This window comes from Carassius gibelio, chromosome A16 (genome assembly GCF_023724105.1).
Source record: "Carassius gibelio isolate Cgi1373 ecotype wild population from Czech Republic chromosome A16, carGib1.2-hapl.c, whole genome shotgun sequence".
Lineage (NCBI taxonomy): Eukaryota > Metazoa > Chordata > Actinopteri > Cypriniformes > Cyprinidae > Carassius > Carassius gibelio.
In genome coordinates this window covers 6,803,507-7,047,299 of record NC_068386.1, presented here as the reverse complement: position 1 = coordinate 7,047,299, position 243,793 = coordinate 6,803,507, and the positions used below count along the sequence as shown (strand labels likewise).

General features: G+C 37.9%; 3 protein-coding genes, 1 long non-coding RNA gene and 2 pseudogenes across 5 annotated transcripts; 4 read left to right on the top strand and 2 right to left on the bottom strand.

Annotated features, from left to right (window-relative positions):
* The first annotated feature begins 4,262 nt into the window (after positions 1–4,262).
* LOC128030467 (uncharacterized) lies at positions 4,263–9,867 on the top strand. Its single transcript, XR_008187906.1, has 4 exons — positions 4,263–4,500; positions 5,430–5,586; positions 5,781–5,850; positions 9,371–9,867. It is a non-coding gene; the product is annotated as an uncharacterized LOC128030467 (long non-coding RNA).
* Positions 9,868–10,994: 1,127 nt separating this feature from the next.
* On the bottom strand, positions 10,995–135,092 carry LOC128030466 (RNA-binding motif, single-stranded-interacting protein 3). Its single transcript, XM_052618127.1, has 14 exons — positions 134,112–135,092; positions 106,952–107,109; positions 93,751–93,809; positions 89,642–89,733; positions 54,240–54,397; positions 52,450–52,529; positions 32,322–32,428; positions 31,110–31,153; positions 27,698–27,794; positions 25,349–25,399; positions 18,013–18,123; positions 16,113–16,196; positions 15,726–15,853; positions 10,995–14,761 (listed from the first exon to the last, which is right to left on the bottom strand). The coding sequence occupies exons 1-14, from the start codon at positions 134,184–134,186 to the stop codon at positions 14,758–14,760; spliced, it is 1,248 nt and encodes a 415-aa protein (XP_052474087.1). The 5' UTR covers positions 134,187–135,092; the 3' UTR covers positions 10,995–14,757.
* A 46,175-nt stretch (positions 135,093–181,267) lies between these two features.
* Positions 181,268–183,768, top strand: LOC128030190 (adenosine 5'-monophosphoramidase HINT3-like; annotated as a pseudogene).
* Positions 183,769–185,875: 2,107 nt separating this feature from the next.
* On the bottom strand, positions 185,876–187,968 carry LOC128031226 (actin-binding Rho-activating protein-like; annotated as a pseudogene).
* Positions 187,969–188,087: 119 nt separating this feature from the next.
* On the top strand, positions 188,088–203,411 carry LOC128031225 (tRNA (guanine(10)-N2)-methyltransferase homolog). 2 transcript variants are annotated; one of them, XM_052619507.1, is made up of 13 exons: positions 188,088–188,459; positions 188,625–188,690; positions 188,774–188,847; positions 189,302–189,383; positions 189,474–189,566; positions 189,738–189,872; positions 190,060–190,216; positions 191,562–191,642; positions 191,741–191,905; positions 192,179–192,251; positions 192,831–192,965; positions 199,778–199,898; positions 203,142–203,411. In XM_052619507.1, exons 1-13 carry the CDS (start codon positions 188,382–188,384, stop codon positions 203,280–203,282), a joined length of 1,401 nt encoding a protein of 466 aa, XP_052475467.1. In that variant the 5' UTR covers positions 188,088–188,381; the 3' UTR covers positions 203,283–203,411. The 2 variants fall into 2 exon arrangements, with proteins under 2 accessions (XP_052475467.1, XP_052475468.1); XM_052619508.1 differs by having other exon boundaries at positions 188,088–188,690; positions 189,340–189,383.
* Positions 203,412–229,513: 26,102 nt separating this feature from the next.
* Positions 229,514–238,853, top strand: LOC128031004 (centromere protein W-like). The gene is made up of 3 exons (XM_052619172.1): positions 229,514–229,732; positions 236,106–236,219; positions 238,461–238,853. The coding sequence occupies exons 1-3, from the start codon at positions 229,646–229,648 to the stop codon at positions 238,485–238,487; spliced, it is 228 nt and encodes a 75-aa protein (XP_052475132.1). The 5' UTR covers positions 229,514–229,645; the 3' UTR covers positions 238,488–238,853.
* The last annotated feature ends 4,940 nt before the right edge of the window (positions 238,854–243,793 follow it).

Here is a 243,793-nt window from a genome sequence, read left to right as displayed (position 1 = left end):
AGATGAAGCCTTGGCTTTTACTGCAAAGTCTGAGAAGACTGTTGTGCCATCCGTTGTCTTTGAGAGGTATGCGATTGTCAGTTTGCATTAGAGGGAGAGAGAGGTTGAGGTTGTTATAATGAAATAAAACTTGACACCATCCCATCTGTCTCCGTTAATAACAAAAACGCAGAGACCCTTGAATCTTGTCTCGCAGCATGAAACACCATAGAGCTACCAAAGCATGAGAGATTGGAAAAATACTTTCAAAATGGAGTACACTAAAAAACTTGTTTGCAGAGACAGAGAGGACATAGAGGAGAGGAAACGGAACTGATACAGACAAATAAAACATGAGAAACGACATCTCCAAATGTAAGCCCCGCCCTTTAGTTAAAAGAACGAATCACCTTTCAGCATAATCCGTTTTTGTACTGCAATATCCAAAATACAGTTTTTGTTCTATGATTTCAGCTACAAAAAAAAATATTGATGATATCACTGACCAAGATTCTTGAATGGAAAGTTCCAATGAAAACCATTAAAAAAATAAATTAATTAATTTAAAAAAATTGTTTGTAACATTAGAAATTCAATTCAATTGCATTTAGCTGAAAGTTACTTACTGAAACTCAAACTTCTGAAATATTATATAGATTTATTTGAATATATATTCTTGAATTCATTTTTACTACAGTGTTATAGGCAATATTTCTATTATTTATGCATTTATAGGGTTTCAATTTAATACAACTTATATGTATATTTTTTAAACAAATAATACAAAATATCATTAGTATTTATAAAATAATGTTTATTTTAAAATGACTTAAATTATTTGTTTTTATTAGATTGTTATTAGATTATTATTTTTCTAGAATGTATTGCATTATTTCTGTTTCTAAAAAAATATTCAATTATTATTATTATTATTTTTATTTATTTTTTTTGTTCAAACTGAATCCCCCAGGATTCTATGATAAATATAAGGTTTAAAATAATTAAATTTAAATATATGTAATATCATTTTATAATATTAAATGTCCGCTGAGTAACCTATCTGCCATATAGAGACATTGTTATTGGTCTGCAGGTAACAGCTCAACCAGCTGGATAAAGCTCAGGTCGTCTAAAACTCTCCAGATGAGATGCTTGACTTTCAGAAGTATCCGTGACTTCCAGAAGCATTTGCTCATACTAAACAGCCTACGCTGCCAGCTCCCATCTGAGGCACATACACATTTATTTTGAAGAAAAATAAGAGCTTTAGACTAAATTGAAGGTGCAAAGTGCTGATGAATATGAAGTAGAAAAATGTGTACCTTCATCAAAATGAAGACATTAGTCTTTTCACATTTTCTGCTCTGTTTGTGTGATAATTTATATAATGGACTCAATTATGCGCAACAGTATTGTTAGCATAAGCCAGCACCCTTAAAGGTATAGTTCACCCAAAAAATTTTATTACTTCATCATTCACTCATCCTCAAACTGATGTGTTCTGAAGATGAACGAAAGTCTTTGGAACAAGTACATTTTCTTTTTAATTAACTGAAATATTTAATAAACATAAGGCAAGAAGGATGTGTAAAAGATGTTGCTTTGGAAGTGCAGCCACAGAAAACATCTATGGTTGTCATGACATAACTCACTTCTGTCAGAGACAAACGCTGTTACAAGAAATAATACGTCAATAACCAGCTGCTACAAAACACAGAAACTCAACTCCAGAGGAATGCAGGATTGCTTCATGTCCCAGTGATTTTGAAATCCAGTTCTGATTTAAAGCAAAAGCACGTTTTAGCTTGGAAACGAGCAGTGGGAATATGAATACGGCAAAACGTGTTTCTCTTGATCATTTCAGCCAAGAAGCCAGTGAAAGTCTTTTGATTTTTGAAAGTGTGTGAGCAAATCCTTCAAACTAGTTGTGTCCTTTGAACCTGGAGCTGCTATTATTTGCAGTGTTTTCCCCATTAGGTCTTGAGGAGGGGGAGACAGAGAGAAAGAAACAGGCTGAACACCTTTTGGCAGCAGTTGCAGCTTCATATTATGCAAGCTCTGAGTGTTTGGAGGCAGTGCCAGCACAGCATGAGACAACATATAAAACATTGAGAACAAGACAAAAGAGGGGAAAAAGATGCAGTGGCAGCGAGGAAGGAACGGGTGAGGCGTGTGGAACAGGGAAGGATGGGATGAAAAGAAAGACGGGACAATGGAAAGTGTGTTAATGGCACAAGTCATGAGCAGTCTTTCCATGGGAAAGGGGAAACTAGGTTGGTTACAGGGTTAAAAGTGTCTTTTAGGCAAAAGTGTCAGTCTTGGTAATGCAGCTAGACAGCAGTTTTCTAGTTTTGCAAGAACAGGCCCGAGCTGACAGAACAAGACAGAAATCTGCAATCTGTTTGTCAAGATTACAGATATGTGTGAAATATCATTTTTTTAAATGTTATGACTAAAGAAATGCACTATATGTTGGTCTCTAAAGACCTTAACAATGGTATTTTTATATATATATAAAAAAATCAAAGGTTAATTATAACTCCCAAAAGTGTAGCTTTTAGAAATAAATTTGACAGAAATACATTTACTTCCATTTATATCTCCTAAATAACAAGATTAATAAATAAAAATATTAGTATTAATATTACTATTGTTGTATGCAATTAATAATTTAAATGTTGTGTGTAAAATAATAATATAAAAATCAGCCTTCATATAATTATTACAAAAATAATGTGCATTCAAACAAAAATAATTTTTAGCATATGTCAAGATAATCTTTGGTTGGTCTTTAAAGGTGACTTATTTGTTTAAATATAACTCATTGCTCTAAAAAAGCTTGTTAAAGTATAGCTTTTAGAAATAAATTTGATAGAAATCTCATAATTAATCTCATAATTAATTTATTGCTATTTATGATCACTAATGTTGTAAGCTAACGATCATTAGGATACTGTTAAGAAAAATTACCTCAAAATAATAATTCACTAATAAAATTGGACAAATACGCTATCATATATTTGATCTCAAATAAAATATAAATATTAAAAACATTATTTTACTGGAAGCAGCTGTGAGCACTACATGCAAAAGAGCAGATACATGTTTTCAAACAGCTTAATGCATCTACAGCGAATTAAACAAGAAAACACAGCACGTGTCAGATGAGACAGGAAATCGATCCAGCTCAGAAAAAAAAAAAAATGTACATACATGAGAGTCAACACCCTCTTCTACTGAAGCTAGACATCAGATATGAAAATGAGTATTGTATGCAGTAGAGGAGGAGCAGGTTGAAAGGTCAACACAAGACTGAAACAGTCACTTGTGTGTCTGAACAATCCCTCTGTCGATCAGTGTTGATGGAATGGGCAGAGGACAGTCCCAAATGTTACAGGCCCTATAGAGAAGGGCAGAGTCCACCGAGCTCTTGTTCTTTCCAGTGGAGTGTCTGTGATTTGTCTGCTTCTTCTGTTCTGCAGAGCAACAATGTATGGCCACTGTACTGTTTTCAACTGCACAATGAACTCATACACATTTGGATTTCGCTGTGTACATTTGTATATTTATAGCCCATGTCTTTTTCATAAAGAGTAACATAAAACCATGTTAAACATTCACCTTAATTTGTGTTTTCTAGTTTTTAGTAATATCAGTGGTTCCCAATCCTGGTCCTAGAGAACTCCTATCACTGCATGTTTTTGGTGTCTCTCTTATCGGATGCACACATCTGAGGTCTTGGAGCAGTGATTTTCAAATTGACTTTAAGAGAAAGTTAGTTTGGGACTGTAAGTCTGTATAAACACAACATTTAAATATTCTGAACACATGCCTAAAAATTCGATCATAGTCATAGTGTAGTCATTCTCAAATCTGGCTTACAAGATCCACTTTCCTGCAGAATTTAGCTCTAACCCTAATCAAGCACACCTGAATTTGCTAATCAATGTCTTCAGGATCATTAGAAAATCACAGGTAGGTGTGTTTGATTAGGGTTAGAGCTAAACTCTGCAGGAAAGTGGATCTCGCGTTGTGAAGAATACATATCATTTAATTACAGGTCCTTCTCAAAAAATTAGCATATTGTGATAAAAGTTCATTATTTTCCATAATGTAATGATAAAAATTTAACTTTCATATATTTTAGATTCATTGCACACCAACTGAAATATTTCAGGTCTTTTATTGTTTTAATACTGATGATTTTGGCATACAGCTCATGAAAACCCAAAATTCCTGTATAGATAGATGGCTAGATAGATAGATTCAACACTCAAAAAAATGATTTTTGCTCTTTGTTCAATTTAATTAATTAAAATGAGCACATACAACATAACTCTTTGTAAAAATGGTGTCAACTTAATTATATTTAACATGAACAATGTAATTTTCAAAAAATTAGGTTTACAAAATTTTTTTAAATTGAGTCAACAAGAATATTTTTTGTTCGTCTTAACCGGATGCACGTCATCAACGGAAACGGATGCAGATGGATTGTTCAGCAGCGAACATGTGAGATGGGTAAGTGGCCTTTTTTTCTTATCTATCACCGTCCATCTAATTTTATTTAATTAACAAACTAATTAAAATATGCTTTCTTAATATCTTGTTGCATACCAGAAAGTTATTTTTCTATAAGCACTGTATGAAAATAGCTCTTAAGTGTGTCTTTTGTAGCTGATGTTAGGTTTCTGGATTCAGCACGTGGTGCAGACTTTCTTTTTTTCTTTTTTTACTAAAAGTATAAAATAACGTTAAAATGAAGCATCGCATAACAAGAGAGAACAGAAAACCCTTCAGTACCATTAATTAATGTATAAAACCAGGGCCATAAGACACGCCCGATAATTAGAAATGGCCAAATTGTCCCCTAGGATTTTAAATTCTTATTCTGTATTCAGCTGTTGTTAGGGTGACAAAGTTTCAAATGTATATTTTAGGTCTTCCTCATCTATATTTAATTTATTGCTCGTCATTGTTAAAACGATTGAGATGCCAATCAAAGCGCACAGCAGCCAATCGAAGGCTTTAGATTAGTCACGCTTGTTAAGTTCACGTGCTCGTGACTGAATTCACAGCGTTCACGAAGTCTCTCGTCTTAAACAACAAATAGTGTTTTAGCGACGTAAGTACTACATTTCGCTGCTTCAGTAATTGTAAGTGGAGTTTTTGCATTTCTTGTGCTAGCTAGGTTATGGTCATGGACCGACATTAGGTCTGTGTAGGCAGCTAATAACGTTTTGTTTCTCCAAGCGCTTGTATGTGTAAGTTAATGTTATTCTGTTACTTGCGATTAATATATCAAGAGGAATAATCGAAAATGATTTCTGTCATAAATAAGTTGTCACCCTGACCCTGTACTAAATATTTAGTTTTCTTTGTAGCACTTTAACCTTTTTTGTCTTTGCTGAATTGCCCATAAACAAGACCTCTGTAACTTATGTCTTCAGATAAATTATGAATTTCATCGGATCACAACCCTTCCTTTACACTCCAAAATTCATGTCCAAACTGGATCTGTTCTCTGATGATCTGCTAAAAGTGTTTACCAAAAAGGGTGGAGTGTTTAGAAAAAAGATTCAAGATGTGATGGTGCCAGTGTCTCAGGTAGTATTTTTTTTTTCTTCAGTTTTCTTTTTAAACTTTTTTTATTTTTTATATATTGCTTTTTAATACAAGCTATTGATATAGTGCTCTGTAATGCATAATGGCTCAGAGATGTGTATTGAAGGGTGTCAAATGTATGAATATCGGAACTTAAAAAAATGTTTTGTCTCTTTTCTTACAATGCCACCATGGAGACCAAGCAAGAGTGCATTCTCAATGATCTATGCATCTACCTGAATGAAGATGAATATGATGCAGTATTTGGTGAGTATAGAGTCAAAAACTGCTGATGGGTAAAGAGTTAATGTACATTTTTTTAAATTTTAAAATATTGAGTAAATTGTAAAGCTCCGATATGAATTAAATGACTGATGTTAACTTCTCTTTAAACCTTTGTACTCCACACAGCCACTGGTTTAGGTTTACGTGATATCATCCTGTTTGATAAGCACAGTTCTTAATAGTCAATTCGATTCACCTTTATTTATGTAGTACTTTACACAATACACATTGTCAAAGCAGCATAATTAAACAGGAAAATAGTTTGTCGATAATGCAAGAGGACAATAACAAACAGACAGTTTTTGTTTTGTTTTTTTTTTTAAGAAAAAGTCAGTTCATTGATTATTCAGTGATGTCATCATCCAGTTCAACTCTCTTCCAATAGTGTCTATGCAATCAGTCAAGCATCCCCATTCGCCAAAGGTGGCAGTGGCAAGGAACCAAAACTTAAAGGGATGGTTCACTTTCAAATTAAATTTTGATATGTTTTAGCTTACCTCAAGAACATCCAAAATGTAGGTGTCTTTGTTTCCGCAGTATTTCCCATTTTGACATTTTTAGGTCAAACTGTTCTTGTCTGTGACCCATATAATGGAGGTCTATGGTCACCACCTCAAAGAGCATGCACAGAGGAGTCAAAATTAAACAATTCCCCACCGTAAGTACACATTGATGACCCAAGACACGAAACGAGCGGTTTGTGTAAGAAAAAGAACAGTATTTATATCGTTTTTACCTCTTGTACACAACCACGTCCAACTGATGTGAGGGCGCGAGTGCTTCCTGATGTGTGACGTGTGCGCGCTCTGGCTTAGTCTGCGCAAGCACGGAAAGCGCACTTATTGTTTCCACTTACTGTCCATGGTTTACACAGAGATTTCCGAAGTGTTAACTTACACTGTGAAGATTTAAACATATTTATATGTACAGGAAATTGCAATGGAAGACGATTTCAATATATCAACAGACAATGTTGAATTTGTCACAGCCATATTTATTTGAACCAGAGCGATCATGGAATCATCCGCTGCGGCAGCACGTCTTCAAGCCTCAGAGACCGAGTTCTCTTAAAAATTGGTGGTGTTTTAGTAGCAAGTGTTGTGAGATGCCAACAGAACTGGAGAACATATGTTGTCACGAATGGAACAACTACAAGACGACAACAAGGACATTATCGTATCACACACCAGCCTGACTGAAGATCCTGAGTTTCCTCCGCTGTTGAGCCGCAGCGTTTTGCACATTGCGTTTAGTTTGCCATGTATAAACTGGAGGCGACGTCCAATGCCAGAGGGACCCAATGGCACGCTGTCAATAGAGTGAGTAATGTGTTGTGTTTATTGTAATTGCAACGATTATAGGGTGCATTATAAACAAATAATTACAGTTACTGCATTATATTTCAGACAGTGCAGATTGGTGGTGTATTGTGTGGTAAACAATAAACAATGAGTGACGTACACGCGTGAGAGATCGCTTCCGGCGCTTTCCGTGCTTGCGCAGACTAAGCCAGAAGCACTCGCACACTCAGATCAGTTGGACGTGGTTGTGTACAGGAGATAAAACCAAAATAAATACTGTTAATTTTCTTACACAAACCGCTCGTTTTGTGTCTTAGGTCATCAATGTGTACATACGATGGGGAATTCTTTAATTTGGACTTCTCTGTGCATGCTCTTTGAGGTGGTGACCATAGACCTCCATTATGTGAGACACAGACAAGAACGGTTTGACCTAAAAATATAAAAATGTAAACTACTTCGAAAACAAAAGACACCTACATCTTGGATGCCCTTAAGTTGAGCTAAAACATACCTAATTTAATTTGAAAGTGAACTATCCCTTTAATTAGTGACGGAAATGGAAAATAAACTTTGGGCCTGATGAAAAACAGCAGTTTAATTCCAGGCTTCACGGGGTAGTCGTGGCCTAATGGTTAGAGAGTCGGACTCCCAATCAAAAGGTTTTGAGTTAGAGTCCCGGGCCGGCAGGAATTGTGGGTGGCGGGAGTGCATGAACAGCTCTCTCCACCTTCAATACCACGACTTAGGTGCCGTTGAGCAAGGCATCGAACCCCCAACTGCTCCCCGGGCGCCGCAGCATAAATGGCTGCCCACTGCTCCGTGTGTGTGTGTGTGTGTGTGTGTGTGTGTGTGTGTGTGTGTGCACCTTGGATGGGTTAAAAGCAGAGCACGAATTCTGAGTATGGGTCACCATACTTGGCTGTATGTCACGTCACACTTTAAAGAGAAAAAAAAAATAAAAATATATATATATACCTTTAACATACAAAGTAATTCCGTTTGTTCAGTAATAAAGTAATATATTTTACAAGGCGCTCGTTTAGGTGAATGGCATTGCATCCATCTATGTTGGTTTGAAAATAAAGTGACTAATGATTTTATAGATGAAATTAAAGTACACAAACCTGTATTTTGGCAAAGATTTGCACCAATTTGGTGGTGCCAAGGACTGCGCTGTTCTTAAGAAAATTGAAAAAAAGCTTGTACTCAGTAACTCAACCGTTTTCAGAGAATGAGGGAAGGGTGTGCTGTCAGCAGTTGTTTTAATTGTGCCCAGTTTTGGTTAAAGTTAAGTAATATTGATTTGAAATGAGTATCGGTAGCATTTTATAATAATGGTCCATCAGTTAATGTTAGTTAACTGCATTAGTTAACATGATCTAAGCAAGAACAATCCTTCTACAGCATTTATGAATCTTAGTTTGTTAATTTCAACATTTACTAATGCATTATTCAAATCAAAAGTTGTGCTTGTTAACATTAGTTAATACACTGTGAATTAGCATGAACTAACAATGAATAACTGTATTTTCATTAAGATTAACAAAGATGAATAAATACAGTAATGTATTGTTCATTGTTTGTTCATGTTACTTAATGAATTAACTAACATTAACTAATGGAGATTATTCTAAAGTGTTACCGAAGTATCAATGGCTCTTGAGAATATCTGGATTTATAAATGTAATTTGTTAATGTCATTAATCTAAATGAATTAAAAATTTCAAACAGTCACTGAGTGATAGTTAGAGATTTTAAGGTAGCATAGTTATTCATTGTTGTGATATTGACAGAGGCACTGTATTTTCCATTATAAAGTGGAACACAGTCTGCCAAAGGTGTTGAGTTGGGTTGTGATCTGGTGACCGAACGCCATAGCATTGTTTTAAGATGGCTCGTGGCGGTTTGAATGTGCTGTGGAAGTGGAGTTGTTCACTAAAAATAACTGTTGTTTCTCTCCAAATATGTGTATTTTCAGTGTCACATTATAGCATTTGTTACACTACTGTACCATTATTTATTAATGATTTAGAACTATTCCATTGAGGTCCACAAGTCTAAAATAAGCTGAGTGCACATTTCTTAATGTTTGTATTGGGGTTTTCATTTAAAAAAAAAAAAGAAACATGCTGTATAATTTTTTTTTTTTATATATGCCATACATTTACAATTTTTATATATATTTTTTTTTTCCAAAGGATGATGACCCTGCAAGAACCGAAGCGGACATAAAGACGACCTTTTAGGGATTTTGTGATGAAGGCATGAATTTGCTGATGCAACAGAAGACCCTGAAGATATCTGCATTGTGCTGGAAGATGTGGAGGTGCTTTCTGGTTTAGGTAATGTAGCATTGGCTACAGCCATGCTACTTGGACAAATATACTCTTTAAATCTTACTCATCCATAGGAGATCCATTACCCTTTAAGGTGCTCCAAAAAATGATTCTCGAGCTGAACTTGTGTAAATTGTCTGCCAAAGCACAGGCGCAGAAAACAAAACTCTTCACTTGGGTGTGCTGTTTGAGGATCCCTTTGTGAATGCTGTTTTATTTCCTTGTATGCTCATGTGTTTTTGTTGTATCTGAATTTTTGCATGATGAGCAGAGGTGATTAAGTCTCTCAATCACATTTAATCTCATGTTTAAGAAAACAAAATAAAATAACATTTTGTTATATTCTTATATGCTCATGTTTTATTTGCATTGTCATTTCTTAACTTAGTGAGCATGTTTAATTGCCATATTTGCAGTTTTAAGAAGACACTCAAGGTTAAATGTGCTCATGTTTTAAATACAGATTTTTACTAAATGGACTGACTTTTAACATATTCACAGGAGTAGACTATAGGTATACAGTAAATAGGTTTTAATGTAATAGAACATGTATTTCACTTTCATTTGGAAGTAACTGTAGAATCAAGTTAGATAAGTGTAATGATTTAAATTTTTTCTAGTAGGTAGGACAAAAATGTTTGTAGTTGACATTGCATTGTTAGATATAGTAGACATGACCAAATTGAATGTAGTTAACATGGCATTATTTTATATAGTAGGCATGACAAAATTCAGAGTAGTTAACCTGACACAACTTTCTCTATTAGGCATGGCAAAACTCTATCTAGTAGAATGGACCAATTTTCTTTTTGTTGTCTTGACTAAAATAATTTAAGTTTGTACAACAAGATTACTACAAATCATTTCAAACTAATTCGATATTGTTTGGAAAATGTAATTAAATTTCATGGAAAAGTTTACTCAAATTTTAAGTTCGTTCAACAACTTTTTTTTTTGAGTGAACTTTATTGTCAGTATGCAGAGAACATACAAAGCTAATGAACTGCAGTAATTACTTTAAGAACCAGTCAGTAAATACTCATTTTAGAATCCCAAATTATACATTACAGCTTCAATTTGAATTGGACCAGTGTTAGTCATTGATTCAATTTATTTAATTATCATTGATATTATATTCCAGGTTTTGTTAATGTTTTGACATTTTTTTATAAACATAAACATACATTTATATATTAAAAAAATATTCAATTTTTTTTAAAATAAAAATTAGGTTTCATTTTAGTTTAGTTGTATTTATTTTCATATTTAAAGTGGTATTTAGTATTCTGATTTTTTAGTAGTTTTAATTTAAAGAAAATCAAATTGAGAAATGCTCATATGGTTAAAGTCCATATCAGCTTGCAATAATTGAGATTGCAATAATTCAACGTAAAATGTGCAGCCACCGCTATAGTGTTATAACATCGATTGGCTCTTTCCACAAAAGACTCAAAAAGAAAAGTTCAACCAGAATCAAAAAGTGGCATGATTTTGTAGATTTTTTTTATTGAAAGCTTCATCAAAAGAAAACAAAAATAAACAGAAGTTTAAACCTAACATCCACTGGTCTACAGACACTCTCAGGATCACAGCTCGAGCACATGGGAGGCAAGAAAGTGAAGCAACTCAAGAAATCATTGTAGCATCGTAAAACTGTTCCGCTTTCATATTTCAACAACACCTGTACAAAAACAATTCCATAAATATTTCTCTATTTCATCTGCCAGCACGTTAGTCTCTAATTGAGGTTTTGCAGTTTGTGTTGAATTTGGTTGAACCTATGCTGTTTCCTGACAGTACAACAGACGAATAGACGAACAATCGTCATTCAATGACCTCAACTGTGACAGCCAATCAGATGTACCTACAGAAAAAAAAGCATGGCTTGGACCTCACATCCAATGAATGGGAGCAGAGTTTCTAGCCAGCGAAAACCTTCGTGGATGAAAGGTGTTTAGCTTACTAAATTACAGTTGGGATGAGAACTCCATCCTACAGTTAGCAGAACCTTCAGCTTAATGGGACACATTTATTCACTCTTTAATGAAAAGCATGAAGGCCGCAGAGTGTATAACGCAATGACATCTTCACACACCTCTCATATGAGATACCAGCTTGAATTGTCTCTCCATTCCCAAGGCCCTGACCACTTAAATACTGAATGCTTGTTAGCAGCGAGCACATGATAAAAATAACTCTCCAAAAAGACAGTGGATGACAGAGACAAAACAGTGACTTTTTAAATTTATTATTATTATTATTTTTTTTACTTTTTTGTTTAAACAGGTGAAAAATTAAAAGCTAGCGTGTCCTTTTTGAAGCAGTGCTGTCTTGCTCATTAGGAACATGGCATCGCTTCGCTTTAATCCACAGTGTGAACACAGTATCTCACTGCAATGGCCATCACCAGAGGATAAAGTACACCAACTTTGCTTTAATACTGTCCCCTAGTGGCTAATTGAGATCATTACTTAGCTGTATAGAGGTCATGAAAACAGGAAAAAAGACCAAAGTGTCCACGATGACGTTCAAAAGGAATAAAGTGATCTTGAGGACTCTCGCCGGCCCTTTAAGACAGATAATTTATTCCCAGAGCACCTCGACAACTCTAGCTACCCGACTGTAAAACTAGGAGGAGTATTTATGATGAGCCGTATGACCATGAAGGCAGCAGAGACAGTCCATGATTCACCACGTGTATTAGAACTCTTTGCTGACGCTTTAATATAGTGCTTTCCTATCTGACTGCATCAAAATTACATCAACTTCATGGTAAATAAAGGGCAGCAGCCTGGTTTGTACATTAAAGGGATAGTCTGTCCAAAAATGTAAATTTACTCATGTTGTTCCAAACATGGCTTACTTTCTTCTACGCAATATAAAAGAGAACCTTTTAAAGAATGTTGGCGACCAAACAGTTTCAGGTCCAATTGACTGTTGTTGTATCTTTTGTCCATACAGTGCAAGTAAATGGGAACCGAAATTGTTCGGTTGGCATTGTTCTTCATTTTTGACTGATTTTTTTTTTTTTTTTTGGATGGACTATCCCTTTAAATTAGGAAATGTTCCCTCTTTCTACTCTTCTGTTTGCTAGTGTCCCCCCTCTGGAATAGGCAGCCTGATAAAAAGAAAGCTAATTTCAGATACGGAAGGTTAAAATGTCACATGGGTGATATTTCTAACCTTAATTCTGAGCTGTCAAGGCACCTGAACAACCACCGAATCCCATAATGATGGGAACCTTAGGCTCTGTCCCAGATTGCGTAGTTGGTGTGTATCCGCCGTCCTGCAATGGTCAGTGTGCATCCATGTGACCATAATGTGTCACGATTTAAGATTTTAGGATAACTACGGATTACTAACTATTATAATGCCACCAAAATGTGGCCATGACCAGCAAGGGCTTTGGGACAGAGCCTTTGTTTTTCAAGTAAAGACCGCCATTTTCATGAGAGATTTCCTATGGCATCTGGTTGATTGAGGAAACCTTGCATATAAAATGAGGCATTTCGATCAATGCGACTGCAAATACAGACGGGAGTGCTCAGAACAAAATGTTATGCTAATGGTGCTAATTGCAAATGTTTCTCAGTGCCCCTGAAGCAAAGCTTGTGTTTCATGACCTGCAACACATTCTCCTGTGTTTCCTCACGGTAAAATTGCTTTCGATGAGGTAGTGATCTGTACACAGAGTTTAAATACACACTAGTGAGTGCTGTGTTTCATTCCTGTTGAGCTGAAATTACGAATACGGCCTTCTTTGTGGGAAAGCTCGAACTGAACGGATGTGCGACGTGTTTAATAGTGACCGACCATCAGTCGGCGACTGAGAAGGTGCAGCGATAGAGGTATAGTTCTTTCAGCCGGGCAGACGGGACGGGAGATGAATGATGGTTGAGCCGCTCTCTGTCGCCCTCTGGTGGGGAGATCACACTCATGAGAATCAGTGATGGTGGATTTCTGCCTCTCAACTGAACGACTGACATAGATTCTACAACAGTGGAAGGAAGTTTAAACCCTAAAGTATCAATTTGGCCGTCAAGGTCAAATGGATAGCTCTGAAACCAAATGATTACACCAAAAAATCTCAAATAGAAAAAAAGAAACAAACAAAAATTGATCCACTCCACTGTCTTGAGGGGGGTTTCTTCATCTTTGGTATAAAATATGCCATCCACGGGCTGCATTTGATCCACAGCTAAGAAAGACTAAAGAAATTGTCAACAATTTCCTATTACTATTGCTTTTTGCACACATTTGCTTTTTTACTTTTTCATTTAATCCATAAGCTCTTATCTATTTAGATTTGCACTGCCATTTTTTTTTACTGTTTTAGTTTTCTTTTCTTTTTTTTTCCGCAATGAAACAAGCAAAGCAGGCTAAAAACACCTTAAAGCTCATAAAAAATATTGCAGATAAAAACAATAATGCCATTAAAAATGATCTGCACTACACAATAAACTGCATTTCCCATGATGCAGTGGATTAACATTTGTTTCATCTGTTCCTAAAAAATGCAACTCTCTTTAATCATCATCATGACCACAATATTTTTTTTTTGTCTGTCCTCTCTTTTAAACACAAAGTCACCACTGATAATTTAAAACGTCTCCAGGAGACCTCTCTCTTTCTTTCTATTCTTTATACAGGTAATCTCCTTTCTTTGTCAGATCATTTTCACTGCATTCATTAGTCTCAAACAGGAAAAAGTCTTAGACGTTTCTTGAAATTAAGGCAACAAAGATGAAAAAACATTGATATTCTCTAGAAAACTAAAATCTAACTCATAAAAAAAAGAAAAGTAATAGTAGCTTAGAATCCGAGGAAGACTTCTTTCTTTCTTTTTACAAGAACGTGCTTCCTCATCTAATAGAAAACCCCACTGTTTCTGAAAACCTACCTGCACATTCAAAAAAAAAAAAAAAAAAAGAATAGGAAAACTTGTACTTGTTTGAATTCGTTCACTTCATGAAGGTAAGGTTTTTCGGATAGCCGATTAACAGTAGGCTCGACCTCCGAGACTGCATTTCTCTCGTTTCTGGTCTGTTTGTGAGTCCTCCAAAGGTCCTCCGGTGTGGGCCAGGTGTTAAATAAATTGTTTGTTGTAGATGTTTTTATTTTAGATGCTTGTGCAAAAGTAGACACAAACGTGTGTTCCTGTCTCTTGCGCTCTGTTTTCAATGTTCCCTCGTTGCAGTCCCCCGGTCTCAAGGCAACACAGTCACCTTAACGCCCCCCTCCTCCTCTGGTTATCTGAACCAATGAGAAAGTCAGAGTTTGAAAAGCATACTGTATACGATTCACTGATGGTTTATCACTTCTTCCTGATGGTCCAATAACAACATAATTTAATGAGCTAAATATAAGGCCATATCATGAATTCAGCTTGGCCACAGTTAACAGTTATACATTTAAAGCTGCAGTAGGTAACTTTTGTAAAAATTTATTTTTTACATATTTGTTAAATCTGTCATTATGTCCTGGCAGTAGAATATGAGACAGATAATCTGTGAAAAAATCAAGCTCCTCTGGCTCCTCCCAGTGGTCCTATTGCCGTTTGCAGTTACGGACCGCTCCCGGTAAGAAATCAACCAATCAGAGCTGCGGTCTGTAACTTTGTTTGTGTTCAAAATGTAGAAAAATGTATATAATAAGTGAGTACAGCATGAATCCATTTTCCAAACCGTGTTTTTAGCTTGTCCTGAATCACTAGGGTGGGCCTATAATAAGTGTTTATATTCGGACTATTTTAGATTGCTTCTGGGGTACCGTGGCGGAGTAACCCAGTACCTTTGTGATTCTTCATAGACATAAACAGAGAGAAGTAGTTCCGGCTACGATGTTCTTCCGCAAGACGCAAGCAGTTCTGTTTATTAACCGCTAGAGCGTCAAAAGTTACCTACCGCGGCTTTAAGTTGTGAAAAAATTACTATACATACTTATTCCAACAATTAACATTTTTACAATGTTGCAAAAGACTGTTAGGAAGTTGCTAATACTGAAATATATTAGGAACCTCACGGCTGTGGCCTGATTGTTTTCTGGTGTTGTCACTTCATTTTTGAAACACCGGTTTCTTTAAAAAAACTGAAATTGGTTATTTTTGGCCTTTTTTATTTATTGATTTAATTTATTATTTATTGAAGTGTTGTAAAATGTTGCAAAAAAAAATTGTGTGCTTGCTGAGTCATGCATATATACTATATATCAAACTCACTTAGCGGGTTGAAAAGTGTAGGTGGGCGCGTGATCGCTGGTGTTGTCCACACCCAGAGGCTGTTGCTGACCGCTGGCATCCTGTGATGAGGGCGGAACACTCTGAGGAGAAGCCTCCGTCACCACTCCCTGGAAGGATATGATGTCATAATTACAGGACGTCCCCTCGCAAGAAACAGAAGTACCTTTTAACCTACTCCAAAAAGAGGCATTATGGCTGTGTTTGGTGCTCCACACTGAAATCAGGCCTTGTAAAGCTGAAATAAAAGGCACTAAGGAAGTTGTTGGCGGATTTTGGCCCGAGGTGACTGATCTTCAGGTTTTCAATTAGCAGTGTTCATGTAATCAGTTGGACCGGCGAATGGATTAGCAGTCGCCCGAAACTCACCTCTACAGAGACAGCTGAGGCAGGCATCGCAGTGTACTGGGGAATGTAGGTCCCCTGCATAGGAGCAGCAGCCGCAGTCATGTACTGCAACAAATAAATACAAAGAGACACAGTTCATTCACACATACAAAACTATGCATGGTATGGATCTATTAAATCAAAGGCACTAATACATACAAGTGACCAGAAAAATGCAGAGCCCCTATAGGGACATGATAGAAAAAAATATGACATGGGAGAAAAAGATTCATTTTCACATTTGCACAGAGAAACTATTTTGTGAGAAACTTTTGTTGATTGATGATGGAAATAATATGAGATGGAAGGAACAACTATATTTCAATGCTTTAAAGAGGGAGGAGTGCAAAATGTATTTAATTGAATGCAAAAGCATTGAAGTATAATTATTCCTCCAATGTCATATATTTTACCCATCATCATGTCCCTGGCTCCATACAGAATGAAGAATCTTGCCGAGATGAACACTAAATGATAACAAACATATTTTCAATCCTTCTATTAGTCGAATCCTGTTTGCTTTTTCCTTCAGTTTAGGTACTACTAGAAATTAATAATTTTACTTTTACTCATCACATTTCGAATGATTCACAATTTCATTTAGACCTCAATTAGACCTTCAAAATATAAGGTACATATTTCACTGCTCATAGTGATACAGATCTATCTTCTTATTAAACACTGATGTATATTTTTCTTGCTGAGTTGTATCTTCACTCAATTTTGGTACATTTCCAAAAATCACCATGAAAGTACAATAGTGACTAAACCTTAAATAATGTTATTAATGAATAAATGCTTGAGAGCAAACAGGTTTAGTGATCAGTCTGTAAACTAGAGGCATTTTAGTATTTATATTAGTGCTGTCAAATGATTAATCACGATTAATCACATCCAAAATAAAATATTTTATTTACAAAATGTGTGTGTGTGTACAGAGTATATTTAAAAAAAAAATTCTTAAATATATACATGCATGTGTGTGTATTTATATAGACATACTATATGTCCATGTACTGTGTATATTTATTATGTAAAAATATATATTTTTTGGATGCGATTAATCATTTCACAGAACCAATTTATTTATATAAGGGTGGTGTTGGCGCAGTGGATAAGACACATGCCTTTGGTGTGAGAGACCCGGGTTCGAATCCACTGTGAGACACCAATGTGTCCCTGAGCAAGACACTTAACCCAAAGTTGCTCCAGAGGCATGTGACCTCTGACATATATAGCAATTGTAAGTCGCTTTGGATAAAAGCGTCAGCTAAATGAATAAACGTAAATGTAAATATACTATTACATTTTATAGTACTATACAGTTAGTATTTTGAATGAGCTTTTATTTTTATATTTTCATTTTAGCTTGAGATTTAATAATTTTAGTACTTATTAAAGTTCGTTGGAAAGTCAGTAGTTCTAATTTTCATTTTCCAATTATTATTATTTTTTTCAGTATCAACACTGCTACAAAAAAAGTTATTCAAATATCCAACAGTTATCAATCAGATTTGGCAGAGTTAAACATTTAATAAGGTCAGGTAAAAGGTTTCAGGATATTGGTCAACTAAGTTAAAAAGCTAAGAATAAAGTTTTACTTTTTTAAAGGACTTTTTATTTTTAAATGCTTTTAAAAACTGTATCTACTTTCTTTTAGGTATGTTTGGCTGGATACTTGAGTTCAATACTGGCAAGAGTATTCATAACTTATTTCCCAGTACTTTTTACATCCCTGGGTAGAGTTGAACTTCCTTGTTATTTTCTTCCATAATAGTTTGCCAAATTTTAATTAGCATTTAACTTTCTTCTTCGGCTCCTCCGCAATTCAGACCAGCAGAAGGTGAAGAGGCCTTACGATGAAGGCAGCGGACACACTCACAGTGCCAGTGGTACCCATGGACAGGTGGTTCATCTGCTGGGTGAGGGGTCCCATCATGTTAGCGGGCTGCATGGAGATGGTGTGGTCCATGGCTGGCGTTATCACAGCACCCTACACGCATGTACAAACACAAACACACATTATAACAGGTCGAACTGCGTGAAGCATGGGAGAGGAAATGAGCTATCATTCAACAATCCAACTGGACGACTTCATTAGAGTCAACAGGCTGATCATGCATTCAGAACTCTCTCTTTCTTTCACTCATCTCATTGGCCCGTACAGCCACAGCTGGGCCCTATTATGAGGGCCAGACGTGAGCTGTTCCACTTCAACAAGTGAAATAATGCGATCCAAATGCGAGCCATGCATAGTTCTGCAGACATGATGCATTGCTCACTTAACAGCAGAGCTGCTCCACACCACGGGTGTGTTTAGGTTTCAGGCATGCTGGGATGAGAGTGCTAACACATGTGAGGAACAGACTAAAGAGAGAGAGAGAGAGACGTCTGCAATTTGCAACCGCTGACCTGAGCTATCATCTGATGCCGTCACATGACTGCTTTCACAGAACTATGCCAGAGACGCAAGCACACGCTCGTTCTCGCATGCCAACTTGATTAGGATTAACCTTTCAGAAGAGACCCTCCGTCAAACAGTTTGTCAGAAAGTTCAATTCTGACGCTGGGATGAAGAGAAACCATTGTGCCATGTATAACTCTGGTTACAGTTTATGAGGCACTCTTTCCTGTTAGTAGTGTTGTGTTTAAGACTCTTATCGGTACAAAATCACATCTCTGAATTAGCGATTGAGTAGAAATTCATCAGTCCGGACTACAGATTCAACATAAGATAAAAATGAACCCTATTTACTGACTCAAGGCACGTTCTTGGCCTTTTTGTGGATGATTCATTAGAGCATGTTGTTTTAAATAAACCGTTTGTCTTCATGATAATCATTTTGATTCACTTTTATCCAACAAGGATGCATTCAATTGATCAATAACGACTAAAAAAAGATTTATAATGCTACAAAACATTTCCATTTCATACTGTTCTTTTGAACGTTGTGTCCAGTATCCTGAACAAAATATATAAAAAACTTTGAACGTATCAAAATATATACAGTAAAGCAGCACAACTCTTTTAACATCGATAACAATAAGAAATGTTTCTTAAGCAGCAAATTGGTCTATTAAAATGATTGGTAAAGGCTCATGTGATGCTGCAGACTGGAGTGATGCTGAGCTGTGCAATCACAGGACCATATGAAAATACATTCAAATAGAAAACAGTTATTTCTAATTGTAATAACATTTCACAGTATTACTGCTTTTATAGATGCAGCCTTGATGAACTTATGAATGGAGAATACAGCAATAACTTTCATTACTTTAGCCGAGCGGACAGTTTAAGAATGTAAACCAGCATCCGAAATGTTTTTAAGTATGGTTTTAACAAACACTAAGGCTTTATTCTGGGACGGTATGTAACACCACCATCACCATCAAACAATAATAAAATCAGGTTCCACCCTATATTATTCCCCATTCAATATACTGTGTAACCTGGGGCCCGTTCTTCGTACGTCGCTAACTCAGTTAGCTGGATTTGAATGTTGACGATTTGGCGTGATCTTGGATCGTTTGGTTCTTCGAAGCTCATCCTGGAGCTGCTGTCATAGCAACAGGTCCGTCAGCATAAACCTGTTCGGGAGCAGACTTATTTCATGTAAACAGGATTAGATCGCTTCTTTTCAACCAGAACTGATACTCAAAATATGCCTGCTACCACCGCTACTTTATTACAAGAGTATCGTACTGATCCAGGGACAATAATTTAAAATAATAATCATTAAAAAAAATTATTTAAAAATAATATAAAAATGCTGTAGCTAGAAACTATACTATAGACACAGCCAGTTTTACTCACTGAAATATTTAATTGTCATAAAATTATTACTTCATAATTGTATTAGAGTCTTACACACATGCTAAACAGATAATAGAGTTGTGCATTATTTTGAGTGATATTATAAGAGTGGCTTGATGGAGCGCAGGAGATGCAGATAACATGATATTGACCCTTAAGAAACTTTCATTAATGCGGTCACGTAACAAATCTATCCAAATATAAAATGAAATGAATAGATAATTTCTACATTGAATTAAAAATGTAAAGACTGCTCAACTATTATAAATTGCGAATCTAAATAACTGGGAATCATGAAAGAAATTCTAATAAAATAAAAACATGTATATATTATCTGTTTCATGTATCTATTATAAAATTTATGTAGTTTTGTTTGCCTGGCTGTTTCCTTATAAAAGTCCAGAAATTTGTCAAGTTTTTCGTTGGGTGTCATTTTAAATTATATGACGTCATTACATTGCCGTCTTGCCACCAGCCAATCGCTGCACTGCTGATCATGGTTTCGAGTATCGATACATATCCCCTTTTAAGCCAACACATGAACGCGCAATTATCTCAGATAACTCAATCCAGCGATACTAATCATACACAACAGGTGTGTTCGAAGAACCCAATCAGCCGGATCATGATTAGCGCGATGATATCATCTTGGATGTGTCATTTGATCTCGGATGTAATAAGCGACGTATGAAGAACGGGCCCCTGGAAACATGCCACATTATGCAAGTAAAATGGGTTGCAAATGGCCAGTTACAGTTGCTTTTCAAGATTTCAAGCTATCTATGGTCATTATCTGATTTAGATTTTTTTATCTATCAATACGCGAATAAAATTCATGATGATCTATTTATTCTTTTCTAGGCAGAGGTATATACTGTATTTATGGCTAAATGTCTGATTACTCTCTTAAAACACTTAAATCTTGAAATTCTATTCGTCTATAGCCCTTCTTCTCCCTCTGCGTCTCATCGTTGTCATGACAATCAGAATATGTCTTCAGAATTTTTTTCAGCTGTGGAAGAGCATCAGCTTTCAAACATGTGACACTTGTGTGGTGACTCCTGACTAAATGCATTTATTCTGGCACTCAAAATCCAATTAAACATTGGAAGTAAGTATTTTAATGAAGTGACATTGATGCCACATAAATAAGTCATTTATAATAGGTTTCTGCATTATTTCCGAGCAAGAATATCCGACCAGCTTGTACAAAGGAGTTCACATGATCAGTGTCACAAATTTACTTATTTGATTAGTGACAAATCAAATAATCAATCTGTGACACTGATCATGTGACCGCCTTTGTACACTGGTCAGATATTCCTGCTTCTTAAGGAAGAAAATATGCTCTTTGGATCACCATAAATCATGCTGGAGAACATGATCATTGGGTTTTAAACAAACACAAATGTACGATACGATGATATGCAAGTATTGCATGGATAATTATTTCGTCCTTTCTAGCACAAAACGGCTCCAGGTGAAATGCACCAGTTTCTGAAGAGCTCTGAAAGAGATATATTCTTTTTCTGTGCACCAACAGTAAAAAAAAAAAAAAAAAAAAAGCCTTCACACACACTCACAAACATGCAAGCTTCAGTCTCTCTCTCACAGCTTGGTGCTTGTCTGCGCTTGAAGAATAAACTGTACAGGCACTTGGTGTCAGATGCGCTCTGTCTCTATTCACGCTTTCAGAGGTAAACCGTTCAGCCGCCACGCTCAGCTTTCAGACGCGAGAGCCTCGAGCTAACAGTTCCCCCGCCCCACAACAAGCTTTCATAATGAGCGAAGGAAAAAAGAAATCCATGCTGAATAATTCTCCACTCTAATTTACAGCCGTATCAGTGTGAGACTTAGACAGACGATTAAAGCCGCGCTTGTGCGTACGTGTGTGTTTTTCCTTCATTTCCCTGAGGGGACGTATTCGGAAAGTGAGTGACATTCTGAGAGGGATTTCTGAGACAGCCAATGAGATTTCCCTCTTCAGACAACAGCCTTGTAAACTAAGTTCCAACCTCAGCCCAAATACACATTCATCTAAGCTGATGGTTTCGAATTCTGGCAGCCAAAACGTTGGTGGCTGCCGTTTAAAGCCAGAGATTTCCGATGTAAACTAGATGAGCAGAAATCTCCCATGACATCAGAGGAAGGAGTGTTTTTTTATCCAAGACGTCTAAAATAGAGACAGGAAAAGGAAGTCAATCTTTTTGTCTCTCCCAGGTACCGGTGCTTATTAAAAGCAGGCTGCCAGGGAGGATGTTTGATATTAATCTTAAACTAAATGTGCCAAGGCATAACCACTAATTCCCACCATTTAAACACACTTAAGAAAAACATATACCATGCATTTTTTCTTTCTCACGCACACACACAGCACCCTGCCAATCCCAACAGAGCATTCTTGGGCTGCGATAAACTCAAATCTTTACTCAAACATGGGCTTCTTTGTTTCTGCAAATGGCCGTGACTAGTAGGGGCTTAGAGAAGCGTTTCATTTCTTTTCTCTCCTCTTGCATGGCGGTTCCACTTTAAGCGGCTTTGCTGTAATGCACTGTGGCCTTGATTCATTAATGTTCATTTCCAGGATGTGATTTGGTTAGGGTGGCTGGGGATACTTCTCTGCGCTTAGATGGAAAGAAACAGGTACAGTTGAGTGATGGCCCTCTGGGTGGTGCATTGTGGGTAAGTGTGTGCTTGTTGGTTGGTGTCTGTGTGCCCTGCTGACAACATCTGTGCAGCTACCCTGCTGAAAAAACTAGCTTACACGTGCAAGAATTTCAATATTGGTTAATTAGTTAATACGGGTTGACCCGCAAGTTGTAAAGCTGGTTGGTCAAGATACTGTTGATAATTTTGCAATACTGCAAAAATAGAAATAAATAGCAAAGAATCAGTATTTTTTTTTGTCATGTTGAAGTACAACATAAAATAAAAGCAGATAAAAAAAACACAAATCAACCAACATCTGTGAATGTACAATTTATTTGAAGCTAAATTAGTGGCTGCAGATGGAAGATTTGAGTTACAGTATTAAACCGAATAGTTTTCACAAAAATAATATAATATATACACTATAGTAACTGAAAGTCGATAATAAAATGGGGAATTAACTTACTTTAGGACGTATTAATTTCCCTGAAGTCTGAGCCAAACTACATGAAGCAGGCTGAAAAGTGATCTGTTCTTGGCCATTTTGTTGCCAAACTGAACTAATGAAACTCTTTTGTTGTGTGACTTTGTTGAACTTCTTTTGAATTGCATACCAGTAAATTCCTCTTGTCATTCCAATTTAAATTCCAATTCTGCATCCTCGGGTTCATGGTCAATTCAAATTCACATTTGTGTTTTAAAAGGAGACCAATTCCTTATTTCTGAATTTTACAACCCTTACAAGGACACAAGTGAGCCAACACACACACACACACACACACACACACACACACACACACACACACACACACACACACAGCCACACAGCAATCATCTGGCTAGGATAGTAATGCAGAACTCAGCTATATGGATAAAATAATCAGCAGGTCACAACAGCAGGTGCACTTAAGATACACTAAAACACACACACACTGCACTGCAGAGTAGGATCTCAGAGCACTTGCATTGTCTGCTGATCTGCTTAAACCCTCATCACCGGCTCCGGTCGCTATGGTCACGTGTCTCCACGGTAACAAGGTGCCAAATTCAGTGGTGTTCTCCAATAACAATGCTCCCTATTCTCAGCCACTTTTAATTGCTTGCCTTCTCTCTTCACAGGAACCACAAAAAGAAAGCAAAGAACATGATTTCTCCCGCCTTTGTTTTCTTTCCAGGATTTTCAAATTAGGCAGAGATCAGCTCACAGACTCCCACTGCATCTCTCTCTCTCTCTCTCTCTCTCTCAGGCAGCTGAGGTCTTTTTTGATGGGTTGCCAGATCATTAGATATGAGGGTTTGGTTACAAACACATTTACACAACACAATCATGATCATCAAACCTCCCATCCGACTACACATGCACACATAGACACACACGCACACACACGAACACACACACACACACACACACACATAAGAAGTCAGAAATATTACTACAGTATCTAGTCAGACAGACATCTGCCTCCTTTTCTATAACCCTGTTCACTTCTCGAGTTGCTGGGGATCACATAAAGCCCTGCGTCTGCCTGCTGCGGATCTGGAAACAGCTGACTGAAGACTTTTTTCAGGCCCTGCCAAAGAAAAAGCCCTGATCCCAGACTACCTTTGGCCATTTTCACAGTGGAATGCAGACCTCTGGCTTACACTAAATCCAAGTTCAGGTGGGAGCCAAAGAGACGGTGGGCAGACCTCAGCCAAGGGGTTGCCTTCTCATACAAGAGTTAAGGGAAAGAACACAAAAGAGGTAGTTTGTACCGGTGTATTTGTGCAGTGAGACCGAGAACAAGAAAAAAAAATGTCTCCAGGTTGACAAAGTTATGTCGATGGAGCTCAGACAAGGGACAATTTATCTGATCCAGACTGCAGACTGACTGGAGGAACAGATCCTTGAGTCGCCTGCCCTTAAAGGGCCAGTTCACCCAAAAATGACAATACTGTCATCATTTGCTCATCCTCATGTGTTTCCAAATCCCTATAAATTTGTTTCTGCCATAAAACAATGTGAGCGGTCGAGTTGCAAAATGACAATGAGTACCATAACAGTTTCGTAAAAGTGGTCAGAGGCTTTAAAAGAATGTGCTAGGAGGTGTGTAGAAAAGTTTGAAAACAAAAATGTGTAAAATGTAATTTAAAAAAATATATAATAATAACAGAAAAATATGTGCATGTGTACATTTGAACATATAAAATAGAAAATATTTTTATTAGTGTAAATGCTGAAAATATATAGATGCCTTTATATTTTAGGGGTTTAAATGGGTCCCTCGAAAGGGGATCTGCATAATTGGGGTTTCTGTGGCATCACAAAAATGAAAAACCCTGGTTTATATTACTAATGCTCTATATTGTCTTCTGAAGTCATACAAGGTTCCCTTTATTTGAGGAAAAGACCAAACTGTAACGTTATTCACTTTAAGCACATCTTCAAACTAATTTGTCTCATGGACATCACTACATGAGACAGAAAACAGAAATTTTCAGTGAATAACAAATTGAAGTATGCCTGTTAGTAGCGAGTAAATGATCAAAAATGTTAAATATTTGGGTGAACTATATAAACACATATAAACACCCCTTTCACCGCCCCCGCGCTTACTTGCTGGGCCACAAGAGGGCAATGGGGGTAAAGATCCCCAGCATTTTTTTTTAAATATAGCTCATAGAACATCCTCTCTTTCACAAAGATAAAGCGCATACACACACACACACACACACACACACCAAGATAAATGAACACCTCCTCAGCAGCACTTACCGTAGGTTGCATAACGTATTGTTGGTGAGGCATCCACGATGTACTCTGGACCTGTGGAAGGAAACCAGCATTTCTTAATTTCACTCCTCACCCCCCTCCTACGCCTCCTCCTGCTGCCTCGAAGCCCTGATTCCCACAGAACAGCCAAGGCAGGAGCAAGTAATACAAGAGCGATAATTACACAGGGATCTGAATTCTACACACAGCGATATTGCCTCCTAATTACGGCACTGCAGCAGCAATTTCATCATCTAAGGCCGACTTGGACCCCAAAAAATCTCTCCTTTCATCTCGCTGCCAGAGTAATTCTCACAGCAACATTTACTACATTTAGGACAGGGTTACTATAATTAACTCAAACTATAAAAATAATAATAGTTGTTACCAGCAATAAAAATAAACATTTACTAAAAATAAAATACAACTTTTATTTCAGCTGGCAAGGCAACATTTCTCTCTCTCTCTCTCTCTGTTTGTTTTTTTTTTTTTTTTACTTGATGTACTAAAATAAATAAAACTAAAACTTGTATAAAAAAAGAAAAACCAGAGACATTAAAATGACTAAATGCTAATAAAAATTTAATAAAATTACAAAAACTTAATAAAATAAAAAATAAAGAAATAAAATAAAACAAAAGAAAAAAAAAATACTAATACAAAGATACAAAAAAATGCAACTAAAATAAGACTGATATGCTTGAGTATATTTTTTTATACCACACACTAAAGGGACTAAAATAAATAAAACAAAAACTGTAATAAAAATGAATAAAAACTATATATATATATATATATATATATATATATATATATATATATATATATATATATATATATATATATATAAACATATTTTAAAAAAAAACGAATAAAATACCAAACACATACAACCAAGTAACAAAAACTGTAACTAAAATCAAAATAAAAACTGAATATATAAGACTAAAAATAATGCTAAATTAATTATGTTATTATGAGCATTATTTTATACACAAAACAGATGTGAATAACTAATACTGAAATGAATAAAAATGAAAAACATGCACAACAAAATTACTAAAAAAAAAAGTAAAACACTAAAATAACTTTTTATTTTTATGCCACATGGACTGAGAATAACTGGCCACTTCCTGTCTGAGAGGATGGAAGTATGCATTTATTTTCGTGAATGTGTGTTTGAACGGTTGTAGGTGTCTAAATTTATATGCGGTGTCCTTTTATGTTGTTCTAGGAAGAAAAGCCTTTGGGATTTGTTCATCACTGTGATCCACCTCGTGCTTCTCTCTCTCTCTCTCTCTCTCTCTCTCTCTCTCTCTAAACACACTAAGTCCACTAAGATGTGTAAGCGCACACCTTCTCTCTCTCTTTCTCGCCGACTGTTAAAAGATTCATGCTCTCACTCTGCTCTCCCTCTTTCTCTCCTTCTCTCTGTCCTTTCACTGGAGAGGGAAACAGTTGTCTCTTTTTCCATTCTCGAAGTTCTAGGGGAGACTAGGGGAGGAATAAAGGTAGCAGTGCATTGATTTCTTGTGCAGTGCTTGGCTTTGAACTCGTTTTGGCGGGTTCAGCACTATTTGCAATTTAAAATTAATTCGCTGGCCAGCAAGGCACTTTTACACATGATATCACGAAATCTGATTAAGAGATAAACTTGGTAGCGTGCAGAATGCATCATAACAAGCGTGCGGCTGGGAGCGTAAACTAAGACTTGGTTTGTATATGTGCACTTGTGATCGCATGTGTGTGTGTTTGAGGACGAGAGGTACATGATCTAAAGGGCTTAGCAATTCTCTATGCTCAGCAATGTTTTGTTTAGTTTAGCCTAAGCCAAATCAATTAAGGATGCTCATAGTCACTGTTTGCTCACTCACAGCTTTAATAAGCATTCCTAACGTGAGAGCAAACACAGAGAGAGGTGGAAGACATGCTATACCTCCACATGATCTCCTCATATGTATGTGACGCAGATTGCATTGTGTTTGTATAAAGTGGCTCCAAAAACATTTAGACACTCAAATTTCTCTTAAAAATGCCTGAAAGTCATTGCATTAGATATAAAATATCTGCAAAGAATTGGTGCTAAACCTCTTCTCAGAATGAATTACACTCTTCTTAGATATATTGTTATTATTTTTAACAAGAAATGTTAAATTTATTTAACACCATTTTTTTGTGAAATGTTTTGCTTGAGGAACTGTGCTATCGTTCTTTAGAACAAATGCATATTTTAAGTATGACATCTTAAGTGTCCAAATGTTTCTAAGGGCCAGTGTGTAGATGTAAATGTGTGAGTTTGTTTGCCTGCAGCGTGTGTTCGTTCTGACTGCTGTGTATATGCTGTGATCATACCTGATATGTGGAGACAGGCGAGGCTGCGATGAATGGAGTGATTGACGTTTGAGCGATCATGCGGTTTGTGGAGATGCTGTATGGTGAGGAGTAGAACCTGTAAGATACACGGAAACAGTGTTAGTTCTGTTCGTATAAAACAAGAGTGTTACAACATTGAGAGCGGAAAATTACAGTATAGAGGGAAAAAAACAAACATGTAACAACAGCACATTTTCGTGAAATGTGCTACACAAATACCATATTTTTCGGACTATTAATCGTACCTGAGTATAAGTCGCATCAGTCCAAAAATACGTCATGATGAGGAGAAAAACATATGTAAGTCGCACTGGACTATAAGTCTCATTTATTTAGAAAACATTACCGTCTACAGCCACGAGAGGGCGCTCTATGTCTTCAGTGTAGACTACAGGAGCGCTGAGCAGCATAGAGCACCCTCTCGCGGCCGTAGACGGTAATGTTTTCTCTTGGTTCATGTCAAATTAATTTTGATAAATAAGTCGCACCTGACTATAAGTCGCAGGACCAGCCAACCTATGAAAAAAAGTGTGACGTATAGTCCGGAAAATACGGTAATTTAAACTGAATATGAAGTTTGTACAAGTCACATTAACAGTACACTTAATACTTTTATAAAAAGTTTATAAAAATATACCATGATTCAATCATTTCTTTTAAAATGTAATTTATTTCTGTGATGGCAAAGCTGAATTTCAAGCATCATTACTCCAGTCTTCAGTGTCACACGATCCTTCAGAAATCATTCTATGCTCATTTGCTGCTCATTAAACATTTCTTATCATCATCATTGCTGAAAACATTTATGCTGCTGAATATTTGTTGTGGAAAGCACAATTTTATTTTCCAGGATTTCTTGCTTCATAGAACAGCATTTATTTGAAATCGAAATCTTTTATATGTTTGTGTGTTTATCTTCACAGGCTCGTGTCACAACAGCTGATTTGTTGACTTCTCAGTGTTACCCGAGCAACAGCATTTTCCAATAGCTACAGTTCTCGGGCAGGACTTTATTTATCATTGTGTACCTACTGCGGACATGTTTCATCTGCAAGGTCCGTTGCTAGGCTTTATTGATCGGCTTGTCTGAAAGCGGAGAAATAGAGCATGGGGAGAGAAAAGCTGACTGCCCGAGAGAGCTCATGCTCCCTTATGTCCCAGTCACACAAGACGACCCGAGTGAGAGCATGTACAGGAAGAAGGAAACACGATCTTTGAAGCAGGGTTAAAACATTAGTGTGCAGTCCTTTTTTAGCCTAGCACTATGCTGTTATTTATGCCAGGCCAGCTATGTTGACACTGAGACAGCATACACCATTAAACAGTTAAGAAGACTGTATGGACTCACTATATATATTATATATATATATATATATATATATATATATATATATATACACACACACACACACACACACACATATATATATATATATATATATATATATATATATATTCTGATGTGGTAGGAGTGATGGAAAGGAGAATGGAAACAAATAAAAGCGTTTCGGAATCTGGCTCTTTTTCCCTTATTTCATTCCCTTTCCCACAGACAGCAAGTGCTGAGTCAGGGCTGCAGAAGGAGCCAGAGCTGGTAACTAAGGTACGATGATGACTGTTTCCCCAGAGTGCCGGATCAGAGACAGAGCCCTAGGCCTTCCGTCCACCGGAGCGGACAGATAGAAAGGGTCTTATCTACCCTAGTCTAGTACCCATCTTCCTGGCCTGAAACCAGCACCTGACGAAACACTTACACTCTTCGGTGCAACAATGGCACAAAATGCAGATTGATTATGACAGTATTTGTGTGTGTATGTGTGTGACCGTGTGCAAAGACAGCTCTGAAGAGTTCAGTATTACTCACTGCACCTCAGATGTTGTTAACCATGCTGAATAGACCAGATTAAACCTTCATGAACCTGCTGGCTAGTCAAGGATGTCTTGGTGGCTAAACTAGTTGACCCTTTAAAGCCATATGTCTCATTAACACAATCAGTAACTTCCTGAAAAAAAAAAAGCTTTTGTATATGATGTACCACATGTATTCTGCCCTCTGGTGGATTATTCATATAATTCAGGAAGTAGAAGGACTTTTTTTTTTAAGTTACAGTTTCCAAAATGTCCACCTTTTTTTTTTTTTTTTTCTGTGAAATGTTTGCTTATGCTAATAAATTAACAAAAATAAACCCTCAAGTCATACCAAACCGTAAGACCTCTGTTCATCTTCGGAACACAAATTAAGATATTTTTGATGAAATCAGAGAGCTATCTGACCCTCCATAGACAGCAACGCAACTGAAACGTGTGCATGAAGGTAATCTGCATCAACAGCGTTGTTTACGATTTGGGCAATGCATGTGTATGCATTGTAATACTCTCTAAAATGGTTGAAGACGTAACTTGGGGGAGAAAAATGGTTAAAGTAAATTAATGTAAATTATGTTAATTATTATTTTCTTTGAGCAAAAAAAGTATTCTCGTAGCATTGCAAAACTGAAGTTGAGCCACTGATGTCACGTGGACTGTTTTACCGATGTATTAACTACGTTTCTGTACCTGGGAACATTGGGAACATTGCTGTCTGTGGAGGGTCAGATAGCTCTCTGATTTCATCAAAAATATCTTAATTTGTGTTCTGAAGATGAACGAAGGTCTTACGTCTTTGGAACAACATAAGGGTGAGTAATTAATGACAATTTTAATTTTGGGGTGACCTAACCCTTTAATTAATTTCTAATTGAAATAATTTTACTAAGATATACTTGGAGTGGGAAGTGATATATTGTATGTATTTTTATATATGCATCTCTACACACTTCCAATAGAAATTAAATTTTACATAAAAAAAGGGAAAAGTGAGATTTTTGACTACACTGACACTAACATTGACATTACAGATTTTTATTTCAAATCAATGCTGATTATTGAAGTTTCAATTCAAACAATCCTGTATCATAAAATTATTTAACTGTTTGTTGTGCACCAAATCAGCATATTAGATAAAGTATATTAAAATAGAAAACTGTTTTAAATTGTATTATTTTACAATATTACTGTATTTCAGAAAAATAAAAATTATAACAAACATTTTCTAAAACACTTAACCATCTCTCAAATGGACCACTGACACTCTATCTACAATCTCAGTTAGTACAATCTAAAAAACAGTTAGGACATTGTGGTTGTGGAATCCCATTCACTTCCATTATATTACTGATAGACTGCAATGGTTTGAGTTAAAAATATTCATTTGTTATCTACTGAAGAAACAACGTCACCTGCATCTTGGATGCCCTGGGGGTAAGCTGATAAACATCACATTTTCATTTTTGGGTGAACTATCCTTTAAACAAGCATTGAAAACTCAAAACAACAAATTAATCTCTCTTACCCATTCTGCATTGCAGTGGGATCATAGGTCAGCGTCATGCCACTCTGAAACACAAGACAGACAGGACAAAGAGTGAAAAATAGTTCAGGTGAAGCAAGTATCCTATAAAGTCTGTTGAGTAATGCTGGCAATAGAACAGGGTCATCTAATAGGGGCCGACCAAGTGCTCTTTATATCTTTAAAAGAACATGACCAAGACTAGTAGCTGTGGATCCATTACCTCAGAATGGTGGGCTGTAATACCAGACAGGCTCGGATTCGATACTGCACAAAGTTATTTGGTATTTACAAGGCTGCAGAAAGCATAGCTCATGTTGACAGAGCCACACTAAGTGAATAAGGGGGGAAAGCTGGCCGCTTAGACCCGTATTGGACTGGAGCAGATAAACAACGCTCATATACTGCAGGTTTATCAAGTGCCAAGCTTTACTCAGTGGGGAAGAAAACCTGGAGACTGGTGGGAAAACCATTGACCTAACCTACATGTGACTGGACACTCTATCTAGTTAATGTGGACCCCTGAGGTTGCATATTGAAATACGCCTTCATGAGAGAGTGCAGCCAAAGTAATGGCGGCTGCCAGCTCCCCATAACGGGCGATCACGTTCTGGTCGGTAACTGGGCACGCTTCCCGAAACCGCCGCATCATGCCAGCAGCTGGGGCTGCCCAGAAAATGCCAGCTGTACACCCTGTCTACATTTTCCCACAAGCCAACCCAGACGGCGCGACATGCTTCGTGAGAATAAAGACCAGGAGAGGAGAGATTAAAGGACCTGAGTGAAAGACTGGGAACTCAAACATGGCCAGATGACTCCATCAATCAAATGTTTTCTCATGCCTCCTTTCTTCCATCTTACGTATGAAACAAAGGGTTTGTTTCCAACATACTCCCTTCTTCAAGGCTGGGTATTCTGGTAATTGGAATGCAAGGGAAAAATAGGGCAGAAGCTGGCGTGGAAATGGTAAGTAAGTAGGATCAGGTTGTGTGTCATTTGGAACTGAACTGAGTCTGAATTCCAATGGCTGCATTTGGATTGAATTTGAACGGATGCAAACAGAAAGTAGGAAGTAGAATGAAATGTATATAAAATGAATATAAATGCAGATTTTATTAAAAAGCCAAGTTATGAACTGGCTTATGAACAGGTCGATAGTTAGTCAGATTAATAGATAGACCGATATTAGAAGGTCTTAAGGTCGCCAGTGCTCACCTCTCCTTCCCGAGGCCACGGTCGGCCATTTTGAGGGTACTTGTTCTGACTCTGCCTCTTCTTCTGTCCTCCGTCTGCAAACTTGCACAGCAGTGGCTCCGTCGGGGCTGTGGAGGAGAGGGAACAAACACAGAAGAATATAAAAGATCAGTCAGCTAGTCAGCAGGGCGTGAGAGGGAGGAGTGAACGGATATCTTCATAGGTCAACCGCAATACGAATGATGGAAAGGTCATGACCTCTGCAAAGAAAGTGGACTACGTTTTGAACAGAGAGGGAAATGTTACACTACAGGTATCACACCCACACCAAAACCACAAAGTGGTGGAGGAATATCCAATGACCTTTTGAAGTTCAACACTCCTCGACTATCTACCCTCGAATTCCTGCACCCCCTCCCGCACTTTCCATTATGTCTTTGACACTCAGACCATCGACTCCACTTTTGGCACGGGCATGCTTTCAGATCCCCACCATCAAAACAACTTCCCTGGCAGGTCTTCAAAGCGCCTTGTTTAATATTTGCTAAATAATAAATGACCTGATTGATAACTCAAATTGGTGCTGACTGCGCCAGCCGATTTGTTTCGAAACATCATTTTTTTGTTTTTGGTGCTCACTGAAGTGTGTATCTCGCTTACTATCTCTTACCACACAGAAAACACTTGGAAAGCAAAGCGAGAAGGCTCCTCTATGACCCCGAGGGGCCGGTTCATGCAAAAGGGGAGCGGAGAGTTCAAAATAGTTCTCTTCCAAAAGTGCAAAGCAGGATGGCAGGCACTGAAGCGAAACACTTCAATGTTCTCGCTCAGTCATGACGGCAATATGAATTGCAGGGTGTGGAACACCTCTCTGAAGTCTCCGAACACACTTGAAGAGCAGGAAATTTTGCTCTCCAGTTGAACAAATTCCTGTACGCCACAGCTAAGCTAAACTTAATTTGGTTTCCTCGGCAACCAGAAAAACTCATTTAAAGCGAGCACACACTTCTTGCATGATGGGATCTGGCAGAGTGCGATGATAGATGCAGGAGGAGGAGTTTTTGCTTTGTGGAGTCCAGACAACTATTCTGAGTAATCCTGCCCTCCGGCGATATGACTCTACAGTCACCTCTGAAAGTATGTTAGTTTGGCAGAGAAAAATGAACACTTTCTCTTCCGCGCGCTCTCACCTGCACTGCGATATTTCAGCTGCTCTGTGGAACAATAGAAAGCTGTTGTGTCACAGACCACAGAGGATGCTTTGTGCGTAAATAAGCACATATATTGCATGGAACCAGATAAACAAATACCAAAACAAGCAGATGAAATGGCTCAACAGTATATTACATATTCTGTAGCCGAATAGAATAATTAATAGCTGTTGTTTGTTCTTATTTGTCTGTTGTTTAGAGTGAGAAATCAAACAAGGGATCAAGTCAAAGATTTGAGAATAAAATTGCCATTTCGAGACTGTAATTATTCAGAAAAACACTAACGGGGTATGATGCCAAAGAGAAAAGATTTGATGAAAGAAGATGACAGAAAACAAGAAAACAACAGATGAAAAGAGATCAGAAGAGAAGAGACAGTTGATAAACAGAAATATATATATATATATATATATATAGTATTCAACATTTGAGGTGGATCAGAAAACTTATTCAAAATTGTCCTAAGATAAGAACGGGTATTGTTTTAGGACAACTTTGATGAAAAGCTTTGATCCACTTCAAATGTTGACTGATACACACTCACAGCCACTTTATTAGGTACACCTGTTTAATTGCTTGGTAACACAGATTGCTAATCAGCCAATCACATGACAGCAACTCAGTGCCTTTAAGAATCTAGATGTGGTTAAGATGACTTGCTGAATTTCAAACTGATCATCAGAATGGGGAAGAAAGGGGATTTAAGTGACTTTGAACGTGGAATGGTTGTTGTTGCCAGATGGACTGGTCTGAGTATTTCAAAAACTGCTGATCTACAGGGATTTTCATGCAAAACCATCTCTAGGGTTTACAGAGAATGGTTTGAAAAAGAGAAAATATTCAGTGAGCAGCAGTTGTGTGGACGAAAATGCCTTGTTGATGTCAGAGTTCAAAGGAGAAGGGGCAGACTCAAAAAACCACTCGTTGCAACCAAGATATGCAGAATACCATCTCTGAACGCACAACATGATAGTGTGATGCTATCATGTCAATATGTGTGTGTGTGTGTGTGTGTGTGTGTGTTTGTGCAATTTCTTTAGAATACATTACATCTCTAACCAAATCAGAAATTGTTCATTGTTTAAAGAAGAGGAAAGATAAGACATGAAAAGAAGAGAAAAAAGAGATCAAATGGAAAGAAGAGACAAGAAAACAGACATTTGAATGAGATATTTAAGTATTTAAAAATAAGATACCAATTAGAATGAAAAAATCAAATTAAAAATGTGCGTGCATTTTTCCAAAATCAAAATGTTTTACAATTTTAAAACAAGCTGTTCTCCATCAATACAAGTTGTTCTAATAAACAACAATTTTCTCTAAATTATATGAAATCTCTTGCCAAATCATAAATGATTCATAAAAGATTACACAAGAAAAAAAAAATAAGGAGAAGATTAATGGAGAAGAGAAGAGAAGTGTTGAGTTTTTGGCCCCTGTGATCTCATTGTGCTTTGAGCTGTAGTGAGGTGAAGTAAACGTGTCTCTCCTCCACCTGCAGAGAAGGCAGGATCTACACCTGCAGGCTTGTCATCACCTTCCTATTATACACACACACACACGCTGACCAGCACTGATAACGACAGCACACCACAAGCAGCTCCATTGTGAAGGACGGACCGACATCGAGGCAGCAGAAAAGATCACAGCTTTTGCAGCAGACTTGAAATGTTTCAGCAAGCAGCCCAACCCTGCCCTATCTCAAAAACAATGAGTCTGTATGTGTGTGTGTGTGTGTTTCAGCTGAGACAGTGGGAAACGGCCTGCATTAAACCCCCTCACAGTTTAGGTCGAACTCTAAAATAACAACCAGCGCCATCATAAAACAGCGAAGCCAAATAACGTTGGGAGCTTTTGTGCTGCTTTTGGAGCGTGGTGGAATATCCATGCTGATTTTATGAGCAGACTCCGCTTAGCATTAGCTCTGTTTGGTTTGCTAGTCAGGTTGCCCTCAACTCAAAGTCCTGAATCTCACTCATGTGTGGAAAGTTTTGAGCCTTTGTTAAGAATGGGAGATTTTTGATTCAGAACCGAAATTCATCCAGGGAATTCATACCGCACACGCACAAAAACAAACTATGACTACTGCGTAGCAACGCAAAACCCACTCTAGCAAAAGTACAGCAACATCTTGGTATAACTGTAGCAAAAAATGCTAGTTCCTACTAAACTGTCATTTTTTTACTTTATTTTTCCTGACTGTGGCATCTAATATCAAATTCTACACAGGTTTATTGTAGACACAGCTGTAGTATTTTGGTGGAAACTATGGTTACTGTGATACATTTTGGCAAGGGAGGTTCGCGGGCCATGCTAGACGGCTTCAAACCTATAAACTCAAACAGAAACATATGTACAAGAACACACAAACACACACACTAGCTGTTAAGGTATCTCAATCGGACACTTCATCACAATTAATGAGCTAAAGCATGACGCTATTCCACAAACGACCACAGGGCAAACCACTAACATGCAATCACTCAAACATCTGCAGCGCTGCACGCGTGTCAGTTCGCCAATATTTTAATCAGAGTCTCCTTGGAGCTCTACACACCATTGCAGAAAGTGTCCCAACATGATGACGTGTTTTATATGTAATATGAACTATTGCAGGGAAAATTCTTAATTTATTGACTCATTTTTTTTTTTTTTCTCTCATGGGGCATATATGAATTAGTGTTGGGCCACTTTTCATTGCTTTAGGAGTTTTCCCAATAAAAACTAATTCTCGTCCTCTTAAATCCTGTAGAGACAAACACAAAAATGAAAGCATAATTTAACAAAACATTATTTTTTTGTACTGAAAGTGTGTTTGATTGTGTGTCCATAAGTGCTTCCATAACATTTACGCAAGCAGACAGCTCTAACCACATGCATTTCCAAGCTGTTTATTAACTCTGGGTCATGGCACTGCAGATATTCAGTTGCGGAGGGAATGTGAAAGGGGTGGGGGTGGGGGGTCCGTCAATAAGATAGACATGTGTTTCTAATCTATGGCTGTAGTCCTGTGTGCCAACTCCAGCTGGGCTCCCACAGACCTCCAGTTCTCATTGTGGGCGGCATGCATTCCTAGCCACACCCAAGTTTCCCACCCTCAGCCCCTCGGTGGCCCTCAAGTTCCCAGATTTCTTTGTTATTGCACTCATACCTGGCATCCTTTCCTTCCCGATGACCTCAAACAAGCTGTAGGGCCCTATGACTTCCATTATATCACCCAACCCCCAAATTCTGTTTTAATTGATCCCAAATTCCAAGTTTTCTTTTGTTTAGTTTTTTTCAAGATTCATTTTTTTTAATTAATACTTTTACTATTGCTGCTAATAGAGTCCTATGCAATGTGTTTTTTCCTAGAAATTATATTAAAATTTTTCTGGGTTTTGTGTTTTATATTTAATACAGAACTGTTATAAAAATGGTGGGAACCAAATCGGTTGATAAAATGTTAACTAATCTATTAAAATGTAATATAAATAACTCCTTCCATTTTTGACAAAGTGCTACAAAACAGTGATTTACTGTTTAAATACAAGCCAAATTTAATTGTACAATTAAAACAACGTGGATTAAAAATTGTGTAATATACACAATGTATAGTGTGCAATATTCCTTAATAAATAATAAATCAAATTGTTTTTAAACTATTGTCTACTGTATTGTTATTATTGTTGTCATTACTTTGAGAAGTATATTGTACTGTACAATAATAGTACATTTCTGACATAATTTCAAGTAAAAGGCAAACATCATGACGGCTTATAGTGAAGACCTCTGAGTTTCTGTGTGTATATGTGATTATAATCTTGATCAAATAAAATGTTGAAATGCTTGTGAGGTGAACTTTTCAGAGTAGCTCTGGAAATTAAGTTTATGGAGTCATGTCCTCATAAAGTGAGGCAGGCTCTGAAAGCACCATGATTTTCATGTAGAATACTAAGCATAGACAAAACTGTGCTACTTGTGTATTTTAAGATGTAGAACAAGGAGTATATAGACCTGCCATTAAGTATATAGCCCTACTTTGATTTATTCATCCAAATTTCGGCAAATTCCATGACAATTCTAAGTTATACAGTAAACTGGATTTTTATGACTGGATTCTGTGATTATGATTCTGCATCGCTGAAAACACAGGGGATGCACCGATGCTAACCGCATTTGGGTTAATCAGGGTTTCGTTACTCAAAGAAGCTGATTTAACTGGAAGTTTGGTTTGACACAGAATGCCTTGAAAACAAATTGAGTACATGTGCATCACATGGAACTCGCTGTTCTAGAACACACAGAGAAGAAAGACAGAATGGTGTTTACCAAAAGGAAGAAAGCTGTTTGACCTGGAACCGTGTGCACTGAGTGGGTAGGAGGAGCATGTGACCCTGACAAAGCTGGTGTCTACACATCGTCCACGCTCTAATAGCAGCCTACCGCAAAGATCCATTACACTGCCAGCTTGGCACAGTGGCTTTCAGATCCAGGAACAACGATGTACTATGGTTTCAGATTCAGCCACCGCTGTATGATACATATAGAGAGAAAACAGAGAAAAACACAGCCCAGAGTTGAGCGGTGCTGTGAGGTGAGCCCACACATGCTCGGTGAGACATGAGACTTGACTGAACACAACAACAACACAACCCTGGTATTATACGTGTGTGGCGTTTGTTTTCGAGATGGGAAGCCGGCCTTCCCATGAAGCCATGGGCGCTGAGCCTTATCCTAGAGTTTTACACACAGACAGTCTTCTGAATTATACAATACAGTGCTCCTACTTTAAGAAGCCTCCCAAATACGTCTTTTTAAACACATGCTACACTGTATAAAAGGTTTATAATTTTAAAGCAAATATAATGTAAAAATACTACAGTAAAAATGTGATTTGGTCAACTGTAGGGGAAAAGCTGAGATGCAAAAAAACATATAGTTTTACTGTGAAATATTGCAAAATTTAGAAACGTCATGAATTTAAAACAATCTCATAACACAGAGGTCTCTGTAATTGCATTTGACGATATTTGTGAAAAAAGGCTAGGTGTTTTTTTTTTTTTTTACAGTATACACTATTATTAAAATTTGTAGGTTATTTATTTTTAAATCATTTTTTAGAAAGTTATTTCTATGCTCACCAAAACTGTATGTATTGGGTCAAAAATACAGCAAAAACAATAATATTGAGTTTTTGTTTCATGTATAAATGTAATTTATTCCTTTGAAGGCAAAGCTGGATTTTCATTAGACATTACTCCAGTCTTTAGTGTCAAATGATCCTTCAGAAATCATTTTAATATGCTAAGTTGGTGTTCAGGAAACATTTCTTATTATTATTAATTTATAAAATCGAAGTATTTTTGCGAAAACCATGATCCAAGATTCTAAGATGAACAGAAAGTTCAAAAGAAATGCATTTATTTAAGACAAATATTTTGTAACATAAGAAATATATTTAATTTCCACCATGTGTGTCCCATTGCATAAAAAATAGGATAAGAAACTTGAGGAATAATGACGACCCACAGCATTTTCTAAGGTTACAAATATAATGCATGCGTTCTTTATAACCCTTATTCTAATGATATAGTAATGACAACAAATGAAACATGAAACAACCTTTTCCCAGTGTGATGCCCTGATCTTGGATCAGTGCTGGGAGAGCAGTTTACTCTGAGCATTGGTTTGTTTGTTTGGGCTAAAGCGGGTAAATATCACTGGCCGGTTTGACATCTCCCCTCAGTGGAGATAGAGAAGATGAGGAAAGAGACAATTCAGGGAGAGAGACAGAAAGACAGACAGCAAAAGAGAGACGCACACTGAGTAGAATACAAACATTGCATAATCAGCTTATCCTCCCCACTTGCTGCCTTTTAATGGGCCTGTCTGACTTTGGTTTGGTGGATGCTGGTCTGCACAGCCTGTCCTGAGAGCAGGTCACCAGAGAAAGAGAGAGAGAGACAGACTATTGTCTCAGTTCTCTAATAAAACACTGAAGAATGCAAGGTCAGGAGCCAGTTCACTGCATGCTCGTTTAAAGGTTGTAGTTCATGTTTCATTTAGAAGGAATGTTCTTGCCGCATAAAAACAGAAGTTGTCTCTTTGAGGTGAATTCTCTAAACAGTTGCACCGCTTTTGTGTGCAGTATTTCAGCAAAAAATAAAACAAAATAAAATAAAATAAAATACTTACAATCCAGTTTAAGCATACAGTCTGCACCATGCATATTTAAATAAATAAAAAAATTCCAACACAAACACTTTCTTGCGAATGGATGCATTTATAAATTACAATGAATAATGTTTTTAATGTTTTAAAGTCTCTTATATTCATCAAGGCTTCATTTATTTGATAAAAAATAGAGTAATATTACGAAATTTTATAAAAATTTAAATGAACTGTTTTATGTTTGTATATATTTGAAAATGCAATTTATTCCTGTGATGGCAAAGCTGACTCTTCAGGAGGCATTTTTCCGATCTTTAGTGTCACATGTTCCTTCAGAAATCATTTCAACTTTCCCAATTGGTTCTATAAAGAAACCTTTCATATTATCATCAGTGTTCAAAACAATATTTTCTTTTCAGAATTCTTTGATGAATAAACAGTTCAAAAGAACATGATTTATTAGAAATAGAAATCTTTTGCAACATAACTAAATGTCTTATTGTCACTTTTTATTAATTATGCATCCTTACTGAAGAAGGCAAAAAATAAATAAATTGGGGTTTATTTATATCAAGTTTTTCTGTGCTCACGCAAAACATCTCAAGGGTTTTTAGACTTCCGACGCACTGTCAAATTAGGGTGGTAATAGATTTATTCACAAAAGTCAGCACTATTTGCAAGCCGCAATTAACTATTATAGCACGAGTGGAAAACAGGTGGTACACAGAACTTTGTTGAAAAAAGATGCTTATTTAGCAGTTATTCATTGTCTGATATATACAGACAGCGCATGCAAAAAAACAACAACAACAAAAAACACATATTTGCTGGTTACAAATGCAGGAAAATGCTTCCCCTGTTTCAGGTGTTTCTGCCCATTTGTGTGTGTATGAAATCAAATCTGTCTGATTTGGATATGCATGATTCATCCCAGCAGCCCTAGTGAACACTTGATAAAGAAGAAGAAGAAAAAAATACATGCAATATTGCTTCCTAATGGGCTCTCCGCTGAAATCACTAGCCCTCCGTGGGGCTGACTGCTGTCCTCTCTCGGGTCAGAGGCAGACAGAGCTATTAGTGAACGCCCCAGATCAGATAGATTTCACCGAAAGATCACTTCTCCCCCTCATTAGAATTCTATCTTGCATAAACCCGATTATCTGGGCCCAGCTTTGTTTGTGTCAGAACAGCACTAAATCAATCACAACACCGTCGAGGACGAACAAAGCATGAATAAATCAAAATATAATGCGGTTTAGAAAATTTGGTTTGGGGAAATCTCCAGTTAGCCATGGTGTGAAATGACAGAGACTCCACACACTTGCCACAGTTTGAAGACCCGCTGGGCATGACACTTTATTTTACTGATGATATTAGCTTCAGATTTATTGATTTGTTAAGAATTTGGCATCCGATTTGGTGTGCACACTGGCACACAGCAGTTTGACTGATGGTCAAGCTGTTCACATGTACTCAATAACTTCATTCAAACTGGAAGCATGGAAGCCAAATGCAGGTAATCTGATGCTAATTTAACTGTCACTTTGTATTGTGGTGAAAGTCAATTGTTTATTCAATCAATGTCTACCTTGTATTAACAAAGACTTTCCTTTTTTTGGACTAAATGTATGTGCAATCTTTTCATGCAATACTAATGCAATGCATGAAAATACAAACGTGAATAATGTTTGCATTTGGTTTTTTCATACAAGTGTAGAAAATATGAATACATTTTACTCTGTTAAGCCATAAGCAACACAACATGACCTTTATAGCAGCTCCACTGAAAATATTTTCACACCTCAACTACTAACACATATTCAAGCTGTTTTCCAAACCCCTGATCCCTTTACCACACCTGCGCTTCCAGGTGCATACACCGCGTGCATGTATCTAATGTCAGCCACATAACCATGATCGATTGTGTGTCGTGTTAGGGCTGCACCATTATGACAAAAATCTTAATCGTCGATTCCTCCCTTGAAATTGTAATTGCGATGATTAATTACAGTTATTACAATTTACACTGAATGATGTTTATATCATTGTTTGATGCAAATGCATAGTGTTTTTTTATATGAAAATAAACAAGCTGAAAACACTCTAACTGAATTTTTTTTTTTGGTGCTTTTCTATAGTATTAAGCCTCATAAGTCAACTATACATCGGATTGGTTTCTTCTTTAAATTATAAAAAAGTTAAAATATGAATGGTGTTATAATGTTATACCACAACTAAAATTAAAATAATGGGAAAAACACTTAAGATAACATGTAGAAAGAAAAAAGATGCATAATTAAGCACGAAGAATAACATACGTGGATGATTAATTGCCACTTTGAACGATTACATAATTGTGGCATCCATGATCGTAATCACAATTTAGAAATTTGATTAATTGTGCAGCCCTAAGGCGTGGTTCAAAGGGCAAAACTGGGCCAAAGCGGGCATTTAGGAATAAACGTGTTTTACAAATACAAATATTTTCACTGATGATCTTAAACATTTAGAACCAACTGTATGCACTATAAATAGGGCTAAAGGATTATGAAATACATAAATAAAACTAATTTCTTTCTCTTGATAATGTAATGATGATTCAATTTTAATTGTGATTAATAGAATTTACATTTTATATTTAGGCTAATCAAGGCTGTTCTTGAATTAATGTTTTGATGTTTTATACATCTATAAATCCAGACGATGTCTAAAGAGTCATCTTATCACTGGCCCTCTTAGCAGAATAATAGTAATAAAAAAAAAACTGTTATCAGATTTTGAATAAATTATAGACGGAAAGCGAGCAAAGCGTCAATAATAGAATGCTCCCATCTTGTTATGATCAATAAAGCCGTCAATGCAAGTTTACACAGTATCATGAGACCTGCAGTTCAGCGCGAGCTCACTGAATATTAAAGTATGGCAGCCAATTTTTTACTCTATTAATTGTGCAGCTCATATATATGGAGAAACGTAAATTATTTAATATGTCAGCTCATGTTTAGGACCCAGTGTTCCTCTCACTCAAAAACATGGCAAAGATTTAAACGCACATGCTGGCATGATGGGACACTGGAGGAATCCTGAGAGCCTGCAGCATTTCCTGTATCCGAGGTCATGGGCATCATGTTTACATGTTTACGAGCGTTGTAAAGCCATCCATCTGACTTATTGTACAGCTCTGCAGAGCAGATCTCACAACAGAGAGTGTGGGGTTTTCATACTGCACTCCACCACATTAACCACTGCCATTCTCTCTAAAGACTACAGCCAAATCTAAACACCTTCTATTCCTGCCTCATGTGCGCTTAGGACACTTGTCACATCCCTGCAGAGAGAGAGAGAGAGAGAGAGAGATCATGCTTGTTCAAAGGTTATGAGAAAAGTGAGTTTTGAGGAAGTGAAGAGCAAAGAACTGGAAATGCAGCAGTTTTATAAAATGACGTGTGCAGATGCTCTCAGAAATTTTTTACTGAAAAAAAGAAAAAGAAAATTATACCGAACTCACCACTTGTGATGATTGGGTTTTGCTATGCAGTTGCAAATAAATAATTTAAGTCTATGGGATTTTTACCTCCAATTTTATCGTCAAAATGATCTCAAAATATGGTGACAAAAAATGTCCCTTGATGTTTTAGTCATTAAAGGGGGGGTGAAATGCTCGTTTTCACTCAATATCCTGTTAATCTTGAGTACCTATAGAGTGGTACTGCATCCTTCATAACTCCAAAAAGTCTTTAGTTTTATTATATTCATAAGAGAAAGATAGTCTGTACCGATTTTTCCCGGAAAAACACGACCGGCTGGAGGCGTGATGTGTGGGCGGAGCTAAAGAATCACGAGCACGAGTAAGCTTTTGCGTTCATAGCTGGAAGCTGTGACATTACCGTGAGGAAAAAACCATACAAAACAAATCATGGCTAGCAGTCAGATTCAGCGTATATTTATGATCCAGAATCAGATCCAGAGGCTGAAACTGAACGAGAGCAGCATCAGCAACGACGTCTCTATGTGGTATGTACTGAAACTGTGTATATTTGCTTAGCGGTTTTGGAAAATGACTAAGTTCCACTTTATGTCGTCTTTTTTTTTTTAAGCTGTACATGTGGAAAGTGCAGTTTGATGACAGCATCGTATGTTGTTTACTTAAAGTGTTTACGTGCCGATAGCTAAGTTAACAACAGAGAGATATTTTAAGTAGTTTTACTCACCGCCTGCGGTTCCAACACATGACCGTGACCCTTTTTCGTTGGGACTGCATTATCCTTAAGAAATAAACGATGTGCAAATCCGGCGTCAAACTGGGCCTTGTTTGTAAAACAAGCATCTTCGAAATGCAGGGGAACAAACACAAACACTTGGACAACTCCGTTGATGCTCTGTAAAAATAAACTCCATCCACTGGTCCCTTAATGCTGTTTTTTTTTTTTTTTTTTTGGTAATCTGTGCAGGGTTGTCTTGCCCTGGCAACCAAAAACACACTCCTTTTGTGACATTTCGCGACGCTCTCGCTCTGATCAGTGAATGTCTGTGCTCTCAGTGCTCTGCTATACGGGAGCGCGCACTCTTCCGGCAGAAGTGCCCTTAGGACCCAAGGAAATTCCGCTCCATCTAACGTCACACAGACCCATACTCGGAAAAAAAAACTTTCCGAAACTTGTGACAAACCGGAACCTTCAACGTACAATTTAATTTTTGAAACTTTGTCCATGTTTAGCATGGGAATCAAACTCTTTAACAGTGTAAAAAACTCAGTATGCATGAAATAGCATTTCACCCCCCCCCCCCCTTAATAAATTAAATATTCAAGAAACCCCATATAAAGGGAGAATTTTAGACTTTAATCTTTTATTATACTCTGAATTAAATGGTTTGTAAAAACATTGTTCTGTACATTTTACAGTTAATTACACTGCTGTTCAAATTATTTATATTTCAAATAAATGCTGTTCTTTCTGAACTGTCTTTTAAGAATCCTGAAAAAAAGGAAACAATTTTCAGCAGTGATAAAAATAAATGTTTCTGAAAGAACATGTGACACTGGAGACTGGAGTAGTGGCAGCTGAAAATTCAGCTTTGTTATCACAGGAATAAATTACATTAAATTGTCATGAGATTTCACAATATTACTTTCTTTTTTATACATTTTATTTTTGATCAAACAAATGCAGCCTTGGTTAGCATAATAGATTTGTTTTAAAAATACAACAAAATTCTTAACGACTCCAAACATTTGAATTTGTAATGTCTTTATTAATTATAAATAATTAAATAATTATTTACTTGAAATAAAAGTTAAATAAAAAGCAAAATATATCAGATTTGATCAAATTAATTAAAGAAATAATACAAAAAATTCATATTTTATTTAAAACCTTAACTATTAGTAGTAATGTCATGTATTAGTAGTAATGTAAAGTAATTGAAAAGATCATTTTGTGGTAAAGTGGTGACATATTTTAGTATGAGAACAATAATAGCAATGCATGCCTTAGCAAGCGCCATTAAATATAGAGAGTTAGAGAACAAATACAGTAAAAGGGAAGAAAGAAATAAAGAAGGAAACGGACAGAAAGAGGCACACAAAGATGTGAGAGAATGATATGCGCCAGCGCCCATTATGTTCCCCAGTAAGTCCAGGGAAAATAAACAATTTTAGCACGTCCTTTATTGAATTTCTCTCTTTCTCTCTGTCCCACACAGAGCGTGTGAGCGCTTTGTCTGAAGCACATACTATCCAAACATAAGACATCAGTAAGAAGCCAGCTCAGTGCTCATAAATACATCAGAATGTTCCAGATAACCTCCTCGCCTCAGCTCCGGGCCGCCAAACCCTTACCTGAGACCCCTCAAGTATGACCTCACCAGTGGAGCACAAACACTACAAGAACTGAACCCAAAAACAGTCCCAATATAACATCACTAGATCATCAGATTACTTGGAGATTTATCTGGGATATCTTACATTTCATTTCGATGGTGTGGTATGTAAACAGACAGAGGGCTTTGTAATAGATTACAGATATGTTCAAACAGTGAAACAATATAGTTGTCTAATGGTTTGGACCCTGCTGGTAGATGCTCTAACTACACCATCTGGATGCAAAAGAGCATCTTCAAAAAAAGAGAAAAGAAATCTATTTATTTTAAGATAAATCTATTTAAAAATATTTATTTATTCAGAATTTTCAACTAGGTTTCTCCCCTGATTTCTGGCCTCACCGCTGACACGCAGGCCCCATTCAACTGCAAGCAAACAAATTGTCAGAGAGAGTATCGCTCCGTGGCAGCTTGATTTCCCAGTCTCGAGTCGAGTGGAACCAAATTTGATGGGTCACCCCATTGTCGCACACACACACAAAGACACACTCAGCCTGGCCTCTCACACACTGACAGGCCCTATAATTTAGCCTCTCCTTCCATCAACGCAGACAGTGGGGTGTAAGTACTCTCTCTCACAGTCTCACTGTCAGTGGGCTTGTAAGCACTTCAGTTCAGGCCTACATTTTCCCTCAGTCACACAGCTAACAAACACACAAACACACACACACACAGCAATTTAACAAGTCAAGTCACTTTACTGATCAGCCCGTGGGAAAACACATACACCGAAACATAACCCTGTCCAACAAGCTGTCTGTCTATCCCAGGATCTTCAATTTAAAGTTCTTTTTTGGCATGACTTTTGGTGTATAAAATGAAAATAATATCTAGTATTTTCACACCATTTCCCCAAAAGACTTCCCCCAGGTCACTTTGCCCATGAATAGGGCGAGACGGAGAGAAGAAGGGAGGAAGAAGAAAAAAAAGAAGAAATGGATTAAGGTCGAGATCAGGATGCCGGCCAAATTGCCTGAAACCCTCTCCAAGACCTGACAGAACGCACATGCTTGACCTGGGCATGTAGAAAAGATCAGCAGAACAGAAAGAGCACTGGACGTCCCATGACAGGGAGCTCGTGCATGATGGAGGGGTCACGGCATTACACGATCGTCATCATTATCTACCCCAGCATCAGCATGTTGCCGAAGAGCCTGTGTAATTATGAGAGCATGCAGGCTTGATTGTCCCGTCGTGGCCTGTTAGAAAAGCCTGAGTAATCTGGATCAGGACAACATACAAGCAAACACACACCTACAACAGATGGAGACAAGAGAGACGAGGAGAACGACAGACCAAGTGATAGCAAATGCTTCATGAAAGTCATACGGGTTTGAAACAACATAAGGTTGAGTAAATAAAGCAAGAGTTGTTGTTGTTGTTTTTTTTTTTTTAGGGTGAACTATCCCTTTAAGTGGCAAACAAGGTTCTTTTTTTCTTCCGCAAATAAAAAATAAAAATAAAATCTGTGTAAGAAGAAGCTTAGGTGGATGCAGGTGTGTAACGCTTTTCTGTTAAAGAATACTGCAGGTTTGATTTCTTTTATGTCTGATGTTTTAATAACGCTACACCTGTTTGAGAGAATCTCCAGCTCACATCAAGTTTAAAGAGGAACCACTTGTGCAAAACATGCTCGTGTGATCCACTCACTAGATAGTAAGTACAGAGAGAGAGAGAGAAAGATGGAAAAGAGAAGGGGAGGGAAAGAAAATCGATGAGGCGCTATTTTTGAGCTTTAAACCTGGATATCAATACATGCACAGCTCCTTTTCAAGGCTGAATACATTATCAGAAGCCTGGCTATGGCTTTAGCAATATTCCTGACTTTAGATTGCACAATATCACCTCATTCTCACTCTCTGCCTTTCATTTCTCAGAAAAAGCTATTTCTTTCACAGGTGAAGGGATGAAAAAAAAAAAATCTGTCATCATTTATGCTCTCTTGTATTGCTCTAAACCTGTATGACTTTCATGGAGCACAAAAAAAGAGATGGTTTAAAGAATGTTCACACTGCTTTTTTTCTCTACAGTCGATGGGGAGCAAAAGCATCATAAAAAGGGGTCCACATGGCCTGTACTCTATATTTTAAGTTGTCTAGAGCCATATGATTGATTTATATCAGGAAAATTGTTAGATTTAAGTCTTTTCTCTCCTTGGTGTATTAATATGTGTCATAGTAATGCATATTTTGCGACTGAGTCATTCTAAATATTTTTGAAGTATTGTTTGATTATCTAAATGAGTCGTTGAGTTCAACTAAAATTATTGAGTACAGCCTACTGAATATCTGCTTTTGTGTTTCAAGAAAGAAACAAAGTCTAGTTTCATTAGTAAAAGCAATCGCAGAATATTCATTTTAGAGTAAAATGTTCCCTCAAGCATCAATCTAATTCGTTTGGTAGCACTTTACAGTCTGTAAACTGTATTAGTTAAAGGGATAGTTCACCCAAAAATCTAAATGAAGTCATTGATAATTCACCCTCATGTCGTTCCAAACCCGTGAGACCTCTGTTTATCTTCGGAACACAGTTTAAGATATTTTAGATTTAGTCAGAGAGCTCTCAGTCCCTCCATTGAAGCTGTGTGTACGGTATACTGTCCATGTCCAGAAAGGTAAGAGAAACATAATCAAAGTAGTCCATGTGACATCAGAGGGTCAGTTAGAATTTTTTGAAGCATCAAAAATACATTTTGGTCCAAAAATAGCAAAAACTACGACTTTATTCAGAATTTTCTTCTCTTAAGTGTCTGTTGTGAGAGACTTCAAAACAAAGCAGTTTGTGATATCCGGTTCGCGAACGAATCACTCGATGTAACCGGATCTTTTTGAACCAGTTCACCAAATCGAACTGAATCGTTTTAAACGGTTCATGTCTCCAATACGCATTAATCCACAAATGACTTAAGCGGTTAACTTTTTTAATGTGACTGACACTCCCTCTGAGTAAAAACAAACCAATATCCCGGAGTAATTCATTTACTCAAACATTACACTGACTGAACTGATGTGAAGAGAGGACTGAAGATGAACACCGAGCCGAGCCAGATAACTAACAAAACATTGACTCGTTCGTATTAAAGACATAATTTAGATTTTTTTGTGAACTATCCCTTTAACATGAATTAAACATGAACAATACTTCTACAACATTTATTGACCTTAGCTTATGTTAATTTCAACATTAGCAATAGATTATTAAAATCAAAAGTTGTATTTGTTAACATTAGTTTAAGCAGTGTGAACAAATATGAACAAACTCTGAATAACTGTATTTTCATTAACTAATACACAAAGAGTAGTAAATACAGTAACAAAGGTATTCCTCATTGTTAGTCCATGTTAGTTAATACCTTAACTGATGTTAACAAATGACACCTTTTTGTAAAGTGTTACCATTTGTTTATTCATACTGACAGCAAAACTAATATTTAAACTAATAACAAATATTTCCATACAAAATGTTTCTATAAATATTTTTTTAATAAATCCTGAAAACAGTATTTTCCAACAAAATATTAAACAGCTCAGCTGTTTTCAACATTGATTATAATAAGTGAATCAACATTTTATTTCTGAAGGATCATATGACACTGTACGACTAGAGTTATGCAGAAAATTCAGCTTTACATATAACATGCACACATTTGCATCGATTCAAATATAAAACAGCTAGTTTAAATTGCAATTATATGTCACAATATTAATGTTTTGATCAAATAGATGCAGTTTTGGTGAGCCAAAAAAAGACTTCTTTCAAAAACAAATACCAATCTTACTGACCCCAGTCTTTTGAATGGTAGACTGTATTAATATACATTATTATTCAGACCAGTCAGATTTCAGAGTGGACGAGGCCAGGACAAAACTACAGACAAATAAACCAAGTGACTGAAAAATGCTCATAACTTGTTGACTCAGATTTACATGGAAGACATTTTTATCGGTTGTTGCTTTATCATGTCGCACCAGGTTAACACACAGTGTAAAGGTAAAGACAAGACTGAGTTGGCCAGGAGTCTTTTAGTACTGAGAACAGAGATAGAGAGAAAGAGAGAGAGGGGGGGGGGTATAGATGAAGTCATCCATCATCCCTCTGTCTTTGGGTTTGACACCGAGCTGCACGCTACACCCCACAAATCACACAGCAACTGCCAGAGTTGCAGGCTGCCCTCTCCAATCTCTCTCTTCCTATTCTCTCTCTCGGTCCTGTCAGTTGCTTTTACACCCCTTCCCCAGCCCTCTGCCTATACCTATGCCTCCTTCAAACAGAAGACACACACACACACACACACAAATACTGCATCCAACAGGAATCGCATGTTCTCTCTCTCATCCACCCTAACCTCTCCAGCTGTTTCTTTTGCCTTTGCTCACATTTTCTCTCTCTAAGGGAAACAAGAAAGCTTTGCAACAGCAGGGGAACAAACACCAAGCACATCACTGAGGAACATACCCTGAGCTTCGCAAAACTACACCATTAAACAACACTGTTTACACATTTGGGTGTGTGCCTGTGATATAAAGTTTGTGTGGTTGTTAAAGGCGACAGAATTCACGTAACAAATGTCTCTGTTCTTTTTGAGCTATTGAGTGTTTGCTTATTTAAAGGAATATTCTGAGCTCAATACAGGTTCAATGAGCATAATGTTGATGACCAAAAAGTAAAAATGAAAAATGACCAAAAATGGAATTACAGTGAGGCACATACAAAATAAGTGCATGGATACATTTTTGGAGATTTATTAATCAGAAATGTGAAGCTTTAAACTTTATAAAATCACTTACATAAATTAATTGGTTAAAATTGTTTTATTTGCTGTTTAAATATTTTTTATTTGTTTATAAGAGTTTTGTGTTGTGAAGTTGTGAAATTTAATTGAAATGTCTAGTAAACTATATTTTCATATTAAAATCATTTAAACATTCATATGGTTTATGTCATGGCTATTTACTGTACCAATGCGGTACAGAGTTTGGCTCCAATCCTAGTCAATCACACCTGAGCATGCTAATCAATGTTTTGGGGATCATTAGAAAATCACAGGCAGGTGACTTTGATCAGGGTTGGAGCCAAACTCTGCACCTCATTGGCCCTCCAGGGCAAGATTTGAATAACCCTGGTTTATGTCTTGTGACTATACTTTGAAACTTTGAAAGTATTTTAAAGGGGTCATATGATGCAATTTAAATTTTTCCTTGCTATTTGGATTGTTTCAAGCTCTTGATGCATAAAGAAGATCTGTAAAGTTGCAAAGACTAAAGTCTCAAATCCAAAGAGATATTCTTTATCAAAGTTAAGACTCTGCCATGCCCTCCTAAAACAGCTCATTCAAACACGCCCCCACATCTACGTCACTTTGTTGAAATATTTGCGTAATGCCGCCTAATGTTCATGAAAAGAAAGAAGGCTTGTGACTTGTGTACTTGTGTACTGCAAACACATACGATCTTCATCACTGTGTCTGTCACGCAACTCTGTTCCCCTTTCGGGCTTGAACTGATGGTAAAACTATAAAGACATTATTAACTGTCTTTACATTTATTTTGAAAGATGAAGCTCACGATTATGGAAAGGGGCATTAGATTTCCGATGAGTGCTTGCGGTGTTTGGCCAATCACAATGCACTGGGTCAGCTGGCCAATCAGAGCAGACTGCGCTTGTCGGAAGGAGGGACTTTGTAGAAAACGATGTGTTTGAGAGAGGTGGGCCATAGAGGACATGATGTACAGTATTTGAAAAATAATGTCTTTTTTGTACATTAAAGCATATCAACATATTCTATTACACCAAAAACACAAAATAATGATCTTTAAAAAAGCATAATATGACCCCTTTAACGTTTGCAGATTGGCCCTGTTCATTTTTTTCTTCCTAGGAAGCTTATATAAGCTTTCTTTTGATTTATGGTATGTAAGCATAGGACAATATTTGGCCGAGATACAACTATTTGAAAATCTCGAATCTGATTATAATGCATATTACTAATCAAAAATTAGGTTTTGATATATTTGGTAGGAAATGTGCAAAATAATTTCATGGAACATGATCTTTACTTAATATCCTAATGATGTTTTTGGGCATAAAAGAAAAATTTTTTTTTTTTTTTTGGCTATTGCAAAAAATATACCCCAGTGACTAAACACATTTGGAATTTGAAATTATTTTGGAATAAGGCCAAAACATAATGCCAACCAAACCAAACCCAGTTTTTACAACCCAATTTAATGTAGCTAGATAAAATAAAGTCCCGCCCTACATCACATCTCACTAATATACTGTATCGCTCTGATATACGTCAGGTAATGTAAGTTAAATGTGTTCTAAATGCTGTCTTCAGTTTAAATGTTTTTCTCTAGTTGGCTATATGCAGTATATTCTGTTGCCCTCTGGGAACTGTTTTCTTCAGGCACACCAGGCTTAAATTAAACCTTAATCAACCTATAAATCAGATCCTGTCATATAAAGCTGATGAGCAGAGCGACTCAAAGTGGGGGGACGTGTGCGTCCTCATACAAGAGATTTGGATCCAACTGAGCTTATGGGTTTAGTATATATCTAAAGCTTGACATGTTGAGTTTTGATGTATTTAGATGAACAGAAATCAGAACATATTTAATATTTAAAAGGACAGTTATCATTTACTCACAAAAACATATGGGTTTGGAACAACATGAGGGAGCGTAAGGGATGACAGATTGTCATTTTTGGCTGAACTATTCCTTTAATATACAGCTGTATGGAGAGGGACTTCAGAACTTCAGAGCAATGAGATTTTAGTGTGGACAGAACTGTGGAAATAGACAACAAGTGGGCAACAAAAGGTCTTGGTGATTGTCACTTTATCGCTTTGCACCGGGTTAGGATACAATATTGTTAGAACACAGTGGGTTGTTGACACTTGCCTGGCACTCCTGGTGGGGTTTTGAGGAACTTTCCATTGAAATGTTGAATCACCACGTCACATTTCTCGGTGGACTCCATTCTATGACAGAAAGAGAAGTGAAGTGAAACACACAGCATGAGGCAAATCAGAATTAAAGTCATCAGTCATGACCGCAGTGAAATCCCATTGAAAACCGAACAGCTTCTTAAAAATCTGCTTTATGGCGTTTCTTCAGCTAGGGACATGTTTGGCCCTGTGGACTTGTAGAAAATGAACTCTATTAAAACACACTTTCACTAATTGGTCTACTTACAATTTCCAACAGTGGATATACATTCATCACAGGAAATGTTCTGCCTTTTTCTTTATTTCATTTTTTTTTTTTTCAGAATCAACAAATGCAATTTCCTCCATGTTTAAAATAATGTATTTTAATTTGGTTTGATAACATTATGCAGTTGAAAGGAAATGGTTGACTCCATTATGAGGCTAACCTCACAGCAAACATTTTATGAATACTAAATATACAGATTTATAATATGTTCACACTTTTGAATAAAATGACAAATGTACAGCAACAACATGATTAGAACAACAACGTTCTGCTCACAAGTGACATTTAACTTGCTTTTTCTTTGTTTTCTTCATATTACATGTCTCATATTTCACATCAACCTGTTCTCCGACACGTCTCGTCTCTTTGATAAACAAGTACAATAACTTTTGACAAATTATGAAAAATTATGATGGACAACAAATACATAAATAAACAAACAAAAATTATGGACCCACTTTAAATTAAGTGGCCTTAACTATTATGTACTTGCATTTTAATTGATAATTTAGTACAATGTACTTATTGTGTACATACATGTTTTTACATTGTACTTATATTTTACATCTGTATTTAATTTATGTAATTACATTTATAATTACACTGTTGACCCATACTTTACACCTTAACCCACCCTTAAACTTACCCATACCCCCAACCCTCTCCCTAACCTTACCCCTATCCCACCTCAATAGCAGCAAAAGTGTTTTACAATACAATATGAACACAATAAGTACATTGTACTTATTTTTTTTAATGTAAGTACATAGTAGTTAAGGCCACCTAATATAAAGTGGGACCAAAATTACCTATTTTTATTTCACTATGTTTATGTTTTTAAGCAATATAAAAAAAAAATTGTAATCAATAATTCATAATGTTATACTAATATTTTTTTTCTATTATGACTGAAAGTCTGTGTCTAGGTTCATCAAGCTCAAATTAATGATGAAGGCTTGACAAACTGTTCCCTGTTTGAATGCGATCTTCATATACCAAAAAATAGGTAGAAATCTCTTCGTTTTAACCTCTGGATGTCAAAGTTCCTTGAATTAAGGAAACATACTTATATGTTAATTTAGAGAATGACAGGAGAGTGGTAGAGCGAGCGTACAGTAAGAGGGAAAATAAAGAACGGTAGGGGTGTTCTGCCGTTCTGATTTAGTCTGTGCTCTCTGGAGTGGCTCCTCTCCTCTGTTCAGCCCCATTCAGATCTGCTCAGCGAATCATGGCTGAACGGCTAATTGCCTGGCTGGCACACACACACACACATACACACACACATCCTCTGCTGGGATCTCTTACATAGCCATTGACCCTGAAAACCAGCCAACCCACCCCACACGCGCCATACAAAGAAAGGGAGAAAAGCTGGAAAAGAAAGAAACTGAGGGATGTTTTTATATGAATCCTCCTAAACAGACTCTCTGGCTAGTCTTGCACGTGCCAAAGAGAGTGTCAGTTGTCAAGGTTACCTGGCAAAGCCGACCCCTCGGCTGACCCCGTTGGCGTCTCGGAGTATCCGTGTGGAGATGACATGTCCAAAGGGCTTCAGCATGTTCTCCAGCTCTTGTTCATCCATTGAAACCGGGAGGTTAGAGATGTACAAGTTAGTGGGGTCCTGCTCCTGTTGCTGTGAAGAGAACACATGCAGTCAAACATTAGAAATGTCAATCGTCATCGAGTCACACAAATTCAGACTTCAAATGATCTGCATAAACTCTGGTTGCAAAAGAGATGGGACGTGGCCTTCAGAGTGATATATAAACAGTACAGGTGAGGATTCCTTGTTTACAAAGTGTCTCAGAAAAAAAACAACCATCCTATGGGTGCTTTGGGCTATGGGTGACATGAGAAACACAGGATAGAGAGGAGACTGAAAGAGTGAGTTGTTAAAGCTGAAAGCTGTGTGAATAGACAACTACGAAATCCTGGAGGGCCTTAGATGGGTACATCTCTACCTGTCTCTCACTCACGCACTGCTGGAATCCATTGCTGTGTTGATGGCCTCTTCTAGAGACACTGAGGCTAGCTAATGGGGGTCTGAGAGGACAGCGCACACGAAACAGACACTGTACGCCTGTTGTTGAAGTGGTTTTGACGTGCGTGTGTGCAAAGACCAAAATGAGCAGCATTAAAGCACTTGCAAACGAAGAGAACATGCTGTGTCTTTGAAGCCCGGGCTAAAATGTGCAGAAGAAAATCACACAGTGTAAAGACAAAATGTAATTGACATCAAATCTCAAATGAAGTTTGATAACATTCTATAGTGGAAATGACATTTAAAACATTTCTGGAATAAAACGGGCAACTCTTGCAAAGGCTTATTTCATAGCATTATATGTTTCCAGAAAACACACACACTTTTAGCACTAATAATAAATATTTTGGGGGGAACTAAATCCGCATATTACAGTAGCATGATTTCTGAAGGATCATGTGACACTGAAGACTGGTGTAATGACTGCTGAAAATTCAGCTTTGACATCACAGCCAAAATTGCATTTTGAAATAGATGAAAATAGACTTCTGTTCGACCCTGCAGGAGACCATCACTCTTTCATTAAGTGAAAGTGATTAAAAGAGCAACTGTAGTTTGCTTTATGATATCTCCTCACACACCAGATGTTCTCTACGCTCTCATTCACTGACTGAGATCCAAACGGGTTATTGAACACCCCACGCAGAGCATTTCAAGTGAGAAATCAAACGCTGTTTGTAAGGATGACCGCTATGGTTTTAAACTAAACAATAAAACTGTAAAGAATGCTAATAAGAGATAATAAAAACTTCTTAAAATATTTAATAATGGAAAGTTCAAACAAACAAGGCAATTGTTTGTCAGGGTGACATCCATAAAAGAACAATTTGTATGTGTCCTCTGTGATAAAACTCATGCATCTGGATGATCATCGTTATAGAAGCACCAATGCAATCCTATTAACATTCACAGGTAGATGTATGAAAGCGTACACTTATGTTTTCAACATTTCGATAGACTTGATAGCGGTAACCTGTAATTTAAACACTCTGTTTCCATATGATTTTTCTTCCTTTTTTAAGAAAAGGAAACTAACACTTTTATATAGCAGAGATCAACCAATCCTGCAAAAGAAGAAAAATAAGCAAATGTTTTCAATAATAATAATAAAAAATGTTTTTTTGGAGCAGCAAATCAGCATATGAGAATGAAGGATCATGTGACACTGAAAACTGGAATAATCATTTTTCCATCACAAAAACAAATTTAAAACAAAAGCAGTTGTTGAAATAGTAATAGTATTTCACAATAATATTGTTTTTACTGTATTATAAATAAATAAATGCAGCCTTAAATCACTCCCTGTTAAAATGACAAAACTTCATGAGGAATAGCCTATAATTTTCTCCTGGGGGAAAAAAAAATATAGACATTTCCATTTATAATTGGCAATAAAATCACAGATTAAACCTGGTACATATTGAAATGACCTCATATCTCTATGTAAAACACTTACAGTCTAATTAAGTTTCAAAACTGAATGTAAGTTGAATCCTAAAACAAGTTTCATCTGGAAATACCTTCAGTGCCACCACTTTAAAAGGGGCTACCTGCTTCCCAGAGGGCCAAGGGTTAACGTTTCAAATTGGACTCTCATTCTCAGCCTGAAAAATCGATTTAATTGCATTAGAGAGCCGAAGCCTCAGATATACAGAAGAATTAGAGCTCAGTGAAAATATCTCATAAATGTGTCACTCTCGTCAAAGCTGAGAGTCGGGAGAGAGTGACAAGCGGGTGGATTACATCTGTGATGTGGATGGGAAAATATATTAGGAATCTCAATATAAAGACAAAGGGCTGATTTTCTAAAGGACTGAGATGTCTGAATGATTTATGAATATGAAATGAAAACACTGGCCCTTCCTTCAGCCCCCTGAACAAGACTGTAAACAGAGCTGGGTGTGTGTGTGTGTGAATGTGATATATACATCCAAGAATCAGTATTCTTCCAAAATGATTCAGTGTGGAGGACAAGGCCGTGTTTTGTTCCTCGGGCTCTGTTTTGAAACCTTAGATGAACATATGTATGTGGGTCTTCGTCATAACCTGAGGACACAATGTCTCCAATGCTCTCTTTCTCTCTATGTAAGCTCTAATGCCTTTCACCTTACAGAATATGAAAAGTGGGTAGGTCATGGTAAACAGTGACTGAACTGATTAATTATACTGTAATCTTCAGAGTCTGCCTTTGAACATTTACTATGAAAAATGGGCAAACACAAATTAGATAAAAGCAAAGGAATAGCCTGCTATATTCAAGTTACTTATACAGTCATGAGTAACTCATCAGTGGAGCTGAGTATATATGAGCAACTGTTCTCTCTCTCTCTCTCTCTCTCTCTCTCTCTCTCTCTCTCTCTCTCTCTCTCACACACACACACACACACACTGATACTCACATGTCCACAGCTTCCTAAATGAATGGGCTTTGCATTGTCTGATATAATTACATAAAGTTACACCTCATTGTGAAAAATATTTCTCAGTGTTACCATTTTTAGTTTATAAAACCGTATAAAGCCACAAATGAACTTATTGAGCTAGGTTCAAATTTATCTTAAAAAAGAGGCATTTAAAAAGAACATAAAAAAACAACAGAATAGAAAATTGAATATAATTAAATGTAAATTTTAAATAAAGTTTAAATAAATAAATATTCTAATAGTACAGAACAATAAAGTGCAGCTAAATTAAAAAATATAAAAAAGTGACATAAATTCATATATTCTTTAATAGTATGGATGAGAACACGTTAATAAAACTTACAGAATAAACTAAAACATTTAGAGAATAAACAATATTAAAGCATTCTAAATAAATAGCATTGTTATAGAAGACCATTTAAATAACAATCTAAATATCTTAAATAACTGAAATAGGCTAATTAATTGTATGTATTAATCACATGATTTATATATTTACAGATTATCACAGATTAAAACCAAAAAAAAAAAAAAAAAAAAAAAAATTGAAGAAAAAAATTACATAAAGTGTTTGTTCCTGGCCTGCAGTGTAAAAAAAAAAAAAAAAAAGGTTTATTGTCACCACAGAGACTAAGTAAAAAGCAGTTTCCCTATGACACAGTGCAACAAACATCCAAGGGTTGGTTCTTTCCTCGCTGCTGCCTTTCCCAGAACTGAGCGATGGGGATTTCAGCAAGCATCTGTGAATGTCATACCAATCCACATCTCACCTAGACCTCTGTGTCTCCTGTCGGACAGCTCTGGCACCGCTCACAACATCACGAAACAGTCAGCACGCTCTCTTTTACTCTCTCTAACAGGAGCTCAGCAAAAAAAGACCACGCTACATTCTCACAGCTACTGACAGAGGAACATGCTACGCTTGCTGATGGCTCTATAAATAGTTTTTAAATGCTTAATGAATGTAATGTAAATATTTAATAATATATAAACCGTTTGGAGCCCAGGAGTCTTGTTACAGACTTCATCTGCGGGAGAAGCCAAGTCAAGGGCAGAGCATTTCATGCAAACTAATGCATTTGCATGGACTGTCTATAGTACATCTGAGAATCTGCCATTGCAAGTTTGATACAGGTGTCCAGGTGCTATCAAAGCTCTACACACAATATTTCTATCGCAGCTGTACTCGCAATGGTTTACAATGCTGAAGCAGCACTTCTGAGTTTCAGCATTCCAGAGAGAGAGGACATATTAAACAGTGCTAGGAAGCTCACACACATTCCCACCGCCTGCATTACAACCAGAACTAACAGCCCAGCAACGGGCTTGTGCTCAGCTGATTAGCCCACAGGGACAGAGAGATCTAGTTGGAGCTCTGCCAGCGAAGGCCAAAGGGAGGGTTGGGAAAGAATAGAAGGCCTACAAGAACCATTAGGATGTTACAATGACGGCTGTTATAAAACAAATGATAAAATCGATAGCATCTTTCGATTAACACCGTGGGACCATATAAAGAGTCGTTTGTCACTAAACCAGCCGGGTGATCAATTTCCATCTTATTCCCTCTCTTGAAATGATGTTGTTGCATGATGCCTAAACATAGCCAGAAGGAGGTGCTGGAAATCGAGAACTAGGTCTTATTCAGAACATATATATATATATATATATATATATATATATATATATATATATATATATATATATATATATATATATATATATATATATATATATATATATAATGTATAAATTAAATGTCTTAATTTTTCATGAGATGAATATTTGATTACCATTATAGTATAATGGCTTACCATTATGCATTAGACAGAGTCTATGGTTATGATTTATATGTTACAAAACCTCAAAAACTTTAATGAACCGTCCCCTATGTCGTTACTTTGGTGCTTTTGTGTGTTCCTTTTACTTCTTTCTCCACAACTGATATCCCATCTCTTCACTACTTTCATTGTCAATAATAATTGATTACAAAAAAACCTTAAACTCAACTGCATGATGTTTTGTTTCAGAAATCATGCCCTTAGGTTCAATGTATTGCTCAGGGATGCAATAGTGATAGCACATCTTTCACTATTAGGCTGTACTACTCCATATACGCTATAGAAAAGCCAGCATGGCAAACGACAGCCACCTAAAAGCAACAGACACTCTATTCTCCGACAAATCCGAGTAATTTGCAGGCCTGAGTGACAGGCTTCTTTCACCATTGGGTGGCTAACAGGGCTGGTAAAAGATGATACCTCTCTAATGCTATAGATTGCCACTAAATTGATGCCTGCAGACTTAATTGAAGTTGCCATCAACAGCTGTTGCAATTTGGAGTTAATCACCACATCAGGGCTGCTGCTCATTTTAAGAGGATGGAGGGGGAAAAAAATGGGCAGCGATAATTGCAACTGCAAGTGGAAATAATGAGTTTTTATCAGAAAAAGAGACAAGAGTGGATTTTAAGTGGGCACGTCCTTCAACATTCAACATTCACAGATACGGATGAAAAAAAGCACGTGTTTGTGCCAGGCTGAAGGTGTAAAGGTGCTGAGACTGTCAGTGTCTTCGGTGCAAACGCAGCTGAATCCCAAAATGGAAAATGCAAGTCTCCTGTAGCAGCGTGGTCGCTGCAGTGGGATATCACACTTTACAGCCTGGTTATTCTCCCTCTCCTGCTGTTTTTCAGGCAGGTTTTTTTCCCCTTTATTCCCTCTCTCTCAAAGGTCTAAATGGTTAAATGAATGACCACCATAAAGATTAGCAACCCATGAACTGAAAACATGTCTGTACAATCACCCACAGTCATATACTATATAGTACCTGACATGCTCCATTCCAAAACCTGCCTACATGGACAGCTGCCTTATAGGGCAGCATTCTAAATGAAACAGAACCCTTATAAGAGAGTGATTTGGAACACTCTACATGCACTACTTCTGTTAGAAAATAGCACTTCATAAGCTGAATGCACAGAAAACTTAGCTCAATGCAGTAAGAGAAATGATGCAATAATCTGAAAAGCATAATCAAATTAATAAAAAAATTGTCCATCACACACACATACTCAAGTAACACATTGTCAGGGTAAAATGGTTACTTTTATTAATTAATATATGTATATATTAGTATGGATACATTTCTGTATTAAATGAGTCAAAGTAATACATTTCTCTTGCTTTGTCTGCCATCTTGGAATTATTATTTTTTTCTGGGCTTATTGCAATGCATTCTGGGATGTATTTCATCACATGCTGTCTTAGAATTTGGTGAAAACAAAAACTATTATTGTTAAGCTAAAACTATTAAACACATTTGTTATTTAAAACAAAGTTGAAATAATATAAATGTTATATAAAAATCTTTTACTAAACAAAAATTTAAATCAGAATTAGAATTAGTGCAGATGTTGTCTTGACAACCACCTGGAATAAGTTTATTAAAATTACTAAAATAAGCACTGATGTTCTAACTGGAAATAAATAAACACTAAAACTGAAAAAAAAATAAAAATAAATTAAACCTAAATGTTATTTAAAAAAGAAACATGAAAAATAATAAAAATGACAAAATCACAAAACAAACTGCATACAAAATAAATACTTTTATTTAAAGAAAACCCTAAAAATAATAAAAGATAAAAGCACACAACAAAACAATAAGCTCAAATTTAAAAGTGAACATAAAAATAAAAGCTAATTTAAAATGTATAAATACTATAACATTATATAACATTATATATTAAACAAATTAATTCAAAACGTTATTTTCTTCAACTAGAAAACAGCAAATGCTTTCATACTGTAAAGAAAAGAAAATGTTCATACACTAGATGGGCTAGTGCACAGTACATCGTTACAGACTCAGTAAAGATGCCTTCTAAGGCAGAATAATTAAGTTCCCTACCTACCAGAACAACCTTAGTGTCAGTAACGCACCTACAGTGTCCTAAAAAGCTTGCTAGGTTTATGAACAGAGCGGCAGTCTGTCTTTCACACACACTTGGTCTCAGGAGCTTGTGGCTCTCCTCCCCATGGCACCCATCCATCACTCTCATTTTCCAACAATGTTTACTCTGAGCCAAATGAATTTATGATGCATTACCTTGTTAAAGAGGCCTAACCAGAGGGGGCCACATTTGTTGTTTGTGTGACTCACCGTGTATTTGTGTGATGAATATGTGCATGTAATTTGGTATATAATGTTTATAAAAGATTAGGTGTGTTGTGCTCCATGCATGTTTGTGTGTTTAACCTGCTTCACAAAAATTGGTTAACAATTCAAAAGGGTTGTGTGTGTGCATCTTTAGCGATGCATTTAGTCTGGAGTAATCCATCACAAAGCCATAGCGGCCGATCCAGAGCAGTGCTGTCTGTCATGAGGTACAGCAGTGAATTATGGGTAGCAACAAACACAGGCTGCCAGCAAAGCTTGAATCAATCTCAAAGAACTCAATCTTGAAAAAACAAAGCAAAACAAAAACTAAATGAGCAAAACAAAGAGAAGGAACAGTCAAACCGGCAAAATACAACATCGGCTATTATGTGCATTTGTAACAGTTAGAGTCAGACTGGACGGCAATGTTAACGTGCTTTAAAAAAAAAGAAAAAAAAAACTGTACATACATATATATATATATATATATATATATAAAACTGTACATATATATATATATATATATATATATATATATATATATATATAGTGAGCTGCCTTTGTAAGCAGCATTTTTAGGCATCACAGGCGCACTCCTGATGTGAAGGACATTTCAAAACGTAAGCAACTTTTACTTGGCTTTTGTCCTGTCTCTTGTTTTTGCCAAAATCAGCGTCTCAGGGATCCTTTGCAGGGAATGTAATCTCAGAATGCACTCCAGTGTGCAACAATATGGCTGATAAAACAGGAGAATTTGCTTAAAATATACTTGATAATAATAATTTAAAAAAAAATGAAAAAAATTGTTACACGCAGAGAAGTATAAAAAAAATCAGTCTATTTTAGTACAAAAATGATTTAAAACTGATTTACAGTCAATAACCAGCAACTCTTTGTTTACCAACATTCTTCAAAATATCTTCTTTTGTCTTCAACAGAAACAAATAAATCCATACAGGTTTGGAACAACATGAGCTGAGTGAATGAAGACAACGGTTTCATTTTGGGGTAAACTATCACTTTAATAATTTAAGTAATTTTAACATGTAATATATTCATATATTAAATTGCTATCATATTTTTTTCCTTCACACATACACACTTTTTTTGCACACACAACATATTTAATTAATAAACAACTGAAAATTAATTAATAACAAACATGCTATTTTAATTACTTTATATAACATATTTCATCTAATGACATGATTAGTGAAAATGTACCATTTTATTATTTTACTATTTTATCTATTATTATTCTTTTATTATTATTCTTTCAGGATTTCTAATTTAATCATGTAGTTTCATTTCAGTTAGGATGCTGCTGCCTGTGGATGCAGTAGAGGCTCACTAGGTTTTGGGAAAGAGTTCAAGTCTGAAACCCCTGATGTAAAATGGTAAGAAAGAACAGATTTGAATGTGGGGTGGTTATTTTATGAGCTACCCGCAAGAAGTGGTTCTACGTAATGCGCATATGACTATGTTTGACCCTATACTGAACCACAGTCATGGATGAGGCTCAGCATTAAAAATATGCCCTAAATGTTCCCAGATAAATAAATAAAAAGAGTAGGTGAGATCGAGGGGAGAGTGAGAACAGGCAGAAATCATTCTGACAGCCCCGGGTGAGGGACTGCATCAGAAAGCGGCTTTAGCAATGGCATTCTGGGCGAACAGATGTGGGGACATTTAAAAAACGAGACCCTGGGAGGCCGTTTATTTGATGTATTTCTGGGACACTGGCAAAAAAAGCAATGCTTGTACAGGAGAACTAAATGAAATTATTTTCCTAAAGCGAATAATAGGTTTTCCTTGCTGAAAGGATTATTTTCTTACTGTGAAAGTGAGCTGCACCTCTATGGCTGAACCATGTGGGATTGTGTGTGTTTTTGTGTGTGAGCCAAATGTCCCCACAAGGACACTAAAACCTGAAAATCACCTACAGCAGCCAAGGGCCCCCATGATGACAGAAGCTTAATAAACATACTAAATAATGTCTTAATGAGAATCTAAAAAATGCAGAAATATACAGTACAGGGTGCAGGTAGGCAGGCCTAGTGGTTAGAGAGTTTGACTCCTAACCCTAGGGTTGTGGGTTCGAATCTCGGGCTGGCAATACCACGACTTAGGTGCCCTTGAGTAAGGCATCGAACCCCCAACTGCTCCCCAGGCGCCGCAGCATAAATGGCTGCCCACTGCGGGTGTGTGTTCACAGTGTGTGTGTGTGTTCACTGCTCTGTGTATGTGCACTTTGGATGGGTTAAATGCAGAGCACGAATTCTGAGTATGTCACCATACTTGGCTGAATGTCACGTCACTTTTTCACTTTCACAAAAGTCCCACTTTGTGCGCGTGTGTTGTTGATGACTTATGTTTACACGAATTCAAGAACCAAATGCAATGAAATCTAAATGTTGGTCACTGAGGACGATCATCTAGGGGGTGTAGATGTGAATGAGAGTGCCGTACTTTATTTGACACTAATGAAAGTGATGCTGTGAGGGATAAAAGTACAGTTTGCTGAATTTGTCATAATCATTTAAAAATCAAATAGACAGAAGATTCTTGAAATTAGGCTTTGACCATAACAACTTCCAACAGTTAAGATAATGCAATTTTCATTGATATCAGACTGAGATATATTTAGATATTTATAATATCGACATTATATTAAACATTAATAATAATAAGTAATAATTATTTAACTGATATTAATTATACTTTAATATAATAATTGTAATAAAATAAAAAAATAGATGTTCATAAATTGTAATAAAATACAGTATTATGAAATACTAATATGGTTTATTTTGTAGCTCGCCCTCACTTCTCTCATGTGTGGTGCCGGGTTCCACTCTGATCTCATACTGTCTCATGTGGCTATGAAGTTACTACACATGACAACACAAGCCAATAATACAAAATCGTTTCCCATCACAGCGTCCCAAGAAGCTGCCGAAAAGTGAAACTGTGTCTTTAATGGTTTTGTTATGGTTGTTGTGAGATCATACGCTAGTGAACCTTTCACCACTGCTCTGACTCATAACTTCTACTACACATACTCACAGCCTCCAAAACACCCCCTTCCTTCTTGTCTCGGGGCTGTGATCAAGTCTAATGGAAGTCAGCTGGGGCTGGATGTAATTGGGCAGGAATGCAGACTGGGCCGCGAGGCGTCAGGACCTTTCCACACCACATCAGCTGGTGGGAGGAGTGGTAGAGGTGGCCTGGACCAGACCTGGATGAGGAGGGCGTCTGCCGGGAAACTGTGCTCTCTGCGGACCCTTCTTATCCGCTCCGTGACTGAAACAACATGAGAGAAGCATCTGGCCGGACACCCTGTTCCAAGCGTGCCTTGCGAATAACGTAAAGCCTTGGTGAAACGCAGTCAAGTTATAGATAGTGAAACAGGGACTGAATTGCCTTTGGCACATCCAAAGAAAGGTCAGCAGCCTCTGAAGAGCTATTCAGATCAGAGAACCATAAAAAGTGAGCAATTATGAGAACAGTTCTCACATATTCAGAGAAAGCTACATTGTAAAAACACTATTTCAACTATAGTCTTGGCTGCTATAGTTGCCATGCTTATATTGTTTTTACAGTAGCACAATTTATTCAAATTATCTGTCAGCTGCATATAGTGAATGGAACATATATGATTGATTAGGCTGCAAAGAATTTAAATGCAACTGGTCTCAGATCAGCCTTAGAGAACTATAATTACACAGAGTTTGGCTCAAGTTAATTTCCCAGTTTTCTCCCAGTGATCGACAGAGTAACAGAGCACCAAATCCCTTGAGCTCGACACCTTTAGAGGCTTAGTAAATGAGCGGCTGATTTTATCTGTAAATGTAATGCAGCAGGAAGCAAAGACTCTTAGGGTGAAAGAGAACGGCTAAGCTAAACAGTAAAGTACAACTGAGGATGCGTTAGTATCGGATGCAACGTGATGTAAAGAACAGGCCGACGGGCATCTCTGTGCTATCACTTTGTTATAGATATTTTAAACTGACACGCATATAGTGTATGCTAGGTAGTGCTGCAAAGATCATGGCTCCACTCTTAAAAATATAGGTTTGAAAAGGTTTCTTTGAAGCAATTTCCATAGAAAAAACATTATGGTTGCCCAAAGAACTTTTAAGTGAATAGTTTTTGGAACATTTAAAATATCAAAATTTCCATGAATGTTAAAACTTAAAAGATTCGAATAAAGAACCTTTATTTTTAAGAGTGTAGCTGCCATATACCTGAATTTCCCTAAAAACATTGTAAGTAGTAATAATTATATCAATAATAATAATATAAATTATATTATATTATATTATATTATATTATATTATATTATATTATATTATATTATATTATATTATATTATATTATATTATATTATATTATATTATAGAGTTATACTTTATTTAAAGGTGTCCTTGTTACAGTGTAATTATATATTTAAGTACTGAGTAATATTACTTAACTACATGTACTTAATACAGTATATGGTTAGGGTTAGGATTAGGGTTTGATTTAGGGCCTCTTGCATGTAACTATGCATATTTAGTTGTTATTATAATAGTAAGTACATGTAACGTGTAACAAAGACACCCTAAAATAAAGTGTTACCAAAAATGAGATATGTTCTTATGTGCATGCTTATTTAATGTTAATGAAGAATAAAAAGGGGCTCATATAATGCTTAACTTGACCTCCTATGGTAAAGCACCTTCATTCATTGACCATTTGTTAAAAAAAAAAGGAAAGTTTTATATGTTGCCACATATTCCAGCAGGACGAAGGACAAAAGGCCCCATCAACACCAAATAATTATTATAAAATAAAGTTTTGGAAAAACATCAATGCTTGAAAAATAATTTTCTGTTTGTTCTTCATTTCTAAGCTCAAATGTACACAAATCCACTTAGAAGTTGCAGATTTACAGTTCTGCAGTTGAAAAGAAAGTTGTTTTCCTTAAATCGCAGTTAAAGTTTGTAAATCGCAGCTAACTCGCCAACAGCCCTAGGGGCTTCCAGAGATAGAAAGGGCCACCTGAGCGGCTAGCACGACACCTGGCCACAAACCAAGACTCTGTGGGCCCGGGACGTTTAATGATTCATGCTGTCTAGGTAAAAGAGGACAGCTGTCTCTATCTCGGGGTCTCTGGCACTGCCAGCATCTGCAGGTAGCCTTGTTATGCTAATGTCTTGGGATTCTCTTTGAAGCCTCAATCATCTCCAAGATGGCTGATGAGAGAGCCTTTTATGCCCGTCCAGAGGGACTCATTAGCCGAGAGATGGGAGGGGGGTGGATGGCACCCAGAAAGGGAGGGAGGGAGGAAGCAAGTGAATGAGCAAGGACTCAGGAAGAGCGGTGGAGCTCGCTCCACACGGACAGATTGCTATCATACGACACACTGGCACGTTTACAGACTGAGTTGAAGATGTCTGTTCTCAGCAGCCGATGCTCTCGTGATGTGGGGCCAAGAATAAGATGAAATGAGATTCTCCGAGATCTCTCCCAAAAACAGCACCATTAGCACACGCTAGCGGACTAAATGTTGCCAGCCATTGACTGCATTGTTTGTTCTAGTATTCAATAAGGTCACTTCAGGTGAAGGATTTTTGTAGTCAAACTAAAAAACTCTTGGATCATGCTGGAGCATAGAGGATATATTTTCTTTCATTCGGAGGAAGCAAAGTTTTTTGATTGGTCTGCGAGTCGGCATTTTGCGAGGGAGGAAACTGGGGGAGAAAAAAAGAATGCGATAGAGAAAGATCTGTGTGAAATCACCTCAATCTCTGCTGCTTTAATAAGAAGCCTAGAGCCAAAGGAACACAGCCTCAAGTTCCACTCCATCGCTACACTTAATAACTTCGGCCTCCACTGTGGACAGAGAAAAAAAAATCACTATCCTCCTTATTCCTGTCTCTTTCTGTCTCTCGCTCTTATATAAACACACACACATGAGCACACACTTGGTAACTCTGTGTCTTCCAGGGCGCCTGGATTTTTTCATTAAATAAATGTAATAACCAAAGAGTCTGGTGGATTATGACTGAAAAGCACTTTTTGAGATATGAGGGTAAAAATTAATAATGAAAGTTTTTTTTGAGAAGGAAAGATTGAGGGAATAACATGAGAAAGCGCGTGAGAGAGTGAGGTGTAGAGAAAAAGACAATCACAGTCAATGTACTTCCAGCTAATGGCGTCTCGAGTCTGCTATGACATCTCTACAGGGTTTGAAGTTAGCCATGAAAAACTAAAAGAAAGAGGTTTGATGCTTGCATCAGACTACAGACTATCCCATAAGACCTATTTATTCAAAAACTCTTGCTGGGTCATATATATATATATATATATATATATATATATATATATATATATATATATATATATATATATATATATATATATATATATATATATATATATATATATATGCACTTATTTGTATTTAAAAAATATATATAACATATATAACATATATATAACATTATACATTTTAATTAATTTAATTTGTCAAATTTGAAAGCCCTAAATTTTGTGATAAATAACTGTTATAATATTTAATATGAACATAAATATAATTTTGGTTAATTAATGATCCTTCATTGTCTTCTTAACTATTATGTAACTTCACACTTTCTATATTAACTATCAACAACAGCCTAAAAATCATACCTGAGGTAAATTTGCCACAAATTTAATTCTAAAATGTCATGTAGTACACAGGTCGAGTGCAGTGAGTGGTGGGTAAATCTCCTTATCCACTTCCTAAGCTGTCTGCACTGTCCTTCAGACTGAACATTTCCGCCCCCAATGACCTGAAATCTCACTACAGATGGCAGGATACCCAGTGAAATCCAGATACAGCTATAGAGAAGAGTGCAGAGCAATGCGCTATGGGATAGCTCACACAAACTTAAGTACCACACACTCTAAAGTACACCATCTACAACATGTCCTTGACTATTCCTTGTGTGTTTAAATGGGTGGTAAATCAGCTATTTTCGAATGCTTGATTGCGAAGGTGCGCTGTAACATGTGTTCATGCTTTGTTTAAAATACAACAACATTATATTCCACATATTTGACTTCTTGGTTCTAAATACACAATGGTCTCAGATCAGTTAGTTCTAGAATTAAATGTTCAGTGCCAATCAATTCTATTTCACAAGTGAATCCCGCATAAATATCTGGATATTATTGTCTAAACATTACAGGGTGTATGTGTCTGAAAAACGAAAGTTTCATACAAATTCTGAATGGATTATACCCTAGAAAGTGCACAAATATGTACTCCCTTTATCACTAAAAAGCATCACTCATCTTCGTTCATCGCGATCTCACAAAGTTCTGTTATAATCAATGAAGCTAAATTTCATCGCATCTGCACTTGGTCATGAGATGATTCAAGAGCGTGCAAAACTGCACTTAAAAACCTTGGTGCTCGCCGCTTTCAGCAGCGAGTGAATTCTGACAAAAAGTGAATTCTGTAAAATAAAATACCTCCCTTTGAATTGAACTTTGAGCATCATAACTTGCAGATGTTGTTTTACTCCTACAGCAACATTACACACTAACTAAAGTAAAAAAAAAAAATGGAATAAAAAGCATTTCCACTGTAAATCATGCTCAAAGCTCACATCCACAAGCTCATATGGCCATATGGATAATGGCATCATCAAGATTGTTCATGCAATATCAACTGTTGTCGGCTACATAAGAACGGTCATTTGCCTAGAGGCAAATTCATAAAGTTCATGGCACTTGTGTGAGCTGTTACGCTAGCATATGCAGAACACATCCGGACTCTGAAAGCCTAGTGATCAGGGCAGGGAGAGGGTTACTGACCATTGGAGACATTGTTCTGTAGTGTGTCCTGTGGGACGTGAGGGGTTTTCACAAACACAGGGGTGTCCTACCTCTACTTTGTATTCACTACATCTTGCCTTTCATGGGTTCCTGTTAAAATGCCAAGGTCAAGGGTGTTAGGTGTGCATTTGTGTGTGTGTGTGTGTGTGTGTGTGTCGTGTTTCATTAATGACAAGAGAGGTTAAAGAAGAAGAGAATACTGGCCTCCACTTTAGTCTGATCAATTATACGTTAGGTGATGCTCCACAAAAAGATAACCTGTTGCCATGGTAATTTCTGTGTGCAAACCGGAAGGATTAACCTCAGCAGAGAGAAAGGGCTCTTACTCTCTCTGTGGCAAGGTGATCAAAGCAGGGGGGAAAGAGAGAGCGTGAGAGAGGAACAGTGAGAGAGAAAGAGAGAGGGCCAGTGCAATGTCCTCTCCTTCCATCTCAACTCAACTCTTGCTTGTATGTGTTCTTCACATGTTTCTAGAAAATACAATGCACATTTTATTGTTAGCTGTTCAGCTAAAACTTCATAATAAGTAGTAATAATTGATGATGGACTGTTAATTTACTGAAAATGACTGCACCCTAAGGTGGTAATATGATCACCAAACTATGCCCGGTGTGCATTAGGGCTGTCAATTTTGTGAAAAAATCATTTTCGATTTTTAAGGTATAAGTGTTTATCGAATCGATTGTTAAATCGATTTTCCATGTCTAAAAAAAAAGATGTTTCCTTTTTGAACGTCAAATAACGGACGAACGTAAACAGAGTGCTGGAAATGCACAAGTCAGGAATATTTCTTATTTATTGGCATGAAGTTTCGTGCAGAATAACATACAGCAACAGGTGTGCAACATTCTCGAAAAAATATATATGCATAGGGGACGGCTGCCATAACAAAAGAAAAACATCAGTGTAGGCTTCAACCCGGCTGCATTTACGATTTAGGCCATTAAAAAATTAAGATTATTTTAAATAATGATTCAATCCATTTCAAACAACTGTTCAAAAAAAAATTACACCTAGGCTAGGCGGCACTAGGCAGGCATAATTGAAGGCTAGGGCCATTACAAAGTTATTGGATAGGAAAACAAGTCGATAAACATTTTCAACAGAGTGTTTTTTATTCACTATATGTCCAGCTGTTGAGAAGACGCGCTCCCAGGGACACTCAGGTACAGCTGTGCAAGGTGGGGTTATTACTGCCAATTTTCCATCACAAAAGCTTGCAATGGTCCTTTTCATAACTCAGAATCTCCTGTAACTAGATGAGCGAATGAGGCGAATTCGTGTCTACCGCGCCGCGAAACCTCCAGACGCGCATAAACGCGTCTTTATATTGACTTAACATTGAAATCATTTGCGCCAGACGCTCTATTTGAACGCAGTGAGGTCGCTTTCGACATCACTCTTATAGGCGCGTAAAATTGCTGGTATTTTCTGTCTAGATTTGGCAAGGCATACTGCACTTTCGGAATTCTTTATTTTCTTTTTCTGCTTGATTGTGAGTTTTGTTACATTGTTTAATTATTTTAAAATTAATAGTGTACATATTTGGTTAAAATCGATTCCCTATTTTCATTTTCGAAACTTTTTTTGGTTGGTCCGATCAATTGTGCAATCGATTTTCGAACTAAAAGTGACAGCCCTAGTGTGCATTCATTTCCAATATTTCAACATTTCCTGACTTGAGTTAAATTGTAAAGGTGAAGTCACATTTAATGTTGGTTGGCAACTTTTCAAAGATAAAATCTAGTCTTTTCATTAAGAATCTATAGGAATTTTGTGTGAGAGCAAAAGATTTCCTCATGCAGATTTCGTAACAGGTTCATTACTACTACTACTACTACTACTACTACTGTGATAAAGCAGAGGAGAATGCAGACTGTAAATAGCACCAGCTCACAGTGCATTCAAACTATAATTAATCAATGCAGTAATAATTACACATATATATAGAAATGAAAGAGAACAGGCCTAATTTTCATACAATCAATGATGGATTACTCTGTCAGAAATAAAAAGGTATTCGCTGAGAACACTTGCTACATGTGTAGACATAGATTGCTATCTATGTATGTACAGGAATGTAGTTTGTACCTGTCTCTTCTTGTACATGCACAATGTGTGTTTTTGTCCCTATGTGTGTCTGTGTGTATTTTCCTGACTGTGTTTGCAGTTTCTCTATCTCTGGTCCTGTCTGTGTTTCTCAGCAAGGCTGGTATGGGTTCGGCAGTACAAGGTTATTTAGAAGTTTTTTTTGAGAGGTGAGGCTGAGCGAGTCAGTGGAAAGCTTACGGCGCCGCCGCAAAATGGACTGGGATCACCATAGAGCCCAATGAATTCAGCCTCATTACCATCCACCCCACAGCCCGTTCAGCACCCTGACCAAGGACAACGCATGCTAATACATCTCCCCTAACACATACAATAAAAAAGCCCAACAAACTCAGGCAAGCACACACACATACACATGCAAACACCTCAACTGCCCCAGATATCCTCAAGTGCACACATTCATACTCATAAACTCGCCCAGCATCCTTCAGTGTCACTTGAATATGACAATGTATGTAAATACATACACAAAAACACTTTACTATGAAGACTTGCCATGCTTTTCAAGGCGAGTCAAATTAGTCCCTTTTTACTTCATTAATAAATTGTCTTATTTTATTGAGCATGATGCATTACTGCAGGTTAATCCGAAGAAAAATGTTTTCATAATCTTTCATTAAAATGTAAAAGCTTTCCCTGCCTCTGAAACAACATTTTTGCTGACGCAACCAATGCTGCATGGGCAGGAAGAAATAATTTTATCCAGTAATATCAATGCATAGCCTTTCAAGTTCTGCCCTATTTTTTTGATAAATATTGCAATGTACAAGTCTCACATTAGGGAAATTCACTGGGCTGCTGCTGAATAAAGAAAATGATAATCACTAGGTTAACCCAGTCCCTAAGGAACTTGTAGTATCTTTAGACAAATAAAATAAAACACAATAAAAATAGGGGGGGGGTGAATAAAAAAAAAAGGGGGGGGGGTGAAATGCTATTTCATGCATACTGAGTTTTTTACACTGTTAAAGAGTTGGATTCCCATGCTAAACATGGACAAAGTTTCAAAAATTAAGTTGTACGTTTGAAGGAGTATTTTTGTTCCAAAAAAACCTCTTCCGGTTTGTCACAAGTTTCGGAAAGTTTTTTCGAGTATGGCTCTGTGTGACGTTAGATGGAGCGGAATTTCCTTATATGGGTCCTAAGTGCGCGCTCTTCTGCCGGAAGAGCGCGCGCTCCAGTATAGCAGAGCACTGAGAGGCTGAACACAGCCTGATCAGAGCGAGAGCGTCGCGAAAAGTCACAAAAGAAGTGTGTTTTTGGTTGCCAGGGCAAGACAACCCTGCACAGATTACCAAAAGAGAAACAGCATTAAGGGACCAGTGGATGGAGTTTATTTTTACAGAGCATCAACGGAGTTGTGCAAGTGTTTTTGTTTGTTCCCTGCATTTCGGATTGCACATCGTTTATTTCTTAAGGATAATGCAGTCCCAACAGAAAAGGGTCACGATCGTGTGTTGGAAGCGCATGCGGTGAGTAAAACTGCTTCAAATATCTCTGTGTTGTTAACTTAGCTATCAGCCCGTAAGCACATCAAGTAAACAACATGCGATGTTGTCATCAAACTGCACTTTCCACATGTACAGCTTAAAAAAAAAAAAAAAAAAAAAAAAGACGACATAAAGTGGAACTTAGTCATTTTCCAAAACCGCTAAGCAAATATATACAGTTTCAGTACATACCACATAGCATACCGCCTTTGCTGATGCTGCTCTTGTTAAATTTCAGCCTCTGGATCTGTGTCACAGCTTCAACATGCTCTCAACACAAAATCCTACTCGCGCTCGTGATTCTTTAGCTCCGCCCACACGTCACGCCTCTAGACGCTCGTGTTTTTCCGGGAAAAATCGGTACAGACTATCTTTCTCTTATGAATATAATAAAACTAAAGACTTTTTGGAGTTATGAAGGATGCAGTACTACTCTATAGGTACTCAAGATTAACAGGATATTGAGTGAAAACGAGCATTTCACCCCCCCTTTAAATAAAATTAAATAAAATTAAATAAAAAACTTTATTATTATTATTATTATTATTATTATTATTATTATTATATTAAATATATTTTTTTTTAAACATAAGCCCTAGTGTGTCCAAGAAATGTTGGATGCTTCCAGTGTCATGTGCCAGCATCTTAAGGATGAGTTTAGCTGGTCCTCTGTGGGCAGTTTCAGGTGTGTCAGGTTAAAGCTGGGGTGTGAACGTTCATCTCCTTCAGCTTTGTATGAAGCACATTTATTCTAATCAGCCACTAACAGTTGAAGCATATCCATTAACACACATTTATTCTAATGGATGCAGAGGAGCGGTTAGCCGCCATGCTAATGGGTGTGTGTGTGTGACAGCGCAGTGTGCCGAGAGGCCAGCGGGGATTAGTGTGTGTGTCAGCTCTGTCTCACTATCAAGGCCACCATCACAAGTTATAAATGTTAATGCATTCTCCCTCAGATTGACACAAATGGGCGCAGATGCGCGCTCACGCATACACACACACACACACATTGATCTGAGCTTAACAGGCCAGTTTTATCTCAGCAGCGGCGGGTGGGTGGGATGAGAGAAGGAAAGCTGTGAGAGTGTGTGAATTCAATGATCCTCGGCTTGTCTTGAAAAACATGTAAAATGACTGAAAGCCCGAAACAACCCCCACCATCTCCCACCCACCCAGTGCACAGTACACCACAAGACACCTTCACTGGCAGAGACATGATGTCCGCATGCCTCCGCTCTGTCTCCAACTTCGCTTGCAGCTCAAGGACAAATGGAGGTCTGCTTTAAAGACCAAATCAAAAACTTGCCAAAAGCATTCTGTCTTTCAACCCAAAATAGCGTTGAGGGTACTAGTGATCACAGAGGTGTCACGGGACCTCACAAACACAGAGCTGGAATCTTTCAGTTTCCTTTTATCACATCAACAGCATAGGGGTGCAAGAGATTATTAAGATATTAATACTTTTTATTCAGCAATGATGCATTAAATTGATCAGAAGTAAAGATTGTTTATATATATATATATATATATATATATATATATAAACAATCTTATACATATACTGTCTTATACATATACTGCCTTGGTGAGCTACAGTACATTTTACTAACCCCAAACTGAACGGTAATGCATATTAAAAATAAAAATAAAAAATTCAATTAATTATGAACATTTTAATCATTGATATGACAACTAGTACATACAAAAAAGGAAAAAAAAATCAACTTAGTAGCTTTTGGAACTGACCTATAGACCCCTTTTGATCGGACGTCACAGGTACGTCATGGCGCTAGCTGGAGGCAAAACAAACGGAAAACTGGAGGCGGCTAATACAAACCAACACAGGGTCGGCTACTCAAGGAGCTTAAAATGTCGTCTTGTTGTGTTGTTGGTTGCCAGAATCGATGGAGAACATTTTATATACATTGTTGTTATTAATTGTGACCAGAATTTAAGAACATGGTAAGAAAGAATAAATACATAAAGTGTATAATTAATTTGCAGTCTTCAGAATTTTTATTTCTAGAAAATATTTACATCTTAATAATAATTTTACTGTAATGTCACTCTTTATTTAATCTAAGGATTTATACGCCCTCAGTTTCTCTTTACTATACACGCTCGGTTTCTCTATCAGGTAAGTGTAGATGTCAGGCCACTCAATCGGAGGTAATCCTGTCAGATCGTCCATCCATAGAGTGATTGTGTACGGGTCGACCAATCTGGTTCCGTCCGTTAAAGTTAACTTTTTCAAAAAATTATCGTGGTCCCGGACAGTGAGTGACCTTAAATATTCAGATAAAGCAGATATATTCAGATTTTCTCCAGCCATTGTTAAAAAAAACAAGCTAAGAAAACTTGCTAGCTACCATTTGTTCAAGTGTTGAGGGGAATCTTTCTGCCTCCAGCTAAGCCCCGCCCACACAAATACGTTACCTTGTTTACCAACTGTAAAAGGGTCTATAGAGATTTACTAATAATTTAATGTGTATTCTGTAAATTATTTGTGGACATTTTTGTGGAGAAAGCATTTAAAAAGCATACCTCCGAGAGACAGCTGAAGAGTCACCAGGGATCTGATAGCACCCACTCCAGCACTGACCACTGAACCACAACATGTTACAGCAAAACCTAATCACAAAACCTAACAGCAATTGCCGAGTCTCAGGGGAACGCCGGCCCTGTTACCACAGAGAGGCTGTAAGAAATTACAGATGAACAGAGCCGAATCTTTATTTATCGCTACTAAACCAAGACTGATTTATTACCATGACTTTCCCCACAATGTCAACACAGAAGGGACAATACAGAGACAATTGCTCTGGAAGAGAGGTAATGTGGCTCAGAGGAATGTTTCATGCCTTAAAGAGTTAGTTCACCCAAAAATGGAAATATATCTATAATCATTCACTCACTGTTATCATGCTGTTCCAAATTGAATGACAGTCTCAAGTCACTGCTTGCTTATATTATATGGAAGTGATTGAAATGAATGGTAACTGAGGCGGTCTCAGGGGCCGTTCACATATCGCGTCTTTTGCGCGCGCAAGTCAGTAATTTCTAATGTAGCCGCGCGGCATGCACGCTCATAATGGAAGCGACGCGGTTGCGACGCGCACGCGGTGTGACGCGCCCGTTTTTTTCCAGTTAAAAACATCTCAACTTTTCAGTATGCCGCAAGCGCACCGCAGGTCATGTGACAAGAACTAACCAATCAGCGTCATCCTTTCCCGTAACAACGTTGAAAACTCAGCCAAGATGAAGGAACAGCTGTTCATAGCTGAATATGGATTGGCATTTTGAAATAAATTTAGTAGCAGAGCCACTGCGAGCGATTTTTAGAGCTGCAAATCCATTTTGTCCTTTGCTGAAATTTCGGCGTCTTCATTGAGAGAGCACGTCATTGTTGCTTAGCAAAGGCAGACGCCTCAGGAGCGCTTCTGCCCGAGCGCTTTGGAAAGAAGGAAAAAAGAGGAGTGCCTAACGTTTTCCACGCATTTTTAGGCACGATATGTGAACAGCCCCTCAGTTGGCCTTCTTCCTATAAGGATCGAACTATCCACCTTCCAGATCCCAGGACTGAGTGGATGACACCACCCTTTCCCATTGATTTGAGCATGCTGATCACTTTTTTTCTTCTTCCTCTCTCCCTCTGTGTCAGTTTGTCCATTTCAACCCTCACTCTTTGATCAACAGCTCTAGCTTCTTCCCGTAAATCCTCCCACCATCAACCAATCAGCACAGTCGGGCCTCAGGCCTCCCCAAAACACCTCTTGCTCAACACTCCACAGATGATCCCAATCAAATGAAAGAGAAGAACACTCCTGTGGCCGATCTGTGGAGTTACACTAATATGTCCGCTTTCAGTCAGGGACTCTGTGTTTGATGACTAAACACAAGCGGACGCTTGTTACCATTTCACTCTTGATGAAAGCCTGTTATTACCAGAGGCATTATAGAGCCGGTGGTGTTGAAGCGTCTCTGCTTTCATCTTCACTCGCCATGGCTTCTTTATCTTGATTGGGATAAAGGGTAGACTATTGAGCTCTGGAGAAATCAACCTCCTTTTCTTTATCACACTTACACACACACACATACTTGAAAACAAACAGACACTTGCAATCTTGCAAGAGATGTTTTCTCTAAATTTTGACAAGAGTGCTCTGATATTTCTCAATTATTGTAGGACTGATAGAGTGTTTTTTTTTTTTTTTTTTTGGGGTAAGCTACACACACACAAACCTACCTAAACACACTTTGTGTAACACCACCTGGAGGCTTATCTGTCATGACCTCGGATTTAGCGGCAATAGAAAATGATAAAGGATAGGACAGGCACTCTGAGAGGCAGTGAGGGATCACACTGATGCCGCTGAACCATGTCACCAGCGGCGACACACACACACTGGCGAGTGATCAAATAGGCAGTGCTAAAAAATGTTGACACTTACAGCTCTTACTGTGAAGACTGAGGGTGAAAATGGCACGGAGAGAAGAGATTACAAGAGGAAAAAACGAGAGAGTGACGGCCTGTATCTTATCTTGAACGTAGGGCTATTGGTCTCAAGCAGCTATTTTTCACGATACATTTAAAGCTTAACCCAGGCATTTGACTGTATGCTCAACTGACAATAAAAATGACTTAGAAAATAATTGAAAATAAAATAGTTTTGAGTTGCCCTTTAATAAACAATAATTTTTGTTTAAGCCAAATCAATTTTACGTGTATGTTGTCATGACATATTAATGGCTAAAACCTTAAAACGGCCATAAAAATGATGATAAACTGCTCAAATAATTGGCAATGCTTTACAATAAGGCCCCATTAGTTAACATTAACAAAGAGTAATCTATTTTGTTACAGTATTTATTAATCTTTGTAAATGTTAGTTATTGTGATTTTAGTAATGTATTTGTAATTGTCAAAATTAACATTAACTAAGATTCATAAATGCTTTAGAAATATTTTTCATTGTTAATGTTAACTAATTTTGTTAAAGTTAACAAATGGAACCTTATTGTAAAGTGCATTTATAAAATTATTAGCTTTACATGTCTGGTTTTAATTCCTGTTATGGCTCGCCATAACCTTAAGTTTTGCTCTTTTGTGATAATCAACATACTGAACGTAGAATTTTTCTTTAATTGACACTAGTGTAATAGAATCACTTATACACCTTGTCTGTAAAAGTCATTTTCAACTTTGTCATGACAATCTCATTTGGTAAAGCTCGTAAGCCCGATAACTTTTACACATTGTCTGCACAAGGATACCCAGAAGGCAGGTGACATAACTTCCTTGTTTACAGCGAGCGGTTTGCCAGACTGTTGTCTCGAAACAGCAGAAGAGCATAAACATCTCCTTCCTGTTGTCTGCATACGTTCCAAATATCTGATGCTGAAATCCAGCCAGAAACAGTATAAACAAAAATCTGTCTGCTACATCTTTACCTGAGACCAGCTGTATTACAACATCACTAACTTAATTTTTTTTTCCGTAAAATGTTAAAGAAATAAAATGTTAAATCATATTATTTTTAAGGAATGTAACAATCTTTAATTTTTAAAAGCCAGGTCAAACCACCACATCATTTTAGAAAAAAAATATATAGCAAGGCCAATGTGGCCATTATTCACAGATGACGGGTATAAAAAAAAATATGTGTCTTGCTTGATCTGAACAGTTTATTCTAGTAAGGCATGGGAAAGCGCTTAACTGCTACAGCTCATTTAACACACTGCCTAAACTTAATTAAAAAGCAAAAAAAGAGAGAGATATTCTAATGGGGAATTTAGTCAAAATACAAGACGCAAACAAATAATGTCTCATAATGGAATGAATCAGATGGCCATAACATTACAGTCTCATTTTCACATACAAGGGTATTTAAGAGCCTTAATGTGCTGAATTTATTTGTTAATATAATGAGACTTACTCCAGTAGGGCCATTACACTACAGACATAATGACCATCACAGGGCCGAACGATCTAATGTTTGCTCTGTCATAAACACACTGACTCTTAACAAATATACACTGAGCTCATGTGAACCAAAGCCTGTAATATTGCCCAACAAAGCCTATCACACCTCAAAGAATCTTCATCTTAAAGCTGCAGTAGGTAACTTTTGTAAAAATATATTTTTTACATATTTATTAAACCTGTCATTATGTCCTGACAGTACAACATGAGACAGATAATCCGTGAAAAAATCAAGCTCCTCTGGCTCCTCCCAGTGGTCCTATTGCCATTTGCAGTTACAGACCGCTCCCGGTAAGAAACAACCAATCAGAGCTGTGGTCTGTAACTTTGTTTGTGTTCAAAATGTAGAAAAATGTATATAATAAGCTAGTACACCATAAATCCATTTTCTAAACCGTGTTTTTAGCTTGTCCTGAATCACTAGGGTGTGTCTATAATAAGTGTTTATATTCAGACTATTTTAGATTGCTTCGGGGATACCGCGGTGGAGTAACCCAGTACCTCTGTGATTCTTCATAGACATAAACAGAGAGAAGTAGTTCCGGCTACAATGTTCTTCCGCAAGACGCAAGCAGTTCTGTTTATTAACCGCTAGAGCGTCAAAAGTTACCAACTGCAGCTTTAATGATTAGTTAAAAAATGAAAATGATCATTTGCTCACCCTCATGTCATTCCAAACCTGTATGACTTTCTTTTTTACATGGACCACAACAGAAGATATAAGGCCAAGTGTTGTTGCACCATTCAGAACTGAAAATCTCTTTTAAATTCTAATTTAATATATTTTGGATAAAAACTGTGCTGTTTCTAAGAAGAGCATTTATGCTTTGATTTGAAAGAAAACAGCAAATCCTTGTGGCGCGGCTGACACAGAAGAGCGTAGGCGGTTTGAGTGATGTGAAGCTTGACAGTTTGACTTACTTGGCAGTCAATGGGACAGTCACAAGCCTCCCAGTTTTCAGCAATAATATTTTAACTTGTGTTTTGAAGACGAACAAAGCTTTTACGGATTTGGAACGACATGGTGGTAAGTAATTAATGACAAATTGTTCATTTTCGGGGTGGAGTATCCGTTTAAATCGTAATGCTGTTTTTCTGAGAGTTTCTTTCAGCTATTAGCATGTTGTAATTAGCATGGAGTGCAGTATATCTGTAGAATAGTACAATGGAGGCAGCACAGTTCTGTCTATAACATTATCAAACTGTTTTTGATGGATCAGTTGTACTTACAGTTCTATGATGCATCACAAATGGTTCTCCAGCGTTCTGTCAGTCCGTAACTATAGTTAACTGGCGAGCGCTTGAGTGAGCTCATATCTGCCTGACATTACAACAGCAGCTGCAGTTTAAGTCTCTGTGATGAGGTCGTCTTTACTTGACATCTGGGTCCAAGACAGCTGTGTTTTGGCACATATAGAGTCCATTCTGATGTAGCTGCCCTTACCGCGCCCATGACAGCTGGGTCAGTGCCACATTGGTGTATGTTCTTGGCCGAGATTTTTCAGAGAATATCCTCTCAGTATCCATCAATCATTCACTCATATCAACATGATCAGCAATGTCTGCGCCTCAGGTTTGTAAACCCCTGTGTTATTTTTGCATTTATGAGAGCTGGATCAAATGTAAAGAGAGGCATTAATCTCTCAATGCTGGCCTTCTTGCAGCTGGCTTGCTCATCCAGCGGGAGATTTTTATGAATTATATAACTTTGATTTATGGCATGTCAAGAAATCAGGTCTATTGTTTGTATGTTTTAAATAGTTTTACAGCTCAATAACAGGTCAACATAAGTTCCTCTTGTGGTGTACATCCCGAGGGCGAACATTGCAGGCAGCAAGATTTTTTTGAAAGGCGGAGTAAGAGGAAGTGAGGATCATTCATTTGTCTTTGTTTAGAGTGAGCTGCTCTTTGGAGCCAATCGATTTTGATTCTCGGCTAAGATTCTGCTCTAGCGCTGGCATAGACCGAGGAAAAGCTTGCACGCACCAACAAGGGTAAGAAACAAGTGACGCACACACAGATGCTGACCGTCTTTCTGAGTTAGCTCATCAAAGCAGACATTTACATGAGATGTCCAGTGCTCTCACTGTCTGAGCAACAGACAGGAAGTAGGGTCAGTCTGGTTATGTGACATAGTTAAATCTTCCAGACTACTCAGGAACTCCCTTCTCTTGCATTCTCTTTTTCTCAGTCAGTTTTTTTCTCTAACTCTCTGTCTTCTCAGCCCAAGGAACATGCTGTTCTGCCAGTAGCAGCTGTATGCACAACTCAATCCCATACGGAATGATAACCACTCATGGTCCTCCAACGCCTTTGACTTCCTTTAGTCCCTTCAAACAAATTCCCAAAAATCAGGGTGTGTTTTAGAAGACACGTGTAATGATGATGAAAAGTGCACCAATCACAAGGTCATTGTGACACTGTATCATGTAGTGTGCCAAAATATTACTCACATCGAGTAAGCCTAACATATCTCCACTTTATAGTCTTATTTACAGCATGATCTCTATACAAATTAAAATTTAAATAAATATAAATAATAAAAGATTAACATCAATGTTAATATGCAATTTAAATATTAATTAAGAATGAAAAAAATATTCTTATAACTAAAAATAATTTGAAAACTGAACAAAGATACTTTGACTTTGGTGCAAAATATATAAATAAGTTTAATACCTTTTTATATGAAAAAGGGAAAAACGTTATGCTTAATAAAAAATGTAAATGTATTACACATCATATATATTACATATGTCATATTATAACCATAAATATTTTTATAACAAAACAAAAATAAACTTTTTATTAAAAATTAATAAGGATTACATTTGTGATGCTTCATAATATACAGTATATAACAAATAAAGTATATTACATATTGTTACATCATAAACATCATAAATATATTTAATAACATGAAACTTATACATATATTAAACAAATTAATATTTATAATACAAATTTTAATGATTTTGTTTATTGCCTAAAAGCACTTTGACTATGCCATAAAAAATTTAACTAAGCCACCAAAAAATATGAAAACAAAAAACAAAAACAAAGTCAGTCTTGAAAGAACTTTTGGGGAAAAAAAGGGAAAAAATATCTGTGTGACACATTTTCTGATAATTCTCACATCCCAAGCAGCGCTTGAGAATCGACTATTAAGCAGATGGAGTAATTATAAGAGTGTTGAAGGAAGTGGAAGATTTATTTGCTGTGGAAATGACAGTCAGATCGAGTTCCCATGAGAACGACACGTCTCCGTAATGGACGAGAACATCAGCGGCCATATCAGCTGTTAGTACAACTCACTGCCCGAGATGGCGGAGATATGTAGACAGATCCCAGGCACTAGTGAGGAATAACAACAGCACTGGAGTGAAACGGGGCTGCATGTGTATGACAAGGGCATCCGGATGTGTCTGTATGTGTGCTTTCCACTCTCTCTCTCTCTCTCTCTCTCTCTCTCTCTCTCTCAAGTCCTTTCATTTGTGATGGTGTTTCAAGTGCTAATATTTGTGATGGTGTTTCTAGTACAAAATGCTGGAGGGATGTGTTTCTTGTTTGATCAGTGGAATAAATGGAGCACAGCCGTCTGAGTTTTGGCGAATTATTTGAAGCATGTGTACTACACCTTTCCTCTGGTCTTAGAGAATAGAGCTTGCATGCACATGCATCTTGAAAATGCACATTAGCATCATTATAAACAACAACAACTGCAACTCCTTGAGCGCTCAGCTTTCTTTTCACTTTCTGTCTGTATCCCAGCCCTCCAGTTCCTGAGCGCTCCCACTAAAAGCCCTTTTCCTTCCTCACACAGCTGCTAATGCACGGATAATGAGATTGGTGAGAGGCTGATAGAGGCTCAGAGATACTAACATTCTGACTACATCACCCATAATTCAATTGGGCCAGCTTGGCCGTCTTCCTTTTGTTTGCGTGCATTTTTAAGGCCACACCACTCCCTCATCCTCCTCCTCATTTCTGGCTGTGTTTGGACTGGAATACTACCATACACGGACGTCATGCAGCTGTTTTTTTTTTTTTTTTTTTTTTTTTTTTAAGGGGAACCAGTCTCAGTTCTGGCCAAATTTGTGTTTTAAATGAAAAGAAAAACATTTTAAAAACTTACAACATTGTATTCTTCACTTGTCTTTAAAAACTGAGAAAGCGATCATTATGGTTTGATAAAAAAAAAAGGTTAAAAATAAAAACTAATGAAACAGGGAGAGTTTCTATGATACACAGTGTCGAAATCCCAGATAACCCGTTATAAGTGAGTAAAGCTTTGAACTACATAACCCCGAGAACAAGACATTCATGCCTTCATGGCTCAATTTCATTTTGGACTCTACTAGCATGCCTGATTTTTTTTCTCAATGCAGTATCGGCAAAAAGAAGGCGCATTATGTTATACAAATCATCTGTGAGTGAAAAGGAGTGAGAAGCCACCATTTTATATTACCAGAACGCGCCTGGTGCTTATTGCTTCCCGAGCCCATTTCATTGTGTCGCAATAGATCTCGTTTATGCTTTCGCTGTCCTGTGTTCTGCTTTGTCCATTACTTTCCCCGGCGAGACAACTACACAAAAACAAGGCATCTGTTTTCAATCACCGTGGGCCCGCACCAAAACCGAACGGCAACAACACAACACACACCACACACATAGAGACGGTGAGCCCATGGAGAGGGAAACACACTTCACAGAACATTTAGGGAATGGGAATTTGATGTCAATGGTGGAAGACATAGAGCCATCACATCTTTCCTTTCTCTTTCTTCCCCCACTCTTTCCAGCTCCAAAACGAGAAGAATAATCTTGAGGCAATGGTGGTTGGATTTTTAAACACGACACGGTGTTGGATTTCAGTGGTTTGCCTTTATTATACATAAAGTATGTACACTTTGGGAGACAAGGAACATTATATTTCTCTTCTCGTCAGTTTTTGGCCTGGCTGAGTGACTTGAATTAAGAGCAATTAGGAACAGTTAGGAAGTTCTGTGCTATGCTTTGTTAAGCAACTACAAAAGGTATTTCACTTGTATAAAGACTTCTTCTTTGTCTTTGTCTTTGGCTTAGCGTTCTTCATCCCCTGAGAATGGTAAATGCTAACAAATAAAAAAGCATTCCCACAGCAAACTACATAAACAGTAATGACTTAGAATTGGAGCACTTTTATCGTGGGTGGACAAAGTTGATTTTGATTCAATATCTGGACCACTACCCACTGCCATTATAAAGCTTGGAAGAGCCAGGGTATTTTTATTTATATAACTCAGATTGCATTCGTCTGAAAGAATAAAGTCATACACAAAAGTAACCCCCACAATACCTAACCTGGCATCATGGCGGTGTTTTTTTTTTCCTGGGTAAGCACCACTTTTTTTTTTTTTTTTTTAAGAATAAAAATCTTTTTTAAAATAGTCGATGGGTTAAAAAGAAAACTTTGGAAAAAGCTGGATTCAGACAATTCAGCTAAACTAGAGGGATCCAAGGTTTTCTAACACTCACACACTCTCTGTGTATGTGTGTGTGTGCGTGTGTGTGTGTGTGTGTGTGTGTGTGTGTGTGTGTGTGAAGACCTGCCAGTCACCCAGCAGTAGGAATCTTTGCGACAGGTGCAGCTCAGACTCCCACAGCGTAATTCATGTCTGGGCTTAAGGTGTGATGGGGACTGGCAAACAAGCACACACACACACACACACACACACACACACACACATATACACTCTAATTACCAACATGACCTTGGTTAGGTTATTACGAGTACTTTCTACTGCAGGGAATGCTTTTCCGTCCAACTTTTCAGGATGAATGAAAAGGATGGAAAGGCCCTCTTCTATAAGAAGCAATTATTCACCCTCATTTAGCGCTACCGGAACGCCATGACATGCGCAAAATTGAGAACGGGGAAGAATGAGAGCATTTTCCACACTTCCCCTTGAATGTTACCCTGAGGGAATTTTTCTACCTCCTGCTATACGGCTATATTAAAAAATAAAACCATTTTTAAACATGAGAATATGGTTCAAGAAAGCAATGCTACTAAGTCATGAAGGTAATACAATTACAGTTCGCAGAGACATGTAAATACACACTTGTGCGCACAATGCAAATCTCAATGCAGACATAAAAGGAAAAGACCTTCACTTGCGCACACACTCACAACCTCACAATATTATCTGAGTGTTCACACACACTTATTCAGACGGCCGGGGGAAAGAATTCATAATGGAAGCCAAAGGTGTAGCAAAACCTGTAATATTACCACTTTGCGGCTGCTCATAAAAAGCCCAGGACCAACTGGACTTACACACACACACACACACACACACACACGTTCAGACAGACTAGTTTAATCCAACAGTTACATAATGTAATGCTAATGAGGACATTTAAACATGTCTGGCCATCAAAAGCTGTTAAATTACAGAAAGATGAGCATGGTATCAATAAAATATTACTAACATTACATTTCAAAATGCTAATGGCTAACGTTTTCAAGTATTGATATGACTCCAGAGTGAATTTTAGTTTTAATTTTTATAGCCTCATCACACAACACCTCGAGTCTAGTCTTGAATTTACATATTCAAAGCTTTGACGCTGGCCCTCAGGATAACGGCTGAAACAGCACTCCTATGTTCTCTCCATTCCACGGCGGTCAGTTCCATCACAACAAGGTACAAATCTGCTTTCCAGAACCTTCACTATCTACATTTTTCTCTGGAAAAAAGAGCTGCCAAACTTGATCCACTGGGTCCATTACAATCTTTAAAAATGGCAAAAAATTGACTAGGTCATTTCCTTAAACTAATTTAACCCATCCAATTGTTCACACATAGCAGTGAGTTGTGAACACACACACACACACACACACACACACACACACACACACACACACACACACACACACACACACACACACACACACCGTGAACACTCACCCGAAGCAGTGGGAAGCCAATGCTAATCTTTTTGTTCTCCCTTTCCTTTGTATGATAAATTAATAATCAAGTCCCTTACTGCTTTTATAAAAGTATCTGTTAAATGCTAAAATGTAAATTTGGACATTCTGGAATGTACAGATTGTTTTGGAGTAGCTGTGGCAAAAACTGATGGTATGACAGCAAACACTAAACATACAAACGCCCTAATCAAACAGGACTTTTTAATTTCCATGAGAAAAGTCAGGTAAGTTTGTGTTCAATGTGATATTAATCCTGTCCTATTTGAGTAAATCTGTGTTTTCCTCCCTCTCTCTCTCTCTCTCTCTCACACACACCACACACACACACACACACACAAAATAAAAAGGAAATTACCTGCAATTTTTAGGCTAAATCCTCTAGGAGAAATCTAATCCCATCCAGACAGGAATGTCTGTGATTATGGTATATTATTTTCACAATTATTATTTATTTTCACAATGAACACATTTCTTGCTGGATCTTCATTGCGGATTTTTGCTAACTTTCTCAGTCAAATTGGTGTTTCAAGAACTGCTGTCAACCCATCTGATGTAAACAAGAAAATTTAATTAACAAGCAAAGTCAGATCACCAGAACTTCTCAGAATGGGCACATCAGTTACATGTATAACATTTTCTTATTTAAATGGGTTTTTATGATGTGATCTCAATCCTGGATCATGAAACCTAAAATGTGAATATGAAATCACAGACATTCTCTGTTTTAAGAGATATTAATCCTTTCCAAACTGTGCTATACACATACAAAATAACAAAAACAACACAGATTTCTGGTGTCCAGGTGCAATCTGTCTAAATGACAAAGTAGGCTGCACAATGTCTTTGATCTTTTCTTAGAATGTATTTTCTTTCATTTGTACCTTATCTATCACGGAAAGAAGAAATTTGAGAAAATGATACGGCACACCAATAGCATTCAAACAAAGAGCCCTCAAACTAAGACTCTGAGAACATTTGACATTTTACATGATGATTCTATTATATTCGCCAACGTAGAAAGATTCTGGCAAAAATGAGTTTACACATGGTGGAAACTCAAAACCAAAGTCCTCTCTTTGGAAACACACACACACACACACACACATGAATGCACACACAAAAAAGCATCTCCAGCAGGCATGTGTGTGGAGATGTTCAGATGTGAAGGACATGTCTGCAGGCAACTAATTCACACACGCACACATTTTCTCTACTTCTCCCTTGTTCCGATTATACAGTTAACGTATGTGTGACAGTTGACATAAATACCGCCTCATAAATAATTAATCTCCTCACAATTACAGTACTCCATACTAGCACCTCATTAAAGCATCATGATTATAACGCATTCCTGCCAAACAAATTCCCTGCGTGATGCAAACTGGTTTTGTTTGTTTAAACCTGAGAAATAAAAGACTTACTTTTCAGGAAAGACTTTATAATCTGGTAACATTAAAGTGGTAAGATGTTGTTTGCTAATTAAGAGAAAATCAGACACAATAAGATTGTCAGAGCAGGAACAGGACAACAAACGAGCACAAAGGACTGGAAGTTTGAATACCGTCCACATTATAAGGTTAAGAAATCCCAAATAAATCATTTCTTAAAACCTACAAAAACTCGACAGCAAACGTTCACTGAACTCAGTTCTGACATCACACGCACACACACATATTTATACTGTATATGGAGCTGTTTCTTACATTAGCATATACAATTTCAATTCACATCACTCTATGGCATTCATGTGTATGTTTCTGTCCAATAAATATTTCAACACTACATTTCATCGTGAAATATTACATTTGCAATTCTCTCTGAATATCTCAATGTGAACATGAACCCTAGATGGATTTGTTTGCATCTTGTATTCTCATAACTATGTCCTTTCATATCCTCTACAACAAACATGGGTCTACCATGTAGACATTCTTCACAATAAGCAGCAACCACCACAGGAGAAGCTTGATACACTGGTGAAATAAGTTTAAGAGGTTAGCCTTGTAGCTCACAGGCACTGTTGAAGAGAGAGAATTCTTAATGAAAACGGGTTTAATAGGGCAGAGGGAAACTCTTCGATTGCACTCCTGTTTAATTTAATGAGCCTTAAGTCAGGCAATTTAGTTATTTTAATTGCCTTTCTCTCTTTGTTAAAAAGATGTATGTGGCTGTCTTCCATAGCGTAAATTCTTCTAAATAACAGTTCATGTTTCTTCCACCCTGGAAGGACTCAACAGTTCTCTGTTCCTCTTGAATTCCACCAAAAACATCACAGAACAATGAAAATGTTGTTTGAAATAACTTTGGAAGATTCGATTACACCGCTATTTCAGGAAAATTCATATTCAGATGGAGAAAGTAAATTGAGCATATATATAGAGTGAAGTTTGTGCTTAAAACAAGAACCAAACCACTAGCCAATAGTGCAGTAAAAACTTATTAAAAAAAATTCAATTTTTGAAATGTATTTAGTTTAAAAGTATTTTTAGATATGTTTGACTGGACATAACTCATTGATGTCAATAGTTTGGCACTAGCATACATTTTTTGTAAGTTAACAACACAACACTCTCAAAAGCACATAAATACAATACTATTTGGGGTCGGTAAAAGATTTTTTTTATGTTTATAAAAGAAGTCACTTAGACTCTCAAAAGCTGCATTCATTTGTTATTATTATAATATATCATTATATTATTTAAAAAAAATCAAGACTTTTTTATTATTGTTTCAGTTTCAAATGTTTTCTATTTTAAAATATTGTTTAATGTAATTTATTCCTGTGATATCAATTTTAATCAGCTATTACTCCAGTCCTCGGTGTCACATAAATCCTTCAGAAATCATTCTAATATCATTCTAATATGCTGATTCGATGCTCAATAATAATTTCTTACTGTTATCAATGTTGAAAATGTTGCTTGAATATTTTTTTTCTTTATTCATGTTTTTCTGGTGTTTTTTTTTTCGATGAATAATTGAATAATTTATGTGTCTCTTCTGATAAATAAGACACATTTCTTTCTTTCTTTCTTTCTTTCTTTCTTTCTTTCTTTCTTTCTTTCTTTCTTTCTTTCTTTCTTTCTTTCTTTCTAAATAAATAAATAAATAAATAAATAAATAAATAAATCTTACCGTCATACACCACACGTCAGAATGGTAGTGTAAATTAAATACCTAAAATACAATATTGGGTAAAATTTTAAGTTTCTAATTAGGAAAACAGAGGGTTCAATGAAAGTTAAGCTCAGTCAACATAAATGTGTTGAACTAACTTAGAATTTTGCCTTTTTTAGAAAAACTAAGGTCAAAGTAATTTTCTGTTGTAATCAACATTATACAACAAAGGCTGTCAACTGAGCTTTATTAAAATGGTCAATTCTATAACCCGGACCACAGAAAACATGCAAGGATGAATGAAATCCCAGTCTTTCTCTCTCTCACTCCCCGCCTCCCTCTCCTCCTCTCTGTAAGATGACCTGTCTGTTTCATACGAGGCCTGCTGAGTTGCAGAGAGCTCTGACAGGCGTGCATTTAAATGGGATTTCAAATACACAAACCATCTGCATCCTGACAGCCTGCAAGCTTATGAATATTAGAGGATAGATGCTTTATGAATGCACACACTGGACATCGAGCTACACGAGACTTCCAGATAATCACACATATTCACCCTCCACAGATGTTTACCACTACAGCCGCCATCATCAACATCTTCCCTATAATCACTGCCACCACCAGGGACACCATAATTAGAAATAGCAGCAACATTCCCAGTGTCCTCATTCATTTCTGAAACAAACAAACAAAAAAAGCCTAGGTTACCTTTGCCATCTGTGCCTGCACGCCACTGGCCTTCAGGGATGCTACAGCTTTCTGTGCCGCCGCCGGACTGTCGAAATCCACAAAGCCATATCCTACACACACATGTACAGAGTGAGATGAAAGTTATTTATACACATTATAACACACATATCTTCGTGTTTTTGCCAAAAACTGAAGAATTCTTTATCGGACATTAATCAGACATTATCAGACACATTTATCAGATTTAAAATTCAAGGGTCAAAACAAGACCGCTCCGTTGTTTGTCTTATCATGCTGATCGTGGCGACACTGGAGTCTGCATGTTTGAGCACAGGCGCTTGTGTCTGTGTGTGGGTTTGTGTGTGCGCCTGGGGAGACAGGAAACGGCCATTTTGTTCAAGGCTCGTGCTTGTCAACTATTTCCTCAGGAACAGGACAGAGAAGGATTCAGCCTGACCTCACCCCTGCTGGGAAATCCAGCTTAAAATTCAGCCAAGAATGAACATTCTGTTATTATTTACCATATTTCATTCCAGTGGTGTATTATATCTGTGCATAATCATGGATACAATTTTTGTTCCTCAGAAGTTAAACACAGTTATATTATTTTTGAAAATATTGTTTGTAAGTTTTTACTAATCCTTTTGGCAAGTTCGAGACATTTCAATTTTGTTTTGATTGAGACAAACAGAAAACATGACCTCTAAAAATAGTACGGCTGTCAAAAGATTTATAAACGAATTATATGTTTTTAAATTAATAAATTATTATTAAGTTAAAAATACTTTGTGGTCAATATATAAAATTGTTTGTTTGTATGTACAGTATATGGGACCTGGTCAACCAGTTAATAGGCAGCTTAGACTAGTTAGAAAGCAGTTACGATGTTTCGAAACACAGATACTATTCCAGCAGGGTCCATTTCTCCACCCAGCTCTTTAACCAAACAATTCTTTGGCAGCAAGCAAGAGAGAAGATCCATGACTTCCTTTACAGCAAATCGTAATAAAAACTGCAGTGGCGTAAGCAGGGCTGGACTGGGACACAGTTTCAGGCTGGGAAATCACACACTCATCCAGCCCAACCTAAACACCCACAACAAATTCTAAAAACCACAGACAAACCTATTATTTATATGGTCATCTCATAAAAAGTTATAAATCTTTAGTATGGGGCCGTGGAAAAAAAATGTAAGACTGCACCTTCGCTTCCCATTCCCTCTTCTAAATTTTCCCCAATATCTCTGTCTCTTCCTTTTTTTCTTTCTAGACCTGTCACTTTTTCACCAGTTGCTCTAACTCTTGTGAACAGAACTGTGTCCTAGTTGCAAAACAACCACCTCTTTGCAATATTTGTTAGCACAGAATATTGTCATTTATCTTAAAATGATTTAAATACCCTGGATTTAAAACAAACCTATATTTCGCACAAATATATTAAAACACATTTTCTAAAGTGCCTAAATGTCAAAATTAGCAGGCGGCATTTATTGAAAAATCATAATACTGAACACACTACATTGCATTATTAGGCTGTTATTTGTGTTGCTGACTGCTCTAGCTCCCTCCCCACTTATAATTTATTAATGCAACTTTAAAAAAAAAAAATAATGATGTCCTTAAGCACAGTATTCTGACTGATGATAATTATGGGGTGCACCTAACTAGTGCTATCAGTTTAATAGCAACTCAACTAGGTTAATAAAGACAAAACTACTGTAGCGTAGGCTATTTACAGATGAAACTGTCCTGCGCTTGAAGCCCTGAACAGGTCAGTAATTTAGTTACATTTCACTGCTGCTTCTAGCCGCTTCCGCTCCTTCCTCGAGTCCCGCGCATTGATTACTCTGTTCGAAACCGTTTGAGGAGAGTGTGGAAGAGGCAAGACGATTATAGGGCAGCGGGCCAAATCAACTGCAGGTGCTCCAAACGGCCAATGCGTGCCTGGGTGGATGTTCTTAAAGACCCTTGGTACATCTGAGGCACATTTGAGGCAGTGTGTCTTAATTTTGCGGAGGCATTCTCACCATAAACCTCTCTAAACTCTAAACACACACACTTCTCAAAGCCTGACTGACATTAGAACCACAGATGGCAGAATGCAGAGTTTTGGAGAGGGCACGAATAGTTAAAGCTAACAGCTCTATATGCCAGACATATGTGTTCATTTACACACCTCACATATAGAACATCCACTTTTAAGCCTCCTTGTAAAGATGGAAGTGAGAAAAAGAGGCACAAAGATCTCTAGAGTGGAGAAATAAGCCGTCCAGATGTTCCAAAGACTGCAGAAATGTCACAAGCCTAAGAAAACAGAGCATGTGTGTGAAAAAGGATTTCTAGGAGACTGTTCTTGATCCAGAGAGAGGAACACTTCTAGTTTGAGAGATCGCTGCGAGCATTCCTGAGGTCACTGACCAAAAGAGCTAAACAGCAGCCATCAGGAAGTGGGCTGAGAAAGAGGTTTCAAGTTAAAGAATGCAGGGATCAATTCCTGTTAACAATGTGACACCCAGAACCGGAACAGGCCTGATAAAGAGCTCGACAAAAAGGTAAAAAGGATAAAAAGCACATGTTTGTGTGTAGACATCAAGCATATGAGGTTTTGGCTGGAAGTGTTTTGGAAGCTTCACGTAATTAAATCCATAAATACAAATACGCCTTAAATGGGTGCGCATATTCTCTCCATTTCTTTTCTCTCTCTCCATCTTTTTTCTCGGATGTCAAAACTGTGGGAAAAAAAGAGTGTGCGTATTATCTCCTTCCTCTGCACATAATTCCAATTAAAAAAGGAAAGCGAGGTAGTGATGGAGAGAGCTCGTTGGTGTGCTCGTGTGTTGTACGACACAAATATTTACGTTCACTCCATTTAATGAGAGGCTCATGATTGAGTCAAGGAGAAAATCAAACACACCCTCAACGTTGCCCACAACCCCCACCACTGACACCCTCTCCATCTGTCATAGCGGACAAGGGGAAAAAACAGCTGTCTGAAACTGAAAATATGTCTTTATTTTGCACAAACAAGTTTGCAATTACCGAGTCTATCTACCTAATGCAAAACGCACAAAGTAAACATGCATTTAACCATGTGTGTTTAACAAACGGCCAACAATCCATTTAAGGATTTCCATGCAAGTGTGATTATAAACACTGAAGAGCTTGATAACTTACAACTGATCTTCAGAAGTAAATGGACTGAACAAACTTGATTGTAAACAAGCCTTCATAGCTTATTCTATCATATGAATTAATCTACAGCAGACAGGCCTGTAATTGTGATCAGTTGACATATCTTGAAATTAATAGTGCATATCCTGTGCAAAAAAAAACAACCAACTACATAAAAATAAAAAGTGGATACGCGGAAGCAAGCAGGACAAACATATTTAGATTCAGTGAAGCCATGAATGAAGTGAATCCATCTTTTTGTCCGTTTCCTGTCTGATATCTTTGGCTCCCATAAGTCCTGGCTGGAAGCCCATCAGGGTGGAGAAGCCTGGCAGAGTAGGAGGGCTGTTAACTTCAGGAGGTGGAAATCCTCTAAAGCCTGGAGTGACTTCCTCTGCTTCCCAAAAACACCCTCTCTCCACCTTTCCCATGTGGGCATTAATACTCATTTTTGGACATATTAGACGTGCCTTCAGAGAGAAAGCATTACAAAGAGAAAGACACAAACATGCATACACACAAAAAACCTGCGGGACCCAGTTTGGCAGATTGTGTAGGAAGCTAGGCTGTTTATTTACAGCATTGGATGAGTGTTTCCTGAAAATAGGCTGTCTGCTAAATCATCATTTTCAGCCGGACGCTTCCCTCACCCCATGGCTATTTTTAAACCACCACGACTAGGTCCAGACTTTTCAAATCAACACAGGAGGAACCCTGTGCTTTTCCTCACCACTGCTAACCCTGCTAGTCACGCTAACGTCTTATCCGGGTGTAAAGACTTCACCCACAATCACACTAACACGTTTCCGCCTCTAAAGATCATCCAGACAATCTCCAGACTAATCGGAGTCTTTCAAAAGCTCTCATTTTAGGAGGATTATTGATTATTTTAAGTGAGACTGTGAATGCTCTGTGAGCTTGTTTTTAATGCAAGCTGATATTGACTGCGGTACTCACCTTTGCACTGGTTGGTGTTTTTGTCCAGGATTGCCTTTGTTGACACTATTTTTCCATACCTGCAAAGGACAAAGAGAACAACAGGGTCAGCTCAAATGAAAGCCAACTAGATGAAGTACATTTCTAACTATTGCTAGAAATTTTCGGTCTGCTAACAGTGTCTAATCTTTTTAAGATGCTATTGTTTCATTACATTATGTGGTGGAAATGAACATGATTGAAACAATATTTTTAACACTTTGCTAATTTCACAATTAACATTTTAGGCATCCTAATATTTTTACACTTTTTGCATAATTTGACAATATGACAGTAGATGTATTCATTTAAACACAACATTAATTCATTTACACATTCAACGCATTCATTTAAAAATCAGAAATGTTTTTAAAATTGTATAAATTAAAAAAATTATCTGACACATATGACACACACACACACACACATACACACACATATATATATATATATCAGTATTTTGAGGTACATTCTCAGTATTTTGAGGTACAGTACATTCAAGTAAGAATTTAAAAAAAACTAAAAATTTACTGTCAAAAATGACATATTAAATCCTAAAATGACACGTTTTTATGTGACCTACATATGAGAAAAAGAAAGAAGTTAAAATGAGTTTAATAAAAGTCAACCCCGGGACATACAAGTGCCCGAACTTGAAGAAAAACCCAAGTGCAATCTTTGCCCCAAACTTTGTTAATTAAAAAGTTTGAACCTAACTCACAGAGTATGTTTAATAAAGAAATAGTTTAGCTTCATTAAAACCTTGATGAAAGGATGTTTATCGATACATCAATACCTTCCTTAACAGGACACTGTAAACGGGGGGTGGGGGATGGGGGGTTTGAGTGCAGGATGTGAGTCTCATACACTAGTGATTTAATTAAACGCTGGAAGCATCACAGAGCCCCAATCTGCACCACAAAAACCCCTGACCTCGTTTCACTTTTTGAAAATAAATAGTACTCCTGTATTCTTGCAATAATCATTCTCTTTTTTCTCTCTCTACCCCACAAAACCCCTATTCACATAGCAAAATCAGTCTTGTTACAGTATCACAAAAGTGTCTGCACAGCAGATTAATCTCTTTCCTCTCTGCAGTCCCTCTTTTGCCTTATTCTTCCCCTATCGCCTTCCTTCAATCCACGATGGAGGTAATAAAGTTACTTATTGCTTCCGTCTCCGACTGAAGACCGGGAAGACTGATATAAGCGTGGCACTCCTGATCTGACTTTTAATTAATATTTAATGTGGCTCCCACCTCCAGGTAAGAGTGGGAGACTATATTCCCCATCTTTATAATGATGGAGGGGTTTAATAAGGAAAAGATCAATGTCACTGTGAGAAGCGGCATCCCATCGAGGCATTGTACCGCTGATGTCTGGAAAATGGGAGCTAATTCATCTCATATCCCTTATAAGCCTGCAAACGGCAAAGCTTACAGAAGAAATATAAATATAAATATCATAAGCTGCTATAGAGTGCTGTGATGTTGAAATTACAACCGTTGTACAAGGTTTCGTGTGAATTTATCAACAAAGTCTTCTGCGATTCAAACCATCACTGTGACGAGTAGGGCGGGCCGAGAGCCGTGGAAATGGAGCGAGGCCGGTGGAGTGATTGGAAATGAGCGACACCCGCGCCACTCACCGGTCTCGAGTCCCACGGAGGAGATCCGGAAGGATACAAAAGAGTAGCTACGACAGTGAAGGATGACAGAGGACCAGGCCTGAATTTTATTTTTGTGTTTGTGTAAAATAGATAACATTAGAAATACAATAGCGAATGTAGATTCTACAGTGTCTAACACTGTAGGACAGGAAGAGCTAAATAAACTTATCACTGTATCGAAACCAACAACATGTTTATTACATCCTGTACCCACTAAATTACTGAAAGAGTTGTTACCTGTAGGTGAAGAACCACTTATCAATATTATTAACTCATCGTTCTCTTTAGGTCACATACCAAAACCATTTAAGCTGGTGGTTATTAAGCTTCCTATTAAGAAACCAAAACTTGATCCTAGTAACTGGCAAATTATAGGCCTATTTCAAATCTTCCATTTATGTCTAAAATTTTAGAAAAAGTTGTGTCTGCTCAATTGAGCTCCTTGCTGCAAAAAAAAAATTACCTGTTTGAAGAATTTCAGTCAGGTATCAGGCCCAACCAAAGCACAGAAACTGCACTTGTTAAAATTACAAATGACCTGCTTCTTGTGTCAGATAATGGCTGCATTTCATTGCTAGTTTTACTTGATCTTAGTGCTGCATTAGACACCATAGATCACAACATACTCATAGATAGATTACAAAACTATACAGTATTCAAGGGCAGGCTCTAAGATGGTTTATATTCTACCTGTCTGATCGCTACCATTTTGTTTATTTAAATGGGGAGTCATCTCGTTTATCACCAGTAAAATATGGAGTGCAACAAGGATCCGTCCTAGGTCCCCTTCTATTTTCAATATACATGTTGCCCCTTGGTAATATTATTAGAAAATACGGGATTAGTTTCCACTGTTATGCTGATGATACTCAGCTATATATCTCCATGAGACCAGATGAAACCTCTAAATTATCTAAGCTAACAGAGTGTGTTAAAAATGTAAAAGATTGGATGACCAATCTTTTAATTTTCTCCTATTAAATTCGGATAAGACAGATATATTAATTATTGGACCAAAAAACAGTACACAGAATCTTGTAGATTACAATTTGCAACTAGACGGATGTACTGTTACTTCCTCTACAGTCAAAAATCTGGGTGTTATATTAGACAGCAACTTGTCTTTTAAAAACCATATTTCCCATGTTACAAAAACTGCATTCTTGCCAAGTTACGAAACATGTTACCTGTTTCTGATGCAGAAAAGCTAGTTCATGCATTCATGACCTCTAGACTGGACCATTGTAACGTACTTCTAGGTGGCTGTCTTCAGCTAGAGTCCTTACCAGGTCAAGAAAAAATGATCATATTATCAAAAAATATGATCATATGATCATATTATGATCATGGCTACCTATTAAGTTCCGTATCAGTTACAAATTATCATTACTTACCTATAAGGCCCTAAATGGGTACCTTATACCACGTTACAATCCATCACGCTCCCTAAGGTCACAAAACGCTGGACTTTTGGTAGTTCCTAGCATAGCAAAGTCCACTAAAGGAGGTAAAGCTTTTTCACATTTGGCTGCCAAACTCTAGAATAGCCTTCCTGATAATGTTCGGGGGTTCAGATACACTCTCCCTATTTAAATCTAGATTAAAAACGCATATCTTTCGCCAAGCATTCAAATAATGCATCTCTTAAATTGTGACTGCAGTTGCATCTGATCAAATGCGCATTCTTATTCTTTAGCTTAGGTTAAACTAATTAATTTTATTTTGTTGGAACAGCAGCTATGCTAATGATGTCTCTATTTGTTTCTCTGTTTTGCCAGGGGATTTACATCACGTGGTAACTAGGATTTACACAAGCTCCAGTCTGGATCCAGAACACCTGAGAAGAGATGATGCTGATCCCTCAGAGGACCTCAGATGATGCTAACCCTGAATCAACAAACAGAACTTCAAATATTAAGTTGTTTCTAAGATGGAAGAATGCAGTTTTTGTAACATGGGAAATATGGTAACAAATATAACAAATATTGTTACAAGTGTCACTGTATCATATAATAATTGCTGTTAATAACGTTCATCGTCTGGCTGACTACGTCTTGTATTAATTTTTCAAAAAAATCCTGTCATATGCACACAAACTGACAGTCACCACTTATAAGCTTCTACTAAATATTGTAGAAACATAATTTTCTGTAAAGTTGCTTTGTAATGATTTGTATCGTAAAAAGCGCTATACAAATAAACTTGAAAAAAGTTGTTTTTGTTTGTGAGCGGCAGTCGTCCATGAGGGGCTTTTGTGCTGTTTTGTGTTTATTTTATTATTAAAGTGTCACTGGAATCTTCAATGTTCCCCCCTCCTTCTTCCCACGATTATGAAGTTTTATTGTGTTACAATCACATAGCGAGTAAACGTGGACGGCCTTTTTTTGCGAAAAAGGATAATCACAACTCTGGGATTGCAGAGACTCATTATAGAAACAATACTGGTTTTGATTTTTTTTTAAAGTTACGCCGTCCATATGGTTTGTCAGTAAACAAAGTAGAAGAAAGGGGGACGAGAGCAACCACATAACAGAGAGTGGAAGACATAAAAATGAGGAGCTCTGTTAGAGAAAGCATGTAGTGGACCAAAGTGAATGAAACACATGAGAACCATTTGACTCGAATGCTTGACTTGCTGCCATTTCATCTTGCAAAACAAGTGGCTGGACAAATACAGGCGTCTCAGATGAGTGGGTGGGTGGAGGTGGAGGGAGGAATGTAGTCAACATAACTGGCAACGTTTCCACAAGTCAGTGCCATGCCGCGGTCATGCACACGGATGTCAAACTAAGCCGAAACTCACGAACAGGAAGGTTTCTTCACAAACACAGGCATAGATTAATTCTCTGGCAGCTAATAAGGGGGTGCTCGGAGCAAAATGTCCCTCTAATCATGTGCCTGTCTTGTTTTGTTTGTTTAGATGCTGATAAATGAAGCATTGCGAACAACCGAAGTAGGGTAATATTTAATAGACAGAGTCTGTGGTTATGATTTATATGTTACAAAATGAAAGTCTTTGTTGAAACCTCAAAAACTTTAATGACCCCTATGCCGTTACATTCTGGTTAATGTAATACTCTTAAGGATCATTTGTCAGGATGATATGGCTAACTTTGTAACCAAAGGTGAAGGAGCTCACTGTGAGAACATCTGGCAAAGCGTCCTGATCAAGCTCACATATAACAATGAACATCAGGATAGTTTTAAGTTGATGGAGAGCAGTAACGCCAGAATGTGACATTATTCTACCCAGGTTAAAGGTTCATTTTGGAATTTTGGCCTCTCTTTCGCCAGCTGTGGTTGAAACACAAAACTTTCAAAATCATTTAAGTTTATAGAGAATTGGGGTAAGGCAAGAACATAGTTTTGAACACTGATTGAACACTGCTCAACAATGTACATTTTTAACAATAACTATGGATTTAAAATGAGGGTGAGTAAATTATGAAAGAAGTCTTACTTTTTTGGGTGAACCATTCCTTTAATGTGGTCTTAATGTTATTAGCACCCAAGTTTTGTGATACACTAACTTTACTAATTAGCATTCCGTGCATTTCATGGAATTCATGCAAATCTCAAGAGTTATAAGTCAACCTAATGAAGGGTCGAAACCTTTTTAATGAATAGAAGCAGGAGTATTTTTATGGTATTTAAGTATTTTTTATATATATATATATAAACTGTTTCTACTGATGCTAACTTTTGATTAAGAACAAGATTCAAGATTGTGTTTACTAGTTGAAAACTTACAGAACCTCAAGCATGGAGTTCCCCTCATGGATGGCGGAGTGCCAAGAACACGACCTTAAATAACTTTAAGCCAGAGGAGCCAAATGGTTTACAGTGAGAGAAGTTGCATGTTACACTATTAGTAAACCATTTACTCTATAATTTATGATGATTATCATATACAGCAAAATATGATAAACACAAGAACAAAAATAGCATATTAAATTATGTCACAGCTTTTCCAAACACAACAGAACTGCAAATGAAAAATCACTTAAATCTAATTCAAATTAATTTGACTTAATCAGTTTAATCACTGGGCCAAATCAGCCATGACTACAGATAGCAGTGCATGACAAGGAACTTGGTTGTTTGGTTTCCATTTTTAATAGTTTGAAATTGTTTGGCCAGCCCATGGTGAAATTTTACTTGTCCAAAATCTTGCTCTAAACATAAAAAGTGAAGTGACTTACAGCCAAGTATGGTGACCCATACTCAGAGTTCTTGCTCTGCATTTAACCCATCCAAAGTGCACACACACAGCAGTGAACACACACACACACACCCGGAGCAGTGGTTAGCCATTTATTCTGCGGCACCCAGGGAGCAGTTGGTGGTTCGGTGCCTTGCTCAAGGGCACCTCAGTCATGGTATTGCCAGCCTGAGACTCGAACCCACAACCTTAAAGTTAGGAATCAAACTCTCTAACCATTAGGCCACGACTTCCCCACGACTTGTGTATTAAAGAAATATCTGTTTACTGGTTTAATTGTGTCTATTTATTTAGCAGAGCACATCATTACGAAAAAAAGTTGTCTTCATAATCAAAATGTTTTAAATGGCAAATGCGGGGCCCTGGTGTAGGTTGTACATACCAGAGGGCCCTATTTGAAATTGTTTAATTTCTATGTCCGTTCTATTGATTTATTTGTGCTATTTTCAGAATAAATTTTTTTTTTCAAGTTTGTAGGTGTCCAGGTACAGGAACCAAATAATCAAATGTAAAATAGCGCGGCATAGTCTTCATTGTAAAAATGAAATATAGAGTCAAACCGAAATTTATTCAGACTCCTTCAACATTTCTCACATTAACAGTTTATTTGCTATAGTTTAGAAAATGGTAATAAAATATGACAAGAACTCAAGAGTTAAACTGTGTTGGGACAAATTCATCTTGATTGTGTCTAATAACTTTGATAGAAAGGTATGTAATGGATTACAATCAACCAAACATTCACTGTTAGTATGTCAATATTTACACAACTATCAATACTTAGTTGAACAATTATCAAGCAATGCTTAGTTTTGCTCAGTCTGTGGTGTAAAAATGTTGCATTAGCAATAAAAAAAATAAAAAAAAACTTAAGCAAAACATGGTCAGGTCAAAGTATCAGCTTGGTCACTTTAAGAGACAAAGCATCCAATGTAATGATACATATCCATTTTTTTATCCACTGTTTACTTTCACTTTAGACATAACCAACCGTTTTTATAAGGATACTCTCCAAGATGGGTATTTTGACATAATCTTGTATGCATTTGTCGGTACAAGAGCAAATTTGGTGTTCAAGCGCTTTGAGACGTGTCTCTCTGCGTGCACCCTGTGCGCACAGAACACACACACACACACACACACACACACACACACACACACACATATATATATATATATATATATATATATATATATATATATATATATATATATATATATATATATATATATATATATATATATATATATATGTATACACATTTCTTATTATTACTTCCAGTTGTTGTGCTGCTTAATATTTTTTTTCAATCTATTTAATCTTAAACATCTAATGATTTACTTGAGCCTTTATAAGGGTCAATAAAATGGAGATGTCAGAGAACATTTATGGAGTTATGTTAATACATTTGTGCACCTCGATCCTTGGTGAATAAAGTCACAGCAATTAATATCACCTAAAGGCAGGCCAGACAGACAAAATCAAGGTAAAAAAGAAAGGAGGCAACAATGCCCTTACAATAACAGATACTTAGAAAGCTTTAATTAAACTGCTGACACTACATTCACCAAAACCTCCAGTCAAATACCACAGTTCAGCCAGTACATGGGATCACAGCGTTCTAACTCATCTGAATGAAGGAACCTTTCTCTTCCCACTGACAAGAGCAGAACAGGTTCAAAAGAATGCTTTAGTCAACCCACAAGCACACAAAATCAAATAAACATGAACACAAAAAAAAAACTGTGAACACCACATGAGGTTAACCAAAATGCCTAAAACGACTTTCAGTGAAGATTAATATATTTCTCGATCCACACACGCACTTTTGAAAGATCGCGACACGGCTCGACGTGCTGTGACAGCCCGAGCTGGGAGCAGATCCCAACTGATTTGATCACCGTCAAGTCAACCTGTCCCATGTACGAAGCTTTCAGCTGCAGTGTGTGAAGTGCTAATGACAGTTCTCAAAGGGCCGTCACACCACTCTGATCTGTGTTTTTATTTTCCCCTGAGTGCCAGCAGCCACGGATGCTGGACCGTTTGATGTCTCGTGCCGAGAGATGTGAACCAGCATTCTTTCAACTTCTATCTAGGTGGGTGTGTAGTCTCTTAATTGGTTACCAATGCAGCTGTCTCATCTGACATGCCACTCGACACTTCTGTGCCATGAGTTACAAGCATCTGATGTTTGTTTGTATGCTCGCTTGCACCGCTGGTTTTTAGTAAAGAGGCCCAGTAACTTTCCAAAAGGAGGATTTTATTTCCTAAAATGCAATGGCCTTGATTTACTGAATGTTTGCATATAAAGCCTCGTCCAAACTTGATAGAAATTACAAAGGTTGTATAAGCTGATATATGACTCAACATACAAGCAAAAACTCATGAAAAACTTAACATAACATAATACAGTATTTCTGCTCACCGCAGAATGTGAAATTTACAGGATAACACGGCAGCTGTGGTTCCTGAAACTTTGCCATAAAAACAACAGAACTGTAGCAACAGGATTTTTTTTTTTTTTTTAAAGTACAGTATATTTAATTAACTGATTTAAAATGTTATATACAAAAACACAAACAGGATGAACATAATTATATAGACAGTTATATAATTAGAGTAATAATTATATAGAAACATAATTCGATAAATAATAGTGGGAATGACAGTTGATGGTTTTAATTTAATTATGTTTAATTATAATTTCATTATGTATACATTTAACTGTAAAATGTACTGGCAAACTTATTACAGTTGTTCATCATATCAAGGGAAATTAATCTTAGCCAGTTAACAGTGTTTCTAACCATTAAATTTAAAACATTTTTTATAACGTATGATTATATCACATACCATATATCACATACAAATAAATGACATATGATTTAGTGTTTACAATGAATATTTAGGGGGGAAATGCAGTTGCAGTAAAACTTCTACATTTTGCCTAAATTGTCTAAAATATAAAATAATAATAATAATAATAATTAAAATAAAATAAATGAAATGTGTGCAGAGCTTTTGGAGTCACATCAATATCTGATCCCCTGGAAACCAGATTCAGTCAGAATTTGAACACAAGTCACCTTGCACCGCAAACCAAAAATGTAGTGTTAGACTAACACTTTAACAGGGGAATTTTCTCTTTCTCTTACCGAGGCCACAACAGGTATCCTATTCAGTGAGAGCCAATAGAGAGCAACATGACTAACGTTATCAAGGCAAAATCCTATCTTTAATTACAGGTGTGACCAATTTATTTGCAAATGTGGATGTACATAGTTAAAGGGATTGTTCACCCAAAAATGATTTACATACGCCTATGTCCTACATCATCCAGCTGGATGGACTTTTTATATCCTTGGTACAAAGGATTGGCAAGCCAGTGTGTCTGTGGTTTGAACTGTTGAGAAGAATTTGAAAAGATGACTGACACCTTCCTGCTGCCTTAGAAGTCGGGGAGGCAGTAGACAGTGCTGATGTCAATAAAACAGTCGAATCCAGCCTAAAAGACCTTTATCCCAAGTGTTTAGGCTGTTTTCGACTAAACTTCCTCTTCCTCTCCCACCTCACACATATTGACAAGAGCTGTGTGATACTGAGGGAGACAGAAAGACTTCACGATGACTCTTGATGGCTAGCAGATTTTTGGCCCTCGTACGCTCTTCTGAACATGACCAGGGCAGCTGAGCTTCAAGAGGAATCTGACCTCAGGTTAGATGTGAATGCTGGAGACATGTTGCTGCTTTCATGTTTAAAAAAAATAATAACAGCAGTGAGAAATAACCACAGAAATTGTCTCATAAGGGAAAAGTCACTTTAGAGACTTTACCCTGCACCTATTAAAAAATAATAATAATAAATCATAAAACCATTGAAGTGGAACAAACTGCAGTACATTTTTTCTTCATGAAACAAATTTTACATTGGTCATCACGTGATGACTAAACACAACACTATTATTACACAAGTAAACAACAACAACAACAAAAACTCCTTAAATTCAAACATTTATATTAATAATGTATCATGTGAAACTCACAATTAGAGTAATCTCAGGTTTCCTGAAGCCATGTGATAGTGCTGAGTGAAGAACAGACTATTAATATAATACATCCTTTAGATTTAAATAGTTGTTTTGGTGATACTGGATAAAAGTCACTGGAGAGACGTTTACTTTTAAGAGTGTACCGAACACACATTTGATTCTGGCACACTCCCTGAATGCTTTTTGAAGCAAACCAGCGGCCTGAATAATACTCGAGTTAAAGAACATGAATTATGAATCAGTCTTCAAATCATTCGAAATTCTAGCCTGATTTTCTCCTTGTGATTAGACGTTTCTACAGTGGTGAGAAGGAGACATAAATCATGAGTGCAGAAAAAGAAGATGACAAATGTACTGTAAGAAAGCAACACTTTGAAATAAAAACCATGACCTGTTACTAGCCTTGTCACTGCCTCAGAAATGGTTTGCATGCTCTGGATGCCTGAGTTATTCGAGCCCAAGGGGGGTTCTGCCGACTGAAAATGAGATCCTACCCCAGAGGCCCCCCTAGATATGGCAGGCCAGTACACAAGGGCAATTCCTTCACTGCCTCAGTTAGTCAATCAGCCTGATAGACAGAGAGCAAGGAAGGGGGTGCATTCTGGGCAGCAAGCCTTGGCTGCTTTTCAGTGATAAATATATATAAGATATTTAATATATACTATATAGACGAGGAATATAGTATAAAACCAGGAAAATAAGAACTGCTTAATGCCAAGATACCACTGGAAGCAATATAATAACTTTCTGATCTTACTCACACAGGAAAGAAAAACACAAATGAGATCAATTTTATATCTCGGTTGTTTCTTCTAGACAGCAATGAGATTAAATGGAAAGCAAATGAAATCTCCTGCTCCCTAGATTTTGCTCTTAAAAAAAAGCGATCTTCATAATCTTGCATCTGTTTCTTCTATGGTTTCAAACATAGAATGAAATGTCAAAAGTTTTCAACATGACCCAAAACATGTCAAATAAAAGACGAGATAAAACTAAATTAAATAAAAAATAGAAAAGCTGTGCTAACCACATTCATTTTATACAGTATACTGTATGTCAGTTGTTGCATTTGTTTGTAGTTTTATTTCTCCTCAAGTTTTGTTTTGTATTTTTCTCTACTGATCTGGGAAAATCTGTGGAATACTGCAAAATGAACTTAAAAATAAGAGTGCTACTAATCTAAACAAAATATGAATAAGAAAAAGATAATGTACAGAACATTTTTGTGTGCACAGGTTTAATTTGCATCTGCAAAAGAGCAATACAACTTTTTAATTGTGCACATATATACTGTAGTAAGATACAAATTGGCTAAAAACATACAGAACTTTGTTTGTAATGAAATTCCTAATTCATCCCATAAAACCTTGCTCCAAGTGTGAGCAGAATTGAGTTGGATTGTGTTCACTTTCTCTCTGTAGCATTAGATTATAATCAGAGACATAATGAGGGGCTCTGAAATGCAATTATTTTAAATGGTATTATAAAATGCTGTGTCCTGAGGGTTAATACTCCATGATATCGAATCGTGGAAAGGAAAAGTAATAAACTGTCTCACAGACATGACTCTCTGCCCTCTGATTTCCACCAACACACACACACTCACAAGATGCATAATGAAAGCACATAAACATGATGATGACATGTTCACCTAAGGCCTTCATTAATAATTCATGATTCATATTCAGGCCTTTTATGAAAACGCCACGGTACGTTTTCAGTTTTTTTTGTTGTTGTTTTTTGTCTCAGTAAATGCAACACTCTTTCAATCTGACCTTTTTACCTCTTCTAATGCAAAATAACTGAGACATTAAAATCTGGATGTTTGTTTCAAAGTCACGATGTGGCAAACATTCTGCATCTGCAACCTGACATCGTGCCATTCCTCAATTACAAGATAATCTAATTAAAAAACTATGAGCACAGCAAGCAGAAATCTAAGGGCTCATTTTCATGGCTGAGGTTTGAGATTCTGCTGAGGCGACACTTTCTCCTTTAGAGTCTAACCCCATTGTACCTTCAGCCTCAAAACCCTGCCAATCTTCCGCGGGGAATCACACAAGAAGATCTCCGAAATGTCAGCCTGACAGAAGCACTTTTCACTGCCCTCCCTGCCACTGAAGCAGAGCCACTGGAGGAAGCAAAAGGGTCACTAACTATGTGTGCATGTGTACAAAATGTGTGCGTATGCATGCACACAGCTGTAAGATTTAGATTGCAACACTAAGGTGCCAGATATGCATGCATGGCATCTTAATCACTGTGGAGTTATGTAAAAAGAAAAAAAAATGCAAAAAGTGTTTGTGGACAGTCTTTTTTTCTGCTGAGCCCCAAGGCAACCCCTTTGACCTTTCCAAAATGTTACTGCCCATTTGGCACAGCAGCCACAGCTAATAAAACTTTTATAATCATGATTATTTTTTATTCCAGTCCCACTCCAGGCCTTGGGCTAACTGGACCATGGTAGCCCAAGACCCTGAGAGAGACTGAAAGATGTTATGGCAGTCTGTGGCCTGAGTTTTGACGTGTTAACATTGTGAGTGGCATGTATTTACTTTTTTTTTAAATGAAAATAATGCTTATTTTTCTGCATCTTCTCTCTCTTTCTCTCAAAAAAAACAAAACAAAAAAAAAAAACAATCACAATGAATTCTGGGCACTATCTGCAGCCTGGTAATTGCACTCTTCTGTGTAGGGTCCACAAGACAAAGCAGTCCTTGGTTTAAACGTTGCTTAGAAACCGCTGACCCCAGATCCATGTTCTCATGGTCAAATTTGCATGGGTGTAATCAGGAAATTCTGAAATATTCACAGAAGGTCGTGGAGCTGGAGTAAATGTCTTAGGTATTAAGGCAGAAAGCCCCCACACAAGATTTACATCTGCATGAGTCATCAGAGAAGAAGAATATATAAGCTGCCCCCTGGTTCTTGTACAGCATTTTATAATGACCTCCCTACATTCTAATGATGCTCACTTGCCATCACCATTTATGGAGCTATATTCTTCTCCACAACCACACAGTGTTTTTTATATATACATATATATATTCCTGTGACCTCCTGTGCTTGGATTTACATGATTGCATGAGTCCTTGCATTGGGTACCTATGTCTTTGCAACTATAAATAGGTAGCCTATAGAGTGGCTGCTGATATAGGTGTATAGAACAACACACCTGTTAAGACAGACAGAAAGAGGAAAGCAGGAAGTGACAGATAGGGGACATCTGGGAAAAGATACTTACGGTTGGCAGAGTTTGATGAGGTCCTGGTCAGTGGTGCCAGGTGGAAGGCCCCGAATGTACAGGTTGGTTTTACTGAGCTGCTCCGCTGCACTATGGCTGCTGCTATTGGTGCTGGGGCTGGGCGGAGCCATGGGAGGAGGGGGCGGGGCATATGACTGCTGCAAGACAAAGGCATATGTTGTTATTAAAAATGTATATGATTTATATTAGATTACTGTAATATTCACTTTTGAATAGCAAGATCTCATGACTTAGAAAGAAAGATACAAATTAATATCTAATGTGCATCTCTATCCACTGTGAGCTTAAACATGCCTTTAGGAGATGAATTTATGAGCCTTATTGAGAGTCGACACTATATTTACCATTAAACAAGGCTGTGAGGAAGAGATCTACAGTCCATTCAACAATTTCTAACACCTTATGAACAATGCATCTGTCTTGTAATTTGTTTTGCAACCACATATATGCATTTAGTAATACTAATATAACGGAGAGTTCTAGCCCTGGCCTCTGAATGGTGAGTTATACTCAGCATCACAAAAAATGAATACCTTTTTTTTTTTGGTCGTTATTTAGTTAAGAGAAATTACCCTGTCAAGCCCTGGCAAACCCTGCTCTCTTCTTGAATATACAAAGCTCATGACTGTTTGTATTAGGATCGATATATGTTTATGTGAAGACTGATACTATCCATACCAAGAGTATTGAAATGTAAATTTTCAATCCACCCATCACTACTGAAGTCTGGCCTCGTGCTGATTGATTGGTCCATTTAATGCGCAGTGCACCTGGAGCATAGACGCCTCCAGTCTGGATGTTGGAATATTTCAGATGCTTTGCCAGCTAAATCTTCGTCAGCCGGTTCTTTACAATTTGACTTATATCCCTCACAGTTTGTTTTAATTTGCATCAGTTTAAATCAGGCGCGGCATTTCCATATGGCCACACCCTAGCCTGTAGCCTCCACCACCATACTGAGTTTTTTCAATGCCATACCCTAGCGTTTCCCCAACCCCAGAACACGATTTTAACAGAGTGACCTTTCCCCAGAGCCTCAGGGTGGTGCAACCTGTGCGGGGCAAACAGACAGCACTCCGAGGTCCCCAGGCAATCTCTGCAATACCCCGAGGTGTTCTGACACACAGCCACTGGTTTAAATATGATATCTTCCCTGATGAAGATTCGGTGAGGATTTTAGACTGCATACACACTGTGCATTCAGTATTTCCTGACAGACATGGCAGTCAGATATAGAAACACCACTGTGACAGTTAGACTGCGGTATGAGAGCTATTATTTATCTGTTTGCATGCGCAATTTCCTAGTGATGTCTATGTAATGGACTGTGTGTGTGTGTGTGTGTATATGTGTGTGTGTATATGTGTGTGTGCGCTTTCTCTGTGTTTGTGATAATCATTTGCTGTCAGTTGTGCTGTATACTGGCAAGTCTCCCCTGGCATTAATCTATTACCTGAACTTCCCCACAGCCTGCAATTTCCTCCAGACAAACGTTGAGACAGACAGACAGACAAACAGACAGACAGACAGACGGGCCTATCGAGGCTAGAATAGATTCTCCATTATATAATTCACACACCCTGCCTCAGGCTACAGTTATGAATGAACCCATTGAATACTCAGGAATAGGCCTACAACACACAGACAGGGAATAGAAGATGACGAATTGCCATAAAAACACACTGTGAGCATGTGCTTAGAGGGAAATATAAACCTCATGTTCCAACTAAAAAAGTAGGGGGATTTCTATGATTATGAGAATGTTGGGCATAAGCACACTGAATGAACAATTACATACATACATAATTGTTGTTAGCAAGTTAAATTGTAAATTTTAAATAGTAAGTTAAATGCAAAATTTCTGCAAGCTCAAAGAGTAAACAAACACGCACTCTTAAAGGGATAGTTCATCCAAAAATGAAAATTCTGTCATTAATTACTCATCCTCATGTCATGTTTTGTTCATCTTCATTTTGTGACGCAAAATGATTATTTTTTTAAAATATGTAATAATGTGTTGTATAGCATTACTTTTTAACCTAATATTCCCCAGCACTTATTCACACAAAGTTCTGTCCTAAAAGCTGTCTCACTTTGCCAGAACCCAACATGAAATCTGGATATAATAAATACACCTGATTCCCAGAAACTATACACACCGTATGCATGTCTGACGTGCACACACACATGGTTTGTCTGCACAAAATCTTCCTTTGTGAATGGAAGCTTATCAGACCCACCCGGCCCGGTTCTCCTCAGTAGATCGGGGGCCTGGCCTCTGCAACATGACTCCAGGATGGAGACAGACCGAGCGCAAGAGAGCAAAAGCTTGGCTGATCAAAGTGCTCGCCACAGACACCTCTTTCAGCCAATTTGTGCAGCTGTCAGGGGCAGGGTGATAGCGTGTCAGGGTGTGTAGTGTGTCAGGAGTCATGATGGGGGAAGCCTTTGAAACGTCAAAGGCGTTCACTTCGCCATCAGACAGACTGGGATTAGAGGGAAAGAAAGAGATGATGTTGCTTTTAAAACAGACTCCAGCAGCAATCACACATACACATATTCTAGGCGTCTCTATTGCCACACATGCTAACAAATCCATTTCAGTCACACAGCTTTTACTGGATGTACTTAACTTAAGGGAGGGGACCCTGGGACACCAATTGTCTGATGACAGATTTGCTATTATGCTACACATATGTTGTCTGAAACAAATTAGCACATGTAACGTTTACATTTGAGATTTGTCAACTGTTTTTGCTTTGGTAAGAATTATTTTTACAGCATAATTTGTTGATGTGTCCTAGTGGGGTGTGCATATATATATATATATATATATATATATATATATATATATATATATATATATATATATATATATATATATGTTTATATATAAAATTTATCTATTTATAAAAAAAAAAAAATGTATGACAATTTACGTATGTAAAATGTCACTTGGGATGAACATTTCTGAGTTCAAATTTACCTTTATTTTTATTTTTTAAATAAATAAATAGTATTTAACTATTTTAAATAAATAGTCAGAAAACACTTCCAACTCCATTCCTTAAGATATGTAACGGCCAAATAAAAAGCAACTTAAAATCATTGATAACTTTATATCTGAAAATATATCATTAATACAACTAAATATAAGCCTACCTATAGCTAGTAATTAGTGGATGCTGTTTAGCTTTGGTGCTCATTCAGTCTGCATGGGTTTGAGTCTGGCTTGCATCATTTGTTCTATTACTCTCCCATCATTTCTAGCCATTTCTATTCTGAAACTTTCAATCAAAGTGGCAAAAAGGCAGAAGCCTTCCAGAGAATAGGAAATCAGCTATTGTCTGCTAATTAAACAATTCCTGCCTTTCTTCTTTTTGTCTTTTGCTCTCTCTCATCCCTGCCTTCTATCACTCTTATGACTGTAATCTGTCCATTCAGCCGCCCTCTTCTTCCTCCGACTGGCTTCTGTAAACCCTCTCCTTCTCTCCCCCGCCCCCTCCTCTACTATGGATAAATCCCTCCCTCCCTCCTGCCTCCCCTCTTTTCCCTCTGAATCCCAGGGTTGGCCGGTGCGTAGCCAGGCTCTGCTCTTTATTAAAGGTTGAGTGATGTGCACACACACATTATCTCCTTGCTGCACGTCCAGATAGCCTTCATTTCCCTAAAGAGTACTCCAGTCGCCAAACAATTAGTACTTCCTGGAGAGCCCTCGAAAATGGGTTTCGAATGGTTGCCTCCTCTCTCCTCCAACCACTCTCCCTCCCTCTGTCCGTCTCTCTCTCTCTCTCTCTCTCATTATTTCTCCTCTACTGTTGTTCGCAGAGAGAGACTGACCTCTATCAGGTCAGCTTTCTTGCGCTGCCTGCTGAGTATGTGGAGTTAACCCCTGCCTCCATCACTGTGATTATGCTTGGGCTGTGGAAATGTACATGGGTGCACACACTTCATGTGCATTCATTTAAAATACTCCTTGTTTTCACATATTGATGCATTACTGCACGTGATATGGGTCAATGACTTATAAGAGTGATTGCTTCATCCATGGTAAAGTATTATTAATATATTTATTTATAATCTAGTTTAAAATTTACGTTTTTTGAAATGTGTTTTTTTTTTTTCTTTAGATATATTATGAATTATAGGCCTGCACATTTTGGGGGGAGCCACATCACATGACTGACTTATTTCTACAATATGAACTCACTTGGTTTTATCATAAAAACATCTTATCTAAATTATTTTTCAGAGACTTCACAAACACAACCATGACTTTAATTTGTTTTTGTTTAAATATTAATAAACAGTGAAGCAGTTTTGCTAGAATATTGTTTTGATTTGTTTTTCAAACAAACAAGCAAAAGAAAAATGTGCTAAACTTCTAAAATGTTATCATTTTAATGAGGCTTTTTTTCCCCTCTTCATAATGACATCAGTTGTATCACCCTGACATTTCTGGCTTTTTGTAAAATATTTCAAAGTGAAGTTTTATGACAGGAATACAAAACTTGTATTCAGAGAGTGTAAATGCATTTTTTATGTATTTTTTTTCAAACATTCATGGATTGAACAATGGAAAGAGCATGATGTCGTTGACCAATATGCCATGATTTTTGCCACTATTTTCCACAGATGTGGAAGAAAGGTCTCATAGCTTTTCCATAACAATCTGGATTGTTCCGCAGACAGCGTTCACAGCAAACACACATGCACTTGGCCTCGCTCTTGACGGTAGTGATCGATAGTCCACGCCATGACCCTGCCGTCACAGGGACCAGAGCAGGACACAGCGAGCATTACTCTCCTTCCCTCAACTCAACCCCCAGGGCCCCTTGGGGCGAGGGAAAGAATGCCGGCTATTTAGGGAAAGGGTTTGAGATCCCCTGCATCCGGACAGCGGAGGCCTGAAGAAGCCCTAAAGATTACACTAAACACTCTGTGCATGCACACACACTCAGCGTACCTAAACACATGACTCTATCTGACCCATAAATATATTACCACATGCATTAGCCCATTAGGCTCTCGAGAAGATCTATATGTTAGAGCTACTGCAGCAAAGGTAGGAGGGAGACTTCTTGTGGAGAGAGAGAGGGAGTGAGCGAGCTTTAAGCCTTCTGTGCAAGTGGGCATTGAGTGCTCTCTGCCATTAAAGCTCAAAGTCGATAACATGCACCATTATAACCTCTTTGAATTGCAGAATTTGGTATGAAATAAATGGATGGTCTGCTTTTACAGCTTTCTTTTGTGCTGGAGACATAGAAAGCGATCATTTCTGATGAAATGATAAAAGTTTGCCCTCGCAGGCATGACATTGAGCATGTCATTGGCTTGTGACTCAAACAAAGGACACTTGAAGGAAGTGAGCATGTCAATAATCAGTGTCATACATCATGAAAGTGTCATGTCAGTATCATCCATCATAGACCTTTTCCCAGAAACCAATGCCTCCTTTTACTATCTAATTATCCTGTAAATATTGAATCTTATCAAATCTTTTTTTCTGAAATAACACTGTTTAAGAGAAAATTCAGGGGGAGGCAACATCACTTTCCCCTCGCTTTTAGTCTCATTAGATCCTAAATCATGGCATGAATGTGTAGGAGTACCTGCAAGAAAGAGGCTAACAGTCATGTGATGAGGCAATGCCTCTTTAGCACTATTGGCTGTGAATGGGATAAATCCCGCCTGTTATGTTCGCAACTGCTCCATTAATTGGCCTGAACGGGTAAAACTGGTGGAAATAGAAGGACTTATTGACCCCTCACTCCACAACTGTTGGCCATTTTCTCAGACAGGCTTTTGCTCTTTGTTCCATATATGTTTATGGAGAGGCTATGTGTTTGGATAATAATTTTATGGACATTATCCAAATCTAGAACACCACATTGTCGCTGGGTCTCTTATAATATAGTTACACAAGGTACCCAGAGATGTTTTTTTTTTTGTTTTTCTTTAATTAATCTTTAGAAGTGCTTGTGGATTTGGCCCTCATTCCCAAATGAGTTTATAACATCAGCAAGAACAACTAAATTTGCTCTCAAGTAAATTAATGTTACTTCTCTGCAGTTTTTAATCAAGTTACAGCGTAATTTTAAAAGATTCTTTAGAGAACAAAGGCAGATAAAATGCTTTAGCTTTTCCATAATTCTGTATGCCCCATGTAAGAATAATATCAAATGAGAACATTTACTGAATCTCAAGTTAAATCCTTTTTTGGAAATAATTGTGTAAAGTTTGTCTGAGTTAGCAATAGTAACCAAGGGGAGCAGAGAATGGGTCAGTGTTGATATGGCCATATTTGTTCACAGCCAGAATGTTTATTAAAAAAAAAAAAAAAAATTCTGCAAGTGTGATGGTTTTAGAGAGCACTTCATTTGGTAAAATTAAAGTTGAACTTTGACATTTGAGTCATCTGAAAAGTTGAAATGCTGTGGCTCTCTGGTGCTTTCAGAATTTTGTTTGTTTTCGCATCACAGCAACTGATCAACCAATAGCGTGTGTTTGGGGGCGGGATTAGGCATTTAATGTCAGACATATATAGTGTTAGGGAAACCTGTTCGAAAACATGCATTATATTTGAAGATAAGCTATCTAAAATGAATAATGATGTTCACTTCCCTCCCACATACTTTTTTACTCACATCTTTCACGTTTGACCCTTTGAGAAACTACAAAGCGGAAAGGGCCACACACAGACTAAACAGGTACCAGAGCACCGGTCTTTACCTTTTATAATTCTTTCTGTCAGCAGGAATGTAAGGACAAATAAGCTGGCTTTAATTTAGAAGAAACACGCTGCTCCAGACACCTAACCACACTCCAGCTTGTTAACGTCAGGCCCACGCACCATTAATGTCATGAACGAGTTACACAAACATTCGCCCAGACAGCACTAACAACATCTTCCTCACCAGCCTCTCTCACGACAGCACAGCAAGCAAAGGTTCACACTCAGTTTGCAATCAAACTTACCCGCCTACGCAACATATGACAATCTGCGCCTCATCCCGCACAGAATCAGCTAACATCTGTGGATCCCCTGTGATGACACTAAAGGATTATTCACCACAATTGATCGACCTCTCGAGTATGTGCAATGCATGAATAACCATCACCACCTCCTTGTTATGCAGATACATGCTAATTTCTCTTCAATGTATTCAAAATGCACCCCGCCTCTTTCTTCACTGAGGTCAAGTTTTAACTAAGTTGGCATATACAGTATGGGAAAAGCGAATGCAGAGGGGCTCAGGTTTTAATTGTCCGTTTTTGTGTCTTGTTTTTTTTCCCAGAGAGGTGGAAAACTTCAAATAAAGTTTGCATGGATTTAATCGCAACTGGAATTGAGACCAAATTCTGAGTTAATTTGTAGACTACATTAGCAGATGTCTCTCTATTTGAATACTTCTTCCTTCATGACCCGCGAAATCCCCGGCCCCTCAGGGGCAAGCGCAGCACATTCAAATACGAGGAAACAATCAGAGTGTGCTTATTTGCATATGAACGGGAGATGGAAGCCTGCAAATCCGCGGCAGCCCATTTTAATCGGAGAATGACTTCCTCTTGTATTGTTACGAGAAACAGTCTGATAGCATTCTCTCCTCTCGTCTCCCAATCTTCCTGCCGAAATTAACATCCGAATGTGCTGCTCGCTTCAGACCAGACCGCTCGGAGAGCCATGCAGGCAGCAGCAGTCCACCAACCTCTGTTGCCCCAGCAACAAAGTGGAGGACATGGTGAGGTCCTATCAATCAATTAGAAATGTCTCTGTTCACCAGAAGCATTGAGCCACTGGGTCATGATTTCTCCACAGTCTGTCAAATTAATTACGGCCCATGCCAGAGCGGTATCGCTGTTCAAAAATGTTATTTTTAAAGTCTGTCACCTCAGTCAGCAGGTTATTTTTTTTTTATGTATTTTTGTAGACCAATATTCTATATAGCCTTTATGCTAATTGCTGCACCAATACAATTAAGTTTAAAAAATGCATTAGTGTTCAAATTAAAAATTGAGGAAAATTTGAGGAAGTCAATTAGTCTTTTTTAGTCAAGAGTCGTACACAATTCATTTAGCTCGAGAAGAGCTCATTTCCTTTGCCTTCATTAAAATTCCTTTGTCAGGTTTGTTTTTGCAGCAGGGCTTCCAAGGACTCCGGACTCGACCCATTCCTGTCTCCAAACTACTCTTTTTTTTCATTCCCAGATTCTGTCTGAGGACCAGCCACTGTTAATTAACATCACGTGACAGCTGGGTGGGTTTGGGGGTCACATCCATGTTACAGTGATTTAATGGAGGCGAGCTAAATGAAATAATTTCTTTATTCAGCACTGAGAGTGGCGTGCACATGGTAAAGTATCAGGCTAAAGGTTCTGCTCCTGGAAATTTCCACTGGATGGGATTCATTCAACAAAGCAAACAAATATTTTGGATTTCTTGGTCTTTCTCTACAGTTGCTGTACCAGAGCGCGTGCACACACACACACACACACACACACACACACACACATAGATGATAAAGAGTCTTACATGCCGCATGTCCTTGTGCCTCCCTCCACATTGAGTCATCAGCTCTGCACTCCATTAATCACACATCATCAAATGTTATCACATCATGTTAGTAAGTGTGTGTATGTGTGTTTGCGTCTGTGTGTGGTCTCCAAATTCCATCTATATGTTGAGGCCTCCATATAGCCTTGCATTTCCATGCTCTTTCAGACGTAAATACATAAATAAATGATAAAAAAGCACAGATCCATGTCTCAATGTCACGCTCTCTGGGTGTTACAGAAACCTCAGCTAAGCTCAATGCTGACATTGAGATGGAGAGAGATAGCCAGTCTTTGGCCAGAGTATTATATTCCTTCAAATGGTCACTGAATACGAGTGACATTGAAGCAGCCATTAATCAATTTTCATACCTAGTCCTTTATCAGTCCACTAAACGCTGGAGCCTGATTTGATCGATAACAGAGGAAGAGGGGAACAAAACAGATGCTGGCCGTGCAGATGATGATCAAGACATACTCTGTGCTAGTAATGATTTAAAAGCCATATCAAATTGCCATGAAACCTTTTTTCCCCTTCCTTATATTGAAGAGGATGAGAGATCCTTTAGGCTAGACGGTATACAACCATTTTCTGTTGAAATTCGATGCACCAAATATGGACAGTGTGTCATTTTTCTCAATGCAAAAATTCCAGCTTAAAATGCAAATACAAATAAGCAATTACTTTTAATTGCTTATAGTGCAATATTTGCATGTTACAGTAAATATATATGTACATTCAATGCATTAATATGTTTTAAATTCAACATACGTATTAAATAAAAAAAATACATTTATACTATTTTTGTATTAAATATACGCATGCATATTTTATATACATTTAATTACAAATAAAATCTATTTTTATAAATTAAATATATATACATATGAATATTTATTGACAAATGCTACCTGTAAAAGAAATTCCTAATACATGGCTTTCAAACATCCATCACTTCAAAAAGATGGGTTTTTTTTTGCAGTTACAGCATTTACCAGAAGAGGCTTACATGGTCATGCTAACCAGCCAAATCTTGACCCCACTGGTTTGAGCATTCCGACCAGCCTGACACCCGTTGGGATGACCAGTGGCAGTGTTTTTAAAAAAAGTCATTATTTTTGCTATATTAATAATTACATTAGATGATTTCAGATTTGAAACATGGCTACATTATAGTCCAGCATCATAGATGTGTGCATATCCTGCGGCTGTGTGACACATGTAGTGTTGTGTGGGCGTGTGGGCGCTGTTTGGTGGAGCTGACGGGAGATCCACAAGGGTGCTTCTGTGTCAGAGCACACACTCAAGAACGTGGCTGTGGTCCATGCGTAGGACATGAGCAAGCTAAGATGATCTGTTAGCCCATGTGGAGTCCACACACACTGAACACATGTACAACGGATGCATAATATAAAGTGAACAGGATGTCACATTAGAATATATCATTTACGCTGTTATTAGATTGCAGAATGAAAATTATTAGCTGCACCTCCACCTTCCTGTCTGAGTAAATAATGACAGATTGTTTTTTTTGTTTGTTTTTTTGTGAACTCTTCCTTGACCGCTTGTGTTTTTTCAGTCTATGAACACAGTCTGAGGTGGGATGGACAGTATTCTCTCTGTCTTTTAATTCCATGTTGTTTGTCCACCCACTCAATCTAATTATCTGTTGAGATATTTGCGTTTGCCGGACATAGTGTGATCATTCATTACAAATAATCAGGGTTGAGTCTTGGTGTAATGTCAGTGTGGCCTGTCTGCTTTAAACGCTTGATGGAAAAGTGTGAGAGTGAAGGGAATAGAATGACACACAAAAAAGGAAAATCCAATTATTTGTGCATAATAACAATCGTGCGGTATACGCAGGCAATTGCCAGCACATACTAACCGGCCCTCGCTGTCTCTCCTACTGTCTAAGTGCCAATTGTGGTACAGGCGTCTTGAGCAAGGCGTCTTTCCGCTAGACCCATTAGAAGTTGTGCCGTGCGTGATAGTGCTGTTTAGTCGAACACTGCACCATAAGAGCTCGAGTGCACCAGCTCGCAGTACAAACACACACACACATACACACTTACGTGCGTGCGCTGATCAGGTTACCAAAGTAGATGGCATGCTGTTCCCTTGCAACATCATTAAAGCAAGGGTGGGGATTTTCCTACAGCTCTGCGTGTCTAGCACAATGCAGTCGTATCACTGTCCTCTTCTGGAATGCAGCGGTGTTACCTAAGAAAGGCCTGCGTGCATCGAGAAGGCAGGATGGAGACAGGGAGGGATGCATAAATGATTCGGAATGGTGACCGAGTGAAAGAAAGAGAGATAAAGGACCCAAAAAGGACACGAGGGGGGTAGAGAGAGAGTACATCAGAGGTAGGCCCCTGTGAAGTACCTCTTGTTATTAATAATTGATTCTTTCAAAAGACTGTGCAGATTAATTGGTGGTAAGGGGTGATCCTGGCACACACACACCTCTGGGAGTCTCTCTGCAGCTGGTTTCCAGTAACGCAGGCTCAACATGAGGTCGAGAGACCGGCGCTCCACTCAAGAGAGAGAGAGAGAGAGAGAGAGAGAGAGAATGAATTTGAAATTTAAACCTACCTAGAATAACTTGAGCTGTGTCTGCAGTCTGCAAGGAATTCACTCCAAAGCACTGGAAAGTATACACCTTTGCATGTCAGACAGTTCTCATACTGTTGTACCTGAACCAGAGGACACAACCCGCACCATTTGCTTTGATGACTGCATTTAATTTTATAAACCATAAAATCTGGATAGTTCATAGAACCACACAACAAAATTTTATTCTTAATAAACTATTTTCAGTTAAAATATCTTTAAAATACTTTAAATAAAATGAATATACTTTAGGGGCAAAGCTGCATAAGATATAAAGGGCCCTATCATACACCCAGCGCAATGCGACGCAAGGCGCAGCGTAAGTGTATTTGCTAGTTTCAGTCTGGCGCCATTCGCATTTTCCCGTCCAGCGCCACGTCGTTTAGTTAGAAAATGCATTTGCGCCCATGGGCTTGCTGGTCTAAAAAAGAGGTGTGACTGTGTAAAAAATAGACTGGTCAAATAGACAACTCAAACCTGGTCTAAAGTCTAAAGTCGCAATATTTTTTTGTTATTTAAAGAGTGCGTTGGTAGAAATTGCGCCTCTGGGCGGGTTCACAGTGCGCCTTGACTTTGCTTATTACACACAGGGATGTGCATCACACAAATATTCCACAATGTAAATAGCAATCCGCCATGGAGCGAGCGCATCTCGCTCTTAAAGTTAATGGGAGTTGACACTGATTGGTTTCTTGAACGTTAACGCCCCTTACTTATTAAGAGAATAGGGACAACCCATTGCAAAAATGCACCTTGGTGCACGGACCATTTTTCAGTCGTTAAAATAGCAAAAGAAAAAGTGTGCTTTACACTTTGGGTTTATATCATTAAAATAGGGCCCGAAGTCTTGCTTTACAAGATTGTATCTTCAAATTATGCATATTTAGTGTATTTTGTCTCACTTCACTGAATGGTTTAAATTATAAACAAGAAAAAAAAAAATCATTCAATACACCAAGACAAATAGTGACATAAAAAAATATATAGACTGCTGGTGGTTTTTTTTTTTTTTTTTTTAGGATTTTGGGTCCTAACAGAACTAACTAATGAACTAATCACAGCATGAAGATTCTTCAAGCATTCTTCACATGTGAACAACAATAGCACAGTTTGGAACAAAATGTGTTTTCATTTTTAGGTTACCTGTTTCTTTAAGACTGAAATTTTTTATGCGATAATTATTCTCATTAACATTTGATACAAAAAGCTGCAGCCCCACAAAATCTGAAATCTGTTCAGTACAGTGTGCCGTCCATGATCTGACCTTCTCCACATATTAGATTAATTCCTAAGTCAATGTTCAACACAAACCAGTGCTACAGTGGAAACAGTGAGGTATTACTATTTACAACAGACACCCACAGTATACTCAAAAAGGAACACACTCTTGACAAAGTCCAGAACCAATTTGACCAGATAACATCTGTGGGGACCAGAGGAAGCTTTTCCTTTTGTGCAAAAACCAGAGCTGCCGCCTGTGAGAACTCTCGGCTTTGAAGATTCTCTGTCCTATTACACTAAAACCCGCTCTGGAGACTAGATTTGCCTCGGGTAACACAGGTTCTTTTCTATAATCAACAGAAGCACAGCGTCCTCCATTAGGTCCTTTAATAAAATTCTCTAAAAAAAAAAAAAAAAAAAAAAAGAAGATCCTTTGGCAAAATTGAAATAAACTGAATTGCTTGAAAAGCTAAAAGGCAGTGAAAAAAAAAGAAAAAAAAGATTGGCAGTGTGTGCTACGAGATGACAGACTATCAAGCCGGTATGACAGAGAATCAAGTCAGACAGTGCATCAGTGCGGTTTGAAAAGTTTAAAACCTGACTGAAGGCTGTATGAAATCTGAAGTGTGGCCCGAACAGACCTAATTGCTCTAATTTGTGTGCAAACAGCACCTTTGGTGGCTATGAAAGGACATAATCAATATTGAAGATACAGACATGGAAATACCCTCTCTCTCTCTGTCTGTGTGTGTGTGTGTGTGTGTTTGCTTATCTTTTCATCTCTGCTCTAGCTCTCATGTGCCTTTGTGTTGTCGGCCATGATAATCTGTAGATCTGTATTTGCCCACCCTGCTGAATTATGCAAACCCAGCACAGTTCAAGTTTGAGGAGTTTAGGGGACGAACTGTGCTGGCAGTGGGAGATAGAGAGCTTGTGGCCTTCCTTTTAAAGTAAAGAGTAGAGCTTATGTTATATCCCTCTGTTTTATTCTTTCTTTGATAAATCTGTCACTGTCTACCTGTCTGTCTGCCTATATATTTCTCTGTCTTTCTGTCTGCTTGTCTATACCATGGTTTTCTTGACGAATAGCATGAATTGTATACTGTGATATTCTTTGAAGTTTAATGCAGTAGTACACCTTTAGAAAAATGGTAAAAAAAGCTGTCACTGGGGTGGTATGAACACTTTAGGTACTAATATGTACCTAAAAATATGGACTCTTTAGGTACAAAAGTGTGCCTTTTGAAAATGGTATTTCTGGTATTTTATACAGGCAATCCTGGCAACAGCTGGTATACTGTGTTATAGTTATGTGGAATAGTTCACACCTTTAAGTGAAATCTGTCATTTATTCAACATTAAATTTGTCATGAAGACATACGGTACAGTAGCTTGATGTAATGAATACCCCAAATTTGAGCCATTATTGAAGCCAGTATGATGTTAACCATTGGAACCGGATCATTGAGTTGGTGAGTTGAACTTGACAACCAGATCAGTCCGATTCACACACAAATCATTCAGACAAGGTTAGTGAAGTGGCTCGGCTGATTCGAATCCAGAAATAACAAACCCAGTCATACTAATGATTCTTGATCTTTTTTTAAATCTGAATGACTTGATCAGTTTCACTGTTTCTTTGTGAATTTTTTTTTTTTTTTTTTTTATCTGAATCAATTTGCCTATTTGCAATTTACCTATATTACAGTATGAACCTCACACAAAGGTGCCATATAGATTATATTTATTGATGCTTATTTATCAGTATCAAACTTGGCAGCTAATGTACTCGTTCACTTTGACCCAGGCAGGGTATTTAGAAATTCAACTTTTCAGTTCCACTACAGAAAGAAAGTCGTTCAGGTTTAGAATGACACAAAGGTGAATAAATGTCAGAATTACTTTAAATGTTGATATTGTACATATGTCTCCATTATCAGACCTGTTCATTCCTGCTCTGTGTAATGCCAAGGTTGAGCTGCAGTCACTGGTCTTCTGTGAATTCCTCCAGCAGACCATCTGCATGGTTTGAGAGTGTTGTGCATCTGGGAGGAGAGGCCAGTAAGTGAGCAGGCCATTAAGCTCTGTGAGTGTGTGTGTGTGTGTGTGTGTGTGTGTGTGTGCGTGAGAGAGAGAGATATGAGATACTGCTCTTAGACAGTGATAGGCTCATTAGTAGGCCTAGGATGTACTGCATTCAAGTGTGTGAGTGTGTGTGTGTGTGTTTTCATGCACATTTGCAGTCTAATTAGCATTGGAGAGTTAGAGTCACTGTGAACCAAGACTTTCTCCGACCTCTCATTCTGACCTGCCTGCCGGCGTCCGCAAGTTCAAACCGAACCCCACAAACACACAGTCATTCAAAGAGACACACAAACACCCACACACCCAGACAAAGAGAGAAAGACATCCCTTCATGAATGTCAATACACTCTCTAATTGGCTTGTACGTGTATCCTTGTTTTCTTTAAACAAATGTTGGTCATTAAGGCCTGAGTGAGATGATTAGTGTGAAGTTGGTGTGTGGTGCACAGATACACACGTCCTCTTCTGGAATGTGTCCGCACTGCCATTAGCACGCCGTCCCTGACATGCCCCGTGTCCTCTCTCCTCTCACACCTATTTGTCAAGCCATCCCTCTGTTTCTTGCAGAAATAATGACACCCCAATCAGAGACTGTGACTATTGTGTGTCTAACCTTATTTTTTGAAGTGCAAGATGGTTTTTTGACAGAAAAGGAAGCTGATGGAAGTCAGCCAGACTGTAGCGGAATACAGATGCGAGTGTCGGAAAGTTTAAAAGACATTTTAAAGTTTAACATCCTCCCCCCAAAGGCCCTTCTAATTTCTGGTTTACGCAGTGTGAGATGAAAGCACTTGTGCTTCTATAAAATACTTTTTTTTTTTATTTGTGCCTTGCACCACTTTAACCAGCTAAATGCATCTCATCCTGACGACCAGCATTGGGAAATACAATCTCGGTGCAGAGGGAAAGTCTGGGCCAGCATTTCAAATAAAGGCATTCTAGCACAAAAGGACATGGAGGGTAAAACCCTGGGATACTGGGTAGTGTAGGCCCTTCGTGGGCCCACTGTTTTCGAAAGAGAATTATGAAGAGATACACATGCACAGATAAAGCGATTCACACGCACGCTTTAGTTGAGGGTGAGACCTGGCTGCAGCCGAGCGGTGCACAAAGGAGCTTAATCATTCATAAAACAGGAGAGGCTAATCAAATATGCAACACATGAATGCAGCGAACAGCAAAGTGCTCTGGTGCTGCCTAAACTTTTAAAAAGACACATCGAATCACCCACACATAACTATTGTGTGTGTGTGTGTGTGTGTGTAGGCCGATTAGTTTTCTAGGGCTGAAAGGATGAGGTCACATTGTTTGTAGCATCTCTAGGGCGGATCCTGACAGGACTGCATCCTCTACTTCCTGTCTTCTCCACTTCTTTATGCATTTGTCTTGTTCGATCTTTGGCCTTCTCTTTGTGCCTTTTTGCTACTTTACTAAAAGGGACAGTGAGAGAGGAGACAGGAAATGACAAGGAGAAAAAGGATGGCAGTACAGGAAGTAACAATCACAAATGAGATTTCTAATAACATCTCCATTGTTTTCCTGGCAATGCGATTAAATAGACATCAAAAGGAGACTTCCTTCTCAGATGTTTCTTTTGAGAAAAGACTGCAATATTTTAGTGCTCTCCTCTGGAGTTTTAGAAGAGATCTCAAATATATTTCAAACTGGACTCAAGGATTCAAAATTCTGCAATCAAATGTCAGAGATTAGTTTAGGGTCTTTAAATTGTCCTGAAATTGTTTTATACTTTTATTCAGGAAGTATTTCAGGCAACAAAGCAATGGTGTCCTTAACTACAGTGTACTTACGTCAAAAAATAAGTATGCTGTAATTGTTGTGTTCATGTTTTCTTGCAAAACTCTGTGCTACTTTTGAGGTGGTATATTGCTAAGGTTAAGGACAGGTTTTGAAGTGAAGTGACATTCAGCCAAGTATGGTGACCCATACTCAGAATTTGTGCTCTGCATTTAACCCATCCGAAATGCACACACACAGAGCAGTGAACACACACACACACACACACACACACACACACACACACACTGTGAGCACACACCCGGAGCAGTGGGCAGCCATTTATGCTGCGGCGCCCGGGAGCAGTTGGGGGTTCGATGCCTTGCTCAAGGACACCTAAGTCGTGGTATTGAAGGTGGAGAGAGAGCTGTTCATGCACTCCCCCCACCCACAATTCCGTCCGGCCCGAGACTAGAAACCACAACCCTTCGATTGGGAGTGCAACCCTTTAACCATTAGGCCACGACTTCCCCTTAACTTCCCCTTGTGGTATGGTTAGGTTTAAATGTGGGCTAAGGGTTCTTCTTCTTTCTTCAGAAGTTAACAGCTGTAATTACATGCAGGTATTTTTTTTTTAATATAAGTACAATGTAAAAACATGTACACATAAAGTGCATTGTCTCAAATGATTAATTAAAATGTTAATAGGCCTACATAGTAGTTAAATACACCTAATATAAAGTGGGACGATACCACTAATAATAAAATAACAATTTACCAACCCCAAATCATTGGCGTAGCACTATGCTCTCTAGAATTTTAGGAGAAACATCCTAAAGTTGAAACTTCTATGACAGATATCTGAGAAATTTCCGAAATCATGAAAAAGCAATAATATTTTCCTTTAGGACAGAATTAGGACAAAATATAAGACTCAAACTTCAGTTGCCCAGAGCTTGTGCATTAACCCCTAAGCCATAGCTCTGACCTCTCTGCCCTCCTGTCTCTCATTATGGTTCTCACAGCAGTTTGAGGAAGCATTAGAAGTTGCAATCAAGGGTGTTGTTGTGTGACAGATAGTTCAGCTAATAAGTCCAGGCTGGCTTCTCCACCACCTAGCACCTCTAGCATACATGCACTCAAGTGAACTGAACCATCAAAAACAGAGGCTCCTGCCTTCAAGCTTACCATGACTAACAAGCACAGCTGTTCACCGAACCCACCACAGACCAGCTGAGGATTTTTTAATCACGTACCAACAAATGGATTAATAAGCAAATAGGGTAATCATCACCAGTTTTACAATAGACTTCACCTCAGGTGGACATTTGGATTTTTTAATTTAAATGGGTTGTGAATTAAATTGCATTCAGAATTGAATTGAGATTGTGTTTCAAATTCCATTTCAAATTCCATATCAATTTGATATTAAATTTGAAGGAAGTTCAATAAAAAAATGAACTGACATTTAAACAAAGCCTTGTCTAAAACTCAAAGGTTTTACACATTTTATAAGTATTAGACAGCTAATACATAATTACATTTTTGCAGTGTATACATTTCTAAAAGTTCTTGAAACAACACTGCTTAAAATATATTACAATATAGTTACAATGTATTAAGACCTGTTTTCATATAATGAAATTTTAATTCAAGTGTATTTTGTCTCAATGAGTTGTCAGATTTTTTGGACCTATTTAAATATTTAAATGTTTAATATTTAAATTTAGGATTCTGAAATTTTTATTTATTTTTTACTTGAAAACAAGTCAAATAATTATTACATATTCATTAAGTGCAGTATATAAATGAAGGGAAAAGAAGATCAAATGTGAATTTTTTGGGGGGATTTTTGTATTGTATAAGCTACTTTATAGTTATAACATTTAAGCACTTAATTTCCCAAAATGCAAATAACTGTTTGTTTCTCTGAATTGAGATTTAATCAATTCCACTTCCTGTAATTCTATTTCAACTTCCTGTGAAGTATGGCCAATTTAATTCAAATTTACCCTCTTAATTTGAAAGGGCACAGATTCATAAATTCAGAATTTTGCACAACCCCAGTATACATTAAAGCTGTGATTCACCTTGGCATTCAGTAGTAAGCCTATGACCTCAGTGGTCACATTTAGCATGATGGGAAGTCTGGAAAAAGGTACGTCACACGTTTGAGTGTCATTACTAGCTCTGTATTTAGCCTTGAGCCTGGGGATATGTTTGGACAAGTCTTTGAGTGTCTGCTGCACAAATTATCCTGATAAAGGCACATGGGGCGAGCAAATTAATTCAACCGAAACCCAACAAAAGCACTGTTTACATAAGCTAATCCCAGGCAGCGCGCTAGCCGCCATGCCAACCCCTCAGCAGTCTCTGCAGGCTGGGGAAACCTTTATTGATTCATCACCCGCTCCCTGGGCACTTTCGAGACCCCAACGTGTCTTTATCCAACTGGGGAAGTAAAGGGAGGAACGGGTCCTTTCAGATGACATCTTTACTGTCTTTAGTTATTTTAAATTGAGGCTAAAACAAATGGGCTTTCCCAGAGCAGTCTTTAATGTACCTATTTGGGACCTAATTTTCAGCCAGACTGTGGAGAATTGGATACAGTTATGGTGGGTTAGAATCTCTGTAGCTGTATCTTATTATAGGAAGCTCTTTTGACACTCAAACGGTGTGTGTGGAGTCCTCGCGTGCACTTTTCATGACACGGAAAAAGTTGGTTTGGAAGATGAGGGCGTGAGGGTGGGGTCCATGTAATGAGAAGCACATTCTCAAGGATTTATGAGACTTTTATGACGCCTACTCTGTCCTTGGTTGCTTTCAGGGGGGGAATGCTTTCCAATGAGTCTCTAGATGAAAACACATGGGGGGGGGGGGGGGGGGGGGGAGAAAAGATGACAGGAGCGGCTAAACAGCACTACACTGTGAACGAAGGGCAGGTTGCCACCAACATCCCTCCTCTTTTTCTCGAAATCAGGTGGTTATCGTTTGTGACTGCACAAGCTGTTTCTCTCCACTCTCTGTGTGAATTCATAGCAAAAGCAGCTTTCTTAACCGCAAATTACAATTCGAAGCTCAACCACCAGTTTTATATACATGCACATGCATGCACGACCACTGGTGATGACATCATACGTCATCCTTTACATCCAGATGATTGATCCGTTCCAAAATCCCAAATCAAACACATCCCTGCTCTCCAAGAAAACACGATCTTCTTCCAGAATCCACACCATATTACAGCTGAACACTCAAGCCTTTAACTACAATCTTGTTTTTCTTTTATCTCAAAGATACGAGGCAAATCCCAGAAGCGACAGCACCAATGAGGAACTGGATCGGACGCCGACGCTAAAACACTGAAGAGTCCCTGTGTTGCCGCAGCCTTCCACAGCTTTGGCTCGTTCCTCCTCGCCCTTTTATCCCTGAACACAGGCTTTACCGAGCACTTACACCAGTGGCCTAAAAGCAAGCTGTGTGTAAAAAAGAAATAACAGGGCCCTTAAAAGGGGAGAATCCATCAGGCTTGGGTTGTTACAAAGTGGTCCTCTATTAAAAATGCAGCAGGGCCATTACCTCAGGACCGGTGCCTTACTCCTCTGGCTTTCTCTAGCCCACAGAAACCAACTAGCTACCTCAGATCGCCCCATTACAGCCTGGACCACACATGAGTGCAAGTCATGGATGAATACTGGAAGCGCTTGCAGTTAGTTCCAGATAACGGTGAAAGTGACACACATGCAAAATACTTAATATAACAGTATTGCACCTCGCAGTGTAGTTTATTAATCTATCTCTATCCCACTAAAAAAATATTTTGTTCAATTTACTTAAAGGGATACTCCACCCCAAAATTTTAATTCTGCCTCATGTCATTTTAAACCTGCATGATGTTATTTTAAGGAACACAGAAGAATATATATTGGAAATTCTCAATGAACGTCAATGGCGACCAGTGTGGTTCTGAACACAACTGACTTTCATTGAATGAACAAAAACAGCTGAAGCCTTTTCGAAATATCTTCTTTTGTGAGAATGAGTAAATGATGACTTTTTTGTATCCCTTTAAAATGTGCTAACAGTTCTTGAACATTGCCGCAACTTAATTTCATTAATTTCTATTCACTTGAATCTTACATAAAGTGCAAGTTATGTTAATCCTTTTGTGTTAGAACTACATTAATAATTTCTGCATTAAATGAAACGAGTCTCTTATTTATCTTTCTTTCTCCCATATGTTAGTCCCTACATTTTGTAAATGTATTTAGCATGTGAACATGCCCTATGCTGGCTTCTTTTTTAAAATGTTTTTTTTTTTTCTTTTTCTTTTTTCAGGTGAAATAAAATTAATGTGATCTCATTGAATTAAGTTTCATTTGCTCAGTTGCTATACTTGCAGCTGTTAGTTAGGTTCTCAAAATCTAAATATTTTTTTTTAAATCCTTATCACAGCTGACTAGAAAGGTAATGCAAAAGGGAAATTAACTGGCTGAAAGAGTCCCACAAAAACATGATAACTCCATTAAGTGTCTGGAGCTATGAATGAAAAGTGTTTTTCCTTATAGTTTGGCGCGCTACGACAGAATGAAATTGAAGTGCATTCTTTTGTTTGTACATTGATGTCTCTCACCAGATCAAATTTTACTGCTATAACTATAATTTCTATCAGAGCTATTGTTCGAGTACTTTAACTCAAAACCATGTGGGTGACAAAGAAAGTTTATTTTTGTACATTCTCATATTGCTTTTGTGTGACTAGATGCGCATGAGAGTTATTACTCTCTGATGCAAGATGTGAAAATCTAGAAAATATTGAACTACTACAAGAAACAGCTCTTTTGTGCACTTTATATTCTTTTCTTTTCATGTTCGTGACTAATGCAGAGCATTTCACCACTGAAACGAGGACAATCTTGGGCATAAAATTCTATCCACCTATGAGGGTATGCCTGCCAATATGTTCCTCTTTTCAGAGTGAACCCCACCCCTCTGAACAGATGGCTGGAGAGAATGCCCAGGACACAGTAGGAGAGGGAGAGAGAAAGAGAGGGAAAGGGAGGGAAGATGAGAGAAAGACAGGGAGGAAAAAAGAAAAACCTTGATGGACTAAAATATGAATATAGTGAATATTAGACCACATATGATGTAGTTTAACATGCTTTCCAACAAAATTAGGTCATGTGACACTATTTTTGTTCTAAAAAATTACTGACATTCAACATTAAATAGAAACCTCAGAGTGAAAAGACTTTCACAACCTCATAAAATGCAGATTACCTAAATAGATATATACGACAGACTGTAAGAGTTTCTTCAAACATGAAAAGATTTGTGTAAGGCACTATGATTTCATGGATGTGGAAAATGTGGATGGAATTGGGGAATCCAGTCATAAAAATAGAATTTACCATATAATGTGGAACGTCAGAATTTGGCAAAATTTGGATGAATAAATCAAATAATAATCCTGTAGATTTTTATTAAAACTTTATTTACTTCAGCCCGTTGAGTCCCAGTGAATTGCATCATATTGAGAAAAATCCTGGAATGGTTTCCACAAAAACATTAATTTCTTTGTGACTGAAGAAAGAAAGACATGAACATCTTGGAAAGCATGTTCATGTTCCGTGCATGTTCCATGCATTTTCCAAGCAAATGATCAGGAAATGTTTATTTTGGAAGTGAACTAATCATTTAAGGGGTTAACAGTATGTTTTCTTTCGATTATCACCATTTTATAATAAATTAGTTTAAAATCATAAAACAAATTCAGAAAAATTAAAGCACAACAGAATTTCTGGGGGCAGGGTTTGAGGTGGGTTGGTTAATTGGACAATATTATTGTTAAAAAAATTATTTTTAAAATGTTATGAAATACATTAAATGTTATAATTTCATTGAACCATTAAAACAGAATCAAGAAAAAAAAGAAAGGTTGGGGAAAACAAAAAGGTTGGGGAAAAAATAGGGCCCTATTTGTGGCTTAGATACACACTCCGATGATAACAGAAAAATGACATACTGAAAAGCATAATTTAGCACTTTAGGCAGATCTGACATCCCCAACTTGATGGTTACAGACAGACACTTACAGCAAGAATTTTACAGTGCAGGCTTTCCCGAAGGAAGTGTTTACATGTATAATTCACACACGCATACAAAGCCTGCACTCTTGTAAGTTCATGTTTCTGCGAATGTCATTATGGATCACTTCCAATAGGAGCTCTGAAGAAAAACTCAAATAGCAAAATGCATTAGAGTAAAAACAACAAAATATTAGATTTTTTTAAAAACAGTATTATAGCCTAACAACAATAATGCTATTACAAGTAATGTTATTCTGCTCTCACAGGGAAACGCTGGCCAGGGCAAGTCGGGCTTTATCTTCCAGCGATATCTGATGGACTGAATAACCACACTTTTTAAAATAACAACCAGACAATTATTCAAAATGATAAGCATATTTTAGGTTTAATTTACTTGATTTGTTGCAGTGTATAATTTGTGTGTGAAACTGAGTGTGCTTCTGGATTTTAATCTATCCTTTCACCTGTTTAATGACAGTATTGGTAATGAATACCGAAAATCAAATTGCCATTGATACCTGAAAATTGCTTGTCCATTAACAAGTTTAATTATTCAGATGAAGGTTGTTTGGGGGGGGGGGGGGGATGAGAGCATTTTCACCAGTGTGGTAAAAATAAAATAGGTGCCGCTAGAGGAAAATGAAGCATCAGGTAATTATCCACAAGCGGAGTAAATATCACAACGTAATAATCCTAAATGACATTGAGAGCAGCAGAAATATAATGAGCCACATATATGCACCATTCCCATAATGCAGCAGCAGGAACGTTGATGGCAATCTGCGTGTCACCTCACTGCAGGGCAGTTAGCGTGCACTCCCACTGAGAGGAGAGGTTTAAACGGCCGACTGGATGTTATTTGTGCTGTACATAAAGCTGACCCCACAGAGTGTAACCGAACACCACACACACATTTGCTCGCATACGCAATCTCATGGCTCAGGATTTGAGTGCTCGCTCTGGTTCTCTTCACTTTTCCCTTCTTTTGAAACATCAATGCACACACACAGTAAAGCTCTGACTTCTAGCCACTGATTGAATGGAAGACGGGGCCCCACTGGCCTCTGTTGACACAATACTAGGGGGGAATTACTTCCCTTAAAATCTATTTTATGTCCCACTGGTGTATGACTGCTGTCAAGGATTCCTGGGCTCACACACTCACATTTATTCATCCACCCATATTCAGTTAAAACCTGCAAGGGGAAAGGGAAGGGGTGGTGTGAAATTAGTACAGTAGATATCAGCATGTGGGGAAAACAGCTACATTGTGAAATTGTGAATCCATTGATTTGGGATGTGTGCCATTTGGAATTAAATTGAGTTAAATTGAGAATGTTTTTTTTTTTTTTTTTTTTTTTGAATATATATTTGAATTATTTGACTGTAAGGAAGTAGAATAAAAATTAATTGAATTTTTTCTTTTTTTACTAGAAAAGCAAAATTTGTCTAGAGAAGGTTTGTAGGCCTTAACAGAAAAGACAAAGTTAGACAGACAGACAGACAGACATATCAGGAAGAAAAGTATACATTTAATTACCATTTTCAATCTGCTCAATTTGTATATTAAATAAATCTTGCTGTAATGCCTGATTGCCTAATTTCATGTTCAGTGATATATATTACCCACATTATAGAACAATGGATGAATTTCCAACCACATTTTATTTTCTTTTGAACCTCCTGCAATGAAAGTAAGTAATTTACATGTAATTGATACCAGGGTCTTTATAATAATTTAACCGAATTACAGATTTTCGACATTAACAGCTTACTGCCGCATCATAACTTCCCCTGTTTAACATTTGCCTCTCATTGAGCACAGAGCGTTATTGGGGCAGAGAGGGAGAGAGAGAGCGAGGGCAGTGATTGTGTGTCAGTCACCCCTCTTCCCCTTCATGATTGATTTCCCCCAGAGGAATGCCTCCACTCAGAGAGCACGCTAGAATCAAGATTAATAACAGACCATTTACATCCTCAATCACGTACACACACACACGCAATCGCACTCACACTGACCCGTGCTCACATGAGGTCCCCATCCTTCACAGACGAGACCCTGTAATATCTGAAATCTGAAACGCCATCCCTGTGCCAAAAAACCTCCTCCATCTCCTTTAATAATCTACAAATCAATAATTATTCCCAGACTGGCCCATTTGACCATTACCCATGATGCTCCAGTTTTCATCATAGTGCTCCACTTCAATGAGGACCACCGACATACTTTGCCTTTTTGAATATGCATGCATCCTCTTTGACAGGCCCTATTTAACAAGATGAGTTATTGTTGTGAGGACTTTTGGTTGCGACGAATGAGAAGGACAAAGACATGATGCTCTGAACATGCCCACACATCCCTTGGAGACACTCTGAGAAACTCATTAGACAGCGGAAGTGGGTAAGATGCAATTTGACGTGACCTTGAAGGCAGCTAAAAGGAGTAGGGACTGTGTGTCTGTGTATGTGTATTGCTAGTGTCATGTATAGACTAGCGATGAAGGTCGTCAATCAAGTTATTTCTACAAGCTCCTCTGATATTTATGGTACCCGGGAAGTGACATGTGCGATTCACTTAGTATGTCGGCCCCTCAACATAGCATCTCAAGGCCACGACATAAGGACGTCATTACCTCGACAAAATGATCTCGACATATTATCATGTTCTGACGAGTTATTATGTCATGGCCAAGAGATATTAATTTGTGGAAACGTCATATTAACTAGTGGAAACAATATTATGTTGAGGTAACAACATCCTTATGTCGTGGCCTCGAGATGTTATGTTCAGCGGACTATATCCATTTCTCGTGAGTATGACTTTTTATGATGAGGTAGCAACATATTTTTCTCATGGCCACGAGTTTAATGCGTAAACAAACCTGTGTGACTATAGCAACCTGGGATTATCAGAGATGGATAAAATGATTTTATTAACAATAAACATTTCATTGAATATTTGTAGATATCATTATTAGTATTAGTATTATTATTACATTAACTTATTAGAGCTATATTTTTATATTTATTGTTATATATGCTTATTTCTCCTTTCAATTTGTGTATCGCTTTACCAGTTAACGTTTTGTATAATTATGCTAGTATTTGCGAGCCTACCATATATTTATCAAATAAACGCCTGACAGTTATGCCAATAAAGTTTTTACTTTATGACTATATTAATGCCCATGTGTGATGATAAATGAGCGTGTTGAGTTTTCATATACAAATTAAACTATGTGAACGATTCATTCCTCAACCTAACACTATAGTATTAATAATTATGGTCTATTAATTAGCCGAAATAAAATGAAATATATGTTACATTTTAACTGCATTCCAGCAAAAATTCCAGTCAGCATAATCAAAGCTTTATTGGCATGTCGAGCATTTACAATAGGCTATTATTTACAAAAGTATTCCGTATGTTAAGTAAAGAGATCGAAATGAAGGGAAAAATGAATATAAATGAATATTAAAACATAACATAATAATAGGCTAATAATAATAATAATAATAATAATAATAATAATAATAATAATATACAAATATTACGGGTAAAAGACAATCAGTAAATGGATTTACAAGACTGTAGGATGGATAAAAAAAGTTTTCTTTTCTTTTCTAATTTTATATTATGCACTTTATGCAACATTTATTCATGATGAACTTCTTTTGAATGCTGACTATCGCAAGTAATAAAGTCCGTTAGCCAAAGCCTATGGTAAATATAATAATTTAATAATGTAATCATTTCTATAATAATTAATATAATAATTTCTTTATTCAAAATAAAATATTAATGAATCTATCTCTGATCATCCCAGGTTGCTGTGGTCACACAGGTCTGTTTATGCATTAAACTCGTGGCCTCAAGAAAAATATGTTGTTCCCTTAACATAAGAAGTCGCGGTCACGAAATGGATGTCATTCCCTCAACGTAGCATCCCGAGGCCATGACATAAGGTTGTCGTTACCTCGGCAAAATGATCTTGTAGCCACAACATATCACATTCCCAAAAGTTATTATATCATAGCCACAACTAAACTAAGTGAACCGAACATGTCACCTCCTGTGCACCGTAGATATTGGCCAATCGCTTACTAAATTCTGGTAGTGTAACACTGGTAAGAAGGAGGGAAAGAGAGAGGTCGTAAACACTTGCTAATGGAGAGTGACTTGGCCACTGCTGTTTATCATGTGTCTTTTGGGAACGCTTGCATATTTGGCTAACGTTGAGCAAGCAACTCCTCCAAAAGAATTTCCATAAATTTTCTTCCCTCACATTCATCTTTTGCACTTTGTAATTTACCCACCCCAAGTCGATCAGGAAAATGAATCTTCACACCCTTTGTTCTGACAGCCATTGTTTTTGATCTGATCCAAAAATATCCCTCTCTCCACTTTCAATCACTCAAACATGTTACACAATTGGCGGCCTATTATGGGGCGCGCCACATAAAAACATTCATAAATCACACAGGGAGGCTGAGATCACCAGTGCCCCCGATAGCATCTCAGCACTATCGATCAGCCCATAGTAATCAATTCTCCACATCCGGGTGGTGTATAGGCTTAGAGATATGGATGCAATCATTCAAGTCCCCCCACCACAGACTACACAGCTGGGAGGACAGAATCTTGGGATCATGAGTTTGCGTGTGAAGAGTGTATGCATGCATTCTTGATAAACAGGCACTCTTGCACCTCCAGTGAGCAGCCGATGTCAAATATCGGTCATGTGGTTTGTGTGTCAGAAATCTGTCTGAACTGTGCAAATGCAAGGAAGCGTGTGAGGCAGACAATCAGTACATCACAAAACCAGATAACCAAGGTGCCTTACCTTAGTCTGAAGGTAGTGAGGGTAATAGTAAGTGTACTGGGGGTACATTGGTTGCTGTTCCAAGCGTTTGCCCATGTAGCTGGAATCCTTCTGACTGTGGCTGGATACAGAGACTCGCGTGTGGGATCCAACAACTCAAAAAGCCTCCGCTCGTGGTTCCGCAGCTAGAGGCAAGATCCGTGTAAGGGATGGACCAGAGGAAGGATGGAGAGAGAGAATGAGATGATATGGCACACGGGCAAGTGTATGTGCGCCGTGCCTCTCCGCTTCACACTGTCTTCGGGAGCAGGGAAGGAGGAGGTGATGAAAGGACAGTAGAGGTACGAGGATGGGATAGCAGCGAAGGTGTAAGAGAAGAAAGAAGCAGCAGCTGCACAGGAGAGAGGAGAGAAGGAAGGAAGGAGCTGAGGGAAGAGGAGGGAGCACTGTGGCAATCACTTCTCCGGAAAACCGGCTTCTAGTCTCCTGCTCATGCCCTGACTTTGATTCTCTCTCTTCGAATCTATCTTGCTCCTTCTTTCTCTCTCTCTTTCTCTTTCTCTCTCTGACTGTTGGTGTAGCGTTTGTTGCCAGAGGAGCTTGTCTGATATCCCAGTCGCACACTTTGTTCCCGTCTGGCGGATGCACAAAGTGGCAATGTAGACAGTCGTCAGATTTGGATCTCTGCACAAACAGCTGATGGGACTCAAACCCTCTGCAGGAAGGACCAGACGTGAGTGGTGAGGTATACGAGGCTCACAGGAAACGGCACAAACTCCAGGCAGACTGCAGTATCCGAAAAGTCCAGGTGCAGCAACGATGTTTTTCCTCTGTGATGTTCTTTCCTTTATTACCCGCCTCCCTCGCCTGCCTGCTTTGTTACGCGCGAGAGTGTGTGTGCGAGAGTGAGTGTGAGTGTGTGTGGCTGTGTGAGAGTGTGTGAGTGTGTGTGTGCGTTGCCGGCTGCTCCACACTGTGAGGAAGATTGAAGGGATCAGATCGGGCAGCGCCGTGTTTCTCCTCCTCCTCAGCCTGGTGGGTGGGGCTAAGGGCTGGCTGCACCACTCCCAGCCAGGGGAGTGTCTTAAGCAGCCTATCTCTGTCCTCATGGGAGAGCTGCTGCCCACTGCACGGCTTCACTAGAAGCTGAAGGGGACAACTTACTCCTACTCTTAAACTCTGGGGGAGGAGACTGAGGACAACTCAGCAAGGAGCCGAGGCCCCCTACTGGTCAACTGAAGACTGTACCTCAGCTGATCTCCTTTTTTTCTGAACATTTTCTCTTCTCTTTTTATCCTCTGAGTGTATTTTTTTTTTTACTTCACTTTCTTTAATAAATAAAACATGAATGACTCTAAGATGTTTTTTGCTCTTGCCCGACACATGCTGGTAGCTTTGCATTGGCTGAAACACTGACATACTGACACACTGACATAGTACATAAGTGCAGTGCAGAAATGGCCATGAATTAGATTATTATGTAAGGCTAAAGCACTGTGGCTTATTCAAAATAAATAAATTAATTAATTAATTAATGGAAGTAAAATGCTGTGCTGGGAAAGAGTGCAGTTTGATGGCAGATGCTTTTATCCTCCATTACCTCTGCAATAATATGTGACCCAGGACCACAAAACCAGTCATAATGGTACATTTCTCAAAATTGAAAATTTAAACAGCATCTAAAAGATGAATAAATAAGCTTTCCATTGATGTATGGCTTGTTCGTATTAGGACAATATTTGGCCTATTTGAAAATCTGGAATCTAAGTTTATAAAAAAAATAATTATAAAATAAATACTGAGAAAATCGCCTTTATAGTTGCACAAATTAAGTTCTTAGCCATGCATATTACTAATCAAAAATTATGTTTTGATATATTTACAGTAGGAAATTTACAAAATATCTTCCTGAACCATGATCTTTGCTTAATATCCAAATGAATTTTGGCATAGAAGAAAAAATTATAATTTTGATCCATACATTGTTTTTTTGGCTATTGCAACAAATATACTACAGCGACTTAAAACTGGTTTTGTGGTCCAGGGTCACATATTTGTTGCAGTGGCCAATTATTTGCAGCAGAAAAATTGGACTAAAAAAGAAAACAAATGAAAAATCTCCCCTTAACTATTCCTTTACCATCTTTCTTTGTTCGAGTATTTTGACATTGTTGTGGTATTTTTTCCCCAGGATTTCCAGTGCTTTTTGAAATTAAGTTTAAATGAAGGCTGTTAGAGCGAGACAGTTTCAGGGTGTGACAAATTAGCACTAAAAGTAAAAGCAGGCTTTAAGTGTTGGCAGACTGACAGCAGTAATTATGAGAGCTATGGCAATTTTTTTTGCCCAAAGGCTGCAGTAAAGTGAAAGGAATGTGAAGCCTAATAAACAAACAGCGATTGGAAAAGACAACAATACATTTTCATTAGGACAGGCTTTCATAGATGTCTGCAGTGCAGGAGGAGAGAGAGATCAGGAGAGAGAGGTGTACAAATCTAGCTCTCTCATCACTATGATTGGAATGCTGAGGCACAGAGGGAGGAAGGAAGAGAGAAAGAGAGAGAAAGAGAGAGAGAGAGAGAGATGAGAAGCCCATGGAATGGGTTAAAATAATTCACTGCAAACCAAGTGCATGGCCACTAAAAGTCAGCAGTTAACAGCAATAGAAACACTAATGGAGCTGATTTTCAGGAGATGACAATGGAAATAACACTATTAAAGGGGTAATTTCATACCGTAATTTTCGCAATTCATAATTTTCATTTTTTTTTTGTGCCAGAACAATCATAGTTAAGTTATGATAACTTTCACACTGAATCTGATCCTTAAATCTATTTGTGTTTTATTTTTGTATTTATTTATTGCTCTCCATAAGGCTTGCTTACAAACAACATGCAAGTTTGCTGTTAAGTCCAATATATATATAATTATCTCTCACATCCTTCAATAACACCTTTATTTAAGTATGAATTATATTTTATGCAGGATCACAAAACAACCTACGATGAAATGTGATGCACAAACTTGTTAGATCAGACTGAAAGGTCGGAAAATCAGAACAAGCTGTTTTTTGCAGCTTAGTTTTCTGTGATCATTTTGGACTAGGGAGATTTGAGTTACAGTGTGTTTTTATAGTACATCTATAGTTCACATATAGAGCTCTTTTATCTCAAAGGATCAAGACACTTTGGATTCGGTATGATGATACATTCATTGCTTGAATCTATATGACTATATGATACTATGTGGTAATATAAAAAGTAAATATATTTCTTTTTGATATAATGTATATATATTTTTATATTTACAAAATAATTCAGATACAAACCTGTACTGTATATTATATATTGTATAATGGCAAAGATCCAATCAAAGATTAAGATCACAGTATTTGATCTTGAGATGCATATTAATTCCATATTGCTCCACTTAGTTATGTGTATTGCTTTGAAGAGTAGCCAGATGGTTTTTGAAGGGTAAAGGAGTATTAGTAGCCTTTTTATTTCCTTACTTTGCCTAATGTGTTGGGGCTTTTCTGGAGTGATTGTGCAGGGTTAGCATGAGTACACACTCACGGAAAGAGGCCGGTGCCATGACGCTGTAATTGTTCTTGCTACGGTCTTCAAAGAACTCTGCAAATGGAGCTGGACACGCTCCCTGCAACTCGGGGTAACATTCTCAAAAAGCCAAAGAAGACAAAAAATTCTTGTCTGGACTGCTGCACAGCTGGGAAAATAAAGTCGGCTGTTCTCATTTGTGGGACGACAGAAAAAACAAGGGATAATTGTGTCCCTTGGAGGGAAGGAGGGATGTAATAATGTAGTGTCAATCGAACCCCTGTTTAATACATATAAAGAGAAACAGACCTCTACTGTTTGCTTAAAGTGTTAAGTTTTGGTTTTTTATTCAATATTGAACACCAGAGTCTGTGTCATAGAGAATATCACTACATCAAGAACATATTAAGGTAGACATTATTTTTCAGTAGATGGAAATACTTAAATCTACCACTAATGTGCTATTCCATCACACCAGTCTCTAGTTAACAAATGCAATATTAAAATCTAATGCTTATACAAATGAAACAGCACGATAATTTAGAAGATAAAATTATTAATATAATCGGAGGCTCTTTTTTTAAGCAACCACAATAGCAACATTCTAGCAACCAGCTACAAAACACTAGCATTGTGGTGCCATGTTTTGCACAGACAAGCACCACTCATATTCTTCAAGCAAAATGAAAATGTAGTTTTACATGTTCCATCCACATCTCAGCCCGGCCACAATCCTGCTACCTGGGGGTTTATCCCAAATGGCTCCGTTCAGCCAAGCGGTTGTCTGAGTGGTACTAGCAAACACCTTTCTCGTCCAGTGACAGTCGGGCTAGATAAGTAACAGCACAGGCTTACCTGAGATAGAAGCTGCATTGCCATCAATCATGGAGAGGGGGAGGGAGAGTGGAAAAAAAAGAGTGCTAGAGACAAAGCGTATGAGAAAACGAATGAGAAACAGAAAGAAATAGAGCACATCCAACATGCATGCATAATCAATTTTGCGATTAGACCTCACAGACACAAGTTATCACAGCAATCTTTGACTATACTAATATTAATGTCTTATCTATAGCTCACAGTTTGCAAACAATGGAATGGAAATGATCTTTAATTGGGAATTTATATCCTGTCTGATCATGGTGCACGTTTGGGGTGAATCGTAGTACCAGGCAGCTAGAAAGTAGTGAGTAGTAGTGATCAGTAGTAGTGATCTTAAATAAAATCTTACGATCTAAGATTGGCATTTTGAATTCAGGATATGAGATTAAACATTTTAATCTTCTATGATTAATGTGTCTGTTTAACATGTAAATAAATAAATAAATAATCACATTTAGTGCAACATCAATTTTTTAGCTTCCTAAAGCCATACTACTATTCACCTAATACTAAAATCTACTAATATTCACTAGTGATTAATGCTCTCATGTCAGCACTTTCTCCAGGCCCTGCAAACCATGGTTTCTTAGATGCACATGTCCCACAAGTGGATGGATGCCGTATGTAGGACACCCTACCAAAACATGTACTGTTGTATACTTCTCATTTTGATAAATGTAGTAGGCTGTTCAGGTATTCTGTTCATACAATACATTTGCATACAGTGCACATTATGCATATTGTATTCTATAGCAATAACACATGTAGAATACAATTCTGAATATAGCCTGTGTTAACCCTCTAGGGCCTGAGGGTGTTTTGAGAAAGCAACATTTATGCATGGTTAGTGAAAAACTATAGTTTTAAAGTCACTGAAATAAGGGCTCATTTGTTCACAAGACTTTTGAGAACTTTGCTTCAAAATTATGTGAAAATCATCTTGTTTACTCAATCACAGACAATATATTGACTTATTAAGACACTTTTTGTTTCGAAAGGGCTTATGTGAGGAGGCATGAATGATCATGAAAATATTATGTAATTCACACCTGAGAAGACAAAGGCCCACATTATTAGCTGCTTAATGAGCGTTTCAGCCAGGCATGTGACTGAGAGGGAGTTACAAGAAAGAATGTGAGGACTGAGTCAACACGACCCACAACTATAACAAAAAAAAGCACTTTTAGTAAAGACCAGAACTATTTCAACTTCCTCCCAAAGCAGTACTCAAATGGGTGAAAAAACAAGATACAGTATGTTTTGAAATATTGGTCTCACAACCAACCCACCCATCTCCAAGAAAACGTCCTAGAGTGTTTTATCACTCATGAGCGCCTTGTTAAGTCCTGGGGTAGTTGAGGTTCATTTTACACAGCTTTGTTCCCCGCGCTTCGACTCGAAGCCATAAAGTTTAATAGAGTTCCTCTAATCTCACACTGGGCGACCCACAGCAAAGCGGCAGACTTATTAGATCCTCTGCTGGCGAAGAGCAACCAAAGATTCACACCAGACATGCAATACAGCAAGAAGTGCAATCTTCAGCTCTTCAAATGACTGATTTCATCCTATGTTTCTTTAAGTGTGTCATTTGAATAATTGGTGGTACTACAGCGAGCTGGCCCAAAGAGGAGGGCGGGATGGGTGTTTGTGTGGATATTTTTGTGTGTGTGAGGAAAGATGAGGATGGGTTTCAGACGCTACAGAAGAATGGTTAATGTAAGAACAAGATGAGAAAGAGCTGGGTGGAGAGGGGAAAACAACAACAACAACAAAAATTATTTTAACCGATTTACTTTATTTATTCACCCTCAAATTGTTCCCAATTATTATGACATTCTTTCTTCGGTAAAAATAACTATTTTCAACTATTTTTGTCCATGTAATGAAAGATAATGGGGTCCAAAACAACACTGGACACCTTAACTTTCATTTTAAGAACAGAAGAAGTTGAAAGTCAGTTATTTTGGTAAACTATCCCTTTAAAACATATTCTTGGTCTTATGGTGCATGTTATTCCAAAGAAATATGTAGCACATTTGTCTTTGTAATTTCCCGCCCTACATTTTTATCTCGTTGAAAATCCTGTTTCCTGTTTCGCTCTGAAATACATCATATTGCCCAAGTAAAATGGGCTACAAATGCCGTTTCTTGTTGAAACGGCTGGATATTAAACTAGTTCCTGTTTTTTTTCTTTTTGCCGTTTACACTGATAAACAAGTGATGAAGAGGCTTTTCTCAGAAAATCACACCAAGCAGAGATTACGGCTGACAAGTTTGCATTAATAAGTCGCCACTCACTGTCGCAGAGATGGAGAAACGGCACTGAAAAACCAGTTCATTTTAATCTCTACAAAAGTGGCAATGGATAAATTATTATTTCATTAATAGAGCCGAGATGTAGCACTTTGTGCCATGTTGCATTCATTAAGCTAAAAGCTAACCAAGCTGTACTGAACTATGTCAGTAATTGGAGAGTCATGGTGGCGGCGTATGAACATTCAACAGATTGGCTTCATTAACCAACCACCGATTAATGAAAGTCGCTGCCTTTTCCAGAAAAATAACTAACGAAAAAAAAAGAGCAAAACAATTTGGCTCTCTGTCTGGAATTCCATCATGAATGAAATTATTGGCAAGAAAAGATGTGTTTCATGGGTCTCCCTCTCTCTGTCTGGTGGAGGTGTCTCTAATGGAGGTAGTTGAGACTGGTCTAGCGTGAGTGACGCATGAAGCACCAGTGGAAGGTAATTAATTTCTGTAAACGACTGCCATGTCTGTCAGCTTTTATAAACGAGCGTTTATGTGTTATGGACGATTTAACCAACCCCATTGAGGGGAGCTGACAGAGACGAGTGGTACAGAGACAGAGAGAGAAAGAGGGAGAGAAATGAATGCAAAGAGATGACCATGTGAATAGACCCGTGCTTGCAGTTTGAAATGAGCTCCCATCTCATGATATGGCCACCGTTCAGCTGTCACACTAGCATTATAAATCATCCTGTGAATCTCACATACCCCAGCGTTACAAGCCACGTGTGGAAAGTGACATTTGTGAGTTCCTTTTGGGATTTATATAGCAGACAAGTGGAATGTGAGCCCCAGTCTGCCCTCGAATGTTTGCCCAATGCACAGATGTACAGGAAACATATCATATAAATGATTAACTTCCCCCAAAACACATTGGGATAGTCAAGAAATAATTTTGTGCATATGTAATGCATATATTGAATTTCAGGCTTTTGTGATTGTGTTTAACCAGTTACTCTGTGGGTGAGACCACTGGGAAGCTACTTTGAAACTGAAGCTTGTCAAATTCACACTAGACTTTTGAAAACATTGTAAACTACGCCACTTGAGAAAAAAAAATAGGATGGGGTTAATTATTATTTATTTGAATAAAATTGCATAGATTTTTAATGTCAGATTTTTATCAACCATAGTATGAAAAAAAAATCTGAATTCCCTATTATTTGCATTTAGTGTTTTTTCTCCTATTTTCCATGAAAATAGACTTGGACAGTGGGAACTGAGAATAGACTTTTGGACAGTTTCGACCTGTTTTGGTCGCAACAGACTAACTGACAACCACTAGTGAAGAACAAAACTAAGCTGCTGCTACACTATTGAAAAATTTTGTTTATTTAATCGTTACGCTACTTTGAGTTTGTTAACCCCTTAGCACTGGTGGCTAAGCTGTTACTTTTGACACAAAAAGCTTGTGTAAAGATGTGTGCAATATATAAGAATGTGTGTTGAAAACATGTGCGTGTGCCCTGGAAATAATGTTCTCTCCACTGAGCTCTACATCCACTAGGTCATAATAATCTCCTCTAATGTCATACCTCACGTCGGGCACATGCAGAAATAATTACAAAATGGAGATGCAATTTTCATACTGCAATACTAAGAAAAGTGGCACATAAGGCCTCGGAAATTAAAACAAGATAGACCCTGTCCCATATGGCACCCTAAACCTTCGTGGACTTCCACTGAGTCAACACTTTTGCATCGTAATGCCGCTTTGACTGTCGGGTGGAAGTCTGCTGCAGAGCTCGACCCAGTGCGAGCTCAGCAGAAGTGTGGATCAAGGGCAAATAATGGCCACAAAGGGAGAGCTCGTGAGCACCCTTCTGAATGCTAAAATTACGAATGGGACACCCTGTGCTCTTGTGGACTTAACGAGTGGGACACGCACATGCGGCGGCCATTGTAAGTTCGAAATACCACAAGTGCACATGAAGTGTTCCATTTGGGACAGGGCCAGTGACTGCAGATTCCAATGAGGACTCATTGCCTTTTTCATTGGCAGATCCCAAATTGTATTTCTCTAACAAATATGGTTTTCGGTTGTTGAAGCTTAACTTGAAAGCCATCCACCTGGCCTGTCGAACAGCAGGCGGAGAGACACAGAGATCATTTTCGAATGCCATCACCACTGAATGGGACATGTTACTCACTATGTCACCATGAACCCTAGAGGTCCAAAGCCTTTTTACCAGCTCTCTCACCCTTGCTGGAGAGGGAGCTTTGATAAAGGGCTCACACATCAACTGGTTTTTAGCAGACTCCAGGTCCTGTCTCTAGTTGTTCAGACAGCTTGGGTAATCAGGTCCATGAAATGTGTTTTCACTGCTGATTACAGAGCAGTGGAGTGCAGATGGTCTGCATGACACTTGAAAAGACCCCCCCCCCACCCAATATGGATACAGTAACACTGCTTTCTACCAGTGTGGAAAATGCAACCTCATTTAGAACATATAGAGCTTGAGAGCTTAAATCACTCCATTATTTATCTGTATTAACCAGATAAAGGGTTGTGGGAGGATGGAAGGAGGATTAAAAAAACAACTTTTTCTTTCCAAAAATAAACATCTGAATGAAAATGGCCCTTTGATGGGGAACAGTGGCTGAGTGCCATTATACAACTATATACTGTTCAGTCTAGCTTAGAGAGCTGGAGTAAAGGCTAATGGATTCTCTCTTTATGTATTTATTGCTATATTTATTTATTTTATTATTATTGTTTACTTATTTTATTTTTTTGGTCTCTGCATTAACAATTAATAAAGTGCACACATGCTTTAATCATTGAGATTCTTATTTCTATTATTAACTACATATTAAAATTTTCTGCTACTGATTATTATTTTATAGCATGTAATATTAAAATATATAAATAATGTGTTTTATATAATATTTTAATTATATATATATATATATATATATATATATATATATATATATATATATATATATATATATATATATATATATATATATATATATACTTTATTTTTAAAAAAGTGATTAATAAGCATATCATATACTTAATTTACATTTTATTTTTTGTAATCAATTGGCAGCTCTAGTAAACATACAATTATTAGAATGTAACTGGCAATCTGTTATCAACTGGATGTCCTAATGCTGTGTTTCTTGCACAGTTGTCCTATCAGGTGTTATATTAGGAAGATGGTCGTTTAGAGGATTGTCTACTTGGAAGCAGCTGTGAAAAGCTCTTTGCCATGATGGTTTCTGTTTTTCCACTTGGTGAGTTTAATGACAGGAGAGACTCAAGAGTGCAGCAGATCAGGGAACGAGGGAAAGGGCTGCCCCCGTAAAGGGTGCCATGAACTCAAACATCCTTGTCCCGCAATAACATCAAATTGTCTGGTTTACATAATCCACAGCTCCTGCTCAAGCACTCTCTGTTCTCTGACTCAGCATGGCTGTGGAGAAGTATAAAATAGCACCCGTCCTAAAAACAATCTTATTGTCAATTTACATGTAAATAATATTGCTGATCCTGTAAAGGGCACGTCAACATTGTTTTATAGATTCAAATAACTAATTCAGCATGTACACGACGAACATTTGTAAGTTAGCAGCTTGCTTTTCAGAATATGGAATGGTGTTGCTTTTTTGGGATCTTTCAGAATACATTTTCCAGTTAGAGAAGAAAGGTTTAAGATTATCATCATCAGCACCACCTACCCATGATGCTTTGTTTTGTGGGAATTTGACAGCTTCTCCAGGGACTTTCATGCCATATTAATGGTAAGAAATATGGTGACTTCCACTGTAATTACAAAAGCACTGCAGGCAGATATGGTGTGTCGTAATTCACCCACTTCCCTTCATGTTTGCACTGCAGGACAGAGAATGTCACTATCTATTTCATTAATGTCTCAATCCTTATCTTTCTCATTAAACATGTGCCACACATTGCGACTAGGCCAGTCCACTGATGAAAACTGAAGTGGGAATGAAACTTATGTTCACCTGTGAGCAATTACTCTCTGTTAAAGGGACAGTTTGATGGTAAGGTTTTACACTATACACACTATAAAAACAATCATGTTAAAATTATAACTCTCTGACAAGCCGTGGTTGCCAGAAATTCACTGTAATAAAAGAACATACACTGGGTTTAATGTTTTTGAAAGTAGTCGCTTATGCTCACCAAGGCTGCATTTATCTGATCAAAAATATTGTACAAACAGTCAAATTTAAAATAACTGTTTTTCATTTTATTTTATTATTATTATTATTATTATTATTATTATTATTATTATTATTATTTAAGAGGCAATATATTGGCAGCAGCCATTAATCCAGTCTTCAGTGTCACATAATCATTCAAATAAGCTGTTTTCCAAATTGATGAAAATAAAAAAATGTTTCTTCATCAGATAAGAGTAATCCCAGGAATAAATTAAATTTAAAATACATTCAAATAGAAAACAGTTATTTTGCATTGAACAAATATTTCACAACATTACCGTTTTACTGTATTTTTTATCAAATAAATGCTGCCTTGGTGAGCATGAAAAATCATAATTATTCTGGACTTTTGACAAACAGTTTAAATATTTACTATATATTGCTACATTGTAAATACTAACATTTAGATTTTTTTTTTTTTTTTTTTTTTTTTTTTTTTGGCGTGTGTGTGTGTGTGTATTTTTTTAAGGTGGTTTGCATCATTACTAAAACATTAAATTATTAAACACTAAATATTTTACTTCAAAACAAAACATTCAACAAGACAATAATGTTTTAACTATAAATACTACATTTTACTTCAAAAAAAACATACTTTTTTTAAATAAATTTCATGTATGTATTATCATTTTAAATATTTAGTATCATGTAAAATGTTTTACAATATATGGTAAACTCATTTAAAGTTAGACAGTTAACATGTTTTTACTGTAATACATTCTTACCTTTTGTTTCTTTAAAGATTATTGAATCTTTTTCCAGCGAGAGCTTTGGGAATTGAATCGTCAGTCTGAGTGGTTACTGGCTGAGTTCCTGTGTTGTCTGACAATGCAAGTCCACAAAATAGGCTCTTGGTTTGAGGAAAAGCAACAGTTCCAAAAATTGATAGAACAAAGTTACAGGTTGAAATGGAGATGGATAAAAAAATTACTTATTCAGCACAAGTTTCATTTTACCTTACAATATGTAACATCCTCTTCCCACACGCTCTCTCTTTCCTATTGTTCCTCTCCAATCTACGATCTGTATATTAAAATTTATGCATTTAGCAGACGCTTTTATCCAAAGCGACTTACAGTGCATTCAGGTTATCAATTTTTACCGATCATGTGTTCCTGGGGAATCACACCCCCAACCTTGGGCTTGATAGCACAATGCTCTACCAATTGAGCTACAGGAACACTGTATATAAATACAAATAATCTGTATATATAGATCAGTCTCCTAACTTTCCAAATTGTTTGGGTGAAGGAATAGCTCAGATAAAAATTAACATTTTGAAATCATTTCTGTCATTTAAATCTATTGTGCTTGCATATGTTTAGATTTGCTGCATTAAACTGCAACTAAAGAGATGTTGAACGGAGTTGGTTCTCCTGTCCCGTAACTGTGTGCACTGCACCAACATACTGCAGTGATTAAGGGAAGAATTTCTAATGACTGTCTTAAATTTCTGTTACTTGTATGAAGAATTCATTTCAGAATAACTGCATTGTATGACTCGTTCCACGTTATTATTATTATTCTATTTTCATTTTTGCTGCTCGTCTCATTTTAGGCGTCAGTAAATGATGACAACATTTTCATTTTTGGTTAAACTATTCCTAACTTATCCATTTCTGCTTTAGCATAAGAGTTGTCCTTCTGATGAAAACACTAGCAGCACTGAAGTACACAATCAGAGCTGCTTCCAGTCTCATTTCCATCTCAAAACACTGGTGTGACCAAACCTCAGGGGAGAAAATCAGCACTGATGACTTTCATGTTCCAAGCCCGAGGATTCTCATTTTCCTCTGGATCTGTGATGAGAAGCAGGCAGAAATGTGTAAAGAAGGTTAGGCAAGTGTTTCTTTTTTCTTTAGATATTCACTGATCTGTTTACATCTCTATGCTGTGCCCCAAATCTGTTCAAATCTTCCCAGCAGGTCTCATTAGCTCTGAAGTGACAGGGAGAAAATGTCTCACAGCTCTCGAGTTTAAAATGTGGTGTGTGATGAAATAATTATGAATTATATTGGCATAATTTCCAGGTGAATTATTGTCATATAATTTATTTTGCTTATACGTTTTATGACTCTTGTTTTGTGCCCTTGCAAAAAGGTAACTTTTGTGAGCTTTGTAAATGCAAAACTAGCCAGCTTACATCAGCTCCAAAAGACTCATAAAATGTCAAACCTGGATTAAAACAGTGTTTCTGATATAAAACACCATATAGCAATGCTACATAACTAAAATAACAACTTTTAAGCACTTTTAAGTAAAGAAGACAGACCAGACTTTTGAAGTTGGTCAAACATTTTTTGTATAGTGAATTCATCCCTATAAATCTAAAAAAAAACGATTCTTATATTAATAGTAATATCATATTATTATTGTTGTTGTTGTATTTATATGTGCATATTTTTCTCTCATTTAATGTGAAAATCTTAAACCAATCTACACTGGTTTTGTTGGTCAGGCCAGTCTGTTGCACGCTTTCAGGCTGGAAAACCAGCTAAACATTAGGTTGGCCAGCTTGAGAGGCCAATTTAAACTACCTAATGCTGGTTAAAACTACATTTAAGGATAAATGATGGCAGTATTACTAGTTCAGTTTTGAAAGCTAGTGAGCTGGTATTTTAGGAGCATGCGGATCTTAATTAAGCATAATTTCCGTCAGCCTCCATATCGCCAAACACTTCTGATGCCTTAAAATGCTGCCTACGTAGGCAGCTCACTAAGTTTTAGAACAAAGCAAATTGCTTGCCATGCTGTAGGTAATGAGGCACTCTTTATGCAGAGTACTTCCCAGTTGCTAAAAAAACAAAGTCAACAAAGCATATTTCTGAAGTGACTCAGAGTGTCTCTCATCTAATTTGTATGTTTATCCTTAGTCAGTCTTATAATTTGCAGCCCTCATCAATGCAGTTCCGAGGTAGGATTCATCGTGTCTTATTTTGTGAGCCATCCAACAATAGCTTTTCGCTATAGCTATAACTTTTTACCGCGAGGCTGAAAAATAACCCTGACGCACACACTTTAAAACTCAACATCTAAACTTAGGACTAAAGGATGTAAAACCCACAAAGAGCAAAGACATGTATGGAAGTATTTTTATTCCTAGGGAAAAATTAGGTAAGGAGATTTTTAACAGCACAAGTGTTATTAAACTCTGCTAGCTCACAACCATCCCGAAGGCATAAAAGCCGGTTTGGGAGAAATCTGAAAAGAGTGATGAATGAATGGAAAGATGTACTGACAGGAGAAGGATGAAGAGATAAAAGCAAGCAGAGAGAGATTTAGGTGCCCGTCAGGAATGTCAAGCACAATGAATGTCATGGGAGCTGCTGCTGTCCCTCAGAGGGGCTCTACAATTGCTCTATCATGGCGCAGGAACCGTAGTCGCCATTTACATGCTAGTTTAGCTCTGCTAATTCAATCATGCCATGATGAACATGATGTCAGCATCCATTACACAAGGGACGTTTGAAAATCGGACAGAGTTAAGCAGGGTCCTGGGGTCTGCATCACAATTGCGGCTGATACGCTAAGTCTGTGGCTCATCTAGTCTGGTTGTTCACACAGGAAGGAGTGGATAAATCAGAATTCAAAGGAAGCGGGCTGGGGGAGGATGCTGGCAGCCAGACTGTAGAGGGGCCCAAAAAAGTCCTGCTGTCAGGCAGCTCATTCATCAAACGCAGAGAGGGTGGCCTCACCCGGAGGCCCAGCCAGCCTGTCCTCCTCTCTAATGTTGGGGAACACTTTGGCCCGGTCTCATTTTAGATTGAGAAGGTGTTAATTAAACTAGCCAGATCGGTCTGAATGCGAGAGAGGCGAGCATACAAGCCGTGAATCTTGCTGGGCTTCTCTCAAAGCCCCCGCTGTGTGTTGGATGTGTGATCCTGGCACTGTGCAATCCTTTCAGCCTAAAGTTTTTTGATGGTCCACGCCTGCCACCTTAGCCATGCTGATCTTGGGCAGTTTAATCTGTTTATTGTGGTATTAGAGACTTGTTAGTGACTCATACAGTAGCTACACTAAGTGCTTTAACTTTTGTTACACTCTTTATAGTGTGTTACAGAAATAGTTCACCCAAAAATGAAAATTCTGACATCATTCATTCACTATCATTAAACAAATCATAAATGAGTGCTTCTTGAGTAACAAAATATAGGCCATACTTCTATGGCTTACAATATAATTTACAATCATATGTACTACTCTCTTTTTTTTTTTTTTTTTACTGTAAAATCAGACATCAATCAAACACGTTTATGTATTTATGTTAAAACCCAGTTTTAAAGCATGCTGGGTAATGGGCAGTGGTGCATTTATGGTGCTTTAAAATTTCAGTCGCCATTTATTGTAATTGCATTGGAAAATAAGTACATTAAACAAAAAGCATATTTTACCTCTGAAGATAAGAAATAAAATGAGGGTAAGTTACATAATTTTAATTTCTGGATGATTTTATGTTCAGATGAAGTGCCAATAAGATCATTGTCATTGATCATGAATGTCACCATATTTTTGAGGGGCATGCAAAGAATGGGCCATTCAAGGATAAAAGGTCTGTTTGAATTATTATAATTTTTTTTTTCACTTTTTGGAGCCCAGTTATAATTTAGATGCAAAATAAATAAGACCAAAGAAACAGCAACAGCATTTAGAAACCAATTAATATGGAGAAAATTATCCTAATCACTGTTACTCTATTGACTACCTGTGAAGCAAGACAAAGCTCAAAGCAACATATTTGTTTCCTAATCTAAATAATGCTTTTAAATGGAGGTAACGTTCTCTTCTATACTGCGAAAGAAATTGATATGGAAACATATGAGATCAGAATTAAAAAGCCTGATGCAATCATGAGTAACACAGACAGCCTGTGTCTTCTTGTCCACCATATTTAGTTCCGAATACACAGATCAAGATCCCAGATGTAACTGCAGATATGTCGCTACTGCATGCCTTTGTGGAAGTTTTATGATAAATTCCAACCGACAGCTCCACTGCAGGGATAAATAATGTAGCCGCATTTCGGGACATCATTAAGAGTAATGTTTCACTTTGAGTCCCCTAAAATCCCTTTCACACATTTAAATAATAAACGGTTTTGTGGATTAATATGAAAGTTCAACCTGAAGTCAAATTTGAGCCGCTTCCACCGCGCCCGGATTAAAACTGGAGACCTTCCGCGGGATGAGCGCGCGTCGAGCCCATTTTTCACTCGCTTTCAGGTTCTCCTGTTCCTACCCACCGCGAACAGGAGAGATTTAAGCGCCGTGCAAAAATAAAACACATGATGAATTAGAGGACCACTGTCCTTGTGTGACAGATTAATCTGCAGCGAGGAGCACATGTGTGAGAGCGTGTCCTCCGTCTGCAGCGTCTCTCCTCCCGCTCTGCCCTGGCTCTGCTACACCGGCACGAAGCTGACAGATCACCTGTCTGACTGCCGGTGAGCTGAGGGGTCTCTTCCTGACCGACACAAGGTCGTTCAGTCACTCGGAGAGTTTGGACGGGCTGCCTGCTGCATTAATCGGCACTTTCCCGCCACTCTCCATTCTCCCTGACTAATTTGCGCTTTATAAATGGAACATCTCAGAACACATTGAGACATAAACATGATCATTACTTTGAAGTATGAGCAGTCAAATGGACAGACCCACATGCTCTATCCACTGTCAGTGAGTCTGCGGTGTTGTATTCAAAGACACGTTGAACATACTGCCAGGAGTAGAGCCTCATATTAAGTGATTCATTTTACCGAATCAGTTCGTTCGAGCGGTTCAAAAAACGATTCACTAATTTATTGAGTCCTTGCAAGGCACTGAAATTTTCATCTTCTACCCCGGCCCCCTCCATGTCAACCAGTATTCTCAAATTAAAATTTATTTTATATAAAATATTTTACATTTATTTAGCATGAAAATTAATGTGTATCATGAAATTTAAAATAAAAAAGTGAAAACAAAAGAACTATAGCAACACATCTGAAAACTTTAATGCTGAAAAAATGGGACATTTATTATAATATGTGAAAAGTTTATTTATGCAGTATCATAAGTTTATACATTAACTGGTAGTCTAATGTTTAACAATTATTATTGTATGCATTTTATCAGTAAGGTGTGATAATATTTATAACTTATAAATATCATAATGTAATTTTGAGTACAACATTATATTTCTTATAATATGTGGAAACTTTATAAAGAGAATAAATACATTTATTATATAAGGTTATATATTCACTGATAATATTTATAATTAGGCTACATTTACATTTAGTCATTTAGCACATGCTTTTATCCAAAGCGACTTACAAATGAGGACAATGGAATCAATCAAAATCAACAAAAGAGCAATGATATACAAGCGCTATAACAAGTCACAGTTAGCTTAACACAGTACACATAGTAAGGGCTTTTAAAAAATATAATAAATAAAAAGAAAACAGATAGAATACAAAAATATTAGAAAGCTAGTTAGTTGTTTGTTCACTGCTGTATGTGTGCACTTTGGATGGGTTAAATGCAGAGCACAAATTCTGAGAATGGGTCACCATACTTGGCTGTATGTCAGTTTCACTTGCAACACAAGCTTCTAGAAGGCACATAAGTCTGAGGAATGAATTTAGGTAAATGGGTGCAGAGCCAGTGGTGGTTTTGTAGGCAAATATCAATGCCTTGAATTTTCTGTAAGCAGCTATTGGTAGCCAGTGCAAACTGATAAACAAAGGTGTGACGTGCATTATTTTCGGCTCATTAAAAATTAATCTTTCTACCACGTTCTGGATTAATTGTAAAGGTTTGATAGAACTGTCTAGAAGACCTGCCAAGAGAGCATTGCAATAGTCCAGCCTGAACAGAACAAGAGCTTGAACAAGAAGTTGTGCATGTCCCGTGGTCTGTGAAAGTCAGCTGATCATCAATCATAACTCCAAGGCTTCTAGCTGTTTTTGAAGGAGTTATGGTTGATGTGCTTAACTGGATAGTGAAATTGTGATGAAACGATGGGTTTCCTGGAACCACAAACAGTTCTGTCTTGGCAAGGTTTAGTTGAAGGTGATGGTGATGGTCCTTCATTATTAATAATTGATGAATTATAATTACTTTATAATTAAAAGCACCTGCAAAGTCCATATATGTAAATGTATTGTAGATGATGTTTTGCAGGCGTCAGTTTTAAAATAACTTCCTCAACACTGTGTCATGCTTCATAGTAACAGATGCTGTTCCATGACCTGCAGGGTTTTTAGCAGACAGAGGCACTGCCAGAAGAGTCAACAGGGCTTCCGCAGGCTGAGGCAACTCCCCTTCCCCTTCTTCCTGTTGGGCTGGCCAATATTTGGGCCTAGATTATTCTCTGTTAATACTGGCATGAACCTCAAATAAATCAAGTATTGCTTTACTACTGAATGTCGGTAAAGCCACTGGGTGAAGTTATTTACAGAACCATCCACAGTGGTTTTTGTATTAAGCCTGACAGGAAGTTTTATCTGTAAAGGGAAGGGAGATGGACTTTTACGCCTCAGAGGGCAGCACGTTTCCACAAAATGTTTTGGGAGTTAGTTGTAAATGTCAGACATTATTATAGAGAGCCACAATTAACTCGGACCAAACAGAGCGGTCTGAACTAATCATGATTCATATACTGCTCATATTCCAGTTGTTGGCGTTATGTTTTAAAGAACAAAACTTGTCACTTGTCCATTTAGGCAAGAAATTTTTTGCATCATATTACATCATTATACAATAAAAAACAATTGTATATATTTATACATTACTGCTGTATAATTTCAAATTTGCAAATTTTCTATTTGTTTAAAATTGCAGCTTTCATTGGCCAAGGCCCGCCTATATGAGGCCATTTGACCAACATGTCAAACAACCAATCACAGTTTGTTTCGTTCATCATCGCATTTAAAAAAAATTACAGACCAGTGTGTAAAATGTATATTAATGATTCTATGTCGCAAACTTATATTTTACATACTTTTGAAAATCCAGCATTTAGCTGATTTTGATAATCGCCCGTCATCACAGTTGTAAACACGACGGCTTTCTTCTTTCGTGAGGGGGTTTGGCGCCACGGTACTGTATCTAGGCAGAATGTAAAAGGACACAACACACACGTCTCGCGGAAATCATGTGAAATTCAACCAATCTGATGACGACTTCGACACTCCTGAAGTGTTTCCAAATTTGAGTCTCATATGCATCCGACATTTAGCCAACAGTCCGTGGGTGTGATGTGTGAGGCTGAAACTGAGTGGACCCTGGCAGGCAGATCTTTTTTCAAGTATATAGGTACGAAGAAAGCTATTTCTTGTGTTGTATTTGTACACCTGATTGTTGACTTGTTCAAGGTCAAGGGTGGATGTAGTACTGTATATCTGGGAATGCTTTACTCTTGTAAACCTAAACAATGTAATACATCAAAGGTTGAGAAGTTAGTTTGGTATCCAATTCAGTACATGCTATGAATGTACAGGAATATAGACCGCTGAATGGAATGAAAAGCATTCCTTGTAGTAAATGAAGAGTCGTGCAAAGAGCACATATTGATTTATTGATGCTGAGGAAAACTGCTGTCATGTACATGCACCCACAGGGGACTAATGGAGGATGGTTATCTGGCATGCAGGCTGAAAGATGAAGGATGTGATGTCAGGGCTGTATGTGATCCAGGAACTGAGGCTTTACAAAGGTCACAATCCTACCCTGCCCTACAGTACGTAAAATGCCTCCAGGGGCATTGTCTGCGGTATTGGCCTGGTTAAAATTACAATTGTGTAATTGTGGGAAGTTTTCATTTATCCTTTCATCTTTTTCAGTTGTTTCTCTCTCCCTCCCCCACTTTCTCTGTCTCTGTAGTTTGGTCAGTATTGCAATGACTCTTTTACTCTGTGTCTTTCTGAATATTGTCTTCCCGAAAACTCCCTGCTGCTCAGAGCCTTTTTGGCTCCCAATGAAAGAGTGAATGTGCAATGCCTTACTCACTTCCTGAGAAGCTACGCAACATGAAATGACCAAACTCCAGCGCTAATTTCCCATGAAGCGATGTGCACACACTGAACAATATTTGCTGTAAATAATTTTTACTTAGAAATTGCTAGTAAACTGTACAAATAATTAAAAAGAAATGGCAAGTGACACATTCAATTAAACAAGAAGTTTTAGAAAGACAGAAATATTATTTTCTTGTGAAATTTACTCCAACAATTTTTTTTGTTTGTTATATTTGTTTGAAAAAAAAATTACAGTGCAAGCTTAAGCCTTGAAGCACTAGAGAGCAAGCCTATTACAGTTAACTAAAACTAAAAATATAAAAAAAGTGTTACTTTAATATTAACTTAAATTAGTTTAATATATATTTCATGCATTATTTCATTTCTCATTTTTATTTAGTTTTACTCTAATAATGCCAAAAATAAATAAAATTACCTAAAATTAATTTACTGAAATGAAAATACAAATATATAAATATATTAAACTATTAATTTAATATAATAATAATAATTATTTATTTATCTAAAAATATGAATGTTCTTGCCTTTGTATACTTCACTGCTACCATGCAAATTAGTTGTGAGTGGTTTCAGGGCCATTGCTTTGTGGTTCCTAAGATGTTCTGAGTGGTTTTGACATTATGGGTGGTTGCTATAGGACAGGGTTCCTTAAATCTTGTCCTGGAGGGCCAATGCACTGCAGAATTGTGCTCCAACCTTGCTCAAACTCACCTACCTGTGATTTTCAAATGATCCTGAAGTTATTTGATTAGCACACTCAGGTGTGTTTGATCAGGGTTAGGGCCAAACTCTGCAGGAAAGTGGATCTCGCGGGCCAGATTTGAGGATCCTGCTATAAGGCATTGGTGGTTTCTTAACAGCTCAAGTCAAAATAGTCCACTTTTAAGTCTTTATGACAGTTTGATTCTCGGATATGACTTGGTTCCCTTGAGGATTTTAAGCATAGTGCAAATATATGGGCTGAGTTACCTGCTGAAGTTTAAAAGTAATGTTACTAGTAGAGACCTGGGTTTGAATCCACTGTGAGACACCAATGTGTCCCTGAGCAAGACACTTAACCCCTAGTTGCTCCAGAGGTGTGCAACCTCTGACAAATATAGCAATTGTAAGTCGCTTTGGATAAAAGTGTCAGCTAAATGATTAAATGTAAATGTAATGTAAATGTAATAACGCTAGTGATGCCTAACAAACTTAAGTAGTTTAAACTGCAATATGTCCTGTTATTGTTACATGCTGTGCAGGCCATTTAACAAAGTGCGACATAGCACAAAGAAAGACACTATACTGGTACATCCATCTGTGCCAGTTTCTCTATAGCGACACTATCCTTGAGGATGTATTTTACTGGCAAAGTCTTTATTCTCCTAACATTGTGTTGCCCTTCACGGTTTATATCCTTCTGCTCTTTTTTTTCCTCGGCTTTGATATATCTAAAAGCAAAGCATCGAGTTCTTCAAGGCCTGACCAAACTGATACAAATAGTAAGTAAATCCATATAACTCTGTCCTTTCTCTATAATACGTTGATCAATTTGAAAAGCTCTAGATTGTGTCTTTCAAATTCAGACATTTCAATACCCCTCTAAAGACTCTCCTACTCACATACTTTTCTGCCTTGTCATTATTAGGAAATTCACAGTCACATGGTAAGAGTGATGGCCAAAGCACACTAACAGTGAATCATAAGCGTTCTAGGACAACAGTGGCTCCAATCTGCTTTTTGCGTCAAATATGATTCAACACACATTTCACATTCTATTTTATTATTTTTTGCCCAGATGCCCAGAACATTCCAGACTTTCCCGAAAGTCCCATTCACTTGTTTGGAATGGACAAGCACTATAAACTACAGAAATGACTATAAACTAAAGATGTGAATTGATAAAAAAAAAATTAAAAATAAAAAAATAATATATATATATATATATATATATATATATATATATATATATATATATATATATATATATAATGACATTATGTATATTATTAATTATACAATTATAACATTATTAATTAATTATAACATTATTAATAATAAAATAATCACTAAAGTTACATGTTTAAAGGACTTTGTATTTAAGAAAACCTGATATTTCAAAGAATGCTCTTTAACCACAGCTAAAACAGGCCATGTCTTAGAGATACTGTAATCTCACTATCAGGAAGCAAAAAACTGCAGGGAGACTGGTATATTTTGAGTTCACTCTGCAGCACAAGTGCTATCTTTGCCACAAGGATCTCCAGCCCACTCGGATGAGAGTCCGGTATTTGAGTTATGCAGGGCAAGGGGAAAATAACAGTCCTACAGACTTGGTGTAATGAACCAATATGAAAAACGTCAAAGTAAAGCCACAGGTCAGAGGAAAGTGGAGACCATTAAATGGGAGGCTGCGAGACCGGCAGAGAAGGAGAGCACGGTCTAAAAGGTCACAGTCACCCTGTATTACAGCTCATGTCAGTCTCTCTTAAAGACCTGTGTGCCACCCACCAAAAGACTCTAATAGGATTCGAGCTGAGCTCAAAATGACAGAGACGCCTTAAAGCAATAGTTTACCCAAAATGGATATTCTAACATAATTTACTCAGCCTATTCCAAACCCGCATACAAGGAGAGATTTTGAATAAATTGCTGATCACTCTTCTCATTGCCGATGTCATAAATGGAACTGGAAGTTTTAAATTGCAAAAGCAATAATTTACCCAAAAAATGAATGATTTGCTGAAGATTTACTAACAGCCAGGCCATCCAAGCCATGTAGATGGGTCTGTTTCTTTATCTGGGCAGATTTAGAGAAATTTAGTATTACATCACTTGCTCACAAATGGGTCCTCTGGAGTGAATGGGTGCCGTCATGAATGAGAGTTTAAACAGCTGTTAAAAGCATTACCATGATCCACAAGTAATCCATACATCTGTTGTCCTCTCACATCAAAATCTACCAGCATATTTGTTTAGAACTGATTTACTAATTTTAAAATGGATTGTTTTTAACTTGTAAAAGGTGCTTGCACTGTGACTATTTGTCTTCTGATTCAGACATGATGAGTCTTTCACTGGATAAAGCAAAAATATAAGTAGAGGACTTTCATTTTACCCAGAAGTAACAATGTTTATTACAAACACGCATAAAATCATCAGGTTTCTGTCATCTGTTTAAATTCTCATTCTGATGGCACCCATTCACGGCAGTGGATCCATTGTTGAGCACGGGATGTGATGCTTGATTTCTTAAAACAAAATAAACTTATCTACATCTTACATGTCCTGAGGGTGAGTACATTAGCAAATTAAGGAATGGTTAATCTAAATGATTAAACTCAAAAGGATGTGTCACGCTGCCAGTCTTTGTTTTCCTGGGTGTTCCCTAGTGAGCTCACTTCCCCTTAGGCACTTCACCATAGGCACTTTAATTCCGCTAGTCTGGTTGTGTCTTCACAGTAATTGCACTCCAATTAGAATCGCACAGGTGTTGACAATACTCTGTCATTAGTTTCCCTATATAGAGCTGTCTTTCTCTGTTGTCATCATGGAGTCCTTACCCTATGTGTCTCATGCTCTCGTTCCCCCGAGACTTCCTCTACCTTCTCATTCTTCCGAGTTCCCCGTTTCATCCGGTTCCCTCTTTTGGTTACGTTTGTCTCTCATGACTGTTTATTTTTGTAGTTACCCCTCTGTTTAATTAAAAACCCTTACCTGCATTTGGATCTACCCTCTCTTTGTGTTTTCCCAAACCCAACCGTGACAGAAGGACTCCATCATGCCTAGATCCAGCGGTGTGAGATTTCGAATCGGTTCCCCAGCCACCATGGAGGAACGGAGGGGGAGATTCCGGAACTTAACCACCCTTCATCAAGAGGGAAGGGAGGTGGGTGGCCTGGCGCAATTGTTTTGGACTTTGGCAGTCGGGTTAGGTTACAATGATGCAGCACTAAAGGATTGGTTTAATAATTGCCTGGATGATCCTTTACCTCAATGGGAGATGAAGGGGTTAGAGATCCTGGACTTTTGGGGGTTTACCAATTACCTGCACCATCGTGCTCAGTGGAATGCAACAACCACACCAGAGTTTCCAGACAAGGCTGCCAGCTCAGCCCCACAACCCAAGATGGCCACCAGCCCAGCCCCACAGCCCAAGATGGCCGCCAGCCTAGCGCCACAGCTCAAGATGGCCGCCAGCCCAGCACCACAGCACAAGATGGCCGACTCAACGCCACCGACTCTCCATCGTAGAGGGCGGAGGAGGAGACAGGCAGCTACTGTTCCTCAGGACCCGGAGAACGTTCCCGAGCGGGCGGCTGCCGTCCATGAGGCCATTCCCGATGCGGTGCCCGCTGCTGTTCCGGAGGCGGTGGCCGAGGCTGTTCCCGATGCGGTGCCCGCTGCTGTTCCGGAGGCCGAGGCGGTGGCCGAGGCCGTTCCCGATGCGGTGCTCGCTAATGTTCCGGAGGCCGAGACGGTGCCCGATGCAGTCTCCGAGGCGGTGCCCGATGCAGTTCCCGAGGCGGTGCCCGATGCTGTTTCCGAGGCCGAGGCTGTTCCCGAGAAGGTGCTCGATGCTGTTCGAGAGGCCGAGGCAATGCCCGATGCAGTTCCCGAGGCGGTGCCCGATGCTGTTTCCGAGGCCGAGGCTGTTCCCGAGAAGGTGCTCGATGCTGTTCGAGAGACCGAGGCAATGCCCGATGCTGTTCCCGATGTGGTGCCCGCTGCGGTTCTGGAGGCCGAGGCGGTACCCGCTGCTGTTCCGGAGGCCGAGGCGGTGGCCGAGGCCGTTCCCGATGCGGTTCCCGTTGCTGTTCCGGAGGCCGGGGCGGTGGCCGAGGTCGTTCCCGATGCGGTGCCCGCTGCTGCTCCGGAGGCCGAGGCTGTTCCCGAGGCGGTGCCTGATGCTGTTCCCGAGGCGGTGCCCGAGGCAGTTCCCGAGGCGGTGCCCGATGCAGTTCCCGAGGCGGTGCCCGATGCTGTTCCCGAGGCGGTGCCCGATGCTGTTCCCGAGGCGGTGCCCGATGCAGTTCCCGAGGCGGTGCCCGATGCTGTTCCCGAGGCGGTGCCCGATGCAGTTCCCGAGGCGGTGCCCGATGCTGTTCCCGAGGCGGTGCCCGATGCTGTTCCCGAGGCGGTGCTCGATGCAGTTCCCGAGGCGGTGCTCGATGCAGTTCCCGAGGCGGTGCTCGATGTTGTTCCCGAGGCGGTGCCCGATGCAGTTCCCGAGGCGGTGCTCGATGCAGTTCCCGAGGCGGTGCTCGATGCTGTTCCCGAGGCGGTGCTCGATGCTGTTCCCGAGGCGGTGCTCGATGTTGTTCCCGATGCGGTTCCCGAGGCGGTGCCCGATGCAGTTCCCGAGGCGGTGCCCGATGCAGTTCCCGAGGCGGTGCCCGATGCAGTTCCCGAGGCGGTGCCCGATGCAGTTCCCGAGGCGGTGCCCGATGCAGTTCCCGAGGCGGTGCCCGATGCAGTTCCCGAGGCGGTGCTCGACGTTGTTCCCGAGGCGGTGCCCGATGCTGTTCCCGAGGCGGTGCCCGATGCAGTTCCCGAGGCGGTGCCCGATACAGTTCCCGAGGCGGTGCTCGATGCTGTTCCCGAGGCGGTGCCCGAGGCTGTGCCCGAGGCTGTTCCCGAGGCGGTGCCCGATGCAGTTCCCGAGGCGGTGCCCGATACAGTTCCCGAGGCGGTGCCCGAGGCTGTTCCCGAGGCGGTGCCCGATGCTGTTCCCGAGGCGGTGCCCGATGCAGTTCCCGAGGCGGTGACCGATGCGGTGCTCGATGCAGTTCCCGAGGCGGTGCTCGATGCAGTTCCCGAGGCGGTGCTCGATGCTGTTCCCGAGGCGGTGCTCGATGCTGTTCCCGAGGCGGTGCTCGATGTTGTTCCCGATGCAGTTCCCGAGGCGGTGCCCGATGCAGTTCCCGAGGCGGTGCCCGATACAGTTCCCGAGGCGGTGCTCGATGCTGTTCCCGAGGCGGTGCTCGATGTTGTTCCCGATGCAGTTCCCGAGGCGGTGCCCGATGCAGTTCCCGAGGCGGTGCCCGATACAGTTCCCGAGGCGGTGCTCGATGCTGTTCCCGAGGCGGTGCTCGATGTTGTTCCCGATGCAGTTCCCGAGGCGGTGCCCGATGCAGTTCCCGAGGCGGTGCCCGATACAGTTCCCGAGGCGGTGCCCGAGGCTGTTCCAGAGGCGGTGCCCGATACAGTTCCCGAGGCGGTGACCACAAGGCCGTGGTGGTCTTCTACTCCGCCCTGGGGGACTCGGGCGGTGACCACGAGGACGTGGTGGTCGTCCGCTCCGCTCTGGGGGACTCCGGCGGTGACCATGAGGACGTGGTGGTCTTCTGCTCCGCCCTGGTGGACTCCGGCCTCGACCACAAAGACGTGGTGGTCTTCCGCTCCGCCCTGGAGGGCTTTGACTTTGACCACAAGGCCGTGGTGGTCTTCCGCTCCGCCCTGGTGGACTCCGGCCTCGACCACAAAGATGTGGTGGTCATCTGCTCCGTCCTGGTGGACGCCTCAACATGCCCTTCATGGACTTATGTTTTGTGTTTTTTGAGTTCTGTTTCTGTCTGTTCCTTTTAGTTTAGTCTGGCCCTCCTTCCCTCCCCCTGAGCCTCCACCTGTCCGCCTCCCTCCTGGACTCCTTGTTTTGTGTTGCACCTTTCCATTTCTCCTGGTTGCTCCTGTCCCTGTTTTCTGTCCCTCCGTCCCTCCCCCTGGTCCGCCGCCGTTCCACCTCCCTCCTGCCTCTTTTTCTGTTGGGGTTTTCCTGGGTTTAGGTGGAGCATCTGGTAGCTGCTCCGTAGGGAGGGGGTAATGTCACGCTGCCAGTCTTTGTTTTCCTGGGTGTTCCCTAGTGAGCTCACTTCCCCTTAGGCACTTCACCATAGGCACTTTAATTCCGCTAGTCTGGTTGTGTCTTCACAGTAATTGCACTCCAATTAGAATCGCACAGGTGTTGACAATACTCTGTCATTAGTTTCCCTATATAGAGCTGTCTTTCTCTGTTGTCATCATGGAGTCCTTACCCTATGTGTCTCATGCTCTCGTTCCCCCGAGACTTCCTCTACCTTCTCATTCTTCCGAGTTCCCCGTTTCATCCGGTTCCCTCTTTTGGTTACGTTTGTCTCTCATGACTGTTTATTTTTGTAGTTACCCCTCTGTTTAATTAAAAACCCTTACCTGCATTTGGATCTACCCTCTCTTTGTGTTTTCCCAAACCCAACCGTGACAGGATGATTCATTAACAAATCTGACTCCATCTATTATGATCATGCGAAGAAATGCTTAAGATATGTGAAAATCGCTTTAATATTAGTGTGGTCCTCGGACAAACCTATCATTTGACATGAGACTTGGGTTATAGAGTCATTTGGACCAATTTTATGGTGCTTTTGTGACAGGATCTGTGTTCAAAAACGGCATATGCTGGTTAGGTGTATGTTTTGAAGCATGATTGCTGGTTTGAGCTGGTTTAAACTGGTCTTTAGCTGGTCGTATGCTGGTCCTAGTCCTGAGCAGGAGCTAGTTTCTTATCCGCTTAGGATTCCTTGTTTTTTCAACAGGGATTTTTCTTGAAAATTGGCATTTAAAATAAAAATCACATGGAGTTGTACAACATAGAGAGGGTGAGTAGGCTACACATGACGATATAATTTATTTTTAGTTGTAGTACTCCTTTAAAGTTTTAAACAAAGAAATACGGGGAGGGGAGGTTCAAATGAAAAAGATGGAGAGAACAAAGAAAGGGGAAAATCAATAACGAATAGCTACAACAAGAACATAATCAGAATGGCAGGGCGATTTATAACTTAGGATTAATACAGGCACTGGTGAGGTCGATTTAATTTGGGAAAAGCAAGAAAATAAATAAAACATTGAAAACAAATAGAGTCCTCATTCAAATTCATTAGAGGGTTTTGCAAGGTGTCAAACGGGATTTTCCGTTCTGAGTGTTGATCCTGTTGCATTGTTGCACCACGTAGAAGCAAGTGACTTTCCTTTTAAACAAGTCAATTAATCATTAAAACCAATTTGTTTAAACACACTGATTCATTTAGGAACAATACATGTGACTGTCTTTATGTCATTGAATTATTTACAGAACTGATTCCCTCAAAAACACATTCAGGAAAACTACAGCTCATAGACAATTGATCTATGGTTTTTATTTGTTTTTATTGTTTTTACGCAATAATTAGCATTATAAATTTAGCAAAGTGACTTGTTTTATTACAATATACCTTGTGTTATTTTAATTTTATAGTAAATTACAAAAAATAATCAACACTACTGCAAGGGTATCCCTAATACAGCTGCTGAGATCCTCTCTTCTGACAACAGTAATACATTTCGTTAATTTTGGGTTAAATTAATCACCAAGACATGAACCCAAAAGAGAGTGATTGAGGAGGAGAGATGAGAGTGTGAAGGAAAGCTGAAGACATTTGACTCATGCCTTTGTATCAGCCAGCTGGATCAGAAGTAACGTCAGAGCCAAAACGCCGGATAGCAGGTTATTAAGGATGTGACAGCAGGAAGTCATTATAACTAAGGCCCAAGAACCATTGAAGATCATTTTGCCTGAACATCATGGCCAACATGTTGCTTGTGTTTCTTGAGGTATGCTAGCTTATTTTTCTGCAGGGTGTGCAACAGCCAAAGAGTCTTCATGTCTGAGCATAGACGTCAGGGCTGGACATGACACAGTCAGACACGGTTCACATTTTCCACCTTTTACGCTGTCTCTTATTAACAAGTGAAATGTGTGGAGCTGGTCTTACCGCCAGTGTGTGTAAATGTGTGACCAATCAAAACTCCTTCATGGAAATATGGGAACGTTAAAATTAACAAAACTCTGGATTTATAAGCCATAGGCAGATAAAGCGGCACAGAAATCAGTCCCTAAATATAACTGCTGAACATGGGCCATGTGACTTGTCCTACATCATAAATTCACGTGCGCAGCATTTGGCTCTACCACTGCCAAATTATGAAACCACAGGTACATTTTTCAGAGAAGAGTGAAATATTTCCACATCTAATTATCCACATTTTTGTACACTTCAAACAGAGACCTGATTTAAATGCACATACAGTAAGAAAATCAAAATATTAACAACAATGAACAAATAGATTGTGTACAAAGAATTTTCATAGTGAGATTTAGATGTTATTAATATTATTTTAAAATTGATATGTTTAACTTTGTGAATAATGAATCCTGAAGAATAACATTGATAATAATAAGAAATGTTTCTTGAGCACTAGATTATCATATGAGAATAAATAAAATCACAAGAAATTATTGCTGTTTTATTTAACGTATTATATATATTATATGATTTGTTTTTGTATTATATATGTGTGTGTGTGTGTGTGTGTGTGTGATTTTGATCAAATGAGATCAGCGTTTGTTAAGAAGCTTCTTAAATGAATAAATAAACTAACCCCTAAACTATATTTTAGGATTCACCACTTGTTGGCCTTTAAATGCAATATCACATATATACATTTTCTGGAGCAAATATGGTAAAGCACACTCATGCTAACCAGCTAAACCCTGATTCCTTGGCTGTAGACCTGTTTTTAAATCGTATGCACTTTTTTAGATGTGGAAGCTTTCTGAAACATCCCACGTGTCAAGGCAACCCCATCAACCTTCCTCAGGCCCTCTTAGCAAAAGGAGATAAAAAAAAGTGACTTGATTCTTCTCCTCCCCCAGCAACTTCGTTAATTGCAATCAAGGTTTCAAAGTACGGCCCGGCATGCACTATTGTATTTATGTACACAGAACCAGAGAGATTTGTAAGAGAATAAACTTCACAACTTTATATCCGATGTCTAATTGATTTTGAAAAGGCTGCTGCCTGGTCTGCAATTTTTCTCAATTAGATGGCTAAGACACCTCTCTCTTCTAGACCAGAGACCTTCTATGAGCTGACAATCAACAGGGAACATTTTTAGTCTTTTTTTTGTCTTGTTTTCCACTTCTGAAATCTTTCAGTTTAACACAGCTTTGGCATAGGAAACAATAGCACTGTCAAAAACATAAAGAGAGTTTATTTATCGTTTAGTGTGTTTTGAAAGAATGCCGTAGGCTTTTTGATCAGAGCTTTCGCCCACTTTTAGATTGACAACAGTATGTTATCTTCTCCATGAAGTCCTTGAGATGGAGTGCTTAAATACTGAAGTCCTTTATCGGAGTAGAGGAAGGGCGAAGCATCCATTTTTTTATCTGCTGGTTCTCCAGATGCTCACAAAGAGATAAATTGTGCTCTTAATGCACTTATATTTGCAGACCCTTTTGGACCAAAGTGATTTCCAATAAAGTGGATTGTGTAACAGGAAATTATCAAAGTATGTGGCCAAGGAATTCCAGAGAACTGTCCTTTTAAAACAATTATCAAATGAATGGTACATGGCAACTAGATTTGAATAAAAATAGCCAACACCCCATTGAGTTCATCTCAACTTGGTAGAGAAATTGACAGATATAAAAAAAACATGTATATAAAACAATATATTTATAAATTATCCAGTGCACTGTAGCCTACTATTTAGGAATACTATGAAGCAGGGATTTATTAGTGGAGTAATAGGAGATAGTGAATGAAGGGATTTTGGATACAGCTTGGCACTACTCTCATGTGGTTTGTAACACACAGTATACTCCCACTCTCTTGCAACACTCTCAACAGGCACCATATTGAGGAGGACTTTAGTATTAATTCAGTTTGTCTTTGGATTGCTTTGTATGCTGTTGAAATTGAATGTTTCTTTCTTAGTTGAAGTTTTAATATACAGGTGGGATTCCAAAATAATTTCACCTCAACACATTTATCTATTTGGAATCCATACTGAAAATCTAACTGTACATTATTTCTTACAGATAATATGTTTTAATGTGCACCTGTATCCTATAGCAGTGGTTTTCAACCTGTGGGTCGTGGTGGTATTGCAGGTGGGCAAATAATAATTTTGTTAATATATGTAAACATGTCTAAGTCATAACATAATAAAATCATTTCATATATATAATTAAATAACAAAAAATAAATATTAAACTGTAACTATGCTTCCACTATTCGAGCCCGCTGAATGATTTCAGAATAAACCACCAATTTATATTTTTGCTGCATATGCTAAAGAAAAACAAATACAAACATGCATAAATGGATGTCAGCATGTTGAGTTATTTTCGGTTCATTGGCAGTTTATCCTAGGGCTGTGAGATTAATAGAAATCGTCATAAAATCATAATTTGAGCGTCGCGATTGCAAAATTTTTAGCACTAACGCGCTTAGCATAGAGAGAGTTGTGAGTGCACAGGACGCAATTTAAGTGAGAGGTGACACGTTTTAAGTGCGCACACTCTCTCAGGCCAAGAGCAGCATGTATCTGAGCAAGCAAGTCTGGTTTTGTGACAGAGTAAATGAAATCTGCATGCAAACAGAGAGATTTGCGCTCGCGCATTATGTGCTTTCGCATTAAATTAACGCGCTGTTGCTGCTGCTTCTGCACCGCTTACACATACTGTATACACACTGCAGACGGAGTATGTGTGAACCTGTATAATGTATAACAAATCTATTTCAACACCTGAGGCACCGCTACAATTAATTAGCTATGAACTTGGCAAAAAAGAAAAAAAGTCCCTGGACACGGGATTTATTTATTTATATTTTTTTTTGCCATAAGTCTAGAAATTTTGTTACACACCTACTATAGTGATTATTTTGACTTATGTCTGTTCTAGAGAAGTTACCACTTTTTGATAAAGCTCTAATTGGTTTTTATTTGGAAATATGTTTCAAATTCATCCTGAATGCATTCAGCATATCTGTGTGTGTCAAAATTGTTTTTAAAATCAAAATTGCAAAATTGATCAAAGAAATCGCTATTTTTTTTTTTTTTTCGTCCATATCGCACAGCCCTAGTTCATTCAATAAATACATTTAACAATCTAGCTTCTTTGTGCTAAGTTATTAACCCAACAATAGCGGGGTCAATTAATTTTTTGCAGTGGGCCGTGCAAACATATGTGTTTGGTTGTGTGGGCCGCGAGTTGAAAAAGGTTGGGAACCACTGCTATAGGGAAAGAGCTGTGTCCACTGGGTTTCTTAATTTTCTCTTTTCATTTGCGCAACAACTCTTTCATAATAATTATTTGTGCAATGACATGACGGCAAGCTGGGAAGATACTTAATGACATAAATTATGTGAAAATGTAAATTGGATTCCATGCCCATGAGCAGCGGTAATTAATTTCATTGAAGATGGTGGAGCTCTAGAACTTATTGGCCCCTGCACATTCTTTTTCATAAGAGGCAGAGAAGAGAGAATAATGTAATGCTGCAGCTGAATGAATAAGTTCGAATTTCCCAAAGGTGGAGGTTGATGTTTCAGAAAATGCCCCCCTAATTAATGCAAGAGCACAAAATAAAATTCTCATTAAGGCTGATTTTCTCACACTTATATATCTAATAACCAGAAGGCCAGAGAAAAAGCATAAGAGAGAGAGTTTCACAACAGTGAAAAGTCAGGCCAGAGGGAAGGGAAGCACGAGAAAAAGTAAAGAGGTTAAAAAAAGAGCAGAGGGGTGGAATACAAATCATACTTTGCAAATGCGAAGCAGGTGTCTCCCCTAAGTGTAACACAATGAGCGATCAGGAGTAAGTTAATTACATTGACTCTCCATCTCTCCTCCTCACCTCTGTTTCGTTCCATCCTACAACAGACTCTTCATGGGAAAGGAAGGGGGGTGAGCAGCTGTCACATTTTTTTCTTCAGACGGGATCTAATGCAACTTTGAAAAGGCGTTGAACAGCCAGTGATTCTGAAGTGAAGAGCAGCATAGATTAAGTCACCATCGCTGCAGATGTCACAATCAAATCCTGAATAATACACAATCTCTGCCACAATCTCTCGCCTCATAGACCGGCTTCCTGCAACACTTGCCTTTTCAGCTCCAGCAGCTCTCAGCAATTTTGTTCCATATGTGTCCGTGTGGCAGAATGTGTGTGTGTGTGTGTGTGTGTGAGTGTGAAAAAGACCCCTGCAGCTGGTCCTCAGAATCCAAACTAATTTGTCCCAATCACAGCTTTGGTCTTGGGAGTCCCCTTCCATTTATCTCTTTACTTTCTCTCCGATCATACTGTCACTTGAAAGATAACACCCCTCTGAAAAAAATGCTTCACCACAATTCCTGTCTGATTTGCCACCATGTGGTCTACATCTTGCCCACATCTGTCTTTGAAGTCTTAATTACAGACCACAGCACTCTCAAGTAAAAAATATAATAAAATAAATAAGAATTTGTTTTTTACAATTTAAAACGCTCTTCTACTGTAGTAACAGTTGTAAAACACACACACACTGTGTGTAATTTTGTGTATATGTATAGGTCCAGCTGTATGAATTTAGCCTCTATGTTAAAGGTATAATTTTTAAGATATTTGCAGTAAAATATCCAAAAACCACTAGGCTAGTGTTATATATTTTGTCCAGCTGATTACTAACAATATATCTAATGTTTTCAACTACTTGTAATTATGAGAAAATTCCCATTCTAAACAGTGACACGGGGCAGTGCAGTCGTCTGTCAATGACGTTAGTTACACTTTGTTACCGCCTTTACTGACGTAGAAACCACATGACAACAGTGTCGTGGACAAATGCGGAAGTAGTGTCTAGCATCCAGCAAACCACTAGCTTGCTTCAAGCAGTTCCATCTGCCCCTGGTTCTGTCGACAAGGACAGCTCCCGTAAACGTAAGCATATGGGCCAACCAAACGAACCAAGAAGAGTTTGGGACAAGAGGAGAGAAAGAGCAAGGATCAATATCGGTGTGGCATTTTCTAGATGGAGAGAGCTTCGCAACAAACTTCAAGTAGAAAGAGATGCCGATCTGGCTTGTGTTTTACTCGACATGTGAGTTGTTTTTATTCGTATCTTTACAGAAAACGTACGCTATTATAATGATCAACAAGATTAGTATTATGGGGCATACAGGCCAAACCTGGGGTATCGCGTCTCTAGACCCGCGCGAGGATGCATCTGATCCATAGTCTAATTGCGTATTTGCATTGACTTTGTATGTAATCTACTTGTGCAAATCGTTGAACTCGTGATTGAAAATTATGACATCAAGCACAGCATTTATAAAACTTTACCTCATCCATGATTTATCTTTCCATCTGATTGATGGCCGTCAGCGGTTGGGTAGAAGACAACAATTCCCATCATCCCACACTCCTTCTCAGAGTCATCAAACCAGGCGATTGTTATTGTTTTGGTAGTGCACCCTCTCGTGGCAGGTCCTACAACCTGTACCTTTAAGTATGCGTTTGACCAAATAGCAATTAGATTTAATGTAACTGAATTTAAACAAAATAAGGCCAGTCTAAAAAAAAAAAAAAAAAAAAAAAACATTGGATAGACTATTCTAAACCTTTTATGCAACCATAGTGTAGTTTAAAATGTCTTGGTGAATTTTGTTTATTATAAACATTTTAACTTCATAAGACATTCATCGATGGACTGGATTGTGTGGATTGCTTATGGATTATTGTGATGTTTTCATCAGCTGTTTGGACTCTCATTCTGACGGCACCCATTCACTTTCAGAGGATCCATTGGTGAGTGATATAAAGCTACATTTCTTCAAATCTGTTTAGATGAAGAAACAAGCTGGATGACCTGGGGGTTAAATAAATTTTCAGCAAATTTTCATTTTAGGGTAAACTATTCCCATACCATTTTAACACACACCCTCAGAATTACCTTAGAAGAATCACTGAATGTTAATTTATTGAGCGTATTTCTGGCCACTCATTAAGAAAATGTGTTGATGACTTACCAAACATTTTAAAATGCCCAAAGAGGCCAGACTCCTTTAAAATCTATTATATGAATCAGCCATGCATTTCAGGGGTTATGAGTTGAGTTATGAGTTGGGTTATGAGAATGTGGAGTGTCATTCAGCATGATGTGATGTATTATAAAGAGAGAGAGAGAAATTTATTAATTATTGTTTGGGTTTCATTTCTCAAATATAGCCTATTAAATGGCAATTAACTTTTTAAGAAATTTCCCTCTGCATGCTTGTCAAGGTGTGTATTTGTGTTTGTTCACACATGTGTAGGCTGCATGAGAATTTAAGCCTTTCAGGTTCTACAATCATTTGCATTCATCTGGGTTAAATCAAAGCTTTGTGAGAAGATGTAGTGGTTCTTACCTTCAGCAGGCACCCATCATTTCCAAAATTAATATAAAATGGCATCAGTTTGTATAGTCTTTATAGCCATACTGTTAACATGACAGTAATAGTGAAAGCTGCCGACTGGTGGGAGGGTTCAGAAGAGTTGTGTGAATTAGTTGTGGATATTGTGATGTTTTAACAGCTGTTTGAAGTCTAATTCTGACAGCATTGTCTACATCTTGGAGTAAATTAAAAATTCTGGGTGAAATTGATTTTAATATCTTTTAGGTATATACAGAAGTTCTGCAGGTGACCTTATAAGTCTGCCTTCTTTAAAATGCACATTGCATTCTAAGATTACCTTGGTAAAAGTTGATTTTACATTTGGAAAATAGCCCATAATTCTTAGCATTTGTATTTTCTGCAGATATCCACTTGATGATGGTCATAAAGGCTACAGCTGAGATTTAATCAGAGCATCACCACATGATTGTAGAGATCTTCATTAAACATTTCTCCTCAACAGATAACAACACATGTCTTGAGTTATGTTGTATGGATGCTGCCAGAAAACAGCACACTACGGGCAGACACAGACCAGCCTCGGCTTCAGGCTCCAGCCCAAAATCTACCTCCTCTTAGCAGCCAACAGCTATCGTTTCCCTCATTAGTCTTCATTAAAGAATACCAGGGCCCTCAGCTCAATCACAAACCTGAAGGTACTGCGAAGACAAGTCCCTGAGACAATTAGATAACACACCACGTCATTGTAGTCTGAGAGGCTCAGGGTGGGGAAGAGCTCTGTTAAAGATTTTGAAGATGTTTATAATAAGCCATTCAGTGTTTCAGCACTGATTCTCAAACTGCTTTGGAGAAAATCCCAGCCACTCTGCATGTTTTGCTTAATTTACCTCATTACTTCTCGTAGCTGATTAGTGAGTCCTTGATTAATGAACTTACTGAAGGGTGCTGATGCTTTCTTGGTAATTTATGGAAAAACGTGGGATAACTGGACTCTCTTCGATCACAACATTTACATGTTGCACTACTTTGTTGTCATGGCGATTCTGCAGTAAGCTTAGGATAAGCATAATGCATTGCATGTATGAAGGGTAATTGCTAGCATTTTATGAACATTGCCTATGCATCTACAGAGAGTTTGCTCAAGATGAATAATGAAGCACTGTCTTCACACCTTCAGGGTCTAGACATGGTAGAAAGATCATTTGAAGGTTTCCCCATGCATATGTTAAGCAGACAAACCGACAGGAAATTCTTTGATCCATAAATATATAAACAATAAGCAAGGATGCATTGAATTGTCAGTATAGACATTTATATGAATGTATCACAGTGGGAAGTTGTGGCCTAATGGTTAGAGTGTGTGTGTGTGTGTGTGTGTGTGTGTGTGTGTGCGTGTATGTGTGTGTGTGTGTGTGTGTGCACTTCAGATGGGTTAAATGCAGAGCACGAATTCTGAGTATGGGTCACCATGCTTGGCTGAATGTCACTTCACTTTTAAATATTAAGCAGCACAACTGTTTGCAACATTTATATAAATAACAAATGATTTTCAGCATCAGATCAGCACATAAGAATGATTGCTGAAGCAATGGCTGCTGAAAATTCAGCTTTGGTATCACAGGAATTAATTACATTTTACAATGTATTAAAATAGAAAAATGTTAAATGTTAAAATTGTAATAACAGTTCACAATATTACTGTTTTTACTGTATTTTTGAACAAATAAGTGCAGCCTTAGTAAGCATAAGAGACATGTAAAACCTGAAAAAGACCAGGTGAGACAGTACAACTATAAACACCACACAGTGTCAGTCTGTTATAATGGTTTGGTATATGGATGGGAAACTCCACTTTCAGGCTTCATTCGATGCCAAGAGTCGGGTGAGACTGATGCGTGTTAACATTCTGATGACAAGGAAAATCAAACAATACTCCAGCAGCCATCTGGGACAAGGCTCTGGTGCTGAAGACATTAAATGCACCGTATGTCAGCTTTTGCTCTCCGTCTGAGGCTCTTGGGCAGTGTGTGGGATGCAGAGAACGCCTCAAGTTCAGCAACGTGAGCTGGAGATGGACGAGACTAAACAAGCAAAGCTGTGACATGTGATACATTCTTGAGATTAGCTTTAGGTTTGGCCCCATGTTGTATCTCTCTATGGGACCGCATCAGATGACCGAGGAAAATACATTTCAAGAAGCAGCTTGCCTAAATCCACTGTCTTAGTGAATCACAATCCGTGCTCACTATTAACTACTGTATGATGAGCATCAGCCAGGCATTTTGATGAGACACTGAAGCGATGATTCACCATGCTCAGTTTTAGACAGGAAGAACTGACTTGGGACAGTAAACTGCCACATAGCAATGCCCTAGTAACTAACCATAATGCCTATCAACCACTTAAAATGACCCAAACACCCAGACAGACTAGCAATCCCTTAGAAACCACATAGAAATGCCTTATCAACCACCTAGCAACAACCCAGAATAGCAATAACCCTGCTTTTAGTTAAAAAGCATCACTGCTATGTAAAATTATCTTACAGTATGCACATTACAGGAGAAACCAGAGGTTAAGCATCAAGAGCATGTTGATGATCATTCCTTGATCGAACTTCTTGAGGGTTTAACCTCTGAACTTCAGGTACCAATCATTATTATCTCATATTTTGCTGCATTGGCATGTTTTGCACTAAGTTTGATACTAATTTAGCTGTTATCCAAGCACTTAGTGCAGCAACTGATCCCAGTTCAGCGTGACTGTGTGAGTGTGTGTGTGAGAATCAGGTGTGGGCAGCTGCATGAAGCCTGAGCGCCGGTGCCTAATGACAACTCTTTTAATGAGCACTGATACATGATGAAAACGGCCATATGGTCAGATGGTCTGCCGAAGTCAAGCGCACTATTTTTTTTGCATTTAGTAGAGAAGTGATTGTGCGGCGTAGGTTTGAGAGAATGTGACCTGCATTTTAGCTGTACAGTTCAGGAAGTGTTCTTATGAACCGCCACCACCTTTCCTTTACATTACATACAAATTATTTTTGGTGTTTTGGAGCCTAATCAGCTTTCACTTCTTTCAGCATTTCACTGCACCGCTGGATCATTTCCTGGGGAAAGCCCAGTCAGTGTGAAATCTAGGAGATAATAAATGGCTGACAATCCCATGAGGCATTAGTATGGTATGGCAATGTGTGGATAAAAATTCAGAACATGAATGTGTGGGAGATTATATTATGAATCTAAAATGCATGATATTACTGCCTCAGTGCTTCAGAATGTAGAACAGTCAAATATTTGGCCACACATATTTAATCTTTATTCTACATTTAATTTTACAATGTAAGGATTGGAAAGTATGCAATGACAAAAAACATGTTAAATAGCTTATAACGATCTTAGATTTTACCTTTTTCTTTTAGATTACAGCATTGCTTAGCTAACATGAGGCTCGAAGTTTTGTGGATTTTAGTTCATACTTATTAGCTCTGAAGCCATCTATATGATAATGTTCTCCTAAAAATGTTCTCATTGTGCATGTTTAACATCATTCTGCCCTGACAAATTGATAACAGAGAAAAGATAGGCTGTGAGTCTGTAGGAAGAGAACCTAAGGTCTAATCAGGACAAAGCCTCTCTATGCTATAATTACACAAATAACTTTTTTTTTCTTTTTAAGAATTTGCTATGATAAGCACTGATCACTACAAGTTATTTGTAATAGTAGAGGAGGTTTCCAAAAATCAATAAATAGATAAGATATTCAACATTACAAGGCCTACAGCAGTTTAACAGTACTTAAATAAAAAAAAAAAAAAAAAGCACTGGACCGCTTGTATCCATTTGCAATGTGAATATTTTTCTCAAAGACTTTTTTTTTTACATTGATACACCGGTAGGTGGTCACAAGTGACTGTCTAGAAAATATTAATTAATCCGATTTGTTCAAATGCACTGATTCAGAAACAAAAGTTACTGTGATTGAATTGTTCACTCAGTTGATTTATTCAAATCGCTGATTAATTCAGAATCAGAACCAGTGATGAAACCATTACATTTCTCTTAGCAATTTTCCCCTTAGCGCAATAATGGAAGTCTTACAATCCAGTCTCTTCCGTGGAATTAAATTGTGAATTTTTGTCTCACAATTTAGTCTTTCTCGCTCAGAATTCTGTAAAAAGAAAGAAAGAAAAAAATTAATAAAAGATATCTTAAAGTTCATATCTCAAAATTCTGACTTTTTCCTCAGAATTCTAAGTTTGCATTTCTTAATTCTAAAATAAAACCTAAATCTAAAATAAATCTGTCTTTCTGTCTTGCAATTCTGAGTTGAGAGATATAAACTCAGAATTTTGAGATATAAAGTCACAATTACCTTTTTTAATTTTTCATAAGAACATGCTTATCAGCCTGTTTTATTTCCATCCTCACTGAGAGCTCAGTTAAATACCGTACAGAGCATTTTTTTTCCGTTAACTATGTAGCATTTCAATCGGATCTTTGCTATCCTCCATCATCACTCCATGCCCTTCTCAAATATCCCAGTAATCCTGTTTAGTCAGGCTGTGTGCGTTTCTGTGAAGTGTGTGTGCGCGGGTAAAGAGAGCGAGTGAGAGTGTGCGAGCAAAAGAGAAAGTCATTCAGCTGTATCAGAGTAGCTGGGGCCATATGCTGTTCCTTCTCCAGTTTCCCAGCATGCCTGCTCAAGCCCTCACCGCTTCAGGGAGAGACACTCACTTAGGGGATGTGAACGGAGTCGCATTGTCCTCTTGCACCAGATGTTATCACATTCGCTAATTGGTTCAGCAAAAACAAAGCAAGAGGATGGAATGCCCCGGCCCACAGGAGCAGTACACAGCCTTCAGCCCAGAGCACCAATAACGATCATACAGACCACTGACAGCCCTCTGCAGCAATTAGCAGTCAAGACATACGACTTCCTCCGGCTCTGCCTGTTCCGACACAACATGTCAGTTTTTGATTATTTGCGGTAAAGTGTAATACAAAAAAGCATGAATGGTCTTCAAGCAAGCCTTTGATTTCCTCAAGGTTTCTTGTTATTGTAACAATTAAGGTGTTTTCACAGCCATCCTGTGCAGACACAACTGCTAGAGCCATTAGCTGATTTTACAGGTCAAAAACAGAAAGACAGAGGGAGGAAAGCTTTTTTTTTTTTGCTATAATTAATGTCTAGCTATACTATTATTTTAAATTAATACCTCTATTCAGCATGGAGACATATAATATCAATTAAATTTGACAATAAAAACATACATAATACAAAAAGTTATTTTGTTTCAAATAAATGGTGTTCTTTTGAACTTTTTATTCATCTAAAAATCCACACACACATATATATAACTAATGATGTAACTTGTAATATTACCATTACAATAAACCAACTGCCACTTTATCATTATTTTAGATGTCTTATGCAGGTCTGACACAGTTAGCCCTACTGTAAAAACGCTCCAGGTCTATTTCAAGGGGATTCACTTTGATAGAAATTGTGAGAATTTCAGTGTGATGTGTGATAACCTTGAACAGCGTGAAAAGAAGCAGTACTCTGTACGTCCTACATCACTCTTGGTGCTGTTCCACAGCATGTGAACTTAGCATAACCAGAAGTTATTGACCAAACTGCTTTGCATGTAAACATGCTCCTCTGTCTTCATACAGCAGACATAAGAAGTGCATATGTGTTCAATTTATTTTCATTTAAGATTATGTTTGTGAGGCACAATATGACTCTGTATCATCCTGAATCCTGGATATTTCTCACAAAACATTTTTGTCTGCATCCATTTCATTTGTCACAATTTCTACCCTTTCTACTCAAGTTTCACAGTTTTCTACATCTGTAATTAAATTTGAAGTGGTTGAAACTCATAATAAACTCTCATCACTGCAGGTTGTAATTTTAAGGCATCTGGGTTCAAAGCGGCAAATGTACATTTTCAGTTGTATTGCATTGAAATGTTTTAGCAGAAGAAATTTATATCATTCATGAATTTAGGTAACAATGGCTTTATGTACAATGAATGCAGAAATTTCTTTCTTCTATAGTGCTCGTATTTCATAAGACCTAATACAACTGGGAAAGAGTAACAATTATTTTCTCTCATTGAAACAGTGTTGGAATAACTGCAGGTCAATAATATGCATACATTCTGTTTGGTGCTATAATGAAATTATATATATATATGAAAATACTTTTTAAGGATTTAAATTTTAAGGATTTTGTGTTCACTCTCTTCTTTGTGCTATAGGAACTCAACTGTGTCTGTCTGCACAGAAAAGTTGTATTCTGTCAATCTCCTGTCATTCTATGATAGATTGCCCTTTGCGAATGAAAATACAGTCATGCATGATAAGTAAGGTTGATATCTGGCTATGTGACTGAAATCCATACCTTACGAATGGCTATATTTAAATTCTATTAGGCAAACCACAGGGTTTATCCCCTACCATTGGATACACTGTTCTGCAAGCAAAATGCTTTTGTTTTTTAGGTTATTAGAGTAGAGGATAAATATATAGCACTATATATATCATGTAGTAATATAGCATTACTACAGTTGCGATGAGGATTTACTTTTCCTGCATGATTTATACCTGTGGCAGTCAAACACATTTATAACCCAGACTTTTTGATAGACAGACAGCATCCTAAAATGTCATGGGTATCAGCAGCTGTCAGTCAACATTACTTGGCAAATGTGAGTGGCAATCAACCAATCAAAAGAGAGCAATGACTAAGGGTGTGTTTACAGTTGTAGTTCGTTCTTTTGGTTCTTTTGGTCCAGACTAGGTCACACATCCAAAACAAAAAAGGCATTAGAATAAAGACACAACATGATTGGACAGCTTATATATTATGACATATATTTTGCAAATTTACCGAACATCCAAAACTGCTGTTTTCAATAAATACGCCCATTGTATGTGTGACATTTTTGCCATTTGAAAACTCACAAATTGCATATAAAAGATATAAAGGAGTCGAAACAGTAGCAGGAATGCCTCTGTTGCACATAAAGGGATCTGCTGTAATGAGACGGTGGCTTCATGCCTGTACTGAACTGTAATGGCCAACATGGCCTCTGTGACGAGAAGAACTTGATTTGCTTGAACATTCTGTCACTTTTGGGCTCGATTCTTTTGACACGTCCAGTTTTTGGTTTGATTAGATGTCTTTGTTTAGGTGTCCCTCCTGACCCCTCACACACACAATCACTCCTGACCCCTCACACACATACAGTCACTCCTGACCCCTCACACACACACAGTCACTCCTGACCCCTCACACACACACAATCACTCCTGACTCCTCACACACACACAGTCACTCCTGACCCCTCACAAACACAATCACTCCTGACTCCTCACACACACACAATTGGTCCATGTAAATGTATTTGAGGTTGTGTTCACACTTATCATATTTGGTTCAATTAAATCAAGCACTGGGGCGATTTCCCCTGTCTGGTTCATTTGAGTAAGTGTAAATGCTTCCATCCAAGCTTTGAAGTGCACCAAGCAAGTGGACTGGGACCCCTGAAAAAGCTTTTAAATTAACTCTGGCACAGACATGAATGCAATACGGACCAAACAAACCAAAAACAGTGTATAATGTCACAGGTTGCAACCCTAAATGGACACAATGCTGAAGAATATCTTGCGTTCAAACAGCCATCTCATTGCAGCAGATCTCCATGCGTGCAACGAAGGAGTTCCTGCAGTTATTTTGACTCCTTTACACATTTTATAAGCTTTACGATGTTATAAAGTGCATTTAGCCCAGCACATAGAATTTTATTTTTTTATTTTTGGGGGGATGTTTGTAAAGTTCTCCTATATATATATATCATTAAAGGGGGGGTGAAATGCTCGTTTTTACTCAATATCCTGTTAATCTTGAGTTCATATAGAGTAGTACTGCATCCTTCATAACTCCAAAAAGTCTTTAGTTTTATTATATTCATAAGAGAAAGATAGTCTGTACCGATTTTTCCCGGAAAAACACGACCGGCTGGAGGCGTGACGTGTGGGCGGAGCTAAAGAATCACGAGCGCCAGTAGGCTTTTGCGTTGAGAGCGTTTGGAAGCTGTGACATTACCGTGAGGGAAAAACCATCATCCCAAACAAACCATGGCTTACAGTCAGATTCAGCCGTTTATTTATGATCCAGAATTAGATCTCGAGGCTGAAACTGAACGAGAGCAGCAGCAGCAACGACTCGCTCCGAGCGGGGCTCGAACCCGGGTCTCCGGTATGGGAGGGGACGCACTAACAAGGAGGCAGAGATATTTTAAGCAGTTTTACTCACCGACTGCGGTTCCAACACACGATCGTGACCCTTTTTCATTGGGATTGCATCATCCTTAAGAAATAAACGATACGCAAATCCGTCGTCAAACTGGGCCTTGTTTTTAAAACAAGCATCTTCGAAATGCAGGGAACAAACAAAAACACTTGCACAACTCCGTTGATGCTCTGTAAAAATAAACTCCATCCACTGGTCCCTTAATGCTGTTTTTTTTTTTTGGTAATCTGTGCAGGGTTGTCTTGCCCTGGCAACCAAAAACACACTTTCTTTTGTGACTTTTCGCGACGCTCTCACTCTGATCAGTGAATAGCTCTGAATGTCTGTTGTGCTCTCAGTGCTGTGCTATACGGGAGCGCGCGCTCTTCCGGCAGAAGTGCCTCAGGACCCATATAAGGAAATTCCGCTCCATTTAACGTCACACAGAGCCATACTCGAAAAAAACTTTCCGAAACTTGTGACAAACCGGAAGGAGTATTTTGGGAACTTAATTTTTGAAACTTTGTCCATGTTTAGCATGGGAATCCGACTCTTTAACAGTGTAAAAAACTCTGTTTGTCACACCAAGTTTGCATGGAAGCGTTCCCACTTATACAAATGAACTGCAGTAACAGAGAAATCGCTCTGGTTTGTTTAAATTGCACCAAAACTACAAACTGTGAAGGCCCTAATTCAGGGGAAAACACTGAATCTGAAGGAAAAAAGAGAGGGAAATGAACACCAGGTGCATTGCAAACCCACAGTAAATGGACTGTGCAGACAGGTACAAGAGTGAAGGAGAGAATGTCTAGAGAGTGACAGACAGCTGAGTAAACACTGAGGTTCACGGTACCTGCTCTCTTTAGTTAACATTTCCATGATATGTCTGTATGTCTGGGTAAAACCAGACGCTGATGAGAATAGTTGCAACAATGTACCATCAACAGTGAATTCATTTCAAATTTGTCAATACAGCTTATGTGTTAATATCTATTTCCACAATGAGCTGCTGCTGCTTTAATGCATGTTTTTACTTCAGCTGTAGGTCTGGTACAGTACATGTACCATGGTTTATCTGACATGCATGCTTGACGAAGAAAATTAGAAGTGCAGATGGTTGAAAAGAAAAAAACACACACGATGAAACAGCTGAGAGTAAAACCATGTTCGCGCTTCAAAGGTTGTGCAGAACGATGTAATAACACTGCCTCCTGCTGGTAGAATGTGGGAATAATTACCTAACTCAACCCTAGGTCTTACAGCATTACAGTATATAAGTTTTATGTAAATTTGGTAAATCAATTAAAAACAACTTGGTGCAATCAAAATAATACCTGAAGAAAATCATGTTAGAATTATGTTCGACAGATGCATGGTCACCTGGATATAGGTGATTCTACCATCTTTGTTCTTGGGGTTCCAGTTTTGCATAAAACATGTTTTATGCCAATCGCTTTAGCTGCAAATGCAAAGTGACTCACTCTAGAGCCACAGGAAAATTACATCTTGATGACACTAATTGACTAATAGCACCACTAGAATAAAGGAGAGGAAAAACAAGAAATAAAAGTATGAAAATATTTGAGTTGATTTTTAAGATTTTGGGGGTTTTGGAATTACAAAAATAATGAGAGCTGAAATTAAGCTTGAAATTAAATATGACCCAGTTTACTTGTAGTGGAATGGTCAATATAATATGCTCACCAAGGCTGCATTCATCAATAACAGTAAAATTATTACAATTACTTATTAAAAATTGCAATTTTCTATCTTAAAACTAACTTTATTCCAGTGATGGCAGAGCTGAATTTTCAGCAGGCTTTAGTAACATTTTGTAACATTATAAAGGTCTTTATTTTTATTTAATCAACTTTACATTGTTTTAACAAAATCACATTTGCTTTATATCTTGTTGAACATCTTATTTCACTCCTGTTTGCAGTGTCACATTATGGAAGAAAACATCAATCCACATTGACTTTAAATAGGCCTAAAAACAGAAATGATCAGAGGTAAAAAGAAAAAAAAAAAAAAAAAAAGGCAGATTATATTTCTCTCAAAATGCATCTTAACCTGTCAAACATGTTGTTCGTAAAGGCTTAGCCATTTAATTTAATAAAAATACACATGTGATGGTGACCAGTGACAATGGCAAACACCTCAGTGGGATGTATTGAATGAAATAGGAAGTTGAAAGTAGGGCAGAACATTATTGAAAAAGCAGAATATTTTCCCTTCGTGTAGCTCCCTCTCTCTCTTTCTCTCTCTCCATAGATTCATGAGTTGCAGTTGTTGCCACCCCCAACTTCCTCCATTTTAATCAACAGGATCTATTTACAAAGCCGATGCCTCATGAATAATTCGACAACCTCTTCAGGACAAAACATTGACTTCCTCAATGCTGGAGTTGATATTTTGGTCATGAATCATTTAGAAACGCATAAGATCTGTTGTTTGTTGCCAGTACTTAACTTTGTATTTTCCCAGTTATTATTAAAGGCATTTATATTTTCCATTCACATCACGATCATCTTCTAAGTCCCACATTCACCAGTCTCTCTCTCTCTCTCTCTTTTTTTTTTTTTTTTTTTTTTTTGCAATCCTTTGCATTCCTACACACCACAGCAGACTGTAATTGCATACAGTCATGCTCTGGCATATTATTTATCATATGGAGCTGCAAAACAAGAGATACCATAATAGCTTTGGCCAGCTGACAACCTCGAATACAATGGCTGCAAATTGCTGATTGTCACATGAATTATTTTCACATTCATAACATAAATGGGGGAGGGTGTACAAAGAGAGTAAATTTGATGTCTTGGGTCATTATTATTTTTGTAATTTGTAATAATGAATCTCTGGATTGTTGGGAGTGCAAATGAGCTCTTAATTTAGAGACTAAACATGAACATGCATTTTAATGACATCATTTGCATACATTAAGGCGGAAAATGTGGCATCCTGACATATTGGAGTGCTCAGGATTAATTGCTCGGTTGACCTGCTAAACAGAGCAGTTTAACAATGTGTTTTCACTCACTTATCCTTTCTGCCTCTCTTGATTAGTAACCTTTAACCAGTCGGGAGTGCCGTCTGAGTTATTCTGTAGGGAGGCTTTGCTTAAAATCTACTGCAGTGGCTGCTTGAATACTATTACTTAGACATAGGCAGTAAATAAAGAAAATTATTAATTTCTCAACTAATTAAATTCAAACAGGAATTGAATACAAGCAGAGGTTCCCAACCCAGGGGTCGCGACGCCCACTAAGAGTCACTAAAGATTTATGAGGGGTGGTTGTCAAGTTTATTAACAGTTTGAGTTACAAGTAGGGATTGAATGGTCACCACTTTCGTGATAAACTGATCAAATTACCAGCAGTTAGCATTACAATTTCATATTTTAATTATCATTAAAACCATATTTGATTATTATTATTTGGAAAACTAAAGTTAGCACCAGTCTCATGCACTTTAAAAATTTGTTTAAATGGGGGTATCCTGAAAAAAAAGAAAAACATGCCTGTCATTAAGTGGATTTGTTTTATTTATTTATAAATATTTTCTTTCTTTCAGCACGTTTTTAGCGCGTTATACATTAAGATATGTAACAGCTGTTTCGTTTCATCAAGGGTTGTTCACAAAGGGATCATCATACTTGGGATTTGTTGACTTTAAAAGGCCTGAGAGGACTTATATGTTGAAATGATGACGCTCGTGCTGCTCGTGATGATGATCACGTTTTGAAGATGGTAGCCGCCTTAAACGCACCGACACCTGAGATCGGTACAACGAATTAGATCGATGATGAACAGGACAAAAAAAAAAAAAATTCTGTTAAATCGTGAATGGAGAAATGCGAACTGAGCTTCTGCTTGACGTGAGTTTGCTGTCAGTGTTTTATTTATGATTTCATAAACTCATGCAAATGCGCGAATTGTGATGAGTCTAAAGATCACAATACATGAATCATGAAATCGGTTTTTTTTTTTTTTTTTTTTTTTTTTTGCAAAATGTCATCAAACTTAAAATGTAATTTTATCGAAGCAAAATTTTGCTGAAATAAAAAAGTAATGGAATATTTGTTCGGCCATCGTCATAATGAAGAAAGTAAGAAATAAAGGTTTATGTATTTTAACATTATTATATTTTTGTTTTGTTTAGGAACAATAACATATAAAGTCTTATTAATCATTGCACAGTTTGCAGTGTATTTAATCACATTTTTTAAACATCATAAATAGTAAAAAAAAAAAAAATACTGGCAAATTATGACAAATTAGAAAAAACTAAATAAAAATTATTAAGTGAAGCACAGTGTAAAACAGGGATAGGCTCCGGTCCTGGAGGACCACTGTCCTGCAGAGTTTAGCTTCAGTCCTCATAAAAACTCACCTGCCTGTATCTATCTAGTAATCCCGAAAACACTGGTTGCCTTGTTCAGGTGTGTTTAATTAGGGTTGGAGATAAACTCTGCAGGATAGTGGCCCTCCAGGACCGGAGTTGCCTATCCCTGGTGTAAAAGCACAAGTATTAACTCAAGTAAGTATTTTTATTATTATTATGTTTGATATTAAAGCTGCGGTAGGGAACTATTGACGCTCTAGCGGTTAATAAACAGAACTGCTTGCGTCTTGCGGAAGAACATCGTAGCCAGAACTACTTCTCTCTGTTTATGTCTATGAAGAATCACAAAGGTACTGGGTTACTCCGCCGCGGTATCCCCGAAACAATCTAAAATAGATATTTTAGATTTTAGATTTTATATAATATAAACACTTATTATAGGTGCACCCTAGTGATTCAGGACAAGCTAAAAACACGGTTTGGAAAATGGATTCATGTTGTACTCGCTTATTATATACATTTTTCTACATTTTGAACACAAACAAAGTTACGGACCGCAGCTCTGATTGGTTGTTTCTTACCGGGAGCGGATGAATTTCTGCAAATGGCAATAGGACCACTGGGAGGAGCCAGAGGAGCTTGATTTTTTTCACAGATTATCCGTCTCATATTCTACTGTCAGGACATAATGACAGGTTTAACAAATATGTAAAAAATATATTTTTACAAAAGTTACCTACTGCAGCTTTAACTGAAAAAAAAAAAAAACTATTTTTCAGGATGAAACCGTCTCCTGTTTCAGAGATATACACCCCGGAGCTCCCCATCACTATCTGGTTGTACCAAGAAAACATGTGGGCAATTGTAAATCTCTTGGCAAAGAGCATGTACCATTAGGTAAACATGCTGTGAGTTATTCGAGACTAGTGTAAATGTTTAGCCATATCTGACAATAGCTGCTCTGGAGCCTTTCTACAATAACAATCTGAAATGATGAGTCAGATTTAACACGTACAAAAAGCCAGACGTCTTAGTTACACATAGGATGCTTTACAAAGCAGTCATTTGTCCAAATTCTATTTTTGTGGTTTTTAGTCGAGAAGTTGGTGGAAACTGGGAAAGAGATACTTCAGAAAAACAATGTGACTGATTTAAATGATGTTAGGTAATGGAAAACATCTGCCACTTATATGAAAACCAGGTCTTTATTTATTGAGCATATAAAACAACATGAATTATGTTTTGACGTGTCGCATATCGATTGACTTTCTGAGGTTTGGGTTCCAATGGCCTCCATTCTGTTCTGTCACACATTTGCATCTCCATGTTCTTGCACCTGTCAGTCAGATGGGCTTCATGTCCCGCATGGTCTACCGGTTAAACTCATATTGGTTCATTAAGGTAAGCAATCAAAAGAAACCACCCACAATACAATCCATTATTTATATAGTTTAGTTCAAATAACATCCACTAAAACTAATAATCACATTCCCTTGGAGCAGGTTATTGTCGCAAAGACAAACAAGACGTTTTCTGAGCGTAGCAAGATGTCGCTGTTTCTTGCATCTGTTGAATGATTCCCTTTGTCATGTTATTGGAACAAGCAAATTGTATAAAATCTTAAACAAGCTACAGTGGCAGGAGAATGAATACCTTTTTGTTTTTGACTGCTCAAATGGATCTTTGTGGAGAAATGCTGCAGTCTAACCAATTCTACTACTATATCATATTTTCTTTTCATTTTATATCATTGGATTTTTGACTTACCCTTGCTCTGGAGTGTGCAAATGTATTGCTAACCCTTGTATATCTTCATTTTGCAGGCGGACCAGCTACTTCAAAGGCTGAACTCTATGAGCTAAATGTACAGGAAGTTAGAGGAACTCAAAACACGGTAATGTTTGAGATGACCAGAGCAACAGTACTAATAATAACAGTCCAAGTCAATTTGTTTGTGATGACAAAAAGTCACAGACGTTTGCCTCAGGGTTATAATACTAATAATACAATGTTTACTTTTAGCTATATCGTCAGCCAGACGGGCTAATGAAATTTGAAGCTACGAAACTGCAGTTATTTTTCAGTTGCTTTAGGGGAAAAAGCATGCCGAATAGTAATGCAAAATATTGATACATTTGACAGAATCATTAAACTTTTCAAGAGAACAATTGGTATTCTTCCAGTATTACTGAAGTAATATGATTTTAAGGATACAGAGCTGTGACAAAACACATTTTGAATATGAGTTGAACTAAAAAGAGCTGAAAAAAGCTAAATTGAGTTGAGCTAAAAAAGGTAATGAATCTCAATAATTAGCTTGGACCTTTGACCTCACACGAATACCATATTTTCTGGACTATAAGTCACACTTTTTTTTTCATAGTTTGGCTGGTCCTGCGACTCATGAACCAAGAGAAATGAACTAAGAGAAATGAACCAAGAGAAAATATTACCGTCTACAGCCGCGAGAGGGCGCTCTATGCTGCTGTGTGCTCCTGTAGTCTATACTGAGCAGCATAGAGCGCCCTCTCGCGGCTGTACACGGTAATGTTTTCTCTTGGTTCTTGGTTCTAAATAAATGCGATTTATAGTCTGAAAAATACTGTAGATCATAGCTAAATGATTTTGGCATCCGAATATTACAGTGTTTTTATTATGTATCTGTATTGCAATGATATTTCAAGAACAGTTCTGTTTTTCTTCCTTCATATGATACGTAGTGAAAAGATTTAACTATGTTTATGCCATGACATAGATTGCACTATAATGTGTCAGATGTATTTCATTATTAAGTGATGTAAGGTCGTAATTGCATTGTTATGATATGCATTAAGTAGGGCTGCACGTTCTCAAGTTTTTCATTAACCGTTAACCGAGGCCCTTAGCGGTTAATACTCGGTTAACCATAGTGTGCCATAGTAACCATAACCATAGTAATTTCCGGACATTGGCCGAAAAAAAAGGAATGTCCGACAAAATTTAATCTCTCCGGTCAAATTGTCCTATTAAAACTGCCTAATAATGCCGCCGATTAACACAATCTGAATTTGAGAATAAGCCTAAAATGTATAACAAGCAGACTCCGCGGCCGCCTCGCTAAGGCTATGACTATGTTTGACACGTACAATATTTGAAAAGCGATAATTATTTATTTATTTATTTAAATTACATTTATATCTGAATTTATGTCAACCTTTAGACTTTCAAATATCAAAATGTCATGAATTAATATGTATTTTTGTACAAAATGACATATAAACATATTTTCCTATTATACTTTGCCTGGAAACGCTTCCAACAAGGCGTCGGTTCTATTTCTAGCATGCACGCGTCGAGCCGCGCCTGAGCCGCGCGTCTCACGCAGGCAGTCGGCAAGCTCTAACCTGTTAACATGGGAGCCGAATTAAAAACGGACACGCCACGCAGCTGAGATGCTTTCACGCATCCAGTGTGTCCTGACCGGCCTAATGATGCCCGGGTGTTGGCTGTTGAGATTACAACAACGAGGTTGTACTTGAAGTATATCTAAGCACTGTATTGCAATACTTGCATTTTGCCCCGTCACTCGTATTAGCCCGCTTCATATTAGAAAAATGACTTCTTCTTGTGGACATTACAAATATCTGGGAGCGCTCTGGCGGTCTCTGGTGGTGCAAAAATGTATTACAACTAAATTCAATGCACGCCATTGACGTCACTTAACCGAGCAAAATGTTTCACTCGGTTACACAATTTTTAACGGTTAATCGGTTAACCGGTTAACCATGGACACCCCTAGCATTAAGCATGCAAAGAAAATAAATAATAACATGCATGTGTTTTGTCTACTTTTTAATAGTTTTTGTGCTTCAAAAACAAATCACACCATCATTATAAATAAATAAATAAATATAAATATAAATATAAATATATATATATATATATATATATATATATATATATATATATATATATATATATATATATATATATATATAAATTCGAAGCAACTCCATACAGAAAAGTGTACCTGTGCTGTCATTATGGCAGTAACTATAATATAAAATATTTGGACTTAATTCCAAATATTATATAACCTTTTTGAAAGGTTTCAATAGTAAAAACATGCTTAAAGGAATTCTTCACCAAAGTTTACTCACCCTCAGGCTATTAGCGTTACATCCCTTGCTCACCAGTGGAACCTCAGCAGTGAATGGGTGCCGTCAGAATGATAGTCTAAAAAGCTGATAAAAATATCACAATGATCCACGAGTAATCAACATGTCTCTAGTCTATCAATGAAAAGCTCATTCCGACGGCACCCATTCACTGCAAAGGATTCATTAATGAGCAAGTGATGCAATGCTACATTTTTCTAAATCGGTTCCAGTGAAAAAACAAACTCCTCTTCATCTTGGATGACCTAAAGGGTGAGTAAATGTTCAGCGAATTAAAATGTTTAGGTGAAATATTTCTTTAAAGCAATCTAAGCTGGTCTCTCAACTTGACAAGCTGAAGAGTGTGCAAAACACCTCTAAAACCAGTAAACAGACCAGTCTGGGAGACATTTTCAGGCTGGTTTAAGATGTTTTTTTTTTCCAGGAGAACCTTGTGAAAAATGAGCTTTATTGCTCCGGTTATAGCAGCCTCCACAGCAAAATTGACTTAACCAATGTTATGAGATGGGCGGGACTAGCAATTTGATTGTACAGTGACATGCAAGATTGTTTTGAAATCCTAATTAAAATTAATTATTTTTCCAATTCTGTTTGGTGGAACAGAAATGACACTCTTCACCAACAGATTATACCAGTTTGCTACATTTAAACTGACTTCTAACCCATGTGTGCAAGTAAACTGGATGTCTAGAAAGCAATGTTGGACAGACAGGCAGGCAGGCAGGTACATGGTGTCCATTACTGCTGTAAATCACTCTAACAAGGTGATGATCACTTCATCATCTCTCCCCTGCCACAACATTTCTCCTTCAAAGTGCACCAGTCCTTGCTTGCGTGCTCGCAGCAGAACTCCCACTAGTTTATTAGAAATGGTGACGTATCTTTCAAACAGCGTCCCAAACCGCACAGCCGGCCTGCTATCGTCTCTGCTCTCTCTGCTCTCCAATATGACCCGGCAGAGCTCTGTGACCTCTCTGCTGATGTGAGAGTGGGCGTCTTTTCCTCTCTCCTCCGTTTTGGACCCCTCTAAAGGCCTGCCGTAGCCCTCCTGTCCTCGTTGGATCTGTGGGGGAATCACCTTGCCGTTACTGAAAGGATTGTTTTTCTGATAGTCGCAGTGGTCGTTGGACCATTTCTGCCAGTTCTCTGTCAGACCTTTGACGGATACAGTACAGGTCTCTGCAGGTGCGTCGTCTGTCTCCATGGTGACCTTGGGCTCACAAGAGGCCTCTAGTTTTCAGCATGCTTCACTGTTGGCACAACACAGGCTGCGAGTGAGAAGATTGCATGTCGTACAGCCTTTAAATAACTTAAAGCTTCATGAAGTCTACAAGTAAGACTGACCTGATGTAATCAATACTAATCCGGGCACTTAAGATAAACTATATCATATTGATATATTAATATATAAAAATAAAATAATGATATCAACATTTTATTTATTTAAAAAAAACAAAAATACTAAGTCTAAATAAAGACCACATACAGCAAGTGTACTAATTCATTTTAAATTCTAGGACAAATATTCCAGGACATAGTAGCTAATATTGTTAAATAAATCTAAAACTATTCAAAATAAATAAATAATTGAAAAACTAAACGAGCTTTGCAAACTAACTGAAATAAGTTTAAGATTGAAGCACATACGACAATTCCATAAATGAAACTATGTACTGAACACGGTATAATGTTATAGTATAGTAAGACAATCTGACAGTTTAGTTAAACAATGTAATCAAATTTACAAGATTTACTTGACATCGAAATGCATGCATCACACGTTAGGTGTGCTGTAACAAAACCTTACCGTCCTTGTTTGTCTTCTTGAGGATGGTTGTCATGCTGTGGAAGTGGATACGTAACGTTACAAGTTGAGCAGAAGATTATTTTCTGACCTCTGGTGAGAGTGATTGACGTGTAAACCAACCAATGAAAACACGAGAAACATGTGACTGTAAGCGATGATGAACCAATGATAGGGAAGATTTTGTCCTCTTAACAATTTAATGAGCGTGTAGATAAGATTAAAAGACATCATCAGGTGACACCAAATCTTTTCCATTTTCAAAAACAACTGTATACATAAAGTCATAAGAAGAAAAAAATCACTCGACTTTCACAAACAATTGTCACAAAAACGATTTACTTAATTTTACTCATCATGACTTGCAGTAGTTAAGCGTTGAAAAGTACAAAAGTCTAATCCTTTTACAAGACTTTTGCTTAGGCAATTGACAGTACGTGCGGAGATGCCACAGGGGAACTTTTGTTACGAGCACTATTTACTCATCGGATGATTTTGAATGTAACACAAAAACATGGCTCTCCACTGTGGTCGGGCGTGCAGACAATATTTACTTCATCTTGCACATGATAATGTCGATTTTAGATTACCGGTACAAACTGTAAACTTTCAGTTCACTCAGACCTTCGTGTCAGAATGCTAGAATTAATCTGTCAGAGTGTATTTTGGATTAGAGAGCAGTTCATTTTACTATTGTAGAGTAAAGTATTTAAATTAGTAGATATTCATATATCACTCTTTGAATTATTGTTTACAGGAAATAAAAGCATTACTGTCTTTAAGGGACCGTCCATTTGATACATCAGAAACATTCAACGAAAAGGTTATACCAAATAGTTTTTCACATGGCATAAGTTAATTGTTATGTTATTTATTTTCTAAAAATTCTAACTCTTTCCGCATAAGTCTCCCTTTTGGCAATTAAATGGCTTATCAGAAGATGATATACGGAGTGTTATGTCCAGAACGGTTTGTGGAAAGTAGGTTGCTGTATTTTTTTTACACTTACATTGCATGTATAATGAATGCTAAGGATGACAAACCTATAAATACTAATCTAATTGCATGTACATGGCGACATTAATTAAGTGAAATCATGAAACCCTTTGACCAATCAAGACTCTGCCTAAGTTAATATATTGAAAATAGTCCATGATTGGCTTAAGACCATTGTGTGAATATTGCGTGGGTGAAAACATGGGTTTCTTCTTTATTACTTAAGTTTACAGGGTTTTTATTCACATTAATTAACATGAACTAACAATGATCAATGTTATGAATGTTAAAGTATTATTATATATTGTTAAAAAATGTTTAGTTTAAGTTTGTTAATTTACATTAACAAATGAAAGATCTTATTGAGTCTTGATAAAAACAAAAAAAAAACAGTAATAATTATTGAATTGCTGTATCAAGTTTAATATTGACTTCAAGGTCTGCTTTTGAACTTTGGGGTCATGGAACAACAACAGATGAGCTTAGGATGTCGTTGTTGGAGTATCCAGCAGAAAAAATGGTTTGTTCATGTTCCCCCTCCTAATAAAGTACAATTTGATTTATAGAGAGTATTTCTGATCAAACTGTATCTTGTATTAATTTTTCACAGGCTCCATATCTACAAAAAAATTCTACTTATAAGATCAATGTCTACACTTTCAACAAAACGTTAGTGTTTAAGGACAGAATCGAAAAGATTGATGTAAGTATGCTGCTGTATTTTAAATATTTGTGCGTTTTTAATACCTGATTCTGTGGCATACAGTTCATAATTGGAGTTAATTTAGCAACAGCTTTAATTGCCATTTTGAATATCTTCTGTCATGGACTGTGAAAATCATGTGTGTATATATAAAGTGCATTTTTGCCACAGGCTCTAGATTTCTTGCCGTTTAAAGGGACAGTCAATCTAAAGGATCCGGAACATATTTTCTGTTTGCTGGAGGATTATGGCTCTGATCCTTATGACATCCCAGAGGAGCCTTTCCATATGTATTTTGGCAGATGGGTGAGATGCTTATAACAATTCAGAACATTTCTTCCATCGTCTTTACAAGGCTTCATTTATGACTATTGAATGGATTTGTAAAATGCTTGATTTGTGACTTAGAAAGTAAACCTGAATGACGTCCTTGTAATATAAGGTGACATACTGTATCAACTATTACATTTTAAATGGTTGGTTTTCTCTTCAGATTGCAGATGGACAGAGAGAATTAATTCGCTCTTACAGTGTGAAGAAGAGACATTTCATCGGGAACACTAGTATGGACGCTGGCCTCTCCTTCTTTATGGCCAATCATGCCAAAGTAAAGGCTGATGATTTGGTTTATGATCCATTTGTTGGAACAGGTGAGGAAATATCTGTGTGCATAGAAGTCTTTGAAATACAGCCATTTATGTCTCGTGACATAAATTCAGACATTAACATCTAATTGGATAAGCCACATTTGAGGCTGTTATAAAAAAGCCATCATATATACTACTATTACTAATAATAGAATGGAGTCTATAATATATTCATTTTTTTTTAAGTCGCTTCTGCTCACCAAGGCTGCATTTATTTGTTCAAAATACAGTAATATTGTAAATATTATTCAAAATTAAAATACCTCTTTTCATTATTTAGGTTTTTGTAAATATAATTTATTCCTGTGATGCAAAGCTGAATTTTCAGCAGACATTACTCCAGTCTTCAGTGTCACATAATTCTTCAGAATTCATTTTAATATGATGATTTGGTGCTCAATTATTATTAATGCTGAAAACAGTTGTGCTGCTTAATATTTAGTGCATTTTCAGATTTATTTATTTATTTATTTTGATGAACAGAACATTTTGAAACTGTCATTTTTAATAGTATTAGGTTTTATCAATTTACTTATATTTGTGCTAATGTTTTAATTATTTGAACATTATATTGGTGGCTCTTCGACAACTAGTATTAAAAAGTCAGTTTTAATATAAAAAGTCATTCAGCAAAGTCAGTTTATAAGTTTCTCATCCAACACGTCTATGATGTCAGATAAATTTATTCTGCAAATTAATTCATTTAGTCTTGCAAAATGAGTCAGTTTGGCATGTTGTGAATCAGAACAGTTTAGATGCTTAATTTTGGGCCAAACTGAAGCAGGTGTTTGTGTTTCTTTCTCATTCTGAGTGAAATCACATCTGACAGCTTGTCTGGGTGATTGAAGATATGTGCCATCATCTTCTGTTTCTTATTTGTGTCTAACACGAACCAGGAGTAGATCTCTATCTCATTTTTCGTTTGGTGACGGCTCACAGAAATTCTCACTTTTCAATCTCAGTTGGCCCACTTCTCCTCTTTCTTTTGACTTTGAAAAGTGCCACTTTCGAGTGTCATCAGTCAAATGAAGGATGGCTGGCTTTCGAAACAGCATGGTTTCTGCATTTCTCACTCTTTCCCAAAGCGAGGCTTATTGTGAGTTTGTAGCGTGCCATGATGTTGCCAGGGCTTTATCATAAGTGTGTTGTCACCACATGCACAGAGATCTGCAGGCCAGATGTCAGTATTTAGTTGAACTCTCTCTGGTTGCCTGGAAATCCTTATAGGCCATACTTTCAAACTGTCAAGCAGAAATAAAGATCTACAGTCAGACATAATCCAGAGATTACTTGTATTATTTTCTTTAATTTTGTGATGAGCGTTTTCTTACTCTGTTTTGTTTCTCAGGTAGTCTTCTGGTAGCTTGCTCGCGCTTTGGGGCTTATGTATGTGGGACAGACATTGATTATAACACTATCCATGGAGTAGGTATGTTTTTTTTGTGTGTTTTTTTTAAGCATTTAAGTAATTTTCTCTTTCACTTCTTCAGTTTTTTAAACACCTGTGAGCATTTAAAACTGTTGCAGGAAAAGCCAGCAGGAAGAATCAGAAATGGAGAGGACCGGATGAGAACATCCGAGCAAACCTGCGGCAGTATGGGACTGAGAGTCTGTATGTGGACGTCATGGTGTCTGATGCTTCCAAAACTGTTTGGAGAAAAAATGCACAGTTTGATGCCATTGTTACAGACCGTATGTTGCTAGAAACTTAAGGTCTTTGAAGGTAAAGGGTGTGTGATTTTTTTTTTTTTTTGTTAAAATACTATAGTATACCTGATTGGACCAGCTAAAAAACAGCTACCAGGTTCCAAAACACTGGATTTTCAGTTGCATGGGAATTGTTCAGTTACATTTAGTGGGGCATAAATTACACGCTTCACCTTTAAAGCCACATTTTTTATTGTTGTTTGACCAGTATTAACGGATGTTTTATAGCTTCAAGTGTTTTTCTTTTCCCTTGTGCAGCTCCATATGGTATTCGTGAATCCACAAGGAGAACGGGATCTCATAAAGATATCATCAGACCTACTGAGGACTTGTAAGCCTATCACTTTTATCCACCTGCATTTTTAATGGGTCCACTTGAAACACTCCTTAGATATGAGCCAGTCATCCTTTGCCTCACCTCTAACACAATGGTACAAGACTATACAGTTACACTAGCATCCAAAGGCTTTTTCAAATGAAGTGCTCACCAAGCCTGCATCTTTTGATCAATACTACAGTGAAAAGAGGAGTGTTGAGAAATAATTTGAGAGGACACATTAATTTGACACATCAAAAGTGACAGTAAAGACATTTCTAATGTAACATAAGATTTAAATTTCAAATTAAAGCTTGTTCTATTCATAAAGGAAACATTGGGGGGGGGGTTGTATCAGTTTAAAAAAAAATATTGAGTAGCACAAATGTTTTCAGTATTGATAATTAAAATTATATTTCTTTCTTGAGCACCAAATTAGCATATCAGGGGAGCAAAATACCAATTAAATTGAGATGTTCATAAGATTTTGATTAATGTGTGATTGGTGAATGAGACAAAATTCTCTTGATTTCTTAGTTTCTTCTCCATTGGAGGGCAAGTAAACTTATTTTCTTGTTTCATATCCCATTGCAGCTCCGGAGAGAGTCACGTCCCTGTTTCAATGGCTTACCACCTGAGTGATATCTTTGCCGACCTCTTGAATTTTGCAGCCCTCCACTTGGTTTTAGGTGGACGTCTTGTCTATTGGCTTCCAATCTACAGACCTGAGTAAGTACGTCTAATCAGACTGCCACAGTTTTGATAAGTAAACTGAAATATAGACCCCCTCTCCATTTTCTTTTACAATTACACTGCGTTGGCAGAGATGGTGTTGTGGCTTTATATATGGTCAAGACACTTGCACTTAACATTTCATGAAAATCATGCTCAAATGGAGTTAACAAGGTTTTTTACCATTGAATGGCAGTTGTATGTTTTTGTCTGTCATTAGAACGGCCGCACCTGAGGCAGTATATCCATCATATTACGTTTCCATCAACTTACAGGTTATAGAGTTTATTATATCTATATTAAAGCTCAGATTTATTGTTGTTTAATACATTTGGCCAAAATGTCATGATATAAGAGATGAAATGCTATACATAGGATATTTAAAACATACAAAAGTATATTGGCTACTACTAGACCACAAATTCTAATTCTTCTCCGCTCTTCAAACATACAAAAACATCAGCAATACAGGTGCATCTCAAAAATTTGATTATCATGGAAAAATCCTTTATTTTTTTTGTCATTTAATTTAAAAAAAAAGCAAAATTGCATTTTGCACACAACTGAAATATTTAAAGAGGTTTTTTTCTCTTTTTTTATTCTGATGGATATGACATACATCTTACGGAGAAAAAAAAAATCAGTATCTCAAAAGAAATTAATATTTTCTCAAAAAAGATCAATCAAAAAAGATCAATCATAAAAGATTTACGAAACAGAAATGTTCAAGATCTCCAAAGCAAGTTTATTTATGCAGTTAATACTTGGTTGGGGCTCCTTTTGCATGAATTACTGTTTCAGTGTGGCGTGGCATGGATGCAATCATTCTGTGGTACTGCTGAGGCATTATTGAAGCCCAGGTTGCTTTGATAGTGGCCTTCAGCTCCTCTGTATTGTTTGTCAGATATTACTTATCTTCCTCTTCACTATACCCCATAGATTCTCTGTGAGTTTCAGGTCAGGTGTGTTGGCTGACCAATCAATTACAGTAATATCATGGTCAGCATACTACCTTGAAGTGGTTTTGGCACTGTAGGCAGGTGCTAAAGTCCTGCTACATCTTCATAAAGCTTCTTCATAAAGCTGTCATCAGATGGAAGCATAAAGTGCTCAAAAATCTCCTGGTAGATGGCTGCATTGACTTTGGACTTGATAAAACCCAATGTACCAACACCAGCAAACGTCACGCACCCCAAATAAAGTCAAGTCAAGTCTGCTTTATTGTCAATTCTTCCACGTGTACAGTACGTACATTCAGAGAATCGATGTGGGATCTGGGGTGGGGGGGGGCTGGGGGGGGTGTTCATAGTTCAGTGGTGCCTGGGGCAGAAGAGGGATGGGGGGCAAGTTCTGGAGCAAGTACAGCTTCCTGACAGCCTGATGGATGAAGCTGTCCTTCAGTCTGCTGGTCCTGGCCTGGAGACTCCGCAGTCTGCTCCCTAATGGCAGAACACTGAAGAAGCTGTGTGACGGGTGAGTGGGATCACCTTTACGAATGAGACGGGTTTTCTTAAATGTCCTGGAGGGAGGGGAGAGAGACACCAATGATCTTCTCAACTGCTCTCGTAATGGGTTGTTGGTGGACATGTTGCAAGCACCATAACACACAGTGTTGCAGCTCGACAGGATGCTCTCGATGGTGGAGGGGGGGGGGGTCTGGCTCTCCTCAGTTTCCGGAGGAAGTAAAGACGCTGTTCATCACTGACTTCGGAAACTTCACACTGGACTTCAAGCAGCTTGGATTCTTTCCCTCTCCAGTCTTCCTCCAGACCCCAGACCTTCATCTGAAAAGAGGAATGTGGACCACTGATCAACAGTCCAGTTCTTTTCCTCCTTACCCCAGGTGAAATGCTTCTGAAGTTTTTTCTGGTTCAGTAGTGGCTTGGTTCTAGGAATGTGACAGCTGTAGACCTTTCTTGAAGACGTCTGAGTGTGGTGACTCTTGATGTGCTGACTCCAGCTTCAGTCCACTCCATGTGAAACTCTCCCAAGTTCTTGAATCAACTTTTCCTGACAATCTTTCCAAGGCTGTGGTCATCCCTGTAGCTTGTGCACCGTTTCCTACCACACTTTTTCCTTCCAGTCAACTCTCTGTGAACAGCCAGTCCTTTCAGCAGTGACCTTCTGTGGCGTACCCTCCTTGTGGAGGGTGTTGATGATTGTCTTCTGGACAACTGTCAAGTCAGAAGTCTTTCCCATAATTGTGGTTGCATGTTCTAAACTAGCCCAAGAGGTACCCAGTATTTATACTCAAAATAAATCAAACTAATCAAGCTCAAAATGGAATATTCAATTTTTAGTTTTTTGAGATACTGAATTTTAAATTTTCCTAAGCTGTAAGTCTTAACCATTAGAATTAAAAAAATAAAATAAAAAACTCTTTAAAAATTTCATTTTATGTGCAATAAATCTACAATATAAGAAAGTTAGCTTTTTTAATTAAATTACAAAAAATAAAGGAAATGCTGTAATGCTGTACTTATTCAAACATCAGTTATTTATTTACCCTTGTATTGTAAATAAGCAGAGATCCATATCCAGATGCAGTGCATCAATCTAAATGGAGGTGGGGTGGAGTAGTTACGAGGGTTCAATGATAATTTGGAGTTATGAGGTTTGGTCACAAGCTCTTTTGAATGCTTTTCACTGGTTAAATATTTGTAAAACAGACATAAGGATTACCAATAGCACCCTTAATGAAATATAATAGAGATAGGAAGTTATGATAATTTTCCACAGCACAACTGAAAACCTGTCACAGCACACTAATGCGCTTTGGCAGATTGGTTGGGAAACACACCTTTAGCAGATGTGTACTGAATCAGTCACTAGGGTGCTATCTTGTACCTTCCTATGTCAATAGATAGGAGCTCAAAGCATATCAGTATCTCAAGCCCCGTGTTGAGGTGGTAGACGTTAAAACCTGCTCAGCCTTGTTGACCTGCGGTCAGCCTAGCATAGGAGCAGGTGTGAAGCCGTGGGGTATTTCCCACTGACCACAAACAGCAGTGTCCACAGATCATGCTACCATCTGATTATAGGGCCCGGGAAGAGCTGTGGCTCAAAGGAGGGGCCCCGCCACTTGATCTACACCTTTACCTCACCTTCATCTCACTTATAGGGAGATTTTCCATCATATAGTTACGGGATTCACTCCCTCAAGCTTGCTGATGCCAACAATAATGAATTTCGCTTGCATTGTCTATTTAATACAATGAAGTGCTTTCTATGTAGAGCTGTGCAGATGCTATCACATATCACAGTTCTTTTTCTCATTATTTTTGTGTTCATTCATGTAATATCCTAGAGATTAATTAATGCAATCAATATCCAGCTTTATTTCACAATATTAACTAAATAAATGTGCGAGAGTGGAAGTGAAAGCGATTGACCTGTGATGTACACTACTTTCAACTTTTATTAAGCAAGTATAATATAAAAATTAATTGATCAAGCGTGACAGTGAAGACATAATTATACAAAGATTTCTATTTCAAATAAATGCTGCGGTTGAATGTTCTATTCATCAAGAATTCTGAATTAAAAAATGCATCATGGTTTCCACAAAAATATTAAGCAGCATGACTGTTTTCAACATTGATAAACTTTTTTGAGCAGCAAATCAACATATTAGAATGATTTCTAATGTGACACCGAAGACTGGAGAAATTATGCGGAAAATTCACTTTTGCCACTACATGAATAAATTACATTTTAAAATATATTAAAATAGCAAACATTTGTTTTAAATGTGTAAAATTATTTTATAATAGTACTGTTTTTACTGTGTTTCTGATCCAGTAAATGCAGCCTTGGTGAGCAGGAGAGCCTTCTTGCAAAAACATACTATATATATATATCTCATATCTCATATATCTCACTACATGCAGCAGAGAACCAAACAACACAGAACTGATCTTCAGTATATCCGGCCGACGGGTCAGAAGTGTATCTGGTGAATGTATTGGGGTCTGCAGACAGGAGGGATTTAACTAAGAAACTGTTAAACTTATCAGTGACATCACCACAAGGAGGCGCGCTGGCGTCACAAGCTTTATGACCGAATCTTAGTATGGCAACACTTGTGTTTATAAACTTTGGTGTCAAAGGAGCAGATGACTGCTGCTGGAATCTGGGGCTTTGACGCTGATTACCCTTGTAACAGTTAGAAGTGGAAACAGCCCTCCGTGTCCAATTCATCCACTTCATCTTGAGGAAAAAAAAGTTCATAATCATGCCCCAGACCAAATTAAAACACATCCTCCATAGTAAACAGCAAGATTTCCTGATTTCTGGTGACGCAACTGGTCACTTGTTACAAGCCAAACTAAATGAGGTATGACAGAGAAATATGTCCTTACATAACGACCATGGTGATCTAGACGTCAACATGACGGTGAAAAGTAAGTCTTTTGATTCAGTAGGCAAATCTTTGACCTTCATGTTAATTGCTTTGTTATCACTGCTTATTTTTGCAAATACAAGAATAATCTGACTTATGGGACACGGACATCATGAAGTGAAGGCAGAGATGAGTGTGAGCCACGTGGGATGTTAGTCAGTCATTAGCACCCCATAATGCACTAGTCTGTTCTGACTCATTTTCCTATATTCAGAAATGTGATTCTGTCATGTGATTTCTGTGGATGGGGCTCTTCAGAGGCCCCTTTCCTGGAAAGCTGATATTTGTTAGACATTTCTCCAAGGTGACAGGAGTAGCTCCGTGTAAACGGTGTGACGGAGAATATGTATGGTTCGTGTGCCTCCTTGTTTTGCTTTGTCAGGTCCGTTGAAAAGATGGCACATAATTTATGATTTGTTTGAAACGCAGCTATAACTGCGTGTGTGCAATGGGTTTTTGGATCAGTGGCTTTGTGTGGATGAGGTTCAGCTAGAGCTGGCAGCCCTCGAACCGATTTTCCCATTGATTTCAAATGCTAGCCATATTTACGTAATCATCTGAAAAATAAAGGGAGATGATGCATGCGAACGCATCTGTCAGCACATGAATGTTAGCAACCCACCAGCTCAACTCCCTGCTGAGTTAATGTCCCTACTTACTGTCTTCAGTGCCTCTGGGAACAACGAATAGTTCCGATGTTCTCAGTGGTTCTGGTTAGAAAGGCACTTATGGTTGTGGCAGGGCTTCAGATTACGATTTTAAATGCAAAAAAAAGCAACAACAATCTAGTTACTATCAGTGAAATATGTGTTTTCAGAAGTTATTTTGTTAAATCTGTCTTCAGAGCATGATGTATCAACAAATCAGTGCAACAACAAACAGCAAAAGCTGTGTAGTCCAGTTCGAAGAGAAAGAACTTTTATGAACCGATTATTTTTAATGAGTCAGCCAGAAGAATTCAAGACACTTGCTTTGTCCCAATCTGTATAAAATCCATTCTAAATAGTATATTTGAAATTAGAATTAGCTTGTCCTAAATTTTGTCAAAATTAGTATCCTAAATGTACCTGGATGGTCTACTATTTCTAGGTAGTAATTTAAAGTGCAGATCCATGTACACTCTAATGGCTAATATTGCCGACAAACCATTGTAGTTTTAAGGAGGGTTTTGTTCATAAACATAAAATAGAGATGGGATGCAGGAGTGCTTTAAAGCTGCGATAGGGAACTTTTGACGCTCTAGCGGTTAATAAACAGAACTGCTTGCGTCTTGCGGAAAAACATCGTAGCCGGAACTACTTCTCTCTGTTTATGTCTATGAAGAATCACAGAGGTACTGGGTTACTCCACCACGGTACCCCCGAAGCAATCTAAAATAGTCCGAATATAAACACTTATTATAAGTGTACCCTAGTGATTCAGGACAAGCTAAAAACACGGTTTGGAAAATGGATTCATGGTGTACTCGCTTATTATATACATTTTTCTAAATTTTGAACACAAACAAAGTTACGGACCGCAGCTCTGATTGGTTGTTTCTTAACTGGAGCGATGTATTTCTTCAAATGGCAATAGGAGCACTGGGAGGAGCCAGAGGAGCTTGATTTGTTCACAGATTATCTGTCTCATATTCTACTGTCAGGACATAATGACAGGTTTAACAAATTTGTAAAAAATATATTTTTACAAAAGTTACCTACTGCAGCTTTAAATTTGCTTGTGTATTAGCAGTTTGAATCTGTTTTTCTTTTTTATCATCTCTGAAGTTAACCAGGAATTATTGTGATGCATACTTTATTTTTGAGACACTATTGTTGTGGTTTATCATATGAGGTCTATTTTATAAGGTTAAAAAAAAAAACAGAAAAAAAATCAGAAATAGAAAAAAAAAACTATTCTTTGTTGATTAAAAATAATTTAAATGTTCTTAATATTCAGCTAATATTATAGCTTCATGTTGGTTTGATTAACTTTTTCAAGTGTGTAAAGTAACATTTAGTGAGGTTTTGTCTGTAACCCAACAAATGTGGTCAAACATTTCCTGCTTATTTCCTGCCTGTTGCATTCGCATTGCATCTTTTCCATAGTGGACACAAAGATATAGTAATTGCTACAGCAAGACTTCAGATGGTTTCCTTAACAATCAACTACATTCATGCATCCCTTCTGTTGTTGTTTTGGTGACCCTCTTGTTGCCTGAGGAATAACTGGCAGACACTCTACAAAAAATGTCTGTTTAATTCATCACACTTTTTCCAGTGCTGTGCAGTGCTTGTGACACACACAAGTGAGCAGTGGCAAAATTTCAGCAACAACCGCTGATAGTTGTGACATCCCCTACCACTATCAAGGTGTTTGTTTGGTGAGCGTGCCTCTGGCTGATCTTAAACTGCACTGTGGTCTGCAGGTACTGTGAGGAGATGGTGCCTCTGCACCCCTGTTTGACTCTCATCAGCAACTGTGAACAAACTCTGTCCAGCCACACGTCACGAAGACTCCTCACCATGGAGAAGACCAAGGAGCCCGAGGTAGGATATGTGAACGTTTTTTGGGTGGAGACCCCTTGGTCTAAAGATGAGATTGTTTAATGCAAACTGTCCTGAATCATTTTTATAGTCTTTTATTGCACCAATCTGAAAATAATCTTGCCATCTGGCTGTGATTGACTCTGTTTTTATGCCGCTTTAATGACTTAATCACACATTGTATGGAAAACAATCCATCTTTGGATTTGACAACCACTTCACTTTAAAACCCCAAATTGTTCCCATAAAAGCTTCCCTGAAACACACTCACGAATATTTATCCAGATTGGCGTGCATCTCCTCTGACTTATGCTCCAAACCTGGAATATATACTGTATGTTACCTACAGATGCCATGTCCTTGTCTTCCTAAAACTTGCTTCAAACCCCAAAGATGACAAATGACTATCAAATCAGTCTCTTCTGTAAAAAAAAAAATTAAATAATTGCTCCTTTCCCAAAGCTCAAGTAGCTCTGATGTGATCTTGGCATTATGGAGATCTCTGCAAAACTTCTACTCATCTCCAGCAGTAGCAAACAAAAAACATCTGAATATTGTCCACTGATCATTGTTTATGGATGTTTATCCTAATGTCCTTGATTGGCTCTGATAGACTGTTCTACAATGCTCTTCACGTGAATTATAATATTAGGTTTAGAGTACTGTTGCTTTGTTTGAAAACAGAAGGAACATGTCTTGTTGCAGAATGAGATAAATATTACCCAGTGTAGCTTATTTATAGAACAGAAAGCAGGACATTTAGGAGCTTCGCAGATCTAGCATTAGTCCAGAGCGGTCTAACATTTCAGAATCAAGAATCAAGGCCCTGTTTCTGCCTTGTCTCATTCTCTTTCTCTCTGTTTTCGTCTCTCTCTCTCTCTCTCTCTCTCTCTCTCTCTCTCTCTCTCTCTCTCTCTCTCTCTCTCTCTCTCTCTCTCTCTCTCTCTCTCTCTCTCTCTCTCTCTCTCTCTCTCTCTCTCTCTCTCTCTCTCTCTCTCTCTCTCTCTCTCTCTCATTTACATTTCACATTTTGGCACATAGAGTATGTGTGTCCTCATGTGCCCTGCTGAAGTGCCTACACCAAAGATCTGGTTTTCTTCATTGGTTAAATCTTACAAAGAAATGTCCGGGTCACAAACCAAAATTTATGAATTATTTTTTACCATAAAAATATACTTTTGCACTGTAACCTGATTTTTCTAACAGTTATTTACATTATTTTAATGCAAAACTATATATATATTTTTTTTTTTTTCATGAATTTATTGGATTAATAATGTTTAAATCTAATTTAAAATAATTACATATTTAAGTGATGTTTAAATTCTTCTAAATATGTCTGTGTGTGTATATTATATTAATATATATATATACATTTTTCTGGATTTTTTGATGACTGGAATGTTCAAAATATGAGCATTTATTTGAAATCTTTTTGTCAAAATATAAAAGTCCTTACCAACACATTTAATCAAGTTAATGAATCCTTACTGAATAAATTAAGGATTAATTTCTTAAAAATATTACTGACCACAGACTTGTGGTAGTATATGTATTTGCATTAGTCACAAGAGATTTTTTCATTCAGTAAACAGTGGGCTACTGAGAATTGAGAGGGTTGAGGATAAATGTGTATAAATGAAATCATGAAAATAATCCAGAAGAGTTTTAAAATAGCTGTAATTTTCTTCATGCACAGATATAGGTCCTTTTCTTATGTTGTTTTGATTTTGGAGTGAAATATGACTTTCACTGTGCTTTCCATCTTCATTTGTTCATCCTGTCATTCTAATTGACATTACAGCCCACTTAAGCCGCCACAGACACTAGGGTCTGTTCCTGAGGCTTGTGTGGTCTGTGTTGCGTAAGTTGCGTTGTAAAGTAAGGGCCGGGGCGGCACATGTGACCTGAACGGAGTCCTTGCTGACTGGCAGAAGGGAGTGTGTTGTAGAAGGTGCCGTTGATGGTTTGCAGGCCCAGAGCTGGAGTCATCACTTTCAGCTCACAGTCTTTCTGCCACCTCGTTAGCCTGCGGAGCAGTGTGCTTCCCTCCTGCCCTCCTCCAGCAGGTCCTGGTTTAGATCCTGGCCTCCACCCTGAGCAGGAAAATCTGAGGAACTTAACACTCTGCTGTCTGTCATTAGGCACTTGACTGTGAGCGTGTGAAGGGAAGACATAAAAGTGTGCTGGACTCAGCCAAAACGTTTAAACCTGATTCTGCCATTTTTCTTTAGCGTGCCTTTGTTTTTGTTTTTTTGTGTATTGTTATATATATATATATATATATATATATATATGTGTGTATATATATATATATATATATATATATATATTTGAATAAGGACATTTAAGCTGATAAACATGTAAAAGAACACTGCCTACTACTTGTTTTGCATTACATGTTATTTCAAAACACTACCTGTCAAAAGTTTGGAATAACTAAGATGTGTGTAAAAGAAATCTGTTATATACACTAAAGGTGCAATTATTTAATCAAAAATACAATATTGAGAACTATTACATAATTAATATACATTAAAATCAGAATTTTTCCTGTGATGGCAAAGATGAATGTTCAGTAGCCATTACTCCAGTCTTCAGTGGCACATGAAATCTTTCTCAAATGCTGATTGATGCTCAGTAATTATCATATATTTATTTCCAGTTTCTGCTTAATATTTTTGTGGAAACGGTAATGCATGTTTTTTTTTTTTTTTCAGCATTCTTAGATAAAGAAGTTCAATAAACAGCATTTATTTGGAAAATAAATATTTTGTAATTACAAATGTCTTTACTGTCACTTTTGATCAATTTAATGCATCTTTGCTGAATAAAATCAGCATAATAGAATGATTTCTGAAGGATAATGTGACACTGAAGACTGAAAAATTCACTTTAGCCACCAAAGGAATAGATTAAAATTAGAACAAAATACTACTGTTTTTAATGTGTTTTGTCTAAATAAATGCGTCCATGTTGGGTAAAATTGTTTGACCCGTAATGCATATGACTTTATTCCAGAAAATAGACAATAAGAAAATAACCAGATTATATGATTATATAGTTGGCTGCTGCTAGTAAAAACCAATCCAGTCTAGAACCAGTTTGCATTTTGATACTGACTGTTGTTCATAACTTCTAAACAGAAAAATGCTGATAAAATCCAACTCCCTATCGTTGAAAAATTGCTTAAATCTTGCACTTCTGATTTTTTTTATTTAAGCTGTTTGCTATGCTTTCTTGCAGGATTCAGACGGACTAGCGCACCTTGCTGACCCTCGCTTCACCCTGTACCAGGGTCACAACTCTTTCAGAGAGAAATACTTCTGTGGTCTCACCAAGAAGAATGGAAAGGACAGCAAAGCCTCCCCAGGAAATAAAGATTAAAACATGAAAAGAATGGTTTCAGTTCTATTTTTATTTAGATATTCATTTATTTAATTTTCTTTTTATAGCATCATTGTATTTTAAATGTTTGGGTTGGGGTTTTTTTTCAATAAAAACCCTTTTATCATTCGTCTCCACTTCTTTTTATCTTTCTCCTCTCTAAAGCGATGCCAGACGCAATTTAATTTATTGCAGCATTAGCGATATGGGTTAAAAATATGGGATTAGTGTAATACTTGTTTCTCTGAGTGCTTGCAAAGTAGAAAGATGAAGGGGTGTAATGTAATGTGCCTACTGGACATTTGCAGTGGAAGATGGAGCGCGGGGCCTGCTATCTAAACTGCCTTAAGTGTTTATACAAAGTCAGGTAGACATCTGAATAATGAATCTGTCTTAGACTTAAACTCACCTCAAAGAGAGCCGTCTAGTTCAACATAAATAAAATCTCCTATGAAAATAAGAGGGTGATCTTTTTAGAGGGATTTGGGCAGATATTTGGCATGTGATGTCATAAATTTGTCTGCATTTCTAGTAGGACAGGCCTTATTTTGCATTATTAAATCCTGTGGTGAATCCCAAACATTGTAAAACTTAGTTTTTTGTTTTCTTTCACAATTCCTGTTCCTCTTTCTCTTTTCCCATTCAGGCAAAGTTTAGAGTAAACTGAAATTAAATGCATCCTTATTCATCTCCCACAAGCAGATCTTTTCATCCCTCAACTCTCCCCTGTAGAGGATTGATGAAGTGGAAAGCCACAGAACTGTCTGTGCAGCATTTAACTGTTCCAGGCTGAAACCCACTTCTCATTACAAGAAGAGCTCACATTTATTTCTTTTTACATGAAAAGGAAATTAATGAAAAATTTACTGCAAAATGTTCTGCACCATCTAACAAATCAATAAGTGGATACGTTGTGTTAAAGGGATAGTCCTAAAAACGAGCATTCTGCCGTCATTTACTCGCCCTCAAGGTAATCGAAACCTCTATGAATTTCCATCTTCTTTTAAACACAAAAGAAGATATTTTGAAGAATGTTGGTAACCAAACACTTGACTGTAGCAATTGACTTCCATAGTATTTGTTTCTGTACCATGGGTTATCGACAACTGTTTGGTTGCCAACATTCTTAACATATATTCTCAACATGTCATTTATAAACATTTTTTGAGTGAAATTCCCTTCAATTTCAGATGAGATTCTATAATATGCCCCAGCGTTCATAGTTGAATGATATTGGAATTCCATTTATTTATCTTAAAGAAATATATAGACCTTTAAATTGGCTTTCCTCATTATTCCAGGCTAGAAAAAATAAATAAATAAATTGGCAGCAGAAAGTTGCTTCCAGGATGTAAGCCATTACCTCCACTGGTGCTCTTAGGAGAAGGGAAAAAATCCAAGGCATTGACATGGGGTATAAAACAAAAATAACAATTCTTGTTTATTTGGTTTTGTTTTGTAATCTTAAACCCATATTTTAAGCATTTTTTTCTTCCCTTCTTGGATTCTTTGTTTCATGAAACAAAATCTCAGTTTGATAGATGGTTTCTTCTTGTTTAGTTTAGGCAGTTTCTTGAAAGCTGCATGGATATTTTTATTTCAAAGTCTGGAAATGTCTCTAAAACTGTTTGTGACCTATAAAATTGTTCATGTTTTTGAAAAAAGTCTCATATGCTCAGCAAGGAAGCATTTCGGCCTATTTGATCAGAAATATAACAGCAATATTGTGAATTAATGTTGCAGTTTAAATAATCGCTTTTCTATATGAATATATTTTAAAATGTAATTTATTCCTGTGATGGCAAAGTTTTCAGCAGCCATTACTCCAGTTTCAGTGTCACATGATTTATTCTTATCAATGTTGAAGTTTTGCTAATAGATGTTTTTGTAGAAACTGTGATAATTATGAAGATGTATAAAAGTCTTTATTGTCACTTTTGAGTGTGTGTGTATGTATGTTATTGCCAAATATAAGCATTGAAAATCTTATTGACCTTATTGAACAATTTGGGGGAACATCACAAATGTGACTATTCAGATTGTATAGAATTTGTATATAGATGTCATAATTAAATGATTGCAACACAAAAAGGGCACATGGGATAAATAAGGATTGCAATGGGTGCTTTAATGTTATTTATCCTGGTGTGATTGTTCTGCCAGGGCTAGATGTTTTCAGTTACAAGTACTTAAACATATCTAAATTGACTCTAATTACCAACATTTCCCTTTTGTTTTCAAATGAGCTGGCCGGTTTAAATGGGGTGCTCACGAACAGCCGATAAAACTAATAACCAGCAAAAACAATAACCACATGCGCTCTCACCAACGCAGTCTTAAGAGACGCTTTGAGACAGTTTTATTAGGTTCACATGGCAGCAAAACAAATATGCTGCTCTTTCACACCAACACACACCAAAAACTGGATAGGAAAAAGAGTAACAAACACCAAATAACAATCAACAATTACTCATAGATAGCTTTTAGCAATATTGTGTGTTTAGATGGTTTACATGTGCTTACATCATTTATTATCAACCCTCTTTTTTTGGTTTTGTGTGGTGTCTAAATCAACCTACATAATAGAAAGTAAATTACATTGTTGTGTGCTTATTTTATGTAATTTGTGATGAGATCAGATCCCTTTTGATGATCTACTCGAGTTAAAAGCTCCACCTCACCTCCGGCACCCATTCATCTTCTCCATCCTGCATAAACAAACCATACAGAGAAACAGATGAGCAGTCTAACCTTGCTGTGTTTCATTCATTTCTCTGTGGATTCTAGCCATATTGTGGCTCCCGAATGTTTACTGACAAACTGGAGTGTCAGGAGTTTGTTATTCTGCCTTTATGATTCTGTACGTTCTCAGCTGTGTGTTGTTAAGCTGTGTTGGATTCTCACCCTCTCAGACTAAACGACTGTTTTAGTACCATTTTGTACATTGTATAATATTTAAGTCCACGTGACCTGCTGTCTGCAACCCATTTTACTTTTGCAATACAACATTTCTTACTAACACAGCATGTTTGTACAATAAGCATAAGGCAAGTTTTAAAGGAACAGTTCACACAAAAATTTTAATCTACTCGCCCTCATAGCATCCAAGAGATTGTTTCTTCATCAGAACAGATTTTGAGAAATTTAGCATTTCATCATTTGCTCACCAATGGATCCTCTGCAGCGAATGGGTGCCGTCAGAATGAAAGTTCAAACAGTTGATCAAAACATCACAATAATCCACAAGTAATCCTCATGACTCCAGTCCATCAGTTAATGTTGTGTGAAAAATCATTAATCATTAAAACATTTAAACTTTAAACAATTGTTTTTAGCTAAAATATGAACCGTCTTTCCTCAATTTGTATTAATATTTTTGACAGATAAGCAACCCAGGGGTACTGCCAATACAGCAAGGCCTCATGAATATGAATTTGGCTATGGTGTGATATTATAATAGGCTAATTCAGATGTTGTAGTCATGAAATCAATCAGCAAGTGCTAACCATCCAAACATTGACCAATTGAGTATAAAAGTGGTTGTTTTGACTTTTAAAGCTTAGAGGAGCCTCTACGAGTGATAGCAGTGGTCAATGACTCTTAAACTTTTCATGTATTTCCATAAATATATGACAAAAAAAAAAAAAATCATTACTGCTTCAGTGTGGGCTGTTCCGTTTTGACCGCAAGGAAGGGTCTACTCATTGCAGCCGTTTAAATTATTATCTCACTTCCTCCCACTGGACATTCCACTACTGTGCCGACCTTTTCTCACTTCAGTGGAGTGGCTGGGATACAATAAACCCAATTTGATTATGACTTACTTCATCTTGAGGAAACCCAGACGAGTCTAGAACGCACGCCATGGTTTGAAATAGAGGAAATTGAGAGTCAGTGACCGGTCTCTCGTCCTTTTTCACATCCATTTCCTTGTGACCTACAACTTACATAAGTCTTGCATTCTAATTTTGTTAAAAAAGACAAAAAAAAAAGAAGAAGAAAAAAAAGTGTTTTCAACCCGTCGGTCAAACTGCTTTTTATTAGCACTAGAGTTTCAGATGTATGCAACAAACCTCGCTTTTACCCCATTCTGAGGCCAAGTTAACAATTTGACAAACACTTGAAACATGTGTCACTCACTTTTAGTAATCTAGTCCAAATTCCACTATCAAAGGGGTGTGTGTTGGGGGGTTGGTGGAAGAAAATTGCTTAATGATGGGCGAAAAAGTACTGAAAAATAATATTACTCAAGTAATATTAAGTAATTTGCAGAAAAACTACTGAAGTTTCGGATACAGAATGGGGTGATATGAGCATTATGGGTAATTAAACACTTTCATTTAATATCTGTTTCACAAGTGAAACTCATGGAAGTTTTAAACTTATGACATTCCAGGAAATCCCTAATGAACAAATGCATCAGATATAACTACAGCTGAATAACATGCAGATTTTGATTTTGGAACATGAAGATAGTCAATACACTTTTGCGATGATATATCTGTGTTCTGCCATTTTGGGTATTTTCATAAGAATGATGTACAGGTGCATCTCAAATTAGAATGTCGTGGAAAAGTTAATTTATTTCAGAAATTCAACTCAAACTGTGAAACTCGTGTATTAAATAAATTCAATGCACACAGACTGAAGTAGTTACAATTTTTGGTTCTTTGAATTGTGATGATTTTGGCTCACATTTAACAAAAACCCACCAATTCACTATCTCAACAAATAAGAATACTTCATAAGACCAAAAAAATAAATAAATAAATATATAAGTAATTTAATTTAATTTAATTACTGCCTCAATTCAGCGAGGCATGGAGGTGATCAGTTTGTGGCACTGCTGAGGTGGTATGGAAGCCCAGGTTTCTTTGACAGTCTTCAGATCATCTGCATTTTTTGGTCTCTTGTTTCTCATTTTCTTCTTGACAATAGTCGATAGATTATCTGAGGGGTTCAGGTCTGGTGAGTTTGCTGGCCAGTCAAGCACACCATGACATTTAACCAACTTTTGGTGCTTCTGGCAGTGTGGGCAGGTGCCAAATCCAGCTTGAAAATTAAATCAGCATCTTCAAAAAGCTGGTCAGGAGGACTTTTTCCTGAACCTGCAGAATAGCATACAATGGCTGTTTCTATAAAGTGGGGCAAATCCAACTTTACCAAGGACAGTCCGGCACTTTTGACTCACAACCTGTAAGTACATGTTTTAAATGTAAAGAATTTGCCACTGATGATTGGAACGTGGGTTTAAAGCAGTGTAGAGTAGTGCTTGTTGTTTGACGTTTCTTCAATCACAGATGCAGACATGGTTTTATGTATACGTGGTGCAATACGCAACGCAATGCGTAAAAACATAGTATAAGTCATTATAAGTAATTATGACCCCACAGGATGCAACAAATGCCTCATTTGTAATGGGTTTTATTGATTTTGGATTACATAAAAAAGTATAAGGGGCATAACATTTCCAGTCACACTTGAGGTTTTCAGCCAATCACAATGCACTGGATAGCTGGCCAATCAACATAAACCTCGCTTTTCAGAATGATGAGCTTTGTAAAAAATCAACACATTTCAGAAAGGCGGGGAGTAGAGGAGCTACAATCATGTACATTATGTGGAAAAGAATGTGTTTGTTTAACCTTAAACTGCATAAACACAGTGAATTACACCAAATACACAACATAATGTTCTTTTTAGCAACGTCATATGAGCCATTTAAATAATCACCAAATATATGATTATTTACTGGGGGGAGGAAAAAGTGTACAGTCAGGATAACAATATATTTCAAGAATTTTGGGGGGGGGGGGGGGGGTTGAATTTCTGTGATATGTTTAAGTGCACACAGGGAGGATGTGATTGCAGCATGAGGCTGTGTAATTGGGGCTGTTAAGCCGTCAACACCAGGTTATCGTGCATGATTTGAACCGTGGAATGTACTGTACATGAGGGTCTACGTTAACCAAGGCCAGGAAATACGCAAGTGAATTCTTGATTTCTCCCCCATGATTCCTCAAAGACCATCACCCCAATTGAGGAAGACAAATCTATGCATGTAAACGTGACCCCTGGAGGCTCACCTTGGCTGATGCGGCGTCTCATCTGTTTTTGGCCCACAGGTGAAGAAGCTAAACTGGCCTTATAGCCCAGAGCACAGAGGCTTCTGAAAACCCCAGTCAAGAAAGACCCTGTCCTCTGTAAACCCTGTATTATGGATGCGGTGTACTGGGCAAACAAGACCAGATGTGTTTTAGATCTGAAGAACATCAGTAAAAAGATGATGCACTGCAGTGTAAAGACTGAGAAAATCTGTGCTTGTCCAGTGGACAGTGTGCTTTTCTAGAAGTTACTGAAGTGTTACTTTGTGCGTATGTGAACAAACCAGAAAGTACACTATTATTTAAACCCTTGCTAAGATAGACATTCTGTTACCTAGATCAACTAACTTTGTGAAACTTACTTTTAATTAAAATCTGACTTTACTTGGACCAACTGTTGTATACTGTTTAATATAAATGTGATCAGTAGACAGACAACAGATAGATAGATTGTGGTTAGTATCCCTTTTCCTTTTTTATATTTTTCTTAATTTTGATTTCATAAAAATGATACAAAATATATTATTATAATTATTTATATAAATTACGGTTTACATTTTTGGGTCAGAATTTGTTTGTGAAGAGATTCATTTATTTATTTATTTATTTATTTTTGTGAATAAGAATGATCTTAATTTACAAATATAATCTTATTTAAAATTTATTAAAATTAAATTTTTACATTATATTTATTACCACTATTTATATTTATCACTTATAGAATAAGTACGTATAGTTTTAGAAAGTTTTTTAACAGTCTACGCTATATAAAGGGGTTATTTGACTTACATGTAAAATGTCTTTCTTTTCTATGACATTTAGGGATGAAGTGCATTAAAACTCTGAGGGCAAAGCAGAATATGCAGGTTAGAAAAATTACATTTTATTTTCTTACGATGAGACATGCTGCGTTAAAACTCTTGAATAATTTTAATAATATCATGTCGCAAATCTCCTAAACCTTTTTAAATCATCCATTATGTTTTCCGGAAAAGGGCTCTGAAAATTTGTAAACACGATTTTGTATCCCAGATACTAATCACATTGAAGCTCATGACATTAAATAATATATTGTGATCCTAACATTGGTATTATGTCTGAGGTAGAGAATAAGATGGATGTATATAGCCTGAATTTTAAAATATTCTTTGTAAATCATATTTATTTGGAGTTTACCATCCTTCTTTTGGTGATTGCACTTGGAAAGTTTGACAGTTGTGCATTTTATTTGTTTATTTATTTATTTTTGCAGCTGCAAATGAACCACAGAATGGTACAGCTTGGTCACCGAAGCTCAAGAATCGAATTGCTCAGTGAGACAAAATTACACTCAGATCTGTTTCACTCATGGGGGCTTTTTGATTTGGAAATGATTAGTGGTTTTTGCATGTGGGCTGATGCCAGATATGGTACTGGTTGCATGAATGAATGTGTGATAGCATTCAGTTTATTTATGATGCAATAAATAGCACAGCATGTTCTATATTGAGAGGGTTTGTGAATGCAGTTACAGGTTTCCATGTTTGTAACCAATAATTCTAGGCCGTGAAGTTTGTACGCCTGAGATCAAAGGTTTATTTAGATTATGGTCATAGAAATATACATTATACAGCCTTTAGACCATCAAGAAACCATTAATCAATGAGCATTTTATCTTTTTAAGTTTTTCCATCTGTCATATTCACAGGAAAATAGACTTATATACACACAGTGGGCTTCAGAAGTCTGAGACTACAGTGAAAATATATGCTAGACATTCAAAGGTAGGCAATACTCTAGGAAAACAATAGAAAAATAAAACAGGAACATAAAAAAATAAAATAAAAAATGCAATAAAGTATATAATGTGGCCTAACTTGGCAAGGTGTATGTTTCTTGGTTGCTAACACCATAGTTATCAACATCATAGGCTTTTCCATTCTGTTTCTTTTTGAAAGTTATGGAACATCTTCTTTATTGAATTTGGCTTCCTGTAATTCACTTTCTTATTTCATCTGTGGAGAATGGTCCAAAAGGTCAAATTTTCCACTTTCTAAACAAATATTTTATAGGTTAGTACTAAATTATCAGGTTTTAAGTGCTTTCAAAATTCCACCTTGTAGGATTAAGGAAGGAACTGTTCACCCAAAACTGATGCTATATGGCAATTTGTAAATTAATGTGCATTTTCATCCAGTCTATCTGCTGCTTTGAGACCATTAAATATAACATCTATAATCATAGACAAAAAAAATTAAATTGTCCTTTTGACAGATTTTGTAGAAGAATTTAAAGAGAATGCCTGAGTATTTTATTTGATATATAATATAATATAATATAATATAATATAATATAATATAATATAATATAATATAATATAATATAATATAATATAATATAATATAATATAATATAATATAATATAATATAATATAATATAATATAATATAGGATTTTGAGTGCTGTTGCTTTTTGGCATGTGGGTAAACAAAAACAGAATACACTGAAAAAAAATGTTCACTCATATTGCTAGTAAATTTCACAAATAATTACTAAGAACGGCAAGTAAAACCTTATTAAATGTGAAATTTGAAAGTAGAAATAGGCCTACTGAAAAAGCATTTTCTTGTGAAGCGTACTCTAACAATCTTTGTTCACAACTTCATAAAATAATGATTTTTACATTGAATTCTTTGAATTTTATATTTCTTCAGATATTTTTAAGTGAAACAAGCCCCTATAGAAAATCATTAATTGGAGCAGTAAAACCTTTAGCTGTACACGTGAATCATAGTAGTTCACTATTTCAGCAGTTTCCTTGGCTTATGAAGAAAGAAGAAATTCACCAAGTGAATAAAGGCTAATTATTTTTATCAGCACCTCTGACGATTCTGGAGTTAAACATCAGTGCGCAATATAATGATTTAAGTCTCAGTTAGCTCAAGGTTTTTGAAAGCTAAAGAAGAAAGAGCCCTTGCCTGATTTAGAGAGTGTTGATCTGCCTTTATGACACACTTAGCACCTCATCACACTTCCCCAGATGCAGCTGTAAAGATCTAGAGCTTTGCCCGCCACACTTGGAACAGTTCTGATATTTACCCAACAGGTTACAGCCTGCTGTTCCTCGCATCAATCTACCTGTATACTGAAGTGATAGGAGTTAACATGTTACATTATTTCATTACTTGTAATTAAAGTAACTACATTACATTGTTTGTTTGTATGCACAGTAATATGTTCATTAATTCATTTAAGTGCAGAGGCACTTCAAGCACTTCATCAGCACTTGGGCATAGTCCCCCCATCAAAAATTGTGCATATGTTTTGATACGATATACAGTAAATGGATGCAAATCTGGTTTACCTGCCACATGGAGTTGTTTACAAGCTGCACATGAAAAAAATTAATTAGCTGTTTTGTGGTTGACAAACAATATAAATATGCAGTCTTTATGTTTTCTGTTTTGTGAAATATCCGGTTTCTATTTCAGTGTGAATGAATAACCATCTGAATGATTCAGACTGAATCGAGAACATTTTCAGACCTTTTTGCAAACCCGCTTGACTGATTAGATCAAAAAAAGTGATTAATTTGCCGATCTGACATCACAAGTTATGATTCTAAACTGCTGATAAAGCTGATAAAACACATGGCTTGATTGCTGAAATATTATCAGAGATATAATTGATGAAATTGAATTGATTCATTAAAGTCATGCATTTGAATCATTCATGCTTTTGATTCACTTAAAAGAATCAGTTGATATTTAGAACGAGTGTTTTTAAATTTAGTTTTTCTCAATGAAGAATGCATGTACAAGAACCATTAACAGGTTCTGGAGTGTGTTCCCATCCCCTTTGCTGTTGGTTAGAAAGTATTGTTAAAAAAATAAAATAAATAAATAATATGTGACATAAGAGGTTTTTTTTTTTTACAAAGTTGCTGTTTCCAAAAGTTATCAGCAATATTTAATTTCCAAAGAACAACAGTATGGCTGATATGGACAGGAAAATATGATTACCCTGTAATAAGAAACAGGTGCTGTGTCTGGTTACTGAATACCCTTCGCTTGATGCTGTTAACAAGACTGAAATAGGAACAAATTAATTAACCTTGAATGCAGCCAAATTGCAAAAACCTAGAACTACGTAATGCTGGAACACATGACTAAATCTGCAAACAATGCCCTGTACAGTATGATTGGGAATGATGAAATCCCTGTACATCATGCATTATACTGAATATACCTAAAAACGTAAGCCCCCAAACAGTATTTATGACAAATGAATTCCACTCACCTAACTGGGGCTCCAAAGTAGCAAAACACACAAAACTATGTACAGTCGCTTTAAAAAGCAGCAGTGTGCAATGTAAACACCATACATTTCAAAATGTCATATTTCTAAATATTATTATTATTATTATTAGAAATTAACACTTTTTGTTTTAGTAAATTAAATTGATCAGCACAAGAATTACATACAAATATTTATACTTTTTTTTTTTTTTTTGCAAATTAAAATAAAATTCATTTTCCCAAAAATATTGATAATAAACATGAATAGTAATTGAGCATCAATAATTGATCATAAATGTTTATGAAGGATCATGTGATACTGAATCCTGAATATTCAGCTTTGCCATTGCATGAATAAATTAAATTTCAAAATATATTAAAATCAGTTCTCTTAAACTGTAAAAAAAAATATTATATTATTATTATCGATCTATCAATTATATCTGTATTTTTTAAAAACCTAAAAATATGAATTATTTCAATCTTTTGAATATATATATATTGCAATAGACGTGTGTGCGTATATATATATATATATATATATATATATATATATATATATATGGTGCTCTTATGCAGATGCATTACTGCTTTGAATGAGCTACACTTCTCTGCACTTGTATCCAGCATCTGTATCCATTTGTCACGGACAAATTAAATGATCCCATCATATCCTTATAAATGCCAGTCACTCAGCTGAGGGGTGAGCCCTTCGGAAGAGCCCCATTGTTTGATTTGACAGAGTACAGTTAAGAGCTCTTCCTTTAAGTTGCAGCTGTTGGCCCGAGCAGAAGGGAGTGAGACCACGGACTGCAGGTATGTGGAGGGGAAAATGACAGGCTTTTTAAGCCTCCTCTTTGATGTTCTGCCCCCCTCTGGGAGCTAAAAGGGTAATGTGAGATGTCAGGGAGCACAATGACTCTCACCTGCACCCTTTGAAGATCCAAGCATGCCAAGGACATCTCCATCAGAGGATCCACAGACGTTTACAGGTCCTTTTTCTTTCTTTCTTGTTTTGAGTGCACTAGACAAACTACTCCCCAAGTCTTTGTGGCTGTGTGTTTCTCAGCACTCTGGTTACATCAGCTCTTGTTCAGTATGAGAGCAGTGTCAACCTGCTCCGTGGCCCTATCAGCAACAATCGCTCTGCCTCTGTATGTCAGCGAACCTTGAGTGTGACCTCCTGCACTGACCAATTCTCCAGTCAGATTCTCTTTCCAAGACGCTTTTTCATGGCTCACCCGAAACTCTGACCTGTGGCCTTTTTTCTATAAAATACTGTTGCTTCTCATGACTTGCTGTAAGGTATAGACTTGCAGCTGTTGCAAATGATACAAGCTCAGGTTTACTCTTCTTCCTAGGCTGTCAATTTTATCTGACCAAGGCACTTTTATCTGACAATATATATATATATATATATATATAATTAAACCTGAGGTGTGTAATTTCTGTAACTATCTAGAGTAGTGGTTCTCAATCGATCATACACTGTAATGAAAGTAAATAAAAAAAAATAATTAACAAATAAACAAAATGAAAGTTGAGAATTTTCAGAGCGCTGAAATTCTGTATTTAATTGAATATATTACTTGGTATTTCTTTGTAATCAATTGGCAAATATGCTAGCAATTTTGGTGTGAAAATAGTTTCTATGCCATTTCTTTCACAGTAGGTTTTGATATGGCCACAAAGAGCTGGGAAAAACAATAAATAAATATCCAGGTAAAAACCGTCCTACTTAGAAAAAAGTATCATGATTTGTATACTTGAGATAAACTTAACGGATTAAAAAAAATTAAGTTAATAATATAAGTCCCATATCCATATTTTCTTATTCTTATTTGGCCTGTATGTTCAATTTCTAAAAGTATTTTAATAAATAATTGTTTTCGGATGAGGCCATCATCTCTCACCCTGACATGGCCACAGGAGGGAGTCGGAGGGTAAAGAACGTTTTCCAGCATTGTTATTTTAAACAGTTCTGTCTCTGAATATTGCTGTACCAATGGATACTCTTGTTGTAGGATGCTGTAAAGCCGGACCACAGGAGCCAGTTTGAATCAAAGCAACTATAGCCAATGGCAACGGTTCATGTGCAGACAGGTGAAAAAGATACTTCTGTAGGTCAGCACAAGGTCATCAAGCAGAAGACAGATAAGTGACTCTGCATGAGGTAATACCACATCAACCACACACACCTTTTAGGCTTGGCAAAGGGAGCTCTTTGTTAGTGCAGAGAAGTGCTGATGGCTTCTGTCCCCCGCTGGTAGGGTCACCGGGGCCCTTTTCTGAAACAAAATAGGCCATGCACCTGCCAGAGAGCCAACATCATCAAATATGGATCTATATTTACACTACCAGTTTGGTACCAAGGTTTGGACACACTGAATGAATTTGTTTTATATGATTTTAAAACTTAAAATTAGATTTGCAGACATACATTGTGCCTATGTATTTTTATGCAAATTTAGAATTTGACAGTGTTTGAAAAATCTCTCTCTCTCTTTCTCTCTCTCTCTCTCTCTATCTATCTGTCTATTTTATTTTAAATATAATTTCAATAAATATTTAATGCATTTAAAAATAAAATTTTATTTTATTTTAAGTATAATTTGCAAGTGTATTTTCTTTTCTTTTCTTTTTACATTTAATTGCATTTTTAACTTAATTTAACATTTTATGAGTCCTTGTAAACTTCCAGTTTTTATTTATTACTTAACTATTTTTTATAAAAGGTGGAGAAATAAAAATGGGTATGTGCGTTTCTGGTAGTGTATATGCCAATATAACATTTTATTCTTTCTCTTAGCAGTCATTCTTAGCAGTCCTTTCCTATTTCGATCTGAAATTAATGACCACATTAATCAGGTCTCTCTGTTACTCATCACCCATAATTCCCTGCTGTGACCTCTATGACCCTCACCTCCTCTTGTATCTGTCCTCTTCTCCTCCTCATCCTCTTTTCCAGCAGCATTCACCTCTGAATGACTCGAGGCTCTGGCAGGGCGACAAACCCTGTCTATCTCTCCAGGACCAACTTGAACCAACACCAGCCAAATCTCTGGGATCACCTTTCCACCATGGGGACACAAGTCCGGATCAGAGGGACAGAGCTCCAGGAATCACCTCTTTTAATTTGGGTACAGAACCACACCGTGCCATACATGAAACATTAGTACAGAAGTCACAAGCATTTGATTAACCTTTTGCTATAGGTAAGATAGAAAAAGGTTCTGATGCTGTTCTAATTCAGCCTTTGAGTTTAACAAAATCTGCTCAAATTATGTTTTCTTCCTTGGTATTTTAAAGAATTGTGTCCTCCATATCTGACAAGGGCTCATCCAGATACAGCACTCACACCAGAGCAGAGTGGTGTCAGAATCAGTAGCTCTCTAACCATGAAAAACTACTTGCATCTGCTTAATTTCACTTCCCCTGTGGCAAGTCAGAGAATGAATTACCAAGAGGGAGGATTTATTAACAATGCAGATTTAAACCCATGGGTGATTACTCTGTTTTGCATCCACTGGGTTGTGAGAAGCATATGTAAGAAGAACATTCAAAGCATCCAGACGCTGCAACTTCTGGTGTCCGTTGGTCGGTAAAGATAAGATCTAGCACAATGGAAACATGTCAGATGAGGAAATACCCTAAGACACCAGTAAAAGAGAGAGCGTGGGGGGACTCCAGGCATGAGAGGCATCTTAGCTCTGTACACTCATATGTTCACAGGCTGAGGTCAGTGAACCTGAGAGTAAAACAAACCGTTAAGCTAACAGAGGGCACCATGCATCACTGCACATGCATTCCTGTCAGTGGGAGATCTCATGGCTTTTAGAGCCAGACTGGTGGATGCAGTTTTTATTCTTTAGATCTTTTTACAGCATGGTTTACTAAAGTTATATTATTATGTTATAATAATAATAATAATAAAAACCAGCATCAATGAGTTGGAAAAAGAATCACCCCCTTGTGTCAGTATTTTGTTGTTTAAAACTTTGGCTTTTATTAAAAGCTTAAATCTGTTTGCACATCTAGACTTGCTCACTCTTCTTTGCAGAATTGCTCAAGTTCAGTTAAATTTGATGGTGACTGTTTGTAGACTTCAGTCTTCAAGTCACTCCAAAGATTTTAAGTCTGGGCTCTAACAAGGCCATGCTAGGACATTCACCTTTTTTTCTCCTTCAACCACTGTGTGCTCAGTTTTGCTGCGTGCTGTGGCCATTGTCATTAATAACTGTCTGGCAGAGGGCAGCAGACAGTATTTTGCCCCATCCATTTTTCCTTCTATCCTGACAAGTGTATCAGTCTGTGCTGCAGAGAAACACCCCATAACAGGATCTCACCACCTACGTGCTTTACTGTAAATGCTGTTATTTGGATTGTGAACTGTTCTGGTTTCCCCCCAGACATATCGTTTGTTGTTGAGGCCAAATAATTTAATTTTAGTCTCATCTGTCTCAGAATCTTAAAGGTCTGTTTTGGCTAAGCTCAGTTGTGACTGCATGTGACCTTTCTTGAGGAGTGGCTTTTTCCTTGCAGCCCTCCCATACAAGCCACATCTGTGGAGAACTGGTGATATTGTTATCACATGCACACCATGACCATTCTTTGTCATAAAAAAAGTTGCTGTAGGCCTCCATTATTATGTATTTCTCCTTTTTTTTTACAGTGTGGTTTACCAAAATCAAGAGTATATAGCCTGTGTGTTTGCAAACCTATAGTCTCATAACAATATATTAAAAATGTCGAGATGTGATTATTACTCACAAAAGAGTAATTATATATGCAAGACATTTATTTATTATTAACAGCATGGTTTAGGTTAAGCATAGTGCAAAATTTGCATATTAGTCTGGTTGGAAAGTATGATTTGTGTTAACAAATTATCTAGAAAAAATTTTGAGATGCGATTACTCGCAAAGAGTACTTAAATAGGTAAGACAATTATTTTATATATTTATTTAATACAGCATGGTTTTACCGAGTCAAACAAAATGCAAAGATTTATACATTAGCCTGGTTAGACAGTATGTGTGTTTGCTTTGTACTATAGTCCTAGAAATACCTAGGAAAAATAACTAAAACGGCTATGCATTTGTGTGTGTCAGCTTATGTGTGCGCACCCTCCATGCCCCATCACCCCGGTGCATTGGGGTTAATTGGATTCATACAGGGCTTGTTGATGGGAGGGAAGAGAGTGGCTGTATTGTTATCTGAGGGTCTTGGTGTAACATCAGTCTGATAACATAAGCGCTGCACTCCCTGAGCACTGCCCCCTCAGCACAGTGAGATGCGTTCTTACACAAGACTCCAGAGAATGTCACAACCAATCGGATTCACACACACACCACACAAGCATTCTTGCTTGGTTTTTGTACCTTTCGATACTTTTAATTCATATAATTGTGAAAACGATATACCGAATAGTGTCTTATGCTGACCAAGGCTCTAATATTATTGTTATTAGTACATATTACATATGTTATTACAATAACGTTTTATGTATTAAATACTTTTTTTTAAAGTATTTAAAATGTTTTATTTCTGTGAATTTTCAGCATCATTGCTCCAGTCTTCAGTATTACAAGATTCTTCAGAAATCATAATTAAATGCTGAACTGCTACACAAGTAAAAATTTATTATAATTATTATTAATGTTGAAAACAGTTGTGTAAATTAATATTTTTATGAGAACCGTGATGAACCTTTTTTTTTTTTTTTTTGGATTCTTGATGATGATGAATAGAGAACTCAAAAACATTTCTTCATATATATATATATATATATATATATATATATACATGTATATATATATATTCCATTTTAAAACTCAGTTTTCTAGCTTGCTGCTCATAAAAATTTGCATCAACTTTTCCTTGTCTCCTGAGTTCAGGGAGGACCATAGAAGGGAGAACAGTGAGAAAATGTGTATTTGTGGATGTTTGTGGGTGTTCATTGCACAGGGGTGGTAACTCAAGTTTGGACAGTTTTATATAGTTGAGTACACACTGAAAAGGTGGTGTAAATCAATTTTATTTGCTGTTTGCTCTGATCACACCTCTCTTGACCTTTGACCTTCTTGGCTTGACAGATATTGTGCTGCTTTAGGTTTGCTTGAGCAGTTAGGCCTGTTCATGTTTGCCTTTTTTTAATGCATATACTTTCTCTGTTCAAAAGATTTAAGAGTGGTAAATGTGTTTCCCTAGTCAGAATTAAAGGAGTATTTTACCCAACGACGCACTTTTTCTGTGCTTCCAGGAATAGAGAAAATAATACAGGATTGTAATGAGGGTGAGTAAATGAGGACAGACTATGCACAAGAAATGTATTATTTACTGAATTTTAGTGTTTCTAAAGTGGTTGAGTCCTGTCAACATATGATGAAACGCTGCAGTCACGCAGTGCTGGAAGACAGTCATGGGAGCTTGTGATGTTCTGATAAGACAGTAGGCTAGTTGGAATATCCGCTGTATCTCTGACACCTAGGAATGTCATCAGATAACAAACCATATGAAGTGAGACGGGATTGTAAGTCACTCCAAAGATCCACAGCCAGGAGGGAGAGACAAAGAATGAGTGAGAGAGGATGGATTAATGGTCAGTAGAAGCATAGATGTGGACATTTGGGGGGAGTCGGGGGAGACACTCCTTTTCTGTAGCACGTCTGGCTTGAATTCCCAGAAAGCACAATATTGATGTTTAAGGGTGATTTTACAATTAGGGGATTTTTTTTGTCCCTGAAGATGATTTGAAAGGAAAGGAAAGGAAAGGAAAGAACATGAATTTGGAAACTGATGCACAAGTTTTAAAAATGGCAAATGTCTGGTGATATGCAGTAGCATCAATTTCAGTGAAAAAGCTTTGTATGTTAGATATTGTGGTGTTTATATGCATATTCAGAGTAGTAATATTGATCTTTTTAGAAGTGATTCAACAATTAGGAGAATGGTTTGTCCTTGAAGATGATTTTAAAGGGTGATTTTTTTATTATTATATAGAATTTCAATTATTTAACAATTATTTAACAATTGATGTTTAATATAATATTATATTTAACATTTATAATATACGATATATGTAATTTAAATAAATATTTATCTTTTTTTAAAGTGTTGCAGGAAAGTTTTGCAATTGATACCAAAATATCAAGCTATTCAACAATCAGATATTCATTCCAGAATATGAAATTAATGTTTATGTATATTTAGTTTAAAAATATTAAATGTTCCAAGATTTTAAATAGGCAAAGAGCTCTTAATGAAGAATCACAAATTACACCAAATGCAATGACTCTACGCATGTTTACCAACATTTCTTGACAAATGCTGCTTCATTCCCATAACAAATGGTACATTTTCCGATAGCCCCTTGTTTTTCTTCGGTTAGAATCCGTTTTCATGCCCTGTTTAATCCATAATCTTGTTGATATTTGTCACGGTAAATGCAGGGCATTCCAGTGTCCCCTGTTCACACGGCTTCAGTCAGGCCTGCCGTCATGCAACGTACCACAGTGGACATAAACATAAAGTGGGAATGCAAACAACCCCCCCTCCACTCTCTTTACTATTTCTGCTTTTGCATACGCTTACTCTCAAATTCTCACTTTCACAAGGGATTGCTCTTGTGAACTCCTTGGATCAGAGACATGACAATGCTTGTTAAATAAGCACAAAGATGTAGGACACAGACATTGACAAGGCAATCAAAGCGTGCCTGAATGCAGAAATGGACATATCAGAACTAAATATCCCTCAAAGCTAAATTTTCAGCAGCTCTTATTTTTTCTTTAAATCTTCCTGACCCTAAACTTTTGAACAGTATAAACTCTCACCGGCCACTTTATTAGGTACACCTGTTCAATTGCATGGTAACTGCGCTGTTGTGAAGATAACTTCCAAAAGTCGCTTGCTTGCTGAAGTTCAAACCGAGCTTCAGAATGTGGTAGAAAAGGGATTTTAGGGACTTTGAACATGGAATGGTTGTTGTTGCCAGACGGGGTGGTCTGAATATTTCAAAAACTGCTGATCTGCTGGGATTTTCATGCACAACCATCTCTAGGGTTTACAGAGAATGGTCCGAAAAAGAAAAAAATGCTTTGTTGATGTCAGAGGTTGGAGGAGAATGAGCAGACAGACTGGGCAGACCAAGGTATGCAGAATACCATCTCTGAACGCACAACACGTCGAACCCTGAAGCAGACGGGCTACAGCAGCAGAAAACCACACCGGGTGCCACTCCTGTCAGCTAAGAACAGGAAACGGGGGCTACAATTCGCACAGGCTCACCAAAATTGGACAGTAAAATATTGGCAAAAATGTTGCCTGGTCTGATGAGTCTCGATTCCTGCTCTGACATTCAGATGGTAGAGTCAGAATTTTGTGTAAAGAAAATGAAAGCATGGATCCATCCTGCCTTGTCTCAACGGTTCGGGCTGGTGGTGGTGGTGGTGTAATGGTGTAGGGGATATTTTCTTGGCACACTTTGAGCCCCTACCTGAGTATTGTTGCTGACCATGTCCATCCCTTTACGACTACAGTGTACCCATCCTCTGATGGCTACTTTCGGCAGGATAATGCACCATGTCACAAAGCTCAAATCATCTCAGACTGGTTTCTTGGACATTGACAATGAGTTCACTTTACTCCTCCACAGTCACCAGATCTCAATCCAATAGAGCAGCTTTGGGATGTGGTGGAACAGGAGATTCATATCATGCATATGCAGCTGACAAATCTGCAGCTACTGCATGATGCTTTCATGTCAATATCGACCAAAATCTCTGAGGAATGTTTCCAACACCTTGTTGAATTTATGTCACGAAGAATTAAGGCAGTTCTGAAGGCAAAAGGGGATCCATCCGGGTACTAGCAAGGTGTACCTAATAAAGTGGCCCGTGAGTGAGTATATTTAACATCATGTGTCTTGCAGAACTCGTTATATTTTCAAAGCAAATGATGATTCTGAGGAAATGGACTTATGCCCAGCTCCTTCCCACCACTGAACGTGACTTTATATCCAGAATCATTGCTTTGAAATTTTACTCTCAGAAATCCTGTGCTCATGGATCCATGACTTACTGATCATATGTGCAAAAAAGAATCTGGAAATATGTTCATGGACCTCCTGTGGAGAAAACTGCCATAAACGCAGTTCCTGTCCAAGAAACATATGCAGCACATGATTTAACACAGCCAGGAATCAAAGACTCTCATGATAGATAACACTAAGATTTTCCATTGTAGCAACTTCAGAGTTATCTCCACCAGAGCGTCATATAGACGTGCCAACATGTGATTTTCTTTAATCATATGGAATTAGTTTCAGTTGCCTACCATGTGGTCATTGTTATTAATCCCATCATATTCCATGAAAAAGCTGGATGATGTTCCTTTCATACAGGACAAGCAGACACGCAAGTTGTCTCTATATTTAGAATAGAGCTAATTTAATACGTTAGTAGATTCAGAATTAAGAACGTCCATCTTTTGTCACGGTTGGGTTTGGGAAAACACAAAGAGAGGGTAGATCCAAATGCAGGTAAGGGTTTTATTAAAACAGAGGGGTAACTACAAAAATAAACAGTCATGAGAGACAAACATAACCAAAAGAGGGAACCGGATGAAACGGGGAACTCGGAAGAATGAGAAGGTAGAGGAAGTCTCGGGGGAACGAGAGCATGAGACACATAGGGTAAGGACTCCATGAAGACAACAGAGAAAGACAGCTCTATATAGGGAAACTAATGACAGAGTATTGTCAACACCTGTGCGATTCTAATTGGAGTGCAATTACTGTGAAGACACAACCAGACTAGCGGAATTAAAGTGCCTATGGTGAAGTGCCTAAGGGGAAGTGAGCTCATTAGGGAACACCCAGGAAAACAAAGACTGGCAGCGTGACATTACCCCCTCCCTACGGAGCAGCTACCAGATGCTCCACCTAAACCCAGGAAAACCCCAACAGAAAAAGAGGCAGGAGGGAGGTGGAACGGCGGCGGACCAGGGGGAGGGACGGAGGGACAGAAAACAGGGACAGGAGCAACCAGGAGGAATGGAAAGGTGCAACACAAAACAAGGAGTCCAGGAGGGAGGCGGACAGGTGGAGGCTCAGGGGGAGGGAAGGAGGGCCAGACTAAACTAAAAGGAACAGACAGAAACAGAATTCAAAAAACACAAAACATAAGTCCATGAAGGGCATGTTGAGGCGTCCACCAGGACGGAGCAGATGACCACCACATCTTTGTGGTCGAGGCCGGAGTCCACCAGGGCGGAGCGGAAGACCACCACGGCCTTGTGGTCAAAGTCAAAGCCCTCCAGGGCGGAGCGGAAGACCACCACGTCTTTGTGGTCGAGGCCGGAGTCCACCAGGGCGGAGCAGAAGACCACCACGTCCTCGTGGTCACCGCCGGAGTCCCCCAGAGCGGAGCGGACGACCACCACGTCCTCGTGGTCACCGCCCGAGTCCCCCAGGGTGGAGCGGACGACCACCACGTCCTCGTGGTCACCGCCTCGGGAACTGTATCAGGCACCGCCTCGGGAACTGCCTCGGGCACCGCCTCGGGAACTGCATCGGGCACCGCCTCGGGGACTGCATCGGGCACCGCCTCGGGGACTGCATCGGGCACCGCCTCGGGGACTGCATCGGGCACCGCCTCGGGAACAACATCGAGCACCGCATCGGGCACTGCCTCGGGAACAGCATCGGGCACCGCCTCGGGAACTGCATCGGGCACCGCCTCGGGAACAGCATCGGGCACCGCCTCGGGAACTGCATCGGGCACCGCTTCGGGAACAGCATCGGGCACCGCCTCGGGAACAGCATCGGGCACCGCCTCGGGAACTGCATCGGGCACCGCCTCGGGAACAGCATCGGGCACCGCCTCGGGCACCGCCTCGGGCACCGCCTCGGGAACCGCATCGGGCACCGCCTCGGGAACTGCCTCGGGCACCGCCTCGGGAACTGCCTCGGGCACCGCCTCGGGAACTGCCTCGGGCACCGCCTCGGGAACTGCCTCGGGCACCGCCTCGGAAACTGCATCGGGCACCGCCTCGGGAACAACATCGGGCACCGCCTCGGGAACAACATCGGGCACCGCCTCGGCCTCCGGAACAGCAACGGGAACCGCATCGGGAACGGCTTCGGTCACCGCCTCGGCCTCCGGAACAGCAGCGGGCACCGCCTCGGCCTCCAGAACAGCAACGGGAACCGCATCGGGAACGGCCTCGGCCACCGCCTCGGCCTCCGGAACAGCAGCGGGTACCGCCTCGGCCTCCAGAACCGCAGCGGGCACCACATCGGGAACAGCATCGGGCATTACCTCGGCCTCTCGAACAGCATCGAGCACCTTCTCGGGAACAGCCTCGGCCTCGGAAACAGCATCGGGCACCGCCTCGGAGACTGCATCGGGCACCGCCTCGGCCTCCGGAACATTAGCGGGCACCGCCTCGGGAACAGCATCGGGCACCGCCTCGGGAACTGCATCGGGCACCGCTTCGGGAACAGCCTCGGCCTCCGGAACAGCAGCGGGCACCGCCTCGGCCTCCAGAACAGCAACGGGAACCGCATCGGGAACGGCCTCGGCCACCGCCTCGGCCTCCGGAACAGCAGCGGGTACCGCCTCGGCCTCCAGAACCGCAGCGGGCACCACATCGGGAACAGCATCGGGCATTGCCTCGGCCTCTCGAACAGCATCGAGCACCTTCTCGGGAACAGCCTCGGCCTTGGAAACAGCATCGGGCACCGCCTCGGGAACTGCATCGGGCACCGCCTCGGAGACTGCATCGGGCACCGCCTCGGAGACTGCATCGGGCACCGCCTCGGTCTCCGGAACATTAGCGGGCACCGCATCGGGAACGGCCTCGGCCACCGCCTCGGTCTCCGTAACAGCAGCGGGCACCGCATCGGGAAAAGCCTCGGCCACCGCCTCCGGAACAGCAGCGGGCACCGCATCGGGAATGGCTTCATGGACGGCAGCCGCCCGCTCGGGAACGTTCTCCGGGTCCTGAGGAACAGTAGCTGCCTGTCTCCTCCTCCGCCCTCTACGATGGAGAGTCGGTGGCGTTGAGTCGGCCATCTTGTGCTGTGGTGCTGGGCTGGCGGCCATCTTGAGCTGTGGCGCTAGGCTGGCGGCCATCTTGGGCTGTGGCGCTAGGCTGGTGGCCATCTTGGGTTGTGGGGCTGAGCTGGCAGCCTTGTCTGGAAACTCTGGTGTGGTTGTTGCATTCCACTGAGCACGATGGTGCAGGTAATTGGTAAACCCCCAAAAGTCCAGGATCTCTAACCCCTTCATCTCCCATTGAGGTAAAGGATCATCCAGGCAATTATTAAACCAATCCTTTAGTGCTGCATCATTGTAACCTAACCCGACTGCCAAAGTCCAAAACAATTGCGCCAGGCCACCCACCTCCCTTCCCTCTTGATGAAGGGTGGTTAAGTTCCGGACTCTCCCCCTCCGTTCCTCCATGGTGGCTGGGGAACCGATTCGAAATCTCACACCGCTGGATCTAGGCATGATGGAGTCCTTCTGTCACGGTTGGGTTTGGGAAAACACAAAGAGAGGGTAGATCCAAATGCAGGTAAGGGTTTTATTAAAACAGAGGGGTAACTACAAAAATAAACAGTCATGAGAGACAAACATAACCAAAAGAGGGAACCGGATGAAACGGGGAACTCGGAAGAATGAGAAGGTAGAGGAAGTCTCGGGGGAACGAGAGCATGAGACACATAGGGTAAGGACTCCATGAAGACAACAGAGAAAGACAGCTCTATATAGGGAAACTAATGACAGAGTATTGTCAACACCTGTGCGATTCTAATTGGAGTGCAATTACTGTGAAGACACAACCAGACTAGCGGAATTAAAGTGCCTATGGTGAAGTGCCTAAGGGGAAGTGAGCTCATTAGGGAACACCCAGGAAAACAAAGACTGGCAGCGTGACATCTTTAAGATAAAAAGTCACAATTACCTTTTTCAACTGTTTTTTTTTTCATAAATAAAGACTTCCATTGTATACTGATTAAATGTAACAGATTTGGATAAAAGTGTCTACAAAATGAATAAATATTAAATATTCACATTTAAATATTCATTAAAAAATTACATTTCTATTTAAATGTTAAATGTATTAGGCATAGTGTGGACATATTGCAATGCTTACTTTGCACCTGTTCACAAATCCATATGTGAAGCATATTTACCAAGGTGTTATGACATTCAGCAGGAGCTGAGAAAACCCTTAACACATTTCTCCTGCAAATGTGTGTGACGTACTGCAGCATATATGCACCTGTTTAAAGTTAGAAATCAATGCTGGAGGTCCCAACTCTGTTTTTTCCCCCCAAAAAAATAGTTTACATTGAGATAGTTGGTTGATTGTGGATTATTAGTTATTTCAGCCAAATCAGATTTGACACCTTTCTTTGAATTATTATTATTTTTTTTTTATAAACTCAAATACCTCCCAGGTTGCCTAAAAATGAATGCATTGATCTTTAAAAATGTTAAATTGACTGGTTCTGTGCAAAAGCATCCATTTTAGCTATTAGGGCTTTTATATGCATATTTAGAATAGTATCTGTATATAATCTTATGTTATCTTAAGGTAATTTCTGTTGACCACCTGTATCAAAATCTTGCAACAAAGTATTAAAGGCTCTCTGAAGATTTATAATCAATTTGCTCTGGTTTAAATTACCCCTTCTCTAGCCATTGTGGCAAAACTTCAAACACTGGATTAGTAGGACTTTTTTGAGCACCTGGTTACTATATTCATCAGCTATGATAAAACAATTTCATGACCTCCATTACTTTTTTCTGTTGACCTTCTGTGTTTGATTTATGTAGAAGCCGAACAGCGCAACACAAATTAGCCCTCTTAGGTAGCATTTATTTGTCATGGAGTTCCTATCAATGACTGAGGAGGTAATGAATTGGATGCACATTGGGACAATGTTTGGACAAGTTAAGTTCACTTGTCCTAATATACGACCCCTTCTAATACCTCTTGATCCACCTGTCCTCATTGCTTGATTTAGCAAAACAGTGATATCCACATAATATTATAAATCTGTGGGTTCTTAAGTGGTCTGGACTGAATGCAGAACACATCTAAAACTGGAGTATTTCACCGGTGACAGTCTGTATTTGTGTAGCATTATGTCTGTCAGCCATTGAAACATGTGTCTGGTTCATACTCTTACCTTACAAAGGCTCCAGTGTGGAGGAGGAAACTGAATGGGAACTCATCTCCATAACTGCACAGCTTTCTGTGAATGAGACTCAGCTTCACAAGATGAATGAAGGAAATGGAATGGTTGGACCTGGTAGAATAAGATATGGAAATGGTGGTGTTAGTATCTGTGTGTGAAGATGAATTTGATAAAGCTTTCTTTTCAATAGATGCCATGGCAGCACTCTTGAGTAAATGATGTATGAAGACTTCAAGATTCCATCAAAACAGGAAGTGGAAAAATATGTTGTGGAATCCTGATGAGATGCTTAATTCTAAAAAAAAAATTTGAATGAATTTGACAATGCCACTTGTCAAATGTACACACTGATAATGGTGTTTCAAGCACTTTGGAATGTAATTATCATATTAAATATGGCTCATATTTAGATATCCGTGATTTTGGATCTTGTTCTGTGTGAAATTACTTATGGACTTATCTATGTAATTACAAGGTCCTTGCAGCTAAAACATGTCCTATTGTGTATTCGGTTCATAAAATGTATGTGAATCTGTGAATGAAATCCACGAACTACCAGAACAAGAACTGCCACTAATCATTCCTTTGAAGTGTGACTCATTTCCTTGTTATTCTGTAGAAAAACTCCCACACTTACAAATTGTTGTTTTAGTGGCATTCTGAGGTTAGAGTAAAATTTAAAAAATAAATATATGTGCAATAAACACTTGCAAAATATGTTTTCAATTACAGCAACTACATTGTTTCTTAACAGCTTGGTTGTTTTTGCATCACAATTTATCAGTTAAGAAAGATCTTAAGCACAGACTTCAGCTATGTGAATGTCTCCAAAACATGTTTTTGCTCAATTAAAGGTAAGTAATGTCATGGCCATGATTTCATAAAAAACTGTAGTGAGGATGGAGAAAAATGAGTGTGTCGAGCTGATACATTTTATAGTGGATAAGAATAAAGCCGGGAGCTTTATTTTAAACTCAGCCAAATGCCAAAGCCCAGAGCAATTAATAGAAACCATAAAACATGTGCCATTAAAGTGGACTTAAAGTTCTGGCAATGGTTCAGCTCCATCTTATATATTAATTTATTTTTAATTCAGCAAATGCTTTGCAGCTGTTTTACATTCTTTAAGCTCAGGACACACACACACATACAAAACAGAAGGAAAGACTGATCTGCATTTGAACTTCTTGTTGAATGTTTATTTAATTCTACTTTATTGTATTGTGTTTTATATTGTTAATTTCTTGGTATGAATTGTTGATATTTTTTAGTACCATTACTAACCTTTAAAGCAATACTGTATATCAAACAACAGTGATTTTCAATTATTTTACCACCCTTGACAAATGAAATATCCGAAATAGCTACGGAAGAAATTAAACGTTGTATAGCCAATTCTTTAACAAAATGAACAAAACTTATTTGTTAAATTTACACTTGTGTAACATTAAGCCAAAACAGGATCAGATTAATCAAATAAAAAGTGTCTAACAAATATGTGTAATGTAAAACCCTGAACTGCTTATTAAACTTTCAAAGAATTGTAAAGATTCTTAACCTCTAATGATTCAAGCCAAATCAACGAAAAATCGTATCGATAAATACGCACAACCCACGTGCTGGGGAGAGGAACCATTTAGCGCTTTATACGTCATCACCAGGAGCCGGAAGTGAAACGCGCGTTATTTTGAATACAAAGAAAAACAAACAGACGGGAGCTTTATTTTCAATCTTTAAAACCGTAAACTAACACATTCAAGCAACCAAAACATGTCAAAGAAAGCACCGAGAGCAGCCCTGAAGCTCCAAATGAAGAAGAACACTAATATACGGATAGGAAAAAACGCAGACTTGATGGTGAGTTAATGAAAATTAACCACAACAGTTTTCACAAAGTTTTCCACAAACGCTCGTATCATATCTAACGTTACACGAAATTATGCTTTTAGATGAATGAGATAATAATTTAGCTGTCAAATGGCATGTGTACTGTTATTCAGTTGTTGTGTACTCAGAATAGTGAGTACATTTTATGCCCTTATAAGAAATGCTCAGATCAGTAGGTTTTAAGACACATCCATAGTTTTGCATTAGGCAGGAAATTGTTTTTTGTTTTCTTGTGAACTTTAAAATATAAAAAACATGCATATAACATTACATATTAAAATGGACGCATCTCAACCAATGTGAAATGCAACACACAGAAAAATGCAAGAACTTTTTTTTTCATTCACTTGAAGTGTTTTGTTGTTGTTGTTTTAAGAAAATAAGTTTTATTTTTAAACACTTTCTGTTATTTTGAAGGAACAAGATCAGATTTTTAGTTAATTAAATAATTTTTGCAGCACAATGCAGATACAAAACATTTTTTTTATTATTATTATTGTTATATGCGATTAATAGAACCCTATGTGAACATTATAATGCAATATGGCCGGACTGCATATTTTTAGGTCTCCCCTCAGTACTTGAATTAGGCAATAATTATGCCTGGTAAGGCACTTTATATTGCATTGTTTGATCTCATGAATAGTTTGAACCACAGTTATAATACTTCTATCTATTTTTTGCTACACCTTTAGAAGGTACAAAACATTAAACATGACAAGCAACCAATTTCACATGTAACAAGTTGTCTGAAAATAATATAATGCATTTTAATTTTGGTTACAATTATTTATGAAAAGATTTAGTACCAGTAGTAGGCTTTCCAAATGGAAGTGAATTTAAATGTTTAATGTAATGTTGTCTGATGCATTTGACTGCTTGTTTGCATTACTATACAAAAATCAAGAAGCACTGTTGTCTCCCACCAGCCATTCTACATAAGTTATTTATAACCTGTTTCTAAAGCTGTTTGTCTTTTTAAAAATATTTTTTAATTATTGTTATTATTTTGTGGAACTGAACTGGGACATGCCTGCAGCTATATTCAAACTCACATTGTCTCCATTAGAACCATATGTCCGAGCATTTTCCATAACTGTGAGACCACAGACCTATGACGGTAATGATTTGTTTGCTACCAGTGCAAAGTTCTTGCCCATCTTGTCACTTAGGAAAATACCTAATTCTAGGATCAGGAAACCACAAATGGGCAGACAAACCAATAAAGGCCACCACGTTGTGACTTTTTTGAAGTCGACTTTATTTTAAGGAACTTGGCCCCTTAGCGTGGCAGATGTGTTTACATTTGTTAAACATTTTATATCCAAGCTACACTGATGAAACCAATTTGTTTTATGCATCATCACGTGAAGTGGCCACTGTAAATGTTGTTACATGCATTAGATGTATGGCAGTGTCGCATGCTGCCTCTTTGATTGCTTGATACTGACCACTTCATAGCTTAAGATGATTAAAAGGAACTCCAGTTTTTAAAAGGGAAGTCCAGTGGTTTAAGTTGATTGAGGGTTGCCTTTCGGGCAGGCTTGCCTTGTGTTTTCCATGGGAATAAGGGAATTGCTTATCCGTTGTTTTAAGTTGAGGGGCACTGTACATAGTTGGTTATGCTGCGTGTGTGTGTGTAGGATGTCCGTGCGCTAACAGGATCCTAATTAAAGGTCCATTGCAGCTGGTCTTCCTTTATGGAGACTGGAGGTGGGGATGTAAAAGCCGCCTGAAAGGTGCTCTGCTTTACAGGGGTCTAATCCAGCCATTAAATTAAAAGGAAAATGTAGGAAAAAATGAAAGCTTTTTTTTTTTTTTACCGTCCTATGAATATGTACCGGTTTGGTCTGGTTTCCTGTGGTTTTAATGACAAAATTCCTAATAAGGCCCTTCACTCTTTGCCTCATGCAGCATATCATGAATGAGTCCTCTTGTAATTGGTCAAGCTATGATTGTGTTTTAGCTTTCAGATGAAAGCATTCATTTTAGTTCTCTGATTAAAGACCTACAATTACAAGTATTTTCAGCACTGATATTGAACCTGTAGTTTCAGAGAGAAAAAATGTGACTGCCTTATATATATATATATATGTTTGTTTGCTTGTTTATTCGTTTCACTCAATAGCAAACATGCAGCTTGACCAGTGTAGTCTGATTCACAAACAGATGACTCTGAGCCTGTTCTTTTAATGAATTGCACCAAAGACTTCAGTGACTGCGAATCATTCAATGTATGAGCTTTGAATCCTTCTAAATCTTTAGAAAATTACAAGTCTTCTGGATCCATTTGATAGCCTTGTGTTTTCATGAGCAACAGATTAAAATTTAAGTCAAAAGCAAAATCCATTTTGCTGGAAACAAAATTATTTGTACTGCAAGTATTTATGTCATTTACAGAGGCAATTTTAGGCCTAAGTTAGCTTAAATAGACTGGTAAAGCGGATGTCATAATAGCAAGAAAAACAGAGGTGTTTAAATCCAGAACAGTAATTTTGAACTGTAAAATTATAACAGGAATACCTGTTCAATTTCCTCAAACTTTTGATCCAGTTCTCCAGCATAGAATGACAATCTCCTTGACTACTTTTTCCTTACCTATTCTGCGCTCTATCAAAAGTGCTGAGACTCATGTTTCCTGTCCCCTGCATCAGATCTTACTCTGTAAACTCTGAAACCGTTTGTGAGATTATCCCAGTCATACTATTTCATCTCTGCTGTTTATAAGTGGGTCCTGCCGGGTGGAGCAGTGGCTTAAGATAGCACTTTGTTCCCCCTGCTGAACTGAGATAGTCTATACTGCATTTGATGGTTGATTGAACATGAAATTAATCAGCTGCATCCTGCAAGGAAGCCGTGAAAAAGTGTCTGTTTTCTTTTTCCAGATATCCCCCCAAAACCGTAGACCCGCTTTTGCCCCCAAACAGCAACGTTTCTTCCCTGGTGTTAAGTATCACTGGGAAAGTGTAGAAAATCAAGGGCTGGTTTGGCGGCCCAGGCCAAGAGCTCCAGGCATTTTCACACCAGGTCATTAGAAGTTGGGCCTGACTTGTGTACTGTAATTGGATGATGGGTTCCTGACTCTGAGTTGAAATTGGTGGTTGCAGGTTGTTCAAAAGTGTTTATTTAAGAAATGATAATCATTGCAAAACCTGGTCTGAGTCTGGTGAGGTGAATGTTTTGAATTTGTGCTTTTTCAGAAATTTGAAAATCTTGCATTGTTAGAATTAGAGCTGGACAATTATGGGATGAAATTAAACTCAAAATGTAGATGCATTAATAGTAATAAATGCATGCAAAAATATCAATGTACTACATTGATTTTATACATGTATCTTACGAACCACAAACAAATGTCTTTCAGTTTGATTCGGGAGTAAATGATTGTGCAGCGATTTGTACATATACAGACATGTTTGCGAATAAAACTGTTCTGCTCTGCATTAAAATATCATAAATTGCTCATGCAAAAAGGAATCCATTCCTATGTGGATCGGGTGACACGCATGCATTAATGACGTCTAGTTCGAGTCTATCTTGTTTGGTTCATTTGGATTTTGAGACTTTTTTTTCCGCAGTTTTCAGCATTTCATGCCTCACACACACACGCATCTACAAACGAACAAGTCCCAGTGAATTTCACTAACGTGTGCACGATTTGATAAATTTGCGTCACTTCACTGAAACAAATGCTTTTCAACCGGTGTCTGCAGTGTTAAGAATTACATTAATGTGCAGCATTTTGTTCAAATAGAGACATATTTGTGAATACTAATGTAATAATTTGTATTAAAAAGTATCATAATTTGTGCATGTAGGGATTCAAATGTGCATTTGTGGATCAGGCGACGCGCCTGCATTCATCCACGTCTCTTCCATGTCACCAAGGTGACATTTGGACTGATCACAGGACCGTGTAAGTCTGCACTGCACACTGAAGCAGAAGATGCAGACTCTCTTTAATGTTGATGCTGCTGAGACCGGATTTCTCTGTACTCCTCCTCTGATGGCCTCTGCTGTAATCAGTTAAAGCCGGTTGTTATGTTTTGGCAAAGCCTCTGGCACAGGGGAAGCCTACATGGGCTTCTCAATTTCCTTCTCGAAAAACACTCTCAAGACCAGCTGTTGGAGAAGTATTCAGACGCCCCAGAGATGACCCACAATTATGAAAATTAGGTATTAATAGATTTAAATTACATCCGAATGGGGTTGTGTAGATGCACAAGAAGCGCTGCCTTTTTTTTCATCTGAAATCATTAGGAAAACTAGCTGGATATGGTTCATTGGATGTGGTCAATTGTTTTATGTGTTTATACACATTTTTGAGACAAAGAGAAAGTGCAGGAGATAATATACAGAGCTTTCTTCATAAAGCAGTGCAAACCACATTGGTGAATGTGCAGGAAATTTTGTTATTAAGAATTTGGGTCGCACTTTATATTGTGTCCCTAATACCTGTGCACTTACACAGTAATTAAATGTTTGTAGTATGTAACCACAGTGTAGGTATACATTGGTACATAGTATCTACAGCTGTAATATTTCTGTAACTAAATATATGTAACAACCCCAGGATGGTTTGTGTAAGTACAAATGTGTAGGCATTAGACCTGTAGATACTATGTACCAATGTGAACTTGCACTGTGGTTACATACTATGTACACATCTAGTTACTATGTAAGTATACAGGTATTAAGGACACTTTATATAAAGTGGGACCAGAATTTGTTAAGAACGCAACGCTCATTCCCCAGTCCACTCATTCAGTCTATAAAAACTAAGTTTTAAAAACGGGCCAGCAAACATCAATATGATCTTATAAGTCTTTGATTTTAGAAGTCTTTATGTTGTCAGACTGTCAGTTAGAGAATCAGTAACATTTGGCAGATACTGGGTGTTTATTCTTGATGTTAACATGTTTAATTGCCTGTTTTAATATTTAGATTGACATTTAGATCCTTTTGTAGGGATAGCAATAGATAATAGATTGGTAAATAGGACACATAACAAGTTGTGATATCTAAATTCATATTAATATAGAAACTATTTATTTAATTTTTCCTCTTTTTTATTATTAAGTAGTAAACATTTATAATATCAGCCATTTATCAGTTAGTGATCATAAAACAAATATAGCTATTAGTTTATTAGAAAATATGATGTTGTCATGAAAAAATAAAATGCGACAGTTTAGAACAATATGAGCCCTTGACAGTGAAATGTACTGAATGATACAGTACGTAGACTTGGGAGAAAGTAATGACAGATTGCGATGCACACTCAAAAGCATCTCATTATGCATGTAGTGAATATTCATACACATGGTTATGGCTTTGTGATTCAGAACCACTTAAACTGTTTGAATGATGATGGAAATATCCTCAGACAAGAGAATGACTTCATATCGTGCATTATGAGCTACACCGGGAAGACACTTATGTACACTGAACTAGCTTTCTCTGTGTTTATTTCTTTGGTTTTGCTTAAAGGTGAAGGCCCTGCTCAATGCATGCTCTGCAAGATTCCCCTTGCTGTCAGTAGTATGTTTTAAACAATGTAGTCATGTTAGCACATGTTGCAGCACAAGTGGTGGTGATTTTAAATATGTAAACTTAATTTGAGCTCAAAGCTGATTTGAAATCCATCCTCAAGTGCAGAGCTCTGTTCTGTATCTTGTGACAAAATGGGCAAAGACAGATGAAGTGCTGAAAATGAAACAATTTCCTGGTCTAATCCGACAAGGTTGCACAGTGATCCATGACTTTGGGGAGGGCTGGGAGATTTGTCTTTCTCTGACACCCCCCCCCCCCCCCCACCACCACCACCCTCTACTGGATCTACCTAGGAGTTCCTGTAACATAATCCTCCTTTACAGCAGCACTTATCTGTTGATCCATGCACAGGTATAGGGTTATAACTCTGCATGCTACACTTAGCGGAACAACAGAGTATGATGTTCACTTGAGTCGCTCAAAACTGATAGTCCTTTTGGCTCCAAGTGTTTCTCCCTTTGTGCACTTTTACTAAGAGCCTCTTGAAATGATTACATGGTTGTCCATCACTTAAGCATTGTGGGTCTTTTTAGCTCTGGCTTATTTTTGTGAGGGTTTTGGTTAAAGGAACCTGATATGTTTTCTGCCTTTGTGTGTTTATCTTAAGTAATATAGCAAAGTAATTTGTGCAATAATTTCTGCAAACATTATATAATACACTTCTTTGATTAATGATTTATTAGCAAATAATAGTTGTTCTCAGTGTATTCCATTCACATGCTCTAGATTGCTCCAAGGGTATGGTCTCTGTCGGCTAAATAAGTAACTGTTTTTTTTTTGGTGTTCACAGGCCCAGCTCAACCTCCTGGTTCTCCTGCATCGTCTAGCGGAAGAGTCCAGGGTGAAAGCCTTTGAGGAGAAATCAGCAACCATCAAAGTTCACCACGTCAGAGCTGTTGCGAAGGTATCCAACACCACCATAATAATGAAGCTAATTAAAAGAGGCCTCTAAACTGCATTAGCTCAATGTAGCTTGGTAGAAATTAAAACTTTTAAGTAATATATGCTCAGCAAAAATCTATATTATATATTCATATAGTAGATTTATTTGATTTTATTTAATAAATGATTTTATTATATAAAATAAGTAATTATATGAATTTTATTAAATTATATTAATTATTTTGATGAAGTATGTCATTTTTGTTTGTTTTTAAATATGTTATATGGCATGACTGTTAAAATTGGCTTTAAATGTGCACACTGTATATCTTTATTTTCCCCTAAATCAAGTTAACATGATCCTATGGAAAAAAAAATATGCTACTTTCCTTTTGTTCTTGAATCTTTGTTCTGTATGGCCTCACATGTACACATTTAGTTGTTTATTATTTTATAAGGAAAGAAAGTGACCGTTGAACTATCAGCCAAAATGTACTTCCAACGTCGCTCCTTTATACTTCAGTTGATTTGTTTTAGCCTAAGGTCCAACAATGTGTTGAGGCAGTGATGTTCTCTAACAAGCACAGCGAGTACCTGAGATTGGCTGGGTTAGGTTTACAATGGATATTAATATAATCAGGCTGCATTGTTAGCAGATGTCACCCATGGCCTCTCTATTGATCATCTCAACAGTATGTTACAGCAATCAATTTTTTCATTAGTGAACTGCCAAGAGCTACATAAGGTGAATGGCAGCTTATCTCCAGGTTCAGTTTGTTAGCTGTTCAGCTTGTGGTTTAGAGTGCGACTGGAAGAGTTCATATCAGTACTCATAAATGGAAAGAAATTGGCAGCTGTGTGCATCCTGTGCTGATTATGATAGATTCCAGTATGACTTGAAATACCATGCTGGAGTGCATGGAATTTTGTTTTAAACAAATCAGAATAAAACAGTACAAAAACACACTCCCACCCGATCATGTCCAGGTCAAAAAATAAATATATATATTTTTTCCGTAAAGAATGGAGGCCTAATTTTAGGATCACTGACACATTGTTTTCTTGACAAATTTGAATGTTCCGATCCAATCCAAATAAATACAATTATTGAACCAGATATGTGCTTGACAGGCTTTGTGACATACACTGAAGTGAGTGAATCCTTCGGAAGGCACTTTTTCTTTTTCTTTTTTAACAGACATATTATTCAGGAATGAAGAATGTGTCTGAAGTTTAATCATTGATGCAGTCCATGCTTTGACAGAGTTGCTGTGTTGATTGCTGTTAGATTTAGTTAAAGTGTTTTACTGTAGATTAGGCCCAGCTAAATCTCCTGTAATTTTTATTTATTTATTCAACTGTTTTGAGGCTCATGACCTGAAAAAGGAATTAAGGCACCAAACGCACTGAAGCCGGAATCCGGCTACATCATCTTCCACCACCTCTTTGATGGATATTTTCTCCAGTGCTATAGATTTGAATGGTGCACCACATCAAATGATCACAATAACACTGAACAGAGATCCGGACAGTTTTCATGCTAGTCATCGTTCTGCGTTTATTTTCACGAGGGCAGGCAGCTTATTTGATTAAGATGTAATTGTGTGCAGAGTGCTCCTTGTACAGATGCGCTTAAGCAGCAGGGGCATGAAATATGCTCTGCTTGTTCCAAATCAACAGCAAAGTCATGATGGCTTGTCACAACTAAACATGTTAGGAATTACATGCTTTCCAGAGTTCAGGGGCAGACCGGTTCAGCGTGACTGCCTCTGAACTCAGGTGTTTAATGTTGAGCTCTGCCATGGTAAGTGAGAATTTGAGAGGGGGTAAAACAACAGGAGAATAACTGAGGAACTGGGTGTTTTTAAACGATATAGGCTATTAGTGTTTGCTGTTTATTTGGGGTCAGCAACCTTTTGTACATAAAGTGCATTTTTAGTTTCACTATAAATCACAACTTCACTATAAAAACATGTATAAATAGATTATTTTATATATGGATAAAATAAATTTATGCTATTGTATATTAAAAAGTATTATTTTTAAATATGATATATTTATATATATATATATATATATGTATGTATGTATGCATGCATGCATGCATATAGGAAGCATAACTACTATAAACTGACATTGTATAAAAATGAAATGGACACACTGTAACTATTGCTTGGATGGCAGTGATTATCCCTTGGCGTGTCAATGGTGCTGACCCCTGATCTAAATAGCCTAATTCTATTTCTTCCCTTTGTTGTTACAGAAACTGTTAAAGAGCACACGTGGATAACGTGGATGACGGGAGCTCCCCATCACATCCCTTTATTCGTTCAGCATTCACCCTGTGACCTAGAATTTACTTAAAGACTTCAGAATGTGTGAGCTACATATGTGGACTGTCTAAGATGAACATTTTACTTTTATTCTTGCCTTAGAACTTTTATGTCCATAATGGAGTTTATGTTGCCTTGTCTCAGCGTTGTGCCCATTATTAGGCTGGGATCCATGATCAATTTCTCTTGCTTCTAGTTTTGTATAAATCATGTATGATGGACAGTATCTAGCTATGATATCTACAGTGACACATGTGTCCCTCATCTCTTTAGATTGTATTATGTCTTAATACCTGTTAATAAACAGTTTGTACCACTTGTAACTTGGGTAACACATGGTTGAGTTACCATGCAGTGTTTCTTTCCTCGCTCTGTAAAGCAAAAATATATTTGGCTCTCAGCCATCGACAACATTGGGAACATTATCTTTGACTTGCTCATAAAAGCAGGTTCACTCAACACCTGTCTTGACTCAGTGTCAGTATTGTAATAATGATTTTTATTTACAATTGAATTACTAATATCTGACTGACCTATAAGAAATACAAAAAATCTGTCAAGAACATGGCCAGAGAACCTTAAAATCATCTTAGAAACAAGTAAATCAGTGCAAAAAAAAATAAAATTATATATATATATATATATATATATATATATATATATATATATATATATATATATACACACACACACACACACATATACATTTTCATTACAAGCACTAAAACAATTAATTTGTGAAATTTACCCACTTGAAGAGGTTTTTAATAAAATCTGAAACTTTCACTTTCTTTGATTCCTTCCTACCTTTGGATAGTGCTTGACTGTGTTTCTGACATACTACGTTTGTTGAGGATGGTACGATTTTTAAATGTTTTTTAAAACATTTAAAAGAAAAAGCAGTAATATTTGTGAAATGTTAACATGAATATGTTTTAAAATGTAATTTATTCCTGTGATGGCAAAACTGAAATGTCAGCAGCCATTGCTCCAATCTTGAGTGTCACATGATGCAGTAAAGAAACCAATATCTTATTGACCCCAGAGTGTTGAATGGTAATGTATGGAGTGTCACTAACTGATCACCTCAGGTGTCAGTCAGTTCTGTGCTTGCATCTGCTCCATGCTTCCTGCTCATGTTGTGTGGGATCAAAGGGCCTGACCCCATGACCACAGGAAAGTAAATGTTTGGGTCTCACTTTTCGGGTGTATAGCACCGATGATCACATGACCTGGATGGGAGTCACCTCCTCTAATCCTTCTGTCAGAATTAATTGGACTGCCAGGGATTGAGAAGGGCAGTGTTTGTACTTTCTGCCTGCCTTTGAGTTTTGAGAAGAGTTGCCTGTTGATAACAGTCTAGAATGTTTCTCCAGACCTCTAAATCCAACTTTATCTTCATCTTTCATGTACGACATATTCATCCTATTCATCCTCATCCATCTTCATCATCACAATGGGAATGGTGCTGTTTATTCTTCAACTTTTTCCTCATGGCCTTTCTTGATGCTGCTGCTTGGAAAGTAGATGTATGTATCTTTTGCAGGAGCGGACTGTGGGAACAGCAATTATCTTTTACCTGTCATGCAAGACCAGAAGAGGGCAACAGTGAGAAACCATGCAAATACTAAAATAACCCCCCCCCCCCCCTTAAATAATTGTTAATGTCAAAAATATGTTCTTGATAACACTAAAATATGTCTGTTTATCAGGCAGCAAGGTTTGTACAGGTGCTGGAAATCCTTGAAAATGCTTGAATTTGAATGTGTTTTCAAGGTTTGAAAAAGTGCTTGAAAAAGCATAAATTCTAATCGCATTGCTTTCATAATAATTCATGATTTTGAAAGTATTGGGTAATCAGAAATCTGGCAGGGTACATCAATGATTGTCTCAGCATCGATTTAGTAGAAAAGAATGTCGATAGAGTAGTATTTACATCAAGTAGTATGTTTGAAAATTTTCCGAAACTTGATGTGTCTTGAAAGTCAATAATGTATACCTTTCTCTCAGAATTTCCAAGTTGTCCGTAAATGGGAACTTCACACTATTGATGTGTCTTTGCAAACAACTCATGGTTTTGTGACTCATGCAGGGTTGAGCTAATGGAACTGCTCCTGCCATTGCAGTGGGGTCTCTTGGGGAGATGGTCCTTCTGCTTTCCCTGTCCAAACCAGCTTCAGGAGCCAAATGTTCCCTATGCCTCTCTGAAGTAGTATGACGGTGATGCCAAGCTGACCCTCTGTGGCTTTGCAGTTTGTGGTAGGGATTCCTCATCCCCACCTGCTTGTGTTACTCAGTGGTGTGCACTGACCTTGGCGTTAAAAGCCCAGCTGGGACATGATTTAACAGGGCTCCGGGCCCTCTGATGTCATGCAGGATGTACATGTGCCGGGTGGGTGCCAGCCAGAGGTTAGTCTTTTACTTAAGCGTGGCTTGCAAAGTACTTCGCTTTTATTATTGAGTTGGAAACACACATTCACTTGCCAAAACATGTGGCTCGATGGATTGGAAAGACTTTCACTATGGTAAAATTCATGTTTCTCTGCCATGGAACATTGATCATTTGGGGTTTTTAAGGCAATGCTCATTTCTCAAAACACTTTTTTAAAAACTCAATGTGGCTTACAACATATATTTCAGGTTTTCCAGTCTTTTATGTATTTAATTATTTTGCTCTCACATCATCAATGGCCTCCATCCCTTACGAGATTGGCTGTTATTGTTTTAATTTAGTTTTTATGTCTGTTTTATAGTCACTTTTTCTTTCTTCAGTTTAGTTTATTTTTTGACCGTTTCTACTCCTATTGCAATTGTAGTTTATTTGTAGTGTTTTCTTGTTTGTTTGTTTGTTTAATTATTTTTTACTTAATTAGTTTTAATATTTTAATTTTTATGTAAACTAAACTGGTTATTTCTATGTGGTGGCATTTGCAGGTGGATTGTAAAGTTTTCAAATTTTAAAACATCTGTCTAAAACTAAAATTCGTGTTCATTATTAGTACATTGGGATTTTTATATTTGTTAGAAAACATTGATATATATATATACACTCTCACCTAAAGGATTATTAGGGACACCATACTAATACTGTGTTTGACCCCCTTTCGCCTTCAGAACTGCCTTAATTCTACGTGGCATTGATTCAACAAGGAGCTGAAAGCATTATTTAGAAATGTTGGTCCATATTGATAGGATAGCATCTTGCAATTGATGGAGATTTGTGGGATGCACATCCAGAGCATGAAGCTCCCGTTCCACCACATCCCAAAGATGCTCTATTGGGTTGAGATCTGGTGACTGTGGGGGCCATTTTAGTACAGTGAACTCATTGTCATGTTCAATGAAACCAATTTGAAATGATTCGAGCTTTGTGACATGGTGCATTATCCTGCTGGAAGTAGCCATCAGAGGATGGGTACATGGTGGTCATAAAGGGATGGACATGGTCAGAAACAATGCTCAGGTAGGCCGTGGCATTTAAATGATGCCCAGTTGGCATCACCACCAGCCTTCACAGTGGTAACAAGGCATGATGGATCCATGTTCTCATTCTGTTTACGCCGAATTCTGACTCTACCATCTGAATGTCTCAACAGAAATTGAGACTTCAATTGTCCAATTTTGGTGAGCTTGTGCAAATTGTAGCCTCTTTTTCCTATTTGTAGTGGTACCCGGTGGGGTCTTCTGCTGTTGTAGCCCATCCGCTTCAATGTTGTGTGTGTTGTGGCTTCACAAATGCTTTGCTGCATACCTCGGTTGTAACGAGGTTATTTCAGTCAAAGTTGCTCTTCTATCAGCTTGAATCAGTCGGCCCATTCTCCTCTGACCTCCAGCATCAACAAGGCATTTTCACCCACAGGACTGCCGCATACTGGATGTTTTTCCCTTTTCACACCATTCTTTGTAAACCCTAGAAATAGTTGTGCTTGAAAATCCCAGTAACTGAGCAGATTGTGAAATACTCAGACCAGCCCGTCTGGCACCAACAGCCATGCCAAAATTGCTTAAATCACCTTTCTTTCCCATTCTGACATTCAGTTTGGAGTTGAGGAGATTGTCTTGATGTGAATATTATGGTGCATAATGTAGACACCTTCTAATCAAATCATTTTTCTTAATCCATATTTTTATGCCCATTTTGAAAATGTGAAATGTGAAATGGTCTGTCTAGAACAGGGATCCTCAAATCTGGCCCACGAGATCCACTTCCCTGCAGAGTTTAGCTCTAACCCTAATCAAACAAACCTGAGCATACAATCAATGTCTTCAGGATTATTCGAAAATCACAGGTATGTGAATTTGATCAGGGTTGTAGCTAAACTCTGCAGCGCTTTGGTCCTCCAGGGCTAGATTTGAGGAACACTGATCTAGAGCACAGATGCAGAATGGCCCTTGATTAAAAAAAATAAAATAAAAGTTTCATTTCACTTTAAGAGGCATGTATGTTTTAGATGAATGGGAATCAATCACAGCTAAAGCTCTAGATCCTTCTGGCCTGTAGCCTAATCTTTAGATGGGTAATGGGATTTCCCTTATAACTGTCTTCACCCTGGGCTGAAACCAAAACTATATCAGCAACAGATACCTTTTCCAACATCTTTTTTTTTTATTTTCCTGTGTTTTAGGCAAAATGCCAGTTTCAACGTAACTACAGTGCATCAACAAGTCAGTATTGCAGGTTCTCCTTGATCCACATGGAAATTTTTGGTTTTAGTCTCTAAACCTGCTGTTTTAATTCCTAGAGGGTTGACTGCAGTACAAAACAATTTAGTATGCCAGAGCAGAGTAACAAAAGGCAGAGAGGAGGTAATGTAAGCAGCGCTGGTAAATTCTTTAAACCTCATCTCTAATAGCAGGGCTTTTAATATTAAAATGATCTACAGAGGGAATTAGAACCAGCACTTTGCGCTCTTTGCGGATGATCTAATTTAGTCCTCCGTACCTCATTACTGCAATCACTAAAATAGATAAATCAAGTCATTTTGTCATTGCAAATCAAGAATTATTTAATATCAACCTGCATTATGATTCACAAAGCATTTTTTTTTTGGGGTACCCATGCATAATCTGCAGCTATAATACTGGGATTTTGTGGATGCCAAGGTGTTGCTCTTTGGTTGTTAAGGTGTTCTGAGAGCCTTTGAACATTTTGCTATGTGGTTGTTAGGGTGGTCTTTGTGGTTGCTCACTGGCCAAAGTATCTGTGTACTTCGCAAAGTATTTTGGGTTCGGTCTAAATAATGATAGTGTTATTGTGTCATAT

Excerpts from the sequence above, each read along its gene's own strand:
- LOC128030466 (XM_052618127.1), bottom strand. The coding sequence starts at position 134,186 with ATGGGCAAACGCTTGGAACAGCAACCAATGTACCCCCAGTACACTTAC. Across the intron at positions 107,110-134,111 it reads CTCACTACCTTCAGACTAAG|CAGTCATATGCCCCGCCCCC; the intron begins GTAAGGCACCTT and ends TTTGTCTTGCAG. Across the intron at positions 32,429-52,449 it reads AACCCCACCAGGAGTGCCAG|CCCCGACGGAGCCACTGCTG; the intron begins GCAAGTGTCAAC and ends TCTCCTCCACAG.
- LOC128031225 (XM_052619507.1), top strand. The coding sequence starts at position 188,382 with ATGGCTCTCCACTGTGGTCGGGCGTGCAGACAATATTTACTTCATCTT. Across the intron at positions 188,460-188,624 it reads ATGTCGATTTTAGATTACCG|GAAATAAAAGCATTACTGTC; the intron begins GTACAAACTGTA and ends TATTGTTTACAG. Across the intron at positions 191,643-191,740 it reads TAACACTATCCATGGAGTAG|GAAAAGCCAGCAGGAAGAAT; the intron begins GTATGTTTTTTT and ends AAACTGTTGCAG.
- LOC128031004 (XM_052619172.1), top strand. The coding sequence starts at position 229,646 with ATGTCAAAGAAAGCACCGAGAGCAGCCCTGAAGCTCCAAATGAAGAAG. Across the intron at positions 229,733-236,105 it reads GAAAAAACGCAGACTTGATG|GCCCAGCTCAACCTCCTGGT; the intron begins GTGAGTTAATGA and ends TGGTGTTCACAG. Across the intron at positions 236,220-238,460 it reads ACGTCAGAGCTGTTGCGAAG|AAACTGTTAAAGAGCACACG; the intron begins GTATCCAACACC and ends TTGTTGTTACAG.